The sequence below is a fragment of the Dermochelys coriacea genome, chromosome 1 (assembly GCF_009764565.3).
Source record: "Dermochelys coriacea isolate rDerCor1 chromosome 1, rDerCor1.pri.v4, whole genome shotgun sequence".
In the NCBI taxonomy this organism is placed as follows: domain Eukaryota; kingdom Metazoa; phylum Chordata; order Testudines; family Dermochelyidae; genus Dermochelys; species Dermochelys coriacea.
This window is the reverse complement of record NC_050068.2, coordinates 125387726-125676083: the sequence shown is the minus strand read 5'-3', so window position 1 is coordinate 125676083 and position 288358 is coordinate 125387726. Positions and strand designations below refer to the sequence as shown.

At 41.7% G+C, this 288358-nt stretch overlaps 3 protein-coding genes and 2 long non-coding RNA genes across 6 annotated transcripts; 4 read left to right on the top strand and 1 right to left on the bottom strand.

Moving 5' to 3' along the window:
* Positions 1-14594: 14594 nt before the first annotated feature.
* Positions 14595-50874, bottom strand: LOC119845380 (CD99 antigen-like). Of its 2 annotated transcripts, XM_038377618.2 has the most exons (9): positions 50322-50874; positions 29674-29712; positions 29230-29274; positions 24514-24558; positions 23543-23596; positions 21126-21167; positions 20453-20563; positions 19343-19399; positions 14595-17115 (listed from the first exon to the last, which is right to left on the bottom strand). In XM_038377618.2, the coding sequence occupies exons 1-9, from the start codon at positions 50380-50382 to the stop codon at positions 17090-17092; spliced, it is 480 nt and encodes a 159-aa protein (XP_038233546.1). In that variant the 5' UTR covers positions 50383-50874; the 3' UTR covers positions 14595-17089. The 2 variants fall into 2 exon arrangements, with proteins under 2 accessions (XP_038233546.1, XP_038233555.1); XM_038377627.2 differs by lacking the exon at positions 20453-20563 and having other exon boundaries at positions 50322-50640.
* A 13695-nt stretch (positions 50875-64569) lies between these two features.
* LOC122456791 lies at positions 64570-73367 on the top strand. Its single transcript, XR_006275865.1, has 2 exons — positions 64570-66151; positions 73229-73367. It is a non-coding gene; the product is annotated as an uncharacterized LOC122456791 (long non-coding RNA).
* A 50611-nt stretch (positions 73368-123978) lies between these two features.
* Positions 123979-202117, top strand: ZBED1 (zinc finger BED-type containing 1). Its single transcript, XM_043497723.1, has 2 exons — positions 123979-124714; positions 198993-202117. Exon 2 carries the CDS (start codon positions 199041-199043, stop codon positions 201126-201128), a length of 2088 nt encoding a protein of 695 aa, XP_043353658.1. The 5' UTR covers positions 123979-124714; positions 198993-199040; the 3' UTR covers positions 201129-202117.
* DHRSX (dehydrogenase/reductase X-linked) lies at positions 187191-258478 on the top strand. Its single transcript, XM_043497801.1, has 4 exons — positions 187191-187520; positions 238828-238935; positions 252361-252429; positions 256994-258478. Exons 1-4 carry the CDS (start codon positions 187208-187210, stop codon positions 257149-257151), a joined length of 648 nt encoding a protein of 215 aa, XP_043353736.1. The 5' UTR covers positions 187191-187207; the 3' UTR covers positions 257152-258478.
* LOC122456769 lies at positions 212806-231308 on the top strand. Its single transcript, XR_006275826.1, has 3 exons — positions 212806-213596; positions 219483-219487; positions 231295-231308. It is a non-coding gene; the product is annotated as an uncharacterized LOC122456769 (long non-coding RNA).
* Positions 258479-288358: the final 29880 nt, after the last annotated feature.

Sequence of the window (288358 nt, the reverse complement as noted above, 5' to 3'; positions counted from 1 at the left end):
TAAATTGATATTGAAACTGTTTTTCCTATCATGGAAGACACGAAAATTGTTGTCATCACTACTTTGGCTAAGACAGCTAAATATATTCATTCTTGTCAGTCCCTATCATTGAAGCTGAGAAAGTTACTGGCATTTAAGTTTAGTGGCTGAGGAAATCATTTCTAATTTCAATAAAAGGAGTAAGCTATATGACTCAATAGGGAGTCATCATAAGACCTTTGAATGCCTCTTTTCAAACTAACATATGCATGTGTGCGCTAAGTCTGATTTCAATGATGAAACTGTTGACATCCTGAAGGTAATAGAGAATCTAGTGCAGTTGAATAATAGGGAATCTTAGGCACAGGCACGGAAGCTCATTGAGGTTTAATGGCTTTACTTTACAATAGCTATTTTCTTGGTGGGTGGTGTGACAAAGCTCTGTTCTTGCCTCTGTGGGTCCCACGTTTCCTGGCAGATTTCACTAGCCTCAGAAGCTCACAGTAACCCTGCACATAACCCTTCTCTCTCTAGATACAAGAGTCACAGTCTACTGAGCCATTTTCATCATAAGCCAATGAGGGAGGTGAGGAGAAGTTATCCTTCCTTGCACAGCCTCTGTTGTCTCCCAGTCTCAGTGATTAATCAGGGTGCAAAGGTGGAGGGGAGGGGAGAGGAGCCCAGGCCCACTCTCTACTCCGGGCTCCAGCCCAGGGACCCTAATAGTATCAGCTATGGTAGCTGACCTTTTAGAAACATGACATGTACAATTCCCTGGGCTACTTCCCCACAGCAGCCCTCACTTCCTCAAGCTCCACTTCACCCTTACCTCAGAGCTTCCTTCCTTGTGCCTGATATGGTGTGTACTTCTCAGCCTCTCCAACAGCGCAACTTCCTCACACAGCTCCTGACATGCACACCCACCTGACTGACTGGGAGGCTTTGAACTAGTTTCAGCCAGCCCCTGATTGGCTTCAGGTGTCCCAATCAACCTAGCCTTCTCCCTGCCATCTGGAATGTTCTTAATTTGCCCCAGGTGTCTTAATTGACCTGGAGCTGCTTCCATTTCACTGATCCTGGAAGCAGGGATTTGTTTAGCCTGGAGCGAATCTCTCTCTCTCCCCCCCCACTGCTCTCCCACAGCCTTCTAGCTTGGAGGGAGGTGGGAAGCTGCTACTCCTGCTGCTGGGCCCTGAGCTCTCCCTGCTGCTGCCCTGGCTGGGCCAGACACCCCCACCCCGTTCTCTGCTACCTGCTTGCTGGACCCCCCACACTTGGGTGCTGCTACTGCTGCAACTGCAGCCCCGGGAGGGGGGGGCTGCTAGCCCACTCCCCAGAGAGGAGGAGTGAGGGACCCCAGCCACTGCTGTTGTGGATACCACCACCACCTGAGAGGGGTCCTTTCTGCCTGCCTGGACCACCACCTGGAGTTCCTGGAGCTGCTGCTGCTGCTGCAGAGGCCGCTGCCTGGAGCTGCTGAAGCCCGAGGAGGGGAAGAAGAGGATCATCTGCCAGTGGGGCAGCACCTAGAGACTTTGCAGACCACCGTGGAGGGGGCCCTAAGACTGAGTAATTTTTCAAACTGTGCTCTTGTGGTGGGGGTTTTGACTGTGTTTGTAGGGACACCGGGGGTGTGGCGTGGAGCTGCCCCCTGATCCATCTGTGTGTCCCCCCCAACCCCCACCACTACTACCACCACCGCTGCCCCCTCCACCACCCCCACTGGCTGTATACCATCTGCCTCAGCTCCTGCCTCTGGACTCAGCTGCTTGCTTGGCTTGCCACGCCCTATTTCCACCCTTTGGGCCAGAAGCAGCAGCCAGCTAAAAAAGACTTGTGCAAGTGCACATGGGCACATGTGCCCCCCCCGGACTGCCTACCCCCCAGTTTTGCCCTTTACTACCTGCCCCATTTGCCACTTGCTTTGCCTCCTCTTTTGCCCCCCCCCTTACTAGCTTCAGTTTGTTTGCCTGCCCCGCCCATTTCCTTCTGCAGCCTTTGTTTGTTTGCCCCGCCCCAGCCTCTGAAGCTAGCCCCTTGGTTTCCCTGTTCTACCCCCAGACCGCTTAGCCCCTCGCTCCGTGTGCCCATGCCCCCTCCCATGCGCTTGTGCAATTCCCCTTTTTAGTTGCAACCCTCTTCACTGCACCTTCGATGTTGTTGAATCCCCCCCCCCGTAGTGCACCAAGAGGAGCCGGAATTTCCACCTTGTGTCGGTGACTGACCCCTAACCCCTGATTGCCCCCGTCCAGCCCACCCCTTTTGGCGCCCTCCTCCCCTGCCTGCAGCCTAGCGGGGAGGAGTGGTCGACCTGCTTCCCCTCTCCCCTCCTCCTTTTGGTGTCCCCCTTTCCTCCTTGCTCATGATGGCGGGGGATGAGACGGGTGAGACCTCTCCAGTAGCCCGAGCTCCCCCACCCCCGCCTGCCCCTCTGTCACCCCCCCAAGCTTCTACCTCTGCTGCCAAACCATCTGCCATCGCCCCCGTTGGGGCACCAGCAGCGACGGGCACCGGGGTGACCTCCACTGCTGCCACGTCTCTCACCCCCTCAGATTTGGGGGAAGTCCTCCCAGCCGGCGGGAAGGGCCAGGGGAAGAAGAAGGGGAAGGGCCCCACTAAAAAGACCAGGCCCTCCATGGCAGGGGCTGCCCCCAATGCCCCGGCCCCATCTCCAGCTGGGGCGCCCCTCCCCGCTGTTCCCTCTACCAGCTCTGCAGGTGTCCCTCCCCCAGCCCCTAGAGCATACGCCCAGGTGGCGGCAGCCCCCCCGCCTGCCGCTACATCATTTCTCCAGCCCACCGCCTCCGCTACCATCTATAGCGGCCGGGGCCCCTTTCCCACCATGACCAGGAAGCACGGCGTCCGTTGCCTCCTGGTGCCCGCCTCGCCCCACGTGGAGACCTATGTGCGGGCATTGGCGAGGGTGGTGGGACCCACGGCCATTGTGGCGGCCTCCAAAATGTATGGCAAGGTCGTCTTCTTCTTAGCATCGGAGGCCGCCGCCCAGGAGGCGGTGGAGAAGGGCCTGGCAGTCGGGGGCGTGTTCGTCCCCTTAGAGCCGCTAGAGGACCTGGGCGTCCGCCTGGTCCTGACCTCCGTCCCTCCCTTTCTCCCCAATGCCGCCCTGTTACCCGCCCTTTCTACCTTGGGAAAGCCCATCTCTGTCATCAGCCCTCTCCCGTTGGGCTGCAAAGACCCCGCCCTCCGTCACGTCCTCTCCTTCCGCCGGCAAGTGCAGCTTCAACTGCTGCCGGTGGCGCGCGACGGAGAGGCACTGGAGGGGTCCTTCCTAGTCCCCTACCAGGGGACCCCTTACAGGGTGCATTATTCCACGGGGGAGGCCCGGTGCTACCTCTGCCGGGCGATGGGGCACGTCCGGAGGGACTGCCCCCTGGCCCGGGAAGAAGGGCCATCCAGGATCCCCGAGCCCCGGCAGGGCACCGGCCCCGTCATCGCCGACGCCCCTGGCTGCCCGGCACCTGAAACCACCCCTCCTCCTTCACAATCCACCATTGCTCCCGCTCGGGCCCAAGGGGTACCTCCCCCACTATGCCCAAACGAGCAGGAGAACCCCTCCCCCACTGTTTGCAATCTGGCGAGGCCTGTGGAGGCGGGTGCGGTAGGGACACGGCCCTGCATGGGAGAGGGCCCGCCCCAAGGGGAATCTTCCCTCCCTTGTGCTGCCCCACCGTTACCCCCTCGAGTCCCTGAGCCATCGCCTCTGCCCCCTGACACAACCCCTGCTAGCCAGCCCCCGGATGATGCCATGGAGGGCTGGGCCCTAGTCCAGGGGAAGCGGGGCAAGCGGAAGGCTCGAGCTCCGCTCCTCCCATCTGATGCGGAGGCCCCCCGGAAGACCAGGAAGGGGGGCACCGATGCCGAGCCTTCCGCTCTACCCACGGGTGTGTTCCATCCACCAGAGCCGGCTGGGGAAGACGTGGCAGCACTGGAAGGCGGTATCTCCCCTCCACGGGAGTCCCTCCCCTCCAAGACCCCCGAGGCACCATCTGAAACCCCAGTGTGCCCCGAAGTAACCATCGCGTCAGGTGCCGGCGGGGAGAATCCCGGGGTAGCGGAAAACAATTTCCCCTCTATATATGAGGAGATCGAGGCCCTGGGTCTGACCCCGGTCACCCAAGGGGAGGACGATCCTATGCCAGCGGGCCTCGATCTGGGCGACTTCTTTCCAGCCCCCCTTTCCCCATACTCCCTCCCCCTAACCGTTGCTTCTGCTCCCACCTCCGAGGAGCCCCTGGACTCCTCCATCAACCCGGCTGCAGAAGGCACCCTGCTGAGAGCCACCGAGCCAGTTGAGGCGACGGCCAGTGCCACGCGGCTGGAACCTGAGCCACCAGGGGCATCCCTCGCTGGTGAGGAGCATTCGACCTCCTTTCCGGGAGAGGACCCTACAGAAGAAAGTCCACCTCCTGATGCCGTGGCTGCCAAATCCACCAGACAGCTTGCGCCCGGCATCGGTGAGAGCCCTCTCCCGACCCAGACTCTCACCTCTACCCCTGCCCCTGCCCTTCTCCCGCCCACCTCCCGAGATATTATTGCCACCCCTGGGACAGTCTCCTTCCCCTTTCCAACAGATGACTCCCAGGGAATGGCCTTTGTGTTTGCCCGTCCCGACCCACCAGGGGCTGCTATCCTCCCTCCGCCGCCCCCTATCGCCCCAGCATTCAGGTCAACCCATCAAGAGCCCCGTCGGGGGTCCGCACCCTGTCTGCCCGTCCCGCTGGGCCAGGGGGCTGTACCAAGGGCCCCATCGGGAAGCAACCAGACCATAACCCCAGCCCCCCATGCGCTGCGAGAGGAGTTGCGGGAGTTCCTAGAAGACGTCCGTGGCTCCCGCAACAAAGTCCAGCTTGCCCTCCAGCGATGGGGGGACTTTAATCAAATCCTCCGGGCCGCAAGGGCCCTCATGGGGGAGGGGAAAAGGACCGGGAGACAGGGTGCCGCGGCCTACCAGCGGGTCCGCCACTTCCGTGACTCCTTACTCACCTACGGGGTGGGTCACGGACTGCTACGCGGCCCGCCGGGAGCCACGAGCATCCCTGCCGGCGAGGATCCCCCCCAGCCCTCCTCATGGCACCCTTTACCATCGCAACATTGAACACCCGTGGCTGTAAGATGGGTCTCCGCAGGTCCCAGGTGCTCTCCTTCCTTCGAGAGGGGAGGTACTCTGTGGTTTTCCTGCAGGAGACCCATACGGATCCGACCGCCGAAGACAGCTGGCGGCTGGATTGGGGGGACAGGGTCTACTTTAGCCACCTCACAGTTCATACGGGTGGAGTGGCGACCCTGTTCTCCCCCGACCTACGGCCCGAGGTGCTGGGGGTCGCCGAGGCTGTGCCGGGTCGCCTGCTGCACCTCCGGGTCCAAATGGAGGGGCTCGTAGTCAACCTCGTCAACATCTATGCCCCAGCAGCGAGCCCGGAGCGGCTGCAATTCTATCAGCAGGCATCCGCCTTCCTCGGCACCTTGGATCCTCAGGAGTGCCTGGTCCTGGGAGGGGACTTTAACATCACCCTTGAGGAACGGGACCGCTCGGGAACCGAGCAGAGCCCGGCCGCCGTGGCCGTCCTCCAGGAGATAGTCGAACACCACTCCCTGGTGGACGTCTGGCGCGACCACCACCCGGATGACACTTCCACGTTCACCTTTGTCCGGGTGGAGGCCCATCGGTCGCGCCACTCCCGGTTGGACCGCATTTATTTATCACGCTTTCATCTTACACGAGCCCACTCCTCCAGCATCCGGCCGGCCCCATTTTCGGACCATCACATAGCCACCGTGACAGCCTCCCTCTGCGCGGAGAGGCCGGGGCCGGCCTATTGGCATTTTAACAACAGCTTGCTGGAGGATGCGGGCTTCGTGGCGTCCTTCCGGGAGTTCTGGCTGGCCTGGCGAGGGCAGCGGCGTGCCTTTCCCTCGGCACGGCGGTGGTGGGACGTAGGGAAGGTGCGCGCCCGGCTCTTCTGCCGTGACTACACCCGGGGCACCAGCCGACGGAGGGATGCAGCGATAGAGCAGTTGGAACGGGAGGTCTTAGAGCTGGAGAGGCGTCTGGCCGCCAGCCCCGAGGATCCACCCCTCTGCGGAGCGTGCCGGGAGAAGCGGGAGGAGCTCCGGAGCCTCGAGGACCATCGGGCCCGGGGTGCCTTTGTTCGATCCCGCATCCGTCTCCTTCGGGAGATGGATTGCGGCTCCCGCTTCTTCTACGCCCTGGAAAAAAAGAGGGGGGCTAAGAAACATATCATCTGCCTACTGACTGAGGATGGCACCCCCCTCACGGATCCGGTGGAGATGTGCGAGAGGGCGAGAGCCTTCTACGCAAGCCTTTTCTCCCCGGAGCCGACCGATCCTAACGCTTGCAGAGTGCTGTGGGAGGAGCTCCCGACGGTCAGCGTGGGCGACCGAGACCGGCTAGAGCTGCCTCTCACTCTGGCCGAGTTCTCGGAAGCCCTCCGTCGCATGCCCACCAATAAATCTCCGGGCATGGACGGGCTGACCGTGGAGTTCTACCGCGTGTTCTGGGACGTCCTGGGCCCAGACCTAGTCACCGTCTGGGCCGAGTCTTTGCAGAGGGGGGTCCTCCCTCTTTCGTGCAGGCGAGCCGTGCTCGCCTTATTGCCGAAGAAGGGGGACCTCCGCGATTTACGAAATTGGCGTCCCGTCTCGCTCCTCAGCACGGACTACAAAATCGTGGCAAAAGCCATCTCCCTGAGGCTAGGGTCCGTGCTGGCGGACGTGGTCCACCCAGACCAGACCTACACCGTCCCGGGCCGCAGTATCTTCGACAACCTATATCTGGTCCGGGACCTATTGGAACTTGGGTGTAGGGATGGTCTGTCGTTCGCCCTCCTGTCCTTAGATCAGGAGAAGGCGTTCGACAGGATGGATCACGGGTATCTCCTGAGCACTCTGCAGGCATTTGGCTTCGGACCCAGGTTTGTGAACTTTCTCCGGGTGCTGTACGCTTCCGCAGAGTGTCTGGTAAGACTCAACTGGACCCTGACCGAACCGGTCAACTTCGGGCGAGGAGTACGGCAGGGGTGCCCCCTCTCAGGCCAGCTCTACGCTCTGGCGATCGAGCCCTTCCTCTGTCTCCTCCGAAGGAGGTTGACAGGGTTGGTGCTGAGGGAGCCGGAGCTGCGGCTGGTCCTGTCGGCGTACGCTGATGACGTGCTCCTCATGGTCCAGGACCCGGGCGACTTGGTGCGAGTGGAGGCTTGCCAGGCCATCTATTCAGCAGCCTCCTCTGCGCGGGTCCACTGGGTCAAGAGCTCTGGCTTGGTGGTAGGGGACTGGCGGCAGGCGAGCCCCCGCCCACCCGCGCTTCAAGCCATCCGGTGGAGCACGGGTCCGCTGCTCTATCTGGGCGTTTACCTTTCTGCCACGCATCCCTCTCCGCCGGAGAACTGGCAGAATTTAGAGGGCGGGGTGATAGAGCGGCTCCGGAAATGGACAGGACTACTCCGGTGCCTCTCCCTTCGAGGGAGAGCGTTAGTGCTTAATCAACTAGTCCTGTCCATGCTCTGGTACCTGCTCAACACCCCGGTCCCGGCCCCGGCTTTCCTGACCAACCTGCGGACATCGATGCTGGAGTTCTTTTGGTCAGGACCGCACTGGGTCCCTGCAGGGGTTCTCCATCTACCTGTGGAGGAGGGAGGGCAGGGCCTCAAATGTCTGCTTACTCAGGTCCATGTCTTCCGCCTCCAGACCCTGCAGAGGCTCCTTTATGGTGCAGGTAGTCCGGCGTGGAGCATACTGGCGCATGCCTTCCTGCGCCGCTTCCGAGGGCTCCGATACGACCGGCAGCTCCTTTATCTCCATCCGAGAGGTCTTCCGCGAGACCTCTCCGGGCTGCCGGTCTTCTACCAGGACCTCCTCCGGACCTGGAAACTCTTTACAACGACCAGGTCCGTGGCGGCCACCGAGGGGGCAGATCTCCTCGCAGAGCCCCTGCTACACAAGCCCCAGCTCTGTTTGCAGGTGGCGGAGTCCCGCTCGGTGCGCCAGAGTTTGGTCCTGGCAGAGGTCACAGGAGTCGGAGACCTCCTGGACTATGACCGGGGAGACTGACTGGATCCCCTAACCTTCGCTCAGCGCATGGGGCTTTCCAGACCTTGTACTCCCCGGCGCATACTTCAGGAGGTGAAGGCCGCTTTGCCGCCCGCTGCTCGGGTTTATCTCGACCGGGTCCTGCACGAGGGCATGCCCCGCTCACCCACTACCCCAGGCCCGCCGGACCTTTTAATTGGATCCCTGCCCCGTGGACCCAACCGATCCCTTCACCCCTTCACTGGAAGCTGGCTGTACAAGATGCAGCTGGTCTGCTTTCAGACCGCGCCAAGAAAACATCTCTACACGCTCGTGCTCCACACCCCTCACGCCCGCACTCTCGTGTCCCGCCCTGATACAAAATGGCGGGACCTCATGCCACCTTTGGAGGGTGAAGAGCCCCAGTGGGCCAGCCTATATTCCATCTTAGTCCCAAAGCCCGCCGGGGATGTCAGTTGGCGGCTCCTTCACGGAGCCGTGAGCATGGGCGTGTATTTGGCGCGTTTCACCACAATTCCAGACACCTGCCCCTTTTGCGGCGTGAGGGATACCCTGGCACATGTCTACCTGGAGTGTGCCAGGCTGCAGCCCCTATTCCGGCTCCTCACCAATATCTTATTACATTTTTGGTTGCACTTCTCCCCTCACCTTCTCATTTATGCACTCCTTATCCGTGGCCCTACAAAGTCACGGGATCTCCTGGTCAACCTCCTCCTGGCCCTAGCTAAAATGGCCATCTACAAAACCAGAGTGAGGAGGTTGGCCGATGGAGTCTCCTGTGAATGTGGGGCCTATTTCCGATCCTCGGTCCGTTCACGTATCCGGGCAGAGTTCCTGTGGGCAGCGTCCTGTCACTCCCTTGACGCCTTTGAGGAGCAGTGGGCGCTGTCTGGGGTTCTCTGCTCAGTGTCCCCGTCCGGTTTCCTTCGTTTGACCCTTTGACCGCACTCCTATTCCTGTTATTTTATTAGTTGTCCCCCGGAGTTTTTTGGGCATCTAGGTCCTGTGGATCTCCCTTTTAGGCTGGGGGGGATCCTTTAGCAGTGGATGGGCTTCGGCCGCCCACTTCCCAGATCCCAAAAGGGCTACTTTTCTATAATCATCTGGTCTTGCCCCCTCACAGTGGCTTTTCTGTATCTACCATATCTTCCCTCTCTTCATATTGGCGCAAGTTTTCTTATGTGAGAAAACTATTTTAGATCCACATCTCTGCTGAACACAAAACACTAGCAAATTCGTCATTTGATATGGTAAAGCATTTTACAAAATGTAGGCTGAAGCAATGAGCGGTGTTGGGAGTCAGGATGTCCCGAGTACTAATCCCACCTCTTCTACTAATGCAGTGGGTACCCGTGGGTAAATCCCCAGTATCCTCAAGTTTTTAGGCACCCAAGTCCCATTGAAATCCATGATAGTCACCTAAATTCCTTTGAGCATCTGGGTGTGTGTCTTTTTGGTTTCAGTTACTCCTCTGTAAATAGGCGATAAAAGTGTGTGCCTTCCTCCCAGGGGGATTAACAGCTGTACAGTGCTTTGAACATATAAAGTATTTTCTTTTAAAAAAATTAAGATTTAATCATTTTTCCTTTTCAAACCTTAGCCTAAAAGCAGATGATGAATAAATGCGAGAATAGAAGTAGATTCCCTGTAAACCTTGTTTTCTAACTCAATAAGATGTGAACAGATTGAAAAAAGTCCAGAGGAGAGCAACAAAAATTATTAAAGATCTAGAAAACATGGACTATGAGAGAAGATTGAAAAATTTGGGTTTGTTTACTCTGGAGAATAAAAGACTGCAAGGAGACATAACAGTTTTCAAGTACATAACAAGTTGTTACAAGAAAGCAGAAGAAAATTTGTTTTCTTTAACCTCTGAGGATAGGACAAGAAGCAAGGGGCTTAAATTGCACCAAGGCACATTTAGGTTAGACATTAGAAAAAATTTCCTGTCACGGTAGTTAAACACTAGAATAAATTGCCTTGGGAGATAGTGGAATCTCCATCATTGGAGATTAAGAGCAAGTTAGACAAACACCTGCCAGGGATGGTCTAGAGATAATACTTAGTCTTGCCATGAGTACAGGGGACTGGACTAGATGACCTCTCAGGGTCCCTTCCAGTCCTTCGATTCTCTGAATAAACTGATGTGCATGTACATGTGGTGTACATGGTGGCCCATCGCACTTTTTGTATGTACACTCTTTTCTTGATATAATTTAAAAATGGTTCCCACATTTCATTTAAATCTGTGTTCTCCATATCATATCAAGTATTTTGTAAATAAGCGTGTTAGATTGGAGAAGCTTGAAGTGGGGAGAGTGGCAGTCACACCCTTGTCACAATCATATCATCTTCAACTCCTGAAGCCAAGTTAGGCCTTACCCCACTAGAGCCATATACCTGTTTTATTGCTCTATTTGCATTGCTCAATGGATCCCTATCAGAATTCTAGGGAGCGCAATTGGGCCATTCCTCCAATTGCTTCCTATAATACAATGAACATTTTTGGTCATAAAAACTGAAGTATTTTCACTAATACCTCGATACATTCTCCTGTTTTTCTTACTCTCTCTCTCTCATGTGGCCACTTAGTTGGTTGATTAATCCTCTTCAGAGATGATTCGGTAGTATACATTAGTACAAAGGCAGATTAAACAGATCCAATTTACAAGTTGAAGGGATTGGAAGGTGTGAGAGCATTTTGCAATGATCTCTGAATTTGGCCCCCTGGTGTATGCATGTGTACACACACACTATAATAGGAACTATCATACCTGGACTGTATATAGTTTCATAGAGTTTAAGGCCAAAAGGGGGCATTAGATCATCTAATCTGATCTTCTGTATATTGCAGGCCATTAACTCTCACTCAGTTACCCTGAGGCTGAGCCTGTATTTGGGTAAAGCATCCAGTCTTGATTTGAAGACAATAAATGGAATATCCATCACTTACTTTGGTAGTTTGTTCCACCTTCCCTATTAAAAACTTGTGCCTTACTTCTGCATTGAGGTTTGTTTGGCTTCAACTTCCAACCACTGGTTCTTGTTAGGGACTTTCTCCACTAGGTTCTCTCCCCATGAAGCTACTTATACATCTTAATCATATCACCTCTCAATATTCTTCTTGGCAAACAGATTTAAAGAGCTCAATCTCACTGTAAACCATTTTCTGCAGCCCTCGAGTCATTTTTGGTGCTCTTTTCTGCACCCTCTCCAGTTTTTTCCAATATCCTGCTTTCTGGTATACAGTGCCCCCATTCTGTAAGCATGGCCTGCCTTCCTTGTTTCTAGATGTATAAGTATTTGGCTGTATTAAAAACACAATTTGTTTGAATGGCCAATTTACCAAGAAATGCTTATAGTTCTGTATGACTGCCCTCTCATCATTATTTACCACTCTGCCAGTCTTTGTGTCCTCCACAAGTTTTATATTTACTTCCAGATCATTGATGAAAATTTTGATTAGCATCAGGCCTTGTACCACCCACTGTGGAATCCCCCTATAAATATCTTCATTCAGTGTTGTTTCCCCATTGACTAATTTTTTAGATTAAACAGTTCTTAATCCGTTTAACATGTGCTCTATTGATATGTATAATTTCTTATTTTTTAAAACCAGAATGTCTTTGGGTACAACGGTTCAAGTATATTACATCTACGCAATTACCTTTATCAACCAAACTTGTAGTCTTAAAGAATGAAGTCAGGTTTGCATGACAAGACCTATTTTCCATAAAACTGTGTGCACTGGCATTAATTAATTCCTATTCTTTAAAACAACTGAATCCCTCAGCTTTGGGAAGTTAGCTCTTTTGAAGCACCAAGTATATAAATTACTGGTTGGACTGTGCTCTATTTGCCCATATTGAATGTAATCAGGTCACGATAATTGGTCCCTATGCAACCTACCAATTTAAATTTCTGTCACTAATCTTTCTCCATCATAAAGAGGTGTAACAGACACATTATCGTGGTGCAATACCTTGTGTGTTAGAGACATTTGTTTTTGTAAAAAACCAAAGCATAATGATATTTCCCTACTGGCTACATGAGTCCTCCAGCATGTCTCCCAAACTGAAGTCCCCCATAAGTTTTTCTTTCTACATTGCCTGAAATGCATAAAAGAAATAAGTACAACTCCTTAAAGAAGGAAAAGTTAATAAGTAATGTTGCTTGGCCCTATTAGCCTTTTTACAATAGTGCAACAATACACAGCTCTTATAAGCATTTTCCATCAGTAGATCTCAAAGTATTTTTTCAAATGCTAAAGGTTGAACTGGACATGCATTTTCAAACTCAAATTCTCTTTTCCTCCTATTCCCATTTGTCCTTTCATCAACTTTCTTCTGTAATATTGTCACCAGCATTATTTTTTCCTTCCTCCACAGCTGTTTTTCCTTTCCTCTAAATTTCATACACTGTTACTTACCTCCTTCCTATTGTTGGTCTCCTTTTTTCCCCCATCTTGATGTCTTTCCCATGGCATACAGAGTTCAGTTAGCACCCAGGCAGTTGCTAAAGGATTTGACAGCAGGAATGAAAACTGACTTTAAAAAATAAAATGTAATTCAGTTCAAAGTGGTTGCACTGACCCATGTTATATCAAAGTTTACATTAAAAGTTAATGTTCAGAAACATTTAAACTAGGCATAGTTTTTAAAATAGCCAATAGTGGGAATTATGGGATTAAAAAAAAAAAGGGGTCAAAGATAGTTTTCCAAAAGTTTCTGTGCCCTTCAAATTGTCATGCTGTTCAGCTCTCATGGATGATAATGGGGTAAAAGCACTAGGCATCAATGCCAATGTGTGAAAATCTTGTCAAACTATTATTATCCTGAAGTGTTTCTTTGACTAGATGGGCCAACTGGGCTTTCCTGTTTGATATTACAATAGCTTGGTGATAACTGATCACAAACTCATGCTAGTAAAGCTTGAGAGATTTAGGGATAATATCTTCTTGTATGAAAAGGATTGGGCATATTAAGATAACATGGAATGATGCAGCCAGAAGGTAAGCCTGAGTGAAACAGTAAGAGGGTGAAGACTTGGGGGAGAGGGAGAGAGAGAGAGAGAGAGAGAGAGAGAGATCACAGTTTTTTGCATCCCAAAAGGTTTTTCATCTCTGGATAGTTTAATGATAATTAAACTTCTTTTGTTGCCGTACTGAAGATCTCTTGCAAGGTTGAACTGGCAATTGCTTTGGCTAGGAGAGGAGACGCTTAAGGGAGCTGAAGACTGGTACTCCATCCTCAGGTACCAGACTGATTAAGACCCAATATAGAAATTAGGTAGGGATTTAAGTAGGAAATGAGACAAGCCATTATGCAGGGAAACAAATGGTCAAGTGCAAAGCATTCTGAAGGACAGGCGGGTGGTGTTTAATGCTAGTTTTACTCTTTTTTGATGTTAAAAGCTTTGCCTGCAGAATTAGTTTGATAGTGGGAAACTTAAGCACTATGGCTAAAATTTGCAAAACCAAGTGACTATATTTAGGTGCCTTCCTTCAGCCACTCAAGTTTGAAAATTTTGGTCTAACAGCTTTATGGGGGCCACGTAAGGACACTTGATCCCACAGTCACCTTGTGGCTGACAGGGACCTCTATCATGACATCAGCTCCTTGGTCACACATTACAGAATGGCATCAGGGAGTTTTCAAGCCTTTAAGGGTTTCTTTTTTTTGCCTTTCCTCTCTGGCTGTCAATAGTGACACTGAGATATTCCTGTAGTATCACAAATATGCAATGTGCCACATTTCTTCCCTGTCCCATACTTCTAGTCCGTAAAGCCACAAACCAAACAAGCACAGAGCAGTGTGTGGGATGGAGCAGGGTGCAAAATTAAAACATCTGCTTTAAGACAGTCAGACTTTCCACTCAAATAGTGCTATATGATGCAGCTGAAACGGTGGTGGAACTAGTCTTCTCTGTGCTCAAATTTCACATATCAGTTTGCATCCTCCAAAGCTGAGGTACTCAGTAAGTTTACTATTGTTAAAACAATATTACTTGGAACCTCTCCCATGTTCTCACTCATTTCAGTTTCAATGAACTCCTCATTCAAATGCTGGGATTAAAAGTGGTACAGGTATCATTGCAGTAACTACTGTTAGGAGGGGCTGCAATGGCATTAGGTTGGAGAACATCTTCAACCTGGCAAAACTGAAATAGTCCACTAGTCTTTGTTTGCCTAACTGGAAACACAGAAACAATGTTTTAATAAATTGCTCTAATATAAACAAACCTACAGAAATTTGAGTGCATATGAATCAGCCACAATCAAATCCTGCAGTCTGTTCTCCAATCCATTGCACACTAGACAAAAATAGGCAAGTACTTCTTTTCCCCACAGTTTACTTAAAATTACACACATGTATTGTTGTATGTTTAGATGTTTTCAAAATAAATCTAAAACTCTTTAGGACAAAAGGTAAACTAACGTGTTTGTAGACCACTCCCTTCTCGCCTCCAACTTCTTTTTTTCCTAGAACATCCAAACACAGAAGTAGAGTTAACATTATTTCTTTAAGTCGAAAACAAACTGGAGTCCATTTTAAGATACTTAAGCAAAGTAACTTTACAAATGTTTATTAAAAAAAAAAGGCACAATGTTAATAGTCTGAGGTTTTAATGACCAATTCTTAAGAGGTTTGAGAAATTGAAAGAAGGATCCACAATCCTAATTAATTGAAAGCTTGTTTAAAGAACCCCAGAACAGCTATTGGCATTTTTCAGTGTGCTTGACACTTGACAATGATACATATGAAATACATTTGTTGGTGAAGGCAAGTAAGGCATTTCATTAGTTTAATGATTTACAGTCAAAGAATCTCACATGCAATATAGTAACTTTTCCATCAACAACACACTTGCATGTTTTAACATTTTAATCCAGGAAAAAATAGAGTAATGGGGAAAACTGGTTTACCAATGAGTTTCATAAATTTAAAAAAACAAAAAAACAAAAAAAAACAAAAACAAAAAACATTTAAAGCTCTTTGTCATCAACTTCCTAAAACAACATGTACATGTTCTCTTTAAAATGAGTTCTCATTAGATGCATTAATATTTGAATGCAGAGATTTGCAGGTTTTGGCAGGAAAAAAGTCTGTGCTAGTCCACATTATAACCTTATGTAAAAAGGTTCATTTGTTTACTGTATGAATTACTGAAATTCTCCAGATTCTCACCTGATGCACTTTTAAGTAAAATCGTCTCAGTGTTTTGTAAAATTGCACAAAAACTGAACATATATTACAAACAAAATCTCCTCGGTACAGCTGGTCAAACTATTCATTGTAACCAGTATTAGTTACAAATCTAAGCCCCAATCCTTCAATGACAGCATGTAAGCAGACTGCTCTGCTTGTATGGAACACCACTGACATTACTGGGGCTCCATACAAGTGCAGCAGCCCCTGTGTGCTATTAGCTGCAGGACTGAGGCTCTTTTCTGCTGAATCGTGTGGACAGTAATTTTTAGGAATTCTGTTTAGAGTAGGGTGACCAGATGTCCTGCTTTTAAAGGGACAGTCCCATTTTTGGGGACTTTTTCTTATATAGGCGCCTATTACCCCCCACTCCCTGTCCCGTTTTTTCATAGTTGCTATCTGGTCACCCTAGTGTGGAGTGCTCTTGATTATCCACATTGCAGAGTTACCACATAGTTAGTTGTATTGTTTCTGCTTTCTGACGGGATGACCAACCTTTCAAAAGCAAAACTGTAAATAATGACCTGTTAAAGCTTTCAGGTGAGCAGTTATGGAAATGTCTGTCAATCCCAACTTGCATACAAATTAATTCCTGGCAGCTGTTTGAATACTCACAAACACCAGAAAAACTCCCAGCCAAATGAAGAGCAGTCAATGTAGGGTTCTGATTTGTAAGTCAGGCTTTTCCTTTTTTGATCAGCTCAATTTTAGTTAATTGGTATGAAAAGCAACTTTGAGACTCTGAGGGATGCACTAAAGCACACTGGGGCTTTCTGGATCTGTACCAGACAGACATAATGAAGAAAAATGAAAAAAAAAAAAAATCTTTTTTTTTCCTTAGAGGATAGATACAAGTACCTCCTTCCTGCTAGCTGATCCAGGCAGCTGCACAGACTATTGTCAAATACACACACACACACACACACACACACACTCACTCTCACTCATTTGGTCAAATATTTCAGATGACATGGCTACTTTTTTAACCTATGTAACAATTTGCATTCAGGTGCCCACAAAATGTAAAATTTACTAGAATTTTTTTTTTTTTTTAAACTTCACTTTCAAGTGAACTGTAAGGGTGTCTTCACTGGTATGATTACCCAATTTAGGGTAAGCATAGGCAGCACACAGCAGCGAGCCTCCCAATCCTGGTCAACACAGTTGGGCTCCTGGGACTTGTGCTACCGCATTAAAAATAGCTGTGTACAAGTCACAGCTTAGGTGGGAGCTCCAGTTTTGGAGCCCACCCACCTCTCTAAGCTCCAGAGACAGAGTACTAGCCTGAGCTGCAACTTCAAAGCTCTGCCTCCACTGCTATTTTTAAGAGCACTAGCGTGAGCCTCACTAACCCAAATCTGTCAACCCAGGGTGGGAGACACCCTGAGGTGGGTGGTGTAGACGTTCCCATACAATTCTACAATGTTAGAGCTGTTTCAGAGTAATGGTACATTAACAGATCTACAGATTTTTTGAAGGGGTAAGGAAAGGGGGCTAGCCATAACAGTAGTCAGTTCAGATACACACCAGTGATGGTTCTTGCCACAAGAGCAGAGTTGAGAATTAAAAGGCACAAGTTGTTTCAGAACATCACTATTTTAAGGCCAACTGTCAGTGGGCAACATTGTGATGCACAGGGCTAACCACAGAAAAATGCTCAGGTATTTGAAAACATCCCTCCCATCCTTTCTGAGGATATTTCAACAGAACTATATTTTTTTTCCATGCAATTTTGAAACTCAAGCCCCTACTGTTTACATTGTGTTTTTTCAGGCAGATATGCAGGTTTTCTATCTAGTTTTGCTGTTCTTTTCTTCACCTTGAGTTTCCCTGGATTATTTCTGCAAAAGAGTTCGCTGAACTGGGGAAAAATAAAGAAAGAAATATACAAATAAAATAACCAAATCAAGCTTAGTACAATTCTCCATCAATATACGAGAATCCAACTTGTAGAACAGTGATTCTTTTAAAAGTGTGAATACTCTAATCTTAGTAAATAAATAGGCATTTGATATAGTGGGGTGGGCTGAGGCCCGATCTCTGTAAGCAGAATTCTGCTTCCAAAAAGAGTGGTGGCAGCATGTTTTTGCACCCAGGAGTAACCTGAAGACATAAATTTTAGTGACATATATGGCTACCTAATTTACAACTGCAGTCAAGTATTCAGAAATACAACTTCTACGAACTTCCCCTGCAATTCACTGTGTATGCAAAACAAAAGGCGTACTTTTGCAGGCACAAATTGTGTCTACAAGGGTGACTTTGGGTCATGGGAAGTTTAGCTTTATTTGTGCAATATGCAGTTATAATATATGCAATATGCAGTTATAGTAAACTCAGACTGGAATGTAACATCTTGCACCAGCATCTAGGAGAAAATGGTCAGATATCAATGTATACAAAGATTTTGGTTTTGTGGGGTTTTATTAAACCCCTAAAAAAAAATATCACTAATTTTATAACAATTGTGGCATATCACAACCAAGTCCAGGAATCCTAAACAAAGTTTAAACTTTTAACCTACTCTGTCTATAACTCATACATGAACCTGAATTTTGCAGAGCTCTTACAGTATTATATTTATCTAGCTTACAATGGTAACCTAATCCAGGATTTTATAAAAGTATATCTCACTATGGCCAAAGGGATAGTTAAACTAAAATATGACGACTATCTAGATATTTTAAATCTGCTCCTCTTTTGAGCTAATATAACCAGATTAATTTTAAAAGGACTAGAATTAATATCTGTATTTAAACCATTTGTCAGAATAACTAGTTTGAGGTGGATATCCAGAACTAGCTGCACTCTCAACTTCAGGAAACAGTTGGAAAGAAAGGTATCTGCTTTATAGTTTTAATAAAAGAACTGATAATATATTACAGAAAAGTTTATACAAGAGATCTTGAACCAGCTAATAAGTCTGTGGGGACAAACTGACTGCACTGGAGTAACAACTAATAACTTTGCCCAGTTTTAAAAAGCAGAAAAGGCCTAGTTCTGCTCTGACACTGGTTTTAAACTAAGCACACAGGAGGACATGTATAGTTACTCATAACCTACACTCTTGTGAGAGGCTGAACTTCATTTTAAAAAAAAAAAAACACAAACAAACATATGGTACATGCAGAATCCTCTCCAAAACTTCAGTGCTTTGCTGAGTACTCCCACTCATCCCTTCATTAGCCAGTCAGAAGGGGTGAAACTGACAAAAAACAAGTTTGTTTTCTGGCTATACCACTTCAACAATTCCCTAATCCAAATTTCTCTAGGGCTTCTTGGAGCCTGGTTTCCTATTCTGGCAGTACCTCATCAATTTCCCTATCATTTTAAACAGTCATGTCTGCATTGCACTACAGAGTTGGAGCTCACTGAAAAAACTCTTAGCAGACATGATCAGACAAAAAAAAAATAAGTTTGCTGTTTTATGCTTCTCTTTTATAAAGGATTCTTTGTGGTGCATAACAGTATGCTAGTCAGTTTAACTTTCCCTGCCTCCAGCTTGCTTTTATGTAATTGCATCTTTGTTCAAATACTGTTACCCTTTTATTAATGCCAACTCTGGCACAACTTTATTGGTCTAGTATCAGACAGCACAGCTACGGCTCCAGTCAGACTCCCAACACATTCCAGTAAAAAAAAAAAAAAAAAAAAAAAAAAAAAAAAAAAAAAAAAAAAAAAAAAAAAAATACCAGCCAGCCACCATTCCATATCATTTTTCAAATAATTGATTTAAAGTAGCAGCTTTGTTTTCTTTCAGTTCACAATTCTGATTATAATACCCATTTACATTCCCACTACTTCCTTACACATTTTAATATTACAGGTATTTCATCCAACCACCATAAAGAAAAAATGCAAAGGGTTATTAGTTTGCTTTAGTTCTACATTTTTATCATCTAATATAAATGAAACTCAATTTGAAACTTGTTTCAGTCCAGAATTAATTTCTCTTGCAGTTATAAACACTTGACTACAAGAATGTATAGTGCAAGTGATAAGTCTCTTTAGGAGATTAATTTCTGTGACTCAAATCCACACAGATTCCTGCCAAAAATTCTGCTCTTCCCTCCAGATCCTTTTCTTACCAGGTGGCTCTGCATGTGCTCCTTGCTGACTTTCCATATTAACATTCTCTTGATCTCCTGAGATACAAACATAAACATTGTAAGACATCAGGCATTTGTGTTACCTGCATTTACCTAAGACCGGTAATGGCAGATACAAGAGCAAATGTGAGAGAGGCTAGGGATGCTCTGTAGCAAACCAACTTAAAAAGGTAAGGCCTGCGAAACCACTGATGGATGGGTATAGCCTCCTTACACTGACTAGGTGGCAAAGTGATCATCCTCTGGAGAGGCTTCTCCAGAGGATGGCCACTGAAAGCTTAGGTGCATAATTCAGAGCTCCTACAATAGCCTAGACAACTAAAAGAAAGAAGAGTGCCACCAAGACCAAATGAAGCATTAAGTTGCACCCAGTAACTGTGTTATTGCCCTTGCAAGTTATTTGGGGGAAAGTTTTGTGCTGTGTGACTTTTCATGTTGTATCCTGGCCTTCATATCCTTGGTTTAGGAAGACAGTGGGGGGAGGAGAGAGGGATAGAAACCAATGGTGGGAAGATGAACATCTCAAAAAAGAATAAACTCTCCTGTGCTGTTATTAGGAGCCTAGTGTGTGGGAAACAGCTGTGTATCTAGTCTTCATAATTCCCAAAGTGTGGGTTAGCCTGGGCCCACTAGTGACATTACAAAGCCAAGATAGTGACTCTATTGTTAAAGTTGAAAGGCAGTTTCCACTGTAAACATTCCGCTCCCCACTCCCCATTTCCTCTAATTTTCTATTTTTCCCCTCAAAAGTGTTGCGTAAACTCTCTCATGCTCTCTCTTTGGCAAGTAGAGAATTTTTGGAAACATTTGAGAGTCCTCAGTCCAGCTTTTTCTGGGCTATGGGATGGGGGGAGGGACCTCCTACTTAAAAAAAAAAAAACAAAAAACACCTTTTTTTTTGCCAAAACATCTCAGATTTCTTAGTTTTAAGCCTCCCTTAAAATAAATTATTCCTTCATGATGACTGCTAATGCATTGGGCCATTAAAACTGGCTGATATGTTTTATATTCATTACTAAATTCCCTATAATCTTTCTAATTAAGAGTTACAACAGATCACAAAGGAGAAAAACTAGTTAAAAATCTTACCGCTTGCTTTGAAACAGAGTTTCTTCTTCTGGTAAGCAATGAAGCTAGATACTGCTCCAACAACTGCTACAACCACAGCACTTATAATCCCAGGTATCACTCCCTGAGAGGCTATAAACAAGACATTTTTTTGCTAGATATGAGGACAGACTTGGCTTCTTTCTCAAAAGATATATAAACTCTGAATGTTTCCAAACAACACTAACATTTAAGTAATCTTAAACATTGATTCTGCCTTCTTTTCATGGATTTTGAAGAGTCAAGCATACATTTAGAAGAGATAATTTTTCAGTAGTTCATCATGTTAAGCAGCATGAGTGCATTCCATTATGGCGATAGACATGATCTGAAGTACATTCATGCAAAAACGAGTGAGCACTCTGATCTAAATCTTGTGAAATGCTGTGTACAAGGTTCACATTTTCTATTCTAAGAACTCACAGTTTGACCCTCAGAAGTATTCAAAAAAAAAAAAAAAGTGTCAGGAATGAAGCTGTTTGAAGTAAAAATACTAGATTTTGAATAATATTTTGAAGCTGAAAAGCACCGCCAGTGCTTATTAGCACTATTAAAATTCTAAACCTGCAGACAATAAAAGGAATTCCTGATGTTAGATGTTTAACTTTTTAAAGATGTACAGATACAATAGATATACGAAAATCCATGCATTTACCCTCCGCCTCTCCTCCACTCTTGGGATTGGTATCACCTTCACCTGTAAGAACAAATAATTTCATTGCTAGAAGAACTTTTTAGAGAACAGCCTTACCACAATGAGAATCCACGCTCTATGTCAATGCATCATGCAAAATAACCCACTATCTCCGGATGCTACATTAACAAAGTCAATACAATGGAAACAGACTTCAAGTTTAACTAATAAAGAAATTACACAAAATATGTTAAAAGACTATTCAGGTTGCAAAGTCAAGCACTCAAAAGTAGGAAATGCCAGACCTAGGGTTGCCTGTGCAAACTTAATTCAACCTCCTTGGGTGTATTTATTGTGATACACTCATTCATTGCGTAATCACAGACCATTTTTCTCTACAGGACCCTGCATCAAATGCATAGTATGAATGGTTCCCATGGAATGAGTAGCTAAGTCAATATTTTATCTTATTCTCATGGTTCAATGTAGAGCCCCCAGGCCTAATTTACTGCACACCATTCAAACTCTTCTTTAAACACAAAATTATTAGATTTCCTCATGGGATTTTCTGTGGTGCTTATCACCAAATTATTTAAGTGTTTCACAAACATTAACTTAGTTTCACAACAGCTCTGTGTGGCAAGGCAGCATTAGCATCTCCATTGTACTGATGGGAAACTGAGGCTCAGATATTAAGGATACTAATTTTGAGTGCCAGAATATTTAGCATTATATAGCACTTTCTATGCTCAAAGCTCCACAGCTCCCACTGACTTCAGTTGCAGCTGTAAGTGCTCAGCACCTCTCCAAATCAGGCCCCAGGGTCTCAAGCTGGGAACCTAGAAAATGAATAGAATTAGTGACCACCTGTGAAAAGTTTGGTTTAACTCTGTGGCAGAGGAAGCAATAGAATCCAGTTCTCCTTTGCAGCATTCAACTGCCTTAACCACCACAGACTTTCCTTTCCGTTCTTGCAGTCCCCTGCCTCATTCACTACACACCTTCCAACTTCTGTAACAAGTAACAGCCCTATTCATTAGGAACTCCGATTCATTCCCAGAGCGCCACCCGTCCTCTGCACTGAATGATGCAGATATCCTATGTGACCGTGCAATTGAAGTCTATCACAGTGCACAGGCAACCTTAGTTCTGGTATTTCTTAACTTTTGAATGATTGACTTTGCAATCTTAATATTCTTTTAACATGGTTGTGTGTATAATTTCCTAGGCATCTGAAAAGCAAGCTGACACGTGAATTCCATCAGATGACACCACAAAGGCTGGAACCTTTAAATTCACCACACAACCTCTGCCATTTGAGCTAATGGAGTAACTGGTAGCAGTAGTAAGATGTCATCCTCTCTCTGGACGAATCATCAGATGGTGAGGAGACACTCTTTGCCAGTGCGTTTCACAGATATCTTCTGTAAGCAGGGAATGCTGACACTGAGGAATCTCAGGTGCTGAAGGTGTGTGCTCTAGCGGGCACAGACCCTTCTGCCCCATCCTCTCTAACCTGTCCCAGTCCTGTCTCTTTTCCACACCTTACTTCTCCTCCTACCCCCAAGTTCCTAGTCTCCATAGCTTGTTGTCCCAAACTATTTCTTCCCCACCCCGACTCCAGCTCTTGTCCCCTCTGTTCAAGTCAGGTGGCTTCTTCATCCTTGCTGCCAGCACAGAGAGGATAGGAGAGAGTCTCCATGTGCCAGGTATCAGAACTGAGAACCACAGCAGTTGGGAGCAGTAATCACAGGGAAAGTCCTGCTCACCCACTGAAGACCTTGGCTGCTGATGTTCTCTGCACATGAGATTCTCAAGAAAATTTAACTGCAAACTAAAGTCTCTACTGAGAGTGTGCAAACAGATTTTTCAAAGGCTTATAACTTGGCCAAATACCAGTGGGTTTTTTCCCCATGGGAACAGCAAGATGCACATTCCTGGCACCAGTGCTATTCCTATGCCAAATTTCAAGTCTCTGTCCGAAAGCAAGGCACTAGAGCTTCTCAACAATGGCTGGGGAATTTTTTCTTCCAAAAGCACTTAAGTCCTATTTTCAGAAGGGACTTAGGCTTTTAGTAACCTAAATCTCAATGAAAATCAATAGGATGTAAGCTCTTAAGTCACTAGACATGGTGCTGAGGTGCATTTGGAAATTTTCCCCACTGTGAATACTGAAACAAGTACCACTTTCACATCATTGTAGTTTTAAACCTATTGTTTAGAGTTCCTGAATCAATTCCACCCCCTTGGATCATCAGTTTTTCTGAATGAACAAAGTACATAATGGTTAAATTAGAAGATAACAATTTCCATGCCTCAAACAGACCAGGACAAAATCTAGCATTCCTAACTCATTTTAACCGGTTTGTGACACAAAAATCTATGGCAAAAATTAGATAGCAGTGGGTTTCACTGTGAAGTATTGGACATTACCTTACCCCTTTTTTCTGGTGGAAGTTTACCATCAAGCAAGTCTTCATCCTTAAAGTTCCCTGTAAGAGTAAATAAAATGGTTATCCTTTCTTTTTAAGTGTTTATATCTGATCTTGACTCTTCCATTAAACTACTAGGTCATGTTCATCCTTGATCTCTTAGCTTCTATAAGCTGATAGGAAACTTGAGCCATCTGAAAAATAACTATTTGGAACATGTGTGTCAGACATTTATCTGTGACATGCTGAAAACTATGTTTTACTTCATATATGACAGAATCCAAGGTTTAAGGTAGACTCTCAAGAACAAATTTAGTGCAATGCCAGAACTACTCTCCTCCACTAGTTTCTCTCTCACCCATAAAGGTATATTAAAAATTCAGCTATATTATCAGAATTTCAAAATCCAAAACACTTTAGGAGTTTGTGATTTCCATAGAACATATTCTATATGCTACAGGTTAACACAAAATAGTTTCAAAATGTGCATGTGAGATCTAAAAACAACCTGTCAACCAATTAGCAAGTTTGGTCAGAATAGCAGTAGAACGTTGCAGTTCCCATTGACTTGAATGAGATCTGTGGGAACTCATCTTGCCAAGGTGGGGAGAGGATAAATTAGAGCACTTATTTAGGTGCCTTGCTCTAGGCACTCAAATGCAAATATTGACCCATGCTCACCTTTTCTCTTTTTTAAAATGAGAGCAAAGGAAACTGACTCTCCTGTTCTATTACTGTCACTTTAAGGCTGTTGCATGATTTGTTTGCAAAAATCAAGCATTTTCTCTTCGTTCTCAACTGTTCTTTCATCTTGTCTAAGTTCATCAAGTTCATTATTTGCATAGTCAGAAGTAAATGCCTTGATGTACCAAATCATTTAAAGATGAATGGTTCATTAAAAAAAAAAAAAAAGTCAATAGAATGGTCTGAGTATAACGGCTGACAAATGCTATTTAAAACATTTACAAAATTCTTACCACCAGTATTGTCTTTGCTTCCAGGCTGAGGGTTTGGGTGGTCATCTATTGACAAATATTGTTGGGGGGAGGGGGGGAAAAAAAAGTTAAAATTGCAGATGAGTAAAGTGCAGAAATAAGCTGAATAACCTAATCTTATGAGTGTCATCCCCATCTTTCCCATGTTTCTCTGTCTTCCTCCCCCTCCCCCACAAAACCCCTCCATAACTTATGTTTACTAATATTACGGCAGCTGATTTCATCCACTGTGTTCAAGATTGTAAATAAGAAATCTCTTGAGAACCCTTACATTTCCAACTATCATACCTCATTTCGATTTCTGCGTCTGCAGTTTAGGGCCTGCTCCTGGTCCCACTGAAGGCAATAGCAAAACTCCCATTGAATAGAATGGGGAGCAGGCCTGAGCACTAACACGGCATTTTTAAAACTAAGTAGCTAGCATCAAGTATGCATCAACTTTAAGACTATGGAACTGAATTTATTTCAGACTAGCAGCTTTGTAGATCTCAGAGTCTCAAAAAAAAAAAATCAATCCATGTGAAGAAGAAAATCAGTTTATTTTGAGTTCATTCTAGTTATGAACATTTAAAATTAGCAAGACCCCAAGACAACCTCATCTCATTTTATACACCACACACACACACACACACACACACACACACACACACACACACACACCCTGCCATAAATGCATATGGAAGCATGTACTTTTGCATACAACAATATACACACAGTTGATTCTACAAACATGAGTTAACTAATAGAGGCCACTAGTTCATCTGTTCTGACTGGCAATTCTATAAAAATTAAGACTTCCCCCCCCCCCATTTACAAGAAACAGTAAAAGAAAAAAGGAAATAAATAAAGATGGTGATTTACTTTGCCACTCCAATGCACTAAAATGTCATGAAATTTGAACAGTAAGGTTGAGCATTTTGATGTAGTCATAATTAAAGATTTAACTTCACAAGTGTATCCATGATGTATATATAACCTGAGAAACTTTTCATATAAAGAGCCTGCATCCTAACCAGCCAATAATTTTACAGATTGCAAAATTTGCACGTAATTGATCAAGAGCCTTCTAACAGAGGCATTAATGGCCTCCTATAACACCATGGCCCTTCTAAGACTAAATAAACTGAAGGAACAACCATTGTTATAGTTCTGGAATTCTGTGCCGTTTGTTAGTTCCCACAGACTAGCTTCCCCCTTCCAAACAGTTGCCAGTAATGCTGAAGCACAGCTAGTGGGATACTGACTTTTACAGGTGTTGTTCAGCAATTTTAAGAGTTAACAGCCACTACCTACCAAATTATGTTCCACTTCACTAGTGAGAGCGTGGCAAAGATATTGCCGTTTGCTAATGTGACTTAGCTGAAATACATTAAAGACTTTGCAAAGAGATTATCCCAGAGGAAAGGAAAAGCCTTCCTTTATGACAACAGACTCCCACTTCCTGGCGTAAAGAGCATCTTTTTCCCCCAGTCTTTCTAGGGAGCGATTAGAAAGGTAATATTTTCAAATTACAACCACTTCTAGGAATGGTTCTATATAAGTCAATTAGTGCTATCTACTGAAAATAAGTTGATGAAACATCCCTAAAGCCAACTAATCAAAAGCCATTTGGAAAAAAAAAAAAACCCAAAGCCATTAATGCACTCAAACGAGGCCTCTAACTCAACAGCAGAAACTCATGGATCGTCAATACCAAATTCCACTACGTCAATTTCTGTGCATGGCACTGACCTCCCTTTAATCAAATCCCTCTTGCTATTCACTTCTTCCAGCAGTCTTACAAGCTCTAACTCACCTCAATATAATGCCATCATCACCCCATATTAAAAAGCCATTATGTTGTTCCTTGGATATCTTTTAGGCCTGATCTTGCAATGAGTTTTGCCCAGGCAACCCCCACAGCCCACTGCAGAACACTCTAATCATGAAGGTTTTAGTATACAAAATATAAAGGTTAACATTCCATGGTTCTACTTATTAGGATTCCCTACTTACCTCTGAGGATCCCCTTCCATTTAGCAAAATGGGATGAGTAGCGTGGTCACAGCCACAAGGTTTGCCCGCAACCCATGTACTAGGCTTTAACAACTCAATAATAAGTAGTAGTATTATTCTATTATATAGCATTTTTCATGAGTAGACCTCAAAGTGCTTTACAAAGGAGCAAGCACTCACCTTCTACAACTGTAGAATGGGGATAAATGACATGGCTGTCCTTTGCAAGGCACTTTTGAGGTCTACCAACAACAAGCGATATACAAGAGCTAGGTATTTATTATGTGTTGTTATAGTCCAGGGATCATCAACCTTTGGCAGGCAGCCCACCAGGATAAGCCCCCTGGTGGACCGGGCCGGTTTGTTTACCTGCCGCATCCGCAGGTTCGGCTGATCGTGGCTCCCACTGGCCACTGTTTGCCGTTCCAGGCCAATGGGGGCTGTTGGAAGCGGCGACCAGCACATCCCTCAGCCCGTGCTGCTTCTCGCAGCTCCCATTGGCCTGGAGCAGCGAACTGCGGCCACTGGGAGCTGTGATTGGCCGAACCTGTGGACGTAGCAGGTAAACAAACCAGCCCGGGGTTTACCCTGATGGGCCGCGTGCCAAAGATTGTCGATCCCTGTTATAGTCTAATTCATGGGTTGCAAGCAAGTCTTCGGGCTGTGACCATCCTGCTCGTCCCATTTTGCTAGCTAGTACAAAACCCCAGTGAGGCTGCATGTGCATTTGCTTTTAAGCAACTGCTTTTAATGGAGTTTTTTTTAAATTCACTGACAAATCTAAATGAATATTCTGAAGACTAATTATTATTTTCCTAATTATGGACTAGATCATGACCAACATCTGAGCAAGGGACAGCGTGTTGTTGCACTACCCCCAAAGAAGCAAAAAAGAGGGAGATTGTGACTCAGTCTCAGTGTCGCTCCTGATTTCTCCCTTGACTCCAGGGAGGCAGTAACTGCACTGTATTTGTTGCAGTATATATCCCCAGCATAGTTATGCCAACAAGCATGTTGAGAGAGTGAAGCCTATATTCTGCCCATCTCACTCACCTGCGTGAGGGAGAGAAGTAGCAGCTCTGTGTAGCCTGCTTTCCCCACTATCTGCAATGCAGGTAGCCAGCAAAAGGGTGTTAGGGTGTCCTTATGCTCCTATTCCACCATGCTAGTTAAGCCACTGTTTAACCCTTAGATATAGTAAAATACAATTTCAATGTGGTGGTTCAGCAGATGTCAGAGAAAAATGTGTTCCCTGGAGACTGAGGTACATATGACATAACCAAAAGATTTGCCAGCCAATATCTCAGTTTTGCCATGTCACTGACTAAAGCCTAAAAGAGTCATTATTACAGTAACTCCTTGCTTAATGTGTAGTTATGTTCCTGAAAAAACTGCTACTTTAAGTGAAACGATGTTAAGCAAATCCAATTTCCCCATAAGAATTAATGTAAATATGGGGGGTTGGGTTTCAGGGAAATTCCCCCCCCCATATATATTAAATACACGCACACACACACACACACACACACACACACACACGTTTTAAACACACATTTTAATACTGTCCACAGCAATGATGATTGTGAAGCTTGGCTGAGGTGGTGAAATCAGAGGATGGAAGAGGGTGGGATATTTCCCAGGGAATACCTTACTGCTAAATGATGAACTAGCATTCTGCTGAGCCTCAAGGGTTAACACGTTGTTAATATAGCCTCACACTCTACAAGGCAGCAAGAATAGAGGGAGAACACACAATAGATGCATGGCAGTGGCTGCAAACGTTCCCTGTGGAAACTGAACGTGATAATGAACCCACACTATTCCATCGGAGTGCATCACTCCCTCCACTTTCCAAAGTGCTGGGTGTGTGTGTGTGTGTGTGTGTGTGCACGAGCGCACACGAGAGAGATGTGCATTGCCCCTTTAAGTATGCCGACTCCACTCTAAGAACACTGCCTTTTAAAGTAGATCAGCAAGTTGAGACAGCAGCTGCTGCCAGGAAGCTCCCTCTGTCTTGAGCCCTGAGGTGGGTCGTTGTCCCTGCTCTGTGGAGATGGGGTATAGGAGAGGGGGGCAGGAGGGGAACACCCCGACATCAGCATCCCTCTTCCCCACACACCCTTCACGGCAAGCAGGAGGCTCCAGGAAGCGGCTCCAAGACAGAGGGCAGGAGCAGCAAGTGGCAGTGGGGGGGAGGGACAGCTGAACTGCTGGCAATTGATAGCCTGCTGGGTGGCTACTGCACAGGGAACTTAGGGGAGCGGGGAGCTGATAGGCGGGCTGCCGGCCCACCCTGGTTCCAAGCTCCCACTAGCTAGCTCCAACGGGCTGCTCTTCCTGCAAGCAGTGGACAAAGCAAGCGGCTGCCAAAGGAGGTTATAAAGGAGCATTGTGCAACTTTAAACGAGCATGTTCTCTAATAAATCAGCAACATAACAACGAAACAACTTTAACCGGGACGAAGTTAAGTGAGGAGTTACTGTATTATTAAAGACAGCTTGGTTCTATTATTTGATCCTTCACTGTCCCCAAAGAGGCCTGAGATGTGTACTTTAAAAATACATAAATAAAAATAGACACATTGGGATAATTTATCTCAGATATACAGCAATGTGGAACCATGATTCTTTGTCAGTAACTACACATCTAAAATCACAATAAAGCATTTACTGTAAGATGCATTATGTGCCAATCACTACTCACCTAACTCCCGCTTTTTGGTAGCTGAATCAGGCTTCTTTGTCGGTCCTGTTATGTCAAGGACATAGAAGTTAATACAAATTGAAATGTTTGTGATGGTACTTGGAGAACAAGTTTAAATAGACTTCCTTTTAAACTAAGTGAAAATATTAGACTAATAATTTTTCAAGTCTTCTACAGTTGTATGATTTTCCCTTAAACAGGTTGCTCCACTTCTATGTGGTCCAGGTTCTGGTACACTCTTAGTCAGACTAACTAGCACCTTATACCTTAAATTGTGCCAGAGAAGTTAATACAGCTACTCATGGAGGAAGGTGTTACGCATGTTCAGTATGGATGTCAGAATATGGCCCTAAGTGTTTGTTATGTTTTAACATTAATGCTAAAAACACGATATGAAGAAAAAAATCTCACAAGAAGGGATTTTTGCAAGAACATATCACTTACCAGGGTCTAATGCATCTTCTAAGTTAAAGTCGTCTTCACCTATCAACACACACACACACACACACACAAAAAAAAAGCCAGAAATTAGCAGCAGAATGAGGAGACACCTTTCTTACTCTGTGCCATTCTGATCCTGTCAATGTTGTCTCACATGCAGCTAGAATAGAGGGAGTTTCTCAGTATCGTGGGCAGGAAGCAAAAGCAGCTTCCCCCCAAAACACTCCTTTAGAAGAGAAGGGATATGGGATTATTATGGGGGTCATATCTGCAGACAGACAAATCTCAGTAAGGTCAGTCAGTCTTCCATGGAGTAAAGGCATTCTTCCCTGTGAGGGGCAGACACCCCATCACTGGCAGAAAAAGGTTTAAAGGAAGCCTACAGAGGTTGTGCCGGAGACAGCCAAAGAAGAGCTGAAGGGAGCAGCCCATCAGGGTCAAGCAGGCCCATTTAAAAAGGGAGCTGCAGGGAAGAGGAGGGCAGTTCTCTGCTGGGAGCCCAGGGAGGAAGGACTGTGAGAACTGCCAGCATCCTGGACAGAGCAGTGCTGCAAACAGACACTGGGGGAGTGGGAGACAGCTCCTGGCTGGCTGCTGGGGTTTGAAGGCTGAGGCCCTGAGGCAAGACAAAGAGGATGCTGGGGCCATGACGAAGTAGCCAGAAAACTCGCTGCAGTAGCCACTAAGGGAAGTGGCTGAACAGTGAACTGCAGTTCCCTTGGAAGGGGGAGCACAATGTGTGGCATGGCTGGAGGGCAGTATTGCTGAAGAGAACACCGTGGTCCTTAGAGATGTGGGTCCTAGAGCAGGAGTGATGGTGGCAAGGCACCATCCAAAGAGGACGCACTACCGTGCAGAGCTAAATTCCTAAGACAACCAGCAGGAGGTGCCAGAATGGGAGTGAACCCTGTTTCATTCCCAAATGATTCACTGATGCTGAATGGGGGTCTTCAGCACTTTTTCAGCAGACCTCCAGAAAGCCACAAGCTTAGCAGGAGCATTGCTCTGCTCAATAAGAATGAACACAACTGGTCCAGCTGTGCAGAGAAAGATTCTCTACCTAGGGGTTTTAGGGTGAAGGGGGGCTGAAACATGCATGATCATGTAAAGAATTTACAATGTAATTTCCTCATAATCTGAAATAATCATCTTCTTTGGTTCAGTTCCACTGTAATCTGCTATCTTTCTTCCTCCCATACACAGGATATCCAGTCCAAAGGTGGTAAGTTTTCAATGCCTGGTCTCTCTTTAAAAATTGAATTAAAGTGCCAAACAGGAGTTTAAATACAAGTATTAACACCACGGACACCTCCTCCAGATGGAATAAATATCATTTTGAGGGAGAGGGAACAGAACATTTCCACACCACATCATGATAAACACTATATCTACTACTACTGTTCAACGGCTTCATCCGATGAAGTGAGCTGTAGCTCACGAAAGCTTATGCTCAATTAAATTTGTTAGTCTCTAAGGTGCCACAAGTACTCCTTTTCGCAAATACAGACTAACATGGCTGCTTCTCTGAAAACTGGTCCTCAATGACCATTGTGCTACTCCAGGACAACCAACCAAATAGAAGATGAATCATTAGTTCTTGAGGTCATTCTGAAAATAGCACTGATTTTATGTTTGGCTGATCTTTCACAACATATTAGGTTTTGCCTGGGAAGGGGTAGGGACTGAAAGGAAAGAGCCCGATTTCCCTTCATAGTGGTTCTCAGCTGAATTGTCCTCAACATAAATACAAATATGGGAAAACCCAATAGCGAGATGCAGGGAGCCAAGTTACCTGAAAGACAACAAACAAGTTCTGCAATCCAGAGAGGAGAAGTTGGGATAGTTCTTTGCTTCCTAAGAAATTCACATTCTGTGGCCAAAATTTCATTCAAACTTGCTTCATTAATGCAGGACAGTCTTAACGGAAACTAACCAATCATGCAGGTTGGCCTCACTGATTCCTCCCTGTCATTCTGGGCCTCAGATTACTGAAATGAGATGGGCATTGGGAACAGTGGTTGTTCATAACTCTGAAATGTTCATAACTCAACAAAATGTGATGGTGGTTCTTTCAAAAGTTTACAACTGAACATTGACTTAATACAGCTTTGCAGAAGAAAAATGCATCTCCCCTGCCTTTTTAGTAGTTTATGTTTAACACAGCACAGTACAATATTTGCATCTTTTTTTTTTTTTTGTCTCCACTGCTGCCTAATTGTGTACTTCCAGTTCCAAATGACATGACTGGTGAGTTTGTAACTTTGGTGTTTGTAAGTCTGGGGTTCTACTGTGGTAATGTAGCCATGGTAGCATAGTCAGCAGCAAGGAGCGGCATAGGCTAGCTGCCCTAGACCCTGGGAGTACATACTTGGCACAGCTAGCCTGTGCCACTACTCCCTGCTGCCAGTGCTATCACAGCTATGCTATTATTTTTAGCATGCTAGCTTGATGAGAACTAGCACGAGTATGTCTATGCAAACTGGAAATCACACCCCTAGCTCCCAATGCAGACGTAGCCTTAGAACAGAAGGCATCTGAAAAAGACAAAAGTAGACAATCTGAAGGGATGAAAGAAAAAAAGCTCTTAATTGTAGTTGCTCTCTGAAGATAACCATTGTACAGTCAAGGCAGGTACTCCAAGTCTCCACAGGGGTTAGAGGGTGAGGGGCAGAGAGAGGAGAAGATCTTCCCACTAGCCACCTTTCTTTACTCCACTCCTGAAAAATGCTGTGGGATCTTTTAAACACCCAGCTCATGGAAAAACTACTTCATAGGAGTGGGCATGCACATGAGACGTATTGCCAGAATGATTCAGCTGGAACTGACACCACCTTTGAAAGGAATGCAAGATGCATCCATACCATCTTAGGAATTCAGAATAAAAGTGGATCACAAAGGCCTGAAGTTTATCCATCTTGCAAAGAGAATCTCTTCCGTTTAAGATGGGCAATAAACTGGCCTGTTTCCAAAGGGCATGCAGAAAGTCAAAATAGCCAGAAAATGGGACCTAACCCAGACAAGCAAAAACTTAAAACACTGGATGTGAGGCACTAAAAGCATCACGGGGGAACAGTTGCATTAGATCTAGGCTTTGGTGGAATAAAGGGTGTATTTGGAGGGAGATACCAATTGCAGAGAAAAGGACTATTCACTGGTAGCACCCTGCCTCCACGATCAACTGACATTTAGCACAAGGGTGAGTATCTCAGCTGATTGCCTCTGTGGTGGTTTGCCCAAGAGGGGGGAGAAGCAATCTAAGACAGCCAAGATCCAAAAAAGTACTGCAATTCTAAGGTTTTATTGTTTTAACTTGTAATCACACCCACAAATAAGACTGAAGCTTCTTTTTGACTGCTGGGCATGTAGGATATGCTCTGGGTAACTACTTAAAGCAGGAAGCCTCGTCTTGTACTGACTGAAGTTACTGAGAGGCCTTCTGGTACAGTCCTGTTTAAGGCCAGATTTTCAAGAGTTCAGCATCCCCAGATGTCAAACTTTTTTCAAAATGAAAATCCAGCCCCAGTGGTGAATGCAGAACTGTTTTGAAGTTCTGGCCCAAAGGAACACACTGCAATAATCCAGTTCTGAGCCGAGAGGTATGAATGACTGGGATGAGGTCCAGATACTAAGGAGAAGATGGCAAACTTCTTTCCCAGAACAAGTGGAGGAATAAAGGGTTATTTTATAATTGTCCATGGATAGCATTTCATGCAATTTCCTCTGAAGCAACTAGTATTGGAAACCGCAAGGGATCAAGAAGGCATCATTTATGCCTGTCTATGAGAGAGGCATAGTGCAGCATTAGAGAAGTTTTTGAAACTGCTCTGCTGTCTCCTCTCCATACCCACAATAGACAAATCCATGAGTTGCAAGTGTTCTCAAGCATCTGAGCAGAGAGCTGGGGGGAACAAAAACAAAAACAAACAAAAAAAAAAAAACAAAGATGACCCTCTAACAGAGCAGAAGCTGCCAGCCTTGATGCCCTGACTGACACAGGCTATGCCAATTGCTGGAGATAGCTGGGAAAATGAACCTAAAAATAGGACATCTGAAGCACTAGGCAAAAGCTATTTCTGAGCAAATATAAAGCTTTGAAGGGCTGATGAATGGAAGCCACTGAAGAGGACCAGACAGACATTCAGATGGAACTCTGTTGCTGTGAGTCATGGAAGCTCCTTTACTGAACAGGGTGGGAAAGAAATGTCAGCTAGAGTCAGTAGTGGTAACTACATTCCACTGCAGAAGCTGGCATGAGACAACTGATTTAGAGGAGCTACGGCTTTGGTCATAAGCAAGACTACAGGCTGAGACTGAGGATTTATTATAATGCATCTCCACAGAGGGTAAAACAGCTTTTATAGTGATCTTGTGACCTTCCTGGCATAAGGTTATTCCTAGATCACCCACTCATGCCAAGCATTCTTAAGCCTGGCTTAATATTACTAAGCTAAAATTTTAACAGGTCTCGGCCTATATGACAGGGGTGGCCAACCTGTGGCTCCAGAGCCACATTTGGCTCTTCAGAGGTTAATATGCATCTCCTTGCATATGTGCCGACTGTGAGGCTGGAGCTACAGATACCAACTTTCCAGTGTGCCGGGGAGTGCTCACTGCTCAACCCCCTGCTCTGCCCCTGGCCCTGCCCCCACTCCACCCTTTCCTCCAAAGCCCCCGCCCCTTCCCCCAAGCATGCTGTACCCTCCCTCCTACTCCTCAGAGCCTCCTCACATGAAAAACAGCTGATCACGCCAGGCGGGAGGCATGGGGGGGAGGTAGAGGTGCTGCTGACGTATTACTGTGGCTCTTCGGCATTGTACACTGGTAAATTCTGGTTCCTTCTCAGGCTCAGGTTGGCCACCACACTATAGGCCTTGTATTCCAGCCATGCTTTACTTATATACCTAACAAACACTCATCACTCCTAAATAAATTGTCAGTCTTACACTTCTATTATCCTACAATTTAAATCTATTTAGCATACATTGACTATCTATGAAATAGCATATGAATTGACCAGAACGCTAAATAACAAAATGATAAAGGGATGATAAAATGGACCGAGTAAGTTCTATACCCCACCAATAATTCCATTTTTCTCCCTCCTTCAGTGGGCCTATAAGAAGGATGGGAATATCTGCTATCCAGCCATGAGGGACTATGGTAGATAGGTCTGCACATAAGCAATTAGTAAAGGTAACACAAAGTATTTGCACAATTTTATTTTTATTTGAAGTTTAAACCTAGGAACTGCTGTTCTGAGCTCACTGGCATTTGTTTCCAATTCCGTTATTTGCTTCCTGTCAACATACAGTGATCCAAGACTAAAAACATCTACTGCATAGCCCACATTCTGAGTCTTTTTCTTCCCCAAAAATAGTTAATGTCAAAAACAGCTAGAACCAAAAAAGAAAAACCAATCTACTAACAAGCAGTGCAGGAGAAAGTGAAAACTTTTTTATTCCTCTTAAATCTATGTTCCCCTTATAACTCTGCAAAAACTGCTTTTTTTAAATTTTAAGCAGAGAAACTTGAATGTGATGACTCACTGCAGGAGGAACAGAACTTGCAGCTGTATTAGTCATCTCATTCTAGGTAGAGTTGTGGGCACCAGTCCTGATCAGGCAAAAACTGTGACAGGATATTTAGAGACATTGCCAAGCAGCAGCTTATAATTAGCTCTGCAGCAGCATACCATGAAATCTTCAGAACTGAAATCCTGTACCGTAGTTTTCAGTCTGCAACCCTCTTACAAGACTTCACCTATCAAAACTTTGCTCATACATGAAAATCTTTAAGTTTATTTTCTACTAATTATTTGCACTGTGGTAGCACCTAGGAGCTCCAGTCATGAACCAGGACCCTACTGTGCTAGGTAATATACAAAAAGAAGATGCATCCTACTTCAAAGAGCTTAAATTCTAAGTACGAGACAAGGATACAGACAGACTATGAAGTGAAGATTTTCTAAATATAAAAAAAGCACCTATTTGCTGCATATTCGGTCCTGCTGGATTTAGCATGTTTACAGTCAGAGAACGTTGGTGATCATGACAGTTAAGCTTCCTCTAGGACCAATAAAAAGAGAAACCTACATTTCTTTCCTATTGATCAAGATGTATTTGATTTACCAAGGTTATTTGTTCACATACAAAAGTCTCCCAACACGCCTTTATGCAAAAAGAATGGTTTCTAGACAACTCTTCTAAGGTAGCAATGACATTTTTAAAGTGATGGGGTACCTAAACAAGAAGCAAATAAGCAGTTGTCCATTATCACTTTTCAGCTCCTGAAGCTGAAGTTCAGAACAGACCATTCCTTCCACTGAGCAGCAGTGAAAATGTACAAAGGATCCTTTGACAGAAGTGAACATCCATTCAAGAGGCCACCTTTCTCGCACACATACCTTAGTTTGAATTTCATGTTTCCACGTGTCTGTGGAGCATGCTAGAACTCAGGGGATGTATCACAAATTATGCTGATCTGCGTTAATATCCATTCAAGACTGGATAGAGAAATTAGGAATTGTGGCACATTTTGTGACAAGAGAAACCTATTCACTGAGGGCTTGCATCACAAACAAAACAAGCTCTGGTGCTGATAATGTGGATGGCTTGACAGGAACATTTAGTTTAGGAAGAAAGAGTTAGGGGTAGCGTGCTTTGAATCACCAGATGAACATCTGACTAGATTACACAAGAGCAGGGTAAACAGGAGGTTACAGAATCTGGCACAAGGAGCTCAGCGTTTAGTGAGGCTAATGACAGCTGTTATTCAGAAACCAAAACCAGTCCTGCTGCATAGCAACAACAAATCTGGGAGCCGCCTCTGAAGCCATTCAGTTGGGCTGGGTAGATTAAGGCCCAAGATCCAGTGTCCAACCTTCAAATCACCACCCACATGCCAGAACTAATTCTATACCAGAATTTAGTTCCACAAGGTTAGGGTCACTAAGGACATAGATTCAGAACTGAGGTGAGGCCTAGGGGCCTCAGTATGGCTAAGAGCACAGAGTCAGCTGGCATAGGGCTAAATGTTTGCCATGTTTGTTTCTAGGAAAGTTATTCCCCCCAGAGGTGAGCTTATCACACTTGAGAGTTCTCTCTCCCCCCCATCCCCTGCTTGCCCCCCCTTGCTAGGAGCAGATAAAAAAAAATAGAAGCAGCAACAAGCTACAAGCCAAAAACTAGCCAACAAGCAACTCCCAAGCCAATAACAAGCCCAGTTTCTGTGTTTTTTTCATGGGTTTGGCATGTCTGGTGTGTATGGGGGTGGGGTGGGGTGGGAGGGAGAGAGTGTGTTGGGGAGTGAGTGTGTCGGCATGCTGTCTGGTAAATTCAGACAGCAGCGGAAGCAGTCAGTCCTTAGGCAGCGAGAGGGAGACACCCCTGGCACCAGCCCCCACCTCCCGCCATGGCTCTTCACAGCAGTCATTCTCTCACTCACACCCCCCTGCCCCTCCCTGCCTGCGTTCGGAGTGTGGGACAGAGCAGCATTAGTGATTTGCAGTTTGTTGCCCAGGGCAGAGCTGCACGCTCAGCCGTCAGAACAAAGCTTTGAAAGGGGAGGGGCGCACGCCTGCAGAGTTCAAAATAGCGATATAGCGAATGGATATAACAAACAGCAGTATCTACACCGACGCTTTATCATTTTAATTTTGCCACAAAAAGCTTTATGACTCTTGTTGAGGTGGTTTTATTTTGTTGTTGAAACTGAAGAGTTTGGTTGCCAGAAGCGGTATTGCAGTGTGTACACCTCCACATTTTGTCACCAAAAGCTGCCTTTTAGCGACAAAACTCTGCAGTGTAGAAAAGGCCTAAATTTAATCTAAGGTTAAGTCAGCTTACTATTATAGAACAAAAACAAATACTTTCATCTCCACAACAAATATAACATTCAGCTTTCCTTTAAAAGCTGAATGTTGTCATTCACCCCTCCTCCCCCAAGAAAAAGTTAGCTTTACATTTGGAAAGTGGTTCACATTCAGGTACTGGCCTCAGCTGATGTACAGGGAATGATCCCCAATTTCTGCAGGGAAGAGTTAAATATCGTGGAAAAATTTTTTTCCGTAAACATTTTCTCAGTGAAAAAATTGTAAGACTTACTTTGTGCTAATACAATTTAGGATATCCAAGAAGTTACCACGTTACCAATAAGTAGGAAAATACTAGCAACAATTGTAAGTCCACAAAACCAAGTGCTTTTATACTGCATCCAAGTCACAGAATTTGGAAGTCTCTTCCTCAGAGCAAGAGACTTTCAAATCTAGAGCTCTTTGGAAATCCCTATATTCTTTTATATTGGTTTTGTATCATTTATTAACACATTTAAAAACCTCAGGGTATTCAGCACCCAAATCCCAATGAAATTAAATGGGAACTGGGCATCTAATTCCCTTAGTATCCTTTGAAAATTCCCCCCTGGCATTTGAAAATCCAGCTATTGAAAGTCTATAATAAGCCTCATTCATTTTCCATGACCAAAAGACATATAAACAAACCTTCATAGTATTTATATCATCTACAGGACACAGCTTCCAAGTTTAACTTGTCCAAGGGCTGGTATTTTAAACTTTCACAAACCTAACAAAGACTTGTGATGAACAGTGAACAGGACTTGCTTGCTACAATCAGCTTTCCTTAACCTGTGATACACTTACCAGAAAGTTCTCATTCCTCCACACATTCCATCACCACCAAAGAAAAAACTGTCAATGTCAATTCATTGTTCATTCTGCCCTTTCCAAAGCTAAATTATCTGTAGCCTCCTTTATTATGCTACTCATTGACGATTTCCGAGTTTAAAGGCAACAAGAACGTTGTCAGTTATAGCAATACTCTTTTCCATTTCTGTTTAGGAAAATTATACAAATATCTGGAACTACAGAGCTTCCAGGACCATTGCACATTCCTCAAGGAATGTTAATGTACTGTATTCCTCATGTGGGGATCAAAAGCAGACATTATTCCCATGAGATTTTCATGGAAACAGAACACGTGTCTCAAAACAGGACAGAGAAGCTTAGTGGCAAGTTTCAGTGTTCTCGCAAGTACTTCATGCGTACCTGGCCCTATGCCAGGCCTCAGCAGTTTTCTCATGTAACAGTGGTAAAAGACTAAATGTTAAAGCTACTCATAAGAATTCTACAGCTTGACAAATTTTAATTGTCACAAAGGAAAGATTTCAGAGTAGCAGCCATGTTAGTCTGTATTCACAAAAAAGAAAAAAAGAGTACTTATGGCACCTTAGAGACTAACAAATTTATGAGCATAAGCTTTTGTGAGCTACAGCTCACTTCACCGGATGAAGTGAGCCCTAGCTCACGAGAGCTTATGCTCAAATAAATTTGTTAGTCTCTAAGATGCCACAAGTACTCCTTTTCTTTTTTAAAAAGGAAATTAACAGATAAACGGTTCCAAAATCAGTTGGAAATTCAGGTTCATTAAAAGAAGAATGTTTGGCCCAAGCAGGCAGTTAACTTCCTGACATCATACAACAGAATGAGACTGTCAAAACCTGTTTCAGATAGGAAAATAAAACTCACACTGAGTGGTTTATGACAATTTTTCTTCACTAGAAAGCTAATTACTGGCATGGCTTATCATTCCACTAAAGAATATTTTATACTCCTGTACACTTCAGTGTCTTTCCCATGTTTGCTAGAGAGAGGGAACAGAACATCATATGTTTTAAAGACCAGGTGGTAAAAAGTCATAAGCCATGACTTAATGTAAATCATGGTTTATGACAACAAAGGATAGCTCCCAGATCCTGATAGTTTAATTTCAATATTCATAAAGGTTTTATCTGTGTAGCTATGAAGGTGAAGGTCTTAGGTGGCAGGTTAGTGGATTAGTAAACATACATCCCACTCCAAATAAAGTGACTGCAGCATTTTAACAGTTACTAGGGAACTGCACCTTGAGTGCTGGCTCTTGCCCAGAAATTACAGCAATTGTGTATTTAAATCTTCCATCCGTATCTCTGAAAGCTACTTCTGATTTCTCCAGGAGCACCCAACCCCACACTTTGAATACTATTCCACTAAAACAGTCAAAAGTTACAATGAACTACTAAAATACACAGCAAGTCACTAATACAATCCTAACTCATTCCCACTCCATTACACCATAATTAATAAACTGACAATCTGTGATGTTGCACTCCATATGTTTTATGAAAATATGCTTATGAGCGTAAATATGATGTAACTGGAATACGCTTTATGCAAAAGGGCTCTTGTAAGGTATCGTAACAAAAGGTTACTGAACCTGAATATATTCCTCCTATCTGAATGTATGTATCATTCTTGTATCTGAAGCTAGAAATATAAAGACACGTTTCAGAGTAGCAACCGTGTTAGTCTGTATTCGCAAAAAGAAAAGGAGGACTTGTGGCACTTTAGAGACTAACAAATGAAGTGAGCTGTAGCTCACAAAAACTTATGCTCAAATAAATTTGATAGTCTCTAAGGTGCCACAAGTACTCCTTTTTTTAGAAATATAAAGTACAACTCTGGGGTCCTACTGTAATTATGCGAAGTGTGGGCCACTGATTGTGGTTTAGAATCTTGATGGCTCCCATTTACTTGGACAATTGGTTGTAAATGGCTGTTTACTTGCAAGCCTTCCCGTGTTCCAGTAAACCGGCCCAGGAAAAAATGGAGGCTGAGGATCTCACAGGACATGTGACCATGTCACATGATGCTGAAATCCGTCTTAAATCTGGTACTTTTCCATTTAGAAGGATGGGTGGGGACCCAGAGAGACAAAAGATTCCCGCCTTCGGCCAAAACTATAAAAGGGGGCTGCCAGTCATGAGAAATCTCCTAGTTACCACCTGAGCTGGAACTAACAAGGACTGTACCAGGGGAAAGGATTGGACCCACACTAGGAAGGAGTCTAGTCTGTGAAAGAGGCTTACTGAAACATCTCTGAGGGTGAGATTTTATTTGTAAACAGTTTCTTAATGTATTAGGCTTAGACTTGCATGTTTTTGCTTTATTTTGCTTGGTGACTTACTTTGTTCTGTCTGTTATTACTTGAAACCACTTAAATCCTACTTTTTATTCTTAATAGAATCACTTTTGTTTATTAGTAAACCCAGAATAAGTGATTAATACCTGGGGGAGCAAACAGCTGTGCCCATCTCTCTACAAGTGTTATAGAGGGTGGACAAATTATGAGTTTACCCTGTATAAGCTTTATACAGAGTAAAACAGATTTATTTAGGGTTTGGATCCCATAGGGAACTGGGTGTCTGGCTGCTGGAGATAGGTGACCTGCTGAGCAGTTTTTGGTTGAAGTCTGCAGCTTTAGGGCCGTGGACCAGACATGGGTTTGTATTGCAGCACACTAGCGTGTCTGGTTCAACAAGGCAAGGTTCTGGAGTCCCAAGCTGGCAGGGAAAACGGGCTCAGAGGTAATTCCAGCACATCAGGTGACAGTCCCAAGGGGATCTCTGTGACCAAACCCATCACATAATCCATCCCGCAGTCTCTTCCTCTGACTCCTCCAAAAGGTTCAGTGTGGCCAGATGCTTACATGTACCCAGAAACCCAATGAAGTTGAGTGACTCCATACAGGTGTAAGCATCTACGCTCAAAGATCAATTTGCATGATCTGATGGCAAGTGTAGCGGTTACACTATACAGTGCAATACAGCCTGCAGCCACCGGGGTATTCATTATGGCCCTGAAAATGCCCTGTAAATTATGTAAAATTATGTAAAATATGGAATACATGTTGATCAAGGCAACATGATAAGATTTCAAGCCTCTGACATAATTTCATTAGTCACCAAAAGCAAAGCAACTCCCACCACAAATTTCACCACTGTTGGCTGCAGACATGGGACATTCAAAAGGGCTTGGTGCAGTCCCTTACGTGCCTGGTCACAGCCACTTGAATGGTAGGGAAGTGGAAGACAGAGATGGTAGCAAGAGGAAGCCAGGGATTTGCTACGGTAAGTGGCTGTAGGATGTAGTGGGGATTCCCAGGTGCCTTGTGGGAAAAACAGGGAGATGGATGCAGGGGAGAGGGATAGTGGGCTGCTGTATATGTGGGAAGGGAAACCATGGTGCAGAGTTGCTGTGGGGAGGGAATCATGGAGCGGTTTGCTTCAACCGGTGACTGCTATGTATGTGTGGGAGTTACCAGAGAGGAGAGGATGCTGGAAGAGCGACTGGGATGCAGGACTGTTGCACAGGATTTGGAGATGTGGGCGACAGTGTTGTGTTGGGGTTGGGCAGTGAGAGTGCATATGCGTGGGGGTTGGTGGAAGAGGGAGAATGCAGATGAGTGGTGTCAGGAGGAAAGGATATATAATACTGAAGAAGTGTAATGGAAAAGAAGAATGAATAAAAGAAAAAACAAGTATCTGATAAAAGAAAAAACAAAACCAAGAATACTGAGGTGGGTCTGAAAGACTCTGCTCCACCAGCTTCCAAGAGCCTTTTGCACAAGATTCCCAGAACCCTTTACCAAAGCCCTCCTCTGCTACTCACCTCTTAAGCATGCTATCCTTCCTGCCCCCAAATGTAGGTTGCCCCAAAGGTGGGGCAGGGAGTAGGAAGATAAGGTAAGTGTTGATATCTGGCACTTCCATTCCTTCAACTTGTTTCATGCATGAGGCACCACAGATTGAAAGAGTAATTCTTTGAAGTGAGCATCTTTAAGATTAAACTCTACTAACAATTGTATCATTACCACCAAGCCTATTAGATATTCTCTGTTTTAAAACTGCAGACGCAGCGTTAGGTAGAGAATTTTGTCTTAAATAACTTTTGTATCCCCATAGTTTAATTTCTATTTGTGAAACAATTCACTAGTTTTGAGCAAAAGTTAGAAAAAGAAAAATGTAAAATGAATGTCTGTGGTCTAGTTTAAAATTAAAATAAAAAGGACCAGTGAGAGTGAGAAGAGAACATTATAACTAAAATGTCAACAGATACAGACAACATAAGCTCTGGAGTTTACAAACAGCTTTTGTTTAATAAAAATACCAACTTGGAACCTTTTATTCAGACTCAAACAACTAAGATTTAGCAGACAACAAAAAAGGCAATGGATAACCTTTGTGAAGGGGCAAAAGCAAACACAAAAAAACAAAACCACAACCGAACAACCACCCCAAACTTATTTTTACCTCGACCAAAATGCTATTACTCAAAAGAAAAGACCTGGGATTAAAAGATTTCTTGTGAACAGATCTTGCGGATGAAGTATTCTCACCCTCCATCCTGCACAAAGCTGAAAGTTATACAGTAGAACCTCAGAGTTACAACCTCCATTCCAGAGATGTTTGTAACTCTGAAATGTTTGTAGCTCTGAACAAAATGTTATGGTGAACTGACTGAACATTGACTTAATTCAGCTTTGAAACTTTACTATGCAGAAGAAAAATGCTGGTTTCCCTTTATTTAATTTATTTATTTAAGTAGTTTACATTTAACACAGTACTGTATTGAATTTGCCTTTTTTTTTTTTAATTTAGTCTCTGCTGCTGTCTGATTGCGTACTTCCAGTTCGATTGGAAAAAGGCTAATATAGTGCCCATCTTTAAAAAAAAGGGAAGAAGGAGGATCCTGGGAATTACAGGCCAGCCAGCCTCACCTCAGTCCCTGGAAAAATCATGGAGCAGGTCCTCAAGGAATCAATTCTGAAGCACTTAGAGGGGAGGAAAAAGTGATTAGGAACAGTCAGCATGGATTCACCAAGGGCAAGTCACGCCTGACTAATCTAACTGCCTTCTATGATGAGATAACTGGCTCTGTGGATGAGGGGAAAGCAGTGGACATGTTGTTCCTTGACTTTAGCAAAGCTTTTGACACGGTCTCCCAGAGTATTCTTGCCAGCAAGTTAAAGAAGTATGGGTTGGATGAATGGACAATAAGGTGGTTAGAAAGCTGGCTAGATTTTCAGGCTCAACGGGTAGTGATCAATGGCTCCATGTCTAGTTGGCAGCCGGTATCAAGTGCAGTGTCCCAAGGGTCAGTCCTCGGGCCAGTTTTCTTCAATATCTTCATAAATGATCTGGAGGATGGTGTGGATTGCACCCTCAGCAAGTTTGCAGATGACACTAAACTGGGAGGAGAGGCAGATATGCTGGAGGGTAGGAATAGGATACAGAGGGACCTAGACAAATTAGAGGATTGGGCCAAAAGAAATCTGATGAGGTTCAACAAGGACAAGTGCAGAGTCCAGCACTTAGGATGGAAGAATGCCATGCACCACTACAGACTAGGGACCGAATGGCTCGGCAGCAGTTCTGCAGAAAAGGACCTGGGGGTTACAGTGGACGAGAAGCTGGATATGAGTCAGCAGTGTGCCCTTGTTGCCAAGAAGGCCAATGGCATTTTGGGATGTATAAGTAGGGGCATTGCTAGCAGACTGAGGGACGTGATCGTTCCCCTCTATTCGACATTGGTGAGGCCTCATCTGGAGTACTGTGTCCAGTTTTGGGACCCACACTACAAGAAGGATGTGGAAAAATTGGAAAGAGTCCAGTGGAGGGCAACAAAAATGATTAGGGGACTGGAACACATGACTTATGAGGAGAAGCTGAGGGAACTGGGATTGTTTAGTCTGCGGAATAGAAGGATGAGGGGGGATTTGATAGCTGCTTTCAACTACCTGAAAGAGGGTTCCAAAGAGGATGGATCTAGACTGTTTTCAGTGGTAGCAGATGACAGAACAAGGAGTAATGGTCTCAGGTTGCAGTTGGGGAGGTTTAGGTTGGATATTAGGAAAAAGTTTTTCATTAGGAGGGTGGTGAAACACTGGAATGTGTTACCTAGGGAGGTGGTGGAATCTCCTTCCTTAGAAGTTTTTAAGGTCAGGCTTGACAAAGCCCTGGCTGGGATGATTTAGTTGGGGATTGGTCCTGCTTTGAGCAGGAGGTTGGACTAGATGACTTCTTGAGGTCCCTTCCAACCCTGATATTCTATGATTCTATGAAAATGAGGTGTGTAGTTGACTGATCAGTTCAATTCTGGTGTTCGTAACTCTGAGATTCTACTGTACACTATAAGTATACATTTGAGGTCAGGTGGGGAATATCTATAAAACTGCTGTCAGAGATCCAAGAAGACAGACTATTAAGTCACTCAAAATGTGAGAAGAATAGAGACCAGCTAACATGTGGAGTGAATTACCAGTTTAGTTACTAATGACTTTTGTCTTTTAACAAGTACAGTTAAAGACGTTTCTTTATAAAAGTGTCCATTTGACATTTTGTACATTGATGATGGAAACCTACTTAGGGGAAGGGAATTAAGACTGGATATTGGAGGAGTGCCAATGTACATATGATTTGTCACACTTCTAAATCTTTTATGTTTTCTGTTGAGACTGTGGCTTAAAGTTGCATTTGTGTTTCCTTTCTCTCATAATAAAAAGTTGGATTTTTATTTCATTTGATGCACTTTAAGCTGTCTTGTCCCAAAATATTTGGTGGAGTTCTTTATTTAGCTCACATCTCAAATGCAAACAAATTTTATTGGCATGACATACTGTTCATTTGTCAAACTACTGAATAAATTACTTAAGCCAGAAACAATTAAACTACCAAGTAAGAGACTATTACAGGGAATCTGCTTCATGACTTGGTGACAAGCTTTGTATGAAACCTTAGAAATCCTTTTTTATGGGCTGTGTTTTCAGTGTTGCGTGTAGAGAAATAGCAACTAGTTTAATAGAAGCTGTTTAACTCGTCCCCGTACACTGCACTACTGCAATACCCAACCTTGAAAAATTTACTTCTTGGCAAGTAAGAAACTCTCTCTAGCAAATGTGTGCGTATAGGTATCACACACACTAAGTCACCAGCTTTTACATAATTTCTGCTTTCATTAGTAGTCTCCTTATGATTGCAAAGAAAACTGTTGCGGTGCTGTCCGAGTCTGCAGACAGAGGACTTCAATGCTGCTGCTACCACTTACTCCTTTCCCAACAAGTAGCTCTCGGATTTCAGATTTATCGAACACTAGTCATAGATTCATATGGAGGATGAAGTGTTGTTCCCCTGTCCCATAGTCTAAGGAAAAAGGAAATGCAACCAGGTACAAACCCATGTACCCTCCCCTTTTCTACCAGCTGAAGATGAACCCTGACCCCTGGAACTCCCTGGTGACTTGCCTTCCTCCTCCCTCTCCTCATACCCTTTACACACTCTTGTCCTATTGATCTCTGGCTAGTAGATTTCTGGGTGCTCTTTCATCTTCTTGCAATACTAAAGGAATAAAGGACATGTCAATTATAGTAGCGTCTTACTAAACTGCATCCTCCAGTCAAATAAGGACTTCCCCAGTATGTGGATCACACTAGCAAGAGTCAGACAAGGACAAACATTTTAAGTATAGCTGCCACCCCATGTGACATGCCAAAGTAGTAACAGCAAACATTAATATATAGAAATTGTTTCTGGCTGTGCAGTGTAGAGCTGAGGAGTGTTCAACAGTTGCCAAGCTATACCGTCATGACTTCAAAGAAAGAACTTCTGCACTGCTGCAATGAAGTCATTTTGATTTAGCATGCACAGTTGTCCTTTTATATAAATTATCAGTGTAAAAAGTAAAAGCCTACAGAGTCTGAATCACAGATCTGAACTCTTTTCAGGGACAGAGGTAAGAATAGCCTGCTGCACATTTTCAGCTTCAGAGTATAGCAAGTGTGGCTCAATAAAATGATACCCCCACCAGAAATTGGGGAATAGCAATAGGATACAATGGAATTTACATTTTCAGAATGATGCCTGGGGGAATTTGATCCAGCTGCTATCAACATGAAAATGCATAATTTAACTGTATTTTGACCATTTTTTTCAAAGTCTGAATTTAAACCAACTAAAGAAGTGTAGAAATAAGGCCAGGGCGGTTAAAAATCACAATTTTTATTTATAAATGTCTAGTTCTTCACATTCATTCTATTTTATAGTCTTAACATGATAAGGTGGTTGTTTTGTATTTATTTTTTTAATTTTCTAATTGTTAGTAAAGTTTCAGCAGCTACATAGAGATCTTTTTTCCGCTATGAAGTTTCACACCTTGAAAATCTCACCTGCACATGTCTAAATGCAAACTTAACTTTAGGCTCTTATTTTAAAAGAAATTTAGCTTGTGTTTATAACATCATTAACACTGAAGCAATTTTGTTTTGGAATGAGAAAGATTTTATGCCATTTAGAGAGACATTTAATTAAAAAAAATACAGTGCTAGCGCCTGATGCTGCAAACTCTCATGCTTATCTTTAGGAACAGGAGTAGTCCCCATTGAATTTAATGGGACTATTCACGTGAGTAAAGTTACACAACTGCTTAAGTGTTTGCAGGATCAGAGTCTTACATTTACAGAACTGCTACTGACAAAGTAGAGAAAATTCAAATAAGATACCCTACAGACAGTGGGATTTTAAAAACCATTTAAAAATTTAGGATATATTTTTAGCTTAATGTTGTAAGAGCACAAGTTTTCAAATTAGTTCTGCAAAGCCTCCACCTGATTTAGACTGGTGATATTTTAAAATCAATTGATTTATATCATTGATGTAAATGACTTTATTTAAAGTAGCTTCACGCTGGTTAAAATTGAAGCTTTCTTCATACCAATGCATGAATGTATACAAGTATTGTTTAAAAAAAAAAATAGGATCCTATTTGTAAAAAGAAAAGGAGTACTTGTGGCACCTTAGAGACTAACAAATTTATTTGAGCATAAGCTTTCGTGAGCTGTAGCTCACTTCATTGGATGCACTTCATTGGATCCTATTTGTGTCTTTTACACATTTGGTTGGGATAATGCATTCACATTATGAACTGTAACCCCAGGCACAACAAGCTAAGTTAAGGTTACTGATGTGTCAGAACAATTTACCTCCTTGCAAAGATTTGTCAAACACTTAACATCCTCCTCTCCCTATGGCCTGTCCTCTGGAGCTTCGAGACAACAAATCATTTTACACTAACAGTTTTGCTAAATATTTGACACGAAAAATATGACTACATAGCATCAACTAGCCTAAAAGTGGCAATTCTTCAGCAAAAAAAACTTCAAAAACAGACTCCAATGAAAAAAGAAAAGGAGTACTTGTGGCACCTTAGAGACTAACAAATTTATTAGAGCATAAGCTTTCGTGAGCTACAGCTCACTTCATCGGATGCAATGAGAAACTGTTGAATTGGAATTAATTTGCAAACTGGATACAATTAACTTAGGCTTGAATAAAGACTGGAGTAGATGTGTCATTACACAAAATAAAACTATTTCTCCTTGTTTATTTCCCCTCCTACTGTTCTTATAAAGTGCTGGAAATGGCCCACCTTGATTATCACTACAAAAGGTCCCCCCTCCCCTCCTGCTGGTAATAGCTCACCTTTCCTGGTTTCAGAGTAGCAGTCCTGTTAGTCTGTATTCGCAAAAAAGGAGTACTTGTGGCACCTTAGAGACTAACAAATTTATTTGAGCATAAGCATGCATCCGATGAAGTGAGCTGTAGCTCACGAAAGTATGCTCAAATAAATTTGTTAGTCTCTAAGGTGCCACAAGTACTCCTTTTCTTTTTCACCTTTCCTGGTCACTCTTGTTACAGTCTATATGGTAACACCCACTGTTTCAAGTTCTCTGTGTTTATAAAATCTCCCCTCTATATTTTCCACTGTATGCATCTGATGAAGCGAGCTGTAGCTCATGAAAGCTTATGCTCTAATAAATTTGTTAGTCTCTAAGGTGCCACAAGTCCTCCTTTTCTTTTTGCGGATACAGACTAACACGGCTGCTACTCTGAAACCTAGCCTTCTTTGGAGTGTGGCAAAAATACCATCCTTGCAAGAAGTAATTAAATGACAAATTGTGCAAAATAAGTTACTATTTGTACCATATATCCTTATATCACATCAGACCTTAGCCAATAGAGTTTACATATGTTCTTATTGGATAAAGTAGTTTTAGCCTCTGTCACTGCATTTCTCCAAATAATGCATCAGAATCCTAGCATTCAACCTATTGTTTTTAATATTCTGTACAAAAAGAGTGGGCAAAAGTTTCAAGGCTAAAAAAAGTCTGCTAATAAGAATACTAAAACCAAAGGGAAATTGTCAGCAAAGCTTCTGTTTGTTTACCTTGGCGTTTCCCATAGTCTAGTAATTGTGCTGATAACTCTGATAACGCTAACTTTCTAGTGGGTAACTGACAGGTTTCAGAGTAGCAGCCGTGTAGTGGGTTACTGTAACTTTCTAGTGGGTAACTGTTGCTCAGACTTAAAGTACCTCCTCTTTCTTTCCTAAAATGGAAGCTGTTTTAGAGCTCTGCCTGTGCCAAAACTCTCAGTGGCATTCAAGAAAAGTGCCCTCCTCCTACACACACACTAATAAAAACAGAGCAACTAATTTGGTACATACAATATATAGAGTGAGAGATGAAAAAAACAAAAAACAATTTCATAGGGTACAAGTAAGATGATAAAGCTTAGCAACTGTGGTGTTTATTTTAAAGGACATCATCACCTCCTCTGTCAGTGACCACAGTATCCCTTATAGGTTTCAGAGTAGCAGCCCTGTTAGTCTGTAACCGCAAAAAGAAAAGGAGGACTTGTGGCACCTTAGAGACTAACACATTTTATTTGAGCACAAGCTTTCGTGTGCATCTATGGCCCAACTGGCAAATGTGGAGGACCACTCTGTGCAGATCTGGAGGCGGAATGAGGTGCACCTCGGCATCGCACCTGCCGGGAGGGTGGGCAGCTGCACACACCACGCCCTGAGGGTGGGGCGGGAAGGCAGCTACGGATTCCCAGCATGTCTGTCGCGTTTCTCCTCCCCAGGCTAGCAATAGATAGAGCCACGACTCCCAGATCCCTTTCAGTTCTCCCAAAGCGGGCAACAAGCAGGACAGCCGGCCCCACGCAACATACCTGGTTTATTTCCCTGCCCCAGCCCCGTGGTAAACCCCATCACCCTCTACCTCGTTTCCAGCAGCGCCCTGTTCAGTGCCCACAGTTAAGGCGATTTGCCCACAATCACCGCAGATCCGGTTTCCCCAGGGATTAAATTCAACCGCAAAAAGAAGAAGAAGAGTCGCCGCCAACTGAAACGTGGCCCGCCCTTCCTGACCGCAGAAAAGGAAGGTGTTTGCCCCCCATCCGGGGGGGCTGTCACTGGGGGAGCAGGGGCAGAGCACCAGGCTCATCCCGCCCTAGGGAGGCGGCGCTGCGGTGGGGGACCAGCCATTTGTGGACCCCCCCCCCCCCAGTGCCTGGAGCTCCCGGCACCTCCCGCCGCGTGGCGCGCCCGCCTCCCGCTCTTTGTTCGCTCTCGCCCAGCGGCGGCCGGCGCGGGAGGGCCCGGGCCGCGCCCCGCTGTATCGGCGGGGGGGGGGGGGAAGCTCCGGGCGCTGCCCCGCCCGCGTTACAACCCCGCCCTCAGAGCCCCACACGTCTCCCGCCTGGGCGCCCCACAGCCTCCTGCCCGCTCCCGATACAGCCCCTCCTTTGGGCCGTCTGTGCTGGCAGCGGGCCCCAGCTCCCAGCCCTAGGTGGCACCAGGGAGGCCTGGGTGGGGGAGCACAGGAAACCCCCCGCCACGGAGCCAAGGGAAAGAAGGGCGCGTTGCGCTGCAGGCAGCCCCCCACCCTCTCGCCCCAGCGTCTGCTCCACCTCCTTACCTCTCACGTGGAGCAGGAGAAGAGCCAGAGACACCAGCAGGGCGAGTGTCCCCCGCTGCATGATCCGCTGCTGCCGCTCCGGAGACTAAGGTGCAAACTTTCCCCGCAGGTTTCCCACGCACCCGCTTCCCCCCCCCCCAACTCTCTTTCCAAGAAGCCACTAACTCCACTCCCGGCAGGAGCGGGTCACGGGTGCGCCACAGGCAGCCGCCGCCGCCGCCGCCCTCCCCGCGCGCAGGATCCTGCTGCACAAACAGCAATTCCAGCGCGAGCCCCGCAGCCACAGAAGGGACGGTGGGGCCCGCTCGCTCCAAGACTCCTACCTACCAGAGGCAGGCAGCCAATCCGAAGGGAGAGCTGGCCCCAGGCAGCCAATGAGACGAAGGGGCAGCCAAGCCCTTCCCCTCCTCCGCGCGGCTGGCAGGGAGAAGGGCCCGTGCGTGCCTGCCTGGGTGTGCCACGCCTTAGGTCTCGGGAGACTAGCGGGCGCGGCGCGGCGCGGCGCGGCGCGGCAGGGCTCGCCCTGCAGATGGGGAGAGGCTGTCCCCGAGCTGCGGAAAATGGCTTGGGAGTGCAGCCGGCACGTTAGGCTGCTAACGGGCCCAGGGAAGGTTTGCGGTGGAAGGGCAGGAAGGTTGTCAGAGGGCCGATCTGTGCCAGAAACTGGTGCAGAGAGAGAGAGCAATGACTCAACGCAATAGGAGCCAAAAGCTGTTTTTCCCCTTGCTGTCTGGCAAAAGCGGCAGCAGGGAGCTCTTTTCTGGATCTGCAAAGAAACTGGCTTTCTCCTTGGATCCGATGAAGTGAGCTGTTGCTCATGAAAGCTTATGAGCTAATAAATTTGTTAGTCTCTAAGGTGCCACAAGTCCTCCTTTTCTTTTTGCGAATACGGACTAACACGGCTGCTACTCTGAAACCTTGGATTGTATGCAGTGTAGTTGTAGCCATGTGGGTCCCAGGGTACTAAAAGACAACATGGATGAGGCAATATCTTTTATTCATCCAATACAATATATTATCTCGCTAATCTTTCCCAGATTCAGATGACTCTGCTAGGTCCCAGTTTCTTGCCTCCAGAAAGTGAGTTGGCAGGGGTTGGCCTCTTTCAGGGTTAGCATGGTATGGAAAACTCCTTTCCTTTTGTCTCCATACCTGTTGAAAAGAGAAAGGATCTCTTGAATCCCAGGTGTTGTTGGAAGGGGAGGGGGTCAAAAGCCAGATTCAGATTGCATGCTTGGGGCCTGTCCCTGGGGCTGGGTGGAATCCAACTACGAAAAGCATTTAGACTTTTATGAGGGAGGATGTTGGACATCTGGACTTGTGTAATGCAGCTCTAAAACCTCTCACTAGTATCTAGTTCTCACAGGCCTAACTGCAAACATGGGAGATATTTAAAATAAGTCCCAAAAGGAGATGAACTAGATGAATTAAATCCTCTCTCAGGCTTTGATAGTTGAAATGCAGGGTCTGCTAGGCTAGATCACACCTTCATCCAGCCACATTTTCTTTCTGCACTTACTGAAAAAGGTTATCTAAAATTAAACATATGTTAAGAAGCCTGCCAATCTTGCCTGCAGAGGGCTAGCTCCTCCTTTGCTTGGACATCAGAAACTCTCCTTGATGTTGCAGAGAATTTGGGATGCACAAGCAATGCAAGATTGGACTTCTTCTGACTAAATTAAAATTCTCTTGTGCAACATGTCACAGTATTTAAGTGCCATATTTAGTTTTTATGTGAATTATTCAGATGTGGGAGGACTGTTTACAAATATAAGATTTTTTTATTTAAACACAGCTAAATAACCCATATTTCTTCATGGAAGTTACAATTTAGAGGTTTTACATCTTTGCCACAAAGGATATCGTCCTTTGCCTCTGCCTGCTTCCCCAGATATTATACAATATTAAAAGCCTATCCTATAATCTGCACTGCCATACACCAGTAATCCCACTCATCACTTGCAGGACTCAACCCTTGTACTATACTGAACCATACCTCTCTCCCTGGGGACTAGGTAGAGCTAAAGATCAATATGAAGGTCTTTTTGCCAAAATACATACAAAAATAATTATATCAAGATAAATACATAAGATACATGTCAATATATAAAGATTACATTCAAATAAGAACATAAGAACAGCCATACTGGGTCAGACCAAAGGTCCATCTAGCCCAATATCCTGTTTTCTGAAAGTGGCCAATGCCAGGTGCCCCAGAGGGAATGAACAGAACAGGTAATCATCAAGTGATCCATCCCCTGTCACCCAGGCCCAGCTTCTGGCAAACAGCAGCTAGGGACACCATCCCTACCCATCCTGGCTAATAGTCATTGACCTAACCTCCATGAACTTATTAAGTTCTTTTTTGAACCCTGTTATAGTCTTGGCCTTCACAACATCCTCTGGCAAAGAGTTCCAAAGGTTGACTGTGCGTTGTGTGAAAAAATACTTCCTTTTGGTTGTTTTAAACCTGCTGCCTATTAATTTCATTTGGTACCCTCTAGTTCTTGTGTTATGACAAATAGTAAATAAAACTTCCTTATTTACTTTCTTCACACCAGTCATGATTTTATAGACCTCTATCATATCTCCCTTAGTCATCTTTTTTCCAAGCTGAAAAGTCTCAGTCTCATTAATCTCTCCTCATATGGTAGCTGTTCCATACCCCTAATCATTTTTGTTGCCCTTTTCTGAACTTTTTCCAATTCCAATATATCTTTTTTGAGATGGGGCAACCACATCTACCCTCAGTATTCAAGATGTGGGCATACCATGGATTTGTATGGAGGCAATAGGATATTTTCAGTCTTCTTATCTATCCCTTTCTTAATGATTCCCAGCGTTCTGTTTGCTTTTTTGACTGCTGCTGCACATTGAGTGGATGTTTTCAGAGAACTATTCACAATGGCTCCAAAAGCTCTTTCTCGAGTGGTAACAGCTAATGTAGACCCCCATCATTTTATATGTATAGTCGGGATTATGTTTTCCAATGTGTGTTATTTTGCATTTATCAACATTAAATACATCTGCCATTTTGTTGCACAGTCACTCAGTTTTGTGCGATTGTTTTGTAGCTCTTTGCAGTCTGTTTGGGACTTAACTATTTTGAGTAGTTTTGTATCATTGCAAATTTTGTCACTTCACTGTTTAACCCTTTTTTCCGGATTATTTATGAATATGTTGAATAGGACGGGTCCCAGTACAGACCCCTGGGAGACACCACTATTTACCTCTCTCCATGCTAAAAACGACCATTTATTTCTACCCTTTTTTCCCTATCTTTTAACCAGTTACCAATCCATGAGAGAACCTTCTCTCTTATCCCATGACAACTTACTTTTCTTAAGAGCTTTTGGTGAGGGAACTTGTCAAAGGCTTTCTGAAAATCTAAGTACATAATATATCCACTGAATCCCCCTTGTCCACATGCTTGTTGACCACCTCAAAGAATTCCAGTTGATTAGTGAGGCATGATTTCCCTTTACAAAACCGTGTTGACTCTTCCCCAACAAATTATGTTCATCTATGTGTCTGTCAATTTTGTTCTTTACTATCGTTTCAACCAGTTTGCCTGGTACTGAAGTCAGGCTTACTGGACTGTAATTGCCGGGATCCCCTCTGGAGCCCTTTTTTAAAAATGATGTCAGCTATCTTCCAGTCATTTGGTACCGAAGCTGATTTAAATGATAGGTTACAGACTACAGTTAGTAGTTCTGCATTTTTACATTTGAGTTCCTTCAGAACTCTTTGGTGAATACCATCTGGTCCTGGTGACTTGCTACTGTTTAGTTTATCAATATGTTCCAAAACCTTCTCTAATGACACTTCAATCTGAGACAGTTCCTCAGATTTGTCTCCTAAAAAGAATGGCTTAGGTTTGGGAATCTCCCTCATATCCTCAACCGTGAAGAGCGATGCAAAGAATTCGTTTAGTTTCTCCACAATGGCCTTATCGTCCTTGAGTGCTCCTCAGTCTGGGACAGTTCCTCAGATTTGTCACCTAAATAGTACCTTCAATTGGGAAGTATCTTCACCATCACTAAAATGATGCCACTTTTGGGGTGGAACTTGCACTAGCTTAATGATACACAGCAACACTATATAATAGTTTGAGAGAGGGAGTGAATACTTTCTCCAAATGAAATTATATTCTGCCACCTTATATTTTCCTTGTAGTTTATCAAATTAGAATTTGGCCAGGCAACAGATTCTTATAATATTAATTCAAGTACTCAGGATCTAAGTTTTAAGTCTCAGCAGAACAATGGCATCTCCCGCAGCACAGTGCCTCCCACCAATATGCTAGGACATAGCTTAATACTGATTCAAGGGGAAGAGTACCTTCTAAGGAATCAAAATCATCACCCACTCCATAACCTCTCCGATTCCCCAACTGTAAGTCCGTTTTGTGTTCATTAGCCAAATACTTATCAGACCCAACCTTGTTTAACTGATAAAAGCAGAAAGAGGAGCTTATCTGCTAACGGAGTTTGGCTACAGTCTATTAAATGGCTCTTGAAGTACATGAAATACACATAATACATGAAAATAATGCCCATATATGGTTTTATATCAAAATGATCCTTAACAACAACAACAACAGAAAGCCCAGAAGGCTGAATTTTGAAGAAGAAATACTGTAAATTACCTGTTTTCATCAAGGGAAAGATGCCTAAACAGCAGAAGATGGCTCTTTCAACTATTAACACTCTTATCAAGTTAATTTAAAGAATGTTTAAAAGCTTTCTTTGCTCTAGACATCAAGGCCTAGAAGATGAGATGAATCAATTACAAATAAGCACAGTCACACTGTGATCTAAAACAGAGCTACGGAGTGCTTAGCAAAAATACTTATAGTGCATACATACTAAATTATCCATGTTGCTTATCAAAGCAAATATTTTGCTTAATGGGATGTTTTTTCATAGCTAGTATTAACCACTGATCATTCAAAGAAACTTCTCAACTGATAAAATAATTGTTTAACAGGAATTTCAGTGCACTACATTGTAAAAAAAGTATTTATGACATCCCCAATTACAATGTTTTAGGTAAGATAGCATTTTAGCCATTTGATGATTTGATTTAGGACTGATTTCTTGGTTTTCTAATTGATAGGAGAAAATGAATCTAGTTTACTATTGGAAAAATATAGGAGTTGCTGTACTACATCAGATCCATAGTCCATGTAGTCCAGTATTCTATTTCTAAAAGAGGACAGTATCAGAGGAAGTGCAATCTTCAGAGAAGGTGAAAGTAACCTCGCATTAGGCAGATGTGGAATAATCAGCCTTCACACTAGGTCTTCTCATAGTCCTTGATAGCGATTAGTTTAAATTTTGAAGCATGAGGTTTAATATGTTACAGAATTTATGTTAGCCTTAATTATAACTGGATATTCTTGTTACGCATGTAAATGTCCAATCCCTTTCTGAATCTTACTAAATTGGCCTTAATGACATCCAGTGCCAATGTGTTCCACTGTTTAATTATGCATTGTGTGAAAATGTATTTTATCAGTTTTGAATTTTCCACTTTTTAGTTTCACTTAATGTCCCATTTTTCTTGTCTTAGAGACAGGTAGAATAGACATGCCTGATCTACCTTCTCTAGACCATTCATTATTTTATATACTTTCATCACATTCTCTTATTTGTCTCCTTTCTAAAGATAAACAATCCCAATTTTTTCAATCTTTTTTCATATGTAAGTTTTTCATTGTTGTCACCCATCTCTGAACGCTTCTGCAATATCCTTTTTGACATAGGGTGACTCAGTGATCAATACTGCACATGCTATTCTAGATGAGGCCACATGATTTAGAATTACCAGGTGTATCATGTCTGAAATCTTCTGAATGGAAAGAATGCAGGTGAAACATTGACTTTCCATGTAATTCAAACAGGCTTAGAAGGAACGGTTAATACTTTAACTTGTGTGTTGTTCCCATAGACTGGAAAATGAAAGGTGAGCAGGGCTTGAAGAGACCTATTCCAGAGAGGGAAGAAGGCAGCTTTTACAGGTAGCCATGAGCTGCTGAGATGAAAGCTCATTCTCCCCAGTTTCCTCCTATTATAGATCTTCTGAAGTACACATGATCACCTACACTCATTTCCTGTTTCCTCTCAGCTTAACCTTGTGCCCTCTCATTTCCACATACCTTGTGGATTTAAGTCTTCCCATAAGCAGTAAGGCTCTATCGATGGTCCTCAAAGCTGGCTCCTTACACAGACAGTGGAAAGACAAATATTTATTTTTTTTCTCTGCAAGCAACATCTTAGTAGAGCAGTTGGGACTTTACCTGTCTGTTCCCTAATGTTGTCCCTAGGGGATCAGGGGAGCGCCAGCAGCCCCTGCCTCCAGCAAGTGATATAGGAGCTAGAGCCAGACATTGAAAAAAAATTATTATTCAACTCAGTGAAAAGGATAGACCATAAAAATTATTTTTCCTTCAGTCTATGCGCTCAGTTCCTGTGAATGTTAATGGGAGCTGCATACTCATATGGAGAGGAGATCAGAGCCCTTTGATTAATTCAAAAATGGAGATAATTGCCTAGACCTAGACATAATGAGGTCTGGAAAATATGATCCAGAAACGGTTGTTCCTTAAGTTATTTGAATGTGCCATTAATGGCACATTTCCTCCACCAGAGTCTAGTGATATGCATCTCTTGATGAATATTACTTGAAGACACAAACTTTTGTTTATGCCAACCCCACCCATATCTAAGGAATATAACAATGTGTAGATATGATGAAATAGAGGCACCACCTCAAGGTGCATACTGAAAAATAGGTTGGAGGCAAAGTACCTCTCACATCTGCACAATACCTGCATCGCTTTTGTAGGTTTCAGAGTAGTTTTTGTACTTTATTCAACTACTAAAATGCATTTGAAAATGAAACAAAGTACTGGAGACACTAGTAGACCTACCACTATGAAATCATGAATGTCAGATGAAACTGGAACTCTATGTTTCTGCTCAATTCCTGGCCTCTGTTGAAACTACTTCTGGCACAGATTCAGGCCTCTAATGATGTTTATTCCTCTGTGCAACCAGGCTGTAGGGACTCCCATGTTTGTAGGTTACTGCAAGTAAATTTTAAAATAAAGACAAAGTTGGACCACGCTAATTTTCTCTTTATTTTTTAAATTTATTTATTTAGGAGTGAAGAGAAAGGGGATAGACCCAGATTCTGCATTTAGATCTGCTAGTGGAGACCCCTGTGCATGTGCAGAATCCTGTTGACTTCAGCAGGACTCTCCAGCAGTGAATCCAAATATTAGAGCCATGGAGTAGCTGCGACACTTCAATCAGTATATACACCCAGGATTTTTAAGGTCAGATCCGTAGCCTCTCTTTGAGGGCAGAACATAAAACATACATTGCAACATAACTTAATTGTAAACAATCCCCCTGCCTCACTTTGGCGACAGAAAGATTATGACAATTGTATTATCTTGTCAGACAAGTGTACCGTGGAAAAACCATTGTCAGTTCTAGGGGTGCGTACAAAATGGATCCCTAGGCCAAATTTTGGACCGATTGTTCCAACTTTGCTAATGTCTTCTGTTGTGTGATTTCTCCTAGTGGTCTCTGCCTCATGACCTCAGACATATTAAGACACTACAGCTTAAGTGTAGTTCGCAAAGTAAGCAGATCTGATCTCTCTACAAAAGCCAAGACTTTGTAACTACATAGTCAAAGTTCTATTAGGAAGAATGTATGCACAAGAGTTATAGAAAAAGAGTAACCTACCTATGTGAACGCAGAATATCAAGCCTACAGAAAGTTTCCCACTGATTCTACCAATTGTTCCACTCCCCCAGGGTTAACAACAGCAGGAACACTATTGTACAGAAGGCATCAGTATAGACAGTGCAATAGAAAAAACATCTGTGGCCACAGAAACCTTGTTTTCATTAGTTTTCCTACTGTTGCAGTATCTGTTCCTAAGGCTATGTCTATGCTAGGGAAAAAAGATATATTTTAAAGTGGTGTTAGTTAATATGTTTTCTCCACTAGGATTTTAACACGTAAGCTAACATGTCTTTATAATACATCTTTCATCCTCCTGTAGACATAACCTTAATGTTTGTCTCCTTTTTATCTTCTACACCTAAAGCCTATATGCTTTTTTTCCATGTTGTCCCTTACACCAGGAATGTACTCTCTGATTCTGAACACCACAAAAATGTCTTCAGATTCCTTCTTGAGACCAAGTTTTTTACACAGCTTCATAAATGATCGCTGAGTTCCCTTTAAAAAAAGTGTAATCTTTTCTTCTGTATGTTGTCCTTTTATGATCCCATTGTATTGGGGTAAGTGACCTATCATTTAAAAACACCTAGAACACATCTAGGTGCACTATATACAATAGGAATTTTATTAAAAACTTAGTTTGATACTGCACTATGAATTACATTGTTAATTACATGAAATAGGTTGCCAGCACTTTTTTTTTTTTAACAAGAAATATATCTCCATACCACAATGTCACTTTATTGGAAGGAAGAAGGCATTGTTCTTATATAAACTGCTATTTAGTTGGCTTCCTATATTATTGAACTGTAGTTTCCATGCTGTAAGTAATTTAAGCTGCTCTGAGCTATGTCTCTGAAAACAAAATACACTGGGCTAGATCCTTAGCGGATGCAAATTGCCGTAGCTCCATTGACAGCAAAGGGGCTATGGCACTTTACACCAGCTGAAAATCGGTCCCTCTTTGGCTAAGATAAGAATGCCATGATGGCGCGATAATACGCTGCTTTCTTTTGCCCTCTGTTTTAGTATGTAACATGACCTCAAGAATTGTTTGTCAAAACACAGTACATATTTAAATAGTGATTCAATTGCTATTCCTACTTTCAGGGTATGATAAACTTCTGCGGATTACTAAAGTCAGGCGCTCAATTAAATTATTTCTTTACCATTCCAATTAAACTGCCAGTTGCTGTTGGCTCCTTTAATACCGAAGACAAGTAAATAAATAACAGAGGCCGAAAGATCTAGCTTACCTCTATAAGGTGCATCACCAGTCTTATTTTAGCATTCTCTGTTTTTGTGAGTTACTGTAATTCAATTTCCATTAATTCACTGTAGGGATTTTGAAAGCTGCAGCCCACACATCCTACTCTGCCACAAAGTATTATTTTTAATGTAATAAATCATTTCTATTGGAATGTAATTAAATATCTGAGAGTGACTAATATAAGACCAAGAAAGAATTTGGAGTTGCTTTTGTCTCTGGCATGGTGCTCTTTCTTCAGTAACAAGGTATGTTCCCCCTTTTGCAAATCTGTAATGAGCACCAGAATTAGAAATATATAGTATAGCTATGTAATAGAATTTTAACATACAACAATTTGCTAACTTAGCTTACTGTGCACGTGTCTCTTCTCTCCAACTCTGCTGTTAAATTATATTTTTCTTCTTCTTTCCTTTCTACTTAAACACTAACATGTTGCTTTATATAGAATTTGAGTATTGGCACCTGGCTGTTGTAAGGTGCCAAGACTCAAAGTCTATGTGAAAGTTGCAAGTGTTTAAGTAGAAAGGAAGGAAGAAGAAAAATAACCATCACCAGAGAGAGAAGCGGAGAATGCATTGTGTGAAAGAGAACCATCTGAGTACATATTCTCTCTGTTTAGGTACTTATTTGGCTCTCATCACCATAATATCAGAGCAACTCCTGACTCCTTAAAAATATGAGCAACAATAACAATCTCTAACTTCTGTACCAGCCTCTAAGAGAAATAGCTTGGTTTTTATAATTTCTGCATGTGGAGAACTTACTGAGGGAACACTGAGTCAGAGAAAAGAGTTCTGCATGTATTTCTGAGAATGATGAAGCTCTTGCTCATTCTTAACTTTTCAGGGAGTGAGTTAGTCTGTCACTCTCTCTCTCTCTGCCCCTCTCTTTACTGGTTGACATTGATTGATTTTGTGATTCACCTGACACACATGATGCTTATGGGGAAAGATTTTTCAGAAGTACAGAAGGCCCTTGACTTTCACTGGCACTTAGGTGTTATTGAAAATTTTCCTCGTCAGTTGTTTCTTTGTGGAGTTTTTAATTGATTGCTTGTTTTTTGTTTTTTAATCTTAATGTCCTAGGGTAAGGTTATCTGGAAATTCCTCATCTGCAAAACTTGGGCTACAGAAGTCTTAAATCTCCCACTGGCATCCACTCTTCCTGTGCAATCACTGCATTTCATTACTAGCTTCCAAAGTCTCTTTTGAATCACACCACAGAGGAACCTTCCAGTAGATCATGCAATAAGCTAGCCTGAGGCCCCTTCAGCCTGCTTCTCCAGATGTGTGGTGACCAGCAGATACAATCTAATTTGAACTGTATGCAGAACATCTTGGTTTATGACCAGGGGTCTGAACTGTTGACCCAGTTAGGCATCCTAAGTACCAGAAAGTGGTGCTGAGAGAAGATATGAGGTCTCAAGGTGCTATACCTAAAGCCTAGGCCACAAATAGTCACTCCAGTGCGGGGAGGAAGGCCTGATCTTTTTATAATGTCTAATGAGAGCCAGTTTTCAGTGCACGGGCATCCGGTCTTGACGGTGGCAATGTGTACCATATAGTAGAGAGAGCAGGAGGCAGAGGGCATTACCACTGAGTGCCAGAAACAGAACTAGGCTGCAGCTGAGATAATGACAAATGTCCCCAGATCTCTTCTCACAGATATGGTGAGGAATGAGTTGAGGAGGAGAAGGACTGGGGAGATATGGAGCTTTTTACTTAGGTCATGTTACTATTATTTTTACTGATTTTCTCTGTGTACTTAGAGGTGGGGGAGCAAAGTGCCAGGTTTCCATGAATGGCACTGTTATTGTTAGATGGGCATTTGCAGCATCACATGAGGACAAAATCCCCTGCTCCTCTTTGTCTGCACTGCTGTAACAAAAAACAATGGCCCCTTTCCCCTCAAATCCCCCATATAGCAACTCCTCCCTATGGTGCTCTGGCACAGGACATTAACAATATGTACTGGACTGTTGCACTATTGCCTCTTCTTTCCTGGTCAAGCCCACTGCATTCCCCCCGTGCCCTACCAAGGAAGAGAACAGTAACCCAATCACAGTTCACTGCATAGCCTGGTAATGAGCCATGTTTTGGTCTCTGTGTGATTTTTTTTGTAGTGCCTTGCTTCAGTCACTCCAGACATGATTATATATGGCAGCTGGCCTGCACATTGTGTATTAAATAAAGTTGCTTTGCACCATTCATCTCTGTCAAGATGTCATTAGGCAGAATACTATTAATCTTCCAAACTTTGTCATATTAAATTCTTCTGTGTCATAGACTACTTCACTATCTCATAAACTTTCTCCCCAAAGTCATGTAAAATCAGATTATTACTTCATAAGAGACATACATAGATACTACCTAATATCAAACCTGTCATCTGCAAGTAACATAAATCATAAGCATCAACAACCAATGGAAAAAAATTACAGTCTTCTGCATTCAGGGATCTCCCACATTTACACTCCCCTGCTTTTGCAAAGTAACTGTAAATAGGTGAAAAGAAAAGGAGTACTTGTGGCACCTTAGAGACTAACAAATTTATTAGAGCATAAGCTTTCGTGAGCTACAGCGTGAGCACTACTGGTGCTGGCAGCATTTGGCCACTTGCAGCATCCTTACTCTGTATTCTATACTCTGTTAAACATTCCATCTTTGCTTCCAGAATACAGAATACAACAAGCAGCTGTTGTGATACCGGCATTGTGAAGTGCACTGACATTGCACATCAGATGGCATCTCTGTGACATTCTGTTCAGGACTCCCAGAATTGTAAACCACTGTGTTACCCCACTGTCTCAGCAAGAGTGAGCTTTGCTGGAGATTAGATTGTGTGTCAGCTCCCTGCCACCTCAGTCTTTCTGCTTCACCAGCAAACTCCTCGAGACTCTGCCAGTCTTGCCTTGATGGTAACAGTCAATGAACCTGAGTTCTGCAAACACGTCTCTGCAGTGTCCAGTTCCCCTTCACAGGACACTCACAGAAATTAAGTACGCTGCCTCCAAAGAGACAGAACACACCCCAGCTTGTTATTTTAGCTGAGGATTGACATTTTAATTCAACATAAAAGCACAGATGGTTCATAGTAAAGCTAAAAATAAGTTTATTAACAAAGTGACCATGACAAAAGGAAGAAAGGTAAGCAGCAGAATATGGACCCTGGACTTCAGAAAAATAGACTTTGACTCCCTCAAACTGATGGACAGGATCCCCTGGAAGGCTAATATGAGGGGGAAAGAAGTCCAGGAGAGCTGGCTGTATTTTAAAGAAGCCTTATTGAGGGCACAGGAACAAACCATCCTGATGTGCAGAAAGAATAGCAAATATGGTAGGCAACCAGCTTGGCTTAACAGAGAAATCTTCGGTGAGCTTAAACATAAAAAGGAAGCTGACAAGAAGTGGAAACTTGGACAGATGGCTAGGGAGGAGTATACAAATATTGCTCATGCATGCAGGGATATAATCAGGAAGGCCAAAGCACAATTAGAGTTGCAGCTAGCAAGGCATGTGCAGGATAACAAGAAGGGTTTCTACAGGTATGTTAGCAACAAGAATGTCATGGAAAGTGTGGGACCCTTACTGAACAGGGGAGGCAACCTAGTGACAGATGATGTGGAAAAAGGTGAAGTACTCAATGTTTTTTTTTTTTTGCCTCGGTCTTCACAGACAAGGTCAGCTCCCAGACTGCTGCACTGGGTAGCACAGTACAGGGAGCAGGTGAGCAGCCCTCAGTGGTGAGAGAACAGGTTAAGGACTATTTAGAAAAGCTGGACATGCACAAGTCCATGGAGCGAGATGTAATGCATCCAAGGGGGCTGAGGGAGTTGGCTGATGTGATTGCAGAGCCATTATATTTGAAAATTCCTGGCGATCGGGGGAGATCCCGGACGATTGGTAAAAGGCAAATATAGTGACCATCTTTAGAAAAGGGAAGAAGAAGAATCCAGGGAACTACAGACCAGCTAGCCTCACCTCTGTCCCCAGAAAAATCATGGAGCAGATCCTCAAGGAGTCCATTTTGAAGCACTTGGAGGAGAGGAAGGTGATCAGGAACAGTCAACATGGATTCACCAAGGGCAAGTCAAGAGCAACCAACCTGATTGCCTTCTATGATGAGATAACTGGCTCTGTGGATATAGGCAAAGCGGTGGATGTGATATATCTTGACTTTAGCAAAGCTTTTGATACAATCTCCCACAGTATTCTTGCCAGAAAGTTAAAGAAGTATGGATGAGATGAATGGACTATAAGGTGGACAGAAAGCTGACTAGATCGTCAGGCTCAACGAGTAGTGATCAACGGCTTGATATCTAGTTGGCAACTGGTATCAAGTGGAGTGCCCCAGGGGTCGGTCCTGGTGCCAGTTTTGTTCAACATCTTCATTAATGATCTGGATGATGGGATGGATTGCACCCTCAGCAAGTTCGCGGATGATACTAAGCTATGGGGAGAGGTAAATATGTTGGAGGGTAGGGATAGGGTCCAGCGTGACCTAGACAAATTGGAGGATTGGTCCAAAAGAAATCTGATGAGGTTCAACAAGGACAAGTGCAGAGTCCTGCACTTAGGACGGAAGAATCCCATGCACTGCTACAGGGGACCGACTGGCTAAATGGCAGTTCTGCAGAAAAGGACCTGGGGATTACAGTGGACAAGAAGCTGGATATGAGTCAACAGTGTGCCCTTGTTGCCAAGAAGGCTAATAGCATATTGGGCTGCATTAGTAGGAGCATTGCCAGCAGATCAAGGGAAGTGATTATTCCCCTCTATTCGGCACTGGTGAGGCCACATCTGGAGTATTGTGTCCAGTTTTGGTCCCCCCACTACAGAAGGGATGTGGACAAATTGGAGAGTCCAGCGGAGGGCAACGAAAATGATTAAGGGTCTGGGGCACATGACTTATGGGGAGAGGCTAAGGGAACTGGGTTTATTTAGTCTGCAGAAGAGAAGAGTGAGGGGGGATTTGATAGCAGCCTTCAGTTACCTGAAGGGGGATTCCAAAGAGGATGGAGCTCGGCTGTTCTCAGTGGTGGCAGATGACAGAACAAGAAGCAATGGTCTCAAGTTGCAGTGCGGGAGGTCTAGATTGGATTTTAGGAAACACTATTTCACTAGGAGGGGAGTGAAGCACTGGCATGGGTTACATAGGGAGGTGGTGGAATCTCCATCCTTAGAGGTTTTTAAGGCCTGGTTTGACAAGGCCCTGGCTGGGATGATTTAGTTGGGGATTGGTCCTGCTTTGAGCAGGGGGTTGGACTAGATGACCTCCTGAAGTCTCTTCCAACCCTAATCTTCTATGATTCTATGAAAGAACAGAAATTTAAGTGATACTATGGAAGAGAAAAAAAAAAGACAGGTACAAGCAAAATAAAACAAAACATGGTTTCTAGTGTCTAAATTTTAAGAGATTACAATATTCGTCTCATGCAATTTCTCACCTATAGTTAGTTTCCAGAAATTTCCACCCACAAGGTTGAAGGATCTATCTTTCACAGATTCCTAGGGCTCTGGCCTCTTCTGTCCCTTAAGTGACAGATAACTAAAATGTCTTTTTGTTCCCTGTATATTTCCCGAAGTCCATTGTTTCTGCCCCAAGAGCCAGGAAGGCTTCAAGGGGTGCGGACTGTGTTCCCTGATGTGCTTGTCTCCTCCACCACTCGTTAGCTTGATGACTGTTTACCTTATGTGTAAGTATACTTTCATTGTCCTCTGCCTGTAATGAAGCAGGCAGACAGGTAAATCTACATTCCTGTATCTAGGTTTTGTCAGGATGGTGAATGCATTGCCTCCCAAACACATTTTAGGAACGTATTTTCAGTACACTTATAAAACTTTGTACACAACATATATTTACATCACACAATGATTTTTGCGACCAGCATGTCACCAGTTTACATATGATACCCATACATATTATGACAACAGTGTGTTGGGCAGTGAGTGTGTCAGGCCTGATATAAGTTACAATATAGTAGGCCCTCTGCCAGTTGTTATTGAGGGGCTCTTAGGGTTACAATCTCCACCACACTTTAAGTCCACCAAATGAACACTTCAGTCCCAGCAGGTAGAAGATGCTGGCATCAAGGTTTGTATAGTTTGGGTACAGGCTTTATAACCAAGAAGAGCCGTGCATATGCAGGGTCTCCAATTATCACAGTAGGTGATGGAGACCCCATTCTGTGTCTATGTTGTGAGGTAGAAAGATTGTGTCCTTCTGTTCACTCCTGAATATTTCAGAGTTGGTTAAAAAGCAAATCGGGGATCAGGCACTTCGCAATTCTATAGTATGTAAATATCTAGACATTGGCCTCAGTGATTCACCAGTGCTTACATGGAGTGATAGTATTTGCTGTTAAAATATTCCTTGGCTTCATTGCAGGTACTATCTATAGGCTCAGTAGCGTGCAGGAAGCTCAGCTGCCCAAATCCCTTGATTTGCCACTGAACAAATGCCACTGCAGCAGTGGATGTATTGTCCTCTACACCTCCAGCAGAATAGAACCCATGTGGACTTCCAACACCCTCCAGCCTGGTACTTCTGTGAGGAAGCCAGACTCCCCAGGCATTCACCTCTCTCTTTTTCACAGGGAGTGCACCTCTCATCCTTGGAGGTGTGGCGCTGCACTGTTGGGATCAAGTCTCCACAGAGAGAGATAAAGGTCTCCATCCACATTGAGAAGTTCTGTACACTGCTGCTCATCCCAAGTCTCGGGAACCATTCTTTCCCACTATTCTGTGATCGTGGTTCAGACCCCAAATAGCATTTCCCCTGGTATAGTTTGCCATCAGGTATTTCAAAGATCCCAATCTGCATAGGTTTGTTTGTGTGGATACAAAGGCAATACAGCCCCATCTCTGAGCTGCTGCATGAATGCCATTAACTGTCAGTCTCCAGCTGCTAGTCCTGATGGGCTAGGGAGGGACAGGACTTCCTTTTCCTCTGCACGGACTGCTCCTGAGTCTGGGTCAGACCCACCTCTAGGAACCTCCCCCAGCTGCAGGAAGCTTTGCGGCAGCTAGCTGGGAGCCCAGCTCTGAAGGCAGTGTTGCTTCCAGCAGCAGCGCAGAACTGAGGGTGGCATGGTATTGCCACCCTTACTTTTGCGCTGCTGCTGGCAGTGGTACTGCCTTCAGAGCTGGGCACCTGGCCAGCAGCTGCCCTCTGGATGCCCAGCTCTGAAGTCAGAAGCACAGAAGTAACGGTGGAAATACAATGATCCTCCTAAAAGACCCTTGTGACAGTCCTCATCCCCAACCCTATTTTGGGTCAGGTCCCCCACAGTTACAATACATGAAATTTCAGATTGAAATATCTGAAACTGTGAAATTTATGATTTTTTAAATCCTATAACCATGAAATTGACCAAAATGGACTGTGAATTTGGTAGGCCCTACACATAAAAGACTCTCCTAACTGGCAAAAAGAAAACGAGTACTTGTAGCACCTTAGAGACTAACAAATTTATTTGAGCATAAGCTTTCGTGAGCTACAGCTCACTTCATCAGATGCATCGAGCTGTAGCTCACGAAAGCTTATGCTCAAATAAATTTGTTAGTCTCTAAGGTGCCACAAGTACTCCTTTTCTTTTTGCGAATACAGACTAACATGGCTGCTACTCTGAAACCTCTCCTAACTGGCTATGTCTGCTCTAGTGTTGGTAAACACAAGAAAAAACTAGCAGGTGAGGTAGTGTAATTTTTAATCTAGAATCATTGAGGTATATTTGACAGAATGGATTAACAGTAAGAGTTGAGTGGCTGTTGATCTTGATAACATAATTCAGTGTAGAAGAAGTCAACCAAATACAGTTTTTAGATTACCTCATAATAAATTTATACTGAGCAATGACATACATGAACATAGATAGACTAATAGGAAACTTTGTGCCCCAGTTTTATTTTGCAAGAAGGGTGCTGCCTACAGATGAAAAGTCAACTAAAGAAAGGAAGAGGAACTAAGCATCCTGTCACATTTTTCAATCTATTAATACCAGGAAAGCAAAATAGTTTTCCTCCAATTCACAGCTAATGATGGCTTCTTTGTGTTACAGCCTGTGCCCTCCCAGTTTGATTTGGAAAATGCATTCATTTGTAATAATTGCAGATAGAGCTGTAATTTTTTACTTGCGTACATTTTACCTGTTATGCGTGTGGACCTGCTGCTGATACTGGGGTTGAATGAGACAAATCTGCAGTATAATGCTCAGCAAAAGAGTCACAATGCTGTATTCTTTTAATGTTGTATTCTTCCGGTGTTTTCATTCTTCTCTCTTCCTCCACACAAAAAAGAAAAAACCAGAAACTTAGTTCCAATTTATGAAGAAGTTACTATCCATACTAGACCACCCCTAGCTTCTGGTAGACAGAAAAATAACTGCTGTGATAAGACAGAAAGCTATGTATGTGAAACATAAGTAATATATCAGGAGCAGGAACACATGCATTTCCTGTTTTCAAGTTCGTAAGAGTGGGGTGGAAAAGGTGACTAAGGCAATCAATACCATTAAAGTTCTCACCGAATTTGTGTAATGAAACACTGACTATCATTATTTAGGCTCTGTTTCTAGCTGCCTGGGGACAACAATTTGAACAATTTCCCCTAGGAATAAAAAGCAAGTGTCATCCAAGAAGCAATGATACAAGGGAAAATCTAGCAGAGTTGAAGGGCTTGCCTCATCCCCACACCCATTTTCCTGCCCTTTTTTATATGTTGCTGTTGTGTATCCCACAGTACTGTTAAAATTAGTTAACGAGGGTGTGGGGGGATGATTTATTGCTTTGAAATTACAAGAGCTACAAGATATTTTGATAACAATGGGGCCAGATTTTCACCCACAGTTCTTAGTACTGCCTTGTCTTATTGTTTCTTTCTCTCTACTACTCTCTGTCCCTTTCCTTTCCCTTATCACTTGTCTGTCCTCTTCTTCCTTTCCTTTCTCCCCACTCCTTTTTTTTTTTTTTTCTTCTTCCTCTCTTCTCTTTTCCATTGTGTTGGTCTGGCTCAGTAGCAACATTAGCATTCGGGTTAGGGTTAGGAAGTATCCCAGGGAAGCGGGTCTTGACTCCCTGCCAGGAGGGAGACCCTCTCTCCCCTGTTTAGGGAGTCAATCTACATAGGACCCTGGGCTGGGACTCGGTAGAGAGGGAGGGTCCGGGTCCCCTACCTCTCCCTTACAGACTGATAGAACAGCAATCTAGCCACTAGGCTGCCCAGCCACAGAAGACCCTATTACACTTGATGAATTTGCACTAATTTGCCTGTGTATCTGCTTTTTATTTTTACACCCTTAAAAGCCACTATTGATCTTTTGGACTAAGGTGTGATTTTTGTGCATTGCATTAAGGCAGGGGCGGGCAAACTTTTTGGCCTGAGGGCCATATCGGGTTTCCAAAATTGTATGGAGGGCTGGTTAGGGGAGGCTGTGCCTCCACAAACAGCCAGGCGTGGCACAGCCCCCGACCCCTATCCGACCCCCCCCCGCTTCTCGCCCCCTGATGGCCCCCCCAGGACTCCTACCCCATCTAACCTCCCCATTCCCTGTCCCCTGACCACCCCCAGACCTCCCACCCCTGACTGCCCTCCACCACCCCATCCAACCCCTCCTCTCATTCCTGATGCCCCCCCCCCGGGACCCCTGCCCCATCCAACCACCCTTTCTCCCTGTCCCCTGACCACCTCCAGAACCCCTGCCCCTGACTGTCCCCCACCACCCTATCCAACCCCCACTCTCCTTCCTGACTGCCCCTCAAGACCCCTGCCCTCATTCAACCCCCCTGTTCCCTGCCCTCTGACCGCCCCGACTCCTATCCACATCCTTCCCTGCCCTCTAGCCATCCCCCCCTACTCCCTGCCCCCTTACTGTGCTGCCTGGAGCACCGGCGGCTGGCAGCGCTACAGCCCAGCTGCCGCACAGCACAGAGCACCGGGTCAGCCAGGCTCTGTAGCTGTGCTGCCCCAGGAACTCACAGCTCCACCACCCAGAGTGTTGCACTGGCAGTGCAATGAGCTGAGGCTGCGGGGGAGGGGGAACAGCAGGGGAGGGACCGGGGCAAGCCTCCTGGGCCAGGAGCTCAGAGGCCGGGCAAGAGGGTCCCGTGGGCTGGATGTAGACCATAGTTTGCCCACCTCTGCATTAAGAAGTATATGCAATGCCCAGGTCCTGCAGAAACCTATGTGCTTGTTTAACTTTATACACATAAGTAGTCCAAAAAGATTAAGCATGTACTTAGACCTCTGCAAGGTCAGAGACTAAAACTGACTGTCTACAGGATGTAAAAATGTGATTCGGTGAATTAGAAAAAAAATTGTAAAAGGGTCAGAAGCCTGTTTATAAAAAGAATTATAGAAAACTGGGTCTGAAATCAACTCTTTGGAAACCTTTAAAATAGTGTATTAAAGTTTTCCTTTGGCAAAATTAATAAAGCAGAAAAAGATTCAGTACTGGAGAAATGTACATAATTTACAAAATTTACAAAATTAAAAGAGACAGAATTATGACAAATAGCAAGGCATTAATACAAATAAAAACTATATTAAAGTTATTTAGGGCTTGATCCAAAGCCTGTTGAAGTCAGTAAGGCCCAGATCCTCAAAGGTATTTAGGCACCTAATTCTCATGGAAATCAATGAGCACTGGACACCTAAATACCTTTTAGCATCTGGGCCTGAGAGTCTTTCAGTTGACTTCAAGAGGCTTTGGATCAGGCGCATGGATCTCTATATTAATCTAGGGTGTTCTAATCTTTGGACCCTTTGTTCATATAAGGAATGTCTAATTTTTTCCAATATGACCTACTGAATGGAAATAACTGAAATAAAAATTAGACTGGTAGTCAATGCCATGTGTTTGGAAAAGAAGTAGGACCCAAGTGCTATCCCACAGAATTTTAAAACCATTGGCAGGGAAGTTAAATTCTGTTTTGAAAAGACTGTTCAGTTCAACAATCTTTCAGAATCATTTTATGAAGTGAAACATGCAACACTCTTTTAAGGTCATTTGATGAAAATGATGTAGTTTTAACTTCTACAGAAGGTTGACCTAATGACTAATGTGCTAGTTACTGGCCAAATTCACTGTAAAATAGTTTAAATTGGCCAACATATTTAAAAATAATCTCAGTAATCTATACAGGTCAACTTGGATTTAAGAGGCATAGTTCTGCGTTTGCCAAGAGCCAAAAGAAGCTAAAATTATGTACTGTCATTAAAGGCTTTAAAAAGTTTGAATTAAATTGGGATTATTTATGTTGAAGCACTGGATTTTAAAGGTAATTTTTGTAATAAATTCATACTCTACATAGATATCCTAAAGCTTCACTCAGAATAAATGAAATTTAAAAAAACCTCACCTTATTTTGACCATCAGTTAGGTACTATCCAGGACTGCTCTCCTACCATTCTGACTATTCCTTGAGGTTTTAGGAATTTAGTGCATATATTGAGACTACATACTCTTAGAAAAGGAGTGTAAGTAAGAAATTTGACCCACTTAATTTTGGTTCATGAAGTGTCACATGTTTTTGTCTAATCCAAAGTACTCTCTTCCTTCAATGCTTGGGCCCTGAATTTAAGGTCAACATAGGAAACCAACTATTATAACTGAGAGAAGGAAATGAATTATTGTAACTGAGGGAAGTTAACAGAAACAAATATCTCAGAGAGACACTACCCTTTTTAGACTATTGATAAGAGTTTCAAATGTTTAGGTGTTATATTAACCTCAAAAGTTAAGAACTTACACATAGATAATTATATTCCGCCGTTGGAAAGGACATCTAATGAGCTTCACAAATGGTCTAAACATCTGAAGATAGCTGATTGGGAAAGATCAGTTCAGTAAAAATTATCATTTTAATCAACATTATCTTTTTTTCCTTTTTACCTATTCAGTTACTTAATTGAAAAGAGAAACAATGTGAATTAAATCATTTAAAAGCTGGCAGGACAAGCACCCTCCTATCAAATATGGAACCATGCTAAATTTTGAAGATCAAGATGGGCTATGTTGCCTCAATTTCAAGCTTTTATTCTGGGCAATAGCGGAATCAGATATCTTTGAACTATATATTTAAACTTTATAAAAAATGGAACACACTCTGTTGAATACTTTTGTCAACCTGTCAAAGCTAAGGCTGGTTGTGAGTAGCCTATTCATAGAATTTTTCCCTCTATTTGTATATATTCTGCCCACAATTCTATTTCATACTCTTATAAATTTATAAATCATAAGGCAATCTTTTTGAAAGTACCAAGTTTTGGTTTTGGGGTTTTTTTGGTTCAATTTCCACTCTCCTTTTGTTCATTACGAAGAATTATGACAATTTCTGCTATTTGGGACACATGTGCCTTTGTCATCTCCCCTTGTTCCCTTCAGATGCATCCTGTTACTATAAGTCCAGATGAGAGAACATTATAGAAACAGAAAATGGGAATGACTGTGGCCAATGGGTTAGATGGGCTTTAGCAGAAGCATTAAGAAGGCTGTATTTAGCCAATGTGACATACTTTGAGTCTAGGCAGTATTCTAAATAAGGTTAAACAAGTGACACAAAGAGATATTGATTTCATTAAAATAATTAATTAATTCTATAGTAGATGGTAAATAGAGTACACAGTATGCAAAATATTTTTTCTGTTTTGGTTAAATATTCAAAAGAGGGGTTCCCACAGTATTGATGAAGTAGTGAGAGTTAGTGATTAGAGCAAGGGACTTCAGAATCAGGACTCCATGGTTATATTCCTGGCTCTGACAATGATGTGGCATTCTCTTGGGCATGTCACTGACTGTAGCTCACGAAAGCTTATGCTCAAATAAATTTGTTAGTCTCTAAGGTGCCACAAGTCCTCCTTTTCTTTTTGCAAATACAGACTAACACGGCTGCTACTCTGAAACCTTCTATCCCTGTTTCACTAATTGTAAAAAGGGTTTAATAGGGGCCTACCCCATGACTCCACAATGGGAGAACTTCCTGCAATGCTACTGTGTTTTAATATACTAAAATACTTAGATATACTTAAAAGATATGCTCTAGGAATTATTTTGGGGAAGTTCTATGGCCCATGTTATACAGGAGGTCAGACTAGATGATCACAATGGTCCCTTGGAATCTATTAGGGCCAGATCCTTGAGGCCAGTCATGTTGTACCCAGTGCAGGACCTGAGGAGGGAATGCATGTGCTGTAAAGGTAGGTGCCCCCTGATCCTGGGGGCAGCCAGTTGCTGGTTCAGACCTTGGCATAAGTTAGAACAGCCTTCAGGTTGGTCTGCTACGATGGCCTTCCTAGGGACTGTTCTGTTAGCTGAGGATCACTGGAGTGCCACAAATTTCTGCCGTGCTCCATCACATTCCTGTGCTGTGAGGCACTATATTCACTAACTGACAAGACAATCTTGTCATCTGTAGGCTGCTGGCCTGTAGCCTCTTGAGAGTGAGTGGCACAGAGCCAGCTCCACCAGCTTTACATCACTTGAGCATTTCCATACACTATAGAAATCAAAACATTTTCATGAAATTTTATTTTGTTAAGTGTCAATTTAAAAATTCTTCAGCCAGCCCTACCTTCCAAAAGCCCCCAGCTGGCTTTTTAAGTAAGTTTTCCTGCTCCTTTTATATTTACAGAGAGGCAGCCATGGAATGGAGCAAGGGTGAGAATATCTTCCTTAATGTCTACAGTTTGGTTAAAAAACATCTGAAGACTGATCCTAGTCTTTTCTCTGCTTTATACATCTTTATAACTTAACATTAATGTTAACAACTTACACCTGCCTGAGGAGGAGAATAGACCCCTTAGGATTTTGTTTGCCTCTTTGTTTTTCAGTAATGAATCTTAAGTTTCTGTATATCATATTTTTTCCCTCTTTTCAGGCGTGACAGAGGGCAGGGCATTAGGAGTAAAATAACAAATAAACATGCATCAGAATTGGCAAGCTCTGTTCCAGCAAAATGTTTAAAAGTTCACTGTGTAAACTCTACACAATGGGATTAAAAGGAAGCATTGACTCAGCATACAAGAACTATTGTCATATTGTCAGGCTATAATGCATCACTCAATGATGGATAGATTCAATCTCACCATACCCTGATCTTGCCATATATTTGTCACTCTTCAATTACGTTTTTAATTTATATTTTATGTAAGAATTAATCAAGCTGTTGAGAGACACTCAGACTGTGTTTTGGTATAGAAAATTAATGGTTTTAATGAATCATTTAATGCTTTTAATCCATTGCCTCCTTATCCATCATCTTCCCTGTTCCTGTTAAATCAAGGACAAGCTTTATTACTTTAGTTTACAGTATAATTAGCACATTATCTTCTCTCCAATTCCTAACGTTCTCCCATTGAGTCATCATACAATTATGTAATAATATCTGCAAAGTGTTGTGATATTTGTTTGGAATGTTATATATAAATACAAGTTACTTTTATTCATATCTATATAAATAGATAGATATAGATATAGTTAGTAACACAAGATTGAATGCAACTCCACTTGCTAGAATTTTAAAATTAAATAATGGTTTAAAACAAACAAAATGTGATCAAGAGTTCTAGCAGTTGAGCCACACTGGAAATTAAAGTGAATTCACATTCACTACCTGCCAAACCTGTCATCTGTTGGCTGCTGGCCCATAGCCCCTTGAGAGATTGTTATTCTGCTTTCACTTGGCAATGTTTCTTTATGGTGGAGTTATGTTCAGTCCTAAAAAACTCTGCCTTTCTGGAGATTGAAGAGGAGGAGGAAATGATTAACCACAAAAAACAAGGTACCTTAAAGTTACCATACATTCCTTCATAAACCTCAGTGGGCTCCTCCCCCCGCCCCCAAGAGACTTAATATCTATATATATTAAAAGCTTTTGAGCTGCATAATGAAAACTGCTATTTAAAACAATATTGATATTATTGTAGATACACTCTATCTTGAAGCAAAATTAGTTGGTATTGCCTGTTCGTTGTACAGTTTGATGAATGTCTCAAGTTTTAAAAATTTGCTTGTATTTCTACACCAGAAATATCAGATCTTGATTTCTCAGTGCTTGTCTACATGGGAAGTTAAGCCAAATTAACTAAGGGCTTGTCTATATGGGGAAATTCAGGCTATGCCTACACTACAAAGTCTATGCCAGCATAGCTATGCTGGCAGAGCACCCTAGTGTAAATGCAGTGTACACTGACAGAAGGAGTTCTGCCATTATAGACATACCAACTCCCCAACTGATGTTAGCTATATCAGCAGAAGCCCTCTGTTGTTGGCACTGCTGAGTCTAAACAGGGGCTTTTGAAAGCATAGCTATGGAACTTGGGGGTCTGGTTTAATCACACCCCTGACTGACGTAACTATGTAGACATAAATGAAGAACAGGCCTCAGGAATGCTAATCCTAATTAATTACAGGTGTTAAGTCAATGTGGCTAAATCAAAGCATGTTAAACCCCTGCATGGATGCTCTCATTCAAAAGTAAAGTGACCTCAGGTCTGACTATATCAGTATAACTCCATTGCTCAGGGGTGTGAAAAATCCACACCCCTGAGTGACATAGTTATACGGACCTACCTCCCCGTGTGTCTCCTGTTGACATAGCTACTGCCTCTCAGGAAGGTGGATTAACTACGCCGATGGGAGAGCTCTCTCCCATCCGCATAGAGCGTCTTCATTAAAGTGTTACAGTGGCACAGTTGCATTGGTGCAGCTGTGCCAGTGCAGCGTTTCAGGTATAGACCTGCCCTTACGCTCCACAAGGAACTGAGAGAACTGCAGCCCAGGTTTGAATTGAAGATGCATGATACCACGCAAGCCGAACATAACACGTATTGTATGCATTAGTTTTAGTTATTATTTTTCCCTTTCAGTGTTTAAAATAAAACTGTATGTGCCCAATTCTGTGCACTCAGCACCTATTCCATAGATTTAAAAATCACAAAAGCAGGCCAACGTCTGCCCATAAATACATCCACCACAGGTTACACCTTTCTTACAGAAGAGAGGAAAAAATGGGATTTGAATCATGCCCAGAAGGCTAACAGATCTGGGCTCTGGTGGGCCAAGGTAAGGACGAGTTGCAAAGCAGAGGACCCCTTGCAGAGAACAATCTTCCAGTGACTCTGTCTCACTTCTACTGAGGGAATTCCAGCTTGAGTCCCTCAGCTGATATCAACTGTGCAGTGTGTCACAGGGTGGGAGAGAGTCTCTCAGGTATACTTGCATCTGTGCACCTGAACCTTTGTAGACTGGCGATTTCTCTATGCAAAGGATATTTTACACTGCTAGGTAAAAGAGGCTATCATAAAAACATACTGAACAAAAATATCTATGATTCATGAGTTTATGAAACTGATCAATAGGGCTTTAACTGGGATGGCTAGTTTTAGCATGCAACAATGCATGAACGAGGTCTCAGATAACCCCTTGCACATTGAGCAAATGCTGTGTTCAATTATGATTATGCTTGACCTGCTTCAAACTTTGAAGCATGATGTTCTGGGAATTTACAAATATCTGTGTATTTTTTAAATGCTTTTCCAGCTTTAGCCAATGGTTATGGACAAAATAACAGAAAGCTATGGGCTTTTTAATAATGATATCTACTGCTTCTCACATCTGCCTTGTATAATTGTATGGAAAAGGTCACACACACTGTACTGAATTTCTCTTCAAAGTTGAACTTGACAATCTCCCTTCCCCACCCTCCAATCAGTTTGTAATCCTTTGCTACAGCTGCGGGATGACAAAAGAAGCTTAAAATGAAGGACCTCCAGCCTCATGAACACTCTGCATCTTTCTTTGATTAACAAAATCCAGATGTGAAATTGGTGCCAAGATGACTGTGTTGGTTGCAAAATGGATACTCCATAGACAAAAAGGTGATTGGAAACGGCAGGTTTAGATTTGGGGCCAGAGCCATGTGTTATTTTACTGTAGTCTGAGAAAAAATTCAGGGTTATAACATCTCTAATTGTTTTCTGTTTTGAAGGTGTATTTTACAAAACAGACATCTTAGACAGCAATTTTGATGGTGATTGCTCCTCTCTAACTACTTTTGTAAGTTCCAACCATATTCCAAATACTGAGTTAGTTCAAACCAGCTGTTTAGTTATTTAAGTAGATAGTCACATCAAGACAACTGTTTTGAATTTTGGCCCTTTGCTCCACATCTTACACCTTAGTTACACATGTAGGCCCAACATTTAGAAGTCCACTTGCAATGGACCTTATTTGTATGCATTACAATAGATAGACAGATGAGACACACACAAACTGAAATAAAGAGTGGAATTTGGCAGTTAACTACCTGAACTCTATTCCATTTTTGGAACAGAAAAGAATCCTGACTGATCTCCACTCTTCAGCCCCTGACTAAGCTATAGAGCATTTTCACTGCATTGTGGCATGATGTGCACAAACAGAGCATTGGCACAAGTCAGTCTTACTACCTGGGGAGTTAATGTCATTGAATCCTGACAAAGAGCCTGGTACTGTATAATACTGAGGAAGCCATGATGGACCATATAGACACTGAGGAAGAACTGTGGACACACACCATAATGTGGGGAGCTAAATTATGAAGCAAGAAAAAGAATAATGCACAGTGGCATTCAACAGTAACAGCAAGTGGCAAGATGGGTTTTAGGAGTCCATCCTGATAACTAAGTTTAAGTTTATGGAGGAGATGGTATGATGGGATAACATGATTTTGGCAATTAATTGATCTTTAAATATTCATAATGGCCTGTGATGGGATGTTAGATGGGGTGGGATCTGAGTTATTACAGAGAATTCTTTCCTGGGTATCTGGCTGGTAAATCTTGCCCACATGCTCAGGGTTCAGCTGATCGCCATATTTGGGGTTGGGAAGGAATTTTCCTCCAGGGCAGATTGGAAGAGGCCCTGGAGTTTTTTCACCTTCCTCTGTAGCATGGGGCACTTGCTGGAGGATTCTCTGCTCCTTGAAGTCTTTAAACCATGATTTGAGGACTTCAATAGCTCAGACATAGGTGAGAGGTTTATCGCAGGAATGGGTGGGTGAGATTCTGTGGCCTGCATTGTGCAGGGGGTCAGACTGGATGGTCATAATGGTCCCTTCTGACCTTAATATCTATATGGAAGGGTATTTAATTGTAGGAACAGAAAATACATTCATTGCAATTAAGTAGTTAAGCACACAATTATGATGCCTTGACAATACCTGGCTTTTCTGTGAGGACACCCCTTATCTGCATATATTTTATATGTATTGGGCCAACCAACTTCAGCGGTATTATGCCAAGGCTAACTTTGCTCCACTAAAAGTGTAGGTGTCAATATATACCATCTACCATCAATTTTTGGGAGGGAAGATCTGAAATTCAATCTGACATGCAAAAAAGTGGTGCTAGTGTGATATAACCAATTCCTCCATAGGCTCAAAGAAACCAGTTGCAGTTATTTTACCACTTGCAGAAGCAAGAACACTAATTTTCTCAAAGGAGAGTCATCTTGAAATGCTCAAATACAAAGTCATCATCTTGGAAAAATATTTACAGGCCTATGAAGTTGAATTAGGGTGTGTAATGTTGTAAGCCAGTACACATTTACAATGCCACTTCCTGACTAAGCCCAATTTAATAAGTGCAAAAGATTTGTTGTCATTAGTATTCATGGGTGTTTATTTTCTAGTGTTTTGTAGACAGTAAGGGCCTGATATGCAACTGGATTGCTCCAGTTCTATGCTAATGTAACTCCACATATACCTTTCAGTGGAGTTTGACAAGCATAAAAAAGGAGTAACACAGTAGTGAATCAGGCACTAATCTTGCATCTTTAAGAGCAATTATTAATCTTCCCAGGCTTTGATTTTTAATGAAAGACTCAAAAGTGATCCAGAATCCACATATTATAACCTCAGGCACCTGGAAGAGGAATACTCAAGTAAATAGCCCAGGGAGTCCTAGTGTGGTGAGCTAAATATCTTTTCTCCCTGCAGAGCTTCTAGGAAGCAAGGCCAGAGACTCTACCATATACACTTGGTAGGGTAGATTTATGTAACTGTAGATCTCCCAGCCCTAGCCCCCGGTCTGTGATGGTGTATAGAGAACTGTCATATTCAACAGCTTAGTGGTGCGCGCGCTCACACACATACACGACTGCCCAGACTTCCCATATCTTGTGTCTCCAGCAACCACCCTGGTTTTGCTGCCTATGAGGTCATAGCTGATAGCACAAGGAAGGAACTGAATTACTTTATTTACAGGAAAATTTTTGCTTTTCCTGAGAAAGCAAGAGTGTAGTACAATATCTGTATTATTTTTATGTGTACAGTTCTATGAATTTATCACCAGTTGTAAGAACAGAGATTGCTTTCCCCTCCCCATCCAGCTACTTACATCATGCTATCATCGCCACACTATGAGTATCTAAAGTAGTGCCAGATTTATGCAGTGACCCCGCCCCCACAGTGGCCCACTTCCCCTTGCATGACATTGGGGGTTGCTCTTCCCCTCTGAGAGCAAACACCCCCATTCCTTGGCTTCAGAGCCTGAGCAGCAACTTCTAAGTGCTGTTATCTACACAGCTATTTTTAGAGTACTAGTGCAAACCCCACCATAGGTGCCAACTTCTCCTGGCACCACTGGGTGCTTGTGCGCCCTGCCCCTACTCTACCCCTGCCCTGCCCCCATTCCAACCCCTTCCCCAAAGTCCTCACCGCAACTCCACCCCCTCTCTGCCCCTATTGGAACACTTCCCCAAATCCCACCCCAACCCCACCTCTTCCCTGCCTCCTCCCCGAGCATGCCATGTTCCCGCTCCCCTCCCCTCCCACAGCTTGTTATGCCGTGAAACAGCTGTTTTGCGGCAGCAAGCACTGGGAGGAGAAGCAAGGAAGGCGTGCTCAGGGAAGGAGGCGGAGGTGAGCTGGGGCAGAGCAAGGAGCTACCGGGAGGGTGCAAAGTACCCACCAATTTTTCCCAATAGGTGCTTCAGCCCCAGAGCGCCTACGAAGTTGGCGCCTATGAGCCCCACTATCCTGAGCTAGGAGGCTCAGTACCGAAGGCTGTATAGACCACACCCTAAATTCCTGTGCCTTAATCTGTCATTGGCCTAAGGACTTTAACAGCCTGGCTCTCCTCTTCATTACACCAGTGTAAATCAGGAAAACCTCCACTGAAGTCAACGATTGTGAAAAAAGAAACGAGCCCTAACTCTTGCGTGCGCACGCGCACACACACACACAAATTATACCCATTTGGCTTTAATTAGCATGAAATGACTGAGACACTATCACTCATGTTTCCTGCTTGCACAGAGATGGAAATCTTTAAGGTGCAGCTTGCTTTTTCCAGTTACAATGCAGACTGCTCTGGATTTAATTTCAGCATCTCAGGGGGCAGGCAACACATTCTGAAGAAAGCAACACAGATGTCTGTTCAAGAAAAAATAAAAAAAGGCAGGATAATAGAAGTTTAGTTGAACTACTCTTTATGTTGGGCATTTGTTATTGTGCATCAGTACGCCTATTATCAAAGCCATTTCAGAAGTGGGTAAGAAAATGTAAGATGTTAAATTGTCTCTGATATTGCCCACATTTTGGGGTGAGGAGGAAACTGAAGGTAGTTCCAATGAGCTAAAGCAAACTGCTGAAAACTCATTCTTCATTAACATCTTGGTGATAAATCCATTCCTTATACCAGCTAAACCAGCATTTCTCAAATGTGGCCACCAGGGGCAAAGTAGTGGCCCCTCCCCAGTGCTTCTGGATGCACCACCTTAATCATAGAAGATCAGGTTTGAAAGGGACCTCAGGAGGTCATCTAGTCCAACCCCCTGCTCAAAGCAGGACCAATCCCTAATTTTTGCCCCAGATCCCAAATGACCCCCTCAAGGATTGAACTCACAACCCTGGGTTTAGCAGGCCAATGCTCAAACCACTTACCTTGGTGTTGGTTGCTGGGGCTGCCAGCATGGATTGGGCCCTGCCCCCCTCTGGAGACACCTGGGGCACAATGCTGGAGGAGCAAGCAGCTGGTGAGTTCCTCACCTTCCCAGGGGCAGTAGGGCTCAGGCTTTGGGCTTCTGTCCCAAGCTCCAGCCACATGGCTTCAGGTTCTGTCCCTAGGCCCAACCTCTGGCTGCAGGGCTCTGCCCATGGGGCTTCAGGCTCTAGTCCCACACTGCCTCCTCCCCATCACCCCTGCCCGCTCCTCTGGATCCTCCATCCAAAAGCTTAATTTGTCCCCAGATTTGCCAGGGCTGAATAAGTCTGCTCTGAAAAGTGATACTTGTATGTTTGTTAATATTACTTTTCACAAATGACTTTCTAGCTAGCAATAAATAAATTGCAATGATTTGGACATGTATATGTGCATATTTATTTGGTTTGCCTAAAGTTAATTAAGTATTTTAGGAAAAATCATGAGAGCAGCCATCAGCCAGAGTTGGTGGCTGCACTCTGAGGACACCACAAAATTTGTCCTGAGAACCCCAGAGCTAAACCCACAGAAGGGGAGACTTGTTCAAAAGAGCAGGTTATCTTATTCATGAGGAATTAGTATAGCATTCGCTATAGGGGAGGAGTGGTGGAATTTGTACATCCAGGGAAGGAGTTATTGCCACGGAACCATAAGAAGCCTTAACTCCATGGAGAATGCTGGGTCTCATCTATGGAACCTGGGAGGAGTCAGGAAGAGGGGAGAATCTGCAGCAATTAAGGCCAGTCAACAAGCCAACTGTTGCTTGTTAGAAGAGCATGAGAATTCTTTGATGCTGCACATGTGCTACAAGCTTTTTGAGTGAGCAGCCCTCCCTTCCTAACCTTGTTAGTTCTGTTCACTCTTGGTACTGGGGCTCTACCAGAGCAATCTTTAGCTGATATGTCCTCGACACCAAGCGTTTTTGGGCAGGGAAACGCCTGCCTAGTTGGAGTTTTCAAACAAACATGACTGGTTGTGTTTTTAAAAGGGAATGGGGGAATACTCTTACCTCATACTATATAGGTTGTCAACAGGCCAGCTGCCACCTGGGCACACCCTCAGGGTGGCCCTGCAAGCACTCCCTGCCTTGCTTTCTCTTTTCTCATATCCCCAGGAACTTCACACAAGCTTTCAAAATATAAATATGGTTTTGCATTGTTAATTACAGACATCCCATCCCCATAATCCAGAATGCCCCAGCATAGTCCCGACAGTACATTCAAACTTTCAATTCTTAACAGCCTATCAACACACCAAGTACAGCACCAGCATCTAGCACCCTACCTCATCCCAGCCCTTTTAGGGTTGCCTGTTTCTTTCCAGGTATGGTTCTAGCTCTCACAGAGAGCACAGGCTTACCCCTCCATCATCAGAGGGCCAGAAGGCCACTCCCACATCTACTCTCAACCTTCAGCTGTCTCTGGCTTACAGACATTTGTAGGTGACCCTCCTGACTGCCTTCACCAGCCTGATCCAGCTCTACTCCTTGACTAGACACTACTCCCTCCTTGTGGAGTATCCTCTCCCTCAAGTTCTCAACCCAGCTTTGTTCTTCCAAATGTGCTCTCTTGCTCATATTCCATAGATATCTTCACTCATCCTCTTTCCCCAGTTCTAGGCTCTTTCTTGCTCCTGGCCCATCTCTCATTTATAAGTCCCAAGGGTTGTCCCACCCTCCTCATTACACCAAAACTAGGGCACACCTGAAATGGAACAGAAGCGCTGCGCCCAATTGCATTTAAGGGGCCAGCTCTCCTGTTACATAAGTGGTTTGCCTCATCAACATTTTCTTTATCATTTTAGCATGAGTCCGTTAGATTTGAACATTAATTTTGTTGAATAGGAGTTGTTTTCTTTTTTCCTGCAGGCTTTCTGATATCTGGTAATTATAGAGAGTAGATTGCAGTGCCTTTTTCATGAAAGAGAGGGTATCCTACATGTTTATTGCATTTGAATGAGATTTCCTGTTTTATGCTACCCTGCATCAAGTACTGTGCATTCTCAGGTATGCTCCATAAAAACTATTTAACATCTAAAGGCTTCTCAGGGGTAAGTATAGTATTGTTAAAAATAAATAAATAAAAATCAGCTGAATTGGTGTCAGTATAATTTATGCAATCACAACTGTTGAATGCTGCTAGGTTCCTTTTTTGTTGCCATCACAATCTGCACAGAAAGGAAATACTGTGGAGAGCTGTTTTAAAGTGGATGTGGGTTGCAGAGTCATCATTTATGTTTGCAGAAAATTGCCATGGTAAGTGACATCCAGAACACAATAGCAACTGTGAAGATAAATATAAAAATACACCTAGCCTTTCGTCATAGCTATTCAAGAGCTGTAAGGGCTATTATACAAGAAAGTTGGTTGATGGTATTTAGACAATGGAAAAAAAATACGTTTGGGTAACTTATTGATTTTTGTCCCTTAGAACATGCAGTGAAATGATCACCAGTGCTTTCATGTAGTCATGCTCTCTCAAGTTGCATTTCTATAGCTGATCAACTAAGGCATGTATAGACAAGGACAATCAGGAACATGTGAATTTAAAGTGCATTAAGCCACTGTGTGGATATCCCATTCAGAAGTAAAATGGACTTGGATTAGTTTTAGTTAGTTTAGTTTGCTTTAGTTTAAATCACCCATGGCTTGTCTAAACTTACAGAGCTGCAGCTTACATCGGTATAAGTTACATCGCTCAGGAGTGTGACGTATGTTACACTCACCTAAGCACCAGTGTGGACAGCGCTATGCTGGAGACAGAGCTTCTCCTGCCAACATACCTACCCCTGCTTGTGGGAGCTAGAGTAATTAAGTCGACAGGAGAGCTCTCTCCCATTGGCTTAGAGCAGCTTTCCCCAAACTGTGAGGTGGCCCCCCAAGGGAGCACAGGGGAACATTGGAGGGGGGCGGAGCTCAGACCACCCCCCCCGGGGGGGGGGAGGGAGCACCACTCAGACACGCTCTGCCCTGAGCTCTGCTCCAGTCCAGCTCCTGTCCCGGGCTGCGGCTCAGCTCCTAGCCGTGGCTCCCAGCCCTGGTTCTGCTCCCACCCCTGGCCCTGGCCGCAGCTCCACTTCCCACCCCAGCTGTGGCTCCCTGGCCACAGCCCCCGGCCCCTGCTCAAGGCCCAGCCCAGCCACAGCTCCACTCTTCCCCCTGCTCTGCCCTCATTCCCTCTCTGCCCCTTCCCAGTTCTGCCCCAGCTCCACCTTTAGCCCAAGCTCCTCTGCTAAGCCAACTGCAGTAATGCTGGGGCAGGGGAGGGGGGCATAGACCGATTCCATTACTGGTAACAGGGGAGGTGCACCAGGAAAAGTTTGGGGCACCACTGGCTTAAAGTGTATGCACTAGCAGCACTATCGTGGTGCAGCTGCAACACTGTAAGATCTGTAAGCCATAGCCTTAGTGAAGGCATAGGTACTCCACCTCTCCGAGGGGTGATAGCTATGTTAACAGGAGAAGTCCTCCCATTTACGTAGCTCTGTCTACACCAGGAGTTAGGTCAGTATAATGGCACTGGATTTTCCACACCCGAGCGACTTAGTTATACTGATGTAAGTTGGTAGTTAAAGCTAAGGCCACTTTAAACCTCGTTCACCTGCACATCTACCAATGTGATATATGCCATGATGTGCCAGCTATGCCCCTCTGCCATGTACATTGGTCAAACTGGACAGTCTCTACGTAAAAGAATAAATGGACACAAATCTGACGTCAAGAATTATAACATTCAAAAACCAGTTGGAGAACACTTCAATCAAAGGGTAGGATGGTGGAAGAAAATAATTGTACTGCTGTTGTGGGGATTAAGAAAGGTGATCAGGCTTTTAACGAAATCTGGATGTTAACAGCTTTCCTCAGTTGGATATAGGATTAGGCATCCTACATTTATTTCATTTATTCTTCATCTCCAGGACATCAGAATTTGCAAACTATATTCTGGACTACACCCCTCATCCTCCCACTTGGGAAGAAGTAATTTCAAGAAGGAGAATCCAGGACATTGGCTAACAGAAGCTGGAGACAGCTGCTTCTCCACTCCCTCTCAAGTGGGCAATGTGCCTTCCTGGAGGCCACATCTTGTCTTTTTTAGTCCACCAGCTACATGTCTTTCATCATGACAACCACTGTGGTCGAGGCTACCATACCAGGCCATGAGAGCGGATTCCCTGTGATGGGGAAACTAGTGCATAACACCAACCACCAATCAGCTCCTTGTCACCCTACTGCTTGCCACCCAGCTTCGACCTGCCACATCATCAATGGGCCCTTTTTAAGCTATTCCAGACTGGGCAACGCCTCTATGCAGCAATCAGCACTGCTGGGGTCTTCAAGATAATCCAAGATGCAGCTGCAGCACATATCAAACAATGATACACATTGTCGAGGAGAGCCCAGTAACTAAATTCATCGGTGTGCTCTGAGAGCTCCACTTGGCCACTGAGAATGCTATTGCTTGGCTTGGCAAATAAGCAAACACTTAATTAATTAATTAATTTTAATTAATCTCTTCAGTGCCCTTGTGTTTCTGCAGGAGAAATCTCCCCTTATATCCCCTTCTCAGTAACTCCATCATGCTAGGGCATGACACTGGCTCAGGACACTGATAGTTTATCCTATGGTGCTGCTGGGAGAACTGCTGAAGCTGACAGCAGAGTTCTGAATGAAGGACAACACAGCGAATGAGTCTACACCTGTCCCCTTCCTCCACCCAAATTCTTCTGTGATGTTGCTGGTTGCTGGCAAGAGCATGGCTGAGAAGGGTAGGGTGAATCTGAACAACCAGCCTCAGAAACTGCTTTATGTTTTCTTTGAAGGTCACCATGACAATAAAAAGAGCTGTGTGCCTCTTCAGCAGCAATTGTGGGAGTGGCTAGATGGATAGGAGGTCAGCTTGGAAAACTTAATCTTTCCAACTCCTGGGCTGAAGCAGCTTTCTGCAAGAAGGACAGTGATTAGGCAACTCTCTCAGCCCCCGCTGGACCTTTGTGGCCTGATTCACCACTGCCCTGCACCTGGTGGTGTCATGTACACCTATGCAAAGTACTGGTAAAATACTGACAGGTTTCAGAGTAGCAGCCGAGTTAGTCTGTATCCGCAAAAAGAACAGGAGTACTTGTGGCACCTGAGACACTAACAAATTTATTAGAGCATAAGCTTTCGTGGGCTACAGCTCACTTCATCGGATGCATAGAATGGAACATACAGTAAGAAGATATATATACATACAGGGAAGGCGGAAGTTGCCATACAAACTGTAAGAGGCTAATTAGTTAAGATGAGCTATTATCAGCAGGAGAAAAAAACTTTTGTTGTGTTAATCAAGATGGCCCATTTAGACAGTTGACAAGAAGGTTGAGGATACTTAACATGGGGAAATAGATTCAATATGTGTAATGACCCAGCCACTCCCAGTCTCTATTCAAACCCAAGTTAATGGTATCTAGTTTGCATATTAATTTGAGCTCAGCAGTTTCTCATTAGAGTCTGTTTTTGAAGCTTTTCTGTTGCAAAATTGCCACCCTTAAGTCTTTTACTGAGTAGCCAGAGAGGTTGAAGTGTTCTCCTACCGGTTTTTGAATATTATGATTCCTGATGTCAGATCTGTGTCCATTTATTCTTTTACATAGAGACTATCCAGTTTGGCCAATGTACATGGCAGAGGGACATTGCTGTTACATGATGGCATATATCACATTGGTAGATGTGCAGGTGAACGAGCCCCTGATGGCATGGCTAATGTGATTAGGTCCTATGATGGTGTCACTTGAATAAATATGTGGACAGAGTTGGCATCGGGCTTTGTTTCAAGGATAGGTTCCTGGGTTAGTGTTTTTGTTGTGTGGTGTGTGGTTGCTGGAGAATATTTGTTTCAGGTTGGGGGGCTCTCTGTAAGCGAGGACTGGTCTGTCTCCCAAGATCTGTGAGAGTGATGGGTCGTCCTTCAGGATAGGTTGTAGATCCTTGATGATGCATTGGAGAGGTTTTAGTTGGGGGCTGAAGGTGATGGCTAGTGGCATTCTGTTATTTTCTTTGTTGGGCCTGTCCTGTAGTAGGTGACTTCTGGGTACTCTTCTGGCTCTGTCAATCTGTTTTTTCACTTCAGCAGGTGGGTATTGTAGTTTTAAGAATGCTTGATAGAGATCTTGTAGGCTGTTTGTCTCTGTCTGAGGGATTGGAGCAAATGTGGTTGTATCTTAGAGCTTGGCTGTAGACAATGGATCGTGTGGTGTGTCCTGGACTGAAGGCATGTAGGTAAGCATGGCGGTCAGTAGGTTTCCGATATAGGGTGGTGTTTATGTGACCATCGCTTATTAACACAGTAGTGTCCAGGAAATGGACTGCTTGTGTGGATTGGTCTAGGCTGAGGTTGATGGTGGGATGGAAATTGTTGAAGTCATGATGGAATTCCTCAAGGGCTTCTTTTCCATGGGTCCAGATGATGAAGATGACATCAATGTAGCACAAGTAGAGTAGGTGTGTTAGGGGATGAGAGCTAAGGAAGCACTGTTCTAAGTCAGCCATAAAAATGTTGACATAATGTCAGCCATGCGGGTCTCCATAGCATTGCCATTGACTTGAAGGTATATATTATCCCCAAATGTGAAACAGTTGTGGGTAAGAACAAAGTCACAAAGTTCAACCACCAGGTTTGCCGTGACATTATCGGAGATACTGTTCCTGATAGCTTGTAGTCCCTCTTTGTGTGGAAAGTTGGTGTAGAGGGCTTCTACATCCATAGTGGCCAGGATGGTGTTTTCTGGAAGATCACCGATGGATTGTAGTTTCCTCAGGAAATCAGTGGTGTCTCGAAGATAGCTGGGAATGTTGATAGCATAGGGCCTGAGGAGAGTCCATATAGCCAAACAAACACCACCTAATCACATTAGCCACGCCATCAGGGGCTCGTTCACCTGCACATCTACCATTGTGATATATGCCATCGTGTGCCAGCAATGTCCCTCTGCCATGTACATTGGCCAAACTGGATAGTCTCTATGCAAAAGAATAAATGGACACATATCTGACATCAGGAATCATAATATTCAAAAACCGGTAGAAGAACACTTCAACCTCTCTGACTACTCAGTAAAAGACTTAAGAGTGGCAATTTTGCAACAGAAAAGCTTCAAAAACAGACTCTAACGAGAAACTGCTGAGCTCGAATTAATATGTAAACTAGATACCATTAACTTGGGTTTGAATAGAGACTGGGAGTGGCTGGGTCATTACACATATTGAATCTATTTCCCCATGTTAAGTATCCTCACACCTTCTTGTCAACTGTCTAAATGGACCATCTTGATTAACACAACAAAAGTTTTTTTTCTCCTGCTGATAATAGCTCATCTTAACTAATTAGCCTCTTACAGTTTGTATGGCAACTTCCACCTTCCCTGTATGTATATATATATCTTCTTACTACATGTTCCATTCTATGCATCCGATGAAGTGGGCTGTAGCCCACGAAAGCTTATGCGCTAATAAATTTGTTAGTGTCTCAGGTGCCACACGTACTCCTGTTCTTTTTTTGGTAAAATACTGCTATCCTGATCTAGTAGCAGTTTACACCAGTGCAAAGTGAGTTTAAACAACTACACCAGGTACAGGTTAATGGTGAATTAGGCCTTCACTCTCCCCTTGCCAATCAAGGAAGCAATGGAGCAAACCTAGTAGTGTGATTCTCCTCTTTCCTCCTGGATTGGTGAAGTCCTAAGCAGCTATCCTACAGTTTATGACCCTGTTTTAAGTGCCTTAATGTATGTGATCCTTTCTCCCTCTAAAAGAAAAGGAGTACTTGTGGCACCTTAGAGACTAACAAATTTATTAGAGCATAAGCTTTCGTGAGCTACAGCTCACTTCATCGGATGCTTTTGGTGGAAAAAACCACATGAAGTGAGCTGTAGCTCACGAAAGCTTATGCTCTAATAAATTTGTTAGTCTCTAAGGTGCCACAAGTACTCCTTTTCTTTTTGCGAATACAGACTAACACGGCTGCTACTCTGAAACCTTTCTCCCTCTAGTGGCTGACCCTGTGATTAACAGCCTGCTACTTATATTTCACCTGCTAGTAGTGGCTGGCCCGTGTTTTTGGTGATGAGGGTTCTGAGTCACCAATAATGACTGTAGTGGACGTAGCTGTTTTTCATACCCCGGTTGGAGAATGCACTAAAGAATAATTATAAATAATCTTTGGAGTTTTTTATTTTACACTATGAGTCATCCCAGCTCCACTGGCTGCAGGGGAAAACTATGTCAACAAATATTTTTAGTGACGTTAGTCAAAATGCAATGCTGAAAGATTTAAACCACAAGCAAATTGACAGAAGGAGGAAATAACTGATAAAGTTCATACAGCAAAATCTTATTATGAGGCAAATCCTTCCAAATCAGAGAACATGACAACAGTATAATCATTTTATATTGAACAGAATCATTATGAATCTGAAAGATGATATACAGTCTTTCCCAGAAAGTATTGGAGAACCAGCCCTTAATAACAGAATCCCTCCTATGAGTCCTCATCTGTAGAGGAACCCTCAAAAAGTCACTATAGAGAGATCTGCCAAAATGAGAGATCATATTAATACTAATCCCAACTCCTGGGAGAGTACAGAAAGAGCAGGAGTGCTTGCATTCGGAATTTGTACACTTGCTGAAAGGCAGTGATGAATGTATATTGCCAAGAGAAGCATTTAACAGTCCATTTTTTTACTGTTCCACAGTACAGAACTATGGATAGACTAGACACCACAGTAGTACAGCTGGAAACCAGCTGTTCTCAATGTACAGAACATACATCTTTGAGTCTGTAGATCCATATAGGACAAAGATTTGCGTCCATGGTTATCTGAATGGGGTAGATCTTCAGTAGAACTGTCTGTGTTTATAGGGAAATTGTATCAGGCTCTTACCAGAGCTTCTAGTCCTTGTCTTCAGTACAAAACAAGGTGTGCTCTTAATGCAAGTTAGCTAACTCAAGGAAAAATCCAATGAAGACAAAGCAGTTTTCCCTCCCAGATAGATTTTAACTCAACCTATGAACTCATAGGAAAACTACAAATTGACTTGTCTTCACTAGGATTTTGAGTTAGAGAATTTGAGCTAAGAACACCTTTTTTCCAGTGAAGACAAGGCCCTAGACAGCATCAGTAGCAGTATGCTCTAAGCCTTTTTGAGCAGCACCTTCTTGAGCAGCAACAGCAGCATGATTCAAATTACAGACTGGTAATTTATACCCATGTCTTTTCCTTACTGCTTTAGCAACAGCTTTTTAAACTCAGGAAATGGCTCCTCGGTGACAGTTTCTCACTTACTGCTTCCAAATAAATAAATCCCCCTTTTTTTAACTGCAGTATCATAACTGCCAGATTACCTCCTACGCTCTCATCTGTAACATTAATCAAGATATGTATGCTGAAAGAGAAGTTCCTTGTATATATGCAACATTAATTAATTCTCCCCCACAAACCTCCCAAAAAAACCACATTGATATAGGCTCTGTAGCACAGACAGAGCCACGCCAGAGACATAATGTACACAAACAGGAGGAGTTTTTCTGCTAGCTCAGGAAAGAACGACATTAATTAAACTGATAGACGCACCCATCTGTCAGCATAGCTGCAACTACACTAGGGGGTGTGTCTGCATAACTGTGTTGCTAGAGGGTTAGATTTTTTAATACCCCATAGACAGCTCTGTGCTAGTATAAGTTTTAAGTGTAGACCAGACATTAGAGTTAAAGTTGCTCAAATAAATTTCCTGTCACGGCAATCACTTAAACAAATCCAGGAAATCACCAATTAAGCCAATGTTAGCATAAACACCAGCTGAGTTTGTGTCACTTTATTCTACGGGGCCAGAAAGGAGAAAGATGTGCTGCTCATGCTGACAAAAACAGAAGTGGAGCATTTGCAGAGGGTACCTTTTCCAGCAGAAACATGTTTACCACAGTAGAAAACTGTAGAGAAAAAGAACAAAGGAAATATGCCATGTGTGTTGCTTCATGCCCTAGTTTTATCAATAGTGTACTTGTGTGACTGGCTTTGAAAAACTCAACTACAAACTCACATTAAAATCAATGGGGTATATGTAGCTCAATCCATCAATTGGCTTTAAAATCTCAACCTTGTTTTTACTGATATACTAATGTGAACAGCCAATAGATGCCACAGTATGAATCAAGGATGTTCCTAGTGAGCTACTGTGTCTGAATGTTGGTACTTTGCAACTGTTTCTATTCTTAACGGTTACCTCCTTATGTGCTGAACCTACAAACCCCACTTTCACACTGAAAAAGAGTACATGAATGATTAAGGGTCAATCATCCAGAGGCAGTCAATGTCTATCTAAAAAAGATTACTTTTGAGACCAAGAGTTGTTTCAAGAATAAAAAACAACTGATTCTCACTTTTCATTGGGCTCCAGGTAGTGAGTGTTGCTGCCTACCTGGCAGGGCTAGGTAAACATTACAGGCCTCTCAAAATCCCAGCTGTTCCATTGGTAATTTCCCTCTGACAACTGGACATTTAGAAAAAAAGTTTTGTGCTTGGCTAAATTTTTGTCTATAGAAACATATCTGATATTAATAAAGAACTGAATTTAGAACCTGACTTGAATTCCCTTAATAAGTGAGGCCCTACTTGAATCGCAGGATGATAGTCAAATAATTGTGACTGAGTTGCAGACAAGACATGCAAAATCGCAAAAAAGTAATAATGGGCCTTTATTATTTGCAGTAATTTGGAAAATTCAGAGAAGACGTATTTGTTTAAGAAAAAGTGGCTCAAATAATATAAACACTCAAGTATTATGTTATGCCTGCTATTTTTTTTAATAACTAGACATTTTGCTGCAACTATATTACAGTTATTAATGCATAGGGCTGACAGCAGGAGCCCAACTCGCCAAGGGCTGACAGCTGGCAGCCGGGGATCCGGCTGCCAGCTGCCTGGCTGACAAAATTGCAGCGGAAGCCTAATATTATGGGATCCACAATTTCTGCAATATCACGAATTAAGTAGGGCTTTATTTGTAAGCAAAATGGCATAATAACTAGCTGGATAGCATCAAAATCTGTTGCATTCAGATAGCTCAGGTATGAACTCAAGGTAAGATGGTACTCAGCACAATGTCAAAGTTCTGAATGACTTTCCAATAACTATACCATTAACAGGTTACACATTGCAAGATGCCCTGCAGTATAATAAAATGGGATAATAAAATGACTCTAATTACATTGAAGTATAATTTCATTAGTAATCAAAATATTTGGACGAAAGAGGTATTTTTCTTTTATTCTTCCTGACAGGTGGTACTTTTCTCCAAATGTTATAAATAGTTGTTTATAAGCAAATATCTCCTAATGGTCCTAGATGTAGGACAGAAAAGGACATTGATCTGTCATTGATCATGGGAATGCTCACAGATAGGAGCCAGGAGCCAGTTAATCAGTGTGCATCTGATCTTAATTTCCTTTTGGAAATGACCCAAAAGTGCAATTGTGACTATTGACAGAATATAAAAAGGCTTGAATAGTGCTGTGCTGACTATAACTGGAAGCATAGCCCTGACAGGGAAAACATTAATTTTTAGATCAGTGGACAGTCTTCCAAAAGGAGCAGTGGGGGCAAAAAACCTAACTGGCTTCAAGACTGAGCTTGATAAGGTTATGGAGGGGATGGTATGGTGAGACTGCTTACAATGGCATGTGTCTGATTTATGACTGCTAGCAGCAAATGTTTCCAATGGCTGGTGATGGGACACTACATGAGGAGGATTCTGAGTTACTACAGAGAATTCTTTCCCAGGTGCCTGGATGGTGGGTTTTGCCCATATGCTCAGGTTCTAACTGATCATCATATTTGAGGTTGGGAAGGAATTTTCCCCTGGGTCAGATTGGCAGAGAACCTGGCGGGTTTTCTCCTTCCGTTGCAGGATGGGTCACACTTGCAGGCATAGGTGCCGACTCCATGGGTGCTCTAGGGCTGGAGCATCCACAGGAAAAAAACAGTGGGTGGTGAGCACCCACTGGCAGACCCATGGATCAGCTCCTCCTGTTCAGTGGCATGCAAGATGTGCTGGGGATCAAGGTGGAAGAACGGGGGCAGGAAGAGTTTCAGAGTAGCAGCCGTGTTAGTCTGTATTCGCAAAAAGAAAAGGAGTACTTGTGGTACCTTAGAGACTAACAAATTTATTTGAGCATAAGTTTTCATGAGCTACAGCTCACAGGGGAGGAGTGGAACAGGGGCAGGAAGAGGTGGGACGGGGTGGGAAGAGGAGGGGCAGGGGTATGGACAGAGGTGGGGTGGGAGCTTGGGGGAAGGAGTCAAGTGGGGGCAGGACCTGGGGCAGAGTGGGGTGTGATGCTATTCCCCATATTCTTCTTAGAAATATTGTTATGGTATGAATATGGCATATCTAAGATGTATTTTATGCAAGATGGGTCATGTCAGGTATCACTGGAAAGGTTATGACTTACTGAACATGATTATCCTATCTGTATGCATGTATCATTTCTGTATCTGAAGTTAGGAATATGAAATATGTATCAATTACAAAAGTGTTTGCACCTGGGGAATGCCCACCAGACAAAATGTAATCAGTCTGGCTGGTTAATCAATGGGCCATTAGAGAGAACAATAGGACTTTGAAGATGCTAATCTTCCACCTTTCTGAGAAGCTTCCTGGGATGCTGCTTTGACACTGCAGGGTCATGTGATCATGTCACCTGGTACTGGACCCCATCTTGGCCTACTAGTATTTTTTCACTAATAGGGGGTGGGGACCAATCTGGGAAACAAAGGATTCCTGCATATGTAAATCCTATTTAAGGCAGGGAAGTGAGTTAATGTTTGTCTGTTCCTCACTGAATCCCTTCCCAAGAAGACTGCTGAAAACACCCAAAACTGATCTGGGGAAGAAAGGACTGGACCCAGGCTAGAAAGTGTCTGGCCTGTGAAAGGAATAGAAGGAGTTCTAAGCTACAAGCACGAGCAGTTTGTCTTCAAGAAAATCTGCAACCTGCTTAAAACAACATTTAGGGTGAGAAATTATTACTTGTAGCCAGTTTCTTTAGTGTATTAAGTTCAGTTTGCATGTTTGCTTTATTTGCTTAGTAATCTGCTTTGAGCTATTCGCTATCCCTTATAATCATTTAAAATCTGTACCATGTCTCAAAGGCAAGCACAAGTACTTCAGTGGCTAGGTGTTGTAGGTGCTAGCCCTGGTGGCTCCCAATAACCACTCAGGTACATGGCTAAAGGAAAGGTTTTTACTAGGGCTGGCAGGAAATGGGAAAGATTGCAAATTCCCTGTGTACAGAGGTTTAAACAATTATTGTTCAAACTGAGTGATAGCAGCTCTTGTTCGGGTCCCTAGAGCAGTCCAATTGAGAGTCAAGGCTCTGCAGGCCTAGTGCTTGGGGTGCCCACTCCTGTCCAGTCTCTGTTCAAGCAAATTAAGCATTTGCGGGTTTCCAAGCTAGGCTCAGTCAGTGTTTCTCACTGGGACTCCTTTGCACTGGTTTCCTGCCCAGCCGCTGCTGCTCCCCCATAAGTCCCACACAGCCCTGCAACCAGCTCTGATCTCCAGCAGTCACAGTCTATTTCACATGTGACTCTGTACAGTTCTGTACAGGTGCCATGCTGCTCCCACTCCTGGACAGAACCTGGCCACTTCCTGGTTCAAGCCCTTTCCCCTGACCTTGTCAGGGGAAGGTGATGTATAGCGGGGAGGGGACCGATGGAAGTTGTAGTCCCCTGCTTTGCAGATCCATCACACTGCCCTCCACTCTGAAAAAGGATGTATCCTCACATCCAGCACTAGTTCATGTGAAAGTCTTTGTGCCGCATGGGCTCTGGGCTCTCTCTGTGGCTTCGGGTTCCTCTTTAGCTCTGGGTCTCTGACAGATTCATCTTCAATCTGTGGGGTAGGCTCTGTTGCTGGGACTGACCCCCAGTTGTTTTTTCTCATCACCCGATAGTTCTCTCTTGTAAAGGCACACCTGGATATGCTGTACCAAGGTGTGGCCCTGCTCAATGGGACACACACCAGTGCTCACCCTGGTCTGGTCCTCTTCACTGTCCTGAGACTTGACCTCTTAGCCAACTAGAGTTTTCTCAATCATTGTCCAGATCTTGCTGTGGCAAGTTGGACATACCTTCAGTTGGGTCAGGACCCAGGTAGGGTTTGAGTCTGTTGAAGTGTAGGACATAACTGGTCCCACCCAGGACAGGGGATAGTTCATAAAGCATCTTTAACACCCAGCTGACCACCCTGTACGGCCCCTGGTACTTCTGTTGTAACACAACACTCAAACCCCTCTTCTTTCTGTGTTCCTTGACCCAAATCAGCTCACCCTCCCTGCATATATGAGCAGACACTCTTACATCATAGTGTTCCTTCTGTCTCTGGGTTGCCCTGCTCTGGTGTCTGCTTTACTGCTTGGCTCACAGTGCTGAGGATGCCTGCCAACTGTGTTGGTTACACTGTGGGATTAGCATATACTTGTATCACATCTGCCACATCCAGCAGTTCTATCAGGAGGGTAGTCTTAGGCCGAAACATCACCGTATGTGGTGTGTACCCATGGTCCTGCAGGCCATCATGACATAGGGAAGCAAGCTGTCCCAGTTCTGTTGATTTGCATCTATGATGATAACATAGCTATCGGCATATGGTTTAGATATTCCACTAGCCCATATTATTGTATGTGGTAAGGTGTAGTGTGGATCTTATTTATCTCAAGCAGTCACACACCTCTTCAAACAACTGTGACTCAAGTTTTGCCCTTGGTCAGTGTGCAAGGAGCGAGGTGTGCCATACTGGCAGATAAACTGCTCAACAAAACTTAGTAACCATCTGCCCCACTCTGTCAGGCAGTGGATGAGCCTCTGCCCAATTAGAGAAGTTGTCTGCTGTCATGAGGATGTACTGAGTGCCTTTCTCAGTGCCTAAAACATCATAGCTACCCTCTCTAGAGGGCAGCTCATCTGCATGGTAACCATAGGTAGTATGAGCTGTCTAATGCACCCCACAAGTATAGCAAGATTTTACCCACTCCTTAACAGATTTTAGCCATCCAGGTCAGCAATGCCAACTTTGAACACTTTGGGTAAGCTTCTCTACCCCCAATGTCCCCTAGTTTTGCTTCTATATAACACCTTCAGAATCTCAGGGGCCAGTCCCTTTGGGATGACTAGTGTAATGTAATGGTAGTGTAATGGCCCATGTACTCCACTGCCTTTGAGTGCTTAACCAATAGCCTTTGCTCTATGTATAATTCAAGCCAGCTTCTCTGTATGGGTGTATACCTGTCTCTTCTGGCAGATCTAACAGCCTTTCTTCCTTCCAGCACCGCTCCTGGAAAACTATTGCGTCTGTGGCTTGTGGCTCTTTCAAAGGTGTGACTCCTTCATCTTGCATCACAGCCTCTGCCCCATTGTCATTGTTCCTTTCTTCTGGAATCAGTTGTCTTTGGGGCTCATGGAAATTATGAAGCTGCTATGAGTGAATGGTGATCTGCCTTTAACAGGACTTCTTTCCCCAGGAGGAAGTGCTGGAAACATTCAGCGAAGGTCACCATTGCCTGCAGCTCTTTCTTAGTTGTGTAGTATTTCTGCTCTGCTTTTTTCAGTCTGTCTCAGTGACTCCCTCTTTTCCCAACCCCCTGCTGTACTGCTAGTACTTCGGGCAACATTTCTAATATACAGTCACCTCTGGATGGATGGTACCAACTCCCATACCCCAGTATGTAACTTGAGGTTCCACTGTCACATTGGCAGCTCTCACAGTGACACAGCCTCTCATATTTTGCCCAGTGTATCACATCTTGGAGGCAAGAACTGAAAGTGGTTCAGCAGCTAGGCCTTGTGGGCACTAGCTCTGGTGGCTCCTAATAATCACTCAGACACATGGCTAAGGGAAAAGATTTTTACTAGGGCTGGGAGCAAAGTGGGAAGACTGCAAATACTTTGGGTACAGAAGTTTAAACAGTTACTGTTCAAACTGAGCAATAGTGGTCCTGTTTGGGCCCCTGGGGAAGTCCAATCAAGAGCCAGGGCTCTTCAGGCCTAATGCTTGGGGTGCCCTCTCCAGTCCATTGACTATTCAAGCAAATAAGCATTTGTGGGTTACCAAGGCAGACTCAGTTGGTATCTCTCACTGGGACTCTTTTACTTTGGTTTTCTGCCCAGTCACTGCTGCTCCCCCATAAGTCCCACACGTACGTGTACCAGCAGTGATGTCCAGCAGTCACAGCCTGTTCCACACAGAGCTCCATCCACCATTCTTGGAGATTCTCTCCAACTCCCTGCTGCCATGCTCCCAAACAAAACCTGGCTACTTTCTGGTTCAGGATCTTTCTCCTTACCTTCCAAGGGGAATGGAAGTGCAGTGTAGAGGGCACTGGTGGGAAATGTAGTCCCTGGTTAGCCAAGAGGAAGGGGATGTACATTGAGAGTGAGCTGATGGGAGTTGTAGTCCCCTGCTTTGCAGATCTATCACACTATCATATGTAGGAGGTTAGATTTGGGACACTATTAAATGAGACAGCATTCAGATAGAAAAGGAGTACTTGTGGCACCTTAGAGACTAACAAATTTATTAGAGCATAAGCTTTCGTGAGCTACAGCTCACTTCATCAATGAAGTGAGCTGTAGCTCACGAAAGCTTATGCTCAAATAAATGTGTTAGTCTCTAAGGTGCCACAAGTACTCCTTTTCTTTTTGCGAATACAGACTAACACGACTGCTGCTCTGAAACCTGTCATTCAGATAGAGTGTCTTGTAATAGAAAATTAAATTGCTTATTGAGTATAATAGAATAAACAGGACATCAATAATTTAAGCATATTTAAGATTTATATAGAACATGTCATTAAATTATTCTTAGCGTTGAATGGCTATACTCTTAAAGGCCATTAATTGCCTTTAATGAGCTAGGGTCAGTCTTTTACTTGATTAACATTTGGTAGATGTATAGCATTACTGTATAATGTTCAAGTTCTCATCTCCACTTGTATTATTTCATTGGATCTGGATGTATAATTGTGCAAACCTTTTGAATCAGCCATCTTCTCATACACATTTTCTAATCTGGTCCCCTGCTGACCCTCAATTAATCCATTTTAACGAAACAATCTTTTGCTCTTTTATAATTCATTTGAGTGGTACAATGAATTACTAATGGGGAATTGCATGGGATGCTTCTGAGAATGCTGCAAGGGCCAATTGTGTTTAACAGAAGCTTGGCAATTACTTGCTAAATTGAAAAGTCTTGTCATTGCTAAATAAGGAGAAGGCTTGATAATGAAAAATCAGGGCCAGTAGAGTCTGCCAGAACAGGGCGTGAAAGACATACCTGACACCTACTAGCCCCAGGACTAAGCCTACCAGTTAAGCAAAGACTTACCCCATGACACACTGTTTAGGCCATGACCTGTCACTTAAAAGAATAAAGAGCTGAGTACAACTTATTGTGTAATATTATATTGTTACATTGCCAGCTTTCTATTGAATGTGTGTATAAAATGTAATTTATTATATCTTGTTTTTGTTTTATTTTCTTTCCTTTTCTGACTTCACTCTTTCAGTCCTTTCTTTCTTTTCATAGGTCATTGTATATCTTTCCCTGCCTTATTTTCTGTCTGTTCTTCCTTCTTTCCCTTCTCTCTCCCTCTGCCCATTATATCTCTCCAATTTTACTTACATTCTCTACCTCCTCTCTTATATTTTGTCTGTTCCAGGATTTCCCTGCTTCCCCTGTGGCGACATCCTGGCCTCTATTAAAGTCAATGGCAGAACTTCCCTTGACTTCAGTGATGCTGGGATTTCACCTTCTTGTCAATAAACTTACTCACTTGTGCCCCTTCCCTCCCACAACAGGACTTGAAAAATGTACCTGATATCCCAAGGACTAAATTAAAATGGGCGCCTTTGCAGTTCAGGGGCAATACATAGGTCTATCTTAGGTACTTATATAGAAGCGGGTTTTTTCAAATCCCCAGAATGGTGTTCTTGGGATTTGTAGGAAAGAGTCTGGGCAGATGCTCCCTGGAAACTATGATTTTTTTTTTCTTATTGCATATTGGTGCTACGTAGTATACAGCTGGAATAGGAAATTGCTGGGAGGGAACAGTTCAGTCTCTCTTATTCATAGCACCAGATTCTAAAAATAAGCTTTGTGAGTCTAGCACCTGCTTAGCTTTCACATTTTGCATATCTATGCATACATACACAGAAACATTCTTTTGTTCAGCTCTGCATCTACAGCTATATTAAGACTGGTATTAATGAGCTGTGAGGAGAATCTCATTCTGTCCTCTTCGGCTGGAAAGATGTTGACCATGATGACACTTTGAGGCTGGATATTTAAGGTAAAAAAAAATGAGGGAGGGGATTCTCAGAAATCTGACAGCCACTTCCCAGGGGAGAAACCTTTCAGGGTTGGCTAAAGTACCAGAAATACAAGACTGGACACATGGGTTTTGATTACTATTACTTTGCGGGAGGCATAAAAATATTGAAAGGAAAGGAAATAGGATTAAGTGTTAGTAGGTTGCTTTCCTTTACCATGCTAGAGAGATTACAGCAGCAGCAGTGCAGGTCAACTCAGCAATAAATATTGCATATTTATGCTGGTGGCAAGATGTTACTCAGAAGGCATCAGCTGTAAATAAATGATGACAACAAAAGGGATGTAAACCGTGATCCTCTGCAGATTAACTAGATCATTTGCTGAATTTATGCCCTGATTCTGGAAATTAAACCTTAAACTTCTCATTATAGAGATTGGAACAGGGCTCTCAGATTCATTCTTTGGAGAACGTCAAATTACTTTATGCCAGATTGCCCCCTTCCATGGAAAAACCCTTGAAGTGGCTAAGGGCAGAATGAAGGCATCATGAAGTTCACCTCAGAGTTTTCTGCATAGCATCCCTTCAAGAGGGAGGATTTAGTGCCGATGAAGCCTCTGAACTCCTGCAGGAACAGGACCTCTCTAGAATCTTGGAGGTAGGAGCCGACCCGCATGTCTGCGTAGATACTGATATGGGTCACAGCACAGTAGTATTTAAGCAGCTCACACGTTTATGGATTTATCCTCCCAACAAGCCTATAAAAACATAATCATTTTACAGATGGGAACTAAAGCACACAGAGATTAAGTGATTTGTACAAGGTCATGCAGAGACTCTCCAGGAGAGCTGGGAACTGAACCCAGATCTCTTGAGTCCCACTCTAGTGCCTTGACCACAAGAACATTCTTTCACAAAATCTTTTCTGGGCAGTTCTGCTGATGACCCTGTCTTATTGGCAACAAAGTTCCAGCTTGCCTAATGCTGCCATTGGCTGGGCCTCCCTCTGCATGAAGGAGCCCAGAAGGCATTAATATAGCTCCGGGTTCTACACGTTCTCATCTGCATTTCTTCATGGAAGGCTGCTATAACTTATAACCCATGGCCACAAGATTCCATTCTGTCAGTCAGAAATAGCCAGAACACAGAAGTTGTTTTCCCAGCAACATCCCCTATATTTGGGGCTAACCTACACGGTATCTACATCACCTAAGAATAATGCAAAGGGAATTTTCCGATTAATGGGTACTTTATGTTGGTGAAGCACCATGAACAGCCTGAGCAGGGGCCAGAATCTTGGTGCTCCATTAAGTTTTCCTTTCCAGCCAACTTGGTATGCAAAGGACTAGAGTATTGCTTCTGCTGTCAATAGTGAAACAACCCGTAGTTCAGTCTTAAACTTACATGCGGTCTGGAGGAATTAAACAAGTGGGTTGCATACAACCTGTGGGCAGAGGGATTTGTTAACACCTCATTTTGTTTTAGTTCAATCCTGGTATAGTGCCATCTAGTGGTTATAGGGGAAACGCTTAGAATGCTGGATACTGCTGTAGTTATTTTTAAAATATTACAAACCCAAGATAAATCACAGTAAGATGCTGCTGATCTTAGAAGAGATACTGAATAAGCTACATATTTCAGTGTATAGTTCATCTAAGCTACTAAATACTAGAATAACTATGATAAGAGTCTATGCTGTGTTGTAGTAGCTGTGTTGCTCAGGATATTGGAGAGACAAGGTGGGTGAGGTGATATCTTTTATTGGACCAACTTCTGTTGTTGAGAGAGACAAGCTTTTGAGTTCACACAGAGCTCTACGGGAGGATTCACTTCAAGAACTTTCAGGATGCTTAGCTATATAAACAAGGGTATAATTCAAATTTGAACACAACTAATACAGACCAGTGCTGTGTTATGCTGCCTATATATGGAGTAAAATAAGCCCTTTCTTTTTCCTGTACTACATAGTTGCTTTAGGTTTCAATACACTTAATATTTTAAACATTTTATATGGCAAGTACTGGTGGAACACATTTCAGAAATCAAAATTGTGTTGGCAGATGTATCAAAGTGTCTTGGAAATTTAAATGAGTACCTCAATCATCCAGTGACTTGTAGGTATTCCCAGCACAGCCTTTACAAGTCACTTTCTACTCTTTTAAAAAACACTAACATCAACAGAGAGGATAATAGTCTATTCCCTATTTTTGTAAAAATGAATCCTAAAAGGAGTACTGGGAATAGATTATGATGCATAACATGTTAAAAAGAAAACATTGGATAGGCATGCAGTAGTGGGGAAAAAAAACAGTGGACTGGTGAAATTAAGAGTCAGTTTCTAAACAGCAATATATTATGTCATCAGTGGATATTTAGTACATTCACATTCATTCCATTCAACCCTTTCATGGTCTTCCAATTCAATAGCATGAAAAAGTGATAATATCCCTTCTATGAACCTGATCCGGTAAGCACTTGGTCAGTGGGGAAATCCTGACCTGATTGAAGTCAATGGGAAAATGCCCATTAACTTCAGTGGAGCCAGTAGCACTAATTCATATATGGGTTTTTCCTAATTTCCTGCTTCTCTAAACAGATTCACTTCAAAGGGATATGATTGCCATCCAGCATACTACACTGATCGCTGCAACTTCTATTAAAACTAGTAATCTAAGTGATCAAAAATGGTAGTACTAATGATACTCAACATTTTCCATTTCCTTAAAGAACATCACAAACATGAACAAATAATCTATAATTCTAATTATCCTTTGCACAGTATCTAAATTATAAGAAAATTAACAGCATAAAGAATAGTTTTTTATACAGGGATACACAATTATTTTGTAGATCTTTATTTTTGTTCAAGTTTAAATGTAGCAGAGAACTTATTTACAGAAAACCGATCTAACAAGAGCTAAAAGATCAATATAGAAAACAATGCCTTTCTGTGCCAAGAAGCATGCATGTTTGGAGAGAACCATAAGGAGGGTTATCATGTACTCTTTGGATACAGCTATAGCTGAGATCAGGGGCACTGGAACTGGGGGGGGAATCAGGGGACCATGACCCCATCACTTTTTACTGGCCATAACGGTGAGCAATGGGGGAAGGAGAGGGCAGAGAGGAGCGAGCAGGGGGCGGGGTCTTGGGGGAAGAGGCGGAGCAAAGGCAGAGCCTCAGGGGGAAGGGGCAATGTGGAGGCGGGGCCTTGGGGATAAGGGGCAGTGGGAGGGCAGGAGTTTGGGGGAAGGGCTGGCATGGGGGCAGGGCCACAGTTCAAGCACCAGTGGCCTCCCCACTTCTAGGGAGCTTCCCGTTGCTCCTGGCTGAGATCAATAGTAAACACTAGTTATAGGATGAATAACACATGTTTTGCCTCATGTCTATCTTGGAAGAATTCAAATTTCAGTATAAATTATAGTATCTGCACATATGCAGCTCTAGATCATCATATCACCTTATCAGGTCACACTGAGTTGCTACAAAACCATGGTTTTTACCTGTGATAATCTAAGATCAACATGGAAGAACTATCCCTAACATTTGCCATCCCTGAAAAATAGCTGGCTGGCTGCACTCTGAGAATGTGAATTTGTCCCTGTGCTGGGCGCTAGCACAAAGGCAGTGCACCTCTTAATACCTGATCTGAGTGGGTCTCAAGTGCTGGTTAGGCCTCACACTTGGCCTCTGTACAAGGGTAAATTTCATCCTGTGTGTAAAACGGATATGCGGTCATTGTGTCCTTTGCTAATTAACTTTAGCAATCACTGCTATCTTTGCTTTAATTATCACTTTGTAACCATAATTGCCATTCTAACCCCATTTATGGTCTTGTATAATCACTCAAATTTGTTAATTTTTTTTCTTGTCAAAGTGTTGCTGGCCCAAAAGCCCGAGGCAGGCAACAGCTGGATTCGTTGCCCGGTGTGTGTTGCCCAATAATCACAACGGGGTGGAGAAGTAGAAAAGTTTATTTGAAGCTTCAAGCGGTACAGGGAGACAATCTCAAATCCTGCACACCAGTGCAAGCAGTTACACATATTTTATACATTCATTCTTTAGCATACTTATCCAATAGCAAGCTGCCCTGAGTATCCATATAGCCAATCCAGTATACCAGCCAGTTCCCCTTTTTCCTCTTATCTATTCCCCCATATATGGAGTTGTTTGTTCAGCATTATCTAACATTCCTGTCCTGCTTGACCTAATCTTGCTCCAGCCAGTCTGGCCTGCAATACACTGTTGCAAACTTCTCAGAGTGACTGTTGTGAGTGTCTCTGGACAGAAAAGGGAAGGGGGGGCCATCTATGCCTAGAGCGAGGGGGCTTCATCGACACTCGTGGTCTTCCATCCCCTTGAGTTACCTAGTGGCCATGCCCGGTGTCCCCAACAAAAGGAAGTTACTATTAGTAACTTAGCAAGCACACATCATGGCAACTAGTATTCCTGCTCTGTGAAAATGTAAGTTTCACCCTTAGGCTAGATATAATTTAGAGATCTTAAAGTTGCTAATGATTTTCAATATTTTAGCCTAATTGAATGCACAGTGCTTTTATATTCAAATTGGAATGCCCAGCCTGTTGGTAGTTGAACAGTTGACAGTGGAATGCAGCTCTAGAAATACTAACATTTCTGTGTGTTCACAGACATCACATGATGCATCAATAATGTCCTGGCTTTATTCCACGTGGGACTTAATAGCACAATTCATAGTCAAGATATTCTGGAGTAATGAGTGGCATACCAGTATGGGTGTGATTGCAGATAAACAAATGCAGCAGCCATTCTACACTGCAGAACAGTTCACTGATGGCTGCTTTGATCAGAGGGTAGGTTTTAAAAAATACTCAGCATTGGCCGAATTCTGCTTCTGTTGAATTCAGTGATAAAACTCCCACTGGCTCCATACAAGCAGAGTTAGGCCGATGCTGAGTGCTTGTGAGAATCTCACCCTCAGAACTTTTTTTAGCTGGAAGAGTAAATATCCGCCAGGATCCTGCCACTATCAGAAACTGCCGGTCACGGCCAGATTGTGGATAGCCAGATGTAGTAGTTAGAGGCAGAGTCCACAGTCACAAGATAGGAGTCAACTGGGGTAGGATACCATGGGGTCAGAGGCAGGAGACAAACTGGAGATTAGAACCACAAGTCAGATGCCAGGAGTCACGCCAGGTCAGAATGTCAGGAAATCCAGCAGCACAAAGCACACAGTCAAAAGCGGGGTGGAACCCAGTTGTTCAGATAATTTCCTGTTCCTGCTGTTGGCTAAAGATACTCTGCCAGTCAGACCTCAGGAATGGAATCTCACCGTGGGGCTGGGCTTTGTGGGTCCCAGGTAAGCCATCGGTGTACAGCTGCTCCTGTGGGCCCAGGTTCAAGACCTATCAGTCATGACCTTGTGCTGGACTATTTAACTTTGATCAGAGATGGATACATGGGAACTCCATCTAGCATCTTCTTCAGAAATGCTTTAATAGTTCAGCACCACCTTAGTGCTACACGGTAGCATCATTATTAGGTAAAAAAACATATGCTCTGATCTGGAATATGAACCCCTGATCTTCTATCCCAGATCCAAGAGTGGGACAAATGGCCATATGAAGGTTATATTACAATTATCCAGAAACTGGTATTTAATCACTAGCACAGTAGATAGGACTTGTTTCTGTTACTCTAAAGAATAAACATCTACATCAAAACTGCTGATGTATTTAGGACATCGTAACATCTTAATCTTAGGCAATTATTGTCTTTAATTCAGAGTAAATAATCTAATCTGTTTTGAATGCTTACATTTCATGTTTTCTGCGTTACTAAAGCTAAACTGCACTTCCAAAAGTAATTTATAATCATTACAACATTGTAGTGTAGAAAATATATTCACAGATGATAACCGAGGAAAGCCATTCCATCATTTCTGCAAGGCGGCTTTCATCAGGATGATACAATACACTCTTGCATCTTCTTAATTGGTTCAATCCCATGAGCCATTAGCAGGAACATTTTCCTTTGATATCAATGTGAGTCTTGCCTGGGCAAGAAAATATGGGATTGAGAAACAATGTCTGATCAGACTCTCACTGAAGTCAATTAGAGTTTTAGCATCGAGTTTACCGGTAGCAAAATCAGACCCCTGCATGGTATTTCAGAATATGTTGCAGCTGCTAGAGAAGGGACACCAATTTCAGGAATCACTCAGGTCCATGTCAAGGGATAGATCATGCCTTTGGCAGAGAAATCCATGGGAGTGGTCATGAGAATTGGGGAAAACTCCCCTTGTAGAAAGAAAAGGAGTACTTATGGCACCTTAGAGAATAACAAATTTATTTGAGCATAAGGTTTCATGAGCTACAGCTCACTTCATCGGATGCATTCAGTGGAAAATATAGTGGGGAGATTTTATATACACAGAGAACATGAAACAATGGGTGTTACCATACATACTGTAATGAGAGTGATCAGGTAAAGTGAGCTATTATCAGCAGGAGAGCAGGGGAGGGGGGAACCTTTTTTAGTGATAATCAAGGTGGGCCATTTCCAGGAGTTGACAAGAACGTCTGAGGAACAATGTTTGTGTGGGGGGAATAAACATGGGGAAATAGTATTACTTTGTGTAATGACCCATCCACTCCCAGTCTTTATTCAAGCCTAAGTTAATTGTATCCAGTTTGCAAATTAATTCCAATTCAGCAGTCTCTCAATGGAGTCTGTTTTTGAAGTTTTTTTTGTTGCCACTTTTAGGTCTGTAATGGAGTGACCAAAGAGACTGAAATGTTCTCTGACTGGTTTTTGAATGTTATAATTCTTGATGTCTGATTTGTGTCCATTTATTCTTTTACCTAGAGACTGTCCAGTTTGGCCAATGTACATGGCAGAGGGGCATTGCTGGCACATGATGACATATATCACATTGGTAGATGTGCAGGTGAACGAGCCTCTGATAGTGTGGCTGATGCACAGTACTGGAGGGGCTTTAGGGCCCCTGGAATTTGCAAAGGGTCTCCCAATCCTCTGGGTCTTAATGATCCACATTGAGAAGCATCACCTGATCCATGAAGTAAGGAGACAAAGACGAAGATGGTTGTCCCTATGTAGAGCTCCCCTTCTTCTTCTGTTCCTTAGCAGCATAGCTTCTGCTGAGTCACCTTATAGCTGCATAGTGGCTGTTGGAGAGGAGATCCGGACTAAATTAATACAGCTCCATGGAAATCCATCTGGTTTGCAGGAGATGGTGCCATGGAGACCAGCTAGCCATCTGCTCCATCCCTTCTGATCCTGGTACTAACAACCAAAACCCTATGGAGCCCAACCAGTGACTTCACAGGGAGCAAGGAAGAGGGATGGTGCACACCACTAATCAACCCATCTGTTCATCTGCCAGATTAGAGGATCCACCATGGGGAAAAAACTACAGGAGATGATCGGTTCCATGTCATTGGAAGTTTTTGTTTTCAATTCAACAAAGTAGATATCACATCAAATAAAGAGATCATCTAGTACAATATTAATCGACAATGAACAAACAGAAAAAGTCTACTTACAAGAGAAGAGCAAATAATACACAACAAATAACCTATGCAATGAATTCTGCTTTTTTATAGTGTTAAATTCTAAAATTTTTCATTATTCAAAATTCACCACCGTCTTCCATTAATAATTCTGTGAACAATCTGCAAATGAAAATAGATCATTGAAAATATTCATAATTCATGTAGACCATGTGGCATTGTTTCTGTTCTATAACTGGATGAGTTATGTATCTAACCAACACAGCATGAATTGTGAATTTTACAGTTGAAGCTACAGTTCAAAATTTGCATTTGGTGATTCAAGTTAAAATGTGCTTAGTGTGAGTATGTGGCTGGTAGAGCTTGAGCCCTCCAAAATTTGCAGAACATGATCTCAAGGATTAAGAATTCAGCTGAATTGAAACTACTTTCAAATTTCAACAAATATTTGCAGACCACGCCCCATCCCCCCCCTCCCCCCAGCACTAATGGTTACTATTTTAGCACTTATTCCTGCAGTCAGTTACTTAGGCAAAACTGCCATTGGACCAGGCACTCAATGGCAAAAGTGCAGTTAAAACGGACATCATGCAAGAAGCTGATGAACAGCTTGTGTGAAGATGAAGGAACAAGATTACGCTGCAGTTTATTTGGTCTTATCTATTTCACTCTTGAATTAATTTGATCTTCATTAAATCAGTATTACAACCCAAATGGTTTTTAGAACCTTAAAAATAAACACACACACACAAAGATCAGTACACCATAAGACTCCTGTTCTTTGTTCAAAGATGTACAAGAGACTGAATCTTACAATTACATATTTATGATTTAATAGCCCCCACTTCTCATTTGACCTGAATTCAAAAGTTGCGTACCTCTGCTTTAATACTACCCCCAAAGGATATCATACAAACTGCATGCAGACCGCCAGGTGCTGCAACACACCTAAACTAAACAAAGTATAAGGAGAAAAAAGGCCAGCAGGGACAATGAATGAAAAGCAAGGCATAATACATGGTAAAATTTGGAAAAGGGGCTGCTGTAGGCACCACAGCAGACATAGCAGGTAGAATTAGAAGACAGTAGCAGCACACACAAAAACATTCTAAAATTACTGCTTTTATTTCTTTTTTTAAAGGTACTGAACTTCCATTGGAGTAGCTCTCTGAGCCTAATTGGTTCTTTCCAGGAAACAAAATATGTCAATTCCTAGGGACTTTAGTAGACAATATCAGAATAAACATTATTCTCCTTCTTTTCAAATGTATCCTTTTGTGGCTGCCTTGCTTCAAAGCAGCAGACACAGCCTAGCACCAGATTGTGCTCTCTAGATGCACAAATCTAATCCTATTTTAGTGCATCAAGAAGGTGCTGTCTCTATGGAGAGGGAGTATGCCATATCTGGGGGAAACCACTGGGGAGGAAGGGGCAAGATTTGGTTGGGGAAGGGAAGGATGGAGGTAGGGCAGAGCAAAGGGTAAATACATTGCCACAGCCAGTAAATAAGTTAAAAGCTGAGGCATGGATTCAGTGCCCTGTGAAGTCGATGGAAAGATTCCCACTGCCTTCAAATGAGCATCAAATCAGACACTTAATACAGCCTCAGCTTTCCACAGACCACCTATGCTTAAAAGCCCCCATTTACAGGAAGTTCCAGGGGCAGAAATCCCCGAGCACAGAAACATGAAATCTATGCAGACAAACTTAGTGTAAGGGGACTGTTGCCCTCTTACTAACGTTCAGTGGGGGTGTTTCAGTTGCTAGCTCCCAGTACTAAAAAGGGGGAAGGGTCGATGGGGAATCAGGACCCTGAGATTGACAGCCCCCAGGAACAATGTGGAGAGGCCAATGCTCCAGGTCAGCCTGAATGACAGGGTGGGCAGGCTAATCAGGGAGTCAGGAGGCCAGGGAGGTCCCGTCCTCTGTGTGAGCTGGATTTGCCTGGGTCAGACAGAGTGGAGCCGAGCTATGGAGAAAGCAAGGGCCTGAGCTGAGCTGCGGAGCAGAGCTGCGCCAGATCCAAAGAGAGCAGACCCTATCCTGGGAGCAGAGCTGCAGCCCCAAAGCTAGAGGCACAGCCCAGAGAGTGCAGACTTGTCCTGGGAAGAAAGCTGCAGCAACCAGAGCCAGAGAGGTCAGAAAAGTAGCCCATGAAGCAGGTCAGTGCTAGGAGCAGAGCTGTAGCAACCAGAGCCAGAGGGGCCAAAGAAGCAGCCCAGGGAGCTGGAGGCAGAGCAGCAGCAGTGCAGAAACAGAGTGGTGGAGCTGGAGCTGGAGCAGTCCGGAGCTGGGTGCGGTGAGCAGCTGGGGAGAACGAGGGGGACCCTGGGCAGCAGGCCCAGCACAGGGAGACACCTCAGCCAAGAGGCTCTGCAGGCCAGGCTTGGATTGTAACCCTGACAGGGCGGGGGCAACACTGGGAAGAAGGGTCCTACCACTTAGAGCTTGAGAGCATGAGGCCACCACCAGAGCAAGTGTCCAACCCACAGCATCCCTGCAGCACAGCCAGGGCCTGAGAAGGCCTGGGACTTGCAAGGAACAGACTGTGAACTGCCCTGACATTTCAGAGACACTTTTTGTGATGTTCCCTGCCACAGAGCGGGTTGATGTGTTTCCTTTAACCTTTCCCATTTTTCCTTATTCTTTTTAAAATTAATTGTTGATTAAATAACTTGCATTTGCTTTAACTTGTATGTAATGGTCAGTGGGTCAGAGAAGTGCCCAGTGCAGAGAGAGTACCCAGGAGTGGGGACACCCTAGCCCTTGTCCTAGGTGACCACAGCAGGGTTGGGGGTCGAGCCCCCCAGGAATCCTGGGCCCAGCCTTGTTGGGGTTACAAGGATTCTGCCAGACAGGAGAGTGGAAGGGGGGAGTCCTCAAGGGCAGGGAGGGCACTGGGTAAAGGAAGTGGGAGCGAGGACTCAGATCCTTTCGCTAGCCTACTTCTCCGGGGTAGTGCTGAAGCCAGGAAAGTTCCCCACAATATTGGGACTATTCCCCAGCTTACATTAGGACTGCAGAGGGTCTTGGAGAATCTGTGGGCTTTGGAAACAGGATCCTCTGTTTGTTCCATGAGGGTCAAAACCTGCCTTCAATAGAATGATTTGGGGAAAACTCTGGTGGACTTAATAGAATCTTACCCCCTTTTCTTTCACCAGGGTCCCTTTCATTTGTTTTCCCCAAGAGAGAGAATGATCTAGCTCTTACTCTGTATTTCTTTTTTATTCTGCACTGTAAGGATGGCAGCTGTAGTCATCATGTTGAATAATATTAATCCTCTAAATGCATATGCCAGTCTAAATTTAGACTCCTTGTTCTTCAAAGAGAATGATTAATCCAGAAATTAGTATTTCTTTGTCCAAAAAGATGTGGGTGTAGCTGAATTAGTTCTCCGTCTATATTAAACTAAAGTTTTAGAAGGCGGGAGGGAATAAGAGCCAACTGGAAAAATAAACATACAATATTATTGCTAAAGAGTGTTTTAGAGTGGATTAAATAATATTGGATTAAATACTAGCATTATTAAATTTATTTATAGACTTTTTTTTTGTTTGACAGACCAGAGTATACTATATTCTATAAGATCATGGAATAAACAATATAAGATTGCCATTTTCCCTTTAAATAGTTGATGGTAAAATGTAGATGAAGTGCAATCTGTTTAGGCGTATAAGCATCACTTATAGATGCTAAATGTTATACTTCAGCTGCTAAAGAGTCAAACAATACACAAAATATATACACTATATATAATACAGGTTTTGTCTTTAGCATGGTTATTTTTCTGACAGTTCCCAATGGTTAAGATTATGGAGCAAATTTTTAAATATTGAGCTTATTTTACACCTGCAATATATGTCACTTAGATGTCTAAGTACTTGATTTGTGGTGACAATTACATACTTAGATATTAGCATAAATTCTGCACACAAATCATTGCAGATAAAACCAGAGGTGTATGACTATTCAGGAAATAGTCCATATTGTTGAGAATAGTTGATATCTGTCTTCATTACTACTGTCCATGATTGGTGTGTTTGTGCATGTGTGGATGAGAGAGAGAGAGAGAGAGAGAGAGACAGACAGACAGACAGAAACTGGAGCTGACTATGGAAGCTAGAGGGTGACTGTGATAAGTGACATCAGCTGCAGCTCCTTCTTTCTCTTGTTGCAAAATGAGAGTTATGGGGGACACACACTAGTGACTGGGGATGTCTCCATACCAGGCAGTGTCCCTAACCCGTCTCTTCCTCTCACCTGATTCCGATCCTGCTTTAGAGGTGGTGCTGGCAGAAAAGGACTCAAAGTTTGGATAGTCCCTTGAAGCTTTTCACTTCCCAAAGACTTCCCCTCCTGAAGGGGCCCAGAAGCACACACACTCACCCCAACTACAAAAAAAAAAATCCTCTCACAAAGGCTGCTACTACATGTGGGACTTAAAACTACCCCCACTATGAAAAGCTGTTCCCACCAATGGAAGAGGTTCCAAAGACTACCAAGTCTCTCTTAATGATGGCTCCTGACAAGGGGAGAGACAGCTTTCCCTACTAGGTGGAGGTGGGGGAGAAGGGGAGGAGAGGAGAGAAAACAATCCTCAGATTTTAATAAAACAAATGCCATTCAGTTTGGAGCACCATAGCTGTTTAAAAAAATTTCTCTTAGATTTAAAAAAGAAAATCCATAGAGCAGTTTTGCCAACTATTGCCATTTTATTTCACGTCTTATGTTTGATGTTTTTTTCTTAAAATCCCAGCTGTTGGAGGTCTGGGATTAGGGAAGAATCTCAGCATTCATTAGAAAAATAAGTACATTTCTAGCCTTCGTGGTTGCATAGCAGAGCTTGAAAACATGATCTGAGTGCACCCTAACAACTCAAATACCAGATGGCAATTAAAAAGAACCCCAAATCTATTAATTTAAATCCAGTCTCATGCTTATGGTTGGCAATATGACAGTGCATAATTTCAGGAGCTATTTGCTCCTTTGGGAGTGTTTTGCTTCCATTGCCCTCAGAGCCTAGAGTTTTAAGCAAGTTGACGCGACTACAGACACATTGCTTATATGAATAAGTTGCATATCCAGGGATGCTGCATGCGATTTGACTTCCTTTAAGAACAGCCTATGCAAAATGTGGTCCCTGATCCTATGAACTGATCTATATGGGCAAACTCCTGTTTCTGTTCAGAGCCCTATAGTCTGCCCATGCAAGATGACTAGGGACTTGAAGTTTAAACAAACTGTGTGTGAATAGAAGGATGCAAATGTAAAACTGGGTAAAATATCTCACATATAGTTCACTTCAACGTTCATGGAGCAGCTAACATGAGTAGCCCGTAGTGAAATAACATTACACTCACGTTCTTCAGGGCTGTAGTAAAATAAGAGGAAGCTGAGTCATAATACAGAAAACCTCTGTAGTGGCTGCTCTATATTCAAAAAGCCTAGGGATTCACTTCTGCCACACCATCCCCATGATACACATCATCCAAAATAAAAAGAAATACCTAAAACAGGTACATACTGGCTGTTGGTGAAAAGCCTTAAGGGCAGATGTATTCCTTTTAATCCCATTAGGTGGAGCCATCAGACAAGAGGAAATGGAGTAAAAGTCAGCACAGTGGGCATTGTTCGGAAATATTAGTCCTGTGGTATTCACATATTTTTCTCCGCCAAGAATTTTCTCCTTATGATATGGTCCATTCTTATCCAACTAAAAGCTTATCACGTACAACTGCAATTATTATTGTTCTTTAACCTGACCATACAGTTAAGTTTTCATTAGCTTAACACACTATTGAGACTGAGATATTCAGATACTCCAGCAAGAGGGGTGATATAAGTACCTAGACAGACAGAGAACTAGACATAGAAACAGAAAACTAGTACACACAAAGAATTAAAGAGCAGCAAAAAAAAAGAGAGAAGGGAATCTCAGTAAGGGCATGATCTTGCTCCTATTGAAGATAATGGCCAAAATCCCACGGACTCTATTAACAGTGAAGGATCAGGCTGAAAAGGGGTAATGCCAATATGGTCATAAAAAAGTTATCCATAAAAGCAATTTTAAATAAGATGTTTAAAAAATGAAAATGAGAAAATACTTTGAACATTTCCTGTTTTTAAATTCTAGCTTCTTACAAGACTGAACATGAAAACCCACTGAGTCAAAGTATTATTTGATTTATTATTTGTATTGCAAATACAAATATGAGCTCTAGACATGGATCAGGATCCATTGTACGAGCGCTGTACTAACACAGAACAAAAAGATTCTGACCCAAAGAGCTTACAATCGAAGTATTGTTTTATATCTGTGTACGTTTTGTATCTTGAAGCTTATTGGTAGTTAAACTGATTACCTATGTATTGTACAAAAATGAGCAGTTTTCAGTATTTTTGTCAGCTAAATAGCTGTAGTCTCCTAAGGGGGAAAATATATATATTTGACTAGGGAGGCAATGAGTGCTTTGCAAATTGTACAGACATGTATGGAAGAAATAAATCTACATTGGTTCCTAGAAGACTCATACCTTATATCTAACTTAATTTAATCACTTCAAGTGTGAGGAAAGCCTATTAGTTTTATCTTTGCCTTATGCAAATGTAACACTTTCATAATAGACCATTTTGAGTGGAGTTTAGCCACTCGTCAGGATTTAATTTCTCCTGGGTAAGAAAATCTGATCATTTCATGACCATCGGTCTATGATGTTTGGAATTCTTGTCATTTATATGAATAGAATCTGGCTTGTTCTAGTTCTTGCAACAACACATTTTGTAGACACTTAAACAGTCAAAACTCCTATTCCATTTTTACCCTTGTTTTTAGTTTGCATTGCTTTGCACTCAAAGTAAACACTATTTAAGCTTTGTGTTAAGAGAAGAATTATGCAGCAGTTGTGAGACATGAGAACTGGCAATTTTGGTTGTGTGGTGAAATCAGCTGCGCTTATTACCGGGGGACTTTGATTTATACACAGGGTTGGATTTGTCCTCATTAACATGAGGAGATGACAATTTCTTCCAACAGTGGGGGCTGTACACTGCAAGGGGAATTCCCTTCCCCCACCTTAGGAACAAGCAATCTGTTTTACTAATCTCCTTCAGAGTTTTTGTGGTCAAGAGCAGCTTTAAATTTCCCCAAAGGCTCATCCCTAGCAATGCCTCTTCCTTACCTGCTGTTCTAATACGGGTGTGACAGGCAAGAGTGAAAAGGCTGAGCTCTATTTCCTGGCTCATATGAGCATGAATCAGGTTTACTCTTGTCACATGGCAGACTGCTACTGCATCTTCCACTCACTGTTTAGACTACTGAGGCCAATGGGAGCTAGAGTTGTTTTCAAATTAAATCTGGTCTATAGTGTTCACCTGAGTTATTCCCAGGATGATATGAGTGACTATGCTGTATACTCAGTTTTCCTTTCAAATTTTCTTCTCCAGACTAATTTCTCTTTCCCAATTATAATATCCACCCAAGGTACTTACATGGCCCCTGTTACTAATCCTTGATGTATGTATCCTCACAACACCCCAGTGAGGTAGGGAAATGCGATTATCTCCATTTTACAGATGGGGAGCTGAGGCACTGAGAGGCTAAATGCCTTGCCTAAGGTCACACAGGAAGTCTGTGACAGAGCACAGAACTAAACGTGGGTTTTGTTAATCTCAGGTTAGCACCTTAATATTGTATCAGCCTTCCTTTGTAATGCATGTTAACATCACAGAATTAATACAGGTCCATTGAAAGCCTCAAAAAATTAGTTGAAGGTTATGTCTCATTGTTAATCCATTCTCCTTTATCTACTGCAGCTGATATAACACTCTTATGGGGAATTCACTTTGTATTACATACTATCTTATGTGTGAAATTCACCCCTGAACATAGTAGTAGCACAGGGCCCATGCACCTTGGAGTCCTACATAAGTCTTATTTTGTGACTTTTGTGGTGTGTACATCTTGTGTTGGCCTTTTGAACGGGATGGATTTCACTTTTACATGAGCTGCAATATTTAGGTAAAATACACAGTGGTTTAAAGACAGAAAACCAGCCTTTACCTCAATTTCCACAATTTTCAATAAAACTCATCAAGTTATCATGACTAGGCTTATGAGAAGTGGATGAAAAGCTTTGATGTGAAGAAAAACAGGTGAAACTTGTCATTTTTTGCTTATTTCACAGTGCAGTGGAAAGGAATAGTAAAGTTTTGGAAGCCTAACTGCTGTATGTACACTAACTTTTTAGCCATATTTTCCTAGTTTGCATCAAACCAGCAGTGAGCAGACTCCTGACAGGAAGAGCTTGGAAAGAAGGTGAACACAAGGTTTCATGACCCACAAGAAAAACACAACATGAAATGGAGAAAATAAATAAATAAAAATATTTGCATAGCATAACTCAAGATCTATTGTAAGAAGGAACTGGATCTCTCTATGCTGCTTAAACTCTGAGGGATGAAGATGTCTAAGTGAAAGCAATGGATCCCCAACTGTTTGGCCTGGGTTAGCCCTAAAGGACATTAGAGCTTGCATATTATAGAAGCTTCTATTACCTTTTGAACCTAACACTGTAACTCATTTGTGTGTGTGTTTTACCTTCTTTATCCTTGTAAATAACTCTCATTTCTTTTCTTAATTAATAAATCCTTAGATAGTTTATTATAGGATTGGCTAAAAGTGTTGTCTTTGGTAAGAGATCTAGGATGTCAACAGTGTGCTCTTGTTGCCAAGAAGGCTAACGGCATTTTGGGCTGTATAAATAGGAGCATTGCCAGCAGATTGAGGGATGTGATCATTCCCCTCTATTCGACATTGGTGAGGCCTCATCTGGAGTACTGTGTCCAGTTTTTGGCACCACACTACAAGAAGGATATGGAAAAATTGGAAAGGGTCCAGCAGAGGGCAACAAAAATGATTAGGGGACTGAAACACATGATTTATGAGGAGAGGCTGAGGGAATGGGATTATTTAGTCTGCAGAAGCGAAGAATGAGGGGAGATTTGATAGCTGCTTTCAACTACCTGAAAGGGGGTTCCAAAGAGGATGGATTTATACTGTTCTCAGTGGTAGCAGATGACAGAACAAGGAGTAATGGTCTCAAGTTGCAGTGGGGGAGATTTAGGTTGGATATTAAGAAAAACTTTTTCCACTAGAAGGGTGGAATGCGTTACCTAGGGAGGTGGTAGAATCTTCTTCCTTTGAAGTTTTTAAGGTCAGGCAAAGCCCTAGCTGGGATAATTTAGTTGGGGGATTGGACCTGCTTTGAGCAGGGGGATGGACTAGATGACCTCCTGAGGTCCCTTCCAACCCGGATATTCTGTGATTCTATGATGCAATTGACCTGGGGTAAGTAACTGTTCCTTTGGGACTGAGAGTAACCTTTATGACTATATTACAGCATTAAAAAGTCTGTCAGAGAAAGATGAATGCTTGTACAATTAAAGAGCAACAGCCTCTAAATCACCAGGTATGCTCTCACTTTACTGTGTTAGCAAGAGGTGAATGGTAGATAAGTCAAGAGCTCACTTGCTAGAGAACACATCTCTCTTTGTCATTTTAAATAGACCCATAATAGAGCCTGTTCTCTCTAATCCAGTGGTTCCCAAACTTGTTCCGCCGCTCGTGCAGGGAAAGCCCCTGGCGGGCCGGGCGGGTTTGTTTACCTGCTGTATCCGCAGGTTCGGCTGATCGCGGCTTCCAGTGGCCGTGGTTTGCTGCTCCAGGCCAATGGGAGCTGCTGGAAGCGGTGGCCAGTACGTCCCTCGGCCCGTGCTGCTTCCAGCAGCTCCCAATGGCCTCGAGCAATGAACCGCGGCCACTGGGAGCCATGATCGGCTGAACCTGTGGATGCGGCAGGTAAACAAACTGGCCCGGCCCACCAGGGGCTTTCCCCGCACAAGCGGCTGAACAAGTTTGGGAACCACTGCTCTAATCTTACTCTCTAATATCCTGGGACCAACACAGCTACAACAACACAGCTTATAACCATGGAAGATATAGAATTTTGCTGTCTGAAACGGAAACTCCACAACATGAAGAAAAAGGAAGCAAAATTTAACAGCAACATCTACTTCCTGAGCAAATGCAAGAAATAAAACATCATCCCCAGAGGTTTCACCATCTCAACCCTCTGACCACTACATGTGCTGAACAGATCTGCAGAAGGACTTCAGAAAATCTGAGGAACCACTTACTGCACCTCACATGCTCCAGCGGGACCACCTCAGACAAGAAATGCTGCCACACGCTGGAAGAAAAATATCAGGAAACTTACTTAGAAATCATGCAAGAAACCCAAAATAACTATCAAAAAAACCTGATGAGAGCCATCCAACACAAAACAAAAAGTGGAACCAACTACAGCAATTCTACAACCCATAGAACACCACTTCTAGGAGAAACCATGGCACTGGGATCCACCACATGGATACTACATGACATCCCAACGTCATCAATTTATCAGGACTACTCCTAACCAGAGTTGAATAATCTATTCTTTCCAAGGGACTGAACTTCTGATCCACCACAGAACATGATACCATACTAACATGTGGAGAACAGGAAGAATTCTTCTGCCAACTCTACCTCAAGAAATTATTTCACAACAATGGCGACACCACCAACAATTACCACATCCCCAACAACAGTCATAAGAAAAAAGAGCCGTCTGACTGGATAATCCCACAGTGGACAAAACCACACTTTTGGTCATTAAATTGATTGGTTCAGGAAAAAAATTGACGTAAAACCCTTAACAAACATCACATCCATCACAATCTCTCCACCACCAAGAGGACAGCTAAATAGTCCCTGAAATCCAACCATTAGATAGTTCTCAACTGTAATGATTAAATTAATGAGGCCAGCTCAACACTCTCCAACACCACCAACTATAAAGAACACAAAGAAGACTCCAAACCACTATTTGCCCAGGAATTTAAAGATATAATCAAATCCTTTCCTCAAACAACTCCAAGAGAAACTTTACAACTTCATCCCACATGAACCCACTCCAGGAACCTTCTACATGCTTCCCAAAATATACAAACAAGGGAACTCAGGCAGACCCATCATATCTGGCCATGGCCCTGTTATTGAAGGAATATCAGGATTCATAGAAACCATTCTCAAACCACTCGCCACACACAGAGCCAACTTCCTTCGGGACACAACTGCCTTCCTCCAGAAACTCTGCCAAATTAACAACCTCCCTCAGAACACTATCCTTGCCACCATAGATATCACCTCCCTATATTCCAACATCCCTCACAATGATAGCATCACTGCTTGCCTCAAATATTTACAAGATAATGAACAACACTCAGATATCCACCCGCCACATCCCCAAACGCATCCACTTCATCCTTACCCATAACAATTTTACATTCAACAACAAACACTTTGTCCAAACCATGAGAACAGCTATGGGTACTCAGATGCCTCTCCAATATGCCACCATCTTCATGGGCCACACCGAAGAAGAATTTCTAGACAAAGGCACCTCAAAATCAAGGATATACCTGAGATACATTTATGATATTTTAATCCTCTGGACAGATGACTTAAACTCCCTCATCAATTTCCACCAGAACTTCAACCACCACCACCAAACCATTAAAATCTCTCTACAACACTACCGTACTAGCATCTTCCTGGACACCAGAATCTGCTTCAACAATGGAACCTTACAAACAATTACATACAAAAAATCCATGGATCACCACATCTACCTTCACAGATCCAGTAACCACCACAGACGCACAAAGAATCCTTTTGCCAAGCATGCAAATACAACAGAATATGCTCCGAGGATAAAGTTCTGGATATACATCTTAACACACTTAAAACTGCCTTAACGAAACAAGGACATTCTACTGGAGAAGTAGAACACATCATGTAACAGGCCACCCACATACCCCGAGATAACCTGCTTCAATATAGAAATAAAACCCCCTCCAATCACACACTCCTAGTAGACAGCTACCACCTCACACTGTAACCCATATGGGGTATAATCAAACAATTACAACCCAAAGTTGATGTGGACCACATGCTGAAATAAATCTTTCCTGAACCCCCTCTTCTGGTCTTCAAACAACTCACCAAGCTCATCATCAGAAACAACTTCCCCAAGACCAGGACACACCAACACAAAGCAGCACAACAGCTGCAAAACCTGTAGACATATCACCATTGCTATGATGATCAACACCCCATTCCTCTAAAACAAATCTTTCAGGATCCAAACATGCCTATCACAACATATGGTGTGCCGTACCTCATCAAATGCACCAATAGCAATAGCGTTTCTCCCCTCCTCACCACATAACTGGGGAGGTGTTAATGGACCACTTCACCTTGAATGCTCCCTTGTACATTAGCAGTAATTTTTTTCAAATATTTAAATGACAGCTTGAATGTAGATTCCAGTTTCCATCAGAGCACAGTTGTTTATCTAGATATGTGTGTGAGTCGAGCTGTTAGCCCTAAAGATCTGTTACTTGATTGGTGTCTGAAGGAAAAAAAAAAATCTTCAGTTAAATGGGGCCTACGTTGGTGTCCACAATATCCAAAATCTGATCTCAAATGCTGTGCTGGGGACATTCCCAACACAGAAAAAAGAGAACCCTTCTCACTCACATCCCTTCAGCATTGGATTGGAAAACCCAGATTATACTTCCTGTAGAAAAGAAGGAACTGAACTGTGCTATGCAGGATCCTAACCAGTAATGTACAATTTTGTAAGAATCTGCCTTCCTTTGAGGATTATCTTCTGCATTCAGGTCCATAACCATTTTTTTCCTTCCACTCCTTTCCTTCCACTCCTATTTATCACCTGTGTACTCCACCAAGCTCCAAAAAGTTTAGAAACCAACTCAGCCCTGATGTTTACTTCCAACAGAGATTTTTCTGTCCAAAAGAGTGGTCTAGGCAACTAATCTCTAGTGCTCAGTGTAGATTGAAAATTCATAAACATAAGTACCAATAGCAGGAAGTACTGATACTCAGGAGTCTGTATCTAGGGTGTATTTACAATTTGGTTCCTTTGGCTCTTTGTCTTAAAACAAATAAACAAACAATCCCCCATGCCACCGAAAAATGAATAATTGACCCTTATTAGCTGACTATTTGATTTCCTTTCCCTACACTAAAGGAGGAAAATCTGATTAGCATATTAAAAGTCAAAAGAGAATTTTTTCTCTTATTTAGAGTTGTCACATTCTGAAAATTGTGCCAAATAGGAGATAGAAGAGGCTAACAATAATTTCTTTTTGAAATCTAATGGTGATGAAGAAGAGTTGGGTGTGTAAAGAGCCCCTCAGATGGACTTCTATTTCCATCCTAACTCAAGCAATTTTGCTCTCTCCTCTGATTCATTGTGTCAAAAAGTATGAAGTCCAAAGCATTTAAATAAACTTGGCACATCACTCCTCCTCTTTTCTTAGCCAAACCTTGCTAAATTTAATTCATGTTTTCCGGGCCCTGTGGATAAATCTTTCCTAATTGTATTATCTTACACTTCTTTAAACTTCACCCCGCAAGTAATCTCTGTAATTAAGAGCTGTGCTATTTTTTTGTTTGCCATACCTCCTTGTTTTGTGTCATCCATAAATTTTTGCAATTTCAAGTTTACCTTCTCCTTTAGTTTATTAATAAATAAAATATTGGTCCATTATGGAGCTCCACTTTTATTTTGACAACACCATTGATAACTTTCTTTCCCATGTCCCTCTTAAAAAGAAAGATATAGGGGAAGGTATGAGGTTTTTTTGAAGGGTGGTTTTGTTTAATGAACTGATGCTCATGAAAGGTGCCAGATTTTGTAATGTTTTTCCAGGTTTTTATATCCATTATTATAGTATCTGAGAAGATTAATTGTTCTTTTAATTCACAGGATAAGGCATAGACAGCAACTCAGTGCTTTGGCAATATAGATCAGTCCCTCTAAAATCTACCAACTCATGCAATCTTTGACCTTTTTATGTAAACTGTCAGTAGGGTTGTTTGTTATTGCCACTAGTGTTTTAGTATGTTTATGATGTGGATGCATGTCCATTGGGAAAATGCCCAAAACTAGCAACTCAGACACCTGGCAGTGACACTAGCATCTTTTGGTCACTATGGGTTTGGGATTGATTTTAACCAATGGGGTGGTGGTCAAAGATTCCAGAGCCCATTACCAATGCTTTAAGCTATCTACTTTCCCATTGTTTCCTTTTCATATTCAGTTATTTATACCTTTTATTAGATTATCTTCAAGACAATATTTCACTTTTTCCTGAGTTTACTGTGCATTACCACATTATAGGGCAAAATCCTGGCTCTGCTGAAGTCAATGGTAAAATTCCCACTGACTTCAACAAGGCCAGGATTTTACTCTTAGTCTTATTGTTGTTATGAAAAGAAATATAGGAACATCTGACATGTACACTGAGCACCTTAGACGTTATAATACCCAAGTGATAACACCCTATGTGGAGTTCTGTTAGTCTCAAAACCATTTTAATAGAACAGATATCTATTATATTTCTTCTCCACACAATCCCACAGAAACCAATGAAAACAGAAAATAAGTGTGGTGGATACTATATATGTGGGGAGCTTGTAAACAAAGCAAATTGGACTTGATCAGTTATTGTTTGATTCCCTGGACCTGATCTTCCTCTCATTTACACTCAGGGGTAATTTCACTGATGTCACTGGAGTTATGCATGTGCAGAAGCTGTAAGCAACAGAGGAATCAGGCTTTGAATGTTATTTTAAAACATTGACTGCAGACATTGGCCACACCTTTCATCACACAGCACAGTCCAATTCTGAGGGTGTGCTGACTTCAGGCCGCCCAGCAGAGAGGGGGTTGTGTGTGCTTTGGAGGTACTTTCCACCTCAGTATATCCTTTATTGTGGTGACCTAGATCAGCAAAACCCTGGATTGTATTAGATCCACTGGCTTTATCACGCACTCAAGAAATATATATATATATATATATTTTTGTAACTGATGCCATTTACATTATAGGACATTGGATAAGAAGCATAGTAGAGATAGAGCATGGCAGGAACAGAGTTTGGATTGTTTTGTTTTGGCTAAGACTCACACTGACATCAAGAGATATTTGAAGGAGCCTATGTCAAATGGCTGTCTTGCGTGAGCACATTGGGTTTGGATTTAATTTCAGCACACTTAATGCTATCAACACTACCACATCATTTGTGATTTATCTACAAATTTTTGTATGTATCAATTCATTGTAAACATATATTTGCTGTAGCTCAGTCTCATTCTCAAAGATAACAAAAGAGAAAATTAAAAGGAGAATTGATCAGTAGTTTATATCACTACTCTCCTTTAATATCATCTTACAAAATGAAAATTAAAATGTCTTTTCCTATCAATGTTAACTTTTTCTAATTAGCAAATATTTATTTTCCTTTCCACTCTCTCTTACTTATATACTTACTTAAGGGATCTTAAAACTGAGATGACTTTTCTGTTTACTTCCTTATTTGTAAGCCAGCTTTGTCAACGTAAATCAGGATAGTTTGGGTAACAGGTTTGTTAGTCAACTTGTGCTTTCTCCGTTTGCTCACTCTCCACCAATGACAGCACATAAAACACAGACAAGCTATATTTTTAATTTCTTAGTGATGCTCTAATATATATGTAAATGTGAATTGTATATGTATATGTATATATATATATATATATATAGAATTCAAAAGCTACTCCTTCCCAGACTGTTCAAGTTACATTTGGAGGATAAACAGAGTGATGGTTTCCCTTTTAAAACTACATGCACTACTCTGGTTCCCCCTCTGACAAGTTCTGTAGTATTAAACAAACTTTCTTGTTACTACTATGTCTAATGCTGCTAATTTTGGTATTACTTGCTGGAGTGCTGTCAAGTTAAAAAAGGCTTCTCTAAGGACAACATCGAATAAGTGCTAAATGCCAGAATGTGAAAAGCAGCCATTCTATGGAAAAAACTACTTTTCTTCTTACAGTTACATCTTCCACTAAACAAACTATTACAAGGCCAAGATGAGTTTTAAAGATGCCTTGTTGGTATTAATAGCAATATGTCCTAAATCTCTAGAATATACCTGCTTTTGAAATAGCATCTTCTACCAGACTTATCTGTGATAAAGTAATGAGTCATGGTGAGCATGGACTCTATGCTGGATTTCATGAACACCTTTATTATTTGGAGGTACCAAGCAGTTCATTTTGCAAAGAACTCTATGAACATACAATCAATACCCTGAAAAGTTTACACTCTGAAGAGACAAGACTGAGAATGGGAGAAAGGAAGTACTGTCATCCACATGTTGCAGATGGGGAACTGAGGCACAGACAAATTAAGTGACTTGCCCCAGGTGACACAGGAACTATATGGCAGAGGCAGGAATTGTGGGTATTCCCAGAAGGCCTGAGTCTCCCTCCGGTGCCTCACTCCCAAAACCACCCTTCCTAGATAAAAACAGGGAAGTTTTAAAAATTCCAAGTAATGGGAGGATCCAGCACTTCCCTCGGGAGATTATTCCACAGCCATTAGACATTTCACTATCAGGGCGGTTTTCCTTCATACAGTCTAAAATTGCCCCTTTGTTATGTCCCATTGCTCTTCTATGTCCCCCCAGGCCTCCCATTAAGTAACTCCTCCAGCACCTTGATGGTTGCACCCACCAAATCTTTGTAGCGTGTTCTGATGTCTCCCCAGTTTTTCCTTTATCCAAATTACACACATTTGGCTTTTAAGCTTTCCTTCTCCCCCTTCATAACTCGGGGTGCTCTTCTGTGCCTGCCCCCCCCACCCACACCCCTCGGCAGGATTTGTCTAATCCCTGGGGTGGACAGAACTGGACAACCGCTCACCCCTTCCGGGGAGGCTCTCTCGGGGGTCTGACCTCGCTGGAGGGCCTCAGAGGGCAACCGCATTCCTGCCTGGGCGCTGAATCCCAAAACAGGGCGCGTGTGCAGCGCGGCCTCAACCCTCCGCCGGTCCGCAGACTGCCTGAGGCCTGCCTGCTCCCCGTTTTGGTGGAGGCCTTTTCTGGAGGGCCCCCTAGTAACTCACCCCACGGGACACACACAGGGACCCCTAGCCTCCGTTCAGCCGGTGAGCAGCACCCGCCTCTGAGGTACGCCCCGCGCGTCAGCCCCCAATTGCACCCCTCCCCGCAAAGCCGGGGTCACTTCCTGCGGCGAAGAGGGTCGCGCCTCACCTGCTGTTCAGCTTCCCGCCCAATTGCTGCCGGGCGGGGTCTCCGTCCCGGCCACAGTGGCACACACCTGGGAGGCGGGGGCACGCCCAGCTTTGCCCTGGTCGGTGGCAAGCGGCGGGGGGGGGGCACCCCTGGGCCAGCCTCTCCGCTCCTAGTCCCAGCAGCAGGTGGCCCATGAAGCATATGGGCGGCGGGGACGTCAATTGAAGCGGGGCGGGCGGGAATCCCATTGCGCGCCACCCGCTCGTTCGGGTCACGGCAATGGCAGAGGTTTCCCTGCTGCGCGGGGCTGGGGGAGAAGGGGCGCAGCCGAGGCGAGGGGAGGACGGGGCGAGCAGGGGGAGGGAGCGAGGGGCGGGAAGGCTCTGCTGGGCGGAATACTAAATCAGCCGGCTTCCCAGTGTGCAGCAGCCCCGCGGCCGGCGCTGCAGACACCCCCGCCCCCCGCGAGCCCCGGCTCTCACCCGCACAGCGCCAGGGGAAAGCGCCGTGCTCCCGCCCCTTGCACCCCGCCCCCCTTCGATGGCTTTCATCAGAGACCCTCCCAGGAGCCCGGCCTTTCCACCCCCGCCCCCTCCCCCTCCGGGCTGTCTCCGCGCCGAAGTTTGAACGCCCCGGCTCTGCCGCTGCCGCTCCCGCCCCCTCCTGGGCGAGGGCCGCTGGAGCCCCGGCGGCGCCCATGGCCGGATTAGCCGCTTCGCTCCACTCGCCCGCTCTGGCCCCTCTTCCTCCCAGCGGAGCGCTGATCTTCCCTGCCGGAGAGCCGCAGCGGGGGCATGTGAGCGCCGCGCCGTGTCCCGTGCCCTGAGCTTCTCCCTGGCCGCACTCGCACACGCTCGAAGAAGGAGAAGAAGAAGCCCGTTGCTAAAGCGCTGTCGACTCGGCACGAACCAATGCAGAGGCACCACCGGTTTTAGTGGGGGCTGCTGCTGGCCTGGCACGGGGGGCTGGGGGGCTTCTGCCAGAGGCCGTCAGGATCGTTGCGATTCCTAACCCCGCTCCTCTCCTCCGGCTGCGGCTCCTGCTGGGTGACATGCAGTCCCTCATTTCTCCTGTGACCAAGGCTATTCTGGTAGCTTTGTTCATCTTTGCCATCCTCCTGATCCTCTATGTGATTCTCTGGTACATCTGCCGAGACGTGGATTGCGACCACGGAATCTGAGCTGGGATGCTGGGCAACGGCTTAACATAACAAGTCACAGACACACACAAGCCAAACCAAAACCGAAGCCAGCCAAAAGAGCCCAGGGGAGAGAACCACGATCGAGGCACAACCTGAAACTGACCTTCAGAGATCAGGGTGACCCGGTGAGTTTCCACTGCTCTTGTGTACAAATGCGGGCGGGGGGGGGGGGGGAGAGATAAGGAGAGAAGAAAGAACTTCTTGTGCTTAATTAAGCAATGATTGTACAACAAAACCTTCCCGCTGCACTTCTGATCTCAGAAAGTACTGCAATGTCAGATTGCCTGGACTGCCTTCCGCCGCTGTTTCATGGGTGAATACAGGCACCGAAAATAAATGGTCCCTTTGGTTTTTCCCAAACTTGTGCGGACAATGTTTTCTGTCATTTTTATTCCGAGAACATTTCTATTTCACGGGGTCTTTCCGCTTAGCCTGGTCTTGCTAGGTCCATCGTTTCTGTTTGATCGCGGGGCACTGTAGATATCTACAATAGTACCGAACTATAATAGGATCCATGCCTTTATCTTTGTTGCGAGAACTCCTTTTCAAAAATGCGTCTGGTTGATGGTAGTAGGGAAAAGGCTGGAAGGAAAGTGAGACTGATGTGGTGGTGCCTTTTGCAGCCCCACATTGGTATGCAGGAGGTAGCTGCAGCGCTAAACAGACCATATAGGTGAGCCCATGCGATAGAAAAGCAAACGCTTCGTCAATTTGAAGGAGAAAATCAAGGAAGTAATTGAAAATTAGGGAGAACATATGTATTATCAAGAGGGCAAAAGTACACGCGTTTCATGGCGAAAACACGAGGTTTTTTCCTCTTTTTTTCTTTATTTCTTCATTCTTCCCCCACTTTGTAATAGATTTACCAAAAGAAAAAAAAATGTGCACTGTAAATTCTGAATGGCAAAAACATTTGCTTTGGTTCCCCACGTTACCCCGCGCAAGAGGGTCAATGGCTAAGGGTTAAACACCAAGCAAACCCAGCAGTCTCCGAATATGTTGATAAAATATGTAATCGCAGAATCGGTGAGTGTATATTTGAGGGGCACAGAGAACACTACAGGAAACACATCCTGCGCTATTTTCCACACCTGCATGATTTTCATCCCTTGATTGCTATTGCTATTATTGTTGTATTTTGTTTTGCTGCAGGGTGCTATAATACTGGGGCAGCAGCATATTTAAAGGCCTAGATACATTATCATTAAAAATGAGAAGCCCTTTAGAAATGAAAACGGTACTAAACATTCAGACTGTGATGTTTCTGTCCTTGACCGAATAGCGTTGAAGAATGCGAGTACACTGCTAACTAGAGTATGTATTCCCTCTGACTGGGATATAGTCTGATTCTGTGTGTGTGTGTGTCTATGTCTGTGTATGCTGGGGAGTAAGAGAAAACTGAATTTGTTTCTTAAAGAAAAGATACACAAGTGTAGTCAAATGCAACTGCAATTCAAGGTGATTTGACACTGTATGTCGGTGATGGCAAGATTACTCTTAAGAACGTAAGAATGGCCCTACTGGGTCAGACCAAAGGTCCATCTAGTCCAGTGTCCTGTCTTCTGACAGTGGCCAGTGCCAGGTGCCGCAGAGGGGATGAACAGAACCGGTAATCAAGTGATTCATCCCCTGTCGCTCATTCCCAGCTTCTGGCAAACAGAGGTAGGGATACCATACTCTTACAACAGAATTCTTATTTGAATGGCAATCTGTTGCAAAGATCCTGTTTTAAAGTGGACTCCTTTTTCATTTTCAGTTGTGCTTATATTCAAATTGCATCTCAAAGATCTCCAGATCTGGGTAGTGGATCCCTCTGGACATTACCCTTAACGGATCCTACTAATGTGATTATAGCAACAGTGACATCAGTGTTTACTTGCCTTGCAACTACAGTAGCAATGCATTTGTTTACTTTGCTCACACACACAGTGAAATGTCTGTTGCACAACAATTCTGAACAGCAAAAAGATCATAAATGCATTTTAAATGGTGATGGGTATGTTTTTCACATGCATCTAATTATTTAGAAATAAAACAATCCCCCACCACCTCCCCCTAAACCCCTCCTCATTTAAATATTGCAGTTTCACTACTAAATAAACTAATTCCTACCTAAGTTGCAAAGAGCTCTTCATACTTTAACATGCCAAGCCATGTTACATGTCCCCTCCAAATGACAGCAATGCACACATTCTGCCTAAACCACAAATGGAGAAAAAAATAATTCAATCAAATTATAATAACTCTGTGATTTAATGTTAATTATTTTACAGCAAATCAATGTCTAAATCAGTCACATGCAAGGTAGGACAGAGTGGGGCAGATTAAAAAGTTTAGTGGCATCTGTGTTAAATATGAATATATGTGTGCATAGATAATAAATATTGAGTTCAGATACCATTATTAATTTGCCATGTTTTATAACATATATGTTTTATAACATAGCCAGTGTTAATCAGCCTCATATTTGTAGAGGCTCTAAAAAGCATTGTTGTCTTAGATTTATAGTTGCACTATTCAAAATCACTAACTACATTTAGGAGCTATTCTTGTTGTCTATTATAATGTATTAACTGATGATAGATTACAAGCAACATCCTAAGAACATGAAAGTCACTCTTGCTATTTCTACAGTCTGACAGAGGGTGAAATCCTGGCGTCATTGAAGTCATTGGGAGTTTTACCATTGACTTCAATGAAACCAGAAGTTCACCCCAAATATGTTTGTTATTGGAAGGAATAACTGCAACTGAGAGAACTGTCAAAAGGTTGCGGGGGGGAGGGCGGGAGGGAGGGAGGAAGTAGTGGAAAACCTAAGAGGGATTTATTTTTTTGCTGGAAAGTCAGGAGAAAGTTTGATTTCCATTTTAGTTTTTTGCTAGCAAAAGGCACCATGGCCTTCCTTTTTCTATTCACCTAATCTAGCAGTCATTACCAAATTGTTCTCTCCCTGTGTTTTCCTATTTTCCCCCAAACTGACATCTAAATATTAATTTGTTACTGACTGAGATATTAAGTATATTGAAATGAGATGGATAAGAAGTAAGGCACAGACCCTCAAAAGTATCGAGACATCTAACTTCCATCCATTTCAATAGGGGAATTAGGTGTCTAAATATGTTTGAGGATCTGGGGGATAACTCCATATTTATCAAGCCTATAATACAGCTCTTACAACTTCATGATTAGTACTAAAGAACTCCTCCCTGATTGTTGGCTAAGGTTCTGATTATGTTCCCATTGAAGCCAAAGGAAACGTTACCGTATTACAAAAGCTGTAGTGTCATATGTTAGAAGTGTGTCATTATCTAAACAGAAGTTTAATATGCTATAGAAACAATTTTTTAAAATAAGGATATTTTGATACATCACCTAGTTTGTATAAACATATTTTGAAAATTATCATACATTTTACAGTGAAAGTACAAATGTTACTGAATTTTACAGTTTACCTATTACAACAGGGTAGCATGAGTGGCATGGTCCCAGGAACACCAGAGTTCTAATCTCTCACTCAGGCTTGCTTTATATCTTTGGACAAATGACTTAGGACCCTACACAACATTCTTTACTCACTCCTTATCCAAGAAAAACCCAATTCAAGTCTATGGGAATTTTGCTTGAAAATGGAGGCGCCTGAGTAAGCACTTAACCTTTTGGTTTTGCCAGCTCTTGGTTTCCTTTTCTGTAAAATGGGGTTAATGTGGGCCAGATTTTCTGTGGTGTGCTCATTTAGCATTGCCTGCATAATCTGGTTCTATAGCTGTTTTAACAAACCCATTAAGGATCATCCAAGTGTAAAGTGATCAGGATGGAAGCACTGAGTTAGCTTAGGGGATTTAATGCCATTCCCTTCCCTTATCTGGCAGAGCAGGGAAAAGGGGCCAGGACCAGAAGAAACAATGTATGGCCAGGATGCCTCTATATCAGGGGTTCTCAAACTGGGGGTCGTGACACCTCAGGGGGTCACAAGGTTATTATGTGGGGGGTCGTGAGCTGTCAGCCTCCACCCCAAGACCCGCTTTGCCTCCAGCATTTATAATAGTGTTAAATATAAAAAAAGTGTTCTTAATTTATAAGGGGATCACACATATAGGCTTGCTGTGTGAAAGGGGTCATAAGTACAAAAGTTTGAGAATCACTGCTCTATATCATACCAATCCTCAGCTGTGTTTTTGGGCCCCTGTGGCCATTGCAGTCATGTGCAAATTGGAACAGCAGGATTGGAAGACAGCAAAAGTGAATGTAAAGCCACTGTTGCACAGTTCCAGCCCCCAATTTACTTATGGGTTTGACACAGGAACCATTTAGTGAAATTCTGTGGTCTGTGTTATGCAGGTCAGACAATATGACCATAAGGGCCCCTGGTGGCTTTAAAATGTACAAACACATGCATTCTGACAAGCATGTAGTTTTATTTGAGGATCTGGCTCTATATATTTATAACCTGGCTCATGGGGGATTGTGAATATTAATTAGGTAATGCTTGCAGAGCAATTTGAAAATGCAGAAGGGCCATCTAAATGCCAAATATTCTTATTCATGGGAGTAGAGTGTCACGTGCTCAGATATATCTATGGCACATTACATCTGCATCCTATTCTCCTTCTTCAACACTAATAATGATGCTGCCCTAATAATGTTAGTAAAAAGCCGACATGGCTATACAGTATTCTAAAATGTACCTATAAGTTAGATCACCTCTTACTGAAGTCCCACATCAGTTATATACCACTGCTTACTTTTCTGGTGTGTTCTCTACATACCAAATAGTTCAATACTGCTCCACAGAGGGAACATTTGATAAAAAGTAGTTGAAAAGTTGTACTGCCATTTCTGAGCAGGTAAAGAATAGCTAACATTTTCAGTTTCTTTGATAACTTTTTGTTTGTTTGTTTGTTTGTTCTCTGCTTTTTCTCCTAAGGTATAATATTTTGAGCTTCGACTGCTTAGGACATACTTTGAAGAAAACTGCACAAATTGATTTTCCTAAAGTGTGCTAGTAAAGTGATAAGAATATTGGAGAGCTTTCCATACAAATCTGCACTACAATATTTGCACTAACTTTATAAAGATAACTTTATATTTTTATTTGTAGTAAACTGCTTTTCGTTGTTCAAGTAGAGATCCTTTAAAGTAAAATAGCTTTCTTGGTGTAGCATTCTGTTTTCTGTCTATGTTCTAATGTGTAGCATATAGCTACAGAGTGGTACCTTATAGATACTAGGGCCCAGATTTTTAAAGATATTTATATGCCTAATAGGATTATCAAAAGTATCCAGGTGTCTAAAACTCATTTAATTCAATGGGTGTTAGGCACTTAGGTGCTTTTGAAAATTCCAGGAGCCACCTAAAAACATTTAAAAATCTGATCCTAAGTGAAAAGATTTGGGTTTAGTCCTGCATACACTGTCTGCGGTTGAGAATTATGTCTCTAATTCGGATACTTTGTTATGGTATTGTGGAATCCTGGAAATACTCTTTGGTGTTACAGCATGTTATCGTTAACAAACTTAGATACAAAGGGGGCATATACTAACAGAGTGATTTTTTTAAAAATATAATGAATTTGAATCATAGTTGGGGTTTGGATTAGTGAGACACAGGGGTGGAAAAGTTTCAGAGTAGCAGCCGTGTTAGTCTGTATTCGAAAAAGAAAAGGAGTACTTGTGGCACCTTAGAGACTAACAAATTTATTTGAGCATAAGCTTTCGTGAGCTACAGCTCACTTCATGGAAAAGATTGCCTGATTTTGTGTTTGTAAAAGAGAGAGAAATAAATGGAAAGAGAGAGCAGAGAAGAATATAGCATCAAGAGGAAAGTAGAGAGACTCCAGGGAATTCAAATTCTGAAAAGCGCAGCTAATGTAGAGCAGAGTGCCAGTCTCAAAGGACATGAATTGTTACTTCCGTTTAAAAAAGTATTTTTTAGATAACTATGGGATTGAGATAGAAATCCATATCTCTACAGCTACCTGAGATTCTTTATATGAATGCCTTTGTTCATTTAGGCTTGAAATTCATGTCTGTTTTAGCTCACCTATACATACATGCACTTAACACTGGTAGTGTTGCAGCTACTTCACAGAGAATAAAAGAAAGAAGATATTATACAATGGCACTTTAAATGAAATACACTCATGAAGGGAATACATACATTGTAAACATACTATCCTCTTTCTTTAAAAAATGAGTATAGATTCCATTTGGTACACAAAAACGTTGGTTGGTAGTCCATCGCTGATGATGATGATATTGTCACAATTCTCATCTATAACTATGCATCTGACTCTGATGCAGAGCTGGCCTCACTGAGGACATGGAAGTCCATATCTATGATATTTGATGATGCAGCTTTGTGGCACCTTTCACATGCAGCCTGGAAACGATTTCATTGATCCCGCTCAAATCTGTTACATGCTGATCTTGTCAGAGAGTGCCAGTGATTCCTGTTTTGAGCCATTTGCTTGAGTTCTTTGAGATTGATACCAGCCCACTGGAGACTGCTCTTCTGATGATCTTTTAAGTGCGTATATGGACGACCCATTTTTCTTTTGCCCTGCCTTAGCTCCCCATACAAGATCCGTTTTGGGAGATGGCAGTCTTCCAATCTGATGACATGTCTGGTCCACTTCAGTTATGCTCTCAATAGCACTTTCTCAATTCTGATTGTATTTACTCTCTCTAGGACCTTAATATTGTTCATTCTGTCCTGCCAGCGAATGCTCATTATGGAGAAGAGTAGGTGCTTGTAAAATTGCTCAAGCTATTTAATGTATCGTCTATAAAAAGTCCATGTCTTAGATCCATACGGGAGAGATGTTAGAACCACCTGCATGGAAGATCTTCAATTTGATGGAGAGATAAATGTTGTGTTGGTTAAAGACTTTTGTTTGGAGTCACCTGACTGGCCTTACTGATTCTGGAGGCAATTTCCTTATCAAGGGAACTTTCACTCAAGATGGTGGTGCCCAAATACTTGAACTGATCCACATTTTTCAGCTGTTTGCCTTAGGTGAAGATGGCTGGAACTGGGACATGGGAATGAGGTGCTGGTTGGAACAAGAACTCTTTTTTTTACCGAGATTGATGGTGAGGCCAAAGAGCTGGGATGCTTCAGAAAACCTGTCAATGATGACCTGAAGGTCATCATGTCTATGAGCCACCAAGGCGCAGTCATCTGCAAAAAGTGCCTCAATGAGAAGTCTCTCCAGTTTCTTGGTCTTAGCATGGAGTCTTTGAAGATCAAAGAGGGAGCCATTGAGTTGATAGCAGATGTATCTCTCTTGATCCAAGTCCCTTGTGGCATAGCTGAGGACATAGGCAAAGAACAAATTGAACAGCACTGAAGCAAGTACACAACCTTGCTTCACTCAGTTTGAGATTCTGAATGCATCAGAAGAGTCACCATTTGAAAGCACTTGCACTGTTATGTGGTCATGGAACAGACGTATGAACCTTCCTTGCAGCCCAGTTTATGTAGAATAGCCCATAGACCCCTTTGTTGACCGTATCAAAAGCTTTGGTCAAGTTGATGAAGACTGCATGCAAGTCCATGTTCTGCTCCGAACATTTTTCTGGACCTGCCTTATGACAAAAATCATGTCTGTAGTATTATGACCTGGTCTGAAACCACACTGTGCTTCTGGCAGATTCTCCTCAAGTATGTTTTCAATGAGTCTGTTCAGTAGAATGCAAGCTAGTATTTTTCCTGCTGTACAGAGGAGCGAAATACCTCTGTAATTTCTGTAGTCTGCTTTGCTGTCTTTGTTTTTGAACAGTGATACAATAATAGCATTTCTTCTTTCTCCCAAATGCTTTTCAAGATGTTGTGGAACACCTCAATAGCCTTTGGGCCTGCTACTTTGTACAGTTCTGCTGGAATACCATCCTTTTTGGACACTTTGCCAGAGTTCAGTTGTTTGATGGCTTTCATGACCTCTTCAAGTGATGGAGGGAGATCAAGATCCTCTTTGATGGTTTCTCAGGTAATTGATCAAGGACATGCCGACTGACTGTGGATAGTCTCTATTGAGTAGACTATTGAAGTGTTCAGCCCAGCTCTGTATGATTCCCTCCTTGTCTTTGATGATGGTTATGCCATCTGGCAGAGTTAGATGGTCCGTAGACTGCTTTGAGAGAGTCAAAGAACATCTTTGTGTTGTTCGTATCTGTGTAATGCTGAACTTCTGCACCTTCCTCTCCCACCATTCATCCTGCATTCTCCTCAGTTCAAACTGGGCCTTGCTCTGTAGGTACTTAAACTTATATTTTTTTGAGATGGAAGTGAGATTCTGCCATTCAACAAATGCTTTCTGATTGTCACTTAGGAGTTTGGAAATGTCCTCATTGTTCTCATCGAACCAGTCCTGGTGTACACTTTTCTTTGGCCCCAGTACTGATTTAGCTGTGTTAATAATCACATTTTTGAACTAGTTCCATTTTTCTGTTGGGTTGGTGACTGGTGGGCATGAAAAAAGCTTGTCAGCAACTGACTGCTGAAACTGCACCTGATAGTCAATGTGCTTTTGCTTTGCTATGTTGAAGGCTGTTCTGTTGAGCTTGGGGTGCCAGTGCTGTGAGGGGATAATATGCAGGTTGAGCACTGCTCTTACCAATCTGTGGTCTGTCCAGCATTCTGCGCCACACATGGCTCTAGTAATTCTGGCTCGCGGATATCTCATTGGTGGGTGATACCAGAGTCTATCAGCTGCCATTGTATGGTCCGTGGGTGCATCCATGGAAAAATATATCAATATCAAATAGATTTGTGTGCCTGATCTTGTTCCCACTAAATTTAATGGGAGCTTTGCCACTGACTTCAGTGAGAGAAAGGGTGGACCCTAGAGTGCTAGGGGAAAAGATATTAGATAATTAACTTATGACCATGAAATATACATATGTACAGAAAGTAGGAAGAAGGAAGTAGCTGAATTTTAATATTTATCCTAAAAGAAATAAAGTCTGTGCACAAAAGAACATACTTTTCATATTTTCTACATCGTATGTGTATGTGGAAAAAGAAGGAAATCTCCTAGAAGACATGAGAGATTAAGGTTATATGTAATGAAGCCTGTTGTACAATTATTGTACTTGGTGTATGGTTAGATCTTTAAAAAAACCAAACTTTTTGGATATGATTCCTATAAAATCTGTATAACAAAAGGGTTTGTTGTGACTGGAACTACATATATGCTAAGTGCAGAAAAATGCATTATCTTTGGTTAAGTAGCATCTTTCAGATTGATTGTGTTTTAGGATAATAATCGAATAGATGATAATAAACTTTATCTGCCAGTTCAATATCCATTTCTATTGTAGGTTGTATGTACTGTGAACTCTGTTAAATGAGGACTTGACAAACCATTTGGAAAATAGATTTATAATGCCTACAGTAATAATTAAGTAAGGTCTTCAGGGAAAATATATTGACACCACTGATTTGTAGGTAACGTTTCTTAAAAACATTACCTCTTTAGGTTAATACATTTCTGAAGATTATCATCATCCCCCTTGTGAGATATGTATATCTAGCAGGGATTAAAACTAACTAAATTGATAATCAATCTCTGTTCTAATTACTTGTTTCAGAGTAGCAGCCGTGTTAGTCTGTATTCGCAAAAAGAAAAGGAGTACTTGTGGCACCTTAGAGACTAACAAATTTATTAGAGCATAAGCTTTCGTGAGCTACAGCTCACCGATGAAGTGAGCTGTAGCTCACGAAAGCTTATGCTCTAATAAATTTGTTAGTCTCTAAGGTGCCACAAGTACTCCTTTTCTTTTTGTTCTAATTACTTGTTTTTATTTCATATTGTAATTCCATTCTGGCAAGCCTACTAGGGATTACAACTAAATGGGAGATTAATGGAATGTTGGTATCAGTGAAGATAAAATAAAGACACTCTGAGCATACAGAAAGACACACATTGATATAAATTTGCAGTGACTGAAAAAGTGTAAATGAGCTGGAATAAGAATTAGGAATTGAGGAATGTACATTTTCCCATTGAAAATGGAGATGCAGAAGGATGAGGTATTGCTAGACCAAATCTAACTCCCCCCTTCGGGCAATCACTCTGAGGAAGTAGTATAAAGGTTATTCTGGAGAGAGAGACAAGACTGTTGTTGGAAGTCAAGGACTTGGCATGTCATAATGTGTGATAAAGGGGAGGTTTATATGGCCAAATCTTACAAATACTAGATTACTCCCTGTGAATTCCTAGGAGCACACATGAGCAATCAGTGAGCAATCAGTTGTATTCAGTGAGGAAAATAATACTGCCTTGCTCTTATATGGCATCTTTAGTCCACAGATCTCAAAACACTTTACAAAGGAGGTCAGTATCATTTTACAGATGGGAAAACTGAGGCACAAGGTGGTTAAGTGACTTGCCCCAAGTTCACATAGCAAACAAGAGAACCTGGGAAGAGAACTAAACTTCATCTGACTCATAGACCCGTGTACTTTCCAGTGGGACACACTGGCTTCAGATTCTCCTACTAGATTATAAAGTGGCTAGCTGGCCTTAATGTCCCTCTGTTGGCTCTCAACCTGTTCCAGGCCAAATAGCCCAAACAGGAGAGATGTCAGCTTTCAAAAGAGTGGGTATCTGGACTCAGTGACAGGACTTCCTGACCCATACCTGATCAAACAGCTATGCAGCAGCCTAAATCATTCTGAGAGCTTACTCTGGTCAGCAATTCACACATGCCTACCACTTACATAACTCCTCACCTCTGCCATGCCTGACTCTAGAGGTGAAGTGATCTAGATACATAGATGTGCATCACTGGAAAACCTGGACCACTATAATGAGATATGGAGGAGAATGCTGCCTCCAAATACAATACTAGTTCTGGAATAAAGGGTCTAGAATCACTAGGCCTGTATATTTTGTATATCTCTTATACCTCCAGTGCAGCACCTAACACACTTTTGGCACTACAGAACAATAAATCATAATAACTCAGATCATTATATTTTGTGTTGGGCATACCCCTGTGTATTACTGTGGGATTTTTTCATGTACATAGCGTTCTTGCGTCATTACTGCATTCTATTAAAGGTGCACATTACTTCTCAAAATACACATTACACATACTATAGTTTCCAGCTCAATTGGGCAGTATAGTGTGTGTAACCATTTGTACTGTAGGGTTTGCAAGCAGTTAGCACTCAAATCTGACTTGCTTTGAGAAAAGGAGCAATTACATGGGTGTTATCATGAGAAACCTGTGCAAACGACTGCTGTGTTTTACTCCCTTATGTAGATGGAATACTGCGAATGATGTAACTTTCTCTGTTGTGCTGTCCCCTTACTGCACTGAGCCAAGAGTGGACTTTAATGAAGATGGGAGTCAGAATAGTTTTTAGTAGGGGAACCTTATACTCCTCTGCCTACATTACTGTTTACTCAGAAACTGCAATATCAAGCTAAAAATGGTAATCATTATCAATACAACACCAAAATACTGTAAATTAGAGCTGCAGTGAACTAATCAGAGATTCAAACTCTGATTCTCTCAGAATAGTTCAGACTCACTGTCATTCACCTATTAGACTCAAGAAAAGCAAGTCAGAGATGCCTTTCTTATTTAATTTATTTTATTTGCAATGATGTCATATCACAATGAAAGATGTTTTGAGCCTGGAACAAAATGACTTCTGCATATTTGAATGCTTAAATTGTTTTCTTGGAGGTTGACTCTAATTTATCCCCATACAGGCTTCAAACCTGGAGAGCTTTTAAATAAAAGGAGTTAGAAAAGAGAATGCGAGGCTGTTAGGTGTATTTGTATCAACTCTCCCGGCTCTAAAAACAAATCATACATCAGCTAGCAAGTACATATATTGCATTATAGAACTATATAAAGTATATAAAGGTCCCTTTTTACATTTTACAGTATGATAATGTAAGTGGATTGGCTATGAATAATACAGATTTCTAAGCTATGTTCAAAAACTTGTGTGAATTTACCAGACTGTGAGGAATCAAGTTTCTATCTCCTTGGACTATCCTGTTCCAGACATCAAGTTGAGACCAAATTCATTTAACTTGATTCTGCCAGTGGGACTGGATATGGGATCCAGAGATCAAAGGTTAGTGTATATAAATTACAAACCAACTGTTGCCATTTTGCTTCAGAAAGCATTCTTCCCAGTGTTACCAATGAGGTCAGATGCAGACTAGGCCCATTTTTGGCAATACAGCAATTGCAAGCAGGAAGCAGTTAACAAATTCTGAAAAGATTACTTCAAATACCTAAAGTTACATGTGTCTTTCATGACAAATTCTGTTCCCAGTCACACTGGTAAATAGCACATTAATTACATGAGCTTGCACTGATATAGCTGAGACTAGAATTTTGCCCACTTTCAGATAGATCTTTAGCTGATATAAGTCAGAATAGCTCCACTGAAGTCAATGGAGCTATGCAAAGTTATACCAGCTGAAGATCTTGTCCTGTGTATAGGAGTATGCATATATGTATACATATTGCATGTTTAATTCAAATAACATCTTTAGCTTACTAATAGAAAGACGTGCTTATTACTACTCGGTATAAACTTTTAGAATGGTGTGCTGTACAACATGGTTAGTCAGATTTAGGGCAGATGTTGGGTGACTCAAGTTTGTGCATACACTGTAACTACTGTTTCTGTGATGTACTAGTATAGTAACATGTTAGGGGGCTTATTCCTTCACCCACTTCCCTGGTCCTTCTCGCATGAACAGAGAGCAACAATACCCGAAGTCCAAAGGTGCAAACAATTCGATGTTTATTGGGGTGAACTTCCAGCAAGCATGATTCCAGTTTCCTTCCTTAGTGTCCCCCTTCCCAGCTCTGACACCACAGAGCCTTACACCTGTGTCCCTGTTCCCATTCCTGCCCTTAGCCAAACATGATTCCAATTTCCCCACCCCCCATTTTCTGTTTCCACCCACCCACCCACTCCCTGATTGACTGCAGACTATATTGTAAAACTTGAGTTCTTCTTAGCTGTACCTTAACCAATAATTTTCTTGAAATTTAACTAACCAATCCTAACATATTGTAACATGATTATGTAACCAATTATATCCCACCACCTTAATTAGTTTACACCCAGCAAAATTAATTATACAGCAGACAGGAACAATCACAGAACCAGACAGAGATTATACAGACAAACAATAGCAAAGTGGGAACTATAATGACAAAACAATACAGAAGTGAGGATTTCACATCCCAGCTATTGATAGGTGAGTTCTTGCCAGACAGGATGCTATCAAATTAAGTTTCCTTTTACATTTTCTAGACACTTCCCTTTCTCTGGAGGCGATAGGCTTATCAGGACAGGATTGTGTTCCTAACAGCCCAATAGCACCTTATTTCAATACGACTAGTTTGGAAAGTGAGGAGGTGACCGGTCGCTTCCCAGCTTATGGCTGCCTCTGCTGCTTAGCCAAAGGCCTTAGCCTAAGAACAGGGCCTGAGACTGTCACAGAAAGAGAAGGACCTTACACTGGCAGATAGTGATTTTGATTCTCTCTTTTATACCTCTATAACTAGCCAAGTGATAAGAATACACCTAAATTCTTAGAGTATAGGCCTTTACAGACAGGCCTGAATATCTATATCCTAACAGAAAAGGAGTATTTGTGGCACCTTAGAGACTAACAAATTTATTTGAGCATAAGCTTTCATGAGCTACAGCTCAGCTCACGAAAGCTTATGCTCAAATAAATTTGTTAGTTTCTAAGGTGCCACAAATACTCCTTTTCTTTTTGCATATAGAGACTAACATGGTTGCTACTCTGAAATATATCCTAACAGTAACATTAAAGTTGCCTTAGATACTGTTCTCAAGAGATGTAGAGTTCCTTAGAAATACAGTTCTGGAATAGGTGTTTGAATCACGTAATCCTTTATTTTATCAATTGGTTGAATTTTATATTCATGTAAGAAGAAAACCCTGTTCAGTTTCCTCACACAAGTCAGTGGGACTACTTGTGTGAGGAAGACAAGCAGAATTTGCCCTGAAATGTCAGGACAATTGTGCTAGTTAGGGCTGGACATGTAGCTGGGCCTAATCCTCTAAACTCTTTATGCACAGAATTCTCATTTGAGTCAATGGGAGTTCCATGTATGGAATGTATGTGGGATGGAGCCCACAGTTTAGACAGGATTTTGGCAAATCTTACTTGTACAACTTAATTCTAATATGCAGCTGAACCCCCGCCACCCCAGCTATCTAACAGCCTACTCCTGCTCCCTTTGAAACTGTTCCAGTGGAAACGTGATCAGGCCTGAAGCCTGGAATGACATTTGTAGAGAATTGTAAAGTGGTTTTGTGCTGTGGAGTAGACAGATCTCTGCTACGGGATAGGTTAAACTTTCCAAAATTATTTTAATTCACAACCTAATCTGGATTTGAAAATGAGATTTTGAATTTAAAAGGTAAATGCATTAACCCAATGTACCAATAGTTCCTGTTCTCTTGCTGTCACTAGTCAGTGTAGTTTGCAGACATGAATGTCTTCTTTTGCTTGATGGAGAACAGTAATAGAGGAATGCTGACCCTTGCTGTTCCAGCTGTAAAAAGTTAGAGAATCTATGCCATAGGAGCAGCAAATCTTAAAATAAACGACCTTCCCAGATTTTTCTATGTTTATTTCCTTTTTTGTTTGTTTGTTTTTTAAAAGGTTTATGTGATACATTTAAAGGTTTATCACCCAATGTACTCACCAAAAAGAAATTTTAAAAGTCGAAAGGAGATATTGTCAGTTGTCTATTGTTGGTAAACATCTTATAAATTTCTCTCCTCATTTTTTTATCTCCATTAAATAAGCCTAGATTTTCCCCTGTTATATGATCTGTTTTTCTGCCTTTCACTGTAGTGTTTCTAAAAGGGAATATAGATTGACTGTGCTGAAAAAGGAAAGGTTAGATTCCCCAGCTGTTTCAAAGCAGTGTTAGTGCACCTGGTGATATGATGCATAGGTGGCTTTACACCACCTATTCACGCTTCCTTCTTTCTCCTCCAGGGACACTGCTAGAAGCTGAAACAATCTCTAGCACAAATTAGAGCAGCCTCAGAGTTGCTCTAACTTCTGCTGGTGGATAACATCCTGGAGAGGTTGCTCCATTGGCCAATATCACTATAACACATCATGCAATTCCTGTTACCTCTCATATCTGACTAAGCCCCATCCCATCCCAATCCCATGCTAAAACACCCCCTACACTGGCAAAGGGGGGAGGAGCAATGCAGGAATAACTGGCATAAGATTCCTTTATACCAGGGGAATCCTCAGCTGCTGCCTTAAGGAAGTTTTAAGTCCCTTTAGCACTGCTGAAGCACAATGATGACTAAAACTGCCTTAAAGATGGCAGTAGCTGAGGATAGTCCTAATGCTGGGGAATCCTCAGATGGGACGGACATTTCAGTGAAGTGTTCTAATTGTAGACATGCCAAACACTTTCATTTTGATACCAATATATGGTTTTAGATTACTAAGAATTGTGACTAAATCTTTCTAAAATTATCACTTAAAACCTTGTCAAATAAATGGCGAACATATTTAAAGAAAAGGGAAAATTATTTCATTTATTGTAGCTTGTTTTCCAGACATTTTCCTGAAATATCCCTCTGTTTTATTGTTTAGCTGTGCTAAAGGGACATTATATCACAGAAACATGGAAGGCCAAGGAAATCTATGGACAAAAAATGCACTCTCAGAGTAAGAAAAGTAAAGAACAAGCAAAGGTGAAAATGTATTAAGAGTTTCTATGTCTTGTTCATACCACAACTTGTGAAAGCACAAGATTCTTCCTAACAACCATCTCACTGGCACAGACAACTGGATCCTTGGATTTAACAGTCTTGTAGGATTTGCTTGTTCTCAGCTTTTTGTTTACAATGTTAGGGCCAATTAAATGAGGCCCTACTCATTGCTCAGAGCAAACAACTAATACTTTCAATAGGAATTTTGCCTGAGTCAGGACTGTAGGATAGCTTGGAATAAGTAATGCAGGCATGAGAATTTTGAAACGGTATTCGTGATACATTTTATGGTGTAAACTGTACTGGGCAGCTTACATTGTGTTTGTACAGCACCTAGCACATTGTGGGTGGTACCAGAAACAAATAGTAAAATAAGGATGATGGTGATGATTACGTCTATAACTGAGAATGTAGTAGTAACAGGTGTACATACTGCTAAACCATGGTACCTGTCCATTTGATGTCATTTTCTAAACACCTATAAATAATTCTGTCTTACAGGTTGGATGTGGCACCTCAAAGTTATCTTGTCACATCTCCCTATCTCTCCACATGCAAGGAGGCAATATCGACAATGCTGAGATAATATAGTAATTCAAGAAAATAAAATATTTTTGAAAGTGAATGACATTTGAGTACCATTCTTTGCCTTGTAATGTCAAAGTAAAAGCACAGCTAATAAAACTACTTATAGCACTTAGAGGAGTTTACTGACACTGAAAACCGTGTCATTTTTAAAGAAGAATAAAGGCAATTGCTAACAGAAAGAAAGTATGCTGTTGGGCAGCGAGGTTAGTCTCCTTGCTGTGACCAATGCAAGTGGCATGCCTCTTAAATAATATCTCATTCTTTTTTTTAATGTAAAAGTGAGAGCCAATCCTTTCAATGAAAGAAAACGGTTTCTTTTGACTCAGTTTAAAAAAACCCCAAACAAAAGCCAAACTGCAGATTATATTTTATTAAAATGTGAAAGCCAGAAATGTTTGAAGATATCCTTGACCTTCAAGCTCTTTTCTTAAATACGGGAACAACAGATGGGGATTGTGAATGTTTAAAATTGCATGAATTTAGAAATGGATGGAGTGCTAATGAAGTCTAGAAACATTCTTGTTGGGTTCAGAAGGCAGAGCTGCCTAATAAATTAAGGAACTGCCCAAGAAAGGCAATGATCAGCCATGGCATGTTGGCAAAGACAAACACACAGATCCTTATTAGTGACACAATATAAAAAGCAACATCAATTTAAACCCTCTCCCGTGTCAGGAGTTTTAAGCTAATGATTTGCCCTTTTACACGTGGAGCACCATGTTACATAAAGCATCTCCAATCACCGTGGACTGGATGTGAAAAACATGACCTAAATGGAATGATGTGGCTACTGTACACTAACTCTTTTTATTAAGAAATTTGGAAGATAACATATGTGCTATGAGAAGGGCTATAATCAATTTAAATGGTCTATTAGAAAAAAAAATACTTTTTTCAATGAAAGCTCTAGGAATCCTGTGTTTCATCCATTCAGATAGTAATAGTCCATCATCACGTAATCAGGATGGTTTTATACACTATTTTATTTATTGGGACAGAACAATGTAAATAAAAGGTTTAGCAGGGGTCAGAAGTTATTAAAATTTAAAAAAAAAACTACTTACATTCAGAAACGGTCTATTTGCTGTAGAAATCTAAAGTACTGAAAATAGTGCCTCGTCTTTTAAATAATGAAAAGCCTTGAATTGATAAGAACAATCCTTCTTGCCTTACTCATGCAAAAGTGCCATTGAATTTTGCAAGAATAATATAATCAGGATTTGGCCCCCCAAATGCATTGATTCAGAAACTATTGCTAAAAGAACTATAGCTGGAATCCTTAAGCGATAAAAATTAAAATTACATCCAGGCTTGCCGCCAGCATGCACTCTATTACAAAGGAGCGCAAAACTAGCCTTGTCAGTCCTGTATATGTAAATTATTTTCTAAATGGGAAAAATACCTTTAAGTGTTTTCATTTCATTCCATCTTGCCTACCCAACAAAATCATATTTGGAAACCTTTTTTGATAGGTCTTCAAAATTTCCCTGTTTGCTAAAAGGACACAATTAAGTGATTATTTTTATAGTCTTCGTAGAAGCTCCATTTTCTGTTATAACTCCAGGAAACTTGAAAATGATTGTTTTCCCTACCAATTTTGCCACTGAAATTTACATCAACATTTACAACTTTAGCTTATGATTGTGCCTTATCACCTAGCCAGAACATCTTTGTTTATGCACGAGTATCACTGGTGATGAAAACATAGATCTCAGAATAGTATGCATTAGTGAAGGGTTCCTGCAAAGTTGGCAGAGTGAATCAAAATAAGGGTACAAATGCATCCCTTGGCTAATTCGATTGGAGAGACCCCATGTATGAATTTGGCCCACTGTGTTTTTATAGGCATGACATCTCTTACTTGTTATTGTTATTTTTTTGGGTGGGGGGGAAGGGCATATGTATTTTTCTATTAAAAAAAATATACATAGAGCACCTAATGTAACGGGGTCCTGGCCCATGACTAGGACTCCGAAGCCCTCTGATAATACAAATAATAATAATAATAATTAATAATAAATGTAGATGATATAAACAAGTATAGATGGTACACATTTTATCATGCCTGTGTATCACTGCTATTTTACTGAATGGAATTGAAACCACTAGACTGTGTGCCATAAGGCCTGTACTTCTGACAGCTGATGGAGATTCTCTTTCAGCTCATGTTGTAGAGATCCAATCTTTTGGAGCAAACGGATCACAGGTCTATTTCTGCTGTTGTAGGTAGCCACCAATTTGTTTACAATATTGAAGTAACCAAAGTCAGACAATTTCAACTGACGCAAATCACAAAATAGAGAATAATAATAATTAAAAGGTCCGAGCAGTACTATATCATTTTCCATTCAACTGAGGATCACAGACTCAGTGGGTAAAATCCTGATGCCATCGAAGTTAATGGCAAAACTTCAATAGGGCCAGGAGTTCACCCAATGTATTTATTTATTTATTTATTTTGATTTTCAACATACAAACATTACCAAGAATGCCTAGTTCAGGCACTAACATATTAGCAAAAATACAAAACTAAAACTGTCAGCGGGCAGTTGCAACCATCTCTCTCCATGCAAAAAACAAACAAACAAACAAAAGTCTACACAGAAAATCGAAACTTTCCTTCTTCTTAGCTCCTGCAGAACACAGAACCCTACAATTAAATAATCCACACTCCAAGATAGATTCCTAAATGCCAGCCCAAATAGATGGACTTTGCAGTGTGCCATAAAACAGTGGTTCTCAACCATGGGTACATGTACCCGTGGAGGTACCAAGAGTCTTCCAGGGGGTACATTAACTCATCTAGATATTTGCCTAGTTTTACAACAGGCTACAAAAAAAGCACTAACAAAGTCAGTACGAACTAAAATTTCATACAGATAATGACTTATTTATACTGCTCTATATACTATATACTAAAATGTAAGTACAATATTTATAATCCAAATGATTTATTTCATAATTATATGGTAAAAATAAGAAAGTAAGCAATTTTTCAGTAATAGTGTGCTGTGACACTTCTGTATTTTTGTCTGATTTTGTAAGCAAGTAGTTTTTAAGTGAGGTGAAACTTCAGTGTACGCAAGACAAATCAGACACCTGAAAGGGGTACCGTAGACTGGAAAGGTTGAGAGCCACTGCCCGAAAGGTTAATAAAGTTGGATTATTTCAGAAGGTGTGAAAGAGTTAATTCCAAAGTGGAGGGGCCCTCGTTGAGAGCAGCTCCTCATAAGCTTCCTCTCTTTGCCCCGGACACTACAATTCAAGCACCTCTGCTGATCTCAACAATATTACGTAGCCAGAGGTTGGATACAAGTACAATAAAAATAGAATGCACCTATTATTAAAAGAGATTTTATAATGAACAAGTTGTAGTCTGAGAAAGTACTATACCAAAGCTAAGCCAAGAACTCAGTGTTCATCTTATAGAACATGAAGGCATGTTGCCTGGAAGCATAGATGACATTTTTAAGTTTCAAGTCATTCAATTATGTTGTTGTTATTGTACTGCAGATATGGAACAATGTTCACCCCTGGCATCTGTTAGCAGTCTCCCTGCCAACCTGCTGATCTATCTAGATTTTTCTGTCCACCATATAGTGTGAATCACCAGATCCACATTTGTGAGGGTGGAATTCCAAAAGGGGGCACAGTTTAACCAAATGTAGCTAAATACATAACGTTATATGGTGCTGTACTCATCTGAAAGTGTTAGATAAGGAGCAAATAAAGTGATCCTAAGATACTGCTAAAATCAATCTTACCTTAAGTGTATGAGCCTGCATAAGTGAGCAAACAATAGGGAACAATCCGGATACAAACATGTGACATCTTTATCCTATCCTTTTCCAAAATAATATATGCACACGTGCTTGAAATTGATGACCAGTGTTTCACGCCTCTGTGACATAGCTGAAAATGAGTGCAGTCCACTGTATATTTCTGTTATAGAACTCTTATGATTACAATCAGTTGTTCAAAACTTCCTTTATGCCAGTAGTATCTCCTATACGCTCACATGTTCGGATCTGAAGGGTGTTGGTTTATTCAAGTGTAGAGAGCAAGAGTCCATATTGCGTGACATAGCAGACTTGTTGTAGAGATGGCCTTCCCTAGATGATAAAAGCATCAAAACAAACTGTGGTTTAATGCAAATCCCTTTATGTACTCCCATTGGAAAAATGTCTTGAGTGAGTAAGGGAAAGCAGGTGGAGCAGGATGCGGGGAGAGAAGCCATATAGAAGCAAGAGGACTTGAGGAGAACCAGGGTCAGCTGGAGAGGGGTGGAGGTTAGTTAGAGGAGCAAGGAGGAACTTGGGTATTCAGCAACATCTGGGAATTCAGGGGATAACTTAAGGAAGAGTCTGGGAGAGGAATAGTTAGATGGAGGAAGTCTAGAAGATTGCTGGGTGGCAAAAGAGCGAGAGCCTGGGTGAGTTGTTGTGGGAGGGAGGCAGAGCTGGGGGGGGGTGAGTTGCTGGGGTAGTGGGAGCCTGCAAGGCTTTTGGGGATGTTAGGAGTTTGGGGGGGTCACCTCTTTTATTCTGTCCCCTTCCAGCCTCTGCACTCTGATCCCCCTCTGTCGAGCTTCTCACTTCCCTATCAGCAATGCACCGGGCAGGAGCTACCACCTCCTAATTGCTGAGGCTCCATACTGGCCTAGGGACAATGGAGAGGAGACCAGGGGGGCAGAGAGAGGTGGCAGATCCAGAAGCAGAGCCATGGTGGCTGCAGTTGCAGTCCAGCTGACAGTGTGGTATCGTACATGGGCAGCAAGCAGGTGTGACAGAGCTGGCTGCCAAATGTCAGCATGTCCCATGAGAGACAGATGATACTTGTGTCCCTAGCAAAATCAAAATATGGTGAGGAAACCAAAAGCATAGAATTCATAGCAAATAATTTACTCATTTAATTTAGCCCCTTGTCCTGATCACAAAATATCTATGGACAAATCGTTATGCTCTTGAATCTACTAATTATCCAATTAATGTCATTTTCAGTGTTTTACTTTATGGGTCGATCACAAATATCCATTCCAGATGTATTGCTTAGATTTGTTTGGTCATGTGACAGGGAAAATATTGATGCACTCAAATTCAAAATTTGGTTCCTACAAATTTGCAGGTCTCTTTGAAATTCACTTTCTGTGAATATTTGTGCCGGTAAAACTTTTCTCCAATGTTCGTGGGAACAAAATGTATTTGAAGTAAAATCACTCATTAGCTGTGCCAGTCATACAAACCTTCCAGAGTACTATCACATGCTCCTGCTCCCAAAGTCTTTTACTTAGTGGCTCAAATTTTAATATTTTTTGAACCTACCCCTGCATGTTCTTTAGGAGACAAAAGTCTCCTCCTCTGCATGCTGCAGAACAGGCTGTTCCAAGAAGCAATTACTTAAGGTGCCGAAAAATTGCTTGTCTAAACCCTATCCCATTGTAACATTTGGCCAGTTTATATGAGGGTAGTTGATGTCCCCCATTGTTACTGTTTTATTATCTCTTGTTACCTGTTTGATTTCTCTCAGCAGTCTACACTTAATATCATTTTATTGATCTGGAATCTAATAGTACAAGCCTATTGGTATATTTGTATTCTTATGATATGGCACTTGTGTCCATAAACATTTGACTGTGTGATCTTTTCCACTCAAATTATTCAAATTATTTAGAGTTCTGCCATTGACTTGAATGGGCCCAAGATTTCTCTTTCAATTTTTATTTCACTAGATGCAACGGAATCTAGTATGCATATAGTATTATCCCTCCACCTCTCCAATCTAACTCATCTTTTCTGTATAATATATAATATAATAGTCAGCTATTACAGTATCCCATTGGTTTTTTTTGTTCCATCATGTGGACTTATTATACTCCTACAAATGTACAGTTTATGCTTGAGATTATCAAAGGGCCAGAAGAGAATTAGGCACTCAAATCCCATTGAATGTCAACGGGAGTTGCACACCTAACAATCTTAGGCTCCTTTGAAAATCCCAGCCTACAGCACAAAATTCTAAAACAATGATGAGGGAGAATAAATTAATTATGACTTTAACAAGACTATAACACTGATCTGCTTTTTTTTAAACCGTGAAGGATAAGGAAATAAGATAAAGATACTGAAGACATAACAAAGATCTTATAAATAGAGTTTTTTAAAAAAAGCAAGTAAGAGAAAAAAGGGAATCAAATTTGCAGGACCAAATGATATGCATTCCAGAGTGTTAAAAGAATCAGTTAATAAACTTTGAAAAGTTCTGACAAGTTGGGATGTACCCAAAGAGAAAGATATGATCTATCTATCTATATATGAATAATTTATCATCATATATTTATGGATAAATGATAAAAACAAGATTTTATAAAGACAAATTCAAGTCAGATAAACTTGATCACTTTATTGGGATAAAATTACAAAATTCCGGAGTGCTGTAGATGTAACATACCTGGACTTGATAGTAAAGCATTCGATATCATCTCCTAAAACCTTAACGTGAAAACATAATGATTGGAACTGAGATTGTCACATGGACTAATGACTTGTGGAAGGACTGTAAAGAAAGGATAGCGAGTAATAAAAACCCCCAAAGTACTAGGCTGAGGGAGGTTTTCAGTGGTGTATCACGGAGATCAGTATTAGGTCCTGCTTTAATATCTTAGTTAAGAATCTAGAAACGCAGTAAACAACATTGAGTAAATTGAAATATGAATGTCTATATTTTGGCTAACTGACATCAAAGGGAAAAACTGCTTCCCAAACCACCTACCCTGAGGAGTATAAACAGCACAGAGGGAAAGGAATTATTCAGGGTACTTTTAGGAGAGAGGATCAAATTTATAAACTGAAAAACCAGGACATCTGTCCCCACAGGGGAATTGAACAGGTTAGCGGTTAGGTTAGGGGTAGTCACGAAAGTGTGCATTGCAGGCTGTTGGGAGCTGGTATGATATATTGCTCCCTCTCCATCTCTATTTTCAGAATAAAAACCCAAGCATTGTACAGTAAAAGGTGAGGTGGGAGAAAACTGTTTGTCCTTTTAATTGTCCTTTTTTATCCCAACCTCTAATGGTACAGGAAAGCTTTAGCCAATGATGAGCTGCCAAAATCTTAACAACCGGTTCCCTATAAAAAGTTCTGATTTAAGGGATGTGCCCAAGTATGTATTTTTTGTACCAACAGGGTTACCATATATCCATATTTTCCCGGGAGGAATTTTTAAAATCTAAAAATTCCTCCCAGTTGGCGATTTAAGAAACAAAAAGCCTGACCTGTCTGGGAAATACGGATGTATGTTAACCCTGTCTAAAGTTCTTTTTTAAAAAGATGGGCCTGAACAAAAAATGAGCTCCGTTTCATATGTGTGGGTCCCCGTCACTCCCTGGGGGTGTGCTAGGGTGACCAGATGTCCCGATTTTATAGGGACAGTCCCGATTTTGGGGTCTTTTTCTTATATAGGCTCCTATTACTCCCCACCCCCTGTCCTGATTTTTCACACTTGCTGTCTGGTCACCCTAGGGTGTGCACATGTATGGGTCCCAGCTGCTCCCTGCCCCCCTCATTGAAGCAGGTGTGCAGGGTTACTGCCCTGGGAACTGCAGGGCACCAGTGGATGTGGGGCCAGCTGCAGACAGGGGCATGGGGCAGGGCTAGCTGGAGGCAGGGGGTGCAGGGCTGGCTGCAGGCAGGGCAGGGGGTGCGGAGCTGGCTGGAGACAGGAGGTGTGGGTTTGGCTGGAGGCAAGGGGGTGTGGGGCTGGCTGGAGACAGGGCAGGGGCTGACTGGAGGTAGGGGCTGGCTGCAGGCAGGGCACGGGGGGGTGCAGGGCTGGCTGGAGACAGGGGCTGGCTGAGGGCAGGGCAGGGGGTGCGGCAGAGGCTGGCTGCGGGCAGGGCAGGGGGTGCGGCAGGGGCTGGTGCGGGCAGGGCAGAGGGTGTGGGGATGGCGGGAGACGGGCTGGCTGCGGGCAGGGCAGGGGGTGCATGCAGTAGGGGTTGGCTGGATACAGGGCAGGGGGTGTGGAAGGGGCTGGCTGCAGGCAGGGGGTGCAGGGCTGGCTGGAGACAGGGCAGGGGGTGCGTGCAGCAGGGTCTGGCTGTGGGGAGGGCAGGGGGTGCGGCAGGGGCTGGCTGCGGGCAGGGCAGGGGGTGCGGCAGGGGCTGGTGCGGGCAGGGCAGAGGGTGTGGGGATGGCGGGAGACGGGCTGGCTGCGGGCAGGGCAGGGGGTGCATGCGGTAGGGGTTGGCTGGATACAGGGCAGGGGGTGCGGAAGGGGCTGGCTGCAGGCAGGGGGTGCAGGGCTGGCTGGAGACAGGGCAGGGGGTGCGTGCAGCAGGGTCTGGCTGCGGGGAGGGCAGGGGGTGCAGCAGGGGCTGGCTGCGGGCAGGGCAGGAGGTGCGGGGGTGGCTGAAGAGAGGGGCTGGCTGCAGGCAGGGGGTGCGGCAGGGGCTGGTGTGGGCAGGGCAGGGGATGCGCCGGGTCTGGCTGCAGGCAGGGCACTGGGTGCGGGGGTGGCTGGAGACAGGGGCTGGCTGCGGGCAGGGCCGGGGGTGTGTGTGGCAGGGGCTGGCTGCAGGCAGGGAGTACGGGGGTGGCTGGAGACGGGCTGGCTGCTGGCAGGGAGTGCGGGGGGGGGCTGGAGACAGGGGCTGGCTGCAGGAAGGGGGTGCGGCAGGGGCTGCTGCTGGCAGGGGTGCGGCAGGGGCTGGCTGCAGGCAGGAGGTGCGGCAGGGGCTGCTGCTGGCAGGGCAGTGGGTGTGGCAGGGGAGAGCAGCAGGACGCAGCCCAGGCTCAGCAGAGCAGCCGGGGACACACCAGGCAGAATCAGGAGCCCCAGGGCCAGGGGAGCAGCAGCAGCAACAGGGCTCATGCCCAGGGCCAGGCGGCAGCCCACATGGGTCCCACAGCGCAGCGCCCCGGGCGGCCGGAGGAGGAATTACATCACTTCCCATCCAGAGCCCATCAAAGCCTCAGCGCCCCCTGCAGGGAAGTGGATTCAAAACCGGTTCTAAAAACTGCTTCAAAATTTAGTAACCGGTTCACGTGAACAGTGCGAACCGGCTCCAGCTCACTACTGGCTTTAGCTGAATATCAGGCAGAATTTCCTAATGATGAGATGTGTCTCCAAAACCCCCCTCGAGTAAAACTTGCAGGATCAGGTCTTGTGAGATCCATTAAACTGTGAAATCATCTCATAGAAAAGTGCTGAAAATCTCATCTGAACCTGAGATATTTAAAATTGGACTGATCAAATAATTATCCTGAATTCTAAATACTAAATGAGCCAATAGCTTTTTAGTAGTCTCCACTACCCCAATCTTTCATTTCTGTGATTATATAACTGTAACATACCTTGTAGCACTAATTGGGCTCATTTAATAAAAAAACCTTAAACATTTAAAAAAGGCAACCACATTTTATAATTACCTACTTCTTGTCTCTTTGTCTTTAATTTCTTCCATAGCTAAAATATCCACTTATCTTTGATATTCATTAAAATATTATGTGTGTCTCTTCTAATAAAGGCCAAATTCTGTTCTCAGATGCACACAGGTCCCATTGACTTTAGTAAGAATTGCACATCCACCATCTGATGATAGATTTTGACCCTAAGAAATGGTTGATTAAAGCTCCTTCCATAACTTGAGACATCCACATAGTGGAGCTCTCAATAGTATGACTGATGGGCTGTAGTGCCTTTTTTTCTCCAGTTAGCTACCTGAGTCAGTGGTTTTTAGGTGATTTTCTTAGAATGTCTAAAGATTCATTAAATGGCAATATGCCAGTCAGAGGATTCTTGTTTTACATAGTGTTTTGCTACTCTGTTACATTGGTACTTGACATTTTAGCTGCCATTTCAAAACAGCTTAGAGATCCTTTACCCTGAGCCTATTGTCAATGTTAATGCTTACCAGTGTTCTGTGATTTTCCATTAAAAAGTTAATAAAAATAGCCCTGATCTTGTGACGAGAATTGTGCTGGGGGAACCCTGTGCCTTTGTGGAGATCTACTGAAGTGAGTAGGGTTCTGTGCAGACAGAGGAGTCTTCCTCTGCAGTTCTCTTTAAATATTTCTCTTCTGCATTTGGGAAAAAAACAGATTATATAGTCTCATCATAGGATGATAACACTGTTTCCATTCCACCGTTAGCTCTAGAGGATGTTAAAAAGAAGCTACTAAAGTTAGACATTTTAAAATGATCAAATCCAAATAACATGGGCCCATATAATCTTCATCCAAGGATATTAAAGGAATTGGCACATGTAATTGCAAGCCCATTAGCAAGAATTTTTAATGAATCTGTAAACTTAGGGGTTGTACCCTATGACTGGAGAATTGCTAACATAGTTCCTATTTTTAAGAAAGAAAAAAAAGGGATCCAGGTAACTACAGGCCTGTTAGTTTGACATCTGTAGTATGCAAGTATGCAAGGTCTTGGAAAAAATGTTGAAGGAGAAAGTAGTTAACGACATTGAGGTCAATGGTAAATGGGGCAAAATACAATATGGTTTTACAAAAGGTTGATCGGGCCAAACCAACCTGATCTCCTTCTTTGAGAAAGTAACAGATTTTTTAGACAAAGGAAACGCAGTGGATCTAATTTACCTAGACTTCAGTAAGGCATTTGATACTGTGCCACATGGGGAATTATTAGTTAAATTGGAAAAGATGGGGATCAATATGAAAATTGAAAGGTGGATAAGGAATTGGTTAAAAGGGAGACTAGAGCAGGTTATACTGAAAGGTGAACTGTCAGGCTGGAGGGAGGTTACCAGTGGAGTTCCTCAGGGATCTGTTTGCGGATGATACAATGCTGGGAGGTATTGCCAATTTAAAGAAGGGCCAGGATATCATACAGGAGGATCTTGATGACCTTGTAAACTGGAGTGATAATAATAGGATGAAATTTAATAGTGAGAAGTGTAAGGTCATGCATTTAGGGATTAATAACAAGAATTTTAGTTATAAGCTGGGGACACATCAATTAGAAGTAACGGAGGAGGAGAAGGACCTTGGAGTATTGGTTGACCACAGGATGACTATGAGCCGCCAATGTGATATGGCTGTGGAAAAAGCTAATGCGGTCTTGGGATGCATCAGGCGAGGTATTTCCAGTAGAGATCAGGAGGTGTTAGTACCGTTAGGCACTTGTCAGACCTCACCTGGAATACTGTGTGCAGTTCTGGTCTCCCATGTTTAAGAAGGATGAATTCAAACTGGAACAGGTACAGAGAAGGGCTACTAGGATGATCTGAGGAATGGAAAACCTGTCTTATGAAAGGACACTCTAGGAGCTTGGCTTGTTTAGCCTAACCAAAAGAAGGCTGAGGGGAGATATGATTGCTCTCTGGTGCAATTACTGCTGGAATACCATATCCAGGTCTGGTGCCTACAATTCAAGAAGGATATTGAAAAATGGGAGAGGGTTCAGAAAAGAGTCATGAAAATGATTAAGAAATTAGAAAACATGCTTTTTAGTGATAAGACTCAAGGAGTTCAATCTGTGTAGTTTAACAAAGAGAAAATTAAAGGGTGAGACTATTAAATATTTGCTCCCTATGTAGATTCTTACAATGGGCTCTTCAAAATAGCAGAGGAAGGTATAAGTCAATCCAATGGCTGGAAGTTGAAGCTAGACAAATTCAGACTGGAAATAAGGCATACATTTTTAACGGTGAGAGTAATTAACCATGGGAACAATTTACGCTGGGTTGTGGTGGATTCTCCATCACTGACAATTTTGAAATCAAGATTGAATGCTTTTCTAAAAGACGTGCTCTAGGAATTATTTTGGGGATGCTCTATAGCCTGCGTTATACAGGACATAGATGATCATAATGGTCCTTTCTGGCTTTAGAATCTATGAATCTTGAGAGGATCCAATGTTAAGGCCTGGATTCTGCAATCAGAACTTAAAAGGGCTCAGTATGGGCACAAGGGTCTGCAGACATGGATCAAAGTACGGGATCAGGGCCTAAAAATTTGACTTTCACCAAAAAGTACACTTCGATATCCAAAGAGATTAAACGGGAAGCATGGAGTCAGTGAAAATTTAAGTGAGATGACAGTGAAAGAGAATATGTTAGTGAACACCACTGCAAAAACTTGATTTTATCTTACAATATTTGGTGTTTTTCTTTGGTGTCCAGCTTCTGGACTCATGATAGCACCAGACACCCAGCTTTCACTTTAAGGAAAGTAAGATTCTAGCCTTCATGATTGCAGAAAAAAACATGAAAACATGAACCAATTCCACCTAAAGGGATCAAAACCCTGAAAACAAATACAAAGGACCTAAAACTTATATTTTTTAAACAATCTCATGATTTTAAGCCAATCTCATGATATTTTGGGACTCGACTCATGATTTTTGAATGTTTGGGGTTGGCACTACTAATGTATTTACATACATTTTAGGTTACCTTTTTCACATTTGTGTGTTTGCCACTTCAGGTGCTGTTTACATAGATTTCTTGACATTTTAATAGCTTCCATTGAATCAGAAAGGTTTCTTCCATGCATCCAAAAGTTTAAATTTAAAAAAAATCTGTTTTTAATTTGTATTCGTTTGTGGTAAAATTGATTCAGGTACTGCAAGCCTGGGCAAGACCTTTTGAGACCCTTAAAATAGGGTACAGAGTAGCAGCTGTGTTAGTCTGTATTCGCAAAAAGAAAAAGAGTACTGATGCCACAAGTACTCCTTTTCTTTTTAAAATAGGACAGTTCGTGGAATGCCTCTATAGAGAGGAATTTGCATTAACTGAGTGCCACAGAATGGGCTTCTGTCTAGCTTATTGGCCAGGGTTGGGCTGTTTATGGGCCTGTGGATTTTTGCAAGTGTTCCACATAAGCAAAGGAGTTATAGAGGGGTTACAGCTGCTGCTGTGCAGTAGCTTCCCCACAGGCAGTCCATTTACTTAGGCTCTCTAGAGAGGTGTGAATGTCACTTTATATTTGGCTGTTCAGTAAAACACAAAAAATTCCACCACGAGCAATCAACTTCTTTGTGTGAACATGTCTCAGCTAACTGTGCTCTCTCAGATAAGCTTATTAAACTATGGAGACTGGCATTCGCTCCTTTAGAAAGTTATCAGGTAGTAGAGAGATTCATCTGCTAGTTCAGGACTGCAGTTCAGTTTTATTTCAAATCAAAACCAAACAGAGTTGCATTTGGCATGGAGAAAAGGGAAAGCAGGCAAAGTGAGAGAAAGGACACCATGGTAATGTAAATCAAACTAGATCTGATACCATGTTTCTTTGCAGCTGTGGAAGAAATAGCATTCATTACCTCCTGACGCTTAAGCTAAAGACAAAACTGCTTTGGACTAAGTAACAGCTTGCATTTCAACAGGAGACTTAACTATGTAAATATTTGAAACTGTAACCATACATGTTTTTAATCTTAACTGGCAAAATAATCTTCAAACTGCCAAAAGTTCAGTGTGTGTCTCAAAGAACTGACATTGGCATAGTCATGAAGTGGCAGCTGACTTGAATGTGTGGTGTTGCCTAGCAATCCTGCACTCTCACATACAACCCAAATGTGGGTTAGAATGATTTACACAAGGAGAAACCAAAATGTTAATTTGCACCAGAAGGTTCTAGTTTTCTGTTGTGATTGGGAATTATATTAATTTATAACACCTCTTTTTTTTTCTACACTTTCTAACACATGAAACTGGAATCATCTGTTCAAAGTCTGTAAAAAGGTGAGTTCTTTCATCTTCAATGCATTCAACTAATTTGTTTCCCCTAGGACAGTGGTTCTCAACTGTGGTCCACCATTTGTTCAGGGAAAGCTCCTGGCACGCCGGGCCGGTTTGTTTACCTGCCGCGTCCGCAGGTTCGGCCGATTGTGGCTCCCACTGGCTGCGATTCGCTGCTCCAGGCCGATGGGGGCTGCGGGAAGGGTGGCCAGCACATCCCTCGGCCTGCGCCGCTTCCCCCAACCCCCATTGGCAGAGAATGACGAACCGCAGCTAGAGGGAGCCGCGATAAGCCGAACCTGCGGACGTGGCAGGTAAACAAACCGGCCCGGCCCACCAGGGGCTTTCCCTGCACAAGCAGTGGACCACAGTTGAGAACCACTGCCCTAGGAGATAACTTTTTTTGAAAAAGGTAAATGCAAAGGAAGGGTTCTTCTAATACCATCTGAAAGGCATTCTAGATGCTCAGAATTCTGGATGTATCACCCCGCAGTGATCGTGCAGTGAGCTCTGCACATTGACCCCACATGGAGCCCAGTTGACTTCAAGTGTAGAGGTTTGTCCACAAACAAAAAGTTTGGGCAAAATCTCACTCCACAGGGAAAGCCCACATTCCAAGAGAAGTGTGGCACTCATGTGTCATCCTATCATTGCTAAAGTGGAAATATACAGATTTTGGACCTTTGGTGGAAGGTGTTTAGAGCAGGTTTCTCTATCCATGGGTTGGGACCCAAAATTGGGTCACCAGACTATTTCAAAAGATCATGTGGCAGTTCTTGTGGCTCCTGTCCCCCAGGACTAGCTGGGCTCACCTCTCTGCTCCAGGCACGGTGACCTCTGGGGTCCCAGTGGCACTCAGGTTTGGCCCAGGCCATAGGCGCTGACTCTGTGAGTGCTCCGGGGCTGGTGCCAGGGGTGAAAGTAATAATACATTCTTACTGGTACGGGAGCCGGCTCCGTCCCTGGAAGGGGCAGGGCCTTGGGTGGAAGGGGTGGGGCTGGGGGGAAAACCTCCCTCACACAGCCCATTTGCGCTGCCGGGCTCCCACCACCTGTGGCTCTGGCAGTGATTTAAAAGGGCCTGGGGCTCCGGCCGCTGCTGTCAGAGGCCTGGGGTGGGCCAAAGGGGGAAGGATGTTTGCTTTAATGGCCTTGCACCTTTTGCCTCCCCTGTTGGCGCCCTTGCTAGTAGGGTCTGTATCGGCAGGGCTGCCACCGGCGGGGTGGGGGAGAAGGGGTAGAGATGTTAAAGCACTGCCATGGTAGCGCTTTAACGTGGGCTGTGTATGGGCTGGTACCAACTTCTTACCAGTATGCTGTACCACCCCGTACTGGATCACTTTCACCCCTGGCTGGTGCACCCATGGGGGAAAACATGGTGGGTGCTGAGCACCCACGAGCGGCAGCTCTATCAGCTCCCCTCTTCCCCCCCAGTGCTTCCCACCTGCCGGTGGGCCCCACCAATCAACACTTCCCCCACCTCTCTGCACCTCCCACCCACCGTGATCAGTTGTTTCACAGCTAGCGGGAGGCTCTGGGGGGAAGGGGAGAAGAGCAAGGGCCCAGCATGCTCGGCGGAGGTGGTAGAACGGGGCAGGAACAGGTAGAGGTGAAGCGGGGACGAGAAAAGGAGGGGTGGGGCAGGAGTTGGGGGTGGGGGGAAAGAGGTGGAGTGGGAGTGGGGCTGAGGCAGAGCTCTGGGTCAAGCACCCACCAGCACATTGGGAAGTCGGTGCTTGTGGCCCAGTAATCATGATGACGAGAGTCCAGGTAGGCCAAATTTGAATGAGTATCACTGCAACCGCATGAGCCAGGTCACAACTCCACTCACACAACTTTGGTCAGTCATGGGGGGCAAACCTGAGCGGGCTGTAACCTCAGAAGTTGCAACGCCAGGAGTGGAGAGCTAAGCCAAGCCAGCCCCACAGCACAGGAGCTGCAGGAGCTGCCACTGTGGGGTGAGTGCCAGGCAGGACCCAAGCTATCCAGGGGGAAGATCTGATCGAAACCATCCCAGGGCCTCCACCCTCAGACTATTTACTGGGTCGCGACAGGCCATAAACATTTACAAATGGGTTCTGAGCCCAAAAAGATCCTCAGAACCACTCATTTACAGGGCCTCCCTATACACACACTGGCATATGGTCCATGTCTCATCAGTGAATAGTACCAGAAACGGGCTGCTGCAAAGTTTCGTTCAAGGGCCTGATCCTGCTGTCCTATCAGCTAAAACTCTCATTGTGTGTTATGAGTAAGAAACAAGAAAGTTTTGTCTGCATAGAACTGTAGGATGGGGAGAATGGAACAATGTGTCCTGGAACCTCAAGACCTCCAAAGGGAATATCTCCGCTGTACAAAATAAAGGTGCTGTCCTCTCTCTGCCTGATGCTATTCTGCCTGTTATGTGTAATGGGGAAAGCAGGCAGAGCTCCATCTTCTACCTACCGGTTTGAGCATTGGCCTGCGAAACCCAGGGTTGTGAGTTCAATCCTTGAGGGGGCCATTTAGGGATCTGAGGCAAAAATTGGCGATTGTGCCTGCTTTGAGCAGGGGGTTGGACTAGATGATCTCCTGAGGTCCCTTCCAACCCTGATATTCTATGATTCTATGATTCTACCCACTTTGATGTGGCTTATACCCTCACAACCACTAGGAGAGGAGTATTCTTTGTATTTGTGGACCACAAGGACTGTGACTATGCCTGATTTGTGTGGGTGGTATAGGAGAGATAAACTTCTTGCATTCTCCTCCATCCCCACCTCTCTGTAATGGCCATGCACAATCTCACCTTTAAGATTTTAGTGTGAAGTCAGTGCTGCATTTTGGCAGGTTTAGCTTGTCACACCCTATAAATACTTTTACCAGAGTGAAAGGTGAATGAATCCTACTGTCGCCTGTGACGTGTCAACTGTGTTGTGCAATGAACTACTAGCTTGGAGCACAGCATTGGTTAGGCTAGGTGGCACACAGCAATACACAAGCAGTTTTGTGATATGCTTGACATGTTATGAATTTCCATGCAGCATACAACCAAACGCTGTAGTTGCCTTTCCAAAATGAGTACAGAAGCTTTTATTTGGTTGGATGCTTAAACATAAGGTGGTCTAAGAACTTAATCCAGAAATGTGACATTTCTAAAAGCTGATGCCAAATGCTTTTCCAGACACATTTCAGAGTTTATTCAAGCTGAGAGGTACCTGTTATCTTTCTGAAACATCAGACTGCTTGTCTGAGGAAAACAGCATTAACCATATGGGAGCAGGACAATGAAACCAGCACTAAGGGCAAATAAAGAGCCTTCGTACAATAAGCAACCACCTCGTCATATATCATCACTTTACATAGATATCCCCAAAGTTTCCAGTATACTTCAGTTTGACCTTTTTTAAAGACTACAGGAATTCTGCTTGCTAGGCAACTGATTTTTGCTAGACTCTTGGGAGGTTAATAGGGAACTGCAATGATTTTTACTACTGCCTTAGATGATTGCAGAAAGAAAAATAAGTAATCAGAATACATAGCTTCAGGAAATTACCAAGCAGTAGTAAAAAAAAAAATACCTGAAAACATTCGAGAATCCCCCCGAATATGAACTGGGTAGTTGTGTGTTTCCTTGAGGCTACCATTTTAATAATAACTCTAACAGGAAACAGCTTGACATGTATCTGGACAAGAAGATCAGAGCTGCAGCCAGAGACAGACAGCAAACTGCAGGCAGGAAGCAGCTGGAGATTTTCACAGTTCCCTTTATATAAGAAACATAAGTAGTATATGGATGTATAAACAAATAAAAACCCAGCCAAACAAAACTCCCCCCAACTGCCTCCGTCCCCCCCCCCCGAATAAACTGTGGAAATATGATATTCCTGTGTCATGAGCTGCAGCTTCCTGCATCACTGGCATTTTAAAGAAATACTCATTAGTTACACTGGGTGAAGTGATAGCAAGTGCCTTTCTAAACAATTGCATTTTGCCTTTATTATAGCCAATTTTGCTAAGCTCCACTTCAACTCTCATTGAAATCAATGACAAAACTCCCATTGATTTCAGCAGGACCAGGCCCCCATTTCAAGACTCTCTAATTAAATAAAATTTCCCCAACCTCCCATTCATACAAAATCCAGATATGTTCCCAATTCCATGTGTAATGGATTCTTGGGGTGATACTTGCTTTGAGAGGTTCACATTAGCAGATTTACATATGCAAAGCTATGTATTTGTACATCTGCCTAGTACTGAACCTCAGTGGGCAATGTGAAAGTTTGAAGGGCAAGATATTTTTTGCAAGTGTATTCCACTGATCAGCATGTGTTACATGTCCCCCTCTGTACCATAGCCACAGAAAAGTATTAATCTGTTACAGCTCTAAGCTTGAAAGGCTATTTTTTTGGCTCAAGATATAGTGCCTTATTAGTTTAAGATTCAGAGGTTCTCAGTTCAGCCTTTGGTTTGTTGCCCAAGATGGAGGCAGTCACATAAGTAGGGACTTGTCTAGGATTTGAACTGTTGAGAGCCTCCAAGGTATGGGATGAGTTTCACCTGTCTAGAAGTGTGTAACCCACTGTCAGTGTGCTATGTGTCCCTTATCTCTGGGCCTCATTTTCCTACTTATAGAATTGAGGCTCATAATACTTACCTACTGCACAAAGGTGTTGTGAGGATTAATGAATTATTCTTTATACAGTACAGTCCTCTATGGGACTACAGAGGATATACGTCTGTTATAGCTCTTAGTTTGAAAGCCTAGCTCAAGTTATAGAGACTCAAGTTTTAGCTCTAAAGGCCCCTGTTTCAATCCTCGGTGTGTTGGTCAAGATGGCAGCCATCACACAAGATCACACAAGATCATTAGAAACTTGTTTTCCCTCACCCTCAAAGGGAGAGGAGCCATACTTGCAACAGAACTTTACCTGCAAACAGGTAGTAGAATGTGGAGTACTTTTTGCCTAAACCATCCTTTAGTCCTACCAAACTGCACAATCTTTTAATGCGCAGTGAGCACTAACATGGAAGAACTGTGGAGCAGGAAATGTTCATTGTGTCAGACTGTGGTCAAAACTACCATACTCTACTAACATGTGAAAAGTTACCTGACATTGCCAGCTGTCACAGAGCCATATCTCAAGATTGGAATAGGCCCAATGTCTTTTTTTTTTTTTTAAGTTTTGGTTACAGTAGATGAACTCTATCTCATTACTGTAATCATAGACCATCATCGTGCTATCAGAATTGTCCCCCAGCTGGTTCTGGCCTCCCTCACATGGTGGACCAACCCTTCCAAAGTCATGGTTGGAACCCCCTTTACCCCTCCCATCCCACAGGCCACCAATGGATGCCTCCCTTGCAAGTTGGGGAATCCATTTGGACCATCACAGCTCAGGGAGTCTGGATGCCACGAGAAGCCAGGATGCTGGCACTACCTGTAATAAGCACCTACTCTTCCCTGTACCTTGTATAAGGACGTGTGACTGCACTCTGTTGCCAGCTCCTTGGCTTTATAGAAGCTCTGTGTGTTTCTGCCCAGGTGAGCTTCATCCCCAGTTGAGCCTCCCTGAATCCTAGCTCCCCTCCAGGAGCAGCCTATGGCTAATTGGCTTCTCTTGCCTATATTAACTCCTCCAGTGCTAGTGTGGGGTGAATGCCCCATCACAAGGAGACAGATATGACATCTGACAAACTTGCTCAGTTTATCAGTAAAAAGATACTTTGATCTATTTGCCAGGCCAGCAACTCAATCTGGTCTCTTAAGGTCAACTGGATTTTTTCCCCCTAGCTCCTGTAGCATCACCAATATTTAAGATTCTGCAGGCCAAATCATTCCCTCAGTTACACCTGTGCATCCCCACTGATACCTAATGGGTTGTACAAGTGTAATTGAGAATATAATGTGGCTTGCGGTAGTAGGGAACCATATGATGCCATTTTTTCCAAAGTCGCTTTTCAGAATAGAACCACAGTTTAACTATAGAGAAACAATTAAAAAGATACATTTTAAAATGGATATGGGACATATATTAATGCTGCTGCACTTTACTGACATAGTCAAAACAACTCCAGTTCAGGGGAAGAGACCCACATGAATACCTTTTTTAGTTTTGTTCTTTCCATTGTTAGAATTATAACACCTACATTGAGAGGGACTGAGCTAGTCAGAAATGGGGACAATGGGAAAAAACCTCAGAATTTTAGAGAAAGGAGACCCAACTCCGAATCCTACCAAAAAAACAAAACAAAAAAACAGCGTAGAGAAACAGCACTAGTCCTTCTCCTTTGAAAATCATATTGTTTCCTCGGTGGAATATGAACTTATTTCTCCTATTTTCTTTCTCTGTCACTGTTGAGCCCACCAGGAGTTCAGTTAGCTCCAGCTAAACCCCATCTGCATTCTCAGAACTGTCTCGGCAGGATCATTACTCAATCACATCTCTGCACATGTGCAAGAAGGATCTGATACAAAGCTCACTGAAGTCAGTGGGAATCTTTTCATGGTATTAATAGGATTTGGTTCAGACCCTAAGTGAGTAGCCAATGGAAAGGCTCAGTTTCACCTTATTCATGTAGTTGTTACAAATGGCACTGCTATACTGAGGGACAGCATGATGGGTAAGGTTGAAGCTTCATCTTAAATGCTTTATTTCCTGTGTCAGTCCAACATACCATAATGAGTACGGTCATTGTCTTGGTCCTTCGCTGTGCTGGGAGAGAGAGAGAGAGGAATATCTCACATTGGTGTCTAACTGCATTGTTATTATTCAGATTGGTAAGGATGGGTCCACAGTAACCTATGTCCAGCCCTCTTTGACCAGAGGCAAGAGGACTGTAACACAGCCCGTTTGCAGTCAGGACCTGAAGAGATCCATGTAGGAAGAGAAAGTGGTAAAAGGGAGGATCTCAAAGAAAAGTCTTTCTCATAGAACCAGGATTGGTTTGCACTTGTCATTATTATTTAAAGCTTTTCAAAGCAGTGCATGAGAATTTTGTCACGTGATTCCCACTGATATTGGTGGATATTTGTTGGTGCTCTTTTGATGCTTACCCTTTAATACATGGGTACCTGGAACTCTTTAGTGAGTTGCCACATTAACTAAATGAAAATAAAGGAATATTGCCAGTTCATTACAGCTCATAATTTTACTACTCCTAAAAATACCACAAAATAACAATGTGAGGACTCCCTCTGCTGTTTTGACTAACAAATACTATTGCCAGAGCAGTGTTGGTAATTCAAACTGTTCTTTATTCTGACATGTTTCAGAGTAGCAGCCGTGTTAGTCTGTATTCGCAAAAAGAAAAGGAGTACTTGTGGCACCCTAGAGACTAACAAATTTATTAGAGCATAAAATGCATCCGATGAAGTGAGCTGTACTCACGAAAGCTTATGCTCTAATAAATTTGTTAGTCTCTAAGGTGCCACAAGTACTCCTTTTCTTTTATTCTGACAGTTATGTTTCTATAGAGTCTGTTTCTCTGAAGAAAAAGCAGACTCCTTATGTGAAAAACCAGTGGCTAGAATTCAGATCTTCCTACAGTATGTGTTACAGACAGGAGTCTCATGTCTGAGGAAGAAGTAGAAGACATAGAGAAAGGATAAACACATGCTTTGAGGATCAAAATAAGGAGACACTATATAAAATGACTAAGTGAACTTTAAAACGCTCATGTTTTACTGGTGATTTTCAAAATCTGAACCATAGCAAAGGGAATTTTATTAAACAAAACTAGTCAATCTCTTGAGTGACTCTCCACAGAGAAGATATTTGGCAGGCTAGTATGAAAGTCTTGTAGGGGTTTAATGTATGGATAAGGAAAGATAACAAATCTTATTGAGGGAGGCAGTGTATATTGTATGCAATGTATGTGATATTTCATGCAATCCTTATGCTATTTGCTGTCTCTTTTTCCAAACAAAATTAATATTTGTGAAAAATGCAAAGTGCATGACGGGAAAGTATTTTCTACTACTACTTAGAGAATAGGTACAATAGGGGAAGCAGAAGTGCAAGCCTCTCTGCTAATATACCTCAGGCTTGACTGGAAGACCATCTTAAATGAGAGGATAGTGCTCTCTCCATGCAGATCCAGTCCTTGGCCTTTTGGATGAGGCTACTGACAAAGGTGTCAGTTGTGAGGACAGTTTATGTAATGTGGACATGTGCTTTAGTCTCAGGACTCAGATGTCTAACTCACTTCACATAAACCACTTAACAAATAGCTATAGCTAGCAATGATTTTTGGGTCACTAATAATTTTGACAGGGTTTTAATTGATGGCTTTTATACAGACTTAGTTGAGAACATTGAAAACAAGGAGGGGGATGCTCTCCTCATTTGTAAATCAGGAACATAACTCCATTGAAGTCAATAGTGTTCCACTGATGCATAACCAGCTTAAATAAAGGGGAAATAATTTATATTTATACACAATGATAATACTGAAAGGACAGTATATAGTGTAATATTCACCCCTGTGCAAAAGGCCTGTATACACCACAAAAATCCCACTTAAATCCTCAATATTGATGCTCTGTTTAGGGGTGAATTTCATTCACAATAAGGAACAAAGGAACAAAATATAAAAAGATTAGGATAGATTGGAGTTTCTATGGCAGATGCACATCAGTGTGTATACAAATGGAAAATGGTCTGGGAGCACCAAACTAAGCGAGGGAATATGTACTAAGTGGTACCATCATACAGTGCACTGATCAGGAAAAGGAGCTGAAGGCTATTAAGGGAAAAATCATTGAAACCATCAGCTGAGTGCATAGCAGCAATAAAAAGGCAAACAAGATAATAGGTTGCAATAGCAGAGGGATAGAATACAAAATAAAGAGGTGATACTTTGTGATCAAGAACACAAGACTATGCATTTACCTCTTAATACACAGTAATGGGCACACTTTTGGTGTGCTGCAGCAAACGCTCAAATGATTGAACACACAAGAGGTCTGTGCATTTTCACTGATCATGCAGTTCCTGGAGTGTGTTACTTATCCAATGTTTTCTTTTTAAAAAATTGTTTTTTCTAAAGAAAAATGGATTGAGATGCTATTATCTGCTGGTGGAGTGATTTGGCAGAAATAAGACAGAAGTAATCAGCAAGTTTCATTCCTCCAACAGGAATAAATCTTTATAACCATAAAACAAAACAAGTTATTACAGAGCTCATACTGCTCTGAAAATTCCAAGTAGCAGTAGAAGATAATTAAAGGGGAAAGGTCTGGGCTGAGAACAAGTCTTACATTTAAAATGTTTCAGGAATTAATTGTAAAGCCTCTCTCTCCCTCAAGTGGCAAAATAAATAAATCTGAAACTCAAAAGCGTGAAGAAAAATTACTCGAAAAATGTTTAGTGATACAGTGATTTAACAGGTGAAGAGACTATGTAGTCCCAAGGTGTGGATAGAAAATAACATGGGTTCGGAACCCTTTCCCACTCATCAGATGGCAGATGTTATCCAAGCCATTCTGCAAAATTAAATAAAGCACTTGTTAGACTCCATCTGGAATACTGTTCATGTTGTTATCAGTCACCACATGGACTGGCCTCACCTTCTAGTATCATTAGCTGGATGGCTGGAATGAGTATACACATGCTATCAAGTGAGAGCGAACAGATTATTTCAAGGAAAAATAATATTAGGAAAATACTTATTGTATTGTATCTATATCTTAAGGTGATTTAGTAAATGGAAACAAGGAGGTGGGCCACCACTATGTGACTAGTGAGCTCTCTGCAGGGACTAAAAAGGACACCAGTGGCCCATGAATGACAGCTTAAGAATGTCTGATTTACTTATTACTAAACATTTTAACTTAGTCCCAGCCTCTACATAGAATCAAGGCAGAGTTTGGTACTGAAAATATGCAAAACACTATTTATGCCAGCCACTATCTATCTATACCTATCCCAACTTTATTTTCCAGGGGTAATAAACATTATACAGTAGGCTTAAATATAAGCTGTCTAATTAAGACTAGGTAGTATGGAGATCCTTGTGTCCAATATACAATGCAAGCATATCTACCTGCAACACTTTAAGATCGTCTTAATATGCGCAACGTGCCTCAGGTGGCACGTGATCAGAATACATCAACGAATTTGATCCACTGGTTGGATCATTAACTTCCCCACCCCGGGTCAGGCACTGACGGGGAGTACGACGTGAATGCTGATAACCATGGCTTTTACCAGAGACTTGATTAGCACCCTCCAAAATATATTAACCAACCTAAACTGGAATGAAAGAAATGAAGAGCAGAACAAAAAGCCATGTCTTGGGCAGCACAAGCTGATTTGCCCTTATACCTTATTGATTTATAAGAATACTGTAGCACAATATATATTGGGATTATAGATTTAGTAACAAATTTCAAAGGATTCTGCCACATCTATATTTTTGAGATCAAAACATTTTTGCTGGTGGATGCTGGAGCTTCAGAACAGTCAGCATCTAGGATCACAGCTGCTTGCGAAACGAACCAGCTGCTTCTTCTGGCTCATAATACATGGGCTCATTGTACAATTTGAAGGAGACAAAGGAGCTTGAAATGACCAGCAGGCCTCCTAAACTGAATAGAACCATACAATACTTTTAGTCAACGGTGTAGTGAAACCGCAGTGGTTAGGACTGGTGCCCAGGCATTTTTGTATATGTCTAAGATGAAGAAAACACTGTACAAAACAAGGATGCATGGGGAAAGGTTGAGCTGGAAGCTGGGGGGGGGGGGGAGGAGGGGAGAAGCAGAGCGGGGCGGCGCGTTCAGGGGAGGAGGTGGAGCGGAGGTGAGGTGAGCTGGGGCCCGGCGCTGGGCGGGGAGCTGCTGGTGGGTGCTCTGCACCCACCAAATTCTCCCTGTGGGTGCTCCAGGCCCAGAGCACCCAAGGAGTCAGCGCCTAAGGCACCACTTTTGATGTGATCAGTGTGGGAGCAGCTGCTCCCCCTGCTCCCCCCAAGCTATGCTCCCCCACCCTAAGGAGCCAGAGGGATCTGCCAGATGCTTCCTGGGAGCTGCCCCAGGTAAGCACCTCCAGGATTCCCCACCTTGCCCCCCGGCTGGTGCCTCTGGCTCTTAGGGGTGGGGTGGGCACCCACTATGGTGGCCCACGAGACCCTCCTGCCCAGTTCTGGGGGCAGTCAGGGGAGGAGGGTGGATGGGGCAGGGGTCCTGGGGGGGCATCAAGGAACATGGGGGAGGGTTGGATGGGGCAGGAGTCCTAGGGGGCGGGGGTGGGCAACGACCCCTTCGTGGAGTGAGGAGGGAACCCATTATTAAAATTTTGGCAATCATCACTGGTTTTGTACCTTACTCATTCTACATCTGCAGATTGGAGTTAGTATTGGTATGGAGCTTATGGCCCAGGTTTCCATCAGACCAGTGCCCAAACTGCCCTGACTACTTGGAATCCTGTCAAATTGTTCCAAGCTTGAGCACTGTAGCAGCATTCCTCTTGTGAAAGGCATTCTGGGGTGCTTCAGACTGAAGGCAGAGCAAATCACGTAAGGATACAAACACTGGCTCCAAGCTGCTGCTTATGAAAGATGAACCATAGTAATGGGTAAAGAGATATGCTGAACAAGCATAAGGAAACAAGATCAGACCAAAGCACAGTGTAAATACTGAGAGGCAAGGAAGAAGCGCAGATGGAAGAAAACAGGGTTGTGACAAATGCTGGAGATAGAGTGGCTTGGGTAGGAGGGGATTGCTGAATGGGTGACTGGGATATTGTTAATTCAGATCAGTACCTTGGAGGAACTGATTTTCAATTACATTAAGCCCCCTTTAAGCTGTCCAGCTCAGTTAGTGCAAAGAGGCTTAAAGGGGGCTGAATTGGCCCCTTCAGAATACACCCTGTGAGGGGACCTCCCTAGCCACTGACAAGCCAGTGTAAGGGCACTACATCTGTGCTGCTTCCATCAACTGCATATGATGTGTTGGACAAAGGCCAGAGCACACCACGATGGCTACTCTCTGCCTTCTGGAAGCCCTGGGTAGACCATAAGTCAAAAAAAAAATAAATAAAGGAAAAAGGTTGGGTATGTCCTTGGCTTCAAAAGATATCTTAAACCCACCTTTGGTCTCTTCTCCATTCCTGCACTAAATACAAGGATGGAGGCAGTGAGCATCTGGACCAGGTAATTTTTCAGTGGTGCTTCAATCTGTCTCTTCATAAGAACATAAGAGCCACCATACTGGGTCAGACCAAAGGTCCTTCTAGCCCAGTATCCTGTCTTCTGACAGTGGCCAGTGCCAGGTGCCCCAGAGGGAATGAACAGAACAGGTAATCATCAAGAGATCCATTCCCTGTTGCTCATTCCCAGTTTCTGGCAAACAGAGGCTAGGGACACAATACCTGCCCATTCTTGCTAATAGCCATTGATGGACCATCCTCCACGAATTTATCTAGTTCTTTTTTGAACCCTGTTATAGTCTTTGGCTTCACAATATCCTCTGGCAAAGAATTCCACAGGTTGACTGTGCGTTGTGTGAAGAAATACTTTCTTTTGTTTCTTTTAAACATGCTGTCTATTCATTTCATTTGATGACCTCTAGTTCTTGTGTTAGGAGGAGTAAATAACACTTCCTTATTTACTTTCTGCACACCAGTTATGATTTTATAGACCTCTATCATATCCCCCCTTTGTTGTCTCTTTTCCAAGCTGAAAAGTCCCAGACTTATTAATGTCTCCTCCTACAGAAGCCGTTCCATACCCCTAATCATTTTTGTTGCCCTTTTCTGAACCTTTTCCAATTCCAATATATCTTTTTTGAGATGGGGTGACCACATCTGCACGCAGTATTCAAGATGTGGGCATACCATGGATTTATAGAGTGGTGATATCATATTTTCTGTCTTATTATCTATACCTTTCTTAATTATTTCCAACATTCTGTTTGCTTTTTTGACTACCGCTGCACATGGAGTGGATGCTTTAGAAAACTATCCACAATAACTCCAAGATCTCTTTCTTGAGTGGTAACAGCTAATTTAGACCTCATCCTTTTATATGTTTAGTTGGGATTAGAGCTGTCAAGTAATTAAAAAATTAATTGCAATTAATCGCATGATTGATCGTGCTGTTAAACAATAATAGAATACCATTTTTTAAAATATTTTTGGATGTTTTCTACATTTTCAAATACAGTATATTGATTTATATTACAACACAGAATACAATGTGTACAGTGCTCACTTTATATTTATTTTTATTACAAATATTTGCACTGTAAAAAAAACAAAAGAAATAGTATTTTTCAGTTCACCTAATCCAAGTATTATAGTTCAATCTCTTTATCATGAAAGTTGAACTTACAAATGTAGAATTATATACAAAAAAACCCTGCATTCAAAAATAAAACATTGTAAAACTTTAGAGCCTACGAATCCACTCAGTCCTACTTCTTTTTCAGCCAATCACTCAGACAAACAAGTTTAGTAAGAATTTGCTGGAGATAATGCTGTCCACTTCTTGTTTAGAATCTCACTTGAAACTGAGAACAGGCATTTGCATGGCACTATTATAGCCAGTGTCGCAAGATATTTATGTGCCAGATGCACTAAAGATCCATATGTCCCTTCATGCTCCAACCACCATTCCAGAGGACGTGTCCGTGCTAATGATGGGATCTGCTCGATAATGATCCAAAGCAGTGCGGACTGACGCATGTTCATTTTCATCATGTGAGTCACATGCCACCATCAGAATATTGATTTTCTTTTTTGCTGTGAAAGTGTTCTTAAAACGAACGTGTGCTGGGTCATCATCCGAGACCGCAATAACATGAAATAGTGGCAGAATGCGGGTAAAACACAGCCAGAGACATAAAGTTCAGTAACAAATTTAATTAATGCATTATTTTTTTAATGACCATCATCATCATGGAAGCATGTCCTCCGGAATGGTGGCCAAAGAATGAAGGGGCATACGAATGTTTAGCAATCTGGCACGTAAATACCTTGCAACGCCAGCTACAAAAGTGCCATGCGAATGCCTGTTCTCACTTTCATGTGAGATTGTAAATAAGAAGCAGGGAGCAGTATCTCCCATAAATGTAAACAAATTGTTTGTCTTAATGATTGGCTGAACAAGAAGTAGGATTGAGTGGACATGTAGGCTCTAAAGTTTTACGTTGTTTTGTTTTTGAGTGAAGTGATCTAAGAAAAAAAATCTACATTTGTAAGTTGCACTTTCATGATAAAGAGATTGCACTAAAGATTGCACTCATATGAGGTGAATTGAAAAATACTATTGCTTTTGTTTATCATTTTTACAGTGCAAATATTTGTAATCAAAAATAATAATATAAAGTGAGCACTGTACACTTTGTATTCTGTGTTGTAATATAAGTCAATATATTTGAAAATGTAGGAAAACATCTAAAATATTTAATAAATTTCAATTGGTATTCTATTGTTTAACAGTGTGATTAATTGTGATTACTCTTTTTAATTGTGATTAATTTTTTTGAGTTAATCGTGTGAGTTAACTGTGATTAATCAACAGCCCTTTTTGGGATTATGTTTTCCAATGTGCATCACTTTGCATTTATCAACATTGAATTTCATCTGCCATTTTGTTTCCCAGTCACCAAATTTTGAGATCCTTTTGTAGGTCTTCGCAGTCTGCTTGGGACTTAACTATCTTAAGAAGTTTTGTATCATCTGCACATTTTGCCACCTCACTGTTTATCCCTTTTTCCTGATCATTTATGACTATATTGAATAGGACTGGTCCCAGTACAGACCCTTGAGGGACACCACTATTTACTCTCTCCATTTATTCCTACTCTGTTACCTATCTTTTAACCAATTACCAATCCATGAGAGAACCTTCCCTTTTATCCCAGGGTAGCTTACTTTGCTTAAGAGCCTTTGGTGAGGGACCTTGTCAAAGGCTTTCTGAAAATTTCAATACACTATTATCCACTGGATCCCACTTGTCCACATGCTTGTTGACCCCCTCAAAGAATTCTCATGGATTGGTGAGGCATGATTTCCCTTTACAAAAAAAAAACATGTTGACTATTCCCCAACAAATTATGTTCATCTATGTGTCTGACAATTTTGTTCTTTACTATAGTTTCAACCAGTTTGCCTGGTATTGAAGTCAGGCTTACTGGCCTGTAATTGCTGGGATCACCTCTGGAGCCCTTTTTAAAAATTGGCGTCACATTAGCTATCCTCCAGTCATCTGGTACAGAAGGTGATTTAAATGATAGGTTACAGACTACAGTTAGTAGTTCTGCAATTTCACATTTGAGTTCCTTCAGAACTCTTGGGTGAATACCATCTGGTCCTGGTGACTTGTTACTGTTTAGTTTATCAATTTGTTCCAAAACCTCCTCTAATGGCACCTCAGTTTGGGACACTTCCTCAGATTTGTCACCTAAAAAGAATGGCTCAGGTTTGGGAACCTCCCTCACATCCTCAGCCGTGAAGACCAATGTTAGCCCTTCTCCTCTGAAAATCATATTGTTTCCTCAGTGGGGGGGGGGGGGATTCTTGCGGGCGAGAGCTGTGCGGAGCTGTTTGCATGCCTCCACCTAGGAGCCAGACCTGCTGCTGGCCACTTCCGGGGCGCAGCATGGCCTGTGGTGTCAGGACAGCCCCCCAAACCCGGAGCCCCTTCCTGCACCCCAAAACCCTCATCCCTGGCTCCACTCCAGAGCCTGCATCCCCAGTCCAGAGCCCTGACTCTCTCCCTCACCCAACCTCCTGCCCCAGCCCAGAGCCCACATCCTGACCCCCTCATTCCCGGTCCCACCGCGCAGTCCGCACCGCTGCACCAAAACCCTTTGCCCCAGCCCCGAGCCCCTCCTGCACCCCAAACCCCTCATCCCCAGCTCTGTGGGGTCATGGGTATCAACAATTTTCTTCAACTGGATCACCAGAAAAGAAGTTTGAAAACCACTGACCTAGTTCACCCATCTTATTATTTAGACTTCTAGCATTTGTATATAAGCACTTTAAAAAGTTGTCACTTTTTAGCTGTCTACCATTATGATGCAATTGAATGGGACTTTTTTTTCATTTGACTGTTTCTCATCATATCCTACCTGTATTTTATCATCTTCCATCCTCTCCTCCTTATTAGGACATATGGAATCTCCATTAATAGATCCTCCCCTAAGGGAGGATAGGAGCATAGGAGTGGGTGGGTGAGATTCTGTGGCCTGCGCTGTGCAGGAGGTCGGACTAGATGATCAGAATGGTCCCTTCTGACCTTAGTATCTATGAATCTATGAAAGGGAAGTCTCTGTCCGAACTACATGCTCCTCTACAGCTGTCGGCTTTCCCTTAGTTTAAAACCTGCTCTACAACCTTTTTAATTTTAAATGCCAGCAATCTGGTTCCATTTTGGTTTAGGTGGAGCCCATCCTTCCTGTATACGTTCCCCCTTTTCAAAAAGTTTCCCCAGTTCCTAATAAATCTAAACCCCTCCTCCCTACACCATCATCTCATCCATGCATTGAGACTCTGCAGTTCTGCCTGTCTAACTGGCCCTGTGCATGGAACTGGAAACATTTCAGAGAATGCTGCCATGGAGGTCCTGGACTTCAGTCTCTTACATAGCAGCCTAAATTTTGCCTCCCAGACCTCACTCCTATCCTTCTCTATGTCATTGGTACCTACATGTACCACAACCACCGGCTCCTCCCCAGCACTACACATAAGTCTATCTAGATGTTTTGAGAGATCCGCAACCTTCACACCAAGCAGGCAAGTCACCATGTGGTTCTCCCAGTCATCGCAAACCCAGCTATCTATGTTTTTAATGATCCAAGAGCCCATTACTAATACCTATCTTTTCCTAACAACTGAAGTTCCCTCCCCCCGAGAGGTATCCTCAGTGTAAGAGGATACCACAACATCATCTGGAAGGAGGGTCCCAACTATGGGATCATTTCTGTCTGCTCCAGTTGGATGTTCTCTTTCCCTGGGACTTTCATCCTCCTCAACAGCACAGAGCCTGTCAGACGGGGGGTGGGACGTTCTACTGTGTCCCGAAAAGTCTTATCTATGTACTTCTCTGTCTTACTTAGCTCCTCCAGGGCAGCCACTCTGTCCTCCAAAGCCCATACACAGTCTCTGAGGGCCAGGAGCTCCTTGCACCGAATGCATACATATGCTACCTGCCCATAGGGCAGGTAATCATACATGCTGCATTGGGTACAATAAACTGGATAACCCCCATTCTGTTGCTGGACTTCTGCCTGCATTCTCTTTTTACTCCTGGTTCCTTTGTTGTTGTTTTTATCAGGGGGTGTTTTTGGCTTTATGTTTAAAGAATGTTAAGTGTATCTAGCCTCCTCTTATACTTCCCCTCACAACTCCTTCACAAAACTCCCATTAGCTGCTCCTGTTCACTAGTTGCTCTGGTCGCTTAGGAGCCGGCTTTTTAAAACCCTGGTCTTCCTGAGTAGCCCCACCCCCTGGTTAAGGATTGATGGCTTCTAAAGGGCTTAGGGATCAGAGCCTTGTTAAGAAGCTCTCAGCCTTGCCTAGCTGGCCGCTAGGCTCAGCACAGGGTCTCCCAAACAAACAGTCCACATGGTATATTTCAGTCAAGCAACAAGCACAGCACAAACACAAACACACACACTAAAGACAACAAACTTACCCCAAAGGTCTTTGCAGCATCTTTCCAGTACAATCACTGTGTATTTTAGTGCCTCCAGGCTTGGTTCCAGATTTATCCCAGACACCAGTTCATTGTTTACTGTAGTATCTCATAGTAGCTGGTGCAAAGTATGTAGATGCAGAGATGGACAGGCCTTCTAAAATTTGGTGGCTCATTTCAAACAAGTTCCAAAATATTTCAAAGCCTTTTTCAAGTTTGTGATTGTCTCTTCATTGTCACTTCTCTTCTCCCCAGAAAAGTCAGCTTTTTCTCCATTCCTGCCAATCTCATCTTCCTTTCCTTCGGACTCTCCTAATCCCTGTTTCTCTCCATCTGAATACAATCAGTTGATTCCCCATTCTCCTGATCATATCTGACTGCCAGTTCTCTAAGAAGATTATCTAGACATTGAATTTTGAGTTAAGTCTTAACTTGAGGTCCCATTACTTTAATAAATGAATTATTGTCCTGTTATATAACTTGGTTGTGTTCTGGATTACATAGCTAGTGATTTGGAACTGGGGCCTACTATATTTTTCCATCAATAAACTAAATGTAAAACAACTGTGCAAAAACATAAGACTGAGGGATGAATGAATAGAATAAGAATGCCTGGATTAAAAAATTTAACTGTAAAACCCATGGGCAACCAAGAGGAGAGAGGAGGCCGGCCAGCCAAAAATCACATGACATGATAGTGGTAAAGAAAGAAATCTGAGAATCTGTAGCTTGTTTCCTGGCCTCAGGGAGAAGTAGGTCTCTCTGAACACTGTCTGTCTTTTCATTTGTCATGCTACTTCTGTCAGTATAAAGTGAAATCATAATGTGATCACAGTGCCAAAGAGTCTTAAAATCAGCAGCAAAGAAGCTTCAGCAAGACTCAGACCTTGAATGTCTTCCCTCTGACACTTGACTGTGAGGAACCAAGAAGTGTTCAGAGCATATAATTTGACCTTTCAAATATCTGCAGTACAAATAATTGAAGAATATTCAGTTCACTGTATAGACTCAAAGAGAATGGCTGCAAACACTGGAGAAAAGTGGCAGTAAACCAGGACTATTGCTAGAACATGATTCTTTAAGATCCTTAAAGACTTCTGAATCGAAGTTAAAGTATGTGATATGTGTCTTTATTTTTTTCAAAGGTGCAGTGATGAAATTGGCAATTAAATATTACACCTGTATTACTGCTTATGTTTATTTAATTACAAAAGCAATTAAAAGACAAAAGTTTAATTCTGATCCAATGTCATGATCGTATTCCACTATGTTTAGATATTGTAGAATGAAAGATCATTGTTTGTTTTAAATCTGAAGCTACAAGCCCATATAATATATAATAGGGCGGTGAACCTGATCTGTTCTTAATACCTTCAGTTCCCGTGGGCTGCACTGGGAATGGAGGGCCCTCAGCACCTAATAGGCAGCGTATAGCAACTGACAGGCCCAGGCAGAAAATGGCAAGTTAAAGATACTATACCATTTCCTTGGTTTCAGAGGGGTGTACATCAATATCAAGCAGTTAAATTTAGTGACTTTTAATTTGATGATGCTAACCCTCAAGCAGCTGAATAGCAGATAGCAAAGTTAATTACACTACTCTGAAACCTGTCATAGTTTTTAGTGTTGCTGTGTATTTTTTTTTTAAGCATTGACATGTCATATTAAAAATATTATAAAAACTAAGCACAGGCAGTGCATATGACTAAAAAGCGTTCAATATTAAAAGTACAGTCTGTTTTATAACAAGCAGTTTTCATATTGAAAAAGGCCTTAGTCCACATTAAACAATAACTCTAAGTAAAGTTCCATTTTTTTAAAAGTAGGCCATTTAGTCTAGAGATTTGCAAATGAGCAATCCTACAATGATTCACTGTTTGCTATTTTGGAAAAAGGTTTTTTTTTTTTTTTACTAGATAAGCTTCTTTACCACTGCAGAACACTTTATCCCACAAACCCAAACCAGAAGATGCTTTCTCCATCCCCTGAGTACACTTCAAAGCAGATTTATCTAGGACCTAAATGGAAAGTGACTATAGCACAACCTAACTCATTTTAATGAAAAAAGAATGGGGTCAAAACAAATTTACACATTGACAGCATAATGCTGTCCAGACTAAAAATTAAAAATTAAAATTTTGCAACTCTACAATATATGGAAATTAGGGTGGGAATACCTGTTAAATTCCTTTTATGTTGCTCATTCATTCTCTATTTTTGAGGCTCATTATGGAAGAGTTTAATAGGGTTTGTGTCATACTCTCACTGCTCCTCTAAAAATGCTGATCTCCTGTTTTTCTTGTATGCCTGATTACTGTATTTTGCAGTATTTGCTGTGTTGGTCCCAGGATATTAGAAAGACAAGGTAGAAGAGGTAATATCTTTTATTGGACCAACTTCTGTTGGTGAAAGAGACAGCTTTCGAGTTGTCACCTACAATCCCACACTGGAACCCATATGGGGTATCATTAAACAATTACAACTCATACTTAATGGGGACCCCCTCCTGAAAGAAATCTTTCCTGAATCGCTTCTTCTGGCCTTCAAATAACCCCCAGTCTCACAAAGCTCATTATTAGAAGCAAGCTCCCCACAGACCAAGACACACCAGATCAAAGCAGCACCAGACCCTGCCAGACCGACAGATACAAAACATGAAGACGTATCGCCACTGCTACAGTGATCAACACGGCCTGCCCAACACACCTGTCAAGGTTCCTTTCCCACTCTGAACTCTAGGGTACAGATGTGGGGACCTGCATGAAAACCCCCTAAGCTTATTTTTACCAGCTTAGGTTAAAACTTCCCCAAGGTACAAACTATTTTATCTTTTGTCCCTGGACCTTATTGCTGCCACCATCAAGCGTCTAACAAAAATAACAGGGAAAGAGCCCACTTGGAAATGTCTTTTCCCCCAAAATCCCCCCAAGCCCTACACCCCCTTTCCTGGGGAAGGCTTGATAAAAATCCTCACCAATTTGCATAGGTAAACACGGACCCAAACCCTTGGATCTTAAGAACAATGAAAAAGCAATCAGGTTCTTAAAAGAAGAATTTTCATTAAAGAAAAATCAGGATGGTAAATACCTTATAGGGTAATCAGATTCAAAACATAGAGAATCCCTCTAGGCATAACCTTAAGTTACAAAAAGACACAAAAACAGGAATATACATTCCATTCAGCACAACTTACTTTATCAGCCATTTAAACAAAACAGAATCAAACGCATATCTAACTAGATTGCTTATTAGCCCTTTCCAAGAGTTCTGACCTGCATTCCTGCTCTGGTCCCAGCAAAAGACAACATAGACAGAGAGAACCCTTTGTTTTCTCCCCCCCCCCCCGCTTTGAAAGTTTCTTGTCTCCTCATTGGTCATTTTGGTCAGGTGCCAGCGAGGTTGTCTTAGCTTCTTAATCCTTTACAGGTGAAAGGGTTTTTCCTCTGCCCAGGAGGGATTTAAAGGTGTTTACCCTTCCCTTTATATTTATGACACCCAACACACCTTTCAAGATTCAGGGGTCTTACCCATGTCTATCACGACATGTGGTGTACTTCATCCAGTGCATTGAATGCTCCAATAAGAACTATATGGGTGAAACTAGATGATCACTATGCTCTCAAATGAACTGTCACAGGAAAATGATAAAAGACAAAAACACCATATTACCTGCAGGTGAACACCTTCCACAAAATGATCACTCCCTATCTGAGCTCTCAGTCCTCATCCTCAAAGGAAACCTATACAACACTTTCAAAAGATGAGTCTGGAAGCTTAAATTCATAACTTTGCTAGACACTAAAAATCATGGTCTTAATAAAAATACTGGATTTATGTTTTATTACAACAATCTGTAACCCACTAATCCCCCTTTTTTGTCTTATTCCTGCAGTGGTGTTAATGGCCTACTTCCCCTAGGAGGGTCCCTTAGACTATGTGTTAACTACTTATGCTAAACAATCTGTTCCACCTTTTATTTAGCTGTGACACTCTTGAGTACCTTTCCCAGACCAAGAAGAGCTCTGTGTAAGTCAAAAACTTGTCTCTTTCATCAACAGAAGTTGGTAAAGATACTGCTTCACCCACCTTGTCTCTCTATTACTGTATTGTTACTTCCACAAGTGGAAAAAAAAAAGTTTAACTAGACTCTAAAGTGTACAGATTTCACTTCCCCGACCTCCTTCAATTTAACATCCAAGTGGACATGACTTTTCTCTGTAACATCCTACTGTGGTGTGAAAAATACCAAAATACCCACATGAAATATACTTGACTTGGAAATACTTGAGTATGACTCTCTGATTATAAGTACAAGTCATACCAAGGTGCTGACCCACAAAACAGGCTAAGAATTGGTCAAGCTCATTTATTGTTTCAGTTTTAACTAAGTTATGCAGTGAGGGGAAACTCTGATGAATTTTAAAAATGTATTTAAATATGTGTGTGCTGCTGTAGATCAAAGCATGGAACATAGGAATTGCTAGTCTGGATCAGACCCAAGATCTATCTTGTCTAGTATACTGTCTCTCAAGTGACCAGTACCATATGCTTCAGAGGAAGGTGTAAGAACTCTCCAGTAGGGAGTTGTGGGATAATCTGCCACCCTGTTATCCCCAAAAATAGGCTTTTGGGGGCCCCCTAAAATAACCTGCCTATTGCCCCCTTAATCTGTCTTTCCTGAAGCATGGGTCTCCAGGGTAGTTAAGGAAACACTTGAAGGACACAGATATAACCTTCCAATAAAATGATTGACACAGGCAATATTTTTCCCAAAAACAAAGTATCTTTTTATAAACGTAACTAATAATTCCTAATACAACATCATCTAAAAACATGAATCAGGCACAAATCCCTTATTGCAAGTTAAAGAGCATTCAAACCGCAATAGCATACAGTTTAAATGATTTTAAGTGTGTGCACTCTGTCACAGATGGCCAGTCTGTAACAGATGGCTAACAGGAGTTCTTAAATTGTACTTTAAGTTTCACATAAGTAAATTACAATTAACATTAACACACTTATAATCACATAGATACACATACTAATGCTATACTGCACTATCCTATATTAATATTATAATTAAATAATAACTGGCAGGCTTGCTTACTCTGTCCGTTGACTTTGCCTTTGTGAGAAGACTCCTCCTGTTGCTGCCACTTAGTCACTGCCATTGCCGTTGCTGCTTCTTCAGGTCTGCTGCTGCTGTTACTGTTGCTTCTTCAGCTATCAGCTTGGTCAGATCTCTTCAGCAGCTGTACGCTTCTTCTGTCCTCTTGGAACTCCCTCTATCTCATGCAGTTCTTGCTGGCTCCTAACTGAAAAGCATATGCTGACTTTCTGCCTTTTATACTATCAGACCTCTATTGAGCATGCTCTCCAGCATGCTCAGCATACTTCCTTCCAGTTTACCACACAGGATCATTACTACCAGAAAAAGCAGCCTCAAACCAGTCCAGTGAGGAGCTGTTTGATCTCTCTCTCTCTTTGTATCGTGCATGCTCATTTGAAGCATTACCTCATTCTGCACATGCTCACTGCCATTCTTTTTACCTCAGAGCCATGATTACCTCATCCAACTTTATTGCCTACGCTCCAGATCTAATCTACTCCTTAGCCATACCTCATTTAGTAACCTACATTCTACTGGGCATGCTCAGCCCAGGAATGCTTTATGGCCATACCTCATTTTACTCTCAGCTCTGATTATGTGATCTACAACACAACTTACCTTAACTTAATGGTAAGTTACTTACAGCTTTCAATTGGTGAAGTGACTCCTGCTTATTTGAAATGGAAGCTAGGAACACAAATTAGAGTCTGAAGGAGTCTGGGGAATTTTTCCCATATCAACCCACATTAGATCTCATTCTGATCTCTAATAGTTATTGGTTAGCTTAAACTCTGAAGCATGAGATTTAATATCTCTTACAAATATTTTTGTTATTGTTAATATTGATAAAAGTGGATATTCTTGATATTAAAAAAAAATCCAACCCTTAAATCTTGTTATATTCTTGGCCTCAACAACTTCCATTGGCAGTGAGTTCCACATCTAATTACACATTGTGTGAAAAAGTATTTCCTTGTATTGGTTTGGAACTTCCTAACTTTCAAATGTCTGCTTGTCCTTATATTATTATGAGAGAGGAAATCTACCTTCCCTTGATCAGTCATTACATTTACATATTTTTATTTGGTACCCTCAGTCTTATTGGTCTCTTCTTTTCAATCTCTCTTAATATGAGAGTTCTTCCAAGCCCTTGATAATCCTATTGGCTTTTCTCTGAACCTGTTCTAATCCCACAGTGTCCTTTGGCATAAGGGGTGAATGTATTACTGATGAGGGTACCCCACTGATTTATATAAAGGCATTATAATATTCTTTGTATTATTCACCATCACATTCCATATGTTAGCTTTTATGACCACAGCTGCACATAATTGGCAGAAATATTCACTGAGCTGTCCAGCGTCACTGAGTTTATATAGTTAATATAGAACTCTGTAAGGTATATGAATGGTTTAAATTTTTCCCTCCAAAGTGCATGACTTTGAGTTAATCAACATGGAATTTCATTTGCCATCATGTTTCGTATTCACCTAGCTTGTTTAGGTCTCTCTGAAGTTCCTCAGTCTTCCACTGTACAGGGCATACATTACTTATATTAATCTAAATAACTTTGTCATATGCAAATTTTGCTATCTCACTAGTCACTTGGCTTTTCAGGCATTAATATATTAACAATATAGGACTTAGTACAAAACTTAGAGGTATTCATACCACTGTTAACTTTTAGCCATTATGAAAATTGACCATTTAACCCCGTCTTCTAGGCAGTTTTTGATCTATGAGAATATTTTGCCTGTCATGCATGACTACTTAGTTTCTTCAGTAGTGCCTTATGCGGGACCCCATCAAAGGACTCAGAGAAGTATAAATAAATTATGTTGACTGGTTCTCCTTTATCCACTGCTTTTCTGACACATTCAAAGAATTCTAAGAGATTAATGAGCCATGATTTTCCTTTGCTGAAATGGTGCTGGTTAGTACAGCTGTCCAAAATTTTTCGGACAAATAGTTTACTCACTGAAAAATGTGGTTTCCAGTCAACCAAAACTATTTGTGAATTCTGCATATAGGTTTGAATGGAAAAAATGATTTTTTTTCCCAAAAAAGCCCTGTGTGTTTTGTTTGAACATTTTCAAAACAAAATATTTTGACCTTTCATTTCAAAATGACATTTCATTTAGAAATTTAGTTAGATTTCTTTAAAGAAAGAAACAAACAAAAAACGATAAAAGACACCTGAAAACTAAATGAAACAAAATGAAACATAAATAAATACATTTAATAAATAAATAAAAAAAATTCCCACTTTTTCATATTGGCAGAAAAAACATTAAAAAATTTGTTTTGGGTCAAATTGAAATAAATTTTTTTGTGGATTTTTTCGTTCAGCCACGAACCAAAAAATCTATTATTTGCTCAGTTCAAGTTGTTAATACCTTTCATATTTCATTATTCTGTTTTAAATGATCATTTCAGACAATTTCCAGGTGAAAAGCATACCAATCTATAATCCCCTAAATTTGAGTGGTCCATACCGTATTGTCCAATCCCAGCTTCTGGCAGTCAGATGGACTTAACTTCTATGAATTTATCTAATTATTTTTGAACCCAGTTAAACTTTTGGCCTTTACAACATCCTGTGGCAAAGAGTTCCACAGGTTAACTGTGTGTTGTATGAAGAAGTATTTTCTTATGTTTGTTTTAAACTTGCTGCCTATTCATTCCATTGGGTAACCCTTGTTTCTTGCGTTATGTGAAGGAGTACATAATATTTCCTTATTCACTTTCTCCATATGATTCATGATTTTATAGACCTCTGTCATATCCCTCCTTAGCCCTGGTCCATACTACAAACTTATGTTGGTATAACTACGTCACCCCTGAGCGATGCAGTTATATTGACCTAACTCCCGATGTAGACAATGCTATGTCGACATGAGGGCTTATCCTGTTGTCATAGCTACCACATCTTTGGGAGAAGGAGTACCTACACCAAAAGGAGTAAGCAGCGTCTTCACTAAGTACTGCAGCTGCACCGCTGCAGCCCTATAAGTGTACACAAGTCCTTAGTTGTCTCTTTTCTAAACTGAACAATCTCAGTCTTCTTAATCTCCACTCATATGGAAGCTGTTCCATATCCCTAACCATTTTTGTTGCCCTTTTCTGTACTTTTTTCTGATTTCAAGAGATCTTTTTTTGAGATGGGGAGACCAGAACTGAATGCAGTATTTAAGGTATTGGTGTAACATGGATTTATATAATGGCATTATGATATTTTGTCTTATTGTCTATCCCTTTCTTAATAGTTCTTAACATTTTGATAGTTTTTTTGACTGCCGCTGCATATTAAGCACATGTTTTCAGAGAGCTATCCATGATGACTCCAAGAGCTCTTTCTTAAAAGAAAAAACAAGAAAGGAAAAAATATTAACAGACTTCTTAGTTAAATATACTGTTAAAGTCTACCTCTATTGAAATTATTGCGATCTTAATTCCTCATGTCATAATGACTTGTTATGTAAACTGGGAATGACACCTATATTTCTAAAGCAACTTGAGATCTGTGGATGAAAATGCTAATTATTATTATTAGGGCTGTTGATTAATCACACAAATTAACTGTGATTTAAAAAAATAATCATGATTAAATGCAGTTTTAATTGCACTATTAAACAATAGAATACCAATTGAAATTTGTAAAATATTTTTGGATGTTTTTCTACATTTTCAAATATATTGATTTCTATTACACACAGAATACAAAGTGTACACTGCTCACTTTATGTAATTATTTTTTATTACAAATATTTGCACTGTAAAAATGATAAAAAAAAGAAATAGTATTTTTCAATTCACCTCATACAAGTATTGTAGCGCAATCTCTTTATCGTGAAAGTGCAACTTACAAATGTCAATTTTTTTTTACATAACTACACACAAAAACAAAACAATGCAAAACTTTAGAGCCTACAAATCCATTCAGTCCTATTTCTTGTTCAGCCAATCACTAAGACAAACAAGTTTGTTTAAATTTATGGGAGATAATGCTGCCCACTTCTTATTTACATCACCAGAAAGTGAGAACAGGTGTTCACCTGAGACTTTTGTAGCCGGCATTGCAAGGTATTTACATGCCAGATACGCTAAACATTCATATGCCCCTTCATGCTTCGCCCACCATTCCAGACGACATGCTTCCATGCTGATGACTCTCGTTAAAAAAAAATGCATTAAATAAATTTGTGACTGAACTCGGGGGAGAACTGTATGTCTCCGGCTGTGTTTTATCTGCATTCTGCCACATATTTCATGTTATAGTAGTCTTGGATGATGATTCAGCACACGTTGTTCGTTTTAAGAACACTTTTGCTGCAGATTTGACAAAACACAAAGAAGGTACCAATGTGAGATTTCTAAAGATAACTACAGCACTTGACCCAAGGTTTAAGAATCTGAAGTGCCTTTAAAATTTGAGAGGGACGAGTTGTGGAGCATGCTTTCCGAAGTCTGAAAAGAGCAACCCTCCGATGCGGAAACTACAGAACTCGAACCATGAAGAAAGAAAATGAACCTTCTGCTGGTGGCATCTGACTCAGAGGATGAAAATGAACAGGCATTGGTCTGCACTGCTTTGGATTGTTATTGAGCAGAAACTGTCATCAGCATGGACATATGGCCTCTGGAATGATCGTTGAAGCATGAAGGGACATATGAATCTTTAGTGCATCTGGCACGTAAATATCTTGTGATGCTGGCTACAACAGTGCCACGCGAATTCCTGTTCTCACTTTCAGGTGACATTGTGAACAAGAAGTGGGCAGCATTATCTCCTGCAAATATAAAACCTTGTTTGTTTTTGTTTAATTTGTTTTTGTTTAATTTGAGCAATTAGCTGAACAAGCAATAGGACTCAGTAGACTTGTATGCTCTAAAGTTTTACATTGTTTTATTTTTGAATAGTTATTTGTTGTACATAATTCTACATTTGTAAGTTCAACTTTCATGATAAAGAGATTGCACTACAGTACTTGTATTAGGTACATTGAAAAATACTGTTCTTTTATTTTTTACAGTGCAAATATTGGTAATCAAAAATAAATATAAAGTGAGCACTGTACACTTTGTATTCTGTGTTGTAATTGAAATCAATATATCTGAAAATGTAGAAAACATCCAAAACTATTTAAATAAATGGTATTCTATTAACAGTGCGAATAATCACGATTAATTTTTTATTGCATGATTAATTGCAATTAATTTTTTCATTGCTTGACAGCCCTAATTATTATTTATGATGAATTTAAGACTTCTGATTAGCTGCTTTCTGGAACTTAGAAGCATAGGAACATAGGCCTTGCTGTTCTGTCTCAAGTGATGATCATATAAAAAAATTAATTGGAGATTTAAAATTGAAAACTGAGGACAACTTGTAGCTTGCTTCTACGAAATGTCATCATATTGAGAATTCTGGTCACATGGCTGCAATGAAATGTAGTCATCTGTTGTGGCAGAAACTTATGGGTAGTGATTCAAAGTTATGTGGTACTCAAATTAGAAGGCAAACTAAATTAACATATTTATGTGACTACTTGGGCTTCCCAGTAAGAAAGATAATTCAAGGGTGTCTGGTATCCAAGATGACACAAATTTTGCCTGAAATGACCAATGCTTGTTTTATTGGGCCAAAGCCACTAACTTTTGTCTCAGAGTTGGAAACTAGGGAGATAACTTGGTAAACTCTTAATGCGTGGCAGATTTGTCATGAAGATGTTGGTTTATCTTAGCAAAGGCTATGGGCATTCATTCTACCAGGTAGATATTTACAGTAGGTTCCACAGTGATGGACACTGTATACAAAAAAAACAGATGGCATCATTGGATTGATTCAAAAAAAGGTCCTAGTTCAGATACAGAGAACTCTTGTTACTGATTTCAGAGTAGCAGCCGTGTTAGTCTGTATCCACAAAAGGAAAAGGAGGACTTGTGGCACTTTAGAGACTAACACATTTATTTGAGCATAAGCTTTTGTGAGCTACAGCTCACTTCATCAGATGCATGCAGTGGAAAATACAGTGGGGAGATTTATATACACAGAGAACATGAAACAATGGGTGTTACCTACACACTGTAACAAGAGTGATCAGGTAAGATGAGCTGTTACCAGCAGGAGAGCGGGGATGGGGGGAACCTTTTGTAGTGATAATCAAGGTGGGCCATTTCCAGCACTTTACAAGAAGAGTAGGAGGGGAAATAAACAAGGAGAAATAGTTTTACTTTGTGTAATGACCCATCCACTCCCAGTCTTTATTCAAGCCTAATTTAATTGTATCCAGTTTGCAAATTAATTCCAATTCAGCTGTCTCTCGTTGGAGTCTGTTTTTGAAGTTTTTTTGTTGAAGGATAGCCACTCTCAGGTCTGTAATCAAGTGACTAAAGAGATTGAAGTGTTCTCCGACTGGTTTTTGAATGTTATAATTCTTGACGTCTGATTTGTGTCCATTTATTCTTTTACGTAGAGACAGTAAAGACTGGGAGTGGACAGGACATTACACAAAATAAAACTATTTCCCCATGTTTATCCCCCCCCCTACTGCTCCTCACACGTTCTTGTCAACTGCTGGAAATGGCCCACCTTGATTATCACTACAAAATGTCCCCCCCAGCCTACTCTCCTGCTGGTAATAGCTCACCTTACCTGATCACTCTTGTTACAGTGTGTAGGTAACACCCATTGTTTCATGTTCTCTGTGTATATAAATCTCCCCACTGTATTTTCCACTGCATGCATCTGATAAAGTGAGCTGTAGCTCACGAAAGCTTATGCTCAAATAAATTTGTTAGTCTCTAAGGTGCCACAAGTACTCCTTTTCTTCTTGTGGCTGAGTCACTGATGTTGCCCTTCGGCTTACGTAATTTACAGAAATTCCATTAGGTGAGATTGGGAGCAGAACTGATGTTAAATTTAACATGGCAAAAACTTAACTCCTGTTCTTTTCTCCCAAATATTCTCTACTTTCTTTACTCTGTCACTGCTGACAACACTGCTATGCTCTGTGTAATTGAGACCTGTAATGCGAAAATCATGTTTGACACTTCCCTGTACCTTATCCTACAAAGCCAGACTGCGTTCAGTTCTTGCCACTTCTTCCTCCAAAGCATTTCTACAATGGGCCTCTTCTTTCTGTCCACACAGCAGGACTTCTTGTCCAGACATTCTTCATTTTCTGTCTTGATTACTGTAACCTCCCCATCTCTGGACTCCCTGACTCTGGGCCCCTGAGCTTTCTAATCCCATCAAAGAGCAGCTGCCAAAATCCTTTTAGCTGGACTAGGTCAGTGTTTCTCAAATGCTGGCCACCGTGGGCATATGTGATCACCTGGGGCTTTTCTTGCGCCCACAACCTCCTGGGCTGGGGTGGAGGTGGGTGGTTAAATAGTGCTCCTCCCCCTGCCTGTAGTTCCTGGATGCACTGCCTTGGTGTTGATGGCTGGGACCCCCAGCAGGAGTTGGGCTCTGTCCCGCTCTGGAGACACTTGGGGCAGAACACTGGAGGAGCAGGCAGCCAGTGAGTTCCCCATTTTCGCAGGGGGCTCAGGCTTTGGGTCTCATCTCTGGGGTGGTGGGGTGGGAGTTCTGGCTGAGGGGCTTTGGGCTCCAGCTCTGGCTGTGTGGCGGCAGGCCCCAGGCTCTGGCCACAGGGCTCAAGGCTTCAGCCCCCCACTGCCTCTCTCAGAGCCCCACCCACCAACTCCCATTGCCCCTGCTGCCTCCCCCTGTCCCCCCCATCCAGGGCTTAATTTGTCCCCAGGCTTGGCAGGGCTGAGTAAGTCTGCTGTGAAAAGCGATACTTTCATGTTTGTTAATGTCACTTTTCACAACAACAGGTTTCAGAGTAGCAGCCGTGTTAGTCTTTATTTGCAAAAAGAAAAGGAGTACTTGTGGCACCTTAGAGACTAATAAATTTATTTGAGCATAAGCGTTCGTGAGCTACAGCTCACTTCATCGGATGCATTCAGTGGAAAATACAGTGGGGAGATTTATATATATAAAGAACATGAAACAATGGGTGTTACCATACACACTGTAACCAGAGTGATCACTTAAGATCACTTATCAGCAGGAAAGCTGGTGGGGGGACTTTTGTAGTGATAATCAAGGTGGGCCATTTCCAGCAGTTGACAAGAATGTCTGAGGAACAGTGTGTGTGTGGGGGGAGTGGAAGAGATAAACCTGGGGAAATAGTTTTACTTTGTGTAATGACCCATCCACTCCCAGTCTCTATTCAAGCCTAAGTTAATTGTATCCAGTTTGCAAATTAATTCCAATTCAGCAGTCTCTCATTGGCGTCTGTTTTTGAAGTTTTTTTGTTGAAGAATAGCCAATAAAAGCTCAGGTTTTTTACGTAAAAGAATAAATGGACACAAATCAGACGTCAAGAATTATAACATTCAAAAACCAGTTGGAGAACACTTCAATCTCTCTGGTCACTCGAATACAGACCTGAGAGTGGCAATACTTCAACAAAAAAACTTCAAAAACAGACTCCAACGAGAGACTGCTGAATTGGAATTAATTTGCAAACTGGATACAATTAAATTAGGCTTGAATAGAGACTGGGAGTGGATGGGTCATTACACAAAGTAAAACTATTTCCCCATGTTATCCCCCCCCACCCCGCCCACTGTTCCTCAGATGTTCTTGTCAACTGCTGGAAATGGCCCACCTTGATTATCACCACAAAAGGTTTTCTTCCTCCCCCGCTGGTAATAGCTCATCTTAAGTGATCACTCTCTTTACAGTGTGTATGATAAAACCATTGTTTCATGTTCTCTGTGTATATAAATCTCCCCACTGTATTTTCCACTGAATGCATCCGATGAAGTGAGCTGTAGCTCATGAAAGTTTATGCTCAAATAAATTTGTTAGCCCCTAAGGTGCCACAAGTACTCCTTTACTTTTCACAACAGGCTTACTAGCTAACAATAAATAGATTACAATGATTTGGACATGTTTATGTCGCTGCATATTTATTTGTTTTTCCTAAAGCTAATTATGTATTTAGGGAAAAGTGTGAGAACAGCCACCAGCAAGAGTTGGTGGCCACACTCTGAGCCATCAAAAAATTTGTCTTAAGAGCCCTTGGACTAGAGCATCCTGGAAATCCTTGACAATCTTGTTTTCATGAGTATGATGTATAAGATCATAAACTCCAACTTTATAATATGTCATGATGGAACATAAGGTCACAAAGAGAGGCAGAAAGGAAGGGGCAGAGGGGGAGGTGTGGATAAGGCAACGGGGGCAGCATTGTTCAGTTTCACTGGGGAAGGGACCCACTGTGATCACCTGGTCTGACACCCTGTGTACCACAGGTCTTGGAACTTTCCCAAAATAATTCCTAGAGCACGTTGGGTTTTTTTAATCCAATCTTGGTTTAAAAATTGCCCATGATGGAGACTCCACCACAACTCTTCTTAATTTTGATCCCAGGGGTTATTACCCTTGCTGTTAAAAATGTATGTCTGCTTTCCAGTCTGCGCACAGTTTATAATGTAAGGGCAGCCGACTCTGGCCGCATTTTCATGGCTGGGGGCCCAGGATCAGAGCTCCCTTTCAGGAGGCACCCACGGGGCCCCATTACTTTCCGGCTGCTCCGTTCTCCAGCCTGACTCCTCGGCACATTCAAAAACAAGCGGGCCCCGGCTAGCTGGCCCCTGCACCTCCCGCCTCCCTGGCTGCATCTCTCCCCAGCTCAAGTGCCATCGTCTCCCCCAACACAGCCCCGCCCGCTCGGCGCCTAGGGCGCCCCTGGGCTCAGGGGCCGCTCTCCCCTTCCCCCGCCCTCACGCGGGGTGGCCGCGCACATGCCCAGAAGCGAGCGGCAGAGCGTCCGGGCCGTGCCGCCTTTGACAGCGGCGGCGCTTTCCCTTCCGCTGGGTGTGGGCTCTGCAGCAGCAGCGCCGCGTCCACCCAGCCCCGGAGCGCACACACACGCGCACACACACACACACACACACAGAGGCGCGCCGGGGCCTCGTCCCCGCGCCGAGGGGCGGGAGGCAGCCATGTCGCTATTGTCTCGGGCGCTGCCCGCGCTGCGGCTCTATTGCATCGGCCTCGCCGTCGCCCTGCACCAGCTGCTGCGCCGCCTCCGCCCCGGCGGGGCCCCCGCGCCAGGTGAGAGCATCGCGCCCCGCGCCCGCTGCTGCCCCGTGCAGCGGCACCGGGCGCAGCCCGCCTGGGGGTCCGCCGGGGCCCCGGGCACCGAGCCCGCTCTCCTAACGGGGCCGGGGGAGAGCAGGAAGCGGGCGGCCGCTCTCCCTTTGCAGCCTTCCCTGCCTCCCCCACCCGGGCCCCACTGTCCCCGCGGGGGGCTGGGGCGTGTGCCGCGGCCTCGGCCCCTGCGCCCCGCGAGGGGCGGCCGCGCCCCCGGGCTTCGGCTGCTGCGTGGGCGCGGAGGCGGGGCGCAGCCTGCCCTCTGGCCGCACAGGGGGCTCCCCTCCCTGGCAGGGCTGCGGTACCACAGGGCCTGGCCCTGGCGCTGGCGCTCCTCCCCCGTGCGCCGCACACGCCGCTGCTGCGCCGGGCCACGGAGCTGCGCGCTCCAGCCTCCCCTCGGGCCGCTGCGCTGGCGCCCTCCGCGCGCGCCGGGCCGCTGGGCCCTTTCCCCTGCTGGCCTTGCAGGCGGTTCGTGGGCTTGAGCCGGCCCGTTCCCCTTCCCTAGGCGACTGCTGCCATACCCAGCTACTGGGGAAGCACCGGCACACGCCCCCTTGCTGCTTTAACTGCACCCGTTCCCGTGCTAGACCAGGGGCGAGCAAACCTTTTGGCCTGAGAGGCCGCATCGCGTTTCCAAAATTGGATGGAGGGCCGGTTCCCCAAACAGCCAGGCGTGGCCCGGCCCCCGCCCTCTATCCAACTCCCCTGCCCCCGCTTCTCGTCTCCTGACGGCTCTCCTGGGGCTCCTGCCCCATCCGACCCTCCCTGTTCCCTGACGGCCCCCTGGGACTCCTGCCCCATCCGCCGCCCATTGCTCCCTGTCCCCTGATCGTCCCCGGACCTCCCACGCCTGACTGCCCCCCCGCTGCCCCATCTACCCCCCCCCCCCCATATTCCTGACTCCTGCCTCATCCCAGCCCCCCTGGGACTCCTTTTTGGTCTGAGGGCCACACTGGGGGGGTTTCCAAAATTGTATGGAGGGCCGGTAAAGGGAAGTTGTGACTCCCCAAACAGCCAGGCGTGGCCCGGCCCTTGCCTCATATCCAAACCCTCTGCCCCCTCGCTTCTTGCCCCCGACCGCTCCCCCGGGACTCCTGCCCCATCCAACCCCCCCGTTCCCTGACAACCCCTGACCACCCCTGCTGCCCTATCCAACCCCCCTCTCATTCCTGACTGCCCCCCGGGACCCCTGCCCTATCTAACCCCCTGTTCCCTTCCCTCTGATCACCCCGACACCTGTCCGCATCCCCAAACTCCCAGCCCTCTATCCAGTCCCCCCTTACCGTGCTGCCCAGAGCACCGGTGGCTGGCAACAGTACAGCCGCGCTGCCCAGAGCACCAGGTCAGGCTGCAGCTCTGCAAGTGCGCTGCCTGACCGCCCAGAGCGTTGCGCCAGTGTGCTGAGGCTGGAGGGGAGGGGAGGGGGAACAGCAGGGAGGGGCCGGGGACTAGCCTCCTGGGCCAGGAGCTCAGGGGCAGAAGGGTCCTACTGGCCGTAGTTTGTCCAGCTCCGTGCTAGATGCATAGTCTCCCCGTTACTGCACTTGCTCCAGGCCGCTGCATTAGGCCCCTGCACACACCCTTGCATATACCTCTCTGCTGCTGGACCCGAGTGGCATTTTGGTTAAGTTGCTGGACAGACTCAGGAGATCTGAGTTCAGTTCCTCGCATTGCTCCAGTTTTAGGCATGATTTTTGATCTGTTTGTGCCTCAGGTCCCTGCCTCACATAGGTTTTGAGGATTGATCAGTGTTTGTGATGTGGTGATAAACGTATAGGAAATCACCAATCCCCGTAGCTTTTTCTGCTGTACCTACCTACTGAGCAAGAACCTGCTTCTTTGCCTGCATACCTTCCTCTGTCCTGGTCCTTCACCTAGTTACTAGGCTAGAACCTTCTCCTTGCCTGCTTTTGAATTCTACCACACAAGTAAATTTCTCCATCTCCGCTAAACTTGGACACTGGGCTTTATTCCCCCACACTCCTGGCCACTTGATTACATCCTCTCTAAAATCACTCCTCCAGTACTTGACAGTGGTGAACTTCTTCACTGAATTCAGAGTAGTAGCCATATTAGTCTGTATTTGCAAAAAGAAAAGGAGTACTTGTGGCACCTTAGAGACTTGGAAATTTATTTGAGCATAAGCTTTCGTGAGCTACAGCTCACTTTATCGGATGCATTCAGTGGAAAATACAGTGGGGAGATTTATATACATAGAGAACATGAAATAATGGGTATTATCATACACACTGTAACCAGAGTGAGCACTTAAGATCACTTACCAGCAGGAAAGCTGGGGGGGAGGGGGGAGAACGACCTTTTGTAGTGATAATCAAGGTGGGCCATTTCCAGCAGTTGACAAGGACGTCTGAGGAACAGTGGGAGGTGGGGGAGGGGATAAACCGGGGGAAATAGTTTTACTTTGTGTAATAACACATCCACTCCCAGTCTTTATTCAAGCATAAATTAATTGTATCCAGTTTGCAAATTAATTCCAATTCAGCAGTCTCTCGTTGGAGTCTGTTTTTGAAGCTTTTTTGTTGAAGTATAGCCACTCTTAGGTCTGTGATCGAGTGACCAGAGAGATTGAAGTGTTCTCCAACTGGTTTTTGAATGTTATAATTCTTGACATCTGATTTCTGTCCATTTATTCTTTTACGTAGAGACTGTCCAGTTTGACCAATGTACATGGCAGAGGGGCATTGCTGGCACATGATGGCATATATCACATTGGTAGATGTGCAGGTGAACGAGCCTCTGATATTGTGGCTGATGTGATTAGGCCCTATGATGGTGTCCCCTGAATAGATATGTGGACACAGTTGGCAACGGGCTTTGTTGCAAAGATAGGTTCCTGGGTTAGTGGTTCTGTTGTGTGGTGTGTGGTTGCTGATGAGTATTTGCTTCAGACTGGAGGGCTGTCTGTAAGCAAGGACTGGCCTGTCTCCCAAGATCTGTGAGAGTGATGGGTCGTCCTTCAGGATAGGTTGTAGATCCTTGATGTTGTGCTGGAGAGGTTTTAGTTGGGGGCTGAAGGTGATGGCTAGTGGTGTTCTTTATCTGCCCCCCTCCCTCCCTCCGTTCCTCAGATGTTCTTGTCAACTGCTGGAAATGGCCCACGTTGATTATCACTACAAAAGGTTCCCCCCCCCCCGCCCCTCCTGCTGGTAATAGTTCACCTTAAGTGATCACTCTGGTTACAGTGTGTTTGGTAACACCCATTGTTTCATGTTCTCTATGTATATAAATCTCCCCACTGTATTTTCCACTGCATGCATCCGATGAAGTGAGCTGTAGCTCACGAAAGCTTATGCTCAAATAAATTTGTTAGTCTCTAAGGTGCTACAAGTACTCCTTTTCTTTTCACTGAATTCAACTCTCACAGACTGCTAGTCTTCTATTCTTCCCCAGCCATTGGTGGAAGTGTTGATGTAGAAAATTCTATATGCTGAATATATATTTCATTAATTGCCAGTATTTAAGGAGACAATTCAATGGCGTTCAGTTTGCTCTATGGAGCTTTTAGTTTAGTTCCTTTTCTGACATTAATGTGTTACATTTTTAAATGATTTTTGTGGTCAACAGAAAACTTAAAGATGTTCTATTTCCCCACAATAGGTATCTATGATGGAAGCTTGAGGTTTCCAGAAACGATTAATCTGGGAATCTCTTCAGGCCAGACATCAGCACAATAGGAATCTTAAATTTAAAAGGAAACTGATTTTTAAAAAAACGCTTTTTAATTTGTTGGTGCTTCTAACAGCTCCCTGCAACTTGGGAAGGCCTGAAAACCATGTAATGAGTGACAGCATCACCGCAGCTCATTAGTTTGGTTCTGTTTATTTTCTCTGACTAGCTTCATATGTGGCTCTTACGTAGGTAATGGTGGTTTTAACAAGAATAACAAAAATGCAGGTGTAGGCATGCAGTTCAGTGAGATTATCTAAAATATGAGGCCCAAATCAATTTATTGTATAGTTGAGGTACTAGGGAGGAGAGAAAATAAATTAATTGTAAAATTAATGCAAAGACTGGATAGTAGAGTTTTCCACACATCGGTTCATTGGGTAATGTTACTTCCATACTAATAATTGTAATGCAGATTTGAGTTTTGCTTTCTCATTCTCAAAAACATATAACATGCCAAAAAGAAAAAAAAAAAAAAAGGAGATGTGTGCCTACAGTTTTATGTCAGCTGAGCATTCTTCTAGCATTAGTTTTTCTTGGCAGGGTAAAGTTGGATAGTATGCCTAGAGTGTGTAATGTTTTCAAAATTTAGAACTGAACAGAAATATTATGACAAAGTTTGACCCAAACATTTTGTTTTATTGTAATCTTAAATATAATTAACAAATCAAAAAATATCAAGAACGTATTTGAAACAGTGTGATTAAAAACAAACCAACTTGTCAACAGTGATATTTTGATATGGACATTAGACTAGTTTAGGTAAGATTTCAAAGAATGGAAATAGTTAATCTTGGATCAGTAATCTGCTACTTTTATTGGAATAAAGAAGCAACAGTTGTGTCAAGAAGTTAGTGAACTAAAAATATTTTAAAATACAGAAATTGAAAGCTTTTTCTAACCCTTGTAATCTTCAATTGTCAAAAAGCTATGATTACTGGAATAAAAGGTGCATAAATAAAGTATCAATTGCGTCATCATGAGAGACATTTAAAAAAACATTGGGGGGGAATAGGGGAGAGCCAAAGAGTTGTAGTTTAGCTCCTCAAGACTCCATGTTCTGGAATTTGGACCTCAAACCTACTTAATCTCATCTACACTGGCAAGCCACATAGCCATAATTCAGCATAGGTGCAGCTCCATGGTGGAAGCTATATTATAGAAAGCCATCTGGCATCCAGTGATAGATCTGCCCTCTGTTGAATTAATGGTCTGAAGTGTACTATTGTAGCTGCAGTCCTTATATCTTCAGAAGCTGCATTCTTTTAAAAAAGTTTGTTATACTATTTCACAGAAATATTCAGGAGCTGCAGTCTAAACTAAACTAAATTAAATTAGTTTTCGTTTCCTGAATTAATCAAGGTTGTATGTTGTTTTCAGTTCACAATTTAACTTATCTTTCTAAATACTGACTCCTGTTCTATTACATCCTGCTAATAAATGTCTAATTTTTAAAGGTTTTGTTTAGGATGGTGTGTATGGAGAGGACAGTTTGAACTGTACAAATGAGGCAGCTCTGGGAGCAAAATATATTGTAGTAATTGTTTTGATTTGTGAACTGAAAACATGAAAGTGTAAATATGTAACATGAAGGTGCATATTTCACAGCATTCCAGGGTAGGAATATCAAGAAGTTTGCTTCAGACTCGGAACTTGAAACACAGAAGGAGGAATTTTAATGCAGTTTGTGAATTTAATAAAAAGAACAGGAGTACTTGTGGCACCTTAGAGACTAACAAATTTATTAGAGCATAAGCTTTCGTGGGCTACAGCCCACTTCATCGGATGCATAGAATGGAACATATAGTAAGAAAGCGCGCACGCACGCACACACACACACACGGTGGCTACTATATGTTCCATTCTATGCATCCAGTGAAGTGGGCTGTAGCCCACGAAAGCTTATACTCTAATAAATTTGTTAGTCTCTAAGGTGCCACAAGTACTCCTATTCTTTTTGCGGATACAGACTAACACGGCTGCTACTCTGAAACCTGTGAATTTAATGTAGACTTCACAATTAAGTGCAGTGCTGGAAAATAAAGGAGGAAGAGGAATTATATAAATTATTATTTAAACATTTTACAATACTATTTGTGTAAAATAGTATAATTAAAGATCAGTATGGTAATATATAATCTGTTAGTGCTGTGTGTACAAAGATAACTAATAATTCAAATAGATACTACTGTATGCTTAATGCTCGTACTGATACCTTAATGTAAGGTGTGACCTTGCCTCAAAATCAAGTTTTAAAAACAAAAATCTAATCAGTGAATTTACAAAAGATGAGCTAGCTAATTGTGACACCAGGAAGTTAATACCGGAAATATGGTTTCAGCCCATTGAAAGTCATTTCATTGTTTTTTTTTAAATCTTTTTAAAATCATGCTATCTCTGACATTAATTATTTCACAGAGTAGGAATTTCTATGATCATGTTGAAGGACTGTCAAGAATTTTTTGTTTTTTCTCATGCTGCATTTGCTCTTCTATTGCATAAATCATTTCGCTGAAATTTGGCTTCAGACGTACTCAATGCTGTATGTTTTGTACTTTTGGAAAAGACTTCTTAAGGTTTATATTTGGTACTTGAGAGATGTAGAAAGTGACTTAGAACTGAGTACTAATATTACTCATTCATGTTTTTAAAAACACCTTTTAACCTTTAATAGATTTTAAATTTCCTCTCTCTAATTAATCTAAATGAAATTATTTTCTTCTGGCTTTCATTATAATTTTCAAAACAATTAGTAATAGAGATCTTGGATCCCCTCAGTTTTGATTCAAGTATTAATATCTTTTATTTCATATGGAGAAAGTATTATAATAGATTAAGGATGCTTTACTTCCAGTCTTAAAAAATTTTATGTTTCCAAGTTGTTAGAATTGTTTCACTCCAGAGACAGTTTGTGAGCCCTTTCTGGTGAAGCGATTCATATATATGAGAGGAATAATATCTGGGATCCATCAAAATGAAAGGAACTATATATATATTGTACATGTAAGATATTAAATTATATCCTGAAAAAGACTACCTTTAAAAGAGAGCAATTTAGATTGCAAAGTTATGCACTGAAAAGTTAGGAAATGCCAAATGTATTTTTGCCTATGCAATGAATAAGGCAGAAGTCTGTGGGGTGGAGGCGGGAGAAAAGGGTGGGCTGTATTTGAGACTGTTTTACATTGTACATGGATAACAAAGTAGAATTCTGGTAATATGGTTGATACTAAATCTGGTATTTCATATCTTTCAGGTGCTTCTCTTTGCAACCTAAGTAAGTTTTTAATGTAGATTTTGTATAAAATTTCTTAGGGTTTTTTTTTTAAAGAGAAAAGATAAAACAAATTATTTTATATATAGTTGTAGCAACCCTTCAGATCTTGTATGATCACCAAGGTTTAAACCCTTAACTTCCAGCCACTGGAACAATAGGACTATCTATGTGCTTAGCTTGCAGCAGGAGACACAGTAGAACCTCAGCGTTATTAACACCTCTGGAATGGAGGTGTTCCTAACTTTGCACAAAACATTGTTGTTGTTCTTTCAAAAGTTTACAAGTGAACATTGGTTTAATAGATATTTGAAACTTTACTATACAGAAGAAAAATGGTGCTTTTAACTATCTGAATTTAAATGAAACAAGCACAGAAACAATTCCCTTGCCTTCTCAAATCTTTTTTTAAATGTCCCCTTATTTTTTTTTTAGTAGTTTACATTTAGTCCAGTACTGTACTGTATTTTTTGTTTTGTTTTGTTTGTTTTTGTATTTTTTTTTGTCTCTGCTGCTGCCTGATTGTGTACTTCTGGTTCCAAATGACATGTGTGGTTATCTGGTCAGTTCGTAACTCTGGTGTTCGTAACTCTGAGGTTCTACTGCACTGAAGGGTGGGCCCCACAGGCTAGGTCCAGGTGGTGGTTGGAAGGAACCTAGCCTGGCTCTCTTCCTTCTTCTCCAGGAATTGGGAGAGCTCCAGCCCTGCTGGTACCCTTTGCAATGGGTATGAGATGCTGAGGCCATGTGCTATGTAAGGGAGCTCAGTGAGGCCTGACTCTCTTCTCCTCCTCCTTTCCATTGCTACAGCTACTCTCAGCTTTCAGGCCAATCTAGAGTGTTTCTCTAGCAGTGGTGTAAGCCCAGCTCTTTAGAATGTTGATGTTCAGTTGTTATTTTGGCATGCTGTCAAAATTTTCTTGAGCTACACAAACAAGAAAAGGGAAATGGCAGTTTTTAACAGTTTACAGCTCATTTAAATACGAATGAAATTTCATGAGCAAAAGAAAGTCATCTTGTAGCCTGGGTGCTTTCTCCTTGTGGAATTTCAAAGATTTGCAGCAAACAATGGATGTATTAGAGCTTCAATTTTTTTTTAAAGTCACAAAAACATTTTTAAAATGGAATATTAGGTAACTTAAATACGGGGGTTGCTGTCACCTCCCCCTATAGTACAGTACTATCATATATCAGATAAGACCCCAAAGTGCTTTACAAACCACACAGGTGCTGAGTGCCATCAAATCCAGTTGAAATCAAATAGAATTAAAGGTGCTCAGGCTCTCACCAGGAGTCCCATTCTTGGAGTAATATATAGGAGCCTTTTCAGTAGCACCAGTCATGCTGCACAACAGTTTAGGAAAGGCAGTGAAGAGCTGCACTCTATATTAGGGTTACTGTGACAGTGTGTGATTCAGTGTTGTAATTAAGGTGGTGGTATGCTGATGTATCCTTAACTGTGGCGAAGCGACAGTGTACCACTCTAGTTAAATGTCGAATCTGTATAAAAATGATAGAAAAGATCTTACGGTCACAAAATTGAGTGGAGTGAGCCTGGGACATTCATTCACTGTGAATTAACTTGAGTTTTGTTGTTCTATGACAGAATCTGTATGTTGTAGAATTTCCTCTACTGTCCTCTTTGCTTCCAGGAACCTCTGTGTTACAGTAAGGGATACTCTGGGATGAAATGAAATTTGTTGAGTCTGTATGTGTCCCAGAAACACTGTGACATAGCTTGAAATAGAGGCATCTGAAAGCAATAATAATAACAAATACTGATATGGTACATCATGCAAGTGCATAATATGAAGCTATTAAAACCATCATCTGTAATATTATACGGTATATGCCTCTCCTTCAAAGTTATATTGTGATACGATGAGAATGCATAATATGACGTTGTTAATATTGATCTTTGGAATGATACAGCATAACCATGTTGGGTCAATAATTCATATTGATGACTCAAGCACTGAAATTAGTCATAGCAAAGGACATACCAGTATTCAGAGCACCTTTTTAAAAACACAATAGTTTTACTTCCTGATGCAGAATCTTCAGATGTAAATATTTAAAGAAATCAACCAAACCAAAAAATCTGCAACCCCCCCCATCTTTAATCTTCAATAACCTTATCTTAATATTTTATTAAAAACACACAAAATGTTAAAAAAAAAACTAGAATAGTTAAAAGGAACAAAAGTCCCTTACTCCATAGAGTAAGGCCACAGGAGCAACTTCATTGAAAAGATACACAAAAAGAAAAGGAGTACTTGTGGCACCTTAGAGACCAACAAATTTATTTGAGCATAAGCTTTCGTGAGCTACAGCTCACTTCATCGGATGCATTCGGTGGAAAATATAGTGGGGAGATTTATATACACACACAGAACATGCAACAATGGGTTTTATCATATACACTGTAAGGAAGGTGATCACTTAAGATGAGCCATCATCAGCAGGAGGGGGGGGAAAGGAGGAAAACCTTTCATGGTGACAAGCAAGGTAGGCTAATTCCAGCAGTTAACAAGAATGTCTGAATAACAGTGGGGGGTGGGGTGGGGGGGGGACATAAAATGGGGAAATAGTTTTACTTTGTGTAATGACTCATCCTCTCCCAGTCTCTATTCAAGCCTATGTTAATTGTATCCAGTTTGCAAACTGGATACAATTAACTTAGGCTTGAATAGAGACTGGGAGTGGATGAGTCATTACACAAAGTACAACTATTTCCCCATGTTATTTCTCCCCCCCCCCCCCCCGTTCCTCAGGCGTTCTTGTTAACTGCTGGAAATGGTCCACCGTGCTTGTCACCATGAAAGGTTTTCCTCCTTCCCCCCCTGCTACTGGTGACGGCTCATCTTAAGTGATCACTCTCCTTACAGTGTGTATGATAAAACCCATTGTTTCATGTTCTCTGTGTGTGTATATAAATCTCCCCACTGTATTTTCCACCGAATGCATCTGATGAAGTGAGCTGTAGCTCACGAAAGCTTATGCTCAACTAAATTTGTTAGTCTCTAAGGTGCCACAAGTACTCCTTTTCTTTTTGCGAATACAGACTAACACGGCTGCTACTCTGAAACCTGAAAAGATACACACACACACAAACATTCCCACAGGTCTGCAACAATGTCATGAAAAGCCTAATAGCTTGTCTTATTCACCCAGGGCTTTCCTTTTCTGTTTCCTGGCATGGTGCTGCCACTGACAGGGAATGATGGGGACATGTCTTCTTCCCCCAACTTACTGATTTGTTGATGTCTCATTCTCAATAGAATGCATCATGAATGTATTCTCAACTCTGGTCCTCTCCAATTTTTGTATGTCCCTGCACCACTGTTCCCTGATGGCTCCTTTCCTTTCTCCTTACTGATCCTTGTTACCCGCTTAATGAGCATTTCAAGAATGGGGCTGTTTGAGGGTCTGTTGGCAATGGTCTGGCTAGGTTGCAGCCATGTAGAGGTAGACAAAGCAACATCTACACATGCAGTCTCAGCCATGTGAAGTGGTACACTGGTGCAGAGAAATGAGCTCTGGCAGGTAGTTGCTTGCTGGAAGACTTGTGGCTTTATTATACTTTTCTGGCAAAAATATTTTGCCCCATGCAAATCTGTAGGTATAATTTTCCAGAGCGCACACTGTAGAAAATTCTTATGTTTATTCTTCTGAACAGCTAAAAAGAATGTTCAAACTGACATATTTTAATGCTTATTATGTTGATAAAAGTTCCCCTGCCTGCCTCTCTTCCTGCAATTATAAGGTGCTGATATTCCAGGAGCCAAGAGCTCTGAACATTAATTCAACAAGGAGGCAGGCAGGAAAGTCCTCAAATGTATATTGTTGCTCTGCATGAGGACTCTGATCCTACTTTAACTGAATCCAGTTGGAAAATGTCCTTTGATTTCAGCAGAGCAGTATCGGTTCCATAGTTGTAGTGTACAACTTAAAAAATTAATCTCTAAAAAGTCAAACCAACTTAACAAAATTTGTTTCTGAACAACCAAACATTTGTTCCTTGTGTATCAAAGTTCTGCTGAAATAAATGTTAACAGCAGAGTTCAATAATTCTTGTGTAAAGGGATGTTGACGCAACCTTAAGTATAATTTTAGGATAGGGAGCTACTATAACAAATGTCTAATGTATGTGGCAATAACATACTAAAACTCTACAGTGACCATTACACTTTCTCTACCAAGAATTTTCATGTTTCTCAAGAAACTCAGTTTTTCTTGGTTCTACTAGCTCAGTCACAGCATCGCTTCACATATTAAAACACTTTTATTTTTGACATTCTAATGGGTCTTCCTATAGGTCACACTTCCTGTAAACCTCATCTTTACATTTTCAAATTTAATTAGTAAGGTAGGTTTCTTGGTGTATTCACAGAAGCACTGATTTCACATAGTTGAGTGTGCTTCATGTGTGCTTTCTCATTGTATCTTTATCTTACTGCCTTTATCAGGTACTCATTGAGTGAAGGATCAAAAGGTGAGACGGTGGCCAAGAAGCAATGGAGAATAAAAGCTTAGAAGGCTCGCCATCAGATCTAAAGTTAGTGGCTCATCCAAGAGCAAAGAGTAAAGTATGGAAGTACTTTGGGTTTGATACTAATGCAGAAGGATGCATATTACAGTGGAAGAAAATCTATTGCCGCATCTGCATGGCCCAAATTGCCTATTCAGGAAACACGTCCAACCTTTCATACCACCTTGAGAAAAATCATCCTGATGAGTTCTGCGAATTTGTGAAAAGTAATACTGAACAAATGAGGGAAGCGTTTGCTACTGCATTTTCAAAACTGAAGCCAGAATCGTCACAGCAGGTTGTTCAAGACACTTTAATTATGAAGACCAGCCACAATTATGAAAACAAAAAGCATCAAGAACTGACTTCTGCTGTGATCAGCCTAATTTGTGAGGGCATGTATCCTTCTTCTATTGTTGATGAACCCACATTCAAGGCACTTTTGAGAACAGCTGATCCTAGATATGAACTTCCTAGCAGGAAATATTTCTGCACAAAAGCAATTCCTGAAAAATACAATGCTATTAGAGAAATTGTGTTAAAAGAACTTACTGAAATTCTATGGTGTGGCATATCCACTGACATGTGGAGAAGTGAAAACCAGAATAGATCGTATGTAACACTTGCAGTTCATTTTCTCAACAGTAACCCTTCTAACTGTCTGACTGTTAACTCCCGGTGTTTAAAAACGTTTGAAGTGCCAGAGGAAAATACTGCAGAAACTATTACACGAGTCCTTTATGAAATCTTTATTGAATGGGGGGTCAATACAAAAGTCTTTGGTGCTACAACAGATTATGGTAAAGACATTGTGAAAGCTTGCTCTCTCCTAGATATTCCAGTACAAATGCCTTGTTTGGGGCAGACTTTTAATGCAGGAATACAACAAGCTTTTCAGCTTCCAAAACTGTGCAGCCTTCTTGCCAGGTGCCGAAAACTGGTGGAATATTTTCAGCAGTCCACAGTAGCAATGTACATGTTAAGTGAGAAGCAGAAACAACAAAATATTCTGCAGTGTATGCTTGTAAGTGATCGTGTTTCCTGGTGGGGAAGCACACTTGCCATGTTGCAACGTCTTAAAGAACAGCAGTTTGTAATTGCAGCAGTTCTTGTGGAGGACAGCAATAACCACCATCTGATGTTGGAAGCCAGTGAATGGAATACAATTGAAGGTCTGGTGGACCTACTGCAGCCCTTTAAACAGGTTGCTGAGATGATGTCTGCTTCAAAATATCCAACAATAAGTATGGTGAAACCCCTCCTCCACATGCTTCTAAATACCACATTGAACATCAAAGAGAATGATTTGAAAGAAATTAGCATGGCCAAGGAAGTGATAGCCAAAGAGTTATCAACAACATACCAGCATACACCTGAGATAGACATGTTTCTCAATGTTGCAACTTTTCTGGACCCTAGGTACAAAAAACTACCTTTCCTTTCAGCATTTGAACGGCAACAGGTAGAAAATAGAGTGGTGGAGGAAGCAAAAAGCCTTTTGGAAAAAGTAAAAGAAAACACTTTCAGGCCCGAAGAAAAGTTCTTTACAGTGTCAGAAGAGCCACCTGTGAAAAAAATAATCATCTCATCTACCCCTCCCCCTAGCAGTGCAATCAATAACATGCTTGCGGAAATCTTTTGCCAGACAGGAGGGGTGGAAGACCAAGAGGAATGGCATGCTCAGATTGTTGAGGAATTGAGCAACTTTAAGTCACAAAAGGTTCTTGGTCTAAATGAAGACCCCCTTAAGTGGTGGTCTGACAGACTAGCATTATTTCCTGTTTTACCAAAGGTTCTTCAGAAATATTGGTGTATTCTCGCCACAAGAATCTTCCCTGAACGCCTTTTTGGTTCCTCTGCTAATGTTGTAAGTGCTAAGAGAAACCGGTTAGCCCCAGCTCATGTGGATGAGCAGATCTTTTTGTATGAAAACACTCGCAATGTGTCTGAAGCAGAACCTGAAGATGAGGATGAAGGCGAGTGGGGCTTGGAACAGGAACAGATTTTTAATTTAAATGACACAGTAAATGTAAGCAGCAATTTCTTTAATATCCGAGACAGTGGGTTCATTTAACAGGAATACTATGGTACATTAAATAACAAAGAAAAGGTATTTGTCTTAAGTTACCAAAATTATTCTGTTTGATGCTATGAATACTGTAAATATTGAACAAGCGTAACAGACTTTGTTTAAGCTTCCATTGTATGTCTTGCCTACTATCTTAAAACATGAATGACTTGTGATTATACAGCACTGAAATGAAAAAGGAAGTAATTCTGCAAAGTCCATGACTCCTGACTCTGGCCCCAATTTCAGGAAAGCACTTATGCATGTGTTTAATTGCCATGTACTTCAATGGGACTTGAATGTGCTTACGTGCTTTCTGTAATAGGAATGTTTTTTCTGAATTTGGACCCTAAACAGAGAAGTTTTTAAAAATGTACAAATCCACTTCTGAAGCCAACATGGATTAGGATTGTGAAGTTTAAATTCCTAAATTTAAAGCTGATTTTAAAATCCATAAGTCAGATCTTCAGAGACTCTTACAAAAATATTAGAAAGAAACTAGACAATAAATAACTTTGAGCCTGATTTTTTCACTACCTCATACTTTTGGCCTCATCTACACTACAAGTTCTACTGGTATAACTACATCAATTGGGGTGTATTCTCATCACAATTGACATACAGGTATAGGCCCTAGTGTGGATGCAATGATACTGATATAGTTTTTTTTGCTTCCCAAACCAGAATAAGCTATATTGGTATAAGCACTTTTATGCCAGTATAACTGCATTCACACTGGAGGGACGTTTTGTCACTTAGTCATACTAGTATAGTTAAAGTGGTAAAACTTTCAAGTGTAGACGAGCCCTTATGTCACCCCTTACATTTATACCAAGTAGGTGGAAATCACAACCACATCAGAATTGTGGCATTTTACATTCACTTTGTGTGAGTCTGACAGTGGTTCTCAAAATTTTGTACTGGGGACCCCTTTCACACAGCAAGCCTCTGAGTGTGACCCCCCCCCAATAAATTAAAAACACTTTTAAATATATTTAACACCATTATAAATGCTAGGTTTCAGAGTAGCAGCCGTGTTAGTCTGTATTCGCAAAAAGAAAGGGAGTACTTGTGGCACCTTAGAGACTAACAAATTTTTTTGAGCATAAGCTTTTGTGAGCTACAGCTCACTTCATCGGATGCATCTGAAATGCATCCGATGAAGTGAGCTGTAGCTCACGAAAGCTTATGCTCAAAAAAATTTGTTAGTCTCTAAGGTGCCACAAGTACTCCTTTTCTTATTATAAATGCTGAAAGCAAAGCGGAGTTTGGGGTGGAGACTGATAGCTCGCAACCCCCCATGTAATAACCTTGTGACCCCTGAGGGGTCACGACCCCCAGTTTGAGAACCCCTGGTCTAAGTGGTGGCTACACAAGGTGAAGAGCAGCAAAGAATCAGGCCCCTGAAGGATGGGGGAAGTAGGGAGATTGGAAAAAGGCAAGGACCATATGTGTTTTTATTTGTTTTTATACAAATTGTTTTAATTGAAATTGGGACTTTGTCCAGGGAGTTAAAAAGATCTTTGGTAGAAAGAGCCTTTCCAAAAAGTAAGTTTTAATTTTGTGTAAATGTATTTAAGCAGGAAGAAAAATCCCCTCACACAAGTTGTTAGACCTTGATAATGATTCCTGTCATGTCAGCACTTACAAACTTCCTTTTCCCTGCTTCCCTTTAGAGTCAGTCTGTAGAGGGCTTTGGTCTGTCCCATCTCAATACTAGTTCTGATTAATCGTTATGTGTACTGGAGTAGCTCCTCCTGTGTCTTTATGCCTAAATATTTTAAGTCTTTCTGAGTATTTAGCAAAATAAAATAATAAAATATAATGTATCTCTTAGGAAGAGCTACTTGTCTAAAACAAGTCTGTAGTTCACTTTTGGCTGAGAGTGGGGAGGCAGCCAGCATATTTTGCTTATGCATAGGGGGACTTTTGGAACTACCATATTATAGGCAAAGTTTTTTTTCTTTTTTTCCCTTTTTTCATTTCCCAGTTGGAAACGTTCTGGAAATATCACTCTTACTGAATAGAATACAAATTCTCATTAGTCTACAATATAGCATGAAGGTAGTCTACAATATAGCATGAAGGTAGAAGTGGGATGCCCCCTGAAAGTCTTCAGAGTAGCAGCCGTGTTAGTCTGTATTCGCAAAAGAAAAGGAGTACTTGTGGCACCTTAGAGACTAACAAATTTATTTGAGCATAAGCTTTCGTGAGCTACAGCTCACTTCATCGGATGCATTCCCTGAAAGTCTGTGTATCATGTGATCTTGGAAATCATTCAGCTGTTGCAGAGATCAGAGACATTCACTCTGTTGTACTAGTCTCACTGACTATGCTATAAAATGGATGTGTACATATAGCACTCAGATACTGTGATGATGGACAGCAGTATAAAATGCTAACACAGAACATGTATGTGTGTGTGTCTGTGATTGTCTTATGCAACACTGATTTGGAGAGAAGTCCACCAGAGACTGTTGAGTGTATTATTATGGGATGGCTATTTGGAATTTATAATCATAGATGCATGGTTTTATAAACGGGCTGGTGAAAAGTAACACAAGTGAGATTTACAGTGATATTTAATATGCTGTTTCACTTGTACTATCAAGCTGTATATGTTTACATTTTGTTTTTACAGTTCTCACCAACTGATGCACAGTATGATCATTTGGCAGTAGGTGGGAAGGGGGATTAGAATCATGAAATAAATCAAATGGTGTAAATTATCCCCCAGGTTTTAGTTAATGAAAAATGACTGTAAATGGTGGTCTAACTTGTACAGACCTAGGATTTAGGTGGCCCAGTTCTTCACTGCCCTGTCTCTTGTGTAATTATTTATACTTCTGGAAAGTATGTGTAAAATACACCATTCTGATATGTTATCACCATACATCCACTTTGCCAGATGTACATGACTACAGAAGGTGCAAGGCTATAGGAGATTGGGCCCAGAGAATGTGCAAAACAAGTGTATCTTACATGTGAAGGAAGCGTAGCAGAATAATTGATTAACTAGAGGGAGGGAGGGAGGAAGTTTAAAGCAGGCCTCAGCTGATTTTCCTTTTACACCTGTTCAGTGAATAAGTTACAAAGTTTTTCACATTGAATGCCAAGCTGATATAACTTATACTACCACATCAATTTTAAGAGTAACTTTTACCGCAATTTGTCACCTACTGAATTTGTCCCTAAAGGAGCTGAAGCTGTTAACTTGTGCTTAATTTGTGCCAGGGCTGATCCCTGGCACCTTAAGGCTTGCCACATTAGGTATGAAAGTAAAAAAATTGCTTGAGACCCGACCCTCTTTCATTAAAAATTAAGCACTGTGTTAACACCAGAGGTTTGAATCTGCTCTTACGCTACTGTAATTAGGAGTAGCTTCACTGAAATCAGTGGAGTTACACGAATGGAAAAGAAAAGAAAAGAAAATCAGCCTCCCCAGTCTGAATTCAGCTAATGTGTTTTGGTACTCTCCAGCCCTCGTTTCCACATGGAGTGTCTGAAGGCTAAAATTATCATGCAGTGCAGGCTGTTTTCTCCCCAAATCGGTTTCAGCAATACCAGTGCAATGCACTGTTCTGCTTCTTCTGGCCTTTTAATTTTTGGTATCCAAAATAAAATTGTAATTGGTTCAGTAGATATGTCTCGTTGTTCTAAGACAAAGCCATTGTTAATCCTACCCATTGACTGTGAGTTTTTATTTAATGTGCTAAGCTTGGAATATTGTTAAATAAACCAGAGAAATAAATTAGCTACTAATTTATTTGTCTGATGTGTGTTCATATTTTCAGTACTTTATGACATTGAACTCTCCAGCAACAAGGCGAGGTTATATTTCAAGTTTTTCAAACTATGCATACCCTCTCTGTAACTTACTGAAGTATACTGTATAAATCTTTCTGGATAATAATATGTTGAGATCAATAATGCCTCTCTTACTGAGAAGCTTAGACAATTTCTCTTGATAAGAATTACATGTAGTTTCCAGGCAACAATATAGTACAGAAATTGCCATGTGGGTGAGCTAAGTTGCAACACGACTGCATGCTGCCACAACATGAGTAAACATGGTTCATTATTAGTGGGACTAGAGTCTACTGAATTGTGCTGTAGCCCTAGACTTTGAACTCGTGTCTCTTAAATTCTATATGAATGTACAATCTGGAATTGTTTACAATTTGTGACACATGACGAAAGTGATGGGGTGAGGGTGACGAGCAGGGATGCACCTTTGGATTTTGCTTCTTGTCTGGAAAATATTTTATTTTTAGCTTCCTTAAAAATGATATTTATGATAAAAGAAGACAAATTACTTTAGTATATTTAGATGTGTAATATCAAAGTCAACATTAAGACTTCATGGTAGGAATCAGGATTAAGAAGGCATCTGATAATTTAAGTGCTTTTGGGGATAACCCATATTAAATACGTGTTATGACCTAGAAGGATAAAAGGAACTATGAAGAACCCAGAAGTTGAAAAGGTTTACATTTTTAGCAGAATATATTTATTTCCTAGTTTTAAAAATCCCACTTACAGATTAGAAAAAAATACTGTATATAAGATGTAATAGAATTTCCCATTTTGAAAGTATGGAACACCTCTGGAATTGGTATTATTATTTTATTATTATTTTGTATTACTCTAGGGCCTAAAGGGCTCATCTAAAATTAGGGCCCCTCCAAAATCAAAGAAAGAGACGTTCTCTGCCCCGGAGAGCTTAGAATTTAAATACTCTTTCAAGTATCTTTCAGAGTAGCAGCCGTGTTAGTCTGTATTCGCAAAAAGAAAAGGAGTACCCGTGGCACCTTAGAGACTAACAAATTTATTAGAGCATAAGCTTTCATGAGCTACAGCTCACTTCATCGGATGCATCCGATGAAGTAAGCTGTAGCTCACGAAAGCTTATGCTCTAATAAATTTGTTAGTCTCTAAGGTGCCACGGGTACTCCTTTTCTTTTCAAGTATCTTTGTAAGGGCATCCACTGTAGTTTTTCTATTTAGCTTTTACATGTTTTACATTTAAAATAAAGTTTCACATCAGTAAAAGGAGTCAGAGGTTTCAGAGTAGCAGCCGTGTTAGTCTGTATTCGCAAAAAGAAAAGGAGTACTTGTGGTACCTTAAAGACTAACAAATTTATTAGAGCATAAGCTTTCGTGAGCTACAGCTCACTTCATCGGATGCATTTGGTGGAAAAAACAGAGGAGAGATTTATATACACACACACAGAGAACATGAAACAATGGGTTTATCATACACACCTTAAGGAGAGTGATCACTTAAGATAAGCCATCACCAGCAGCAGGGGGGGAAAGGAGGAAAACCTTTCATGGTGACAAGCAAGGTAGGCTAATTCCAGCAGTTAACAAGAATATCAGAGGAACAGTGGGGGGTGGGGTGGGAGGGAGAAATACCATGGGGAAATAGTTTTACTTTGTGTAATGACTCATCCATTCCCAGTCTCTATTCAAGCCTAAGTTAATTGTATCCAGTTTGCAAATTAATTCCAATTCAGCAGTCTCTCGTTGGAGTCTGTTTTTGAAGCTTTTTTGTTGAAGTATAGCCACCCTCAGGTCTATAATCAAGTGACTAAAGAGATTGAAGTGTTCTCCAACTGGTTTTTGAATATTATAAGTCTTGACGTCTGATTTGTGTCCATTCATTCTTTTACGTAGAGACTGTCCAGTTTGGCCAATGTACATGGCAGAGGGGCATTGCTGGCACATGATGGCATATATCACATTGGTAGATGCGCAGGTGAACGAGCCTCTGATAGCGTGGCTGATGTGATTAGGCCCTATGATGGTATCCCCTGAATAGATATGTGGACAGAGTTGGCAATGGGCTTTGTTGCAAGGATAGGTTCCTGGGTTAGTGGTTCTGTTGTGTGGTGTGTGGTTGCTGGTGAGTATTTGCTTCAGATTGGGGGGCTGTCTGTAAGCAAGGACTGGTCTGTCTCCCAAGATCTGTGAGAGTGATGGCTCGTCCTTTAGGATAGGTTGTAGATCCTTGATGATGCGTTGGAGAGGTTTTAGTTGGGGGCTGAAGGTGATGGCTAGTGGCGTTCTGTTATTTTCTTTGTTGGGCCTGTCCTGTAGTAGGTGACTTCTGGGTACTCTTCTGGCTCTGTCAATCTGTTTCTTCACTTCAGCAGGTGGGTATTGTAGTTGTAAGAATGCATGATAGAGATCTTGTAGGTGTTTGTCTCTGTCTGAGGGGTTGGAGCAAATGCGGTTATATCGTAGCGCTTGGCTGTAGACAATAGATCGAGTGGTATGATCTGGATGAAAGCTAGAGGCATGTAGGTAGGAATAGCGGTCAGTAGGTTTCCGATACAGGGTGGTGTTTATGTGACCATCGCGTATTAGCACCGTAGTGTCCAGGAAGTGGATCTCTTGTGTGGACTGGTCCAGGCTGAGGTTGATGGTGGGATGGAAATTGTTGAAATCATGGTGGAATTCCTCAAGAGCTTCTTTTCCATGGGTCCAGATGATGAAGATGTCATCAATGTAGCGCAAGTAGAGTAGGGGCATTAGGGGACGAGAGCTGAGGAAGCGTTGTTCTAAGTCAGCCATAAAAATGTTGGCATACTGTGGGGCCATGCGGGTACCCATCGCAGTGCCGCTGATTTGAAGGTATACATTGTCCCCAAATGTGAAATAGTTATGGGTCAGGACAAAGTCACAAAGTTCAGCCACCAGGTTAGCCGTGACAGTATCGGGGATACTGTTCCTGACGGCTTGTAGTCCATCTTTGTGTGGAATGTTGGTGTAGAGGGCTTCTACATCCATAGTGGCTAGGATGGTGTTTTTAGGAAGATCACCAATGGACTGTAGTTTCCTCAGGAAATCGGTGGTGTCTCGAAGATAGCTGGGAGTGCTGGTAACGAAAGGCCTGAGGAGGGAGTCTACATAGCCAGACAATCCTGCTGTCAGGGTGCAAATGCCTGAGATGATGGGGCGTCCAGGATTTCCAGGTTTATGGATCTTGGGTAGCAGATAGAATACCCCAGGTCGGGGCTCCAGGGGTGTGTCTGTGCGGATTTGTTCTTGTGCTTTTTCATGGAGTTTCTTGAGCAAATGCTGTAGTTTCTTTTGGTAACTCTCAGTGGGATCAGAGGGTAATGGCTTGTAGAAAGTGGTGTTGGAGAGCTGCCTAGTAGCCTCTTGTTCATACTCCGACCTATTCATGATGACGACAGCACCTCCTTTGTCAGCCTTTTTGATTATGTCAGAGTTGTTTCTGAGGCTGTGGATGGCACTGTGTTCTGCATGGCTGAGGTTATGGGGTAAGCGATGCTGCTTTTCCACAATTTCAGCTCGTGCACGTCGGCGGAAGCAGTCTATGTAGAAATCCAGGCTGCTGTTTCGACCTTCAGGAGGAGTCCACCCAGAATCCTTTCTTTTTGTAGTGTTGGCAGGAAGGTCTCTGTGGGTTAATATGTTGGTCAGAGGTGTGTTGGAAATATTCCTTGAGTCTGAGACGTCGAAAATAGGATTCTAGGTCACCACAGAACTGTATCATGTTCGTGGGGGTGGAGGGGCAAAAGGAGAGGCCCCGAGATAGGACAGATTCTTCTGCTGGGCTAAGAGTATAGTTGGATAGATTAACAATATTGCTCGGTGGGTTACGGGAACCATTGTTGTGGCCCCTTGTGGCATATAGTAGTTTAGATAGCTTAGTGTCCTTTTTCTTTTGTAGAGAAGCAAAGTGTGTTTTGTAAATGGCTTGTCTGGTTTTTGTAAAGTCCAGCCACGAGGAAGTTTGTGTGGAAGGTTGGTTCTTTATGAGAGTATCCAGTTTTGAGAGCTCATTCTTAATCTTTCCCTGTTTGCTGTAGAGGATGTTGATCAGGTGGTTCCGCAGTTTCTTTGAGAGTGTGTGGCACAAGCTGTCAGCATAGTCTGTGTGGTATGTAGATTGTAATGGATTTTTTACCTTTAGTCCTTTTGGTATGATGTCCATCTGTTTGCATTTGGAGAGGAAGTTGATGTCTGTCTGTATTTGTGCGAGTTTTTTCATGAAGTTGACAGATTTCCACTCTATACGGCTAAATTCAGTGCCTTGCATAATCACAGGTTTCAGAGTAGCAGCCGTGTTAATCTGTATTCGCAAAAAGAAAAGGAGTACTTGTGGCACCTTAGAGACTAACAAATTTATTAGAGCATAAGCTTTCGTGAGCTACAGCTCACTTCATCGGATGCATTTGGTGGAAAAAACAGAGGAGAGATTTATATACACACACACAGAGAACATGAAACAATGGGTTTATCATACACACTGTAAGGAGAGTGATCACTTAAGATAAGCTATCACCAGCAGCGGGGGGGGGGGGGGGGGGGGGGGGGGAAGGAGGAAAACCTTTCATGGTGACAAGCAAGGTAGGCTAATTCCAGCAGTTAACAAGAATATCAGAGGAACAGTGGGGGGTGGGGTGGGGGGAGAAATACCATGGGGAAATAGTTTTACTTTGTGTAATGACTCATCCATTCCCAGTCTCTATTCAAGCCTAAGTTAATTGTATCCAGTTTGCAAATTAATTCCAATTCAGCAGTCTCTCGTTGGAGTCTGTTTTTGAAGCTTTTTTGTTGAAGTATAGCCACTAGTGTTGATTTAGTGTTTAGGTTGCGCAATGTCTAACTAGTCTTTAGGATTCAAAACATAATTAGAAAAAACATGGTCTAGTGGTTAGGGAGTTGACTGTGGAGTCCAAAGTTATGGATTCAGTTTTTTGCTCCACGACAGACTTCCTGTGTGACTTCAGGCAAGTCACTTGAGGCCTGTATCCACAAAGATATTTAGGCTCCTAACTTGCACTGATAAAAAGCCTAAATACCTTTAAGGATCTGGGCCTTAATGTCTCTGCCTGAGTTTTGATTTATAACATGAGGTTAATAGTTTTTTTCTACTCCTTAAAGGTGTTGTAAGGCTAAATACATTAAAAATTGTGAGCTGCTCAGATACTGCAGTAATGCGGCCCATATAAGTACCATAGAACAAAGTACTCTATGCAGAGACCACATGATACCATATCACTTTCACTGGTAATTCCATTGGACCTGAGTCTGAACTGCCTTGTGTCTTGGTGTACCCAGAGATAAACTTAAAAAAATATTTCCCATAAAGTTCAGATGATGAGAGCCTTAGTATAGACAAGGCTGCTGTGACACACCCTGTTTTTACCACTGTATTAGTTAAATCTGCTAAAAGTAAGTCTGACTTATGCAGTGATAAAAATGGTTCTGCTCTGGGACTTCATTTTACATTATGACTTTCACTGATTCAGCTGAAGAGGTGATAGCATGAGTGGGAATTTTTTTTTCTGTTTCTCCATTGTAGACAAGCTGGAAGTAGTCAGTTGTACCTGGGAAAAGTGGTTGTAAAATGCTACCAAATTTGAATAATTCATTCAGACACATGGTACCTTATTAATACTAAAGTGCAAAGCAATGGAGAATCAGATCTATTGAGTTACTTCTAACTTAGTGATGTAACTGAAGTCAGAATGAGGCCCCATACATTAACACCTCCCCCAATGGAAAAAAAATCATTACCTGTGTGTTTTTAATATCCTAGGTTATTTAAAGAGAATAATATTCTGATTTACTTTTATTTTGTGCTCTCAGTTTACTCACTTTAGAGCAGTGGTTCCCAAACTTGTTCCGCTGCTTGTGCAGGGAAAGCCCCTGGCAGGCCGGGCTGGTTTGTTTACCTGCCACGTCCGCAGGTGCGGCTGATCTCGGCTCCCAGTGGCCGCAGTTTGCTGCTCCAGGCCAATGGGAGCTGCTGGAAGCGGCGCGGGCTGAGGGACGTACTGGCTACATGCATAGCGCTGCAGTGGCGCAGCTGTACCAGTGTAGCTGTTCTGCTGCAGCGTGTCTGGTGAAGATGCTCTATGCCAACAAGAGAGAGCTCTCCTATTGGCATAATAAAATCACCATGGCAAACTGCAGAACCTACGTCGGTGGGAGAAGCTCTCCCACTTACATAATGCTGTGCACACAAGCGCTTATGTTGCTGTAACTTACATTGCTCGGGGGATGGTTTATTCACACCCCTGAGCGACATATGTTATACTGACATAGGCTGTAGTGCAGACATAACCTTTGACTTGTTAGTGTCTCCTTCAACCATCTTGTGTTCATTAATACAATGACTGGAGCTATGAGTTTTGCAGAGGAAAATTTACATCGTTTGGCATCGTATTATTATTTGTGTATTCCTGTAGCATCTAGGAAACCCCAGTCATGGGCCTGGACCCTATTGTGCGAGATGCTGTACAAATGGAACAAAGGTGGAAAAACTTGTATTGATATTAGTAAAATATTTCTTTTGCAGACCTAAATTTTAGATCTAGTTTTACTTAACTTATTATGCTAGGAGCATAATGTTAACAGCGTGTCTAAATAATTTTAATGACTGAATCATATTGATTTAGAAGACTTTAGTTCTAGATAAGAGTTCGTAAGTTTTCACAGCTCTTTAGAGAATGATTTAAAGTACTGTGCATTGTGACACCTTTTTAAATAGGTATAACACTTCTTAAGTTACACCTGTACATGTTAAGTTATATGTGTACTGGAAAGAGAATAATATCCTTATGCAAGCTCCACATATTTCACTCCCTCTCTGTTATTTTCATTTTAATATTTTCTTTTCAGAGGATCATTCCTTTCTGAAGATCTTGTGATCTGGCTTTTCAAGTAACTACAAGGCTATATATATATATATATATATAGACCAAGCATAGTTGATTTTTTTTTTTTTTTTTTTTTTTTTTTTTTTTTTTAAATTGAGAAGGCACAGTGCATCTGGCTCTCTTTTCTGGGTTTTTTTTTTTTGTGGTCAACTAAGATACAGTTTGGTGTCTCATCATACTTCCTCTGGACAACTGCTTTTCTACTAAATGTTTAAATTAAAATGTACTTTATGGGATGGAAATGGGGGAAATTATAAAATAGTTCCTCCTCTAATTTAAATAATATTACTAGCGCACATTTTAAATGATTTTAAAGGTACAATGTCATCTTAAATTTTTTATATTGAAAACACAGTTCTTTACCTGGAATACTAATAACTACTTAAATTGTTTAAACTGGATTTTTAAAATTCTTTCAGTATTTAGACATTCACTCTGTTGTGGTTAGTTGATGTAAGTAAGCATTTGCTTCAGTTTGGACAATAAAAATCAACTTAATCAACTTTGCTTTTGATTTAGGTCTTCTCATTTTCAGGCTCTCAGTACTGGTGTAATTGGATTATTAACACAACAGGGAATTTAAAACAAAACATCCACTGTAATTTCAAAAATATTGAAATACTTCCATTGATCTTGGAGGTTTAAATACATGTTTTAAAAATCACTATGGGTGAAATATGAGTTGTCAAAAATAGAAAGGAAACTAAAGAGATTTTTTTCAAGCAAGGTTCATTCAGAGTCTGAAATGTCAGTGACTATTTTGAGCACAGTATTCCTGCTTCTTGTTCCTGTATTTCCATTTAGGATTTCAGAGTAGCAGCCGTGTTAGTCTGTATTCGCAAAAAAGAAAAGGAGTACTTGTGGCACCTTAGAGACTAACAAATTTATGAAGTGAGCTGTAGCTTACGAAAGCTTATGCTCAAATAAATTTGTTAGTCTCTAAGGTGCCGCAAGTACTCCTTTTCATTTAGGATTTAATATCTTATCTCCCTGTTGTATGTAAAGGTCGGCATTCAGAAATGAGGACACTGCTTTCTGTAGCATTTCAATGTGATAATCAGGCCTATTTTCTGTGTCTGTTTCAGAGGGCTATCAAAGATCCTTGGGTATGTTATTTCCCATTGCTCTTCCAATCCTTTTTTATTTCCATTGAGGTTAATAGTCCAAATCTGCACTGCTTTGCACCTTGTGTAGTTATTTACACCTGTGTAAAGTAGATGCAAAACAGCACTGTTCTGATTAGGTAACAATTTTACAACCACTTTTATCAAGTGAGGAATTAAATCAAAACTTCTGTTTAAACGATGATTGTTTTTAAGGTTGTCTTGGGATGGGAATCCCATCAGCTCTTTTCCTGAGTTCTGTAAATTTTTTTTATAAAATAATTTTGATCAACATGTAAGTACCATGCTGTATGCTGACAGGGCATTAATATGTGCTTTTTATATTTGCACGCTTGAATAGATTGGGCTTGCAGGAAGTGGTTAGTACTTCTAAAACACACTTTCATTTAGTTGTTACCACAATATGTTGTCTACTTCATCCCTTCTATTGCCATGTTCTTGCTGCAAAATGCAAACTGGATTCTCTCATTTTTTCCCCCCCTCTGCAAATACACTGATTGTCTCCTTAAAGTAGGAATGTTGCTGTCCAGAATACATTTGTTTTTGCTAGAAGACCACAATCTCAGTGCCTGATAGTGAAGGCTTTAATGTTACACACATTGTGCCCATAAAATAGTCTGATATAATGTTTTTATTATTGGATAACTGTTATGACTTAACAATACAATATGTATACTTGACACTTTATAGATCAAAACATTATTTATGAGGTGCACTATTTTTCAGCATCTGTCACGTGTCGAGGCAGTGAGATTCATTTTATACAGTTGCTGATTGGTTGTGGTATGGTACCAAAGCTGTGTAATGACACTGGAAGCTTATGTGGTAGAAAAATGTGTGAGCCGTGGATATTTTCACTGACTTTCATGTCAGTCATATGCTGCATCAGATGATTTTAAATGAATTTGCCTACATCTAAAATCTTGCTGCTCTTTTTCTTGGGACTGGCACGATACGTAAATATTAAATTATCTGTTTTCCTCAGTCTCTGATGGTCTGGAATTTCAAATGGTGGCAAACAAATGATTATATATATTCCTCATTTTATTCATGCTCATGGTTATGGGTTGTATTTTGGCTTCTGTGGAAGAGAAGTATAGTTTATTTTTAAATAACAAAATGCCATTGGTGAAAAATATAACAGATGAGTATAGTACATTTGTAATCTGTTCTTTGGTTTATGGAAATGAACCTTCCAGGGAGCTTTTGAAGGAAAAACATATGTTTCTGAATGATGGATTCTTACACTGGTTCTCTGGTCTAGCAAACATTGAAAATCATATAAGGCCAGCTAACTCCTCACTATTGATGGCAAACCTGGGGAGTCTCAAAAGCCCAAGTCACTGTATGTAAAAAGCCCAATCTAAAGGATATGTGCATAACTCCTACTAAAATAAACAAGAGTTTTGTGTATAAGGGCTGTAGGATTGTGAAGTTTTCATTAACTTGAAATCACAGTTTCCTTCCAGATCTGCTTGTTTCAGGTAGTATCTGAGTTGGTGTTTCCTAATTTAAATCAGAAGAGAAACAGATTAATTACAAACAATGATAGTATCTGCATACTTTTAGTGCTTGTTAAATATTAGACATCATTCTTCTCTACCTTGCACCTTGGGTAAATGGTTACATTTGTGCCAGGTGTTAGTCAAATACTGCCAAATCAGAGTGCTAGCTTTTATACAGGGATTTTGCAAAAGTGTAAATGACTACCAGGGGTATCACCTGATTAGTGGTGAATCAGGCCCTGTGTTTAAAAGCTTGTGTACTTTTCACCTTAGAAACTGTGAGATAACCATTTTCTTCATGACAATTAATTTATTAGGGAAGATGGCTGTGTCACTGAAGTAAGATTAAAACCAGCCACTGCCAAATTTTTTTTTGAAACTAATTCATTTGATATCCAGATTTGTTTGGATATTCTTATTTACAAAAAAATGTTTCTATACAACATTGCATAAGCACTAATATTCCTGCTTTAAGAAAACTGACCAGAATGAGTCTGTTAATCAGTATTATTTGCTAAGTGAAAATGGATTTACAATTAAAAAACCAACCAAACAACTGGATTCAATTATTATTGTAGTGGTAGTAGCACTGATAGGCCCCAGGTCAGATCAGAGCCCCACTGCAATAGGCACTGTACAGCCACACAGTAAGAGTGTCCCTGCCAAGAAGAGCTTGCACTCTAAATAGACCAGACAGACATAGGGTGAAAGGGGAAAGAGATGCAGAGAAGTGAGGGAAAACAGAGGCACAGAGAGGTGAAGTGATGTATCCAAGGTCACATAGTAGGTCCATGGCAGAGCCAGAAATAGAGCTGCCACAAAGACAAAATGTCGCTAGACTACAACTGCCTCTCATGACCAACTAATAGTGATAGCCTCTCAATCTAACCCTGGTAGCCTCTCGGTTTCTCTCCAGGTGGTGTCATGAATAAATCAGTGGAAGTGTACCACTTCTGTCTGATAAGCGCACGCTAGCTTGTATCAATCATTTATCTAAAACTACTATTTATTAGATGGTAAGCACGTGCACACGCATGCATGTGCAAGCACACATGCAATAGGTTTAGGACACCCCGGATATAGGTACCCACAGTCTGAGATGGTTTTGAGTGACCATGAGCTGGGCTTCCAGGGGCCTTCTTTCTGTCCAGCTGATGGGGCATTTTGATGCCAGTTCCTTGCCGAAGAAAAGTTCCCTCCGACGGCTCTGAGGCATTTACTTTTACCTAATCTTTTATAGCTAACTTACAGTCATATAGCTGTATTTATTAAATTAGCAAACTGAATTCAATGTTAATAGGGAAAAGATCAATAAAGGCAAAAGGTAAGTTTTTTTTTTTTTTTTTTTTTTACAGATGCATTGACTCAGTCACATTGGACAAATTGTTGATTTTGATGTTTAAAGGGAAATCAACTTAAATTTGCAGAGAGAAGTGTAATTTTGTACCTACTACAATATGGAAAGTCATCTGAAAAATTCTCTCTGCAGTTTATTTGTGCATTGGACAGCACTTTATCTCTAGTCTGGTTCTCTGGTACATTTGCAAAGTCATTTTCCTGTGTTTGTGTATAAGAATTTTATTTTAAAACACAGGAAAATATTGTAAAACTGCAAAAATAGATCAGTATCTGGCAGATGTTATCCCTAAAATTACTTAACTTTTTTAACAGACTACAGTTGAAGTTAGCGATGGTTCTTAAACAACATAATGAGTTATGATGACCCAATCACATAAATCCTTCATGCCAGTAGTTTGATAATTTTCATGGGATGACTCCAGGTCAGACAAGAATGAGAAATATATTTTTGTAGAGTAATATGGTTTTCCCACCTCCCCTCCTCCATCCTTAACAAAAAAAACCCAAAATCTGAAGGGATTTTCCTTAAATGTGTGTTGTTTGATTTATTTATTTATATTTAAAATTACCAATTAGGGCCAAACTTGAAACTTTGACAGAGTATAAATGAAACTGTGTCTATTTATAATGTAAATCTATATAGTTTGTCAGAAAAAGGTTTCCAAATGTTGAATGAGTTCTTTGGAGGAAGTTTCCATTCTGGTTTACTCAGTCTAAATTCTTCCAATTTGTTGTACTTGGGGGGCGGGCGGGGGGCAGTGACTGCAAAAGACAATTTTTTTGCTTTTTTGCATTGACTCTATTGAGTCTGACCCTTAATTAGGCAAATCTGCTGACATTGTCCATTATATTAGTTTAATGCCAGTGGACTCAATGGATTTAACTCCTGATTTCTTACTAGTGTGAGATTTGATTCTGGCCACGAGTTTTTAAGGTCAGACGGCAACAAGAGTGAGGGAGAGAGGTGTTTCCAACCCTGCTCTCACCGGTCTCATGCTTGCAGTTGACCATTTTATTCTTCTTGTGGAGTATACTTGCTATGCAGTGGAACAATCAATTTGACCTTGTAGTCGCTGAGGAGATTGTGTTGGCTGGAGTGCTGAGCTGCTCTGCACAGTCAAGTTGTTGCATTTTTAACCAGCTGGAGCTTTTTTGGGGCAGGTATAGTCATTCCAATTGCAATGTATTGCCATCATAATCTGAAAGGCACTAAAAGTGAGTGTGTCAGTGTCATGATCTGCATATACTTGGAGAGAAAAATATTCCTCTGGCCAGGTGTAATATGGAAGAAGGGACACGGGGAACTAATCATCCATGCCATAGCAGCAAAGAGGTCAGGAGGAACCTGAGGCTGTGAACTGTCTTGACAACCTGAAGACAGACCTCCCTTCCTCAAATTATAGTGATTGCATGGGTTTACCTAGTTCTTCTGTTTCTCTCATAGATTCATAGATACTAAGGTCAGAAGGGACCATTATGATCATCTAGTCAGACCTCCTGCACACCACAGGCCACAGAATCTCACCTACTCACTCCTGCGAAAAACCTCTTGCCTATGTCTGAGTATTGAAGTCCTCAAATTGTGGTTTAAAGACTTCAAGGAGCAGAGAATCCTCCAGCAAGTGATCTGTGTCCCATGCTACAGAGGAAGGAGAAAAACCTCCAGGGCCTCTCCAATCTGCCCTAAAGAAAAATTCCTTCCCGATCCCAAATATGGTGATCAGCTAAACCCTGAGCATATGGGCAAGATTCACCAGCCAGATACTACAGAAAATGCTTTCCTGGGTAACTCAGATCCCATCCATCTAATATCCAATCTCAGGGGATTAGGCCTATTTACCCTGAATATTTAAAGATCAATTAATTACCAAAATCATGTTATCCCATCATACCATCTCCTCCATAAACTTATCGAATAGAATCTCAAAGCCAGAGAGATCTTTTGCCCCCACTGCTTCCCTTGGAAGGCTATTCCAAAACTTCACTCCTCTGATGGTTAGAAACCTTCGTCTAATTTCAAGTCTAAACTTCCTGGTGGCCAGTTTATATCCAGGTGTTCTTGTGTCCACATTGGTGCTGAGCTTAAATAATTCCTCTCCCTCTCCTGTATTTATCCCTCTGATATATTTATAAAGAGCAATCATATCTCCCCTCCACCTTCTTTTAGTTAGGCTAAACAAGCCAAGCTCCTTAAGTCTCCTTTCATAAGACAAGTTTTCCATTCCTCGGATCATCCTAGTAGCCTTCTCTGTACCTGCTCCAGCTTGAATTCATCCTTTTTAAACATGGGAGACCAGAACTGCACACAGTATTCTAGGTGAGGTCTCACCAGTGCCTTGTATAATGGTACTAAAACCTCCTTATCCCAACTGGAAATGCCTCTCCTGATGTATCCCAAAACCATGTTGTATTTTGTTCCATTTACCATTGACCTCAATGTCCTTAACTACTTTCTCCCTCAAAATTTTTTCCAAGACCTTGCATACTACAGATGTCAAACTAACAGGCCTGTAGTTACCCGGATCACTTTTTTTCCCTTTCTTAAAAATAGGAACTATGTTAGCAATTCTTCAATCATACGGTACAACCCCTGAGTTTACAGATTCATTAAAAATTCTTGCTGATGGGCTTGCAATATCATGTACCAATTCCTTTAATATTCTTGGATGAAGATTCTCTGGCCCCCCCCGATTTAATTCCATTAAGCTGTTTGAGTTTCACTTCTACTTCAGATATGGTAATATCTACCTCCATATCCTCATTCCCATTTGTCATTCTACCGTTATCCCTAAGATCCTCTTTAGCTTATTAAAGACTGAGACAAAGTATTTGTTTAGATATTGCCTAGATTATCCTTGACCTCCACTCTATCCTCAGTGTTTAGCAGTCTTTTTCTTTTCTTCTTATTTATATGGCTATAGATCCTTTTACTATTGGTTTTAATTCCCTTTGCAAGGTCCAACTCTCCTTGACTTTTAGCCTGTCTCACTTAATCCCTACATGTTCTGACCTCAATAAGGTAGCTTTCCTTGCTGATCCCTCCCATCTTCCACTCCCTTTATGCTTTCTGCTTTTTCTTAATCTCTGAGATGCCAGCTTGGTCTACAACTCCTGCCTATGAATTTTTTCCCCTTTCTTGAGATACAGGCTTCCGATAGCTTCTGCAGCTTTGATTTAAAGTAATCCCAGGCCTCCTCTGCCTTTAGATCCACAAGTTCTTCAGTCCAATCCACTTCCCTAACTAATTTCCTTAATTTTCGAAAGTCAGTCCTTTTGAAATCAAAAACCCTAGTTGCAGATTTATTTTGTTAATCCTTCCGTTCAGTTTGAATTGATTTAGCTCATGGTGACTTGAACCAAGATTGTCCCCTAGAACAATTTCTTCTATGAGGTCCTCACTACTCACCAAAACCAAATCTAAAATGGCATCCCCTCTAATCGGTTCAGCAACTACTTGATGAGGGAATCCATCATCTATCTCATCTAGGAAAATCTGAGCCCTATTATTATTACTGGCACTCGTCCTCCAGTCTATATCTGGGAAGTTAAAATCTCCCATGATCACGCAATTTCCATTAGTATTTACTTCATTAAAAACATTAAAGAGGGCTCTATCCATATCCAAATTAGATCTTGGCGGTCTATAGCACACCCCAAGCACTATCCCAGGGGAGGTTCTAGTAGTTTTCTTCCCCAATGTAATTTTTACCCAGACGGACTCTGTCTTATCCATTCCATCGCTTCTTATTTCTTTACTTTCTACCTCATCATTGATATACAATGCTACTCCACCACCGTTACCTTTGTTTCTGTCTTTCCTAAACAGCACATACCCTTCAATACCTGTAGTCCAGTCATGACTACTATTCCACCATGTTTCTGTTATCCCTATAATATCTGGTTTCATTTCCTGCACCAGTAGCTCTAGCTCCTCCATTTTGTTACCTAGGCTCCTCAGATTGGTGTACAAACATCTTAATTTTTGCTGTTTCACCTTGCTCACATTCTGTACCCTATTAGGCACAGTCATTCTTCAGCCAGTATAACCTATTAGACTGGAATCCACACTGCCCTTCCTCCTTATATACATTCTCCTATCCATGGCCGTATCCTTTTTAGCTTCATTTTATTCCCTCTCAATGCTAAAATCCAGCATGGAGATTACCTCGATATCTCCCAACCATCTCCCCCAAATTCCTAGTTTAAAGCTCTCTTAATCAGTTGTACCAGCCTTCATCCTAGAGGTCTATTTCCTTCCCTACTCAGATGAAGTCCATCCCGAGAGAACTGTCTTCTGTCCATGAATGCCTCCCAGTGTCCATACATCCCAAAGCCCTCCTTATAGCACCACTGCCCAAGCTATCTGTTGATAGTCATAATCTTGTCACACCTTTGTTGCCCTTCTCTAGGAACAGGCAGAATCCCACTGAAGATCACCTGAGCCTCGATTTCCTTAAGCGTCTTCCCCAGCCTAGCATAGTCTCCCTTAATACTTTCCAGTGAGAATTTAGCCGTATCATTTGTTCCCGCATAAAGGATAATTAGGGGATTCTTTCCTGGTCCCTTTAGGATCCTTTTCAACTTCAGGTTGAAAGATCCCTTATCTTAGCACCTGGAAGACAGCACACCCTTCTATTCTCTGGATCAGCTCTGGTTACGGGCCTGTCTATTCTTCTCAATAAAGAGTCCCCGATCACATAGACCTGCCTTTTCCTTGTGACCGTGCTATTCTCCAGTCTCTCCCCTGTTCCCTCTGGCTGCAAGTTCTTTCCATTCCTATTCTCCTTTGTAATCCTCTTCAATCCATCCTGTATCCTCCAGGGGCTCATATTTGGTGTAGTCTCCATTGACTCGTCCCCTTTTCCTATAGGGCTAGCTGCTCTTCTCTTCTTCCTTGCACTTCCACCATCAGCGACTATCTGCGAGCTCCTTCTTCATTTTCCAACTCTGCAAACCTGTTCTTAAGCTCTATTTCTCCTTCACTAAACCCGTCTTTCCTCTGCCTGGTTCTTTTAGTCACATGCTTCCACTGATCACTTTCCTCACTAGTCTCCCCTCAGAATTCCTCAGTCCTGCTTCCATCTGCAAGTCTGAGCTTTTCCCTTCATATACTCATGTCTTTGCTCCATAATCTGCTCAAACCCTGTCTAAACTCAACCAGACTTTCCACCTGCATTTCCACACCTCGAACCTTTTCCTCTATCAGATGGCATTTTATGCAGAAAAAACTCTTACCAGGTACCCCCTCCAGGATCATGTACATACCACAGCTTCCACATCCAGTCATCCTCATTGTGTCTTCCACTGCATGGTTACTCCCACTGCTGTCTCCGTATCTGTCATAGCCTTCCCACCTAAATCCTGTTAATCTGGGAAACGCAAACCACACCAAAACACCACCCACAGCAAAAACAAACCCCAAACAAGCACCACAATACAAATTCCCACTCAAACTCCCCTGTTTACAACTCTGTTTGCTAGCTCCTGTGCCACCATTGCTGTCTGTGCTGCTGCCTGACTGGCTGGCTACCTTTATAGGACCCCTAGTCAGAGAAGCCCTGCCCCCAATCAGGGCTCAGCTTCTCTCCCAGCACAAAGGCCCTACAAGCCTCTACACATACAAATAACACAAATACAAAACCAAATTCAAATACCTTCTTTTCCAATAGAACTCCCATTGAAACTCCCCTGTTTACGGCTCTGTTTGCTAGCTCCTGTGCCGCTACCGCTGTCTCCTCATACTAGCATCACTTCCATCTTGCCTGGGTTTGGCTTTAGCCTGCTACTTTTCACCTAAATGCTGATCTGACTTAGGCACTGGGACAGCTGTGAAGTGGTGCTGTGACATTTGATCCCTCCCTGCTTGCTCCTCTTCATTCCTCCCAAGTCTTCTTGCTACTTTCCTTCTCCATTGCTCACACCACGTTTCCCAGACCCAGACCCTTTCCTTATTCTCTTTTGCACACCTTTCTTCCACTCCCTCCCCAATATTGGATTTTTTTTCACTATTTATTTAAAATTTGAGTCAAACTGGCAGAATTCGAGATTCTTCAAAACTCTAAGCACTGTATAAGTTTCAAAACTTGTCCCTGATCGGGGACAGAGGGAGGGAAAAGTACAAAAATGTACTTGTTTATAGATTCTAATAACTACTTCGGTAGCTTGGGAGTGCTCAAAGTTTGCACACAAAGTGGAAAATACATGTCTTGTGCCACTATACTAGTGCTCTAAAAATGCCTGTCTTCTTGTTGAGAGGTAATATGTTGAAGGATGATAAAAGAATGTCCAAGCTTCCCTGCTGGATATCAAATAAAGTATAATTGAATTAAATATTCATTGCACATCACTTTGCAAATGATTAAAGTAGTAGAGTTTGAATGTAAGTGAATCTAAAAGTCTGGATTCTAAGGCACTACATCTTTGGGTGACATCTTTCAAATTATCAGGGAAAACTCACTGTGTGATACAAGGCATACATTTGAAATGCAGCACATGACATTCATGGAAAAAGCAGAAGTTGTGTTGTATTTTAATATAAATATGTAGGCCAGAATGCAGTGCATCAGGTTTGCACATGCTCTCCTCTGAGAGGGTTCTTGGATATCTAGACCGCATGGGAACTTGGTCATGGGTTTGATGTATTTTAAAAATTGGTTTCAAGGACTGATTCTAGTCAAATAAAGATCATGCTACAAAAAAGGCTCAAAAGAAATCATTCCTGAATGGAGAAGGTATGTAAAGATTGTGTTGCAGGAAGGATAGTTTCACATTCAGTTACCTACAACTGTGTCATTTGTTATGGGTTTGATCACAAACATCTGGGCTGAAATCATAGCTTCCGGCTAGACAAAACTCGAGTAGATTTTGAGGCCAGGATTTCACCCCTTACATTCATGTTCAGAAGTATGGAAGGGGTATTAGATTCCATTTGTCAAGAAAATGATGTATTATTAGAAAATTAATCAGGTCTTCAAACTTTGGAAAGATGTTCATTGGAGAGATTTAGAATGAGAATAAAGACAGGAATGGAGATTGTCATATTCCTTGAGAGCATTGCTTTCAGTGCATTCTTTGGGTTCGTTTAGTAAATGGTTCAATTTTTTCAGATAAGAATGACACATTCTAATTTAAGTATAATAGGAGATAAATGTTACAATAGACTGATAGCCTCTCATGTCAAGACACATCTGAGGAGCTTTTAATCTGCATAGTAATTCTATTAAAATCTTTTACAATTTTGATGAAAAATAATTACAGGCATAATAGTTGTTTTTATAAGCTAACAATTCACGAAACCCAATGAATCCACATTAGACTAATGGCCTATAGAGTTCATCATAAAAATAAATGTTCATTTTATTAAAGGAATACAAATGTCTAATTTTAAAGCCTCCAGAAAACACTTGCACCACAACCTTGTGCAGGAAGAACACTCTTCATTGAAAACTAAATGCATGCCCTCAAATGGCCAAAGAAGGTAGAAGAAAAGTGGAAGGGTATTGGATTCCAGGATAGCTTCATGAAGTCCTAAAAGAAATGTTCTAAGAGACCAAGACTTCTCACATTAGAGGACTATCAACACCACCTCAAGTAAAGGAAACAGAAGAAGAAATTGATATCTATTTTTAGAAAATATTTTTTTAGTCATAACTTAGACAGAATTTTTAAGTTTCATGTAGCTCACCAAACAAATCACTTTACTCATTAGAGCTTTTGTGCCAATTCCAGCTTGGTGAAATTTTACAGGGAATTTCAACTAGTAGTTAAAGCACTGACAGCCATGAGAGAATAGGAAATGCAATTCCATGAATTCTAATTCTTAATTGTCCTTGTTTTGCATTTTCACTAGTCAAAGTGTGAACACATTTTACATGAATCCACTTAAATGCCCCCAAATACACTAAAATATGAAATACCCAGTTTTCTATCATTATGTCAAAAGGTACAACGGCAAATAATCACTGCATAATGTTAGCAAGATGCAAATTGGTCCTTCAGTAATTCTCTCCACCGGTCACATACATACACACACAAAAGTACTTAGGCAAAGCAGAGGTGTTCAATTTTGAACAAAAACTGTTATATAGGAACTAGCACACATTCTATTCATTTTATTGATATTTTTCCAAATGCAAAAGAAAAAGGAAGCTTTCCAAAGCTAAATCTCAAATTAGCCAGCTGAAACTTTCCTCTTGATGAAGGATGAAAGATGTCGTGACTATGATTTGCGTGGGTTTAATCTTGAAGAGACGGTAAGTAATTGGAAATGAGCAAATTTTATTTTATTTTCTAAAATGTATTGACTATTAGAGGGATTCTTAAACCTTTTTTTTGTGCAGTTATGAATGACTAAGCATTATTATGATTATTCTGTTCTTTTTCTTTCACCCCACATTGTCTGCTTATCTGGGGTTCATTTTGGTATCTGAGCATCTCACAAATGTTAATGAATTTGTCCTCACAACACCCCTGTAAGGTATCAGAGTATTATTATTTCTGTTTTAAAGATGGGGATATAGGGTGCACACATTCAATAACTTCTGAAAGTCCCATAAGAATTCTGTATTGAATTCTTGGCTCTGCTACAGATCTCGTCATCCCAGTCCAATGTCTAACTCACATGACCGTCCCTTCCTTTCTTGCACACTGCTTGCTTGCTTATTTGCACCTGAATCCAAGGTTTGGGTAGCCCATGTAGAGAGAGAAGGGAGAGGCATACGCTCCCTGGCCCCACTATGCAGGTGGGTAGGCTAAGAGACACTTGAGCTCTAAATGAGACAAGCTGTTAAATAGAAGAGAATGTTATAAAGCACCGTTTGAACATTTTACCAGACACCTTGCAGGAGAGCTAAATTTACTAGCAAGAGACAAATTTGAAGGATAGGGTAGTAAGGCTCAGGAGCAATACAGTTGAAAAGACTGGGGGGAAAGGGAACAAAGGGAGGTGGGGGAGGAGATAATGGGATTCCAGTTTCATGTCTCTTCTGACCATCTGATATCTAACTTATACCAGTGTTTTATATTGTGGCAAGTTTGGACTATTAGTCTTTTGATGCTTTTAATAACATAAAAAGCCTTTCTGGTGTTTAAAGATGTATTTGATGTCAAAATATCTCCCCCACACTTTTGAATACTGATTGTTTCCTATGCTAAATTTTCAGTTATCTAGCTCTTCCCAAGAATATGAATCATTTTGCACCATTTATACTGATCCTAATTATTGGAGCTTTGTATATTTCAATATGCACTTCAGTTCAGAAGTGATTGCCCCAATCTTGTAAAGTGAAGTACTCCAACAACTTTCAATCACTTAAGGTTGGCTTCCTAATTTGTAACTTCGTAAAAATGAAAATAGTTTCACTCTTAACCTTCCTAAAGCAAACCTGGTTGTTTGAGTGATAACAGAATATTCTGCTTTTTGGAAGAAGCAGGTTTGAGGGTGACCTCTGGAGTATGCTCTTGGGTCTGATTGGAGTATGAAGTGCAATTTCTCTGTCTCTGGAAGAGAGAGGATGCAATTTACACAGATCGAAAACAATCTTGCCCACCTTTCGGATCAGAATGGGATTTTAACCACAGCTTCCTAAATGAAAGGGGCTTTGCCAGCTTCCTCTGAATGGTTATAACACTACTAGGCATATTTTGTGCAAGCACTCTTTGAGAAGGGTGAATTTAGCTCTAGGGGCTGATTTTTTTTTCTCCTCAGTATCATCTGTGACACCAATCAATATAAGTATTTGGTGTTGAAATACCTTACAGAATTGGCTGAAACGGCCTACATAGTGTGGCTACGCTAGAATAATAACCACAGATACAGAGAGATATCAATGAATTCTGGGGAGACCACTGATCTGTGAAAACAAAGGAGGATGAAAAACAGGGGTGTGTTTGTTTTGTGTTTTTAGACTACAGGTATCCTGAGTTGGAGATGACTGATGAGCACAATTCCTTATATTAAGGAGCTAAGTCTGTGGCATATCGCAAGTATTCAGATAAATCTATTACAGTAAACGGTGTTCTGAACTGAGGAAGTTGCAGCAAACACTAGTTTTTACTTGTCTTTGTGTCCAGACTGGTTCTCAGTTGAATTAAATGGCAAAACTCACAGTGAATTCAGGGGGAGTAGGAGGAACGTGGTTGTGCATGTAATTCATAGAAATACTGTAAGTAAAGGAGGGAAGCTCAAGGTTAAAAGGCCCTGGTACAGTTGAAATGAGTCTTTCAATTTACTTTATTGGGAGCTAGATTCAGTTTGAATAAAATGTTATCTGTCACACCCGTTTCTGGAACTGAAATTAGTAGGCTTGAATGGGAATGTATGGTGTTTCCTTACATCTTCCCACCTACCTCTTGTCATATCTGCACACCTTGATTTATGGATGAACTTTGTGAGATCAGTATTTGAACCGACTGTAATTTCAAGTGAGAGTATCAACTACAGCTGGACGCAGTTTTTAAAAAAACCTTATCCATCATATATACATTCTTCAAATTACTCTCCCCCTCTGAGCCTCATTGAAACACTTTCATAGATTCATAGATACTCCGGTCAGATGGACCATTATGATCAACTAGTCCGACCTCCTGCACAATGCAGCCAAAGAATCTCACCCACCCACTACTGTGAAAACCTCTCACCTATGTCTGAGCTATTGAAGTCCTCAAATTGTGGTTTAAAGACTTCAAGGAGCAGAGAATCCTCCAGCAAGTGACCCAGGCCCCATGCTACAGAGGAAGGCTAAAAACATCCAGGGCCTCTTCCAATCTGCCCTGAAGAAAATTCCTTCCCGATCCCAAATATGGTGATCAGCTATACCCTGAGCATGTGGGCAAGATTCACCAGCCAGATACTACAGAAAATTCTTTCCTGGGTAACTCAGATCCCACCCCATCTAACATCCCATCACAGGCCATTAGGCCTATTTACCCTGAATATTTAAAGATCAATTAATTACCAAAATCATGTTATCCCATCATGCCATCTCCTCCATAAACATATCGAGTTTAATCTTAAAGTCAGATAGATCTTTTGCCCCCACTGCTTCCCTTGGAAGGCTATTCCAAAACTTCACGCCTCTGATGGTTAGAAACCTTTGTCTAATTTCAAGTCTAAACTTCCAAATGACCAGTTTATATCCATTTGTTCTTGTGTCCACATTGGTACTGAGCTTAAATAATTCCTCTTCCTTTCCGGTATTTATCCCTCTGATATAGGGATAAATCATATCTCCCCTCCACCTTCTTTTAGTTAGGCTAAACAAGCCAAGCTCCTTGAGTCTCGTTTCATAAGACAGGTTTTCCATTCCTCAGATCATCCTAGTAGCCCTTCTCTGTACCTCTTCCAGTTTGAATTCATCCTTCTTAAACATGGGAGACCAGAACTGCACACAGTATTCCAGGTGAGGTCTCACCAGTGTCTTGTATAATGGTACTAACACGTCCTTATCTCTACTGCAAATACCTCTCCTGATGCATCCCAAGACCGCATTAGCTTTTTTCACGGCCGTATCACATTGGCGGCTCATAGTCATCCTATGATCAACCAATACTCCAAGGTCCTTCTCCTCCTCCGTTACTTCTAATTGATGTGTCCCCAGCTTATAACTAAATTCTTGTTATTTATCCCTAAATGCATAACCGTACACTTCTCACTATTAAATTTCATCCTATTACTATTACTCCAGTTTACAAGGTCATCCAGATCCTCCTGTATGATATCCCGGTCCTTCTCTAAATTGTCAATACCTCCCAGCTTTGTATCATCTGCAGACTTTATTAGCACACTCCCACTTTTTGTGCCAAGGTCAGTAATAAAATGATTAAATAAGATTGGTCCCAAACTGATCCTTGAGGAACTCCACTGGTAACTTCCAGCCTGACAATTCACCTTTCAGTAGGACCCGCTGTAGTCTCCCTGTTAACCAATTCTTATCCACCTTTCAATTTCATATTGATCCCCATCTTTTCCAATTTAATTAATAATTCCCCATGTGGCACGGTATCAAACGCCTTACTGAAATCTAGGTAAATTAGATCCACTGCGTTTCCTTTGTCTAAAAAATCTGTTACTTTCTCAAAGAAGGAGATCGGGTTGGTTTGGCCTGATCACCTTTTGTAAAACCATGTTGTATTGTCCTATTACCATTGACCTCAATGTCCTTAACTACTTTCTCCCTCAAAATTTTTTCCAAGACCTTGCATACTACTGATGTCAAAGTAACAGGCCTGTAGTACCCAGATCACTTTTTTCCTTTTCTTAAAAATAGGAACTATGTTAGCAATTCTCCAATCATACGGTACAACCCTGAGTTTATAGATTCATTAAAATTCTTGCTAATGGCTTGCATATCATGTGCCATTCCTTTAATATTCTTGGATGAAGATTCTCTGGGCCCCCCGATTTAATCCCATTACGCTGTTTGAGTTTCGCTACTACCTCAGATAGGTAGTATCTACCTCCATACATCATTCCCATTTGTCACGCTTACGTTACGCTAAGATCCTTTTTAGCCTAATTAAAGATGAGGCAAAGATTTTCTAGAGATGGGGCCATGCCTAGATTATCCTTGACACTCCACCTCATGTTAGCGGTCCACTTCTCTTTCTTTCTTTCTTTCTTCTTTTCTTTTATTCTTCTTTCTTCTTTCTTCTTTCTTTTTCTTTCTTTCTTTCTTTCTGTATTCTTTTCTTTCTTTCTTTTCTTTTCTTTCTTTTTTTTCTTTTCTTTCTTCTTTCTTCTTCTTTTTTCTTTCTCTTCTGTCTTTTTCTTTTCTTTCTTTCTTTCTTCTTCTTTCTTCTTTCTTTCTTTCTTTCTTTCTTTTCTTCTTTCTTTCTTTTCTTCTTCTTTCTTTCTTTCTTTCTTTTTCTTCTTCTTTTTCTTCTGTTCTTTCTTTCTTCTTTCTTTCTTTCTTCTTTCTTTCTTTCTTTCTTTTCTTTCTTTCTTCTTCTTTCTTTTTCTTTCTTTCTTTCTTTCTTTCTTTCTTCTTTTTCTTTCTTTCTTTCTTTTCTTCTTCTTCTTTTCTCTTCTTCTTTATGGCTATAGAACCTTTTACTATTGGTTTTAATTCCTTTGCAAGGTCCAACTCTCTTGACTTTTAGCCTGTCACTTTATCCCTACATGTTTGACCTCAATAAGGTAGCTTTCCTTGCTGATCCCTTCCATCTTCCACTCCCTTACCGATTTCCTCTAATGGATTTGTGTTGGTATGTATCCCTCCATCCATGCCCAAAGTGAAAAACAATGAATCATCATTGGAACCTTTTAAATTTTAATAGCAAATGAGCCAAAAAGGAAAGGTGTTAAAAACTTACAGGCAGTGAAACAACAGCTGAAAAGAGGATATTTTTGTAATATCTAGAGTTTGTAATATGAATTTTACACGGTCTACAAATGTGGTAATAGAACCATGGAAATTAGACAGAGAAAATCTGTTAGCTTCTGATAGATCTGTAGTGCAGGATTATTTCCTAAAGTATATTATAGTGTTTTGTCCAGTTCAGTTTTAAATCTCTGTAGTAATAATACTAAAGTATAGGTTCAGAGTAGCAGCCGTGTTAGTCTGTATCCTCAAAAAGAAAAGGGGGACTTGTGGCACCTTAGAGACTAACAAATTTATTTGAGCAAGTGAGCTATAGCTCATGAAAGCTTATGTTCAAATATATTTGTTAGTCTTGAAGGTGCCACAAGTCCTCCTTTTCTTATTGCTAAAGTATAAATAGCCGGCCGGCTTCTATTCCTGGTTCCATCATGGATTTCTACCGTGCAGCATTAGGCATGTCATTTAATCACACCGTGCCTCAATTTCTACATCTGAAAAATGGCAATGATAGCATTTACCTCAGAAGTATTATGAGTTTAACATTTGTAAAGTGCTATGAGATTTCTGAGAAAAGAGCTAAGAAAGTGTTGTATTTTAGCTTAGTGTAGCTTACTGTGTGATCCCGGTATGTCGCACTACATCTGGGAGCATGCTTCCTAGCTCAGGTAGACAGACGTGTTAGCTCTGCTTAAGCTAGTGTTCTAAAATAGCAATATGGACATGCAGCATTGGCGGCGGCACAAGCCCATCTGACCTCCTGGGTCTGTATAATGATAGCTCACCTCTTGCCGCTGCAGCAGTGTTCACATTGAGCTAACACACTGCAAATAGCAATCAGAGCTAGCGTGTGTCTGTCTGTTCAGGCTGAAGGCACTTTCCCAGCTTCATACCTTAGTCATCATGGATCTCAGGGCAAGTCAGCATTTCCTGGTATTGATAAATTATTTTAATTGTTGTTTGATTTGTAAAATGTGGCAGTTGCCGGGTTTCTGGGCACGTGTCATTATGCAGAGATGATCCCATTACCCATGTTATATCACCTGGGACCAAGCCTGCTCTTCAACTCTATTTTTACAATGGGAAAAATATATTACAAGAGGACATGACTTGCAGAGCAGAGAGAAGTTTTACATAAAATAATTTCACTTAATGTGTACAATTCATGGTTACACTTTAGCAAAAGGGCCTGGTTGGGGGAGACGGCATCAGATGGTATATTCAAGAGAAAACTGGATGATTTTCTGATTGAAAGATACACTGCATAACATCACTAACCTCAGCGTTACTCCTGATTTACATCAGGGTCAGGTGGAAAAGAACCAGGCCCACAAAGTGCTGATATCGTAGGTAAATAAAAGGAGGGATGGAAAGTAAGCAGGGCAATGAAAAAGGCAAATAGAGAGCCATCTCTTCTGTGTACTTGGGATTGTATTTTATCACGTAAGAAAAGAAATGACTGTTAAATGTACTGTTTTGATAAATGCTTATGAAGGGAGCTGTTACTTCTTGATGTTAGTATCAAATTTTCTTTCTTCACCTTTTCAGCAAATTTCTGAAAACCTTTAGCATATAAGGTGCTGATTTGCAATGTACAGTAGGTAGTTACCAGGCTTTCTTCACGCTTTTAGCAACACCTCCTACTGCTTGTCCTTATTTCACTAGGCTGAGTGTTAGTTTTTTGTCAAGTGCTTTTCCTGTGGCAACCTATGGCTGCAGATACCTCCAGGAATCCCTTTAGTACAGTGGTCTTCAGTTACTTTTCGGGAGCAAGATGGTGCAGTGGTGTTTGTGCTCTGCAAGCCTGTCACATCTGGAGGCATGGCTACAAATTCCTTCATTCTTTTACAGCTGTAAAGGAGTTAGTTGGCATTTGTCCGCGTGACAAAAACATTACTGTTCAGCAAAATTTGCCATCTCTGGCATAATATGAGAATAGTGCATCGTGATGTGCAAGCCTCCCTTCAAGCTCAGTCCTTATCCGAGACACTTCTCCACCAGCTTCTGCCACAGCCTCTTGGTAGCTACAAGGGAGAAGAAGAAAGAAGTTTCTGCTAGTCTCCCTAGCCCTCAGCCTACACTTCTTTGCCTCTTCTGCCATAAAAATCTCCAGTGCCAACCTCTGCTGCTCACCGTTCTGCCCATGATTCACAACTTGCCAACAGGTTTCTAAATAGTGGACCAGAGCCACCTCAAATCTTATGGACTATACTTTGTTGCTGCTTGGCAAAATGATGACAGGCAGAAGAGGCATGGGAACTGTGTGCAGACTCAGGCTGGACGATTACATTTGGAATGTCCTCACAACCATGGCCTAGGAACTTTTCTTCCTTTGAATGAAAGTTTAAATTGTGTACAGGCTGAAGGCTTAAGCCCTCTCACTTGCCATGGAGTGATTTGCACTTGCTATTGGCAAATGGGTGTGTTTTTTCTAAGCATTGGAATAATTATTTTTTTCCCTTGGTTCTATTTACTAGCTTTCTACAAGGGCTAAAAAACTATTGGGACCTTGTTATCACACAACCTAAATAGATGCCTGCCTTAGCTTCCTTTCTAAGAACTGTCATTTGGACTGAATTATCCAGTAGTCATATGATTACGATCAGGAATAGCAGTGCAGATGAATTGTTTTTTTTTGTAATATAGCATTTTAAAGTTGGTGAAGATGCTTTTAAGTTCTGTTAACTTACCCATGTAAATAAAAATGTAGGAAAAGTATCTGAGTGTTTAGGATGAGAAAAACTAGAGAATAATATTGTAGTTGGCTGAGCTCACCATACTGTTTCCTTTACCCAACTTGAAAAACTTGATTGTGCTGTGCTGTGTCACACTGAATTATATTGTGTCTGGCAACAACACTCATCTATTCACCTTCCTTTCAACATGAGTGTTGCTATATGAAAACAACTCTGAACTTGATACCTGTCATCAGTCTAAATATTCACCTTTCTTTTCTGTCTCTACCGGTTACCTGCAGGCCCATTATTTTGCATGTACGCTATTCAGTTAACCAAATAAATAAAAATAAAAACCCCACTGTTAGGGTCGATCATTTAAAGTATTAATCTTTAATGGCGTTAACATGATTTAATGGAACAGTGAACAATAAAGGAATTATACTTTAGTGTCTGTGGATTTTGTAATAGTCCAATATATACCAGTCAGAAAGAACTTGGATGGGGGAAAAAAAAGCTTAATAGAGTGCTGTATTAGATACAGTTTGTGCTCCATGATAAAAATAAAGGAAATAAAGAAAAAAAATAAAAAAATAAAAAATCCATGTAGGATTTTGCCTCAAAAAGTTGTAGTCTAAAGACAATGTAACTGCTGTGACCTTGCATCTTGAGTGTGACTGGCATTTTAAGGGTTATTTCCTTAAATTTAAACAATACATTTCTGCAGTGCAAATAGTTAATTTAATGCCATTATTTTATTTTGACTAATTTTATTTTCACACAGAAAAGTTGAAAATTTCCCAATGATTAGTTATAAAGCTGCTAATGTCTGGTTTACTTCTATAGGTTTATAGTGATTGCACACATATTTTTAGCAGGACATTTGAAGGGACTCTAGAAAAATAACTTATGTTGCAAGAATATGGATCTCACTTTACGTATTTCATAGCAAAAATTATGAGCCCGAGTGAGTCCTTCCAGCGAAAGAGATTAAAACCATTAGACAGTTCCATAGTGGTGTGATTGGCTTAAAGACTATGTAGAATAATGAATGTGTTTGAACCTGAAGGGAAATTACCAACAAGATATTTGGTCAGATTTTGATCTCATTACCACCAGTGTAAATCATTAGTGACTTAAATTGAAGTTAATGGAGTTACTCAGGAGTTACATTTCTGCAAATGAGAGCAGAATCTGGCTCATCTCTTCAGGATCTGAGACATATTTGAAATGCTTAAAGTAAGATGCAAACACTGTCAAGGAGGATTTCTCCTGTGTAGCAAAACAAACTGAGAAAGAGCAACACCTTCCCACAAGGGGTCTTCTCCAGCTTTGAGCAATACCTAGATCATGGTGTTACATACAATAAAAGAGTCTTCATGTGTTGGGAGACTAGGTTAAGCCCAGATCTATTCTGGAAACTAAGACCAGGTCTTCACTGAAAAAATAGGTGTGCTTTTAGTACTGAGATTGCTTTCTCATTGTAAATCATAGAATCAAGGCACTGTACTTTTTACCTAGATGTAGTTAATCAAGGCCTATGCTCTTCCATCTAAGGTTTGTGACACAAGTGGAGCAATTAGGTAATAATGCAATCCACAAAAGCCAGAACATTAGGCAGGCAGCTGCTAAGCTAGCCAATGGGGGATACCAATGAGAGGAGCATGTGCTATGCCCCTCCTCTCTCTGAGATAAGCACCTAAGTCCAGATTGCAGGAAGGTACCCATCTCTGCTAGCCATCCATGAAAGGGAACCCATCTGTATGTCTAAACTGCAATTAAAAACCCATGGGTGGACTGTGCCAGCTGACTCAGGCTCTCAGTCTCAGACTAAGGGGCTGTTTAATTGCAGTGTAGATATTTTGGTCTCAGGTCTGTAGCCAAGCCTGAATGTCTACACCACAATTAAACAACCCCTTAGGCTGAGCTCCGTGGGTTCAAGTCAGCTGACAAGGGCCAGCCCCGGGTGCGTAACTGCAGTGTAGACTTATCCTCAGGTACCTATGGCCTTTCTTGCAGGAATGCCTTAGGTGCCTGCTGCACTCCACACAAAACAGCTGGAAGAGGAGATGGGGGTGCCCACCTTATAACGTTTAGACCAGTAGTTAGAGTATTCTCCTGGGATATGGAAGAGGTTCAGTTTCTCCCTGTGAGGGAGAAAGGATTTGAACAAGGGTCTCCCACCACTCAGGAGAGTTCTCTAACCAATGAGCTATGTGATGTTCTGATGTAGGGCTTCCTCAATCTCTTCTGTTCTAGGTGTTCCACTGTGGATAAATAATGAAAGAGTAATTGGAGCAGGGGGACAGTACCCACTATACCCTAACCATTAGGCTAGAGAATCACCCCCTGCCTCCTCAGGCCCAATGACTATTTGAGACAGGACAGGTAAGAGACATCATGAATTGCTTTGGGGCCTAGGTGGGAGACAGGTGTCCAGACACCTAGAGGGAGGCAACAGTGCACATGCACATGAAAAAACATAAGTGTTGAGGGAACTTTTACCCTGAAAACTTAGGCACTGAGTGAGTTGAGGCACCTACAGGGTTCAGCAGAAGTTTTGTGGATAGCAGTGGAGCTTAAAACTGTGCCTTAAGTGCCTAAACCTGAGATTTAGGCATCTAAGTCTGGGGTTTAAGTATCTAAGTACCTTTGTGGATTGAGTGATGACTGGGCCTGATGACTGGCCTGTCAACTTTATAAACCCAGTTCTGTGAGAGGGTTGGGTTTTTCCTTTCCCATTCCTCCAGCATTAAACACTACTCAATCGGCTTCTCTTTCTCATCCGGCGTCCAGCGTCTATCACTTTTCTGACTTTGCTCCTCCATTTTCCTCTCTTCACAACCACCTCATTCTCAGTGACTTCCACTTCTACTAAAATGTAGCAAAGTCAGTGCAGTGAACAAAACTAATAATGTAGGTCATTGAAATAAGTGATGGGGATGTGTATCCAAGATATACAAAAAAGTGGTAGGTTGAAAGGGAGGACATGGGGAAAAGGGGAAGGAAGCAGGAGGTATATTTAGAGTGAGAGGAGATGAAAGATGATATACTTGGGGCTAATGGAAAGCAGTCCTATCTAAGGATTTTTTTTTTTTTTTGAGAATCACTACAGTTGAAACTGCAAATATCAGTACAGAGAATGAATGAAAATGGAATAAGCCTGAATATACTGAACAGATAGTTGTGGAATAAAAAGGAAATGAGAGAAAAAAAAACAGTCTGCATTTGTGTAGGCTTCCCTCATCACTCTTCATAGAAGTTGTCTTGGATTGCGATGTAATTTACCTCTACTGTGAGCTATTTTCAATGTACATTCCTATTTAATGAATTCTTATTTATCTAACTTTGTCAAATGTGCCGATTAAGTAGGCACAAACACATGTTTGTGCATTTTTCTTTACACATGCATATAATTGTAGCACTGTCTACAAATGGATCATCTTGCCCCCATCATCAATAAAATCCTAATGCTTCTTATCCCAACTCATACCCAACCCCTGGGGAAAATCCTAAGAAATAGATCTTGAAACGCAGGCTTATTTGGGCTAAGGAATATTAGCTTAGAAGGAGTTAGTTATTGTTTCTTTGTGAAAGTTTTGAAATGTTGGAACTAAAAGATTTCCAAAATTCTTCAACTGGATTTAATTTTAAGGAACTTAGGTGCTGATCCAGCAAAGTGCTTAAACACATGCTTAACTTTAAGTATGTGAATGGCCCCACTAAAGTCACTGCTGTGAAATTGGAAAAATACACTGGAGAATCAAGCCCCTTGATTCTGTGCTGAAAGCTGCTTTGTGGCAGGATCTTTTTGTTGTTCATGCATTTGCTGTATTCTTCCTGCTTGTCAAAGTCCCATGAGCACTGGGCTCCTTCTTGTTCTCTTGATCCATTATGTTGTAGTCCACCTCCAAATTGTTGTCCTTAGCAATTTTATCCATTGTTTCAGAGCGGCGCTTGTCAATGCTGTGTCATATTACAAAGAAATCATCCAGCTGCTGCTTTGGCCACCTTCCTCCTTTCATTTGCACCTTCAGTGATCATACTACCTTCTACTGTATGCACCTGTACATTGAATGAGACAGAGTTTACCATAGCATTTTGATAGAGTCCAAAATGCCACACAAGTTACAGTGCCCACATAATGTGATAAGGCTGATATTTAATAAACCCTTATTGTTATTTCTTTTTAGCAACTCTAACAATTCCGCTAAGTCAAACTGTATTTTCACTGGATGGCTGAAGGGAACACGTCTGGCCTAAAGATTATTTCTTTGCCAAATTACAAATTTCTGCCTTGTCTTGTTTAGGCACAAGAGCTGTTTGTAGAAAAGTTGCAATTTCTTATTTCATTCTCGAAAAATATCTTTTTTTTTAAATTCACTCTCATTTTCAAAAATTGCAGAGGCATTTTTGCTCAACATTTATTTTCAAGTGTCCTCATGGAGAGAGCAGATCTGGAAAATATCAGCCAAAAGATAAAGTTTATCAAAGTAATAACACCTGAAAAAGGCTTTTTGGAATAGAAAATTTAGTAGACTACTCAGTGCTCACTCCAGTTGTAATTTCAACCTTAACTCTTAGACCTGATTGTGTGCCCCTTATTTACATGAGTGGACAGTTACTCAGATAGTCCCAAATTGATATGTCAATAGAAGAGGTTTTAGAGCAAACTGGTAAACTAAACAGAAATAAGTCACCAAGCCTAGATGGTATTTGCCCAAGAATTTCAAAAGAACTCAGATATAAAATTGCAGAACTATCAACTGTACTACATAACCTGTCGCTGAAATCAGCCTCTGTAGCAGATGACTGGAAGATAGCTAAAGGGGATCCTGGCAATTACAGGGCAGTGAGTCTAACTTCAGTACCAGGTAAATTGGTAGAAACGATAATAAAGCTCAGAATGATCAGACACAGAGATAAACATGGTGTGTTGAGGAAGAGTCAACCTGGCTTTTGTAAAGGGAAATCATACCTCACAGTCTCTTAGAATTCTTTGAGAGAGTCAACAAGCATGTGGATAAGGGGGATCCAGTCAATAAAGTGTACTTGGATTTTCAGAAAGCCTTTGACTAGGTCTCTCACCAAAGGCTATTAAGGAAACTAAGTAACCCTGGGATAAGAGGAAAGGTCCTCTTATGGATCAGTAACTGGTTGAAAAATAGGAAACAAGGATAAGAATGAATGGTCAGTTTTCACAATGGAGAGGTGAACAACGGGCTCCCACAAGGTTCTGTACTGGGACCTCTGCTGTTCGACATATTCATTAATGATCTGGAAACAGTGAAAAGTGAGGTGGCAAAGTTTGCAGACAATAAACATTATTGAAGATATGTAAGTCCAAAGCAGCCTGTGAAAAGTTACAGAGGGCTATCACAAAATTGGGTGACTGGGCAACAAAATGACAGATGAAATACAGCATTGATAGGTGCAAAGTAATGCACATTGGGAAAAAATAATCCCAGATAGGTTCTAAATGAGCTTTAAACACTGAAGAAAGAGATCTTGGTGTTACCATGGATAGTTCTCTGAAAAATTCTGCTGAATGTGCTGCAGTGATCAAAAATGCTAACAGTATATTAGGATCTATTAGGAAAACGATAGAAAATAAGACAGAAAACATGACGACGCTATATAAATCCATGGTGCGTGCACACCTTGAATATTATGTCCGCTTCTGGTTGCCCCATCTCAAAAAGGATATAATGGAAGTGGAAAAGGTTCAGAGAAGGGTAACAAAGAAAATTACGGATATGGAACAGTTTCCATATAAGGAGAGACTAAAAAGATTAGTGCTGTTCAGCTTAGAAAAGAGATGACTAAGGGGGTGGATGACATTATAGAGATCTATAAAATCATGAATGGTATAGAAAAAATTATTAGAGAAGCATTATTTACCCTTTCAAACAACACAAAAACCAGAGGTCAGTTGATGAAATGAATAGGCAGCAGGTTTAATACAAACAGCTGGAATTATTTTTTGTCACACAACTAACCTGGTGAACTCATTGTTATGGGATGCTGTGATGGTCAGAAGTATAACTGGGTTCACGAAATAACTGGATACATTAATGGAGGATAGGTCCATCAATGGGTATTAGCCAAGATCGTCAGGGACACAACCCCATGCTTGGAGTGACCTTAACACTCTGAATGTCAGAAGCCAAGAGTAGAAGACAGCAGTGGATCACTCCATAATTGTCTTGTTGTGTACACTCCCCCTGAAGCTCTGGTATGGGCCACTGTTGGAGACAGGACGCAAGATGGACCAAGGTCTGACCCAATATAGCTGTTCTTATGTACTTACATGAGTAAGAGTTGCACAGTTCTGCTCATAATGAACAAAATATTGACTAAAACAGATAAACCCTCACATTTTCTCAGGGGCATATGTTTTTATATGTTTTTAATATTTTTATATTCTATAGACGGGTGCAGAAATTTTGGGAAGTGGACATCAGGAATTTTGTTTTGACAGTTTTTCTTGTTCAGCTTATTTGTGATTTTGCTCCATATTATTGGGGAAGCAAATGCAGAGCCCCTTCCCAAAGGGTCTGAAGGATATCATGCTGTTTACTGAAAAATTCTTATATTATCCCTGTATGCATGTTTGACTGAATAAACAGCCTGTAAATTGACTTGTAACAGCTGCCATGCTGTCTTTAGACAATAGAAATAGTTAAGCCGAAATTATTAAAGGACAGATTGTTGCAGGACAGCAACAATAACAACAGAATGCATGCAAATAGAAATTACTACATTTTTCTAATTGGACATCTATCCTATTTGTGTGTCATCGTCCACAGTCTTTTGTGAACTATTAATACTAGAAAATTATACTGTGGATGATAAAGGTAAGTGTTACATTCCGTTTATCGCCCACCAGATTTGTTGTTGCATTTTTTATTGGCCAAAGTTGAGTGATCCATTAAATGTATGTATGTATTTATAATATGTACCTTATAGCCTTATCTGTATTGCTACTGTGAATTAATGAGTTATTTTTTTCTCTTCATGTAGTTTTCCCTACACAAAATGGAAATGTTGCTATAGTGACTGGAGGTGCTAAAGGAATTGGTTATCATACTGTGAAGCATTTGGCAAGACTTGGCATGCACGTTATAATAGGTACTGTCATTATTTTGTCAATACAAATGTATATTGTGCCTGAGGGACTAAAATCTTAAAGAAATATCTCTCCATCAGTATAACTAAACATATGCCTGGTTGTTATGGAGCCAAATCCTGCCAAGCCTTATGTTATTTAAAATGTTTATTACGGCAGTGCCTTGGGCCAACTAAGAGTGGGGCCTCATGGTGGTAGGTGCTGTACAAACACAGAGTGGTAGATGGTCCCTGTTCCAAAGATCTTACACAAATCTCTTTTGTAGGAGTTCTAATGCTTAGCCTCTCTGAATATTTCATGCAAAAAGCAGTCAGTATGAACACATATATAAAAACACACACTTGAGCATGGTAATTTGAAATGCATTATATAGTGGGCACACTTTAAAATGTCCTTTTTACTGATTTTTAGGCAAAGTACTACTGTTATGAGCAGGTATTCCCTCTATTTAGGATGTGGGAGACTGTAAAACTTTTTTAAGGTGAGGTCTATTCTACATTAAGAGGAAATATTATAAAAAATTTAAAGGTTTTTTTTGGTGTATGGTGGTTCATGTTTTGTCCCATATAGTACAACTCAAAAGAAGTTAGGAAAATTGTTCTAAGCAATGCAAACATTGACTTATCCACACATAAAAATATCAGTGAAGATTTTGAGTCATCTTTCATTCCAATTCTGGGGTTTTCTTGGATTTTTTTTTAAATTTATATAATGTTTAAAACACTACAGTAGATGACCTAATCTTTTCCTGTTGCTAACCCACAAGCTTTTAATTTAAAATAATGTAATTTAGAACTATTACAAGATTATTCTATTTGTGTTTAATAATACTTCAGCAATCCAGAAATTTAACTTTATTCAAATGGAAAATATGACTATATTAAGAGTGTAAAGCTACTTGCAGTGGTGGATCAGTCTGTTCTCAGTCATGCTGGTGGGAATGCAGAGTAACTCCATGAACATTAAGAGAAGAACCTAGTCAGACACGTTTTAAAAGCCAAAATCAAGCATCTGAAAACACAACCTGGTGCTACTGTATTCTATCTAATGCTGTCACTATTACTATTGCACTCAAAGTATCTTTATGTATTTTTACGGTGAACTGCAAAAACTTTACTCAAAAAAAACCCAGTTCCTGTGTCATTTTTTCTCCGCTTTATTTAGGAAATTTAAAAACACACTTTTTTTTTTTCAAAATAATTTTACATCATTTAAGGTAGAACTGATAAGAATTATTTCAATCAAATGCAATATCTGAGCCAAATCCTGACCCAAACACGGAGCCCAATCAGAGCTTCACAGCCGGTTCTGCATCCAGGGAGCCCTCCAGAAGGCAGAGGCCCCCTCAGCAGACTCAGCAGTCACTCTGAAAGGCGAGCTTTGCCCTGTTTGGCAGTGCAGCAACATTTCTGCCCAGAGGAAGGAGGAGGGGGGCAATGCATCTACCCCGGGTGCATGGCTAGAGAGAGAGTTAGAGGACCAATTGGCCCCCTCACAGAAATGTGTGTGACAGCTGCAAAGAAAGCTATTGACTGGTGACTGGTAACAAGTGGAGTCCATCATGTGCTGACATATCATGGTGATGGAGGCAATATAAGAACCTCAACAGTATTTCAGGAGTCGGTGCTGGAACTACGGGTGCTGGAGGTGCTGTTGCTCCACCTGGCTTGAAGTGGTTTCTGTTATAGACAGGGTTTGGTTCAATGGCTCTCAGAACCCCCACTATATAAATTGTTCCGTCACCCCTACCCCCCCACCCCATCCGTGGGGCAATCAGTGCAGGAGCACAGCAGTGATCTCTGGATGCCTCCATTGACAAGATATGCTTTCTGAGTCCTCAGATTCCCTGCACAGGGGAGATAGAGAGGTATGGCTCTTGTCACTGTCATTTTCTCTTATCCTGTTGTCCCTCCTCATCAGGAGATTTAAAGCAAATTCCTATTCTGATTTCCTGTTTTTATTCCCCAATTTTTATCTATAATGGCTACTCCACCTTCTGCAGCAAACTGGAGTTCTGCATAATTTTTTAATATCTTTTGGGGATAGAGAAATCTGTAGGGGTTAAATAAGAGACATAACACTAGATAGTGTGGGGGAAAACTTGAACCCTGTGTAGTCAATGAGGGTTTTGCCATTGGCTTCAATGGCTCCAGGATTTCACCCCAGACCTTGATACTAAAATGCTTAATTATTTGACCTTATTCTCAATATATCTGTGACCCCAGAGAAGCTTTTCCACATACTTCCAATGTTGATGCAAGAGCCTTCTTTTTTTCTGTAGTTCCTGCTGTCTGGAACATCTATCCTGTATGTCATGGCCTGATTACAGGCTCCCATCTGCTCCCATTAAAGTAAATAGCAAAAGTCCTAATGCCTTCAGTGGGAGCAGACTTTGGACATATCTATATTATCAGCATTACTATACTGGTACAATTATATTAGTATAATTCCAAATTTCGAGTTATTTGGAATAACTGCAAAGAGTCCTGTGGCATGTTATAGACTAACAGACGTATGGAATAACATTGTTAATGTATAAATTCACACTGAAAAAAAGGTTGCTGTAATTCTGAATAAGAGTGTCTACACTGAGTTTTACTGGTATAAGTATAGTGGTGTAGTTCATCTCATGTGAAAACTCAATATAATGTAATAGGACACCCTTGGGAGGGTTATCTGCAGCAGGAATTATATCTCTGGATCTAAAAGCATGAGCCTCTGGTGCCTGAGCTAAAAGACTCAATTTTGTCAGCTCAAAGGTTGGGGTTCATAAACCTCTATGTAATCCAGCCACTAGGAGACAGAATCACATTGGGTATGTCTACTTTGCAATCAAGAGGTATGATTGAAGCAGGGGTTGACATACCTGAACTTGCTTTCATCGCATGGCAGCTACTCGACCATGTACCCAGGTTCCACGAGGAGCAGCCACCTATGCTGCTATGGCTTCCCTACTATTGTTAGAAATTAGGTCACCTCAAATTGTGAGCCAGAGTTTAGACTGATTCAAAGCTTATGTGCTTTAACACCTGCCATGCCCCCTGGGTGTTCCAGCTTTAGAATGAATAAAGAAATATTTTGCTGTGCATGTGTTAAAAAGTCTGACTTTAAACACTTAGAACTTTAAGTTGGCCTCTTCCTTAAATCAAAGTGAGTTAATAAAACAAGCTTAGCATAGTGATTCTATTTTGAGCTGTTACCTATGTGAAAAAAATTCCATTTAGCATATATGGGAACAGCTGAGTGTTCTTCCCCACCCCTATCCTTCCATCCAACTCACATACACTTTCACACCCACAATTCAAAACAAAACTGAACCAACTTTGTTCAAACCAGAGCAAAAGTAGCGGTAACTCTAAAACACCACCCCTTGTAGCACTTAAATGAGACATCACACGCAGTAAATCGTGTAGCTCTGTGATTCTGCTTTCTTACATGAGGAACGAACAGTTACCAGTTCTGACACTTTAAAATATCCCTAGGCCTCTGAGTTAGCTCCTTACTGACAGGAATTGGGCAGTTCACACTACTCAGAGTTATTGTTTCAGATTCTCTGTAAGCATCTCTTCATCAGTTACATGAGTCACATTTTTTAAGTTTTCTTCTTAACTATTACATCTATAAACTGAACTATTTAATGGAAGCTGAGATTCTGGATCATGAAACCAGCTTCAGAGAAGCGCCAGGATGCCGCAGATCAGCTCAATCTTAGCCCGGGTTCAAACTTGCAGAACATTCCATTCACTGAGTCCAAGCATGGACAACTTTAGATCAAAAAGAATTTGTATCCAAAAATGATGAGCACCTGAAAAAAGGGGTTTTAGAATGGAAGTTAGAACTCGCCTTACGTATGGCAGGCACTAGTTACTGAATAACTGGGCTTGCTGTTCTAGTTTGGAAATACAAATATCTATTTTTGAATTTCCCCCTTTGTAAGGGCTGCTGGTACTAAAGGAAGTGGCAACTTTTGATTTGTGTGGCAATATCTAATATAAAATATAACATCTAATATAAAAGCTATAATATCTTTACCCTCTAATATAAAAGCTCTCATTCTCCACAGCTTTGCACCATCAGTGAAAAGTTCTGATTTGGCAGCATTCTGTGCCCGTTGGTCACAGCTGAAAACGCAAGGTAGTGGAAAATCAGGCCCATGCTGTACACTTCAAAAGAAGCAGTCACACTATAAATATACTTAACCTGTTGGAGACTCAAATTTTGTTACAGATTAATAAAAGTCCACTGAGAAACCCAGCACTTATTTGAAACCCTTTCAAGTCCAGTTGCAACCGAGAAAACAAATATCTTTGTCATCTCTTTCTGTTTTGTCTGGTTTCCAATTTTCAAGTTAGACTCTTTATGCTCTAAATCAGTCAATTCGAATACAATATGTTAACACTACAAAGGTGACTTTAAGACAATAATTAAATCCTATCTTTAGGGGGCAGTTTTTCATTTTCAAAGATAGTTTGATTTAATTTCAATTACAAAAATTTATATATGACGCTGTGTCTCCTCTCATTCTAGAGAGATTGTTGCTGAGAGATATTTGAGTTCTAATATGTGCAGGAAAGCATTTCTCTTCCTAAGTGAGGCATATTTTGTTTGGATGGTTTGCACAGTAGAGTTAGAGTTGAGCAGTATTTCATATTTGAGAGCTTGTTTTCTAATTCTCTTATGAATGCTGAAAAACAATTGCCTTTTTATGATCTCACTTTAATATTTTACTCTAATAGTTGCACTACAGTGAAGGCTACAAGAGGTCCAGCTATCACTCTCTATTTTTACACACACACAACCTGCCAAATCATTCATGTTTGCTGAAATTTGCCCAGCTTAGTTTGTTTAAAGACAATTAAAAAGTAAAACCCAAGCAAAGCCCCTCTATGCCTTTGTTTGGGATAGCTCTACTGTTTTGTCCCTAGTCAAACAAAGCAAAACGTATACTAAGTCTAAAACCATCAATTATGTGTAGTACAAGTCAAGAGGTGGAATGTCGTCTCTCTGCACTGCCCTCTTCTAGTCATTTTAAGTGTACCAGGTATACTTTTTTTGGAACTTCCTAGTTCCATTTCATTTCTGCATTTTTTTTTTAAGTCAGTAGTCAGGAAATTCTCCATCTTGCTAACTTTGGTAATAACATTTCTTTTTTATTCAAGGCAATTTTAAGATTTGCAGGGTGTGACATCATATTTGAAATATTTTAAGTTTCTTTTTTTCACTCTAAAATAGTTTCTTCCATTGTGAGAGCTGTTCAAGAAAGAAAATATTTTTATAGGGATGTTGATTATTCACAGTTAACTCATGCGATTAAAAAAATTAATCACGATTAATCGCAGTTTTAATTGCACTGTTAAACAATGGAATACCAATTGAAATGCATTAAATATTTTGATGTTTTTCTACATTTTCATATATATATTGTATTCTGTGTTGCAATTAAAATCAAAGTATATTATTTTTTTATTATACATATTTGCACTGTAAAAATGATAAACAAAAGAAATAGTATTTTTCACCTCATACAAGTACTGTAGTGCAATCTCTTGTGAAAATGCAACTTATAAATGTAGATTTTTTTTTGTTACATAATTGGACTCAAAAATAAAACAATGTAAAATGTTAGCGCCTGCAAGTCCACTCAGTCCTACTTCTTGTTCAGCCAATCGTGAAGACAAACAAGTTTGTTTACACTTACAGGAGATAATGCTGCCCTCTTCTTATTTACAATGTCACCAGGAAGTGAGAACAGGCATTTGCATGGCAGTTTTGTAACCGGCATTGCAAAGTATTTACATGCCAGATTTGCTAACCATTCGTATGCTGAACCCGAGGTTTAAGAATCTGAAGTGGCTTCCAAAATCTGAGAAGGACGAGGTGTGACACATACTTTTAGAAGTCTTAAGAACAAAATTCCGATGTGGAAACTACAGAACCCAAACACCAAAAAAGAAAAACAACCTTCTGCTGGTTGCATCTGACTCAAATAATGAAAATGAACATGCATCGGTGCACAATGCTTTGGATTGTTATTGAGCAGAACCCATTATCAAATGGACACATGTCCCCTGGAATGGTGGCTGAAGCATGGAGGGACATATGAATCTTTAGCACATCTGGCACGTAAATATCTTGTGATGCCTGCTACAACAGTGCCATAAGAACACCTGTTCTCACTTTCAGGTGACATTGTAAACAAGAAGCAGGCTGCCTTATCTCCTGTAAATGTAAACAAACTTGTTTGTCTGAGTGATTGGCTGAACAAGAAATAGGACTGAGTGGACTTGCAAGCTCTAAAATTTTACATTTTTTTATTTTTGAATGCAGGTTTTTTTGGTACATGATTCTACATTTTTAAGTTCAACTTTCATGATAAAGAGATTGCACTATAGTACTTGTATTAGGTGAATTGAAAAATACAATATCTTTTGTTTTTTTACAGTGCAAATACTTGTAATTAAAAATAAATATTAAGTGATCACTTTACACTTTGTATTCCATATTGTAATTGAAATCAATAGATTTGAAAATGTAGGAAAATCCAAAAATATTTTAATAAATGGTATTCTATTAATGTGTAACAGTGCAATTAATCGTGATGAATTTTTTTAATCACTTGACAGCCCTAATTTTTTATTTTGGTTACTTTTTTCTACAGCCAGGTGAATAATTGATTCCCTATGTTTACAAAGTACAAATCCAGCTAGAAAATATCTCTGTCTTTCATTTGGATCAGTCAATCCAAGTGAACATGATTGAAAATTATCCTTTTTGAGAGATTCTAAATAAATTTAAAAAAATTATAAAAAGCATACATTCATACATGAGATTCTAGCCAGTAGGGGCTGTTTCATCTGCAAAGAGTGATGCTGAATGTAGGTTAAGTTGAACAAGTGGAACTTTATTAAACCCTGTGCACTGCTTTCTCCATGTGGCTGAGTTGCTTCCAGCCTAACTCCATGGCATCCACTGGTGTGCCATCTCTAACAGTCCCTCCAGGGAACATGGGACCTCTGACTTCAGTTCCACTGATCATGATGCATCTTCCCAATTTTATAAACATTTTAATATAAAGTTTAAAACAAATTATTGATGCCCTGCCCCCAATCTGTTTCCCTTCGGCCAGAAATTGCTAACATATAGCCAAGCTGGAGTCTCATCTTTACCACAAACTTAGGTGGTTACATTTTCTTAGAGATAGTTTGGTCTCCTCAACAGGTGACCACCCTGGGAATGACCTGTCTCCTCCCTCCTTGTGGGGCTTGTCTCTGAATAGTTCTCTGTTCTGTGATCTCTCTATCTCAGTAGGCTCTCTGGCTGTTGTGTCTATTGGCTTGTAACAGCCTCCTGTTTCTTTGGATCACTTATCTCTCTTACTTATCTGATATGATCTGATGCCACTGCACCCGTTCAGGATCTTTTAGCTGACTTTTTCTGGTGTCTCTCTTAATGGCTGGATCTTCACAGAGATGCCTGTCTCTAGGGCTGGTAGGTCCTAAGCTGATCTGCCGTACTATAGTGCCTGCATTCTCTGATTGTTGAACATCTCTTCTCAGTGGTGTTTCCATCCTTCTGACTGCAACAGACCTCCTCTCATTAATAGCAGGGTTTTGGTTCTTCGTCCCATCAATGCCTGTGCCGGACTGTTTTGGGACCCTTCTGATTGGGTATTCTTCTGTGCCAAAAATGTTAACAAGGGGTCTGAACCAGAAGAAACAGCCTTGTGTAACAGTCTTTTAGCTGTTTTGACAATTGAGTCAACCTGCTGGGGAGGAGGTATGGTGGTCAAATTCCCATTTGCATGTGAATTGTTTTGAATTTTTCTGTGGCAAATTGGGAGCTATGGTTGGTGAATACAATGTTCAGAATGCCATATCTTGCAAAGGCCCTCAGTTTGACTTGCTGCTTGTGTCAGCCAAGGCACTGACATCCCTAAAATTTGAATAGCAGTTCACTGTAATCAAGTACTGGTTTTCATTGAAGGTAAATAAGTCTGCTCCCACCTTTTTCCATGGTTGGGTGGGCCACTTATGTGGTAAGAGTCTCTTTCTGCTGTCATTTATCACATGACTGTCAGGCATCATTCATCTATCAAGGAGCGGAGTTGTGTATTTGTTCCCACTCAGTAAACACATTCTAGGGCACATTTAAGTCAGCTGTCAATACCCAGGTGCAAGGCATGTATTTTTCGCATGAAGTCCTTATGTAATGAGGCAGAGACAACAGCTCTTTGTCCACAAAATATGATTGCATCCTGCACTCTCAGCTAATCTTTAATGCGAAAATATAGTTCTGCTCCTACTAGTACTTGGCTTAGGTAGAATGGCTGTCTTTACTGCCTATAGCTGGCTGTCCTTTTCTGTAGATAGACTATTTGATTTTCATCAGTTTCACTGTTAAAACTGGGAGACAATACAGCATGTTAAAGGATTCAGTATCCTGATCTTCTCCTCTCAACTCGCTGATGCTGGGTATATATGCCCTGCTCAGGTTATTAGCTAACACCACTACCCATCTAGGAACAATGCTGGGTGAGTCTTTTCTGGGACATCTCTCATGTTGGCCTTATGCATATTGACATGGGCAGCCATCTATAGCAACCAATTGGTGTTGCAGGTGTTGTCGGCATGCTGAACTCTGTCCCAGTTTCTGTGTCCAAACGCATTCCTCATATCACAGACTGTCAAGATTCTGGCTTTGGAAAGTTCTGACAAGATGTCATGATGGATAGTGGCACCTTTCCAATGCCTGGTTCAGTGGCATTGGGTCTATGCAGATGCACAGTTTGACTGATGGCTTCTTTGCCACCACCATGGTACTATGATACCCTTGTTCTGCAGACTTTCAAACTCCTTGTATACTCCTTAGTGCCACTGGAATTTTCCTTCATGGTAAGCACAGAGGTTCCACTTTGGGGTCTGTTTTCAGCTTTTCTTCAAGACACCCATCACATTTGTAAACATCCCTCCTATACTTCTAAAATTATCTACACTGTCTTGTTGCACTGCCACTATAAATCTCTGAATCTGTATCCTGATCAGATCCATGCCTTGTATGGGTCTATTCTCCAAGAAGGGTCTGTGGAGCTTACCATCCATCACCACAAACTTCTGTAGGTACCATCTGTTATTGTTTGAGTTAGTTATTATTGGATCACATTTTCCTATGGGTTGCATTATGCACTCGTACATTATTAGATTGTGCCTGCTCTTTGTAATGAATGTGTTTGAGTCCAGTTAATTCTGGGGAATCCCACTGGAGGAGGTTCCATGATCCTGGAGTTGCGCAGGACATTTCCCTCCTAACATTGTGTTGGTCTTGTTCCTTGTTGCCTCTCTGTCAGGACTTGATATGCTCCTTAGAGTCAAGGAGAGAGACATGATGTCATCACTGCTGTCTGATGTGCAATCCGCCTCTTGTGCAAACCTGACTGAATCTTTCTGAGACCTTCCTCTGCTCTTGCACACACTGCTAAAATGGTTCAACTGGTCACTTTCCTAGCACTGCTTTCTTAGCGCAGGGCACTTCTTCTTCACCCACCCATGTTATCTCCCACAGTAAATGCATCTCACTGTGGGTATGGAACCCTGGCCACCTGCGCTCCTTTGCTGTTGTCTCTCTGCACGTACTACTGTGGGTGTTTTGCCTTCTAGGGCTTCCATCCTTTCTCTTGAGGCTCCTGCTGCATGCTCCATGTCTAAGCATCTGTCTAATGTGAGATCGCCTTCCTGGAGCAGGTGGTGATCCTAGGTGCTGGAACTATCCTGTCCTACATTAGGGAATCTATCAAGTCCCCCAAATTGCATGTAGCAGCCACTGTGCATAAGACTGTGTATAGGGTGTTTTTAAAATTCTGTTGAAAGGTATTATACTCCATTATATTGTGTGGTTGCTTATCTTGATTTCTCTGGAACCCTTTACAAATTTAGAAAACCTTTTTGGTTTCATCCTTATTACATTTTATAGGACATTTCAATCAGGATATTTCAAATGGTGCTTAAGAGTGTTATGACCTTTCCTTTCTTTGAGTATCAACATTCCTGGTGACTTCTGCACAGCTTTGAGAGTGTAACCTGTTTGAAGAGTCTGCAGTGAGATGATGCAACATATTTTGTCTATTTTTGTCCTACATAAGACATACGATAGACTTTGTGTGTATGATTTTTAAATATTGATTGTTGACTTTTAAAAATAAAATCGGAATTTACTACCGCATTGGAACATTTTAAATTCGCTCTCAGTAGTAGCTGTTCTCCTTTGTGTGCACTGCCCACTTTACTAGTGGGTTACAGAACTACTTGGTAGACAGCAGTACAATACAAGAACTAGGTTTTGTTCCTGGCTCTTGAAGGGAACTGTAGCCCAGTGCTTAAAGCAGGATACTGAAAGTTAGGACTCTTAGCTAGTAATTATTTGATCACGATGCTTTGCATTTACATATAGGACTCATTCAATTGTGGATTTTAATGAGCTTTCTAAAGGTGAGCATGCAGGAGTGGGTCTGTTTTGCAAACACAATAGCCAAGCACATAGATTTGGCATGTTCATTCTAGGAGGCAGCATGTTTAAGTAGACGAGATTTAGGTACACATGAAGTCTATTCCCAGTTCTGCCCAAAGTGATCATGTGAAACCTTTCAAAATCTTAGTTAACATTTTTAAAATGAGGGAGCATTTTATCTATTTGTTTATTAAGGTAGAAGTATGAGGCCTTGCTCAATAATAAGGGTTATAAGTGAGCAGAATATTGAAACTAGTCCATGGAAAAAGTGAGACAAGAATTCATTGTCTGGTTCCCACCTCAATGGATCTTCCAAACAGTATTTCAATGGAGCTGCTGCTTCCTGTCTTTAACCCTTTGTAGTTGTTTGGTGACAATGAAGAAGTATTACTGTAGGCTGGGAATGTGCCACATGTAGCTTGGATATTCAGAAAATGAAAAAAATATCTGCTGAGCATGTGGAAGTGACTATTTTTTCCATTGCTTATAATCTAGCCAAAACTGAACAGATTTTCCTGGGGTCAACAAAATGCAAAGGCCCCAGGACTAATCCCCCAGACAAATTAAAAGGAACTAAACTGTGTTTTTTTAGTAGTGGCAGAATTTCCCATTTTTCACTAGTCTCAGTCCATGTTGAGTTGTGTTTGCTCAGATTTTCAAAACAAAATTCATTCTAAGGCAGAGATCAAGCATGGAAAATTTCAGACCAAATGGTTAGTTTGTCACAGTAAAAGCAACTGAAACCGGGGATTAAAATGGAATGTGTTTATCAACTTTTACTATAAATGTTGCTATTGCTTTGCCCCTAATAAGAAAGGAGTCAGTCATCTCTTTAAATAAAATCAGAGGTATAGATTATTCTTACAACATTACTGTATCTTTTTGCGATACATTACTTTGAACTTTTTATAAGGATTTGGTCACTTATCCAGTCGTTTTTTTCATCCCTAAAGCATTTGCTTTGCAAAATCATTTCAAAAGCCTCCAGCACACAAACAGCTTTGGTCAAGGCAATTTTCAATTTTATGATGCTCCCAGCTCCTAGACTCATGTTTTCAATCTCCCTCTTAAGCTAATATGGAAACAGATTTGAAGCAAAATCATTTAGTAAAATGATTCTTTTGTCCCAATGGTCTTGAATTAAAATATGCAAATAAGAATAAACTGAGCTTGTTTAGGGGGTCCTGAGCTTTAATGAGGAACCATTAATATAACAGTGAAAATAATGTGAATTACAATTTGTTGTGCAATGCAAGTTCTCTGAAAAATAAATGAACATACTGAGAATTAAATCAAGTCACTGGAGGTTTTAATATGCATGTTCATTGTGTGATAAATGTTGAATGAAAGGAGGATCAGATGGGACCCTCACAGGGCTTGCCACAGAAGTCAGTTTTTAACATAACTGTATCTAGCACTCTGACAGACTGATTTTTGAAACCCCACTGTAGGAAATCACTTAAGCTGAAAGAGTGAGGAGAGTTGATTCCTTGCCCATAGATGCTTTGTGCAGAGTTACACAGACATGGCAGTTTCACTGTAGGGTTTGTTCTTTGACACTGCATCTATTTCCAGAAATTAGGATCAAGCTGAATGTTTGTGTATCATAAAACCCCAGATGGATTTTTCAGAAAAACAAATACTACAAATGAGTGTTTCTTTGCTTTGTTTCAAAATGGTTAGTATGAGGAGGTCAAAAAGGAATTTAAAAGCTGATCTAATCTGTACATACCATTATAGACCAGTATCCTTGTAGGTGTTTACAGGCAAGCTGTCTTCCCATTAACAGTTTTAAATGGCAAAATTGCCTGTTTCAACTGCTTTCAGATGAATAATGAGTCTTCTCCTTCCATTTCATGAACCCATCCATTTGTCACCTCCAGATAGAATACTGTAACTCCCTGTACCTGGGGCTAAATGTGCATGTTCGGCATGCCACAATAAACTCCTCTGTGAAAGATCTCTCCCTCCATAACAAGAAAGAGAAAGGAACAAATAAATGGAAGATAAATAAACAAAATAAATACATGCATAACCTAATAAACAATAACAAATCAAAATAGGGGGAAGAAAAATAAAGCCTTCCTTATCACCCAGGTTTATAAAAACCCAGGCAATCTTTCTATAACTAGAGGCAGCAGAAGACTTGTTAGCATTCATTAGGGGGCTTACTATGTGCATCTAATTTATCAAGGAAGGACTTAGATGCTGTGATGATGGGTGCTATAGAAAATCTCTGTCTCTGTTGATGGATAGACAGAATGGTAAATTCCGCTTTCAAAATTAAAACTCTGTTACCAAGCACAGTGTTTTTTGTTGTTCCAAAGACAACATTGTCACAAAGCAACTGCCAAACAGTGACTACTATCCAATTGTTAACTGTGATTGTCTACTGTAGTTCAGTGACACGAGGGCAGAGTCTCTTCTTGGTCTTTGATGTCTACGCTTATTTTCTATTGATGGTAGTAAGAACTATGCATGGAGTCAGATAGACTGGACATGTTAGTGAGTATTCACCAAAATATTCAGTGAAATCCCATCAGTTCTTTTTCATTTTGGAAAATGCAGTACAAGCTTACTGTTTTATTGCTGTTTCAGACTCTGTTTCTGAAACGTGTTTCACTTGAATCACCAGATTTGGTTTTAGCTGCAGCTGCTCCAGCATGTGGCTGACCAGGCCTCATGCAATAACTAGAAGAGACAAAACAGTCCCATCATGTGTGACTAGCAATGTGTCTGTATGGTGCCTTCTGAAACCTCAGTTAGTGTGATTGCAATAAATAATTCTCTTTCACTTTAAGCTTGTTGTTTGCTTTCTGATTTTGGCATTTTACATTGTGGTTAACCTATACTTGTGCGATGACTGGGTACTCAACGGTCTTTAAGCTGATTGCAATATTAATTTTGCATTTTCTTGATGATGACAGCTGGAAACGATGAAAGTGAAGGCCAAGAAGCGGTGAGGAAAATAAAAGAAGAAACTGTGAATGAAAAAGGTATGATATTGTATGCATTTGTAAAACAGCTGCTGTTGATACCTCATGGCAATTTTCTTCCTGAGTTACAGAGTAATCCTTTTCCATGGTATTTATGTGCAAACAAATGAGTATGTGTGATCGTGTGCTCTTGAAATGTTGCATTTTGGGAAATGAGTTCCTGAATCATCCTGTTTGATTTTATGTAAAGATACATTTAGAAAATTGCTTGACTATGTAATCCTTGGATGTTACAACAGAACTGGCTGTAGGTTCTGCAGGGCCCTGTGTGAACTGCAATAATTCACTCTGTATGTGTGCGTGTGTGTGTGTGTGTGTGTGTGTGAGAGAGAGAGAGAGAGAGAGTTTGATGACTGGGCAGAAGATCATGACACTAGTAATTTTGGTTTAAAGAAAGGATGACGAGGAGTTTATAGTGAATGTGCTCTTGTCTTTGTCACAGATGGGCTTAAAATCTCTTCTTTTGTGGTGTGGGAAATCCCAGCAAAATAGTCTGTTTGGGAAGAGAGTGCTAACAGTGCAGGGATATAAGATATGTGGGTTCCTATCCAGCCCTGCTCACTTGGCACATGACTAGAGCTTACAAACATTAGTAACAAAATTCTGTTTTAAAAACAAACTTTCAAGGTAAGCAAAAAAAAAAAAAAACTGCCAGGAGATACAGTGAAAAGTAGCAGCTAGCACTTGAGGAGAATTTAACCTTAGATTTCTAGCCTGAGAGAATGTTGATTCTCTGATCTCCACAACTGTGTGCCTTTAAAATGCCTAGGTATGTCAAAGAAGAGAGAGTTTGTCAGTTGTGTCCTGGTTGCTTTAATACTGCAGTTTGAACCATAATAAATTCATTTTTTGCAAAGTGTTTGATCTGTATGAGTCAGAATCCTTGAAACCTCACCAGTAGAAACAATTTTTCTACATTCCAACACACAATCTAATTGATTGACTGGCAGAACTTGATAGTGTTGATTCATTATAATTTTTTTAACCTCTTAAAAAAGACCAGATAAACAGTTTCAAACCTTTATCAACTGGTTGAATTAAGCTCTACCGTACATAAAGGAGACCCTGATATAGTCTGAGGGCTAGTCTGTTTGAGAAAGAGAAGACTGGATTTGTGTGGAAACAGCTTTATCACATCTGAAAGCAAAATCTAACTGTTTCACCATGGAGCTCTTAGGATTACTTTAGCCATGTGCTTTTGAATCTGTTGAATGATCAAGTAGGGCCATAAGAAAAGGAAAGTGGCTTTATTTCCGAGAAAAGTCATATAGGAAACTCTGTTCCCTGGCAATTCTAATTGGCAATTTATTCTCTAGGCCATTGCCTCTGTTAGTTTTATGTTCTGAAACCACTGTGTATAGTTCTTCCAAAATAACTTGTGGTGACTCACTGTTACTACTTCGATGTATAATTTTTTGGCCAGAAATGCTGCACAGATACTGGAGTGCTGAACTCCATCCTATTGAGGACCTTCATGGCTTCTGCTAAAAGCTGATTCTGCATTTGATGCCTCTTTAATATTTATTGTTGTGATAATTGGAAGAACCAAAAACTTTCATTAAGATTTATCTTTTGATTTAAAAAAAAGGGCACCCATCATAGCCTCAGGATGCACCATTAATTAACACTCAGAACCATAAAAGGAATAGGGTAATTGCTATCTTTTCTAAACATTTTCCAGAAAGTTTCATTTCTGAGAAAGACCAAATCATTTTGACTAAGTTATATTGGTAAATTTATACCCCATTTGAATAATCCAGATCTCTTCTAATCTTATCCCATTTATGTAACCATAGAAATTCCTAGGATCTTGGATTCATCTAATCTTCTGAACTAAGGAAGCTCTGATTTTGTGTGATAAACTGTTTCAATCTACAGTTTATAGAATCAATAGTTTCAGTAAGCTGAGGCTGTACCTAAAGATTATAGAGAGCTCTCTGGCCACATTACAGTTCTAGTGACTAAGAGGGATCAGTAAATTTAGATACTGATTGGTCAGTATCTGAAAAAACTATAGAAAATTATTAATTTAATTTTGAAAATACGACCTAGTTTGGAGAGGATTTTTATGTATATCTACTCTATGTTGTAGAAATAGAAGGAACAAAAGGTAGAACCCTGTTCCTGGTGAAGGGGGAGGGGAACACCATTAGGATGAATGGAAAGAGAGAAATCCTGGCCCAACTGAAATCAGTGGTAAAACTCCCATCGACTTCAATTGGGTCAGGATTTCACTTGAAATATGTATTGGAAATGTTTTCTTGGGCTTGTGCTTCCCTCCTCCCCCTTCTCTTCATGATGAAGGATGATATTTTTTAAAGTTAGAAATATGAAAAATGTCGAGTCCAATCTTTTTTGGTTTTGCTGGAGGACTTCTAGGAAGGCTCAAGGATGTTTATTGTAGAAGTCAGAATTATGTCAAAGTTGTAGTGGGGGGGAGTATTATTATTATTTATTCTTTGTATTATCGTACAGCCTAGGATCTCCTGTGATGGACCAGCCCCTGTGATGGACCATTGTGCTAGGCACTGTACAAACACTGCATAGCTGATGGTCTCTGCTCCAAAGCGTTTACAATCTAAATAGACAAGACAGATCCAGGGTAGGGGACTGTGTCTAATAAACAAGTAGAGTGAACAATGTGATGGCAGCAAACAGCATGTTATTCCATGTATTTTTTTTAACTTTTTTTCCTCTTTAGGTGGGTATATATAAGAGGGGTAAGCTAACAGGAAAGAAAAGGGAAGGGATGGCAGACATTGATGGGAAGGGTGGGGGGACAGGGAGGGGAGAAGAGAGTAAGAGGGGCAGCTGTGGAGTGACACTGAGGTGAAGAGACTGTGAGGTAGGGCCAAGGGTTGAAGCAAACTTCCAATCAACATAGGGCAGAGAAAGTCCAGTCTAAATGGTAGAACATTCTCCCAAGGCCAAAGTCCCTGCTTTGGCTGTTCATACCCCTACCAGCTGGAGTCTCTGGTTGGCTCCTCATTGTGGCTTTCTCCTAACACCACATGTTGGAGAGGAGGGGAGGGAAGGCAAGGCAGTGTGTGGATCCTAGTGCCCCAAGAATATGTGTGTGGGGGTATCTCCGAGGCACAGTTTTGGGCTGGATTTATCAATTTGCTCCACCTGGTTTGTACCACATCAACAGTATACTCAGCATCTGAGTCACTGGAGCAGCCTGTCTGCTGCCTCAGGAAGACAACGCTTTTTTGGTTTATGTTCAGTTCATAGCGGGAAGTTTATCTTACCAACCATAAGGCTGGAATTTTTTAAAAAATGATTTTGTATTATTATTTTTAAAAAATATTTATATTGCAGTAGCATCCAGAGCTCACAACCAGTACTTGAGCTGTAGAAACACATACAAAGATATGGTTCTTGCTCCAAAAAGCTAAGATCAGGAACTAAGGAAAGCTTACAGTCTTCAGACACTGATGTCTTAGGCTGCCCCGATCAGGGAAAAGTTCCCACATGAGCTGATGTGATAGCATCATCTTGGCCAGCACACCAGAAACTGAGCTGGAGACCTCCAGAGCTAAAAACACAAGTCTCTACAGCTTGCGCTCACAAGCTAAGACTCTCTAGATAGGACTGTAAAAGTCTCATATTCTCTGCAGATTAGGCACAGAGGCATCTGTAACACAGAACACACTCAAGAGTGGGTTACATGGGCAATTAGATTTTAAAGAACTGGTGTAAATCCAGAGTAACTCACTTGATGTCAGTGAAGTTACCTCAGATTTACCTGAATGCAAGTGAGAGCAGAATTTGACCCAATCTCTTTGCTGTTTATGCCATCTGTGAATTTGGCCATTTGATTTCAACGGAAGTATTCTGTGAGTAGGATTCGATCCTATTAGTATGCCAGCTTTTCAAAAGATGAAATTGGAGACCTATTTATCCACTCCATAATGATAATTATTACTATCCTGATAATCTTCTGCATAATTAATTTTCAAGCACTTTTAGTGCATATATGCACTAAGCAGATAAAGTCTAATGAATATATTGCTTAGAAAAAAGTTTCATTGAAAGGGAGCTGTTCCCATGTAGGATAATTTATAATGACTTTTAAGGAGAAACATTTCAAGATTTATTGCTAAACAGACAAAGAGGATGTTTGAACGAAAGCCACATTGTAGCGACATGACCATGAATTAGGTCTGGTAGGTTGGGAACATCTTAATTTCAGGCAATAAATGCATGAATTCCAACTATTTGCTTTCCTAGATGTCTAATTCGAATGACTAGGAAATATTTCTCTCTCATTAGCAGGTGATCTTAAGGGATCTTAAGGGATTTCTCTCTGAAATAGTGGAAGAGGTTGGGGTGGTAAGAGATCTGACTGGAATTTATCAAGAAATTCCAAGTTGTGGAAATTCCCTTCCTAAATAGAATTTTATCATGAGTCTCATCTTTTAATACAGGGAAAAGTTTGCCTCTGGCAATTGCATGCTGTAAGGAGGGAGCCAGGTCCTGTCCCTTCTAGCCCCAGGTCCTGTCTCCTGTCCCTTCTACCCACCGTGTACAGCCACAGAGACTGTGGCTCCTAGCATTTTAGGAGTGCATGTCATACCAAAGAGGAAGAGAGGCTGGTCAGATGTATGGAGACCACAACATCTTAAGGAGAGATGGAGAAAGGATCGTGCCCCTGAAGATACAGAGCTCCCCCTGGTGTGGTGCATGTTCACCCAGCCCCAACTCTGGCTCGGATTGTGAATGATGCAATCTCGTGCATGGCTATTATTTAGCAGTCTACTGCATCTTTTAACAGTGATAAAGAGCACCTCTTCTCTGTCTCTGCTGCGGTTTTCTTGTCACTCATCAATTCTATTTATAATCTGTGCTTCAAATAGAAGTCCACTTAATTCTGTGGATTTAGAGTGCTATGTGTAATGATCATGTTTTAATTTGAATTAGTTGTCACAGTAAATGTTGGGAAAGATTAATCACAAACCTCTTCTTTTCAAGCTGTTTGTGATTAATGTGGTTTTATACCTAATTTCCCCCCTAACTTTTACATTTTTCCCCTTGAGCTCAGTTGTTGTAACTCTAGGTTCCACAGGGTGTTTGTGAAGACCCTCCCTTGGTACTATGCTAAGTAAAAGAATTCATGTTTATGCATAAACTTTTGATGATTTTCAATTCCATCTCCATTCATGAATACAAATGGAGCATGAAAAGAGCTTTTGTTGATAGTTATATGTTAGTTTAATTCTTATGTATCTTTGTACTCAACAGGTCAAAGTCCATTTCATTTACACAGATATAAACCCAGAGAGACTGGGTTAGTAGAGTTGCTCTGTATTTTTGCTGGCATCACCAAGACCAGAATTTGTGCCAAAGACTTCTAAATCCCCACAGATCACTAGGGTATGTGCATTTAGGCTACACTAGGAGCAATTCCCTCGTGCTAGATCTCATTGAGTACTGCACTCTTGTAGCACGGGCAATGGCACAGGCTACATACACACCCTTGAACCCCATGGGCATGTAGTTGGGGTGGATAGCCTGTGCCACCACTCTCTGCTGCCATGCTACACAACTATTTTTAGCATGCTACCTCAATGATAGCTAGTGAGAGAATGTCTATGCAAACTAGGGAATCCAATCCCAAGCTCCAAGTGTAGACATAGCTTTACATATCATTCAGTGCTAGTAATTGCATGTAGATATGAAAAAATATATTTTCATTCTCACACAATTAGAACATCAGTATGCTGATTTCTAGCTTAGTGTTGGATTTTTTTCAACCATATAACTACTAATATTAACAATACAAGTAAACATTTTAGTAAACATGTCCAGTTAGCTACCATGAAATATTCTGATCCAGCAAAACCTCTAAAAGGTTAAGCTTATATGTAGGTCTTTGTAGAATCTGGGCCTAAAAGTGTCTGATGGTTAGGACCCCTGTAAAGTTGAAAGAACTATGGATGGGCTTCTGTACTTGACCCCTGATGCCATTGACCCTACAGTTGAAGACCGCCTGATCTGTCAGGAAGGGAATATTTTAAGCAAATAAAAATAACTCCTGATAATAGCAGCATTGGATGGGCTGAATGACAAACAAATACATTTTTCCTGCCTTTCTTCCATTTTACATAATACTGTAACATGAAAATATGTTCACAGTCAACAAGTATGTTTGTTTGTATGCGTTTGTTGCTTGCCTTTTAATTTTAAACACATCAATTTTTAGGGAGTGTTTGAAGCCATTTAAAATAACTGAGAATTTTCTGTTTTTTCCACGAGCCTTTTAACTTCTTCGAAATTAAGATGTGATGTTTATAGGATGGCAGTTCAAACACTAATAGAATTACACATATGGTTCACAGAGAGAAAAATGAGCTATAGATCTGGAGAAAGAGATAAAGGCAACATCTTTCAAATATAAAATGTATTCATAATGTAGACTCCAGCTATAGCCATCAATTTATATAACTCCCATTTCCATTGGAAATGTGAAATGGAATTCATTAGCAAGCTATGCTGTAAAGAAACCTGATTTTCTTTTATGTATTTTTTCCTAACTGATACTTGAAAACAACAAAACAAACCCAGATAAATAAACACAGTTATAGCTTTAGGCAGAGAAACAAAGTCCTTTCAGATATTTAGAAATGATTTTTTTATCCTAAATCATTGTGACCGGGTGGAGTAGGTCCGGATGCCCCCTGCTGGAGGCCAAATGGCCCTGCCTCACCCTGGCCCAGAAAAGAGCAGAGGAGAAGTCCTCCAGGTGGCCTAGAGTGGCTGCAGAGAAGCAACCAATCAGAGGGGCTGCTGGAGTGACCAATCAAGGGCCAGAAGGGCCATATAAAAGGAAGCAACAGAGACAGAGCAATCAGTTGCTGCTTGGAGCTTGCAGAGGGAGAACAGAGTGCCTGGCTTGCTGGAAGAGCAGCAGAACTATGGACAGCTCACTGCAGGCTGTACTGAGCCCAGGAAAGGCTGCTGAAGATCAGGTGCCTGGCTGGCTGGAAGAGCAGCAGGACTGTAGACAGGTCAGTGCAGGCAGATTAAGCCTAGAACCTAGCCTGACCAGACTGATGGGCCCTGCTGGGCTGGTTGAAGACTGAGCCCAGGGAAGGCTGCCAAAAGGACATCAACTGAGGGTACAAAGATGGGCCCCTGTTGGGCTGTTAAAGAAGGCAGTGCCTCCAGGGGGAAGCCTTGGTGCTATGACCCCTAGCAGGGTTGTGAGAAAGAACTAGAGAGTGTATATAGCCCAGAAGAGGGGACAGAGTTTGTGATTCAGCCAGAGACTGAGTTACTGAAGATCTGCCAAAAGAATCATCGGCCGGGGTGTGGGTGGAGGGGCACTCGCAGGAGGTGGGTGCCAATGCCGTTACAATCACATAAAGCTTTGTGTGGATATTAGAGGTGGCTAATGTCCTAATGGAACCAGACCTTGGTGTTTAGAATTTCATTGATCACACTCAGAAACAACTCTGACATTATAATAAAAAAGGCTGACAAAGGAGGTGTTGTCATCATGAATAGGTCGGAGTATGAACAAGAGGCTACTAGGCAGCTCTCCAACGCCACTTTCTACAAGCCATTACCCTCTGATCCCACTGAGAGTTACCAAAAGAAACTACAGCATTTGCTCAAGAAACTCCCTGAAAAAGCACAAGAACAAATCCACACAGACACACCCCTGGAGCCCCGACCTGGGGTATTCTATCTGCTACCCAAGATCCATAAACCTGGAAATCCTGGACGCCCCATCATCTCAGGCATTGGCACCCTGACAGCAGGATTGCCTGGCTATGTAGACTCCCTCTTCAGGCCCTTCGTTACCAGCACTCCCAGCTATCTTCGAGACACCACTGACTTCCTGAGGAAACTACAGTCCATTGGTGATCTTCCTAAAAACACCATCCTAGCCACTATGGATGTAGAAGCCCTCTACACCAACATTCCACACAAAGATGGACTACAAGCCGTCAGGAACAGTATCCCTGATACTGTCACGGCTAACCTGGTGGCTGAACTTTGTGACTTTGTCCTCACCCATATCTATTTCACATTTGGGGACGATGTATACCTTCAAATTAGCAGCACTGCGATGGGTACCCGCATGGCCCCACAGTATGCCAACATTTTTTGGCTGACTTAGAACAACGCTTCCTCAGCTCTCATCTCCTAATGCCCCTACTCTACTTGCGCTACATTGATGACATCTTCATCATCTGGACCCATGGAAAAGAAGCTCTTGAGGAATTCCACCATGATTTCAACAATTTCCATCCCACCATCAACCTCAGCCTGGATCAGTCCACACAAGAGATCCACTTCCTGGACACTACGGTGCTAATAAGCGATGGTCACATAAACACCACCCTATATCGGAAACCTACTGACCGCTATTCCTACCTACATGCCTCTAGCTTTCATCCAGATCATACCACTCGATCCATTGTGTACAGCCAAGCTCTACGATATAACCGCATTTGCTCCAACCCCTCAGACAGAGACAAACACCTACAAGATCTCTATCATGCATTCCTACAACTACAATACCCACCTGCTGAAGTGAAGAAACAGATTGACAGAGCCAGAAGAGTACCCAGAAGTCACCTACTACAGGACAGGCCCAACAAAGAAAACAGAACGCCACTAGCCATCACCTTCAGCCCACAACTAAAACCTCTCCAACGCATCATCAAGGATCTACAACCTATCCTGAAGGACGACCCATCACTCTCACAGATCTTGGGAGACAGGCCAGTCCTTGCTTACAGACAGCCCCCCCCAATCTGAAGCAAATACTAACCAGCAACCACACACCACACAACAGAACCACTAACCCAGGAACCTATCCTTGCAACAAAGCCCATTGCCAACTCTGTCCACATATCTATTCAGGGGATACCATCATAGGGCCTAATCACATCAGCCACGCTATCAGAGGCTCGTTCACCTGCGCATCTACCAATGTGATATATGCCATCATGTGCCAGCAATGCCCCTATGCCACGTACATTGGCCAAACTGGACAGTCTCTACGTAAAAGAATGAATGGACACAAATCAGACGTCAAGAATTATAACATTCAAAAACCAGTTGGAGAACACTTCAATCTCTCTGGTCACTCGATCACAGACCTAAGAGTGGCTATACTTCAACAAAAAAGCTTCAAAAACAGACTCCAACGAGAGACTGCTGAATTGGAATTAATTTGCAAACTGGATACAATTAACTTAGGCTTGAATAGAGACTGGGAATGGATGAGTCATTACACAAAGTAAAACTATTTCCCCATGGTATTTCTCCCCCCCACTGTTCCTCTAATATTCTTGTTAACTGCTGGAATTAGCCTACCTTGCTTGTCACCATGAAAGGTTTTCCTCCTCCCCCTTCCCCCCCGCTGCTGGTGATGGCTTATCTTAAATGATCACTCTCCTTACAGTGTGTATGATAAACCCATTGTTTCATGTTCTCTGTGTGTGTGTGTGTGTGTGTGTGTGTGTGTGTATATAAATCTCCCCACTGTATTTTCCACCAAATGCATCCGATGAAGTGAGCTGTAGCTCACGAAAGCTTATGCTCTAATAAATTTGTTAGTCTCTAAGGTGCCACAAGTACTCCTTTTCTTTTTGTGAATACAGACTAACACGGCTGCTACTCTGAAAATTGATCACACTGTTCTATTAGAGATGGATTTGGGGGGAAAGGAATTTAAAAATCACCTCTGCAAAACTTGAGAATTCTTCTGTTTCACTCTTATCACATTTTGGTCCTCTTTTCCATCTCCAGAGGCCTGGTGTCATGCAGGTGACCTTCTCACTGATTAGAAATGGGGCTGGATTTCACACCCTCCAAAGTTTGTCAGTATTTTTGGAGGCACTGGAAGCTCTCACAAGAGTACAGTGTGAGATATTCCAGACCCTGCCAGTTCAGAAGGAGATCTTTGCAGGGTCCTGAAAGACAGAGAAATTAAAAAGGCAATTTTGTTTTGTCTTCCTTCCAGGATCCATCCAGCTTTCTTCCTAGGGCTGTTTTATATAGTCCTGTCTTCCATGGGATATACACAGGGCTTGAAAAGTTCACTTGTCCATAGCAAGTAGGAAGCTTTCCTGAGCAAATACCTTCAACTTCTGCAGAATCCAAGCTGTCATTTTTTTTTAAATATTAGGAACCTGAGTTTCAGAAGTGCTGAGCATTCACAACTCTAAGTAAAGTCAGTGGAAGCCACTGGTACTCAGACCTCTGAAAATCAGATCCTTTTACACTAGCGCTAGTGGTTGTGAAGATAATCCTCCAAATGTGAGCTAAAGGTTAAGTTTGCATAGAGATTTAGGTGTCTGCCTCTTTAGGCACCTAATTTCCACTGATGAGCATCTGCCAAGGCACCTAAGTCCTGATTCCACGCCACAGCTAATGAGCTGCTTGCTCACACCTAAACCACAGCAGGATTTTCAAATTAAGCTTTCTCCTGCTTATCTTGCCTGCAGGGACTGATCTGGTAGATGTGATCAGAGCATATCTAACCCACACAGAATATAGATGTAGGGATAAGCAGGCTGGGGATTTTTGGGGTGAGCTACCTGACTGCCATGTGTATATTCCAGAACACCCAATAGCACAGTGATTAGGGTACTCCCCTGGGATATGGGAAACCCAGGCATGAATCACAACTCTACCTGATTTGGAGCAGGGAGTTGAACCTAGGCCTCCCCAGGAGAATGCCCTAACCACAAGGCTATTGGTATTTTGTGTGGTTGTTCTCAATTTCTCTTGTTGAAACTGTTCCATACTGCATAAATAATTAGTCATTGAAACAGGGATTTGAACCTGACTCTCTCCCACATACCATCTGAGTGCCCTAACTATTGGGCTATAGCATCTTTCTCTCTCAATCTCAATGAATATTGAGTTTTTGAAGCCCTGGCTATATATACAAGTTCTTAGATTTTAAGGTGTTTGGGGCAGGGACCCTCTTTTAGTCCTGTGTTTGTACAGTACTTAGCACAATGGGATCTGGTCCATGACTGGGGCTCTTAGGCACCACCACAATACAAATAGTACGTTCTGACTATAATACAGCCCTTTAAAGCAGACTTTGGAGAAGGTGAAAGGACTTTGGAGAAGATGATTAGGGTTACATGAAGCATAGAACTTTGCTGTAGTTCTACATTCCTAATGGCAACTAAAAAATATTTATTTGCACTTCTAAATCCCTCTCAGACTATCTAAAGAGTTTCAGGAAATCCTTAATAACTAAGCCTCCATTTTGCAGTGTTTTGTGAGCCCCTTAACTATAAAACTGAGTTGGAAGAGAAAATCCTGCTAATGAGATTTCCTTTAATGAAACAGAAGAAATCTTGAGAGGTAACACGAGTTGCTATAGGATTCCTAATTCTAATGTCTGGATTTGCATTTTTGTTTTTTCATTGTGTGATGTTTCTGGTGGTCCAGGGTCAATAGTCACCAGTGCCTGATTTATTTTGATACCCTTCATCTATATCTTAGTGGCAGACAGTCCTTTATTTAACATTCTATGTACTCTAACCAAGATTACTATTGATTTCATGCTGCTTGACGAGTAGCTCTTCAGAACTGATCTGACTCAAGGTGACAAAATGAATCAAATCATTTTTCAAACATTTAGTTTGACCTAGTTGAAAAGTTCTTGTCAGTGTTTTATCTCCCCAGTACAAAAATCTATAGGCTTGGTATCCAGATGGAGTGCAAATCTTATGTATGCAGGGGGCTGTTTGTCTACACCCCGGTGGGGTGGGAGGTGATCCTCGGAGAGGAGAATATAAAAATAAAGGACCGTGACCTCCATAGGACTCCTGTCTCCTCCTTCCATCTCTCCGCTTATGAGAGCGACTCCCAAAGAACTGAACAAAGGAGGGAGTGGTCCCAGGCTGGAAAGGGACCCAGCCTGTGAAATGTATTGCAGCTCATGCTGAGACAAACCTTTTGCTTTTAAGCCTATCCTGATGAAGTTTAGCTTACATGTATTTATCCCTTTATATCTTTTGTAACCAATTCTGACTTTTATGCCTGACAGATTTAAGTGATTAAAAGTGATCTTTCTCTAGTTGATAACTTGTTTTGTTTTATTGTTTAAACGAGTGTGTTTGGGAAATTTCTACTTGGGTCAACAGGGCTGGTGCATATTTACCCATTGTTGGAATGATGGACTGTTTGAGCTTGGACAGATCAGTGGGCTACTGAATGATACAAGATGCACATTTCTGGGGGGGGAAGGCTGGGACTGAGCGATATGTGGGTGTTGCTCTATATGTAATTCATGGATGGCTGGGCATAGTATTCATGCTGTCAGCTGGGAGTGACTTTGCGTGCTGCTGACTGAGAGTAAGTAGAGCCTGGAGAGGTTTGCTGTTCACTAGCAAAGCAGTGTAAAAAGCATCTCAGGCTGGAGAGCTAAGGGGACACAGCAGTTCGGGTTGCACCTTGGGGAATGTCACAGTAGCTATAGAGTGTCGTGTGTATCTGTCTCTCTCTCTCCTGCACCAAAGAGGCCTGGACCCCCCCCCCCCCAAAAAACTCCCCAAATTGAAAAGCTCATGTTTAGATCCAGAAATGGGCATATCAATACACTTCCATTTTTCCAAACATGTTTGAAAGCTTTTTTTTTTTTTTTTCAAAAGTTATTGAGAAATGGAAGTGTTATACTCTGGGCAGCTCTACTTTCAAGTGAGTCTGAGCCCAGCTTCAGTCAAATCTGGCCATATTTGATGGTTCTTACATAAAATTCATGATTTTGCATAGTTTCAAAGGAAAACTAGGTAAAACCCTGTGCTTTCACAGAGTTTCCCTTTGAGATTTTGTGTCTGAACCCAAAGTTCAAAGCAATTCTCGGGTGCTGTGAACTCATGTATATGGAAACCAAAGAGAATGGGCAGATGGAAGGTGAGAGATGACAGAAATCCTCTTGTACCATTAATGTTGAGCATCTTTTCCTCTGTGTACCCTATTTGTAGGCTGTAATGCCCCGATCAGACTTTCTTTATCAAAGAGAACAATTTAAGCTAACAGCCAGAGACCTACACTAGCTAATTATCTCACGTGCAGTGCAGTGCACAAATGATGAAAGCTCGGTTTCAAATGGGATGCTTTCATACTACCAAGTTTGAGAATGTGAATGTTTTTATTTGATTTAAATCTGTAGGCCTCATGTTTTGGAATGTTGAAAATGTCATTTACTCACTTAAGGAGCAGAAAGGGATTTACCTTTTAGGTGTCCGATACCCACATTGGAGAGGAACAGGTATGGGATTTAGGACATGTATTCATGGCAGGCTGCATTTTCTGTGTTGCACAGCTGTACAGGGGGTTTTCATGTTCCCCAAGGCAGTGGGGAATTCTAGGGTGGGGAGGAAAAGACTTTCTGGCCATTCTCCCTGCACAAGTGTATTGGGGATTTAATATAAGTGGGTTGGATATTGTTGTAGCCTGGAGAAGAGAATTGAATCAGTGGTCTGTGTAAGAGAGTTTCCTCTCTTCTGGGTCATTCAGATCCCTCCCAAACCCAGCTCTGCAGTGAGATGAATCCATTGGGAGAGCCAATGCTCTTAATCATATCTATTTGTTTGTATTCCCAACTGAATGCCAAATAGTCACATTCTTCACAGCTCCATTGAATTTGAGGATCTGGTCCATTTTTATGAATTCTGCATGAATACAGTTGTGTGAAAATCTAGCCTGTAAAGCCTACATTCAAAGTATAATATCTTCAATTTTATTTTCCCCCATCTATGGGGATAATATTTTGAAACAAAATACCATTTTTTTGAATTTCCCACCTTCAAATTATAATATGTATAGACCATATCCTGAAGCTGGCAAAGAATGAATTAACCCCTTTCCTTCAGCTAGAACTGCTGCCTGCCCTGAGCCCAGTGATTTGGAAGGCAGTAGGACTGGGCCAGCTATAGGGAGTTAATTTCCTTCGGCACACAATAAAAGGCGCATGCTGTGGAAAGTTCAGGCTCAGTCTGGTGTGATGAGTCTGAGAGGAAGATAGCGTAGGAAGTGGGCAGGAACCTGAACCAGAATTTGTGCATTTGGCTTTATTTATAGCCAGCTTCACCATATCCCCGTCCAGCTAGTCAGTGAAGATGCAGGTGGTTTTGATTCTGCAGATTAACTTCACTGTTTTAGTGCCTCTCAAGGCAACTTCAGAAGCTCTTTAGGCATTATTGGCACAGCAGTCAGCACACAGCCAGTGAAAACCTATACATTGGCTTATTTGAACACTTTTTATGGGGAGGTACTGAAATGTAGGGGACAGTTGTTCTCTGAAAACATTGACCTTGCTGGGTCATAGACAAATGACCACCCTTTCCATAGCTCCAAATCAATCTCTTCATTCTTGGCCAGATTCTCTCCTGGTGTAACTCAATTGACTTCATTGGGTCCAAGCAGGGGCTGTCATCCAGCCACACTGAACAACTTGTAGAATTGTATCAATTCTTTCTGTTTGTCAGTCTTTCACAAAGGAGCAATACAGGGGGGAAAAAACATGTTTTAAAATAGGAAAATATGGAAAACCCATAAAAACTGGCAGGGGGGATCAGAGGCAGGTGTAGTGCCTGAAAGATCTTCTAACTCTTTTAGATCAGCTTGATTTCAGGTTGACCATGTTCCTCATTATTACCTAAAGAAATTAGGCCTTTTAATAGCTAACTATAGTTAACTACAGTGATCATTGGCAGCTTCTAACTGTTAATGTTATTTCTTTCTGTTTGACCACATGTAACCACCAGATAGGATGATGAGTGAAAAGAAAAGGAGTACTTGTGGCTCCTTAGAGACTAACAAATTTATTAGAGCATAAGCTTTCGTGAGCTACAGCTCACTTCATCGGATGCATTTGGTGGAAAAAACAGAGGGGAGATTGATATACACACACAGAGAACATGAAACAATGGGTTTATCATACACACTGTAAGGAGAGTGATCACTTAAGATAAGCCATCACCAGCAGCAGGGGGGGGGGAAAGGAGGAAAACCTTTCATGGTGACAAGCAAGGTACGCTATTTCCAGCAGTTAACAAGAATATCTGAGGAACAGTGGGCGGTGGGGTGGGAGGGAGAAATACCATGGGGAAATAGTTTTACTTTGTGTAATGACTCATCCATTCCCAGTCTCTATTCAAGCCTAAGTTAATTGTATCCAGTTTGCAAATTAATTCCAATTCAGCAGTCTCTCGTTGGAGTCTGTTTTTGAAGCTTTTTTGTTGAAGGATAGCCACTCTTAGGTCTGTAAAAGAGTGACCAGAGATATTGAAGTGTTCTCCGACTGGTTTTTGAATGTTATAATTCTTGACGTCTGATTTGTGTCCATTCATTCTTTTACGTAGAGACTGTCCAGTTTGGCCAATGTACATGGCAGAGGGGCATTGCTGGCACATGATGGCATATATCACATTGGTAGATGCGCAGGTGAACGAGCCTCTGATAGTGTGGCTGATGTGATTAGGCCCTATGATCATATCCCCTGAATAGATATGTGGACAGAATTGGCAACGGGCTTTGTTGCAAGGATAGGTTCCTGGGTTAGTGGTTCTGTTGTGTGGTGTGTGGTTGCTGATGAGTATTTGCTTCAGATTGGGGGGCTGTCTGTAAGGAAGGACTGGCCTGTCTCCCAAGATCTGTGAGAGTGATGGGTCGTCCTTCAGGATAGGCTGTAGATCCTTGATGATGAGTTGGAGAGGTTTTAGTTGGGGGCTGAAGGTGATGGCTAGTGGCGTTCTGTTATTTTCTTTGTTGGGCTTGTCCTGTAGTAGGTAACTTCTGGGTACTCTTCTGGCTCTGTCAATCTGTTTCTTCACTTCAGCAGGTGGGTATTGTAGTTGTAGGAATGCATGATAGAGATCTTGTAGGTGTTTGTCTCTGTCTGAGGGGTTGGAGCAAATGCGGTTATATCATAGAGCTTGGCTGTAGACAATGGATCGTGTGGTATGATCTGGATGAAAGCTAGAGGCATGTAGGTAGGAATAGCGGTCAGTAGGTTTCTGATATAGGGTGGTGTTTATGTGACCATCGCTTATTAGCATCGTAGTGTCCAGGAAGTAGATCTCTTGTGTGGACTGGTCCAGTAAAACTATTTCGCCATGTTATTTCTCCCCCCACCCCACCCCCCACTGTTCCTCAGATATTCTTGTTAACTGCTGGAAATAGCCTACCTTGCTTGTCAGCATGAAAGGTTTTCCTCCTCCCCCCCCCGCTGCTGGTGATGGCTTATCTTAAGTGATCACTCTCCTTACAGTGTGTATGATAAAACCCATTGTTTCATGTTCTCTGTGTGTATATAAATCTCCCCACTGTATTTTCCACCGAATGCATCTGATGAAGTGAGCTGTAGCTCACGAAAGCTTATGCTCAAATAAATTTGTTAGTCTCTAAGATGCCACAAGTACTCCTTTTCTTTTTGTGAATATAGACTAACACGGCTGCTACTCTGAAACCTGTGATGATGAGTGAGTGATTGATGTCAAAAGTATCCTGTATCATTGGGCTGATGTAAATTTATGCTTCCAGAGATAATATTTCCTCTATTTAAAAAGTGACAGTTTTACTATGTTTATTATAATAATACTATAAATCTATTTCCTTGATCAGTAGATGAATTTTAGATTGATTATGTGTTATGGTAGTGTCAGTGCCACAAAGTCAGGATTGGGGGGCCCATTGCACTCATCTCTAAAAAGAAGACAAGGGGCCAGATTTCAAAGGGAGTTGCCTTTATAAATCTCTGGTCCATGGTCCTTGCCCCAAAGAGCTCACAATGTAAAGAGTCAAAATTGGCTGAAGATGGGAGGAAAGGAGCACAGCATGCAAACAGAGTACTCCGAATAAGGGGTGAAAACACCATGTTAATCCCACGTTCTTTCATTGGTCATTTTTTTAGATTGTATTTTTAAATTAAGACAGGATGAGGAAATGTGGGGGTGGGGCTGAATGAGTAGGAGAAAAGGATTAAAGAAGAGACGGGGAAGAGGGTACAAGGTGAGAAGGGGAAAGAGCATGGGAGTTGAGGGAGGGAACTTGTGGCAAGACTGTGAGGGAGAGACATGGGAGCAGGTTGGAGCAAATAGCTACTTAACAGAAACGAAAGACTATGTGTTGGTAATTTAACATGCACAATTTCTGAAATTTGAGGAGGCCCATTGGGTTTGTTCCAGGAGTGGATGGAGCAGCAGACAGCAAGGAGTATGTGGGTGGGATGGCAGACCAATTTGAACTAGTAGGTACTGGACACATTTTTAAAATTGTACTTTTATGTGCTAGGTGAAAATCACTCAATGCGGAGAACTAGCACAAAGCTGAAGCCCTGTATAAATCCCACATAAGCCCTCAGGGGAACATTTAAGATTTTGTTCTTGCCCTCTTCTTAAATATTGTACCCAATTTTAAATAAGGCAACATTTTTACATTTTTCTGTCTACTCTCTGCCTCCTGTTTCACATACTGTAATATTTCTATATTCTAAATTGTTTTGCATCCCTTGCATCATCATAATGTGCCCATTCCTCTTTTATTATTTATTTGTGAATAAGCAATCTGTTCTTTCTAATGCACATCTTACTGCAATTTTTTTAAATAAGTTACCCATCAATACACTTATAAGAAAGAGACCTGTACATACTCTGCTTTTATTTAATGCCAGCCTGCAGTAAATATCACTGGGAACAGCCTGTACTTTATTTCACTCATTCATTTCCAATGCAAAATTGATCACAATTTCATAGTCAGAAAATTATACATTCTTTTGATACGAGAACCATGTGGTTTGCCATTCTGCATGTCGCTTCCAATTCCTTAGTTTTTATTTATCTGTTGTTCACCTGGATTCTCAAATGGAGACATAAATATGTAAGCCAGCCAGTAGAAAGAGACTCCTTGATCATTTACACAGGATTTTTATGGTTACACACTGAAGAGCCGGGTCCCATGATAGAATAGCTGCCAAAGCAAAGACTATCACTTAATTCTGTAGCCATCACATTTCAAAAAAGAAAATAAGGGAGACACATCATGTCCAAAGTATATGTTTGTCCTAGCAGGGAGTGTCATGTCTTTGTTGGCCAAGAGGCAGAAAACTTCAATTAGGTTTTAATTGGAAACCACCAATCCCCAATTAAATCTCTGCTTCAAAATGCTGAAAGAAATAAACTTTCCCTGAAATAGAAGGAAATAATGTACTATGGTGGTGTGTGTGTGTGTGTGTGTGTGTGTGTGTGTGTGTGGCCGGGGGGGTGGGGGTTGTTTTGTTTTCCTTTCCCTTTCCTGTTTGTAACTTCAGTCATCTTAGGTCTCTGCATATTCATGGATATTCCTCAGCCTCACTTCATATACAACACCCTTTAAAGTGTATTGGGATTCAGCCTCTGAAATTCTCTTTGGCATATTTACCTTTCTTATTTGGCCTGTCTTTTTTTGCCTCCTTTGGTTCTGATCTCATGCCTATTGAAGTTAACGGAAACTTCAATGGGCTTAGGATCATTTCCATTGTTCAGATCCCATTCCCGCCTAACAGCCTCTCCATTATCTCTACTTTCCATTCCACAGTCCCTACTTGTCTTCTCATGCCAGTCATCTGCTTCCGCTCCTTCCTAGTGCTCACCTCTCACCTTTCTCTTATCCCTGTTGTGTTTCTAGATTGTTCCAGATGATACCATTTTCTTATTTACAGCTCAAAATACTGAGTGACAATGCCAAAAATAAGGTAGAAATGGATCAAGAGAGAATCTCATTAATTACAAAAGGTTTTTAAAATGGTGTATACTAGAGGCAACCTCTAAAGTGGAGAGTGCACCATGAGGCCAATATCTGGCAGAAATAATAAGCCAGCACTTGAACTCATAAACCTGTCCTTCCAGATACAGTTACTAATCCTTATCTTTTCAGCACTGCCCTTCACCAGTTCCCTGCAAATCGGGATCCTCCCATCTTTTGTCCTCAGAGCTCTTGTACTCTTTTATTGCTGCAGTGGCACTGATACACACCAGAAAGTTTTGAGTGCTGATCTTACTGTAGCTTATTGCCTCCTTGGGTGACTTCAGACGCTCTGGAGGTATTATTGGTGCTGCAGACAAGCATGCAGCAAGTGAAAAAGCTTAATGGTATGAAAAAACATATGCACACTTGCTTATTTAAGCACTGTATGAGGACCCCCAATGTGGGGGGACAGTTCTACTCTAAAAATGGTGACCTTGTTAGCTTAGAGATAAATAACCATCCTTTCCAAAGCTTCAACCTGACCTCTTCACCACGGGGCAATTTCTCGGTTGGTGTAATTCAATTGATTTAATTGAACTTATACCAGCAGGGAATCTGGCCTGCTGAGTTTCTGCAGTAGCCAGGCAAACTGCAGGCATGTACTTGAGACTGGCAAATTCCTCTTCTGGCTCCATCGGTGAACTCATATTGTGTATTCATTTTTTTATTTTCTTGTGGTGTGGCCACCTTTACAAATCATTAGGATGGGGCGGGGAGGAACACATTAGTGAAAAGGAAAATAGAGACAGGTAACCACTAAGAGGGATGTTGTGAGGGTAAGGGCCCAAGCCACCTGGTCCAAGCATGTGGTGTGGACCTACAGAGTGTCTGTCTGTAGAAATTCAAAACATGGAGGATATGGGCTGGTTGCAGGGAGTGTGGGTTTGAGTGATTAAGCCAGGAGAAGCAGTTCTGTGACACTGAAAGGAAGAAAAGTCAGAGGCAACCTTTCCTTTTGCACAGTAGAAGCTGGAAGGACTCGCTTGGCGTTTCTGAGAAAAGAAGCTGTCTGTACATTGCTATTGTTGCTTGGACTTTGTGTCTGTACCTGTAAAGAATCAGATTAGTGTAACCAATCTCTCATCCAGCCAGAACCACCTCACAATGCCCTGAATTTCAGCTTTCCATTCAGCCTAAAGAGGCAACAATATTAAAACTACAATTCCTAACAATAACATAAACTGTAACAAAGACCTCAGAAAACCAGCAGCTGAGCTTACAAAACCCAAGCCTTACTCAGAAAACATAACTTAAAACATAACTCCATCCCCCAGTTTCCCCAAGAATCCCCTGTGCCCTACACACTTTAGCCCTCCCCAGATACTCGTTAAAAGAGCTCTGTGGAGTCTCATCAGCATACTGAAAACACTTCAATCTGTGTCTCCTTACAACCTCTTGTAATTACCTTCATTTCCACATTGAACAGGAATGGTGACAGAGTAGAAACCTGTGAAGCAACCTTGGAACTTTTGGAAGGCAGAGATTGTCCAGAAGTACCTTCCAGTTTCTTTCTTGAGAGAAAATAAAGAGTGTAGCTCTATTCCTCCCTGGCAGGGCTCAGGCAAGTCAAAAGCACCTCCTTCATAATCAATGGCCTCAAAGGCAGCTGACTGAATAACATAACCAGGGCACCTGATCTTCATCCATTGCCAAGACGAAATCTTTTTATGGATTCTGCATCCAGAAAACTGATTACAGTGGATGATTAAAAAACTATTAGATTATTACATCTAAGTAATTTATAACCTTTTGGAAGAGGAGCATCTGCATTTTACTTTCTTAAATTACAGCTTTCCAGGTGCAATCCCAGCTTCATTCAAGTCCATGGCAAAACTCCCATTGACTTCAATGGAGCCAGGATTTCACTGCCATAATTTAGGAAGGTGCAATGCATCTCCATGTCATCCAGGATTCTGTCATTATCAGGCAGTTATGCCAGGTTTATTAGAGAAAAATTAAACTTTAATAATTTACCTGGACAATTATTAAATCCTATACCAGAAATGACAGAAAATCTGATCCCAGCCTGCTATCCATTTTTTGCTGTGAAGCATGAAGTCTGATGGCCTTTATAGTTTGAATTATAGTACGAGTACATGCAGATGTTATCCTTATTAATTTACATGCTTATCACTTAGACATTTAAGTTTGTAATTTTTTTATTTCCTGGGGCAGTGAGATTTCTATTTCAACTGTACATTTTATATAAAATTTGTCCTTTTTTTTTTGTTTGTTTTCAATTTTTAAAAACAATTTACAGTTAATTGGCAAGATTTTCAAAAATAGAAACTAGGGCTGTCAATTAATTGCAGTTAACTCATGCAGTTAACTCAAATTGTGATTTTTTTTAAACCCAGTTTTAATCGCACCATTAAACAATAGAATACCAATTGAAATTAAATGTTGGATTTTTTTTTACATTTTTCATAGAAATCAGTGGTTTTTTTGCACTGTAAAAATGATAAACAAGATTATTTTTCAATTCACCTTATACAAGTACTGTAGTGCAATCTCTGTCATGAAAGTGCAACTTACAAATTTAGATTTTTTTGTTACATAACTGCACTCAAACAACAATGTAAAACTTCAGAGCCTACAAGTCCACTCAGTCCTACTACTTGTTCAGCTAATCGCTAAGACAAACAAGTTTGTTTACATATAAAGGAGATATTGCTGCCCTCTTTTTATTTACAATGTCACCAGAAAGTGAGAACAGGCATTTGTTTGGCACTTTTGTAGCTGGCATTGCAAGGTATTTACATGCCAGATATGCTGAACATTCGTGTGCCCCTTCATGCTTCGGCCACCATTCCAGAGCACATGCTTCCATGCTGATGCTCATATATTTTTAAGCGTTAATTAAATTTGTGACTGAACTGCTTGGGGAGAACTATATGTCCCCTGCTCTGTTTTACCTGCATTCTGCAGTAATTTCATGTTATAGCAGTCTCAGATGATGACCCAGCACATGTTTATTTTAAGAACATTTTCACTGCAGAGCTTACAAAACATAAAGAATGTGAGATTTCTAAAGACGGCTACAGCACTCGACCCAAGGTTTTAGAATCTGAAGTGCCTTCCTAAATCTGAGAGGGACAAGATGTGGAGCATGCTTTCAGAAGTCTTAAAAGAGCAACACTCCAATGTGAAAACTACAGAACCTGAACCACCAAAAAAAGAAAATCAACCTTCTGCTGGTGGCATCTGACTCAGATAATGAAAATGAACATGCGTTGGTCCACACTGCTTTGGATTGTTATCAAGCAGAACCTGTTATCAGCCTTGATGCATGCCCTCTGGAATGGTGATTGAAGCATGAAGGGACATATGCATCTTTAGCAGATCTGGCATGTAAATATCTTGTGACGCCAGCTACAACAGTACATTGTGAATGCCTGTACTCCCTTTCAGGTGACATTATGAATAAGAAGCAGGCAGCATTATCTCCTGCAAATGTAAACAAATTTGTTTGAACAATTGGCTGAACAAGAAGTAGGACTAAGTGGACTTGCAGGTGCTAAAATTTTACCTTGTTTTGTTTTTGAATGCAGTTTTTTTTGTACATAATTCTACATTTGTAAGTTCAACTTTCATGATAGAGATTGCACTACAGTACATGTGTCATAAATATAAAGGGAAGGGTAAACACCTTTAAAATCCCTCCTGGCCAGAGGGAAAAACCCTTTCACCTGTAAAGGGTTAAGAAGTTAGGATAATCTCGCTGGCACCTGATGAAAATGATCAATGAGGAGTCAAGATGCTTTCAAAGCTGGAGCAGGGGAGAAACAAAGGCTCTCTCTGTCTGTGTGAGGCTTTTGCAGGGAACAGAACAGGAATGGAGTCTTCGAACTTAGTAAGTAAGACTAGATATCTAGCTAGATATGTGTTAGATTCTGTTTTGTTTAAAAGGCTGATAAAATAAGCGGTGCTGAATGGAATGTATATTCCTGTTTTTGTAACTTAAGGTTTTGCCTAGAGGGATTCTCTGTTTTGAACCTGATTACCCTGTAAGGTATTTACCATCCTGATTTTTACAGAGGTGATTCTTTTATTTTTTTTTCTTTTCTTTTAAGAACCTGATTGCTTTTTCATTGTTCTTAAGATCCAAGGGTTTGGGTCTGTGTTCACCTATGCAAATTGGTGAGGATTTTTATCAAGCTTTCCCCAGGAAAGGGGGTGTAGGGTTTGGGGAGGATTTTTTTGGGGGGAAAGACTCTTCCAAGCGGGCTCTTTCCCTGTTAGACACTTGGTGGTGGCAGCAATAAAGTCCAAGGACAAAAGGTAGAATAGTTTGTACCTTGGGAAAGTTTTAACCTAAGCTGGTAAAAATAAGCTTAGGGGGGTTTTCATGCAGGTCCCCACATCTGTACCCTAGAGCTCAGAGTGGGGAAGGAACCTTGACAACTTGTATTAGATGAATTGAAATTTTTTTTTACAGTGTAAATATTTATAATAAAAATAAAGTGAACACTGTGCACTTTGTATTCTGGGTTGTAATTGAAATCAATCTATTTGAAAATGTAGAAAAAAATCCAAAAATATTTTAATAAATTCTATTATTGTTTAACAAAGTGCAATTAATCGCAATTTTTTTAATCACTTGGCAGCCCTAATAGAAACCTGAAGTCTGGCTCCTAAATCCTTTTTTAGGCTCCAGAATAAGTGGTGTGACTTTCAAATGTACTAAACACCCAGTAAATCTAATCACATTCAATTAGATTTGCTTTCTCAGCACTGTTGAAAATCAGGCCACTTATATAGGTGTGTAAATAAAGAATTAAGAGCTTAATTATGAGTTTTTATTTTACCTTTTTAATTTATTTGAATCACCTCTTGTTTTGTATCATTGGACTGAGTACTTGACCTTCATCTATGCTAGTGTCTTACCCTCTTCAGCACTGGCATAAGCAGACACTCCCACTGAGTCAAATCGGAGTTGTGCCTTCTTATGTTCTGTGGCTGAATTGAGCCCAAGATCTCTTAAAATAACTCCTATGCTTATTATTAGTTGCATTGTCCTAATACCTTGGGACCCATATCATGGTTCAAGCACCATGGTGCTAGGCACTCCCCAATCCCTCCCAAGGGCTCTTGTGGAAGTCTCCCTTCCCTTATGTCAGCAATGAATTTTGTGACCTTCTCTTGCTTGGTATTTATACTTCTGCCCTGTCATTTCTGAGCACAGTTTCACATTTTCAATTTCTTTTACAGTACTTTTATTCCCCTCTTCTCCCCCCAAGCCTTATGCATTTGGCAGCCAATATCTTTAGATGAGCTGTCTAGATCTTTCCTGGAAATTATACTAATCCAGAACTTTGGTGGTTTAATTTGTTCCTTCAGTTGTGAAATACTTTGCACTTGTCTGCATTGAATTTTATCTGCCATGTGTTGCCCAATTACCTGGTTTTGTTAGGTCCTTCAGGAGTTCCTGACAATCCTCCCCTGTATTGACTAAGCTGAACATTTTGTAAGTTGTCCTCAACTTTCACTACTTGTCTATTTAGCCCATTTTACAAATATTTTTTTGGAAGAAATCCACTTGCTTAGGTACAAAGCAACTAAACCAAAGTATTTCCCTAGAGAGCATCAAGCTATTCAGGAGTAGCAGCAGACAGTCTGGTCTGTTCCTGATGAACATCATCATTAGTCTCTTGAGACTCAGGTGCAGACTGAAAGGCAGCTGTGGCTCCCCGCAGGGCCCAAACGAACATTCAGTGAAACTTTCAAAACCTGGGCTGACTCTTTAGTTATGTGCATACAGAATATTCAAATAAACAAACCAATGCAACCCCAGCATGACCAATGTGTCTGTCTCAGATCAACTTTTGCTTTTAATCATAGATTCATAGATACTAAGGTCAGAAGGGACCATTCTGATCATCTAGTCCGACCTCCTGTACAGCACAGGCCACAGAATCTTACCCACCCACTCCTATGAAAAACCTCACCTATGTCTGAGCTATTGAAGTCCTTAAATCACGGTTTAAAGACTTCAAGGAGCAGAGAAGCCTCCCTCAAGTCACCCATGCCCCATGCTACAGAGGAAGGCGAAAAACCTCCAGGGCCTCTCCAATCTGCCCTGGAGGAAAATTCCTTCCCGACCCCAAATATGGCAATCAGCTAAACCCTGAGCATATGGGCAAGATTCACCAGCCAAATACTACAGAAAATTCTTTCCTGGGTAACTCAGATCCCATCCATCTAATATCCCATCTCAGGGGATTAGTCCTATTTACCCTGAATATTTAAAGATCAATTACTTACCAAAATCCCATTATCCCATCATACCATCTCCTCCATAAACTTATCCAGTAGAATTTTAAAACCAGATAGATCTTTTGCACCCACTGCTTCCCTTGGAAGGCTATTCCCAAACTTCACTCCTCTGATGGTTAAAAACCTTCATCTGATTTCAAGTCTAAACTTCTTGGTGGCCAGTTTATACCCATTTGTTCTTGTGTCCACATTGGTGCTGAGCTTAAATAATTCCTCTCCCTCTCCTGTATTTATCCCTCTGATATATTTATAGAGAGCAATCATATCTCCCCTCAACCTTCTTTTAGTTAGGCTAAACAAGCCAAGCTCCTTAAGTCTCCTTTCATAAGACAAGTTTTCCATTCCTCAGATCATCCTAGTAGCCCTTCTCTGTACCTGCTCCAGTTTGAATTCATCCTTTTTAAACATGGGAGACCAGAACTGCACACAGTATTCTAGGTGAGGTCTCACCAGTGCCTTGTGTAATGGTACTAAAACTTCCTTATCCTTACTGGAAATGCCTCTCCTGATGCATCCCAAAACCGCATTAGCTTTTTTCACAGCCATATCACATTGGCAGCTCATAGTCATCCTATGATCAACCAATACTCCAAGGTCCTTCTTCTCTTCTGTTACTTCTAATTGATGCGTCCCCAACTTATAACTAAAATTCTTGTTATTAACCCCTAAATGCATAACCTTACACTTCTCACTATTAAATTTCATCCTATTACTATTACTCCAGTTTACAAGGTCGCAAGCTTCTCCTTGTGAAAATCTTGATCTTGATCTTGCTGTTGAACTCAATTGCAAAATTCTAATTGAGTTCAATGGTGCCCAATCAGGCCTTTAGAATCGTAGACGAACATTTTCAGCGCTGGGTGTACAGACACAGATTCCTAAATAGAGGACTGACTTTCAGAAATGCTGAGCACCCACAAATTCACTGAAGTCAGCTTTGCTCCTCTTACATTTAGGAACCAACCTGTACTTGTAGCAATCTAACTTTAGGCACCCAGGATTGAAAATGTTGGCTATGCACGTTAGGGATAGAACAAAATTTGATCATGTAGGTCAGGGTTCAGCAACTTTTGGCAACTTTTAAGATTAGTCTGGATAAATCTTGAGAAAATGTACTGTGGGCCACAATCCTGAATTTCCGTGGAGTAACCTACATCAGGGATTGGCAACTTTTGGCACGTGGCCCGCCAGAGTAAGCCTCTGGTGGGCCAGGCCAGTTTGGTTACTTGCTGCGTCCGCAGGTTAGGCCGATTGCAGCTCCCACTGGCCACAGTTCACCGCTCCAGGCCAATGGAGGCCGCAGGAAGCGGTGCAGTCTGAGGAATGTGCTGGCTTCTGCTTCCTGCAGCTCCCATTGACCTGGAGCAGCAAACTGCAGCCAGTGCGAGCTGCGATTGGCTGAACCTGCAGACACAGCAGGTAAACAAACCGGCCCGGCCCGCCAGAGGCTTACTCTGGTGGGCCGCATGCCAAAAGTTGCCAATCCCTGATGTAGGTTACTCCACGGAAATTCAGGATTGTGGCCCACAGTACATTTTCTCAAGATTTATCCAGACTAATCTTAAAAGTCACAAACAATAGAGCTTTACCACTTGTCTTTTTGTCTTGTACAACTTAAGATCAGTTTTCAGGTAACTTTTCTGCAAATTCAGCCTAAAATTTCCCTTCTTTAATTTCATTCTATTACTCCTAGTCCTAACACCATGGATGCTAATATAAAAAGATGACCTCTCTAAGGTAGTCTACCCATCCATCTTTTAGAGGAGCAGACAACTGATTTAAATTTCTGATTCAAAAGGACACTTTCATATCCAATGAATTTGGTTGGACGCATCAGGAGAGGGATGGGACTGCAGAAATGAAACACTGGGGACACCTTGTAGGGTTGAGAGAAGATGGCCTATCTAAATCAGTGGTTTTTCAACCTTGTTTCATTAGCAGACCCCTACATTTCAAATGGAAATGCCAGACCCCTTTGGAAATCTTAGACATAATCTCCCAAGGGTCTGTGGGCCACAGGTTGAAAACCACTGATCTGAATAATAAAAATGAAAGGAATGAGTGTCCCTTTCTTATGCTCATTCTATGTTTAGACATTTTTGTAATGTTTGTTTACCTTTGACCATGTCTGAAAGCTACATTTCATTAAATGAATTAGACAAACATAAATTAAGATTAATTATGGCTGTGGAATTTTCCCCCAGTTAACTAAAAAGATACGTTCACTAAACGAATAAGAATTTTTATTTCTTCATCAACATGTCAATAAAAACTTATCGTTGGGAATCTTGACCTTTCCAAATCCAGTTTCCACTGCCTTATTTATTTTTAATTAAGAGTTGGCAGGAGAAAAAAGAATATTGACTCACTTCTGAGTTGATACAATCTTAATGGAGAGTGCCTGGTTCTCACTGACATTGATAACCTTTGTTTTCACAATATTAATGCAAGTTTAAAAGCCATCTCGTACTCTCCCATGGCAGAACTCATAGGCAAGGGCTCAGAAGTGTTCATAAGGTTTGATTTATGGTGTTTACACACACACTCTGCAGTAGGGTGTGGTTTGGGAACCTATGGAAGAGGCAGGTGGTGTAGCTTCCAATCCCTAGATCCATCCATAAAGGAAGAGCTTCCATGGTTCTCACTGAACTCTTCTTCCTAGGAAGCTATGCTATGTAAATTGTCCCTGCCACACTTGCATAATACCTACTTATGAATGCAGCTACACAGCAAAAGGTAATGATTCCATACAGTTTTCATCTGGGTCCTCCCAGACACAGTAAAAAGTGGTTGCTGCATGGCCGCACCACCTTCCAATCCCAATACTGCCCTACAAATGCTTATAGGGCCTATAAAGTTCAGAGTTTTGTAAGATGGCAGGAGCACGACCCTGTGTTAGAGATTTTCTATCTATTTTCCTTGTCTTTGTTCCACAAGCTGCCTCACATCAGAGGGGAATGCAAGGGCAAAAATAGCTAGATAATATTTTGTTTAAAAAAAACCTTGGATTTTTTTGAGTGCTGGTCCCTGTGTGTATTCCATTGCAGATTATGGATGCACTCCATGTGCCTGAGATCGGAAGATTCTTGCTAATAGGGTCCGTTGGTCTGTGCATGTGCTCTGCCTCTGGGTGGTCTGAACTGAGGGTATGAGAGGTGGTGCAGAGCGACCACCTCTCCAGTTCTTTTTTTACTCCCACATGATGTGAGATGGAACACTCCCCGTGTCCTCAATTCTCTTCCTTTGGCCTTACCTATAAATAGTGTGATTGTTTTTGTTTTTTCTTATTAGATAATTTTAGTATGGTCAGTTAGGAACTGGGGAGTCAATTTCCCCTTTGGGAGCTCCTCCTGCTTTCTTTCTAGTGAGGAAATGGAGTATGCCTGGAGTGCTGGGACTCAAACGCACTCTCCTTCCCGCAAGCCTTCCTGATCAGTGATGACCATCGTCGTACTGTGAGGGAAAAGCACACATCTCTGCCAAGTGCAGTATCTGCTGCTCCTTTCCTAGACAGAGTCACCAGCCATGGGAGTTGAGGCTCAGAAAACAACTTATGGAACAGGTGATGGAAAGGCAGACTCCCTCAGCAGATTAGAGGCATTGAGAAGCACACCTCCTCGTAACATGGCTTCTGACAAAAGTGTGAGTAGAGATAGAGTTAAGGACTCCTTTACTTAGAGAGAGCACATTCTAAAGTCTAGAGATAAGTCTCCCTCTAAGTCCTACTCTACGATGAAGATTTTTGTTCCCAAACCATTCTGAGTTGGCTGAATTGTTACTCTGGTCACAGATCCCTAAAGACTCACAGTACAGATGCTCAGACATGGAAGGCTAAGCCTACTTTGATTTCAATACTGGCTGCTACTACTTGACTACTTTATTCTTTATTAATAAACGAATTCTGGGTTTTACTATAAATTCATCTCAGTGCAATATGTGAAAGTGTGCACCCTCAGCTGAGTTAATACTGATGAGTATTCGGTCTCTTTGGAGGCAGTGGACTTGGTAATTTCTGAGAGTGTTCAGTGACATGGAGTGGATAGGGCAGGGCAGGGCAATACTCTTCTAGAGTTCAGGAACTGAAGTGCACCACTGGTAACCTGCAAGGGGAAATAGGGCTGGCAGGGTCCTGAGGAGTTTGTTGGGCTGGCTAAACAGACTGGAGTTTCGGCACTGACACACAGTTTGCATCAGCAAATCTCTCTCATAGAGGCAGAGGGGTAACAAAGTGACACTTGCATTTCTGGATGCCTAGAGAAAGGTCACAAGGTTGCCTTTCTAGTGGCTATCACTTTGGCTAGAAGTGGAGGCAAACTGGAGGTCCTGATGGCTGACCTACCTTATACTGTATTCCACAAGGATAAGGCTTCCTTAAAAGTTCACCCTAAATTTGTCTCCACAGTAGCTTTTGTTTTCCATGTGAATCACTCCATACAATTACTTGTTTTTTCCTGAACCACATCCCACAAATGAGTAACAGACTCCATTCCTTGGATGGATGTCAAGCATTTATTCTGCCATTGTATCTTAGATTAAAGAGCCCTCTGTTAGTAGAAATCTTTTTATCATGTAGGTGCTTGTAGGCAGCAGTCACGTTACCTTTTTACTTCTTTTGTGATTGTTTAAAAAGCAATGTAAGGGTTCTTAAACAGATGTAAAAGTTGTAGTGCTTCATTATGCTTTGCAACTGTTTTGTGTCTATGTGCAATGAAAGGAGTATTTTAATAAAGACCACTATGAATGTGTTTTCATTTTTATACAGGTTAAGGAAGCAAACAATTTTACAAGTATACAATGGAGACAAATATGTGTGTATTGGAGACAAATATGGAGCTGTGTATGTTATAACCATGTAGCCCCAATCTAGCAAAGCATTTAAACATGTGCCTAATTCTAAAGAAAAATACAATACAATGTTTGTTTGACGTAGTCCTTTCCTAATCCTCTTTCTTAAAGCCCCAATCCTGCATTGTGATCCATGTAGTCTGCCTTTCATTCTATGGGGTTCCACATGGGCAGATCACAATGCAGGATCAGGGTCTTATGTACAAAAAATAGTAAGACATTTTTCTTTCCCCATCTGCCTGTTCTTTATATGTAGATGATCCAATCCTTGCTTGCCTCTCTTTACTGGAGGACCATGGTGAAATCTTTGAGGGATCTGAATAGGGATGTTACACAAGACTATAACCTGAATGGCAACAAACCTCACAGTTTTAACTGAGAAATGAGAGGATATTGGCTCTCTCGGTTTGTAGATTTGTGTGATATCATTACTGTTAAGACCCTTCAGTGTGCTAAGATTATCCATCGAAGATAAATGGCAGCCTTAATAGATTAAATAGAAATTTAAAAAATCTTTGGGGGAAAAAAAACAAAGTTGTGTTTATATATTAAACTCCTTTAATGGGTATGACATCAACAGTGCTACTTGGAATAAAGTACTACGCAGTGTAAGAATGTCGGAAATGGAATCTATACAGTGATTTAGATGAGGATGTAGCAAAATCTGTAATTCTTAAGTCCTTCTGTAACAAAATTATATTCACTTGTTCAATGCATCTATCACCCCCACATCCCATAAAAATAAAACCCAACACTTCAGTGAGGTTTTTGTATTTACCTGTACTGAAGGTTGAACAGCATTTGGAACAATAACAAATATTTCACCATGTAGACTATATCTAGGGCATAAAAGATTGCTTCTCTGAATTCCAGTGTACAGTGTAATTTGTGCTTTAAATGTATTTCGTTTTTCTAGTACTGCATGCTTCCTATTGAAATCCATTAGTGTCCTCCATGTTAACCTTTTCAAAATGTCAGTCAGAGTGCCTTTTGTTTTAAGAGTGGTAAGTTTGCAAAGGGGGTAGAAAAAGAGGGGAAAGTGTGTTAAGGTTTGTGGTCTTGTGGTTAATGGATTGGATTAGGACTCAAGACATATGGGTTTGATTCCTGCTTCTACCACAAACTTGTCCAGGCATCACTTACTCTGTGTGCTACATTTTCCCATCAGTAAAATGGAGATAATGACCCTTTCATGTATATTTAGATTGTAAATTCTTTGGGGCGGGGCAAGGACTGTCCTTCACTGTGTGTTTGTACAGCACCAAAGACCGTAGAGCTCTGATCTTGGGTGGGGCTTCTAGGTGCTACTGTAATAACATAATAAGTTGTTCAAGGTTTTGGAGGAGTACAAGGAAATGCAGCCCTCTTTACTTATTTTTCCTCAGACTCCCTAAAAGAATTAGTCATCTTGGTGATTTATTTAAAACACTTCTACCCATAGCTTTTTCAAGCAATTTGTTTTCTACAATGGGATTTTCAAAACTGCGTGAGTGGTTGTCTACACAGCGCTTTAGTCCACACCAGATGGTGTAAATTTTAGTCCACACTAGCAAGTTACACACTAACTGACCCATGTGGATTCTGCTGGCATGCATTAAAAGTTCCCTAGTGTGCATTAATGTAGTAATTTTTAGAAATGTCTGGAGTGTGCCAGCAGGGTCCACGTGGTCCAGTTATTACACAATATGCTAGTGCAGACAAAAATTTGACACCCCTCTGGTGTGGACCAAAGTGCTGTGTAGACAAGTCCTTAGTTAAGCATCCAACTCCCATTGAAAATCATTGGGAGTTGGTGCCTAAATTTGTTGGGTGCTTTTGAAAATCCCACCCATAATCTCTGTTGAGATGTTGGCCATGGCTCCATGGCCAAGGCTGAATTTTGAAAGTCTCGTATGTATGTATGTATGTGTGTATATATATAATGAGAGGCTCAGTATCTATCTTTCTAAGTATTTAGACACAACTATCAGTTCTCAGAGTAGCAGCCGTGTTAGTCTGTATTCGCAAAAAGAAAAGGAGTACTTGTGGCACCTTAGAGACTAACAAATTTATTTGAGCATAAGCTTTCGTGAGCTACAGCTCACTTTATTAGATGCATTTGGTGGAAAATACAGAGGGGAGATTGATATGTACACACACAGAGAACATGAAACAATGAAACCCATTGTATTTTCCACCAAATGCATCTGATAAAGTGAGCTGTAGCTCACGAAAGCTTATGCTCAAATTTGTTAGTCTCTAAACCATCAGTTCTGAAACTGCCAAACTTGTCATTTCTAGGGTTGCATATGACAATGTGTACTTGAGCCTGGGAGCAGAAAGTGGGGCTCAGCTCATATGGCAGAATTTACAACCCCCATCACAGAATCTTAGGCTCTGTCTATATTGGGGATATTTGTACAGGTGTAAACACACCAGAGCAAACCTCATTGTAGTTGTGCTGGACCAATTCTAGTTTGAAACCAGGGCTAGCTGTACTGGTGCAAGGCTCTGTTTTAAATGGGTGCATCATATCTACACCAGAGGTTTGCAGAAAGACAGCTACATCCTCCTTTAAGGACCAGATTCTGCCACCCTTACTCATCATGAATAGCACCGTTGAGCAGCTGAAATTGTTGGGCCAGACAAAAGTCTGTGTGACCATTCAGATGAGTAAGAACTTGCCAACATAGAACCATAGGGTTAGAAGGGACCGCCAGGGTCATCTAGTCTAACCCCCTGCCAAGATGAGGGATTTGCTGTGCCTAAACCATCCAAGACCAATGGCTACCTAGCCTCCTTTTGAAAACCTCCAGTGAAGGAGCTTCCACAGCCTCCCTAGACGGTTTGTTCCATTGCCTTACTGTTCTTACAGTTAGGAAGGTTTTTTCCTGAGATTTAATCTAAATGTGCTATGCCATTGTTTGATCCCCTTGTCTCTTGTCCTGCCCTCTGTGGCAAGAGAGAACAACTTTTCTCCACCTTTTTTTATGGCAGCGTTTCAAGTATTTGAAGATTGCTATCATGTTCCCCCTTAATCTCTCCTCTTTTCCAGACTAAACATACCCAGTTCCTTCAGCCTTTGCTTATATGGCTTGCATTCCATCCCTTTGATCTTTGTTGGGTGCCTTTGGAACCTTTCCAGTATGTCTACATCCTTTCTATGCAGTGGTGACCAAAATTGGACACAGTACTTGAGCTGAGGCCTAACCAGAGCTGAGTAGAACGGTATTATCACCTTCCATGACTTGCATGCTGTGCCTCTGTTAATGCAACCTAAAATTGCAATTTTATTTATTTGGCAACAGCACTGCATTGCTGACATGTTGAGATTGTGTTCCACCACAACTCCTAGAACCTTGTCAGTAGTGCTACTGCCAAGCCAGTTATTTTCCCCATTCTTTTATTTGTGCATTTGGTTTTTCTTCCCAACGTGTAGCACCTTACATTTTGTCTTTATTGAATTTTTTTGTTGTCTATAGCCCAGTTCTCCAATTTATAAAGATCCCTCTAAATTTGAGTTCATTCCTCTGAAGTGTTGGCAAACCCCACCCCCCAGCCTTGTGTCATCTTCAGATTTGATCAGTATGCTCTGTATTCCTACATCCAAGGCATTAATAAAGATATTAAACAACACAGGACCCAGAACAAATTCCTATGGAACCCCCCTTGAGACCTCCCTCCAGAGTCTAGCCCATTGGGACTATTCACACTGTGAATAATTGGGGCCAGATTTTTGCCCTCCTTAGTTTCCACTAAAATAAATAAGAAACTGGTATAAGCAACATGTGCACAGGAACAATGTACTGTTTTCCATCACATTCGCTCCTAGCAATGTCTGTTGGGATGAGTGCTTTCAACAGTTCTAATCTTCTCTAGCATTCTGGAGTTACTAAGGATGGAAAAAGTAGAATGTAACCAAGGGAAGCAGACAGTTTGCTTCTGTAAAATTATGGTTAGTAAACCTTTTGGGAGTTTGTGTCACGCATATCTGAAATGCTCTTAGTCATGAAAAAGAGAGGCATGTCATGTGGGGATGAAGGAGTATTCTGGGTGTATGGAGGAGCTGTTAAAGCATCTTAGCCAAAGAAAGGGAACTAGTCACTAGCTCTGGGTGGAAACCTAGTAGTATTCACTACCTGTTCCAGTGTGTATATTTAAGATTTGAAAAGCATCCAAATTAGAAGCTACAAATCTAAATTGCTAAATAAGAAACACATGCTACCCCTGACTGTCACAGGGCAGCATGGTCTAGCAGAACACCTGAGTTCTGTCTAGACCTGGGTGAAATTTTTCAGCTGACAATTTTTTTTGCAAAAAAAATGCAATTTCAGGTCAACTGAAGCATTTCACTATTTCATATCAATTGCAGTGAATTGTTTCAAAATGTTTTTTTTTTTCAATCTGGAAATACTGTGATGGCTCATTTTGACATTTCCAAAATGAAACATCTAGAGTGTGTGTGTGTGTTGTTTTTTTTGTTTTGTTTTGTTTTGTTTTTTTTTGCTAGATTCACAAGTAGGCCCTGGGGCAGGACTTGGTATAGGGTGTGTATTCCACACATTTGTTTACATATGACTCCTGGCTCAGCAATTTAAATTATGCCACCCCTTGCCCTTCTGCACAAATTACTGCTGTCTTTAGCAGGGATAATCTTAGGAGGTAGAATGGAGATTAGGGAAACTATAGTTCAGAATGTGGGCATATAGCACTGTTTTTATGGTTCTAAAGTATGCCTCTTTCATCTCTTTATTGATGTTCATTATTTCTTCTTCCCCTTATCCCATCAGCTGGGGTTTGGTCCTGCAAGCATCGAGCATCTTCATCGGTCCGAGGCAGCACTAAGGTCTACCTGCTTACTGTCATCTTTGATGCAATCCATCTATTGCTTCTTTGGCTTTCTTTGGGGTCTCTTTTCTACCTCCCTTTCCTGCCATACTATCTTCACCAGATCCACTTCATTCATTCTCTGCATGTGTCCAAATTAGCAAAGTTTGTGCTTCATGGATTTTGTCATCCATATCATGGACTTTTGACTTCCATCTGAATACATTTGCTTTGAAATCTGTGTAACTCCAGTGGCGCGAAAACCTCTCCTCTCAAACACCTGTAGGCACCGATCCTGCCATCTATTTATTTCCCATGTTTCTGCAACACACACCATTGCGGTGTGCACCATTATTCTATGAAGTTTGGCTCTTAGTCTCAGTGGCATATGCTTGTCATATGCTACTTCTGGGAGGTCATTCCATACTTTTCAGCACTCCCCAATCTAGACTGTATCTCATGTTGAAGTTCGACATCTTCCGTGACCCGGCTGCCAAGGTACTACAACTGGTCAGTCTGGTTTTAATCTCACTCCATTACACTCTCTCTGTCCAGTTTCTCTGTGGCACCTCTACTGACCCCTATGACCTCAGTTTTGTCATGCTCATTTTCATCTGGTGCCATCCTATCTGTTCATATATCATGGTTTAGTATTTCCTCTAGGACTTCTTTTGGGAATGCCTTTATTGCTATTGGTGTACAATATTTCACCAGCCCATATTTCTCACACATTGCTGATTAATGGTTTTAGCGAACTGTCTGGCAGTGGAAACATTTTATATACAAAGACGCAACAAATGGGTGTTAAGGCATATTTGCGTTCAATGTCTGTGCTCTGACTATTTTTTTGCTCTGCAACAATTTGTTTTAAATAAAAATGATGGGTTGCTGAGATTTTATTCAGATCATCACATTGCACCATTGTTCCTTTTTTGTTGCTGTTAGAAATGCCAGTCTCAGGACCCAGATGCCAAGTAGCAGTGGCAGCTGACTATGGCAGATCCCTAAGGCTGCAGCTGTGTGAATGCTCCTGGACTTACTTGGGCTGTATCACATAAATGGGTTGCAGATTATTTGTCTGAGCTGTCTTACATTTCAAAAGCCTCCAGCTCCTTTCTCTCCTTCTCCTGATCAAAAATATATGCAGTTTTATGTTGTTGAAACTGCAACCCTGGGTAAATCTCTCTTGAAATGTGTGAGCATTGTAGACCAAAAGGGTTGTTTAATTTTA

What these genes read in the sequence shown, in the direction of transcription:
- DHRSX (XM_043497801.1), top strand. Translation starts at nt 187,208, where the DNA reads ATGCCCAGAAGCGAGCGGCAGAGCGTCCGGGCCGTGCCGCCTTTGACA. An exon ending in CGGCGGGGCCCCCGCGCCAG is followed by an intron (nt 187,521 to 238,827) that starts GTGAGAGCATCG and finishes CTCTTCATGTAG; the next exon opens with TTTTCCCTACACAAAATGGA. An exon ending in TGGCATGCACGTTATAATAG is followed by an intron (nt 238,936 to 252,360) that starts GTACTGTCATTA and finishes TGATGATGACAG; the next exon opens with CTGGAAACGATGAAAGTGAA.
- LOC119845380 (XM_038377618.2), bottom strand. Translation starts at nt 50,382, where the DNA reads ATGCAGCGGGGGACACTCGCCCTGCTGGTGTCTCTGGCTCTTCTCCTG. An exon ending in AGAAGATGCATTAGACCCTG is followed by an intron (nt 29,275 to 29,673) that starts GTAAGTGATATG and finishes TTGACATAACAG; the next exon opens with GACCGACAAAGAAGCCTGAT. An exon ending in GAGTGGAGGAGAGGCGGAGG is followed by an intron (nt 20,564 to 21,125) that starts GTAAATGCATGG and finishes TCTTGTTTATAG; the next exon opens with CCTCTCAGGGAGTGATACCT.
- ZBED1 (XM_043497723.1), top strand. Translation starts at nt 199,041, where the DNA reads ATGGAGAATAAAAGCTTAGAAGGCTCGCCATCAGATCTAAAGTTAGTG.